General features: G+C 52.7%; 7 protein-coding genes across 8 annotated transcripts; 1 reads left to right on the forward strand and 6 right to left on the reverse strand.

The window, feature by feature from the left end:
• Positions 1–2372: 2372 nt before the first annotated feature.
• LOC139604437 (hydrocephalus-inducing protein homolog) lies at positions 2373–20534 on the reverse strand. 2 transcript variants are annotated; one of them, XM_071455588.1, is made up of 19 exons: positions 20409–20534; positions 19700–19843; positions 18219–18359; positions 17414–17730; positions 16448–16610; positions 15863–15964; positions 14955–15164; positions 13967–14095; positions 11202–11379; positions 10530–10735; positions 9670–9803; positions 8580–8716; positions 7806–7927; positions 7527–7718; positions 7009–7161; positions 5699–5938; positions 5243–5441; positions 4580–4661; positions 2373–3323 (listed from the first exon to the last, which is right to left on the reverse strand). In XM_071455588.1, the coding sequence occupies exons 1-19, from the start codon at positions 20469–20471 to the stop codon at positions 2549–2551; spliced, it is 3687 nt and encodes a 1228-aa protein (XP_071311689.1). In that variant the 5' UTR covers positions 20472–20534; the 3' UTR covers positions 2373–2548. The 2 variants fall into 2 exon arrangements, with proteins under 2 accessions (XP_071311689.1, XP_071311690.1); XM_071455589.1 differs by lacking the exons at positions 4580–4661; positions 5243–5441 and having other exon boundaries at positions 3148–3323.
• Positions 20535–24061: 3527 nt separating this feature from the next.
• Positions 24062–45208, reverse strand: LOC139604491 (hydrocephalus-inducing protein-like). The gene is made up of 13 exons (XM_071455644.1): positions 45188–45208; positions 43032–43151; positions 41135–41269; positions 39487–39686; positions 36334–36452; positions 31732–31850; positions 30340–30563; positions 28753–28820; positions 27573–27805; positions 26018–26118; positions 25438–25573; positions 24822–24986; positions 24062–24088 (listed from the first exon to the last, which is right to left on the reverse strand). The coding sequence occupies exons 1-13, from the start codon at positions 45206–45208 to the stop codon at positions 24062–24064; spliced, it is 1668 nt and encodes a 555-aa protein (XP_071311745.1).
• Positions 45209–51623: 6415 nt separating this feature from the next.
• Positions 51624–85800, reverse strand: LOC139604492 (hydrocephalus-inducing protein-like). Its single transcript, XM_071455645.1, has 27 exons — positions 85780–85800; positions 83624–83743; positions 81727–81861; positions 80092–80291; positions 76949–77067; positions 75445–75649; positions 74570–74762; positions 73406–73505; positions 72371–72489; positions 70980–71203; positions 69391–69458; positions 68211–68443; positions 66656–66756; positions 66075–66210; positions 65459–65623; positions 64432–64584; positions 62357–62595; positions 61045–61303; positions 60336–60479; positions 58861–59001; positions 58056–58372; positions 57090–57252; positions 56505–56606; positions 55597–55806; positions 54367–54577; positions 53704–53785; positions 51624–52446 (listed from the first exon to the last, which is right to left on the reverse strand). Exons 1-27 carry the CDS (start codon positions 85798–85800, stop codon positions 51624–51626), a joined length of 4983 nt encoding a protein of 1660 aa, XP_071311746.1.
• A 6304-nt stretch (positions 85801–92104) lies between these two features.
• On the reverse strand, positions 92105–188714 carry LOC139604493 (hydrocephalus-inducing protein-like). The gene is made up of 15 exons (XM_071455646.1): positions 188475–188714; positions 186551–186652; positions 185643–185852; positions 184650–184778; positions 181989–182166; positions 181317–181522; positions 180457–180590; positions 179367–179503; positions 178593–178714; positions 178314–178505; positions 177796–177948; positions 176486–176725; positions 135737–135947; positions 135074–135155; positions 92105–93139 (listed from the first exon to the last, which is right to left on the reverse strand). The coding sequence occupies exons 1-15, from the start codon at positions 188712–188714 to the stop codon at positions 92365–92367; spliced, it is 3111 nt and encodes a 1036-aa protein (XP_071311747.1). The 3' UTR covers positions 92105–92364.
• LOC139604457 (hydrocephalus-inducing protein-like) lies at positions 94781–105326 on the reverse strand. Its single transcript, XM_071455611.1, has 10 exons — positions 105126–105326; positions 103050–103288; positions 101738–101996; positions 101029–101172; positions 99548–99688; positions 98743–99059; positions 97777–97939; positions 97192–97293; positions 96284–96493; positions 94781–95269 (listed from the first exon to the last, which is right to left on the reverse strand). The coding sequence occupies exons 1-10, from the start codon at positions 105132–105134 to the stop codon at positions 94781–94783; spliced, it is 2073 nt and encodes a 690-aa protein (XP_071311712.1). The 5' UTR covers positions 105135–105326.
• LOC139604458 (hydrocephalus-inducing protein homolog) lies at positions 136187–142480 on the reverse strand. Its single transcript, XM_071455612.1, has 8 exons — positions 142418–142480; positions 141709–141852; positions 140231–140371; positions 139426–139742; positions 138460–138622; positions 137845–137976; positions 136967–137176; positions 136187–136261 (listed from the first exon to the last, which is right to left on the reverse strand). Exons 1-8 carry the CDS (start codon positions 142478–142480, stop codon positions 136187–136189), a joined length of 1245 nt encoding a protein of 414 aa, XP_071311713.1.
• Positions 188715–189347: 633 nt separating the features above from the next.
• Positions 189348–190691, forward strand: LOC139604494 (cyclin-A1-like). Its single transcript, XM_071455647.1, has one exon. It carries the CDS (start codon positions 189369–189371, stop codon positions 190689–190691), a length of 1323 nt encoding a protein of 440 aa, XP_071311748.1. The 5' UTR covers positions 189348–189368.
• Positions 190692–283148: the final 92457 nt, after the last annotated feature.

A 283148-nucleotide genomic window follows, 5' to 3' on the forward strand; every position in this document is an offset into this window, starting at 1 on the left:
AGGGAGCTTTCCCAACCTTGATGATTTCATGAGTCTGTGATTCTATGAAGGGATGATTCAAAACAGATTTTAACTCCAAATATATCATACACAAATATTACAAAGGTCAAAATTCACGTGAAAGAAATTTAAGATTATTCTTTAAGATTGAAATAATCATATGTCAATGTTGCATACAACATTGTTACATACAATATTGTAAAGCCGTATAAAAGAAGAGCTTTGTTACCCTTGTAAAATTATGGCTCAGGCCTGCTGCTTCAGCTAAGTACAGCTAACAGCTAGCCTGACAAGTTCCTGTGAGAAAGGAGAAGAAAGAAGAAGAAAGACTTCTACCCACAGCTTCTATCCAGGAGACAAGAATGTAAACCTCGTTAGGGAGGAAAGGTTTTGACTAACGTGTACTTTAGCAACTACCAACCAATGAACCGAATTGCAGTAAATTACTAACCAATTAAAATGAAAGACAATGCCTTTAGAAAACCATCTAAATGTGAGCTGTGAAGAATAAAGATGGGCTGTTGTGCATGAAGATAGCGACATGTAAGGACAGCATTACATTAACTACCCTTGGGTTTAACATCTTCAGTGAAAAGTTAAACTGGACCTGTCTATTAGGAAAGGATTATTGGTTCAAATTTTCTTGTCCTTGAAGAGAATTCAAAAGTCTTTATAGATATATTACTGCTTATGTAAATACAAACACCTTCATGTTAACATGTAGAGATACATTCTGATTAACATTATTGACAGACCAATGGAAGAGGAAAAATAATCAGATTTTATAGGCTGACTTCTTCCCTCTAATACCTGGCCTTTCTGGCTGAGATGCCAGACTCATGACCATACTGCTTAATTCTTTTTCAGTTAAAGATGATGCAGAGTTGTGAGAAAAGCTGTGCCTCCAATGAGGCCTGGCCTTGTACACATCTCGTAAAAAAGATATTTCTGTGTTTGAAGTTTCTCAAAAGGCAGATCTTTGCCGTGGAAATGCAACTCTCAGTCAGTGACTGTGTTGGCAGAAGATGAAATAAAATGCAGCTTGTGCCTTTTCTGTGTTTATCTTTTTGTGTGCGGGTTTTAGAGTTTGTTTTGTGTTGCTGCCTTTGCCCTGCTCTTTTCCCCGCGGGTGTTTTGGGGGAGCAGAGGTGCAGCGGCCCCGGGGGCGCTGTGGCGGCCGAGCCAGGCGAGCCCAGAGCGGGCCGCATTCACGGCCGCAGGGCCCTGCTGGGATCCATGGATAATGAGAGGATTGGCCCGCGCAATGAAGGGATGACTATTGTGTGAATATTAAGAGAAGCTTTATTGATGTGTAGTTATGTCATTGCACTTTAAATGTCCTCTCTTCTCCCCATAGTTTCCCTTTATTGTAGGGCTTTCCCTCTGCCCTGTGGGCGGCACAGGCCCCTGCTCTGGCGCAGAGCTGCTTGATTACTTCTGTCTGATAGGAGGCAGGAGCCTTACCTACTGTGTTTGTGCGCCTTGAAAACGTGTTGCTATAGGGTTTTTTTAAGTTTATTTCGTTTTCTGACTAAATTCTGATTGTTTTATATAGTTTTACAGTTACTGGAGAGATTGAAAAGCGGTAAATGCAACGCCTTATTACCTATCAAATTTTAACATGGTCTGATATTTTTAACAAGAATGCTAACAAATTTGCCATATAAAATGATGCCAGATACAGTCACAAAAAGCTGTTGGGTTGTTCAGCAATATGCTAAATTGCACGTTATTATATTTATTTTTCAGTAACCCTGCACTTTAAAAAGTCGTACTGAATTTCTGTTTCCATGGAATTTGCAGTTCCCATGAGTTTTTCTCATAACTGATTTACTTAGAATTCTAATATGCTTTTTACAACTTTAATCCCTCCAGTACACCATCATGCTGTTATTTCATTTATGGCTTATTCACCTTTCAGTTGTCTAACAGATAATAACCAGTGAAAACCTTCATGAGATAATACCCTCACAAGAGTGAGCTGTTTCAACATCAGAACATAGGAGCCTTTTTTAAATGAATGAAAAGGGGGAGATGTCATAGACAGGTAGAATAATGATAAAAGAAAGGCCTTATGAAATCAGGCCTTGTTCTGCAATATTAACAGCTGGCCTGTCATCTCTTCTAAGTGCAGAGAAGCAGTTACAAGTTCCCATGTGAAGCTATTTTGAGAATGAGAGTTTGTTAACAATCTATTCTGAGGGTGAAAAACAAATGTACCTGCAACAACAAGGGATTTGTCCCATGAGAATCAGTGCAGAGAACAAGTAAACAATACAATAGAGAGATTTGATGCACAAGTAAAATATATTTTATTAACCAATAGCGTAATTAGAAAGAAATCTATTAACTAATTAAAGTTGGACACGAGGTCTGAAACTGTAGAAACTGAGTTGAGTGAATAAAGAATAATCTTTCCCTGCCTGAAAAAACTGAGTCCCAAGAAGGGGTAACCTCCCCATCAGCACAGATGATACCCAGTCATTGTGGAACATCATCATCTGACTGTCCCCTCTGTCACTTTGCTTTGCATCTCCAGCTGAGATGACTAAAGATTGCTTTGGTCTCTACATTTTTGTTCAGGTTTCTTCTTCACCTTCTCCTGAGGCTTATTGGTCTTCTGACCTTGGTTTCCAGCTGCATGCTGGAACTTGTTTCCCTTTTGGATCACAGGTATCTGCACAGTACCCTGAACTCTGTTCCAGTAGGAGAAATTCTGCTGCAATGACTCATAGATCTGAAACTTCTGGATCAAGTTCTCCATCTCAGCTGCGTCCTCTGGGATTTCAGTTTCTCCCTTCTTTGGGGCTTTGGTTCTCCCCTTCTTTTGGGCTTTGGTTCCCCCCTTCTCTGGGGCTTTGGTTTCATCCTTCTTTGAGGTTTTGGGTTCCCCCTTCTCTGGGGCTTTTGCTTCCCCCTTCTTTGGAGCTTTGGTTTCCTTCTCTGGGAATTTCGTTGCCTTTCTCTCTGGGGATTTCGTTTCCTTTTCTGGAGGTTTGTTTTTCTTCTCTGGGGGTTCGGTTGCCTTCTTTAGGATTTTCGTCTCCTTCTTCTCTGGGGGTTTGGTTTCCTTCTTTTCTGGAGGTTTGTTTTTCTTCTCTGGGATCATGGTTTCCTTCCTCTCTGGAGCCTTGGTTTCCTTCTTCTCTGGGGGTTTGGTTTTCCCCTTCTCTGGTTTTGGAGGTTGCTTCCCCACAGAGACACCCTTCTTGTCCTTCTTCCGCTTCTCTTCCTCCTTCCGCCTTTCTTCCTCCTTCCGCCTCTCTTCCTCCTCTAAGGCTTTTGCCTCCTCCTCACGCTTTTGAGCCAGCTGCTTCAGCTCCCTTCAGCAAACAAAACAGAAAAAATCGCTGAGAGTCCCCACCAGAAACTTGGGCTCAGCAGTCCTGGCCGGCCCTGCACTTCATTCCTTGACCCTGAGGCCAGGCAGAACCACGAGACCATTTCCGTGAATTTTTCTCAACCCACAGAGGTTGGGAACATCCCAAGTGATGCCATTGGTGCAAGGGGACCTCCAGGACCAGCCAAACCTGAACCTTGCCATCATAAGGTCTTGGCTGTGCAAGCTCCCTCTTAAGGCACAGCCAGACACCTCCAGCCCACTGCCAAAGGCTGATCCAGCAGCTCTCTGTGCTGATGCCTGAAAATGCTCTTTGTCTCTTGATTTCCCAGTTTAAAGCAGATCACAGATTGCTGACATCTGCTTATCTCTCCTACAATTCTCACTCAGCTCATTCAGCACCCCTCAGGGCACAGCCTGCTCCTTAATGAGAATAATCCTATCAGTCAGAAAGCAAAGGCTGCAGGAACTCCTCTCCTGCAAGACAGGCTCTTGTCAGCCAGATTTCCTGCAGGAACCCAGCTGTGAGCAAGCAAACCGGTGCTCTCTGCCATGAAAGCCATCTGAAACAGCCTCATCTGTCTCCTCCCCATGAAACCAACTTCAGCCTGGGCTGAAGGAAGTGCTGATACACAGACTTGCTTTAACCAGCCTCCACTCTCAGCTCCACACTTTGCCTGTGTGTCCTGAGCTGGGCTGCCTTGCTGGAGCTGAGCTTCTCCTGGGCTGGCCTACTGCTGCAGCTGAAGGGGAGCCTAAAGGACGTGAGCTTCTGTGGGTGGTGTCCCACCAGAAGGAGAAGCCTGGCAGATCAGCATTGCAAGGACTTGCAATGCTGTGGCAGGAGCAGGACCCAAACCAAGCTTTGCTCTGTGCCCCACACCTGCCCATACCACAATCCCACTGTTTTGGTGAAGGGAGATGATCAAGAAGGTGCAACTCAACACCATGGACCTAAAGACACCTCTAGAGGCAGTGCCAAGGCAAGCCCAGAGCCCAGCTCCCTGCAGGCAGCATCTAAGCCAGGAGGGCTCAGCACTCCAATAGAGAAGAAGATCTTCTGTCTCAACAGAAGAAGGTCCTTCCTCTCTTGGGAGCCAGGGAGCTCAGAATGGCCATCCCTGTGCTGCTTCTGGCCTTTGCTATCCAGCACCTCTGAGCTCAGAGTCCTTGGAGCAGGGAAGCCCTCCAGGGACAATAACCCATGGAACAGCAGTAACCCATGGAAGCCTTACTCACCTTTTCCTCCGTATGAGCTTCCTTTCCAGTATTATTTTATCCACTTCTGCTTTCCTCTGCAGAGCTTTCTCTCGCTGCAGTTCTTTAGCACAAAGAGGAGAAACCATGAGTGACTGCAAGCTGACCTGGGTGCTCTGGGTCAGCTGCAAGGATTCACAGCTTTTCCTGACCCAGCCTATCATCCCAGGAGATATTGGGGAGCTTGTATCCCTCCCCAGAATTCAGACAATCCCCCAAGCTATGGCCGGGCAGTAAAGTCCCCATGCCCTCGGATCCCAGGAAAGGAGACTCGGTGAAAGCAAGATGAGATTGTTCTTTTGTTGCTAGGAAGGTGCAAATATAAAAGAGCCAGTGATATTAGACCTGGTCCTACTGGCTGAGGAACTCATCCAGCCCTAGTCTTTGTGGCTAAGGGACACAAAGAAATATCCTGATTATTTCCCCAGTCTATGGCAGGCAGATAGGAGCTTGCTTTGGCTACACTCAGGGTTGGTAGAGGATGCCACAGCCCTTCAGCCAAGAGCTCCTCCACCAAGCTGGGGAACAGGCAGCTGCTAAAAGAATGGGCTTTCCCTGGAGAGCAAGGTGACAGAGAGAGTTCAGGGTGTATGGGCTGGACCACAGGCAAAACAGACACCACCAAACCCTCACTGTTTTTCTGACCTGCTGCTGCCTTGCCCATGGCCTTGGCCTCAGCCCTGGCCTTGGCTTCTGCCATGGGCTTGAGCTCTGCCTGTTGAGCCTTTGGCCTCCTGTGTGCTTCGTGGTCCTGCAGCACCTCTGGAGGCAGTGTCTCACCCATGGCACGTGGAGGCATAACAAAGCTCTTTTGGTACTCAGACCTTAGTGACATCTGCAGGATCTGTATGTGGAGGGAAGAGAAACCATACGCAAGATTCCTTTTCTTGCCTTTCATCACACAGACTCAATCAACCCATTTTCTGTCTCCTCCCTTCCTCCCAATAACACCAACTATTTAGTTTAGGTCCTCCCACAGCATGTCAGCAGAGCTGGCTTTGCCCTGGGGATTGCCTTCATCTCCCTGGCACAAGCCTGGGAATGCTGGATTGCTGTCAATCTTGGGCAGCGTGTACATGGGGACCAGACCTGCCTTCTCACCTTCTCCTCCTCAAGGTACTGCTCATCAAAATCCAGTGAGTGAGACTCAGTGGGGAAGTTGCATGGGTTCTTCACCACCACTGTGGCCTCCACCCCATTGCTGTCCACCAGCATCCCTCCCATCTTTAGTGCTGGGGGTCTGAACTCCAACCGTGGCTCCAGACCTTGTCCTGAGAGGTGCAGCTTTAAGCGATTGCTGCTCCCACAAATGATAAACTCCAGCTCATTCTCGTAAGACCTCTGAAAAGAGGAAAGTGCAGAAAACTCATCCATGAAGTCCCAGGTGACAGGACCCCAAATACAACAAGGCTTGCCCCAAGGTCAGGGTGTTATCAGTCCCTCCAAGGTGAATGGAAACCAGATATTTACTTATGCTAGGGACTAGAGCATCTGTAGTAGTCTGCGTCTGAGTAACTGGGATGAACGCTGGTGTGCACTGTAACTGGGTATTTGGGAATCAGATGGATGTATGTACAATGGACTGTCAGACATTTTCACCTAGTCATGCAGGAGTGCAGTGCTCATGGGAAGGGCCCTCAGGGTTACAGTGTCCAGACACAGTCCTGGCACTGCTGCATCAGGCAAACACCAGCTCCACGAGAGAGGCAAATGAGCTCTCACTGGCAAGAAATAAGGGTCATCTTCTCTGCTTAGTGTCTGGCTCTGGTCCAAACCAGACACAAGATGGTTACATTTCTTGAGCAATTAAAAGATCCCTGGGACTGTGTGTGGGCACAGAAGCACTTGTGGCCATGCTGGTACATGCTGCCAGTTTCCGAGACCCAGCAGCCACAGGCAAACCACTTTTGGGAATGCTTTGTCCTTTAAGCTGAATCCCCAGCTGGACAGGAATGTGCAGGCAGGCCAGAGCCCCAGGGACTGCTGGCAGCACCCCACTACAGGTGACCGTCCTGCCGTGCCCAGGAAGGTGGGTGGTGGCTGTTTGGTCTGTCAGTCCTGCAGCAGGATGAGCCATTCCAGGATTATCCTCTGTGAGTGGGCAGCTGCTCTGCACTGAGTGTCACAGCTGCAAATACAGCCAGGCAAGGGGGAGGCTGAGGGGAGTTGGGCACATCCCCCCCATGTGCCAAGAGGCAGCCTCAGAGCCCTGGTGCTCTCTGTGCAAGCTCCCTGTGGGCATTTCAAAGCACATCTCACACGAGTGCTCTGTGGGGTGAACTGAGCCACGCAGAGTATGAGGCTTGCAGAAAGCTCCCTGTGAAGGCAGAGCTCCTACCACACTCTCTGCACCAGGCCCTCATTTCCAGACAGCCCTGACAGCCTCCTGGGCTGACACCCACCAGTCTCACCTCCTCCTCGGGTGTAAACTGGATTTGCAGATCCTGCCACTTCCCTGGATCAAGGGTTCCTTTGGAGGGCGTCACGTCAAAGGGACAGGGCTCATCCACCAGCACCTGCAGCTTCTGACGTACGGCTGGTGTCATGAATTTGAGGTGACTATTCTGGGCACAGAAACCAATCATGTGAGGTCTCCTCGTGTTCTGAGACACTGACATGGAGCTGAGAGCACCCACAGCCAAACCAAGTGTGGCCCCAAAGCCCAGAGCTGGAGGGAAGCCCTGGAGACAGGGCAGGCAGATAGGGAACTACTGTCCTCAGAGGAGGAAGAGGAATGGGTGAAGATGGCAGCAAAGCAAAGCATCAGCTAATGGAACAGGTTGAGGCAAACCAGCCTTGATCTAGACCCTCAGAACTTTCCTCAAACACACTGTAGACTCAAGTGCTCAGGCAGCCACAGGAGCAGAAAGAGCAAGAGTCACAAAGAAAACCCGACCAAGTTCCGTGTTTAATGTGGCCTGTGCTTTACCTTCAGAGCAGGCTTGTTGGAAGCAATGAACCATTTGCAGGATTCTGGGAACCGGTTGTAGAGTTGGATGGTCTCAACCTGGCACTGCCCAACAGGGATGTCAGAGAACTGCAGTCTGTTCTTGGTGAGGGTGAGTGACACTTCAGACACAGTGGCATGGATGCGGATGCTGTACATAGGGCCTTCTGTCACCTGGAGAAGGACAGAGGATTCAGCAGAGGGTGCGGGTGACATCTGCTGCTGTGCCCAGCCTGCTGCCTGCCCCAAGAGCTGTGGTACCTCTATGGGCAGCAGCACTTCCACGTCACCATATGGCTTGTGGGCACTTTCAAAGCGCACGTCAAAGTCCACGCTGTTGTTGGGGGGCAGGCAAATCATCTGGTCCAGGCCCACGCTGAAACCTTGAACAGATGAACACAAAGCAGCTGAGATACACACAAAACACAAAATGTGCACAAGCACGTTAAGGCCTTACAGGTGTCCTGGCTGAGAGGTCTGGCAAAAGCCCCACGCTGTGCTGTGACCTGGACAAAACTTAAGAGTGCACCTGAACACCCTTCAGACACAGTGAGCCACTGTGTGATGGAAGGGCAGCCTTGCCTCAAGGCCTCTTTGCCTCAAGGCCTCTTTTGGAAACCTCTTTTGATCCACCAGAGGATCTCACAGGCTGCTTCCTCAATAAAGACTGAATACAAGTGCTGTGACAGTGTGAACTCCAAACAAAGCACTTCCAAAACACAGCAGACCCCACTGGTTGGCAAAACAAGCCCACAGAGTGCCCAAAGAAACTTGCTGCTCGTGGGAGCCAAGGGGGGAAGATGCTGAGAGGTGACCAGGGTGATGAGTCCATTGGCCCCTGCACTGAAGCGTTGGGGCAGTCGCAGGCAGGCCAGGTCCCTGGGCATGGCTGGCCAGGAGAGCTCTGCCTCTAAAACTCCCAGCAGGGGCACTGAGAAGAAAAAGCTCAGAAACCTCCCCAGGTTCAGGGGCTTAAGCTAATCTGTCTGAGACACCTCCTTCAAGGCCACAGGAAGTGTCTCCAGCACTGCTTACCTGTGTCCTGCAGGACAGATACATCGACCTTGAAGGACACATGGATCTGCCCAGGGTTGGTGATCTTCAGAGAGCGTGTCTCAGTGTAACCCCTAAGGACAGGGCCCATGTCCAGGACATACTGGGGCAGCTCAACTCTGCAAGGAATAAGGACAGTCCTTAAACCACAGCCTGGCTACACATCCAAGTGGATGGAGGATACAAATACAGCGGCTATTTCTTTATTCACTGCTGTAAAAACTCAGCTCAAGCCCATGAAACCCTTAGCCTGACCACCTGGCAATGACTTTGGGAAGTCAGGAGGAGTGCAGGCCCTAGGTTTGATCAGCTACTAATGGTACCTGAAAATAAAATTAGTTTAAAATGGACACTGGCCACAGCTCGTCTGCCATGAAAAGCCAGTCTAGGTGAGTCCACTGGGCCTCCACTGCTCTCAGTGGAACTGCCTAGCCTGGTGTACAGCCTGAGCCTGAAATTGCTTTGAGGTCTAGGAATAAGGTTTGCCTGCACAGGAAATCTTCATTGCTCTGCAACCAGACCACATGAGCTGCTCTGCAGAGCATCTTCTTCCTGAATTGAAGCCTCCCATGCTTGTGCTGCATCATGATGGTGCAAAGGGACAGGCCATGTCACCTGCCCTGCCACCCCACCAGGATTCAAACCATTTGATGTTGGGTTTTAAAGGGTTTGCTGACATGTGCAGCTCCCTTCTCCTTTTGTTCAGTGTCACAGCTGCACAGCTGTTAGTTGGAAGCAAGACTTCAGCTGGGAGTTGTCTCCTTCAGAGCTAGGCAGCAGGGACAGAATCTATGCTGTCTGGAAGGGCCTGAAGGTCTGCACTGGGTCCCCCAGCTCTAGGGACAGAACCCCACAGCTGTGGGGAGCTGAGCAGTCCAAAGCTCAGCGTGGTGCTGGGGAAGGGAGGACACTCCACTGCTCACATGCAGCGTGTCACAGCCACCAGGACCAGACCCTTTCTGAAGTCCAGGCTGTTCCCAGCTCTGCAGAAACAGGGAGCTCTCAGGAGAAGGGGACATGGCTGGGTGTTCCCAAGGGGCACCTGGAGATGGGGATGGGAGTCCCTACTCACTTGGCAAGACTCTGGCACAGCTCCTTGTCAGGGAACCTGCTCTTCAGGGGATGGGATGTGAGCTTTTGCTGCAGCTCCAGAGCAGCCTTCTCCATCAGCATCCTCATCATCTTTATCTGCAGCTGAGTGTCTGACTGAAGAAAGGGAAGACAGTGGCTGGTTAGCAAAGGTCCTTCCCAAAGCCCAGCTTGCACCTGAGAAAGGATCCCACCCCACTCTTGTTGGGAGGGGCTGTGGGCTCCTCCTGTCTGGCTGCTCAGTGCCTGTGACACCTCCTGCTCTCTTAGCCAGGACCTCATCTCCAGGGAAGTAACTCCAGCATCTTTGCCTGCCCAGACACTGTCAGCAAAGCTGATCTGGCCAGGCAGACAGACAAGCCAGGAATCTTCCAGAGCTCCAGATACTTGCCTGCCCCCAGCCTGTACCAAGGCAGCTTGGACAGCAGCTGTCTTGAAAGGGAACTGGGACCAAGCTGGTGCCTCTTGGAGATGAGCACCTCCAGCACAGCCCCAGGGCACAATCAGGCAGCTGCTGTTAAGGGCTGTAAATCTGGCAGGGCTTGGCTTGGGAACAATGAACTCCCCAGCAATGACCTGCATCTCCCTCAAAGCACCATCAACTCCATCCCTGGAGCATGGCCTTCAGGATCTCTCCCTGGGCTAGCCAGGAAGCTGGTGCAGCCCCAGAAGAGACATGACCAGCGGGGCAGCCCTAGGGGCAATGCTGAGGTGACACAAGGTTGTCAGTGGGCAGGGAGGTCCCAAGTGTCATCAGGGCACCAGGAGCTGCTGTGGGCTGCAAGGGGCTCAGGTGACATGGAGAGGGTGGCCTGTGCCAAACGGGGCTGCAGCTGTTCTTACTACAGTGCCAGAGGCAAGCACGCTGGGCTGCAGGTCCTGACTCTTTGGGTTCTGAGTCTTCAAGGTCTGAGTTGTCGGGGTCTGAGACTTCAAGATCTTGGTCTTCAGGCTCTGAGGCTTCTTCAGAATAACTGACTTATTCCTCTGATTGTCTCGTTGCAGGGGTTTTATGAGCTGTTTCAGTATCTTCTCATATTTTTCATTTCCTGAAGGAAGAAAACATCCACAAAGAGAAGTGTGAGCAAAGTGCCAGTCCCATTGAAGCTGGGAAGTCCCTGCCTCCCAACACTGGTTTCTACCAGAAAGAAATCCCTCAAGCCATCTATGGAAAGTGGATGCTGCTGTTCCTCTCTGAATCTCATCCCCTGCAATGTCACACAGATCCAACCCTGCCAGAAGCCCTGCCAGCCTCTCTTACAGCTTTCCCAAGCCTTTCACTCTAGCCATCGTCCTTCAGGGATGAGGATGGCAGGCTCTGCAGCTTGGCTCCTGGGACAAAGTCCACATGGCATCCTCTGCTCAAGACTCATGAAGCAACCAGGGGGCTTGACTTGGTCTGGGAGTCCTGCAACCCTCCAGGCTCGGTGGAGGTTGGCATGAGCTGCCCTCAGGGCCTGTGGTAGGGAACAAAACCAGAGGGGCCTTTCCTGAGGGCAGACAGGCAGTGCCCACCTCTGATGCTCCAGGGCAGGTCCAGACTGATCATGGGAAAGGATGCTTCTCCTTTCAGGCAGATATTTTCTGGTTGCTGGTCACCCACTTTAAGCTGATAAGTCCTGCTGAAGGCTCCTGGTAATCCTGGCATGTAAGAGAATTTCAGCACTCGCTTCTTGCCAGGTGCAAGGGAACCCTGCAGGGATGGGAGAAGAGGGAGGGAATGCATCAGAGTGTTTGATGAGGGATGGCTCAGGGGACAGACAGGCTGAGGAGACAGGTTCTCATCTAGAAGAAACCATCAGACCACATCACCTTCATGATAAATATATTACAGTATTGGCTTTCACAATTGTTAGAGTAGATACTATGTGTTTTATAACGATGACTTTTGTAAAAGAAGTTTTGCTAAAGTTTAGAGTTCGTTTAATGAGAATGTTATGTTGTGATACCAATGTTGGTGAAGAGTTGTTGCAATATTAACATTTAACCAATGAAGGAATGGAAACCTGTTGAATGTGTAAAAAAGTAACAAATGACCTGGACTAGGACAACTGCACATACTCCAAAAAGGCAGGACAGAGGAGGAACTATGTTAAAATGTTTGAGAATGTATAACCATTTGTAAATATGCATTAGGCTGATGCAATACCCAGAGTATACAAGGGCTGTTGCTGTGTTGACTGGTGTGTGCCTCTGGTTGTGGCTAAGTACCCAAGTCAAACACCCAGCGCTTTTACTTCTACTTTATTGACTATTTCTACTATTGACTACTACTACTTCTACTTTATTGGTCCCCTGTTGTCTCTTATTAAATTTTCTTTAAATTTTAACTGAGGAGCAGGCTTTGTTACTCACACCTTCTACCTTCCTTGTGACCAAAAGGTCGAGCCTCTGACCCTGGGGTGCAGTTTGTTCTCCCCAGGGCTCACAAGGCTGCAGCCCCAGCACAGCCTGATGTGAGCACAGTCCGATGTGAGCACAGCTCTGCTGCTGATGGGGTTTGCCCTCTGCCAGCAAGAGCCTGCCTCATCAACAAAAGGCTCTTCTGCTGCCGCTGTGGAAGGGAAATCCCTGCACTGAGCAGGGCCAGCAGCTCCTCTTGTCCCTTGCAGGAGACAGGCATGAAGAAATGGGGAAGCCCATTGGCTTCCTCTTCCCACCGCAGGGAGGGACAAAGGCAGGAGCGCTGCTTCGGCTCAAAGACATCCGGCAGGACTGAGAAGCTTGGACAGCGGTGGGATGCTGCTAGTTTCTCTCCAGCTCTTCCAGCCCCGCTGCTCCCTGGCCCCCTCACTGCCCCACAAAGCCGCTGCACAGCAACAAAGCTGGAGGAGGCAGGGAGCAGCAAGCCTACTAAGGGATATGTGACCACACAGCCTGGGTAAGGTGACCCTCAGAAACACTCCAGTGCCAGCACAGCCTGAGATCTCAGCCATCGGGGTCCCCTGAGTGACTGTGAGCAATCAATTAAATTTTTACTTATGCCTCAACATAGGTTATAAATCCACTTTCTAACGTGGGGTGAAAAGTTACTATAGAAGCTGTAGACGTGCTGGGAGCCTTAACACATCCCATGTGTAAAGGAGGTTGTTAGGAGAAAATGCAGACAGGCTCTGTGTCTAGGGGGCTGCAAGAGATTTCCCCCTTGGAGGCGGACAGACCCCAAAGCCCAGGAAAATTTTGCCTGTCTGAGCAAAAAAGTCCTAAACGGGCTGAGTTATGGGAGAAATCTCAGCATATAATAGCAGTTAACACAGACAGTTTTCCCCTGCCACTTTTGTTATTTTGTTGGGCTGGGAGCAGCCGGAGGGTCCGGCTCCCTACAGAACCACTTCTTCCCTGTCTGTCTACGCTGCTGTCGCCGCTTCCCCGCTCGCCACGGCAACCCAGTGCTCCGCTGTTCCGCCGAGGGAGCAGCCGCCGTGCCCCGACCGGGACAAACCGCGGCTGCTGAGCCCGGCCCGGCCGCAGCCCGCGGGACCCCGCTGCCGGCCCATGGAGCCCGGCCCCGCTGCCGGCCCATGGAGCCCGGCCCGGTGCCGGCCGATCCAGCCCGGCCCCGCTGCCGGCCCATGGAGCCCGGCCCCGCTGCCGGCCCATGGAGCCCGGCCCCGCTGCCGGCCGATCCAGCCCCGGCCCCGCTGCCGGCCGATCCAGCCCGGCCCCGCTGCCGGCCGATCCAGCCCGGCCCCGCTGCCGGCCCATGGAGCCCCTCCCGCCGCGGCGGGCACGCACGCTGGTGCGGTTGGCAGCACTTGCTCCATCTGCTGAGCAGGAGCCGACACAGCGCCTCAGGGCTCTCGCGGTGACGCTCTGTCCCTGTCCTGTGTTACTCTCTCTGTTTCTCATTTTCTCTCTTTTCTGTCCCCCCTCTGGTCGGGACCATGCCATTTCTTTATCAACAAACAGTTTTCAGATACACTACTTGCTGGGTTTGTGCCTTATTTTCCTCTGAGAAATCTATCAAAAAGAATTCTCCTCTGCTCCCCTTCCAGCAGGACAGGACAGTGACCCACGCACCTGTGCCTCCCGCCGGTGTCTGCCTCTGACAGCAGAGCCACCCATCAGCCAAGGCCGTGGGGGAGTCTGTCAGGAGAGCACTTGTTTGACCTTCTCTGGCCCCAGCAGAAATTGCTTACAGCCCTGTCTCTCTCATGGCTGGGTTTGGGGTTTTCCCTTCTGACTTTTTTCCCCCTTCCCCACCTCCCCCCTTTTTTCCCCTTTAACACTCTCCTGGGCCACCTGACACAGGGCTGGGCTCAGTCACTTGTGCTACTTACAGTGGTGGGGTTGACCAGAAACACACCAGGCAGACACTTGTCTGCAGGGCTAGGCTTTATCACCCAGTTGAATTCAATCTTGCCACTGTTCACCAGGGTGACATCGCTGTGATGAATTTCATTAAATATCTGGAGAGAAGGCACAGGAGAGGGAAGTTACAGACCAGGCCTGCTGCTGGGAATCTCCTTCCTCCCTCCTGGGCTTGAAAGCAGACACATCATGGGAGCAGGGACCAGGGAGGAGATAGGGGCACTTGGGAACCTGGGGAACCCCCAGGCACAGGGCACCTGCACAGCACCAGGCAGCTCTGGCAGCACACAGAGCTGTGGTAACAACCATGTGAGGGCCAGCAATAAATGAACCAGGGCACACAGGCCCTCTGCCCTCTGAGGGGTCACCCACAGCCAGGAGAAACAGAGACAGCACTGAGGCATTCCAGGAGAAAAGGCACCTGCATGCAAGTATTGGCAAGCAACATAGATGCAACAAGGGAGTCACCCAGGGCAACACAGACAGGGCCAGCAGCTGGAAATATCTGTGGGCTTTTGACTGGAAAAGAGTGAAGTGGGGATTATTCTGGGACAGTCTCTCCAACGGTAGTGACTGGAAGCCCAACTTCTTCCCTTGATTACTGTGTGGATTAAGCAAGAGCTTTAGACAAGAGCATCTCCTTGGAGGTCAGGCTTTAGGTGTGGATCAGCAGAGAGATGTCTCAGGGACACACCCCTCAGAGCACCCCCACTGGGAGCCTGCCTGCCCCAGAGGCAGTGTTAGGTACCCTGAAAAAGAGGCATTCCCAGCATTGTGGAGAGGGTTGGAGATGGCCATTTTAGAGCAGCTTGGATGCCAGATGTGTCCCTCAAAGGTTGGGCTTCCAAGCCCCAGAGCCAACAAAGGGGCTGGGAAGGGAGCCCTGGAGCGAGGTGGGCAGGAACCTGCTGGCCGTGGTGCCAAGGCAAGGAGCTGTGCCAGGGATGTGTGTGGTACCTGTAAGCCACAGTTGATCTCCTGGGGCCTCACGGAGTAGCGGACACGTGAGATCTCCCCGGTCACCAGCACCTCGTAGGTGGGGCCTCCCTCCACGTGGCACAGCGCCGTGACATCGGAGATGGTGTTGAGGTGGCCAGAGTAGGTGAAGGAGACCTGCTGGCTCTCACCTGGCTGCAGCACACCTGACATTGGCAGGATACTGAAAGCCTGGATGGAAGACAGGAGAGATTGAGCTGTTGAGCATGGCAATGGATGCAGAAGAGCATCTTGGAGCAAAGTGCAGCTGTACCTGGAGGGGCCTATTCCCCAAACACTGCCAGAATCACCCTCATCTCATCCTGCATCCATGCCACTGACCAGTGCAGGGACCATGGGGAAAATCTTCTCCCACACTCACAGATCAATGCATTAATTAGTACATTACGTGAAAGTGACCTGGGATGTCTCCTGGCAGTAGAAATTCTCTCTGATGCACAACTTGCCTTTAAAAAGCATTTCTTCCTGCTTTTAGAAAAGGAGGAGACTCAGAGTGAGAGCTCTCGGAGCTGAGCGAAGGACTCCAGCCCAGCTCATCTGACTCCTGAGGCTCTTCCCCTCTCTCTGATTTAAATGCTGCTTTCTCAAGGTGCTACAGCAAAAGCTCCTGCAAAAGTTTCCTATGGACCACCTGAGGAGTTCCAGGGGGAGCAGTGCCCTCCATAGGTGCTGCAAAGTGTCCTTGGGCAGCCCTACAACGTGTCCTGCATGGCCTCTCCAACTACCAGTTCCTTCAGCAGCCCTTTGTGATGGGCCTGCAGGGATGGGAGGCCCCTCTGTGGCCAATGCTGAGGCCCACCAGTGGCACTGGCAGCTCCAGCCCTGCTGGCCACACTGACAATGTGCAAGTGAGACAGATTCCCTCCTACCTTCTCTGCTTCGAGGGAAGGCTGCGGTTCGTCCACGGAGCTGCTGATTCCCTCAAACCCTACTTGGAGGCGGGGGAATTCAGGAAGTTGATCTGATTGCACCTGAAAAAGAAGCCATTTTCTATGCTGGGAGGAAGAGACAGCCACTTTGCAAAGTCTCCGTTTGTAAGACAGCTCCAGGGCCAGCAGTGCAATAGCAGCTCTGGGTGAAAGCAGAGCCCTGCAAACAGGGAGTCTGGCTGCCTTGGGAAGAGGCTCCATGGAGATCAGGACTCATCCCAGCTTGCTCTGGGAAGGAAGCTGGAGGCCTTACCATGATGATGCAGATAAAAGCCTCATCTTTCATTGTGAAGGCAAAAAATCCCACACTCAGCACAGGTCTGTAGGACCTGAGTGAGCTTCTCCAAGGAAAACTCTCCTATTTCTCCCTCCCACACAGCCCATGTCCAGCCACTGGCCCTGCTGCCCAGCCCACTGTCAGGGCACAGGACAGCAGGGCAGCAAAAAGGGAGGTCAGCACGAGCATGACTTGGTGGTGGCAGGCTGGGGAGGCAACACAAGCAGCAGATGTACAAGAAAATCTACCTTGTCTCTTAAAGACTGGGTAAAATCATCCACTTCTTTCAGCATTCTGGCTGCCTGCTCCTGTCTCATCTTGAAGTGTCTCCATCGAGATGCTGGGGACTCCAAACTGGTATTCTTCCCTTTTGGTGGTTGGGGTTTGAATTTAGGTGGGCAAAGCTCATCTCTGGAAAATAAGAGAACTATTGTGAAAAATGCCAATCACTTGTTTTCAAAATTTTAAAAGTTTAATAGTAATAAAATGGTTATAAAAATAGTAATACAATTAGAGTAAAAATAATTTGGACAATTTGAATTAGGACAACAAATGAGACAACAAATACAAAGAGTTACGGACGTCCGGGTACCTTTTTCTGGGCAGCATGAGCCCGAAAAAGGACCCCCACTAACAAAGGATTAACCCTTAAGAACAATAGCCCGTTGCATATTCATACACTTCATACAGGAGGCATCAATTCCATTCAAACACAGGATTCTGTCTGGTCTTCATCTACTTCTTCCTTCTAATCCTAACAGTGCCTTCGAGGCGGGAAGAAGTTCATTTCTTCTGAGAAGAGAGCAATAAATTCTTTTCTCTGAAAGATTTAGCTGTCCTGTGGCTGCTATCTGGTTCGAGTGCCTCATTCCTTTCTAAAAAAAAACCCCACTGACATAGTTCTTCTTGTAACTACAAAAGTTACCTTTTAATTACAAGACTACAAGGACTAGGAGCCCTTCATCAAGGTGGACATGGTCTCAGGCCACAGAGGTCTGAGAAAGCAGCTTTCACCCCAGCTTTCCTTCCCAGGGGAAACCACTGTGGGGGCTGTGCAGCACCAAAGTGGTGGAAAACCTATTCCCTGAGCATCCAGCCTGAGCACAGCTGCTCAGTGCCATTTGTCAGATGCCAGGCAAACAGCTTTGCTCTTGGCCAAGTACAAACAGGACACAGCAAGAAGAGCTTCAAGGGGAGGGCAAAGGTGCACATACCTAAACCTGGTCACCTCGCTGTCGGAACGGAATGACCAGCGGTACTGGACGGGCAGTGGGCTGCAGTTGGTCATCTCCAGGGAACGCACTTTTTTAGTGCCAGCCATGATGCAGCCAAACTCCACGGAGCTGGGCTGCATTTGGAGATTTGGGAAGTGAACTTCTCCCTGAAGGGTGATATGCTCCACAAAAGGATGGCCCCTGACCATGTCTATCTTCAGAACCTTCTCTTTTTTCCAGCTCTTCAAATCCAGTTCATAAGCTGGGTCAAACACGATGTAGAGATGACAGGTCTCCCCTACATCCACTCTCACAGGCTGCAAGGAGATGAGCAGTAATTAATCACCTGTGGGATGATGTCCCAAGGTCTGACAGCATGAAACAGTCAATGCTCCAAGTGACCCCAGCACGGGCTTCTCAGTTCATGGTTCATCTCTCTCCAGCAGGGCTCTGGCTGCAGGCACCACAGTCCAGTCCAGGATCCCTCAGGCTCCCGTTTCTGTGCTCAGCCCCAGTACAAGGGGGTGGCTGCTGGAGAGCTGGCATGGCTTTCCAGGAGACACCTTCCCTGCATGGCTTGCCCAGACCCAGCTGCCTGCTCCCCTCTCCCTGTGCCTTAAAGCCAGGATGGATCTTCTCAATTCAGAGAAGATTTTGATTCCTTCAGCAGCTTTGCTGATGCAGCTCAGGCCAGCCCACTGCTGATGCTACAGAATAAACTTCTTGACTCAAGGAGCTCCCAACAGAAAGGCACCACCACATCCCTCCTCTTCAGACCCCACTGGAGGAGGCCAGGGCTGCTCACCTGGCCACCTGGGAGGGGCTGCTGCTCCTTATCACAGACCAGGAATGGCTGCTCCAAGTGCAGCATGAGGTCCAGTGGCAGCAGGCAGGTGTTTTTTAAAGACAAAGGCTGGTACTGCAGTGTCAGGACATCGCTGGGTTTCTATGGAAACAGGAGACAAGGAAAAACAGCCTCAACTAGAAACAGACCTCCTTCTGCTTCTGCTGCAGCTCACATTTTTCAGCCTCACGAGTGCATACATTTCTATTTACTCTTTCTATTGGTTTCTACCCTTCCAGGAGGTATTTCTTGACAGCAGATGCTTTTCATGTTTAGAAACCACAGCATCCTCTGGAGGACAGGGAAAACTCCCAAGTACAGATGAGGGAATAGGCCCCTGAGAGGAGGTGGCTGCTTGACCCAAGATCTAAAGCAGAAAGTGAATCCAGGCCATTTGTCTCCACTTTTGTCTCTCTATTGGGCAGAACAGCACTAGAGGATCTTCACTCACATACAGTCATTTCTCACAACCTTCCTGGCTCTAGCAGCCTCAAAAAGCACTTTGTCTGCACCACGGGTCCTGCAGCCCCTGCTACAGGGACAAGGTGTCTGTGGTCTCAAAGCTCTGATCAGCCTGGGCTCTTCCTTCCTGTCTGAGCATTGTGCTGGGCTTCCTGCATGGTTTAGAGAAACCAGAGACTTTGGGAAACGACTTCTGCATGTACTGATACCAAACAGGTGCTGTGCCATAGTATGCAATAAATCAGTTTGGGTGTGTGGCATCGAGCAGAACCCAGGCAGAATCAGGGAGAGCTGAAAAGCTTCTCAATTACATCTGAACTGCCTGTTCCAGAAATTCTGTACTTCACTGGAAGCCTGGGAACCAGAGGAGAGGCCTGAAACTACAGAAACCAAATCATTAACCATCTTCTCTTTTTCAGACAACTTGCAGGAGGCAGAAAGATGATGCTGGAGTTGGGATCCAGAGACTAAAGGGCACCTGCTCTGCCTCAGTGTTATCATCACTGCAGTTGCAGGATGCCTGGGGGTCCTTTGAAGCAGAGGAGGCTTAGGGAAATGCACAGAGCTGATCCATATAGCTGTACCATCAAGCATCCATGCCAACAGCACAGAAGGCAAAGAGACACAGGAGATGTTGGGTTTTTCCTTGTCAGCCTGAGGAATTCACAGGAATCTCCAGTTTTCCCAGCTTCCCTGCAGCATCAGTGTACAGACATCACCGTGTCTTGGAGGGTCCTCAAAAGCCTCCCTTTACAGTGAGCACAGAAACTGGCATTTCTCTGGGGTGGCCACCATCTCCTTGGCACTGCAGCTGGAACTGCACTTTTACTTTGGGGAAGTCAAATACCAGTCTCATCTCTAAAAGCATCTTCACTCACTTTACAAAGTGCCTCAGGAAGGGTAAAGAGGGGCTTTAACACAAGCACTCAGCCCCCCCCTCAGCCATGCTGTTAAAATGCCAGCATGCAATCCAGACTTACCTTCTCCACATAGAAAGAGAATTGTCTGGCTGATACTTCTATAGAGGGGTGAATGAACTGACAGGTAATGATTGTTTCTATTATCCTCTCCATCTTGGGGGATGTCCCAATGATGGCTTCACAGAACACATAATCCTGCACCTCCTGCAAGCAAGAGTCACTTGTCACCAGTGCGTAGTGGCAGGGCACCCTGCAAATGCCCTGCATTGGCTCTGCACCCACCACGGGCCCTATTCCTGCCACAGTTACAGTCCCTGACCCCTTTTCTTCCTGTGCTCAATTGTCTGTAACACTGCACCCCAAAAGCACAAAAGGCACTTGTGAGAAACCCCCTCCCTTGACATGGCTTTTGTTTTACTCCGTGCTCACCCCAGATAAACCACTCGGCACTTGTTTAGTTCACTTTCTTTTTGGACTCCTAGTCTAAGTGTAACTTATTTCTCTGCCCTTCTTTGCTGACTCAGCATGCAACACTGCTTGCCCCAAAAGAGCAATATTTCCATCCACCCCTGCTTTGGGATCAGCACTGGGTTTTGCTAGCTGTGGAATCACAATAAAGTCTCAGCTGCTCTGATGGTGGCCAGCAAGGAAAGCAACTGGTGCTGCCACAGAAACGAGTAGCCTTAAATCAGTTTTGTGAAGGCCCCTGCTCATTTCCCCAGGCAAATGTCAAGGGCCTGTGGAACAAGCCCAGAGGAGGGGATCTCACCTGTGGGATGCGGGAGAAGCCTCGCAGCACCATGTCCTCAGACTGGCCTGGCTGCAGGTCCATTGACAGTGGCTCCAGCCCAAAGACGGGGCTGGCACGTTTGGGGCGCTGGGAATCATCCTTGGCCCTGGGGCTACTGAGGGTTGAGCCACTCTGGCCCCCCTCCTCAGGTGGGCTGTAGCATTCCGCACTCCAGAAGAGCTGATGGTAACGGCGGCCCTTGTTTGTTACTTTGAACTGATGGATACAGGGCACGAGGCTGGAATAGAAGGCAGGATGGAAAAGAGTATGAGAGTAGCTATTTCCCTGGTCATCAGATTGCTCCCAGTGAGCAACCTGAGGTGTTAATTGCTTAGAGACTGTCTTCATTTCCAGCTCTTAATGTGGACCAGAAGTGGTGTCTGATAAGGTGCCCTTTTGATGTCATTATTGCAAAGAGAAATATGTTTATAATGGTAATGTAACATTTTCCAGGTGAGGCTAACAGGACGTGGTGTTTTCCCCCAAAAGGTTTGTTCTGGGGTGATTCATACTGTTGCTGTATTTTGTATTAATCTGTGCCCAAAGCTGAAACTGAATCTTTGAGATGCTGCCCTTGGGGACCTTGTGTGTGGGGGTAGGATTGCAGGCATTCCTAAAAGCCGGCTCAGAGGCAGTTTCTGGATGATCCCAGCAAGCTGGTAAAAATCATCTGCCTGCTCCACGAGAGGAAACCAGGGGAGCAGAGCCTCTCTCGTTCGTATCAGCCTTGGCTCTGCACTGGTAGCCATTTGTAGAAATTTCATTTTGCAATTAGAAACTGTTTGGAAGTGAACTTTGCAAACTCTGCTGGCAACTCTGCCTCTGGAACTGCTCTGTGGGCTCCTGCCTTCCTGGTGGGGGTTGTCACCCTCCTGTCTCTTTGTTCCCAGGGCCCCTGCTTGCCTGGCAGGTGCCATTGGGAAAGGGCAAGGGCAAGAGAAAGGATCTTCCCTTGGTGCCTCAGCCACATGGAGGGACTGCCTCATCTGGGCACCATTTCAGGAACCTTTAGTTCTGGGGCAGCCTGTGAGATCATTACTCCATCAAGTGAGGACATCAATGTATTAGAATTAGAGACAGTTTGTGGCAATTTAGCAACTGGTTTCCCTTTCAGTGGCTTTTGAAGGTGTCTAACAACTCTCAAGTGCCCATCACATGTTTGTAAAGGAATCTCTGCCTTTAGGGAAGGAGTCAGGGCTTTGAACTCTGAAGAAGATCTTGCCTGAAGGACTACAGAAAAACTGCTCCTTGTTGAGACAGGAGGAGAGGTGGGAGTGGAGAGATCTCCTACCTGAATTGGTATCCCAAGTTGAGCTCTGGGGCAAATGGTTTGTCTGTGACAATTGTGGTGCCAATGCCAAAAGCCTGGAGAAAGACACTGCTCCAAAGGCTGTTCCCAATGAACAGCTGGACAGTGTCATCAAAACCCACAGTGTCATCCAGGGTTGCTGTGACAGTCACAGGAACCTCACCCCTAGCAGGGATCGCTCCTTCACTGGGTTCAATAACATAGCAGTTGGATTTGGAAGCCTGTAAGACAAGCATAATATGCATTTAGGATGGAAACCACACACCCTGGTGTCTTGTGGGATATAAGAAAAGGAAAGACTAAAGAGGGGAGGATAAAAATCCTGAAGGCCTAATCTCCCTAAAGTTAAGCTACAGTACTGGGCAACAGCAGAGCTCATACAACCTGTATTTTCCCCTCCTTTAAGGGACTCACCCAATTAACCCCGTTTTGCCCAACCCAAGGGATGCTTATCCTCAGGAGAGTGTTCCTTCCCCAGTCTTTCTCTGCACTGTGGGCCAAGGAAAGCTGCTTTCTCTCTCCTGGCCTCTCACGAAGGCTCAAGGCCAGAGGAAGGCAGGACTGCTCAAATCCCACTGCAGAAATCACATGGCTGGAGGACACTGCTGAGAGCCTGAAGAATATCTCTGCAAAACCAGGTAAGCAAAACCCCAATACCAAACTAATCTTTCCCAAGGGGCCATCAGTGCTTCTCAACACCCCCTAAAGGACTGAAGCCCTCACTCCCCACCAATCATCAGCTGTAGAGAGGTGCCCCAGTGCCCTCTGCCTAAAGAAAAGTCACCTCCAAATGCTTATAGCAGAGCAGGAAAGCAGGAAGCAGAAAGAAAACTGGACAACATGTGCTCTGTGGGCATGGCCCACTCTTCCCAAGAACTCTTGTCATCTGCTTTCTCATGGACTTCACAGACTGGCCAAGAGAGCTGGAGGCTGCCCAAAGGAGGGAGGAAAGGCCTTGCACCAGCACAGCTGTGCAGACACTGCTCTGCAGGTCTGGCCCTGGCAGGAGCACATGAAACCCAACCTTTACACACCATGAGCACCCAGCCAAGGGGCATTGCTCCCTGCAGAGGCTGAAAGCAGAACTCCATTGTGGAGTCAGGGAAAGCTGCCCTGGAAAAAACTCTCGCTTTAGAATAACATTTATCTCCCAAAGAGCTGGAAAAGCAGCAAGAGGAAAAGTCACACCCCTCCTCCTTGGCCCAGGAGGCTGTGGCTGGACTCTCCCACATGGCCTGATGCTTTATCCACAGACACAGCCAAGTCCATGGTATCAGGTTTTAACCAGCTCCACAAGTTCAACACAGCCAGCGTGAAGTAGAAGAAACCTCAAGCCCCTCACAGATCTCCCCCTCCAGCAGCCATCCCAGCCAGCCCCAGGCCCAGCCTACAAGCCCTTCCTGGCTGCACCAGCCCTGCTCCCCCTGCCAGGGGAGCAGCCCCAGCTCCTTCTGCCCTATGCAGCCCCCACATATTAAACAGCCTTTCTCTGCAGCTGCTCCCCAAAGATGCTCTTCAATAGCACAGAGATCACAGGCTGGGGGGTGCACAACCCCCACCCTTGTCTTTGTGTGCACTGCCCAGCTGGCTTGACCCCCAGGAGGTGTGAAAATTGCCTCCCCACCAGCAGTCTGAGGACACACCTCACACCCTGCTCTCTACTATTAACAGCAGTTTGGCACAAAGCAAATGTAGATGGGACAGGGAAACCACAGTGAAATCCATGCTCTGGGGAGCAAAGGACCACAGGTTTCTCTTGATCTCGGAGCTCCAAAATGGGACACACACAGCTAAAGACAAAAGATAAAATTAAGGGAGAACTTGTCAACGCAACCCAGATTAATTGCTGCTCCAACATCTCTGCACCTGACCTCACTGAGGGGTGCCCCAGCTAAAACCACTCCAGAGCCAGGTTCCTCTTGCCTCGCTCAGAGGGAATATTGGAGTATCTTGCCTCCTCTCACACAGGGCAAGATGGAAATCTTGCTTTTAAAAGCCAAGTCATGGCTGCTACTGACCAGTCCATTTCCCTGGAAAACAGCCCCACAGATACTTACCATTTCCATGCTGAAGTCTACAGGGACAAGACCTTTGTTGAAGAGGGTAAAGCTTTGTGAAGCAGGCTGTAGAGCTGGGATCCTGCCAAACTCTAACACACTTGGACTTGGGTAGATTGCTGCCAGCCGTCCAGAGCTCCGTAATTCTACTCCCTGTTCCAGGAAGCAGGCAAGAAAGATTAAAAACCACTCAAAACAAACCACAACAGGGAAACCTAAAAAAGCTTCAACAGCTCAACCCTGCTCAATTATTGCTTTAGGGACAGCTACCACACTCCAGCTGAAATGCTGGGCTTTTGGGAAAAAAGGAAAAGAAAATTACATGTTCACCTCCAAATCAAAAAGGATTAAGGTAAGAGAACCTTTCCAACTACAAATTATTGGCCCAAAGGTAAAAGCTTTGCAAGAAATCTCTAGTTAAGACCAGGCTGACAGTTAAACAACTGGTTATTCTGGCAGGGAGAAACCCTCCTTTTTAAGGGAAGCAGCCTGATAGTTGAAAGCAACTGTTTGGTCAAACTTCAAGCTCCCTGGCACAGCCTGCATTGCCTGTCCTTGCTGTTCACTGATTTACATGCAGTGCCACAATGGCCCAGGTTCAGATGTTTGGTGCCATCCAGGGAATTTGGCATCATCATTTCATTATGTTTTAATCTAAGTTTAAATCCTTGCAACCAGTCTTCAAATGCCAGCTTTCCTTTCTTTTACACAAAGCTCAAGGTTCCCAGAAGTCTTCTGACATCTTCTTTTGTGCTCAGAGGGATGACATTTGAAAACAGATGTTTCCAAAGTTAACAGCATTTTAAAGCTTAATTAACTAAAACTCCCCTCAATTCCATCTTAGATGAACTACCTTCTGCGTCAGACACTGAGATCACCACCTATGAGGCATGGGCTGCTTGTGCCACCCATCCCTGCTGTCCTTCTTCCCAGCAGCCTGTGCCTGTTTTCCCTGGAAGAATCCCTGTCCCTGTGCACCCTGCCAGGAGCAGTTGCACACAGGCTCACATCTCCCCTTGCACTCACCCGTGGGTTTCTCTCATCCCCGAACACGCCGACGAGAGCCTTGGTGCGATGCTCGCCCAGCGTCTGCACTTCGATGATAACTGGGATCTCTGCAGTGCCGTAAGGCTGCACAATCCCACAGGGCTTGGGGCTGGAGTAGAGCACGGGAGAGTCGTCCTTGCGTTTCTGGAAGGGACAGAATGAAATGCAACTTCAGAGGCACCTCTGAAGAAACTTTAGACTCCTTAACATCCACCGCAACAGCAACTTACACACACGTTTCAAACTCCCCAGGACAAAGGTAAAGGCACAAACAAGCTGCAAGAATTGTAGGCTTAGCACTCCCAGGGGATCCTGCAAGGAGGCTGCCAGCACAGGCACTGGTGTCTGTGGATGCAGCAGCTTTTCACAACCCTCTAAGACCTCCCACAAGAAAACACCCTGAAGACTAGACTAGAACATCAACTGTTTCCTCAGGAGGTTAAACTGCATCCTAAGGTTTACATTCAGGTAGGATCCTTTTCTCAGCAGATCTTTAAGACTGAATAGAAACCAGCAAGGTCTTATCCAAAGCCTTTTTTCCACTAATAGTCTCCCCAATAATATTGGACAGGAGGAGGTGGACGTGATGCCAAACCTGGGGAATAAGCCCATAGCAGCCAGGAAGGTTGCTGAGGTTCCTGATGACGAGCTTCCTCTCGTACGGCACTTTCAGGTGGCACTCGTGGTACAGAAGGATTTGGGGGTACACATGCAGCTTTGGAACAAGACATCTGGGCAAAGAGATGACCCCAAGGGAATCAGAGATACTGAGAGAATGGAGAACATTTACCCCCAAAGATTGTGAAATGGAGCAGAACACGTTGGTCACTGTCAAATGGGCATTGAACAGCCCTAACCAATGCAGGGTGGTCACAACCAGCACAACTCCATCTCTTGCAGGAAGAAGGAGAGGAGGCCCTTGGGAAATTTGTTCCACCTCAAGCACCAAAACCCAGGCCAATCAATGATACCATTCCTGGTCCCTTTAGAAAAGGGCCCAGGACCATGCTGGGCTGTGAGCAGGGGCTTTTCACCACAGGCTGCTGTCCAAGCACTGCTGTTCTCATGTCCAGCTGGCACAACATGAGGCCATTAAGCAGCTCTTCTCCTTGGCAGCTGCAGCCAGCAAAGCCTGTGCAAGGCAGTGCCTGGGGGAGGCCAGGAAGGGCTGGTACCTGGCTGTGATGACCACTGATGCCACTCCCTCACCAAAACCCTCCAGGTCCACCAGCAATCTCCTGTAGAATTCCATCACGGTGTTGGAACACAGGGTCACCTGGTAGAAAAAAGAACAGTAAATTCTTCCTTACAAAAGCTCATTACCCACATGTGACCTCCTCCAGTTCTTGAGGAAGGATTTGGCTTTAATTCTTCTGCTGGTCCATGTGTAGAGCACAGTCTCAGAGTAACAAAAGCCTTCTGGCAATAGCAGATTTGTTAAACACACCTTGCTATCACAGCATCGGTCAGCTTCATTAAAACATTAGACTAAAGCTCTACACACCACTGTATTCAAATTAAGGGGCCAATTTCTCATCTGACTACAATGACATAAATGCAGAGGAAATCTGACTTGAACACAATGAGTTCAGCTTTACAGCAGAAGGCTGAGGGCAAAGTGTGGCCCAGCAGGTGCTGGGCAGTTCATGGCTGCCATGGTACCCAGAGCCCGGGCTGGCTCTTAGAACTCCGGCACCACGCCAGGAGTGGGGAACTGCCCCAGGGTGGGCATTTACCAGAGGCAGAGCCCTCAGAGCCACTTGCTGTACAGCGCAAGAGACAAGCCACCACAGGGACCAGGCAGAGGAGAAAGGAGGAGGCTCTCTGTCTTGAAGTTCCACAAGGAAGGGTTTATTCCAAATAAAGGAATCAGAGGCACAAGAGCCCTGGACACTCCTGTGCAAGGGCTTTTGTAAAAATACAAATCAGGGGGTGGATACAAACAGCAAATCAATAGGGAATCCTCAGGGGAGGAGTGAGGGGATTACATCAAGTGTCTGGGACCACTGGGGGTAGGAGGGTAAAGAGGATGGGTCACATGGCCAATGGGGTCTCCAAGAATAGGGGAATTCCAAAGGGGTATTGCAATCAGGGATTGGCCCGAGGTTAAAGTGGCAAAGAAGGTTTGGGAACAAAAGGGGCTGGGTTGCCTAGACAGGCAGGGAAAAGAGCTGGAACAAGGGGCAGGGAACAGCATGAGGGACAGCATTGAGGGAGGGTAAAACACAGGCGTGAGCCAACTCAGGGAGAACATGGGTGTACAACAGAACAAGGAATCGATAAAATCAATTTGAACCGCAACACATGGCTGCAGAGGTTTTTGTCTCCACTGGAGATCCCTGCAGTGAACACAAATTTTTCTGCTCCTCAGGAGAGGGAAAATGAGACCAAGAAGAAAAGCTAACTGCTTTATACAATGACATCTCTCTGACAGCCACCTTCTGCCTTCATCCTTGCTCTGCCCACTTGCAATCAAAGAAATCGCTCTCAAAAGCAAAAGAATGGCTTCAGGACTTGACTATATGGTATTGATCTCAGTGTAGGATTTTGGAAACAAACCAGTGCTCCTTGAGGAACATCCCGGGTAAGCCAGCTAGCAGAGGCCTCCCAGCAGTGCAGATCTCTCACTCCCACGATGCTCAAAGCTGGCACCAGAGCTAAAGCCCTCCCACACTCCAGTGAAGCTTCAGCCCTGGTGCTGAAGCATCTACGGCTGGATTCTTCCCATACCTCAATGTCCTGGTGTCCCTGGGGGAGGATGGTTCCTTGGCTGGGATTCATTGTGAACTCCCTTGGCTCCACATAGAAATGAATTCCCTTCCTCCAGGATGGGTCACCTTCTTTGCGGATTTGATCAAGGCTGTCAACAGCCGGCTGCGTGCCATCGTCCGACATGCGGAGCTTGAATGTCACGGGCACCATGGAGCAGTTGGTGAGGCGACATCTCTGGGTATAGGGAAAGCCTAGGAAAGGACACAAATATCCATTCAGGCACCCATTATGGCATGATCCTGGTGGGAATATCCTGCCAGGATAAAAGTGAGATTGGAGTTTAGCTCTTTATTTTCTGAACTACAGCTCACCGAGAAGCTGCATGAGGAATTAATCATCACTGAGTTCCCTTTGACACTGATTCCAGACTGCAGCCTTGAAAATGCCCACTCCTAGCCCTGCTGAACACTGCAAGCTTCTCTCTTTGGGATGGGAAGGAGCTCCCTCCCCTGCCCCAAACCAGCACCAGTTCTCTCTCAGTGATGAGTGTGCACCCAGACCCAGCATTAATTCTGAGAATTCAAGCTGTAAAATTCCCTGGTAAGTCTGCCAACATTCCCACTGTTTTCACGATACATAAACAGTGAGTTGTCATTGAGAAGAAGCTACAGCAAAAGAAAATGAGGATGGAATCAGGAACTAGAATGTGATGCACCTTAATGCAGTTTCTCTCTGCAGGACCCTTAAAGCATCTCTTGGTTTGGGCCAAACAGACTGAGCACGTGACAGCTGAGAGCCCACTCAACTGGAGGCAAACCCCAGCCTTGGTTTGAGATTAGCATTTAGGAACCATGTCCCACCTCACCCAACAAACAGGGACATCACAGCCATGCTGCTCACTGTGATTGTGCCTGCAAGGGGATCCCCACTTTGGCTCTGAGATTTGCTTTCCATCCTGCAAAGCCAGAGATACCGCCACACATGGTGGGGATCTGTCTTTTAAAGCAGGACAGAGACACTAGAAAATACTGCCTTTCTATTCCTTGGTTCTATTGGATCTCACAATGGCAAAATGCCCCCTGAGGCAGCAGCAGTTCACAGCCTGAAGAGGCTGCTGGGGCAGACCAGGAGTGAGGGATGCTTTTCTGTTGGAAGGCACAGATCCCTGACGCTGTGTCCCAGCCCAGGCAACACTCACCAAAGGAGATGTCCCCGAAGTCGAGCTCAGGGAGGTCGAAGTGTAAATTCGGTCCAGTGACGCTGCCCCTGGAGGCCGAGGACAGAGCAGGAAAGGGCTCGGTTAAAGGCATTGCAAAGGTCCGGCTGTCGTGGCTCGGGGCACAAAACCTGGGCTCAGGGCACCCTGGGTTTCCAACCAACACAGCACCGTGTGCTCAGCACAGGGCCCTGTGCACAGGAGGCAGCTCAAGCCAAGGGGCAGCAGCCAACAGCCCCTGATGGGCAGGCAGGAGAAGCCCCTGGGATGCTGGGGGTCCCATGAAGGACCCTGAACACACACCCAGACATGGCTCTGTGCCTCAGTTTCCCCAGCTGCAATGGGACGGACATCAAGGTGTCCCCACAAACTTCTGTAACCAGCCTTTCCAGCCACAGGTTCCCTGCTTTGCTCCTTCTTAGCTGGAACTGCTGTTCCCATGGAGGAGCTTTCTCAGGAGAGTTTGACCCACCCAATCATTACAGACACAGTTCTGAGACATGAATCCAGGGGAGCCCCAAACATCCTCTGAAAAGAGCAGCAACAGTTCTACCCAGGGGACAGGTGAATCCTAGAGGAAAGGACTGGTGAAATGTTCCCTCTTGATTTCCAAACTAAAAAAGCAGCACTTTTCCTCCAAAAACAAAGCCAGCATAATTGTTTCTCCACTATGGGCAGACCTACTCACCAATTTTCTCTTGCCAAAAAATAACTTCCTTGTTCCTTTTTATACATCTCCCTTATCTTATTGGTACAATCAAGTGCAGATTGCTTTCATTTCTTTACTGCCTTGAGCCAGTGCCCCCCAACAGCAGGAGCCCAGCTCCAAAGCTGCAGAGCAGCCAGCATCAGCTCTCCTGCTTCCACTGCATTATCCCAGCAGCACATGGCTCAGGCTGGCAGGGACAAGGCCTCACGCTGCTGTGGTGCTGAGGACTGAGCTCTGCCTCCCCTGTGATCAGCCCTTCTCTCTTTGGCTGGGCCAGGATTGTCTCCTGCCATGGCACCAGCCCATGGGATGGTACCCCAGTCCTTGGCACAGTTCCTGCTGCACAGTTCCTGACTCCCACATCAGCCCTTTGCTGGCTGTGCAAAGGAGGCACCAGAGCACTCTGTGCACAGGAGCTGGGAGCACAGCTTGTCCCCCACAGCATGGCCATGAGAGGGGAGCTGAGGCTGCTGCTGCCCATTTGGGATGGATTATTAATGGAAGTTTTTAAAAACACTGCTGCTGGGGCAGAATCCCCCAGGCTGGCCCATCTGCAAAGCCCTGGGGGCCTTGCTGGGTGTTCAGGTGGGACATCCCAGAGCAGCTGCTGCCCAGAGCTGCTCCATCCCACTGCCTGCCATGGCCCAAGGCAGAGGGAGATCCCTGCAGGGAGGAGTCATTGCAGCTCCTGGGTACCACACAGGGCAGGAGGCATCCTGACACTAAGGCAATGCCAGGATCACAGCAGAGATTAAGACCTCAGGCATCACCTTTTTTCTCTGCTCAACCCCAAAATGAGTAGGTGGGGGATGTCCCAGAGACAGCTACAGATGTGCCCACCAAGCTCCCAGAGTCCTTACCTGATGGTCAGGATCACAGGTGTAGGAGATCCAGCCACACTGAACTGGAATTTTTCCTCAAAGCTCCCCAGCACGGTGGTATGGAAGGAGATCTGAACAGTCTGGGTCCCACCTGGTGCAATCATGCCCTGCTCAGGCTCAACCGTGAAGCAGAAGTCCACATTTGTGGTTGAAGGGATATAGGTGAAGGGAGCATCAAGAGCTCCTTGGTTAATCAGTTCCACCTGCAGAAGCAAGAAAGCAAAATGGAAATACAGGTGGAACCTTCCCTTCTTGTGAGTTATTGTCTAATGATGCAATGAACACCCAGCAAAGGCAGAAGATGCTTTGTGCTGCTGAATGGCAGAAGTCAAAAGATACAACAGGACAAGTTCTGCCTTTGGGTTTTCATGCAGAGCAGTGGCAACTCCACAGACCTGCAGTCACCCTGGGCTTATCCCATGGACACAGAGCAGTGCACCTCTGCTCAGCATCACCAAGCTCATGGGGAGCTGGCCCTGAGAGCCCTGAGTGGGGTGATTGCAGCTGCGGAGTGAATCACCCCAGAGCTGCTGCTGCCCCAGTGAGCACAGCTCCAACAGCACCATCTACTCATTCACCTTTTCCCATACCATGGAAACAATTCATTGAGAATGAGGCATCAGCATCAAAATGTACAGACAGCACCATCCTTTGGTAAGAAAACTCAGCGTGTCTTTCCCTTCCCCAGCTGCGCTTTTGAAAGTGTCTGGCATGCTGTAGTGCCTCATTTTCTACCTCTTTGAGTTGCTCCCTCATGAATTTTTTGCAAACTTGACACTGTTGGGGGGGAGGCAAATAGGTAGAAAAATCCTTTGCTTTATTCCCAGGAACACTTTTCTCCTTCCAGAGCCAGAGATGCACCAAGGCTGAAGTGTGGTGAGGGACTGGTCAGCAAGGGAGAGAACTCCCAAGCCCTTTGCAATGGCCAGCACTGAGCCAGGAGGCTGGATGGATTTCCTGTGACTTCAGCAATAAGCAGGGACACTTGACTGGAAGCTGTTTGCAGTGGGCTGAAGCTCAAAGGCAGCCAGTTTGTTGCAGCTGCTTCTGCAGAGCCCAGTCCAAAGGTGCCTTGTGTCTGGCACTGCCACAAAAGCCTCTGAACATGCAGCTTTTTGACCCAGTGTTGGTTTCATGTGGCAAAGGGTTGTTTTGCAGGAAGCCTCCCAGCTGATCCCTAAGGAAGGCTGCCCAAAAGCAGGGGCTGGGGCTTCAGGAACAACAGACACACGTTTCTGACCCCCCAGGTTTGAGCAGTACATCAAATATTCCCTGCTCACAGCTGCCCAGGTTGGCAGCAATTCCACAGCTCCACCAGGCTTGCTGCTGCCTCAGGAGCCATCAGGATCCATCCCAAGCCCTGCTGCTCACCTCATAGACATAGGGGGTGTAGACAAAAACATTCCCAAGGTTCAGCGTAGGAGAGCTGAGTTCAACCAGGGGTCCTTGGCCTTTCCCTCTGAGGCACAGGGGCAGCCTGATCTCACGGCCTGGGGAGAGATGTCCATTGCAGTACAATCATTCCCTCTGTCACACTGGATTTTCCAGGCTGCCTCAGTGCTAGTCCCTGACTCTGAGCTGGATGTACTCATGCTTGGAGCTACCTGGTCTAGGGGGAGGTGTCCCTGCCCATGGCAGGGGCCTTGGCACTAGATGATCTTTAAGGTCCACCCCACCCTCATCATACTGTGATTCTGTGGTTTCCTTCCCGTGCACCTAGAGGAGCTTTGAAATCCATTCAGTGCAGGCACAAAAGCTCATGATGAGTTTGGCAAATTACCAAACTACCCAGGCCAGGAGCACAGGCCTTTGTTGCCCAAGTGCTCCCCTTCTGACACTCAGCACTGTGTTCTGTTTCCACAGAGTGAGAGCTGCAAGGGGACAACTCCCACACAGGCAGAGAAGCAGCTGCTGGCCAAGGGTGCTCCTTCTACAAACACCCTGTGCTCAGTGGGGCTCAGCCACCTCTGCTCTGCTGCTGTCTGGGCACTGGGAGGTGATCCAGGGCCAGGGAGCACATTTCTAACTCAGCTCCTTCCACCTGATGATGGATCCATGGCAAATGGACCCATCCTGGAGGCCAGGGGCCTGCAGGGGCTTAGTGCTTGTTCACTAAAGCTGTTCTGCTCTGGAGCTCTCTGGCCTTTGAGGAAATGCTGGCAAAGCCGTGGCATGAAAACCTCTCCCTGCACTGCCTGGGCTGTTCTGGGATCAGTAAGGCAGACCCAGCATTCTGAGCCCTGGCCTTGCACAGGAGACTCCCTGGAGGCTGCAGGGCCAGGGGGGATGTGCCAGCACTGCCCTGCTGACCAGGGACTCTTGCCAGCACTTCCATGGGAGCCCAGTGGGCTCAGGCTTGCACCATGGCTTCACTGAGGGGGACAGGAGCAGGGCAAAGGAGCTGCACCTGAGACATGGCAGTAAGCCACACTTTGATACTCCAGTGCTTCCAGGGGTTTGAAGGTCACCGTGATTTCAGCCGAACAATTCGGCCCAATTTCTCCCTCCTACAACAGAAAGAGACAGCAAAGCATTGCTCTTCAAACTCCACATTTCTTGTTTCCAACCACAGGCCTGTAAGCCTTGATTGAGCATCAATGATGAGTGAACAACACAAGCAGCCAAGGAAAGCCTCCAAACCCAGCTCAACACAGCGCTGGAAGCTCTCAATGCTCAGCTGATCAGCTGCCACTCTCCACAATATTCCTGCTGCTCTGACACAAGCTCTTGGTCCCATCATGCTGCTGTCAGCTCCATGGGATGTAAGTGCCACTGTGCACTGGTGGCTCTTGGCCTTAGATGGCCCATAGGAGTAACCAAGAAGAGAACATGATCCCCTTCCTTGAACTACAGATATTAGTTAAGCTATTTTGAAAGAAAGCAGAGGTTGGGATTATTCTGGGCTTTACTGCAAGATGAGAAGGGATTTTGCTCCGTGCAGACACCAGGCATTCATCATCTCTCCCAATGCCAGTACTCAGAATCAGGGCTCTGGCTGATGGGAGCACGTGGCAGTTTGCTTGCATCAGCAGAAAAGGAAAAGGTTTTGTGTCCCTGTGTGCAGGAGAACTCCAAAGGCCCATTTCAGCCTTGCACCCTTGTGTCCAGGCTCACACAAGGATGACACTGGAAGGGACACTCAGCAATAGTGCAAGGCATGGTTACAGGAGGGGATTGGCATTTCTGTCATTAACCTTGGGCTGAATTTGGCCTCCTTTTGCCAGGGAACCATTGCAAGCTTCAGGTCAGTGTGTGAGCTGGCAGTGCTCCAACAGCCTCTGCTGAGCCCCACGTGTGGGGGGAGCCCCTGCCTACAGGAACTGCTCCCTGTGACACTGCAAGGACACGCACACAGGGCCTTGAGCTCCAGCCTGGCAGCAGAGCTGGGCTGTGTCAGGCTCCCAGCCCTGCCTTGAGCCTGCAGGGCACAAATGCTTTGAGCAGGGAGCTCTGCAGCCGCTCCAGAAACTCCACATCCTCCCTGCCAGCACATGGGGCCAGCTGAGGATCTGCCCAGTGACTGCAGCCGGGGGAATGGTGCTTGGGAGGAGGAAGAGGAAGAGGAAGAAAATGAGGTTCTCGGGTGTCACTTACCAATGGCTCAATGAAAAAATTGTCACTGGCGAACAGCAGGGGGTCATCTTGCACCTTTGCCTTCTTCTCCTGGACCCTGCTTCTCAGGAGGGCAGTGTGATCTTCAGAAAAGCCCTGCACCTTCTCTACTTCTTTCTCCTCCGTGAAGTTTTCCAGCCACTCCTCACCCGATGGGTGCAGCAAACGACACTGCCTGCAGCCCCAGGGAGAGACAAGGCCAGCTGATCATTTAATAAGCCACAGATTTGCAGAGAGAAGTGGGAGTGCAGGAGAGCAAAGCACTTGGGGAGGAGCAGCAGCAGCTCCCCAGCAAAGGCTGAGCCAAGCCACGAAGGTCCCACAAGGATCAGAGGATAACTTGTTGTTCACTGGCACAGCAGGGAGTTTCACCCCACACTTGCAAGCTCAGGAGAGGTTTCCAAAGCCAACATCCCTCCAGAGAAACCTCCTGGCTCAAAGCCTCTGCCAAAACTGAGGGAGAATCCACCGACCACCTCAGCTGGCTTTTCCTCCCACTGAGCTGCTTGGGGGATGCACATAAAGGTCACAGAGCACCCACTGCAGCACTTCCCTGGGAAGGGGAGATGTTGCCAGGTCATGTAGGAAGAAGATTAGAGAGACAAGAGCCCAATTAGAACCTGAGGAAATCAGTCATTGCAACCAACCTTTCCTTCCCAAAATGCCATTCCTGGTTGGAGTATAAATGGAACTGGAATGCTGAGTGCTGAGCTCCTGAAGCCCAGGGACACACACCCCAGTGCCAGGCATGGTTTACTTGGCCTAAACCATTCAAAAGCACCAACACCCCCCTGAGGCCATAGGTTAGTTTCAGTCTTGGGCCATAGATCTCACTGAAATGCATCTTCCAAACCAACCTCCTCTTCTCTTCATAGTCATCTTCCTCAGAAGGCAAAGCCTTCCACTGGAAGTGGGCTGTGATGTTACTCCTGTTTTCCAGGAACACGGTTGTCTGGTATGCCATGGTGATGAAGGTCTTGCCAGCCTCGACAGAATTTGTGCTCAACACAACATCAACATCTACAGCTTCTCCATGGAGCTTTGTGTGGATACTTTGCTCATCTGGAACAAAGCAAAGGGGAGTCTTTGCTCAGCTCACTGGCTGATGGAAGCACAAGGAACAGAACAAATCCCAGGGCACAAAAGAAGGTGTCACAGTTTTTATCTGAATGAGCAGTTCTGTGGATCAGTCCATTTGTCACATCCTGACAGCTCTGTGTGTAGAGTGGTGAGGATGTCCTGGGCAGCTCCTTAAACCCCTTAGTTCTGAGTGTGTTTGTAGAGCTTTGGCCCCAAGGTGACAGGATGGACAGTGGGATTGGTCAGTGTGCTCTGGTGACCCACTCAGATCACTGGGATTTCTGCATCCAAGTCCTTCAGGTGACAGGGTGAGGAGCCCTGTTCAGCCCTGCCTGGCCCAGGGTCTCCCTGGGCATCCCACGAGACTCCCATCTCTCCTGATCCCTTGGATCCCTTGTTGCTGACCAGCAAATATGCCTGGGGGCAGGTGGGCAGCAAAAGGAGGCCCAGAGGAACAAGTGAAGTGACAGCGCACAGCAGGAGGGGACACAGGTGAGGAAACACAACCAGCCTGGCTCTGCAATATGACAAACCACTCTCAAATGAACACCATGAAAATCATCATCATCATCTCCCTGTCCAAACCCACAGCCACATCAGTCTTGAAATATTTTCTATTGTTCTGATCTCAAAAACCAAGCTGGCGCATTGCACATTAAATAAAAAAGGGACAATAGAAAGATTAAGAAGTACAGAGCAGCTTCTACATTAAGACTGAATGGGATTCCTCAGTCTAGAAATCAAATGGGAGATAGATGTGAGAGGTTTGTAACAACATGAACAGCCTGGGAAATGGGCACAGGGAAAAATTGGTCTTGATTTGTCACCAAACAGGAACTTGAGGGCCTGAAAATGTTATTAGACAGAAACTACATCTATGTGTAAGGGCCACATAGAAAAAGGATGTGTGACAAGCCAGTGGAGAAGCAGCATATGGGACAGAGGTGTGCAAGAAATCCATTGCATTGGAGAGAGTCTGATGGAGACCTCACATCCAGCACGGCCCAGGAATCAAATAAAACTTCACCCAGGCATAGCCACATGGTAGTGGAGAATCAGGGATCCTCCTTCCTCCACTCAGCAACTCCCAGCAAAACAGGAATCAAAAATCTTCACCCTTTAGACGGGATCCACTTTCTCAAGCCCCTGAACACCAAGGAGTTTTCAGTTTTCTATGGGCTAAAGCTGAACAGGGAGGTACCTCTGGAGGGAATGCAGGGGGAGGGACAACAGGGAGCCATGTGGAGAACTGTCCTGTGCCCTGCAGGGCCCAGCACTCACCTGTGTTGCAGCACAGGGACCCAAAATGTTCCCCGTTGGTCAGCGCATGAAATGTCACTGTCACCTGCATGGTGTCCCCAGCACCCAGAGTTCCTGCGGTCGGCACCACGGAGAAAGGACTGCAACACAAAGAGAGGGATCAGGGCTGGGGGGACACCTGGCCAGGAGATTCCTGCTGCACTGCAGCTCCCTTGGGCAAGCAGGGAGCAAACCAAGCACAGGCAGCAGAGGACAGAACAGACAGGCTCAGAAACAGCCACTGAGCCACTGCTGAGGAGATCCAGCCCTCACAAGATCCTGGGGGTAAAATGACCTCAGCTCCCCCATACTCTGCATCCAGCTCTCTGCAATGAGGCTCAAGGGTCCCACTGCCAGCAATCCCATCAGAGAATGGTTTGTGAAGAGCACAGAGAGGCTTCAGAGCTATCTGCATGCAGAACTTGACACTGACTGCCTCAGGAATTTCTCTTTTCCTGCTGCCTATAAACCTCATCTCAGCAGATGCAGATGTTAGGGCACTACCTGTCCTGGGATATTACAGCCTAGGAATCAGACAGGGAGAAGGAACTTTTCCTTGAAGACCAAGGAATAGTTACAGTTGAATTTGCAGTGTGATTCTTTGGTTTATTTTGCCTTGAAAATATCCTGATTTAGCCTAAAAAGGGCACATTTAATCAACATTTCAATGAAAGCTGCTCTAAGAAAAGGAGCAGTCAAAACTCTGAAAGAGTGCAAATGCAGATTAGAGCAATAGAGTGACATGGAAACCCAAAAGGAGGATGCTATTTACAGTCTGAAGGAGCCCATGCCAGCTAAATGAAGCACCATGAGCAGGAGCACATCAAGGAAGCAGAACAGGAGGTTTCTGTGTGTTTACCAGCAATGCAGTCTGGGACTGTGGCTTGTTATCCAGGCTGGTAACTGTTGCTTGGCCCAGCAGAGAAACTCTGTGTGAGGTGTTGGAAATGTTAATGCAAATGTGTTGGTGCACTTTGGATTTAACAGGAGCCATCAGGATTGGTCACCAGGTAAAGAGCTCTTGCCTGACAAGCACTCTGTGCTTTGATGCTCAGGGACAGCTCAGGGGAAATGTGCTTTGTGCTCTTCTCCAGCCCCACTGAGGAAACAAAAGTTCCTGGCCTGGGTGCTTTGCTGCTGGTCAATCTGTCATTTCAAAGTCTGTTCTGGGGAGTTTGGTGATGATTACATCACACACAGAAATAAAGAGAACATCTGGCAAGCTGAGCTTGATTGATGTCACTTGCTTCAGGTTCAGCTCATTCAGGACCTCTTGCTGCAATGATGGGCTGAGCTGTTCCCATTCCCACTGGTGAGACCATCACTGCCTGATGGAGAAGCCTTGGGCCAGCAATGTTTATGTGCTGGACGTGAGACTTTGGAGGGAGGGGAGGAAAGACAAGGCCTCAGCAGCCCCAGAGCCAGATCAGTGCACGTGCTCCTGCATCTGCCCCGGGGCTGATGCCAGCACTGCTGCAGGTCCCTGCTGGGGCTCGGGGGGATCAGTGCCTGCTGGGGGCAAGGCACGGGATTTTCTTCTTATTCTTTTGCCAGAAATTCCACCAGAACAGAGAAGCTGCCATTTAAGGGAATCCCTGGCCACACTTCAGCACTACCTTCCATTCCATTCCATTCCATTCCATTCCATTCCATTCCATTCCATTCCATTCCATTCCATTCCCTTCCCACTGCTGCCCCATGTTACATGTTCCTGCCCTCAGATGGCAGGATGGGAATAACACTCCTCGGGGTGACTTCAGGGGTGACTTCTTTCTCTCTTGCCTGAGAAAGAAGGTATCTTCCTCTTTTCAAATTATCAGGAGAAGAGGATCCAGCCAAGTCCAGGACTCAGTTTCAGGACTGAAAAACTCAGTGCAAATCAGCCCCTGCATCTCCTACATCCCTGGGCTGTACCCACTAGACTCCTCTGTTCCTGCTGTAGCAGTCATCTGCATTTCAGCCAACATCACTAAGCTGTTCCCTGAGCCCACAGATAGAAGAGCTGTGAAGGAGACATCCCTGACACTGTAAGAACCAAATGAAAACCACTGCCAAGAGATGGGGCTGGCAGGCTAAATTTTGGCCTTTTATCTGTTAATTGTGAGCTGTTCCTTAAGACAGTTCTCACCCTGTTAGAGCTGCCCTTTCAATGAATCACCATTGCACCCAACAGGCAGAAAAGAGAAGCTATGGAGGGGGTTTTAATAGGTTGTTTTCTTCTGCTTTTTAACTAGGTCCATTTGTTTGTTTGTTTTCTTGTATGGCATCTAAAGACAGGTCCAGATCTCCCAATGGCACCTTGCAATCCCCAGACACTGGTCTTGCTTTGAGCAGTGTGTCTGCTCAGATGATTTCCAGCAGAAATTATTCTGTACTTTTACCTTCTAAATCAGCCCAAGTGCTTTTCACATATTCCCTAAATATCTCCTATTTCCTATACACCTGTGCATATACCTATGGGCATGTGGTACATTGAGAGGCATTAGAGGAGCTCGACCTTCATGAAAGCTCCCAGTGAAGAGTTCATGATCTTTTGGAAAACATTTAACACAAACCAAAAAGAAAAAACAGCAGAAACACAGGAACTTCAGAGTATTCCAAAAGAAATCTCAATGAAAGGGGGCACAGCCTTATTCAGAGATTTAAATCATCTGTTTGAAATCTTAAACTGGCTTTCAAAGGTTCATCATGGAACAGAAAAGGCAGCTGATGCTCTGAGGTGACAAGGGAAATCAGAGCAGCTTTAGTAACAGGAACTGCACCAGCTGCCCACAGCACAGCTCATGTTGGGCATCTGATGCAGGGACCACTGGAGAGCCACGTGCCTGGGGCCTCCCAGAGAATGGGTCTGTTTGGCTGGCAGTGGTGAGGAAGCATTTCAGAAGCTGCTTGTGCTCAGCAAGCCAGCTACCAACGTGTTCCAGCACCCTCCAGGAAATCTGGGACAGAGAAAGCTCAAAGGCTGCATCCTGCTAAGAACACTGAAAGCAAGAGCAGATGCCATCCATCCTGCTCACTTCCAGCCAGGGCTGCAGGGCAGCAGCTCTGATGCTCTGGTTCCTTTGCTGCTCTTTCCCAACTCTGCTCTCACCCAAAGGTGATATCCTTTGCACAGGGACAGATGAGCTGCCTCACCTCTGGGTGCTCAGCTGGTAATGAGCTGTCCGGTTACCGACATTGCGAACCAGCAGAGTCTTCTGGGTGCTGTGCTTGACCGGACACTCGGAGAAGTCCACCTGGGCAGGGAAGTCCAGGATGGCTCGGGCACCGATGGCCCGAATTGGCACAACGATCTTCTCCTTTGCCATGATACAGGTGAGCTCATGGGAATAATCCTGCAGGAAAAGAAACTGGCTCAGCACAGGGCATTTAGTGCCATCCCCATGGCAGAAGAAAAACCTGTAACTCATCCATTTCCTGTAACTCATCCATGGCATCAATTTGCCGGGCATCAATTTACCTATTCCACCCTAAAATGAACACTGAGTTTTTCTAATATGTCACATTTTAAAGGCACCAGTGCCCTTTGCAAAAGCTATCCCAGTGGCATTAAGCTCTTGTGTCACTTGGGTCATACGGAGAACTGCCCTAGGCCACCATAATTTTCACTCACAAATTTTAATGATATTAAATAATTCCTAAGCTCCTTCTAAGGAACATGGAGCTAGGGAACACAGCACATTCCTCTTTAGGTTTCTATATTCCCACTGTCTGAGAATAGGACAAAGTGTTCAACTGACTCTAAGCAGCAAGAGGAAGATGAGAAAACAGCTGCACCCAAAGAGATCCTGCACCTCTGGCCTGGTGCAGAAACATCAGGTGGCTCAGAACTCCCCTCTAACTTTGCCTCTCCAACCAAGTCAGGAGAAGAACAGTGCTAAGAGGTTGCAGGATGCTGTTGGAAAGGGCCTCTCTTTGTTTGCCTGCAAGGCTTCCTCCCTTCCATGCCATGTCCTAAACCCTTCTGGATGAACAAGTCTCCAGATGCCAGCTGTGAGATCAGACTTGCCAGGGCCTCAGCACTGCCGTTCAAACCTCCATGCAGAAGCACCTTTGGCACGGAATGGGTGCCAGCTGACAGAGCAAGCACAGTGACAGGCATGAAGACAGAGCCCCAGCAGTGCCACTGCCACAGGCTCTGGGCCCACAGCTCTGCCTGCAGCTTGTACCTGCCCTACACGAGCTCCTTCAGGCAGGTGTCCAAGTCCCCTGCAGCTCAGCAACCTCCTGCTGACCAAGGGCACCCAGAGCCCAGTGTGCCTGTGCCAGGCTGGGCTCACGGGCACAGCACATCCTCTGCCCTGCCCCTGCAGCTGTGCCCTGGTCACCTGTGCTCTGGGACAGCACAGCTGCAAGGCTGCAGAACAGAGGGGGTGAAAAAGCACCGTCTTTGCTCCAGCCCAGGGGCAGGCAGGGAAGCTGTTGGCAGTCAGGAAGGAGGAAAGCTCCCTGACCTCTTTGTCCCTCGAGTGTTTTCCATAATAATGAAACCCCTTCCACTGGACCTAGAGATGGCTGAACATCTGTCAACATCTCTTTGTCATTTTCATTCTGTTCCCTGTGCATCTTCCCTTGGGAATGCTCAGGGATGTGCAGGGAGGGGAAGCAGAGCCTGTCAGGCCTGGCTGCAGTGCCTGCCAGCAGTGCCAAGGTGTGACTGGCTGCTGCAGGCTGCCTGCCCAGGGCCTGGAGCCCAGCTCACAGCATGCAATGGGCTGGAGCAGAGTGCAGGGAAAACAATGGCTGTGGAGATCATTGTGTGCTTTGGCTCCTCCAGCCTCACCTTGTTCTCGTCGGGGCTGAAGCGGATGCGCACAGGGGCAGAGGCGCCTGGTGGCACGATGTGGTACACATCACTGGGGCAGGCCAGCTGGAAGTAAGGTGAGCTCTCCATGCAGACCTTCACCATCTGAGCAGTCTGCAGCAAAGACATCACATGATGATTTTGCCACTTGTGGAAACGAGAGGAGACCTGTCCGTGCCCTGCTGACATCCCTCCCTGGCCCCTTTTCCAAAGCACTTTCAGCTGTGCAGGCACAGGCACATCATTCACAAGGCTGAGCTTGAATCCCTCCTGTCTGGCTCCAGCATTGTGGCCAGGGCCAGTAGGGCAGTGCCTGGTGGGAAGGAAGGGCCAAGCAGGTCAGCACCAGCAGGATGGAGACAGAGCACCTGAACCAAGGCATCTGCATATTCAACAAGGCCAAAAAACCTGCTGGCTTCTGCCTGCACACAGCCATGAAGTTGTCATGTTCCAGGGGCGAATGTGCTACCTGAAAGCAAAGCATCAAATTGTCCTGGGGGAAGGAAAAAATTCCCTTCTAGCAGATGAGGTTTGGGTAGGGACGTTGTGGAGATAGAGTCATGCAGGCAGAGCAGCAAGAGAGGAGACCAAACCACTGTGGCCTTCCTGGGAATAAAAGTAAACCTGAAAAGCAAAAGAAGGAACACAGCAAGACAATCCCTAAAACAAGGAGATGGCAAAGAGAATTTAAACGGGCAGTAAAGCAGCAAGGAGGAATCTTAAAACCATGAGAGCATTCAGCTTGCCAAAAGTGATGGAAACACAGACAGGCTGTGCCTATTGACTCTGGGCTTCAAAGGCATTTTCTGCCTGGAGAAACATGACCAGCACTGAGTGACAGTGTGGTTCCAGTATGCAAAGCCAATCTTGGCTCTGCAGGGCTTCTTGCTGCCTGTGCAGGCAAGCTGGGCTGCTGGGCATTCCTGCCTGCAGCCAGCAGGCCAGGTGCTGCCCTCTGGGATTCACAGACACAGCACACATGCATTTTCTAGCACACAGATATCATCAACCCCTGAGCACCAAAATGCTCTCAGAAAGTCTAAACCAGATGATTTGGACTCCCTCCTGTCTCTTCCCACCAGCCCACTCTTGGCACAAGGCTCATTTGAGAAATGTTTCCCTGACGGAAATTCCAATGGTCTCTGTTTTCCTCTTTACACTAGAACACAACTGGTGACATTTTTCAACTTTTTCCCTCTCAACTCTCTTGGGAAACTGCAAAACAATCACAAGTGAAGGTGAAAACCTCCAGGAGCGTTGGATGTGCTGTGGTTCTTCAAAGGGAAAGCAGAGCACCGTGTTGCTTTTGGAAAAGCTGAGCAGAGCTGAATGAAACTTAGCAGGAGCCTGAAGTGGCACCTAAAGGCCTCCCACTGCTTCTGCTCCATCACTCTGATTGCAGGGCTCTTTCAGAACGCATTTCCTGCAGTGCCAATGCCATGAATGAGAAGTGATTCCAGCATAAAGTGGAGAAGACTCAGCCCCTGAGCTGACTGTGAGCTGCACAAAGGGAGCCAAACTGGCTGAGAGAGGCAGAGATTCCTACCAGGAGCCAAGATTAACCAAGGAAACCCAGGATGTGGTATAGCTCAAGGCAAAGCATGAGAGCAGGTAAGAACTGTACAGGCTCAACATTCCTACCAATCCAGAGCTTTCAAGAGCAGGAAACTCCTTTGGCATAGATACCATCAATGCATGGCCAAAATTAGGAGACAGTTCCCAGCACAGGAAGATTTCCACAACTTGCAGAACAAAGGTGCTGAGACATTTTCTTTTGGATGTGCTGCAGCAGATAACTTGCTTTGCTGTACACTGGGGGAATGACAGCACTCTCCTCTTCCAGCACAGTGTTAAAGCTCCAGGTGCCAGCACTTACCTTGTCCTTATTCATGATAGACAGCACCATTTCAGAGACCTCATGAGCAACGACGTTCTGAAATACCAGCTCTCGTGGGGAAACCCCAAACACGCTCCGTTTCGGGGGAGCTGGTGACAGCTGGAGAGGCGAGAGAGCAGGGAGAGGTTCAGCTGCTGGGAGGAAAGTTCCTGAAGGATCCCTTACACTGATCCCCAGTGAAGCACAGACTCTGGGTGAGCATGTGTGCCCAGGACACACTGGGCAAACTCTGGCTCACCCACCTCTGCTCTGAGCTGATCAAGAACTGCTTGATCAGCTTAGAGCAGGCTCAAGCCAAGTTGCTCTTTTGATTTCTCCAGCTTTCCTTCTCCAGAATGCCAGGCAGCACGTTCCTTAAGCACAGCCCTGTGCCCACTGGAGCACTGACTGAGCACTCATGGAGTAAGTAAGACCCACAAATTGACATCAGATTCAATTTTGGGATGTCCTTTACTCTGAGACAGGGAAACTGAGGCCCACCCAACTGCAAATACCTGTTTTGAACTAGAACTTAAGCATCAGTAAGAAGAGAACAGTACTAGAGGAGGTGTGAGAGATGAGGTGGTATTTGGCTGAAGCCAAAAGGTTTTTAAGTGAAAGAATGGAATTTGTTGGTACTATGTGTTGTTTGTAGTTTGGATTTGTTCAGGTTGGTGTGTTGGGTGTTGCTGTCAGTTGGCAGCACCAACTGGCTGAAGACCTGACCAAAAGGAAGGAGGATGAGAGGAGAGGGGACAGAAAAGTTGGTGGTCAGAGAGAATGGAAGTTCTTGAGTACCCCTCCGGGGAAAAGGGGCCAGGGACTGTCCCAGCTGGGTACAAAGGGGATACAAAGATTGCTTTTTTCTTGGAGGGTGTGTTTGCTCCTTTTCGGGGGCAGGGAGACACACGCCTCTCTGTGTGGTTGCTAATAAACAGTTTTCTTTTGCTTTGATGATTTTGTCCCCTTTCATTGCATTTAAAAGTTACTGCCTTTCTAACAGAGGGAAAGGCAAAAATAAAGTCAGGAAGTCAGGTAAAGGCAAAAATGAAGTCAGGAAAAAGACAAGTGAATGAGGATAGAAGACAAGTGAATGACAATGCTGAATGAGGATAAGGTTCAATGATTTTCTCAGCGACTTGGGTAAGAGTAGAGTTGGTATCTCCTTTTTCCATTAGCTTTAAATGGGTGCTTTCTTGTAATTATTGCCATCTTATTGAATACCATTGCAGAGGCATGTCTGGAAAGACACAACAACAGCAAATGCTTCTGGACCAGAGACATTGCTTTAAGAAGGCTCTGCCCTGCTTTGTCTGCCTTCTCCAGTCACACTGTTGTTACACCAGAGACACAAGCAGGTCTTGTGTGTGACTCCATGAGGAGACACAGTCTGCTGAAGGGAGTGGCTGCAGCACACTGGGCCTTAGTTGTGCCTTTCCCTGAGGTGTTCCCAAGGCCCCTCTCCAGGGCAATCCTTAACCTGGATTGTGTTCCGTGTCGCTTGCTGCCAATTTCCTGCTCAACAGCCCACCTCGGTCACCTACCCCTTTGGACTGTGCTTTCTACTGAGCCAGTCCTGCCAGAAAAGCAGCTTTAAACACAACTCTAAGTAGGCACTGATCCAGATAAAGCACATCCATTCCCTTCTGCCCAGGGCCAGTCCCCTGTACATCTGGCAGCCTGCAAAATCTAACAGCCCGTCAGGGTCCCAACACATTGTTCCAGCCCAAAGCAGTAATGCAATTTGTTTTGCTAAAGCTGAAGTCATTCCTGCAGGTCCTCGGCCTCAAAGGCCAACGCTGCCACTGTGGAGGGAATGCTGTGACCCCAAGCATTTGATGGTGACCACACCAAAGCAAGAGGTGGCTCCTTCAGCAGGAGAATGGCAAATGGCAATTTGGTGCCTTTGCGTCCTCAGCCTTCCCCCCCTGGTTTTAGCAATGGCAGCTACACTCCAGCACAGCCCAGCAGCTTCAGCAGAGGTCATTTGTGTTGGCTTAGTGCAGATCAGGACTCCCAGTCCACCACTCCCAGCAGTTTGCAATGACAACAGGACCTGCACACTGAGGTCTTTTGCTGGAGGCGAGCCTGTCACAAGCACTCACCCTCTTCAAACTTCATGTTAAACAGAAAGGAAAAGAGCGGGAAAAGGCTACCTTTGGACGAGTCTCACTCATGTCGACACATGGGCCAATTCTGGGCAGAAAACTCCCCCCAGTGCTGGCCTCCTGCTTTGAGTTGACAAATTTCTCCCTCTGGAACTTAGAGGGAAGCAGCTGAAATGCAAAAACAAAAAAACAACAAAAAACCAACCAAAAACAAAAAAAACCAAACAGCAAGAATGTCAGAGATGTGCTTGCTCAGAAAGGCTTTCCTTGAACAAGTGGCACTGATGAATAATTTGTGATCACAGCCACTAGGACAGTTCTGGAAACCCTGGAAGTTGCCTGCTGAAATACTTAGCACCAATAAATTAATAATACAGAGTGCAATAGACATTCTCCAGCCACATGGCTCTGTCCCATGAGTCTCTCTGTGATTTGATGGGACATGTTTGGGGATTTCTGCTCTTTGGGCATTTGTTTCCTCTTCCATTTCACTGGATTGAGGCAGTGACCTTTCCAGAGAGTGGGGAGGAGCTCTCAGAACTGCCTGAACTCCACCCCTGCACAACACTCAAAACTCCCAGGCAGGAGATAGCACTGCTGGCTGAGTCCAAGGGAAGCAAGCAAGACAAGCTGTAGCAAGAGTGAGGTGCACAGGAATGTGTCCAAGTTTTAGCTCTCTCTGTTACTTAGCATTGGTTTTCTCTGTCTGGGCTGACAGAGCCCTCGAGAGAAGAAAACAGAGGGATGTCCTTGGCAGAGCCTCAGCAGTGGGGCATCTTCAGTCAAGTGAGCTGCAGACAGCAAGGGACCTTTGTGGCCCTGGCTCCAGTGCTGCCTGCAGGGCTGCATCTGTGCCCACCCAGGAGCTGGGAGAGAACAGCTGCTTTGGAAGCTCTTCCAGCTGGGACCAGCCGTGGCTCTCAAGGCTTGGGGCAGAGTTTGAGCTTTCCCCCTCACATGCCCAGGTGCCCAAGGGCAGCTTGGTCAGAGCAGCACAGGTGAGTGCCCAGCCTGACAGAAGGAATTGCTGTGGCAAAGGGGAAGGAAAGAAGCCCATGCTGAGGGCTTCAGCTGTACATTGGTTTCACTTGGCTCTGCTGGCACAGCCAGGCAAGGCGCTGGGCTGTCCCTGACACATCCCACAGTGTTCCCTACTGCACCAGGACAGCCCCAGCAACAGGAGCATGGCACAGAGGGCTGGGGAGGGGCTCTGCAGCTTCAGAGCACTGCTGGACAACAGGGGCAGGGAGAGCAGGGACACCAGGGCAGTTTCCAGCCTTAACACAGCCCCAGGGGCTACTCACAGTATTAGGCTTAAGTCCTTCCCTAAGCAAAAGTCGAGGTGTTGGTGTCCTTCCTGGGAATCCAGATGCCATTGTGAAGTGATGATGTCACAGATGAGTGACAGTCCCTCAACAGAACTGGAAGGAACAACAATGGAACTCTGAAAATCCAGAACCCAGTTCATGGCAGACTCAAGGGATATACTGGTGCTAAAGATTTTCTATGATTTGAAAGTAGCTATGTGCTTGTTTGGCATAAGCAGCTAGTATTGTTAGGCCTCTAGTTGGACTTTATTTGAACTACATGGTTACCTTGTGCAATTCAAAGATGGATCATACTGAAACCTGGAGCTAAAATGCTCAACATTAAAAATACTTAGAACAATCAAAGCTGTAGCTTAAATATTATTTAAAAACAGCTTGAGTGGACCTCCTCTTCTTAAGGCTAAACAACCCCTGCTCTCTCAGCTGCTCCTCACAGGACTTGAGAGAGACTGGAGTGTTATGGTTAATGGCTTAAATATTGCTATAAAGAACTTTTTGCCCATTGTGACAAAACTGTATAGAGAAGCTGAGACCCCCAAGCCCACCCTTCCCTGAAAATGCCTCCTGACTGGAACTTGGCACTGTGAGTTAAGCTGCCTAAGGGAACTTGAGACAAGATAAAGCTGACACTAGCATCCCATTAGCTCAGGTCTGGGGAGAAGTGAACAAGGCTGAGGGAGAAAAATACATCCCCACTAAAGCCAGACCCAGCAGCTGTGCTGAAAACCAGCTCTGTCTGCCTTCAGGCTGGGGAAGTCATAGCCACAGACTCGTCTGCTGAGGCCAGGTTTGCACTCAAACCTCCCATCAACAGAGGGGGGAGGAGGAAATTCTGGGCGTGTGGCACAACCTCTGCTAAGGGGCAGTGGACACCCATCCTCCCTCAGGCAAACTGGCTCAGCTCTAGAAGCCCCCAGCCCCAGAAGGCCACATCCAGGGGACCTTCCCATGAGGGGCAGCTGAGGGGGTGTCATAACCCATCAAAGACCTCCAAAGTGCCCCCAGAGCCATTCCTGAGGCCTTGCACCAGACGACTGCAGGGCATGCAAAGTAACACAACAGATCTGAAAAGCCACAACCCAATTCAGGGCAGACTCAAAGGATATCCTAGTGCTAAAGATTTTATATTATTTGAGAGTAGCAAGAGACAGAGCCAAACTTGCCCCACCCCAGGGAGCTACCTGGGCAGTGCCACCTTGCCCAAATCTGCATTAATCCTTTGGAGTCTTCCATTTTGTGAGGCCTCACCACAGAGAAGACCAGAAGAGGATTGAATGGGATGGGATCCATGGAATGGTGATATTTTCTACTAAATCTCTCTCTGTCGCTCTCTTTCTTCCCCCCTTCCCAGCTCCCTCCCTCCCCCCCTCCTTTTGCTATTTCTTTATCCCTCTCTCTTCCTCACATTTACTGTTCCATAAAATCCAAACTATTGACTTTGGCACATGGTCATGTTTTATTAAGGCATCTCCTTAATAATTTTAATAACCAGATCATAACAACCCCCTGAAACTTGAACAGAACTCATTCACCTATAAGTAGTTTAAATAAATACTATAGGAAAAAAAGGATAGACTAGTATATTTAGGAAATGTTGCATTTCTTCGGTGAGACAAAAAGCACCATCAGCAGACCATATATGGTTCATCCCCTCAGCTGTACATGCCACCAAACTGAAGACTGGCATTATCCCATCCTGTATTTCCCTCTGGCATTCTCTTTCAGAGGAGAGATGTGACAAAACCAGAAAGTACAACTTGAGTCAATCTTTACCTTCAAACGAAATTCAGGACTCCCTCACAAAGACCAATGCTTTGCCAGTTCAGGACTCCCTCACAGAAACCAATGTTCTGTGAATTTAGGAGTCCCTAGCAAAAACCAATGTTGTGCGAGTTTCCGAGTTGCTCACAGAGACCAATTCTCCGCGAAATCGCAGGACTCGTAGAGACCAATCTCTGCGAACCATTCGCTTGGCTAATGCCGAGTGCGAATGAGCAGCAGCGCCGGCTGCGGGCGCTGAGGCCACGGCGCCGTCACAGACGCTGAGGGCCCGGGCGCGGTTACCGGGCAACCGCGGCACCGAGCCTGGGGCCGGCCCGGCCCGGGCCGCGCTGCTTTGCAGAGGACATTGGCACTTTTGCTGCTGACTTGGCTTTAGTGGTTTCTGACGAGTCTTTCTGTATTTATGAAAGATTAAAATGTGGTGATAAAGGCACCTACGGCACTGCTCTTTGTATAGCACTAGGATGCTATCCTGGCTGGAGCCCCAGCAGGGGCTGAGGGAGCTGGGAAGGGGCTGAGCCTGGAGCAAAGGAGGCTCAGGGGGGCCCTTGTGGCTCTGCACAACTCCCTGCCAGGAGGGGACAGCCGGGGGGTCGGGCTGTGCTCCCAGGGACAGGGACAGGAGCAGAGGGAACGGCCTCAGGCTGCGCTCAGGCTGGGCACCAGCAGGAATTTCCCCATGGAAAGGCTGCTCAGGCCTTGGCAGGGGCTGCCCAGGGAGCTTGGCAGTGCCCATCCCTGCAGGTGTCCCAGGAAGGGCTGGAGGTGGCACTCAGGGCTCTGGGCTGGGGACAAGGTGGGCATCGGGCACAGCTGGGACTCCGTGGTCTCAGGGAGCTTTCCCAACCTTGATGATTTCATGAGTCTGTGATTCTATGAAGGGATGATTCAAACCAGATTTTAACTCCAAATATATCATACACAAATATTACAAAGGTCAAAATTCACGGGAAAGAAATTTAAGATTATTCTTTAAGATTGAAATAATCATATGTCAATGTTGCATACAACATTGTTACATACAATATTGTAAAGCCGTATAAAAGAAGAGCTTTGTTACCCTTGTAAAATGATGGCTCAGGCCTGCTGCTTCAGCTAAGTACAGCTAACAGCTAGCCTGACAAGTTCCTGTGAGAAAGGAGAAGAAAAAAGAAGAAAGACTTCTACCCACAGCTTCTATCCAGGAGACAAGAATGTAAACCTCGTTAGGGAGGAAAGGTTTTGACTAACATGTACTTTAGCAACTACCAACCAATGAAGCGAATTGCAGTAAATTACTAACCAATTAAAATGAAAGACAATGCCTTTAGAAAACCATCTAAATGTGAGCTGTGAAGAATAAAGATGGGCTGTTGTGCATGAAGATAGCGACATGTAAGGACAGCATTACATGAACTACCCTTGGGTTTAACATCTTCAGTGAAAAGTTAAACTGGACCTGTCTATTAGGAAAGGATTATTGGTTCAAATTTTCTTGTCCTTGAAGAGAATTCAAAAGTCTTTATAGATATATTACTGCTTATGTAAATACAAACACCTTCATGTTAACATGTAGAGATACATTCTGATTAACATTATTGACAGACCAATGGAAGAGGAAAAATAATCAGATTTTATAGGCTGACTTCTTCCCTCTAATACCTGGCCTTTCTGGCTGAGATGCCAGACTCATGACCATACTGCTTAATTCTTTTTCAGTTAAAGATGATACAGAGTTGTGAGAAAAGCTGTGCCTCCAATGAGGCCTGGCCTTGTACACATCTAGTAAAAAAGATATTTCTGTGTTTGAAGTTTCTCAAAAGGCAGATCTTTGCCGTGGAAATGCAACTCTCAGTCAGTGACTGTGTTGGCAGAAGATGAAATAAAATGCAGCTTGTGCCTTTTCTGTGTTTATCTTTTTGTGCGCGGGTTTTAGAGTTTGTTTTGTGTTGCTGCCTTTGCCCTGCTCTTTTCCCCGCGGGTGTTTTGGGGGAGCAGAGGTGCAGCAGCCCCGGGGGCGCTGTGGCGGCCGAGCCAGGCGAGCCCAGAGCGGGCCGCATTCACGGCCGCAGGGCCCTGCTGGGATCCATGGATAATGAGAGGATTGGCCCGCGCAATGAAGGGATGACTATTGTGTGAATATTAAGAGAAGCTTTATTGATGTGTAGTTATGTCATTGCACTTTAAATGTCCTCTCTTCTCCCCATAGTTTCCCTTTATTGTAGGGCTTTCCCTCTGCCCTGTGGGCGGCACAGGGCCCTGCTCTGGCTCAGAGCTGCTTGATTACTTCTGTCTGATAGGAGGCAGGAGCCTTACCTACTGTGTTTGTGCGCCTTGAAAACGTGTTGCTATAGGGTTTTTTTAAGTTTATTTCGTTTTCTGACTAAATTCTGATTGTTTTATATAGTTTTACAGTTACTGGAGAGATTGAAAAGCGGTAAATGCAACGCCTTATTACCTATCAAATTTTAACATGGTCTGATATTTTTAACAAGAATGCTAACAAATTTGCCATATAAAATGATGCCAGATACAGTCACAAAAAGCTGTTGGGTTGTTCAGCAATATGCTAAATTGCACGTTATTATATTTATTTTTCAGTAACCCTGCACTTTAAAAAGTCGTACTGAATTTCTGTTTCCATGGAATTTGCAGTTCCCATGAGTTTTTCTCATAACTGATTTACTTAGAATTCCAATATGCTTTTTACAACTTTAATCCCTCCAGTACACCATCATGCTGTTATTTCATTTATGGCTTATTCACCTTTCAGTTGTCTAACAGATAATAACCAGTGAAAACCTTCATGAGATAATACCCTCACAAGAGTGAGCTGTTTCAACATCACAACATAGGAGCCTTTTTTAAATGAATGAAAAGGGGGAGATGTCATAGACAGGTAGAATAATGATAAAAGAAAGGCCTTATGAAATCAGGCCTTGTTCTGCAATATTAACAGCTGGCCTGTCATCTCTTCTAAGTGCAGAGAAGCAGTTACAAGTTCCCATGTGAAGCTATTTTGAGAATGAGAGTTTGTTAACAATCTATTCTGAGGGTGAAAAACAAATGTACCTGCAACAACAAGGATTTGTCCCATGAGAATCAGTGCAGAGAACAAGTAAACAATACAATAGAGAGATTTGATGCACAAGTAAAATATATTTTATTAACCAATAGCATAATTAGAAAGAAATCTATTAAATAAAGTTGGACACGAGGTCTGAAACTGTAGAAACTGAGTTGAGTGATTAAAGAATAATCTTTCCCTGCCTGAAAAAACTGAGTCCCAAGAAGGGGTAACCTCCCCATCTGCACAGATGATACCCAGTCATTGTGGAACATCATCATCTGACTGTCCCCTCTGTAACTTTGCTTTGCATCTCCAGCTGAGATGACTAAAGATTGCTTTGGTCTCTACATTTTTGTCCAGGTTTCTTCTTCACCTTCTCCTGAGGCTTATTGGTCTTCTGACCTTGGTTTCCAGCTGCATGCTGGAACTTGTTTCCCTTCTGGATCACAGGTATCTGCACAGTACCCTGAACTCTGTTCCAGTAGGAGAAATTCTGCTGCAATGACTCATAGATCTGAAACCTCTGGATCAAGTTCTCCATCTCAGCTGCGTCCTCTGGGATTTCAGTTTCTCCCTTCTTTGGGGCTTTGGTTCTCCCCTTCTCTTGGGCTTTGGTTCTCCCCTTCTCTTGGGCTTTGGTTCCCCCCTTCTCTGGGGATTTGGTTTCATCCTTCTTTGAGGTTTTGGGTTCCCCCTTCTCTGGGCCTTTTGCTTCCCCCTTCTTTGGAGCTTTGGTTTCCTTCTCTGGGATTTTGGTTGCCTTTCTCTCTGGGGATTTAGTTTCCTTTTCTGGAGGTTTGTTTTTCTTCTCTGGGGGTTCGGTTGCCTTCTTTAGGATTTTCGTCTCCTTCTTCTCTGGGGGTTTGGTTTCCTTCTTTTCTGGAGGTTTGTTTTTCTTCTCTGGGATCATGGTTTCCTTCCTCTCTGGAGCCTTGGTTTCCTTCCCCTCTGGAGCCTTGGTTTCCTTCTTCTCTGGGGGTTTGGTTTTCCCCTTCTCTGGTTTTGGAGGTTGCTTCCCCACAGAGACACCCTTCTTGTCCTTCTTCCGCTTCTCTTCCTCCTTCCGCCTTTCTTCCTCCTTCCGCCTCTCTTCCTCCTCTAAGGCTTTTGCCTCTTCCTCACGCTTTTGAGCCAGCTGCTTCAGCTCCCTTCAGCAAACAAAACAGAAAAAATCGCTGAGAGTCCCCACCAGAAACTTGGGCTCAGCAGTCCTGGCCGGCCCTGCACTTCATTCCTTGACCCTGAGGCCAGGCAGAACCACCAGACCATTTCCGTGAATTTTTCTCAACCCACAGAGGTTGGGAACATCCCAAGTGATGCCATTGGTGCAAGGGGACCTCCAGGACCAGCCAAACCTGAACCTTGCCATCATAAGGTCTTGGCTGTGCAAGCTCCCTCTGAAGGCACAGCCAGACACCTCCAGCCCACTGCCAAAGGCTGATCCAGCAGCTCTCTGTGCTGATGCCTGAAAATGCTCTTTGTCTCTTGATTTCCCAGTTTAAAGCAGATCACAGATTGCTGACATCTGCTTATCTCTCCGACCAATTCTCACTCAGCTCATTCAGCACCCCTCAGGGCACAGCCTGCTCCTTAATGAGAATAATCCTATCAGTCAGAAAGCAAAGGCTGCAGGAACTCCTCTCCTGCAAGACAGGCTCTTGTCAGCCAGATTTCCTGCAGGAACCCAGCTGTGAGCAAGCAAACCGGTGCTCTCTGCCATGAAAGCCATCTGAAACAGCCTCATCTGTCTCCTCCCCATGAAACCAACTTCAGCCTGGGCTGAAGGAAGTGCTGATACACAGACTTGCTTTAACCAGCCTCCACTCTCAGCTCCACACTTTGCCTGTGTGTCCTGAGCTGGGCTGCCTTGCTGGAGCTGAGCTTCTCCTGGGCTGGCCTACTGCTGCAGCTGAAGGGGAGCCTAAAGGACGTGAGCTTCTGTGGGTGGTGTCCCACCATAAGGAGAAGCCTGGCAGATCAGCATTGCAAGGACTTGCAATGCTGTGGCAGGAGCAGGACCCAAACCAAGCTTTGCTCTCTGCCCCACACCTGCCCATACCACAATCCCACTGTTTTGGTGAAGGGAGATGATCAAGAAGGTGCAACTCAACCCCATGGACCTAAAGACACCTCTAGAGGCAGTGCCAAGGCAAGCCCAGAGCCCAGCTCCCTGCAGGCAGCAGCTAAGCCAGGAGGGCTCAGCACTCCAATAGAGAAGAAGATCTTCTGTCTCAACAGAAGAAGGTCCTTCCTCTCTTGGCAGCCAGGGAGCTCAGAATGGCCATCCCTGTGCTGCTTCTGGCCTTTGCTATCCAGCACCTCTGAGCTCAGAGTCCTTGGAGCAGGGAAGCCCTCCAGGGACAATAACCCATGGAACAGCAGTAACCCATGGAAGCCTTACTCACTTTTTCCTCCCTATGAGCTTCCTTTCCAGTGCTATTTTATCCACTTCTGCTTTCCTCTGCAGAGCTTTCTCTCGCTGCAGTTCTTTAGCACAAAGAGGAGAAACCATGAGTGACTGCAAGCTGACCTGGGTGCTCTGGGTCAGCTGCAAGGATTCACAGCTTTTCCTGACCCAGCCTATCATCCCAGGAGATATTGGGGAGCTTGTATCCCCCCCCAGAATTCAGACAATCCCCCAAGCTATGGCCGGGCAGTAAAGTCCCCATGCCCTCGGATCCCAGGAAAGGAGACTCGGTGAAAGCAAGATGAGATTGTTCTTTTGTTGCTAGGAAGGTGCAAATATAAAAGAGCCAGTGATATTAGACCTGGTCCTATTGGCTGAGGAACTCATCCAGCCCTAGTCTTTGTGGCTAAGGGACACAAGGAAATATCCTGATTATTTCCCCAGTCTATGGCAGGCAGATAGGAGCTTGCTTTGGCTACACTCAGGGTTGGTAGAGGATGCCACAGCCCTTCAGCCAAGAGCTCCTCCACCAAGCTGGGGAACAGGCAGCTGCTAAAAGAATGGGCTTTCCCTGGAGAGCAAGGTGACAGAGAGAGTTCAGGGTGTATGGGCTGGACCACAGGCAAAACAGACACCACCAAACCCTCACTGTTTTTCTGACCTGCTGCTGCCTTGCCCATGGCCTTGGCCTTGGACTCAGACTCAGCCCTGGCCTTGGCTTCTGCCATGGGCTTGAGCTCTGCCTGTTGAGCCTTTGGCCTCCTGTGTGCTTCGTGGTCCTGCAGCACCTCTGGAGGCAGTGTCTCACCCATGGCACGTGGAGGCATAACAAAGCTCTTTTGGTACTCAGACCCCACTGCCATCCGCAGGATCTGTATGTGGAGGGAAGAGAAACCATACGCAAGATTCCTTTTCTTGCCTTTCATCACACAGACTCAATCAACCCATTTTCTGTCTCCTCCCTTCCTCCCAATAACACCAACTATTTAGTTTAGGTCCTCCCACAGCATGTCAGCAGAGCTGGCTTTGCCCTGGGGATTGCCTCCATCTCCCTGGCACAAGCCTGGGAATGCTGGAGTGCTGTGAAGCTTGGGCAGCGTGTACATGGGGACTAGACCTGCCTTCTCACCTTCTCCTCCTCAAGGTACTGCTCATCAAAATCCAGTGAGTGAGACTCACAGGGCACCTGCACAGCACCAGGCAGCTCTGGCAGCACACAGAGCTGTGGTAACAACCATGTGAGGGCCAGCAATAAATGAACCAGGGCACACAGGCCCTCTGCCCTCTGAGGGGTCACCCACAGCCAGGAGAAACAGAGACAGCACTGAGGCATTCCAGGAGAAAAGGCACCTGCATGCAAGTATTGGCAAGCAACATAGATGCAACAAGGGAGTCACCCAGGGCAACACAGACAGGGCCAGCAGCTGGAAATATCTGTGGGCTTTTGACTGGAAAAGAGTGAAGTGGGGATTATTCTGGGACAGTCTCTCCAACGGTAGTGACTGGAAGCCCAACTTCTTCCCTTGATTATTGTGTGGATTAAGCAAGAGCTTTAGACAAGAGCATCTCCTTGGAGGTCAGGCTTTAGGTGTGGATCAGCAGAGAGATGTCTCAGGGACACACCCCTCAGAGCACCCCCACTGGGAGCCTGCCTGCCCCAGAGGCAGTGTTAGGTACCCTGAAAAAGAGGCATTCCCAGCATTGTGGAGAGGGTTGGAGATGGCCATTTTAGAGCAGCTTGGATGCCAGATGTGTCCCTCAAAGGTTGGGCTTCCAAGCCCCAGAGCCAACAAAGGGGCTGGGAAGGGAAGGGAGCCCTGGAGCGAGGTGGGCAGGAACCTGCTGGCCGTGGTGCCAAGGCAAGGAGCTGTGCCAGGGATGTGTGTGGTACCTGTAAGCCACAGTTGATCTCCTGGGGCCTCACGGAGTAGCGGACACGTGAGATCTCCCCGGTCACCAGCACCTCGTAGGTGGGGCCTCCCTCCACGTGGCACAGCGCCGTGACATCGGAGATGGTGTTGAGGTGGCCAGAGTAGGTGAAGGAGACCTGCTGGCTCTCACCTGGCTGCAGCACACCTGACATTGGCAGGATACTGAAAGCCTGGATGGAAGACAGGAGAGATTGAGCTGTTGAGCATGGCAATGGATGCAGAAGAGCATCTTGGAGCAAAGTGCAGCTGTACCTGGAGGGGCCTATTCCCCAAACACTGCCAGAATCACCCTCATCTCATCCTGCATCCATGCCACTGACCAGTGCAGGGACCATGGGGAAAATCTTCTCCCACACTCACAGATCAATGCATTAATTAGTACATTACGTGAAAGTGAACTGGGATGTCTCCTGGCAGTAGAAATTCTCTCTGATGCACAACTTGCCTTTAAAAAGCATTTCTTACTGCTTTTAGAAAAGGAGGAGGCTCAGAGTGAGAGCTCTCGGAGCTGAGCGAAGGACTCCAGCCCAGCTCATCTGACTCCTGAGGCTCTTCCCCTCTCTCTGATTTAAATGCTGCTTTCTCAAGGTGCTACAGCAAAAGCTCCTGCAAAAGTTTCCTATGGACCACCTGAGGAGTTCCAGGGGGAGCAGTGCCCTCCATAGGTGCTGCAAAGTGTCCTTGGGCAGCCCTACAACGTGTCCTGCATGGCCTCTCCAACTACCAGTTGCTTCAGCAGCACTTTGTGATGGGCCTGCAGGGATGGGAGGCCCCTCCGTGGCCAATGCTGAGGCCCACCAGTGGCACTGGGAGCTCCAGCCCTGCTTGCCACACTGACAATGTGCAAGTGAGACAGATTCCCTCCTACCTTCTCTGCTTCGAGGGAAGGCTGCGGTTCGTCCACGGAGCTGCTGATTCCCTCAAACCCTACTTGGAGGCGGGGGAATTCAGGAAGTTGATCTGATTGCACCTGAAAAAGAAGCCATTTTCTATGCTGGGAGGAAGAGACAGCCACGTTGCAAAGTCTCCCTTTGTAAGACAGCTCCAGGGCCAGCAGTGCAATAGCAGCTCTGGGTGAAAGCAGAGCCCTGCAAACAGGGAGTCTGGCTGCCTTGGGAAGAGGCTCCATGGAGATCAGGACTCATCCCAGCTTGCTCTGGGAAGGAAGCTGGAGGCCTTACCATGATGATGCAGATAAAAGCCTCATCTTTCATTGTGAAGGCAAAAAATCCCACACTCAGCACAGGTCTGTAGGACCTGAGTGAGCTTCTCCAAGGAAAACTCTCCTATTTCTCCCTCCCACACAGCCCATGTCCAGCCACTGGCCCTGCTGCCCAGCCCACTGTCAGGGCACAGGACAGCAGGGCAGCAAAAAGGGAGGTCAGCACGAGCATGACTTGGTGGTGGCAGGCTGGGGAGGCAACACAAGCAGCAGATGTACAAGAAAATCTACCTTGTCTCTTAAAGACTGGGTAAAATCATCCACTTCTTTCAGCATTCTGGCTGCCTGCTCCTGTCTCATCTTGAAGTGTCTCCATCGAGATGCTGGGGACTCCAAACTGGTATTCTTCCCTTTTGGTGGTTGGGGTTTGAATTTAGGTGGGCAAAGCTCATCTCTGGAAAATAAGAGAACTATTGTGAAAAATGCCAATCACTTGTTTTCAAAATTTTAAAAGTTTAATAGTAATAAAATGGTTATAAATATAGTAATACAATTAGAGTAAAAATAATTTGGACAATTTGAATTAGGACAACAAATGGGACAACAAATACAAAGAGTTACGGACGTCCGGGTACCTTTTTCTAGGCAGCACGAGCCCGAAAAAGGACCCCCACTAACAAAGGATTAACCCTTAAGAACAATAGCCCGTTGCATATTCATACACTTCATACAGGAGGCATCAATTCCATTCAAACACAGGATTCTGTCTGGTCTTCATCTACTTCTTCCTTCTAATCCTAACAGTGCCTTCGAGGCGGGAAGAAGTTCATTTCTTCTGATAAGAGAGCAATAAATTCTTTTCTCTGAAAGATTTAGCTGTCCTGTGGCTGCTATCTGGTTCGAGTGCCTCATTCCTTTCTAAAAAAAAACCCCACTGACATAGTTCTTCTTGTAACTACAAAAGTTACCTTTTAATTACAAGACTACAAGGACTAGGAGCCCTTCATCAAGGTGGACATGGTCTCAGGCCACAGAGGTCTGAGAAAGCAGCTTTCACCCCAGCTTTCCTTCCCAGGGGAAACCACTGTGGGGGCTGTGCAGCACCAAAGTGGTGGAAAACCTATTCCCTGAGCATCCAGCCTGAGCACAGCTGCTCAGTGCCATTTGTCAGATGCCAGGCAAACAGCTTTGCTCTTGGCCAAGTACAAACAGGACACAGCAAGAAGAGCTTCAAGGGGAGGCCAAAGGTGCACATACCTAAACCTGGTCACCTCGCTGTCGGAACGGAATGACCAGCGGTACTGGACGGGCAGTGGGCTGCAGTTGGTCATCTCCAGGGAACGCACTTTTTTAGTGCCAGCCATGATGCAGCCAAACTCCACGGAGCTGGGCTGCATTTGGAGATTTGGGAAGTGAACTTCTCCCTGAAGGGTGATATGCTCCACAAAAGGATGGCCCCTGACCATGTCTATCTTCAGAACCTTCTCTTTTTTCCAGCTCTTCAAATCCAGTTCATAAGCTGGGTCAAACACGATGTAGAGATGACAGGTCTCCCCTACATCCACTCTCACAGGCTGCAAGGAGATGAGCAGTAATTAATCACCTGTGGGATGATGTCCCAAGGTCTGACAGCATGAAACAGTCAATGCTCCAAGTGACCCCAGCATGGGCTTCTCAGTTCATGGTTCATCTCTCTCCAGCAGGGCTCTGGCTGCAGGCACCACAGTCCAGTCCAGGATCCCTCAGGCTCCCGTTTCTGTGCTCAGCCCCAGTACAAGGGGGTGGCTGCTGGAGAGCTGGCATGGCTTTCCAGGAGACACCTTCCCTGCATGGCTTGCCCAGACCCAGCTGCCTGCTCCCCTCTCCCTGTGCCTTAAAGCCAGGATGGATCTTCTCAATTCAGAGAAGATTTTGATTCCTTCAGCAGCTTTGCTGATGCAGCTCAGGCCAGCCCACTGCAGATGCTACAGAATAAACTTCTTGACTCAAGGAGCTCCCAACAGAAAGGCACCACCACATCCCTCCTCTTCAGACCCCACTGGAGGAGGCCAGGGCTGCTCACCTGGCCACCTGGGAGGGGCTGCTGCTCCTTATCACAGACCAGGAATGGCTGCTCCAAGTGCAGCATGAGGTCCAGTGGCAGCAGGCAGGTGTTTTTTAAAGACAAAGGCTGGTACTGCAGTGTCAGGACATCGCTGGGTTTCTATGGAAACAGGAGACAAGGAAAAACAGCCTCAACTAGAAACAGACCTACTTCTGCTTCTGCTGCAGCTCACATTTTTCAGCCTCACGAGTGCATACATTTCTATTTACTCTTTCTATTTGTTTCTACCCTTCCAGGAGGTATTTCTTGACAGCAGATGCTTTTCATGTTTAGAAACCACAGCATCCTCTGGAGGACAGGGAAAACTCCCAAGTACAGATGAGGGAATAGGCCCCTGAGAGGAGGTGGCTGCTTGACCCAAGATCTAAAGCAGAAAGTGAATCCAGGCCATTTGTCTCCACTTTTGTCTCTCTATTGGGCAGAACAGCACTAGAGGATCTTCACTCACATACAGTCATTTCTCACAACCTTCCTGGCTCTAGCAGCCTCAAAAAGCACTTTGTCTGCACCACGGGTCCTGCAGCCCCTGCTACAGGGACAAGGTGTCTGTGGTCTCAAAGCTCTGATCAGCCTGGGCTCTTCCTTCCTGTCTGAGCATTGTGCTGGGCTTCCTGCATGGTTTAGAGAAACCAGAGACTTTGGGAAACGACTTCTGCATGTACTGATACCAAACAGGTGCTGTGCCATAGTATGCAATAAATCAGTTTGGGTGTGTGGCATCGAGCAGAACCCAGGCAGAATCAGGGAGAGCTGAAAAGCTTCTCAATTACATCTGAACTGCCTGTTCCAGAAATTCTGTACTTCACTGGAAGCCTGGGAACCAGAGGAGAGGCCTGAAACTACAGAAACCAAATCATTAACCATCTTCTCTTTTTCAGACAACTTGCAGGAGGCAGAAAGATGATGCTGGAGTTGGGATCCAGAGACTAAAGGGCACCTGCTCTGCCTCAGTGTTATCATCACTGCAGTTGCAGGATGCCTGGGGGTCCTTTGAAGCAGAGGAGGCTTAGGGAAATGCACAGAGCTGATCCATATAGTACCATCAAGCATCCATGCCAACAGCACAGAAGGCAAAGAGACACAGGAGATGTTGGGTTTTTCCTTGTCAGCCTGAGGAATTCACAGGAATCTCCAGTTTTCCCAGCTTCCCTGCAGCATCAGTGTAGAGACATCACCGTGTCTTGGAGGGTCCTCAAAAGCCTCCCTTTACCGTGAGCACAGAAACTGGCATTTCTCTGGGGTGGCCACCATCTCCTTGGCACTGCAGCTGGAACTGCACTTTTACTTTGGGGAAGTCAAATACCAGTCTCATCTCTAAAAGCATCTTCACTCACTTTACAAAGTGCCTCAGGAAGGGTAAAGAGGGGCTTTAACACAAGCACACACCCCCCTCAGCCATGCTGTTAAAATGCCAGCATGCAATCCAGACTTACCTTCTCCACATAGAAAGAGAATTGTCTGGCTGATACTTCTATAGAGGGGTGAATGAACTGACAGGTAATGATTGTTTCTATTATCCTCTCCATCTTGGGGGATGTCCCAATGATGGCTTCACAGAACACATAATCCTGCACCTCCTGCAAGCAAGAGTCACTTGTCACCAGTGCGTAGTGGCAGGGCACCCTGCAAATGCCCTGCATTGGCTCTGCACCCACCACGGGCCCTATTCCTGCCACAGTTACAGTCCCTGACCCCTTTTCTTCCTGTGCTCAATTGTCTGTAACACTGCACCCCAAAAGCACAAAAGGCACTTGTGAGAAACCCCCTCCCTTGACATGGCTTTTGTTTTACTCCGTGCTCACCCCAGATAAACCACTCGGCACTTGTTTAGTTCACTTTCTTTCTGGACTCCTAGTCTAAGTGTAACTTATTTCTCTGCCCTTCTTTGCTGACTCAGCATGCAACACTGCTTGCCCCAAAAGAGCAATATTTCCATCCACCCCTGCTTTGGGATCAGCACTGGGTTTTGCTAGCTGTGGAATCACAATAAAGTCTCAGCTGCTCTGATGGTGGCCAGCAAGGAAAGCAACTGGTGCTGCCACAGCAACGAGTAGCCTTAAATCAGTTTTGTGAAGGCCCCTGCTCATTTCCCCAGGCAAATGTCAAGGGCCTGTGGAACAAGCCCAGAGGAGGGGATCTCACCTGTGGCATGCGGGAGAAGCCTCGCAGCACCATGTCCTCAGACTGGCCTGGCTGCAGGTCCATTGACAGTGGCTCCAGCCCAAAGACGGGGCTGGCACGTTTGGGGCGCTGGGAATCATCCTTGGCCCTGGGGCTACTGAGGGTTGAGACACTCTGGCCCCCCTCCTCAGGTGGGCTGTAGCATTCCGCACTCCAGAAGAGCTGATGGTAACGGCGGCCCTTGTTTGTTACTTTGAACTGATGGATACAGGGCACGAGGCTGGAATAGAAGGCAGGATGGAAAAGAGTATGAGAGTAGCTATTTCCCTGGTCATCAGATTGCTCCCAGTGAGCAACCTGAGGTGTTAATTGCTTAGAGACTGTCTTCATTTCCAGCTCTTAATGTGGACCAGAAGTGGTGTCTGATAAGGTGCCCTTTTGATGTCATTATTGCAAAGAGAAATATGTTTCTAATGGTAATGTAACATTTTCCAGGTGAGGCTAACAGGACGTGGTGTTTTCCCCCAAAAGGTTTGTTCTGGGGTGATTCATACTGTTGCTGTATTTTGTATTCATCTGTGCCCAAAGCTGAAACTGAATCTTTGAGATGCTGCCCTTGGGGACCTTGTGTGTGGGGGTAGGATTGCAGGCATTCCTAAAAGCCGGCTCAGAGGCAGTTTCTGGATGATCCCAGCAAGCTGGTAAAAATCATCTGCCTGCTCCAGGAGAGGAAACCAGGGGAGCAGAGCCTCTCTCGTTCGTATCAGCCTTGGCTCTGCACTGGTAGCCATTTGTAGAAATTTCATTTTGCAATTAGAAACTGTTTGGAAGTGAACTTTGCAAACTCGGCTGGCAACTCTGCCTCTGGAACTGCTCTGTGGGCTCCTGCCTTCCTGGTGGGGGTTGTCACCCTCCTGTCTCTTTGTTCCCAGGGCCCCTGCTTGCCTGGCAGGTGCCATTGGGAAAGGGCAAGGGCAAGAGAAAGGATCTTCCCTTGGTGCCTCAGCCACATGGAGGGACTGCCTCATCTGGGCACCATTTCAGGAACCTTTAGTTCTGGGGCAGCCTGTGAGATCATTACTCCATCAAGTGAGGACATCAATGTATTAGAATTAGAGACAGTTTGTGGCAATTTAGCAACTGGTTTCCCTTTCAGTGGCTTTTGAAGGTGTCTAACAACTCTCAAGTGCCCATCACATGTTTGTAAAGGAATCTCTGCCTTTAGGGAAGGAGTCAGGGCTTTGAACTCTGAAGAAGATCTTGCCTGAAGGACTACAGAAAAACTGCTCCTTGTTGAGACAGGAGGAGAGGTGGGAGTGGAGAGATCTCCTACCTGAATTGGTATCCCAAGTTGAGCTCTGGGGCAAATGGTTTGTCTGTGACAATTGTGGTGCCAATGCCAAAAGCCTGGAGAAAGACACTGCTCCAAAGGCTGTTCCCAATGAACAGCTGGACAGTGTCATCAAAACCCACAGTGTCATCCAGGGTTGCTGTGACAGTCACAGGAACCTCACCCCTAGCAGGGATCGCTCCTTCACTGGGTTCAATAACATAGCAGTTGGATTTGGAAGCCTGTAAGACAAGCATAATATGCATTTAGGATGGAAACCACACACCCTGGTGTCTTGTGGGATATAAGAAAAGGAAAGACTAAAGAGGGGAGGATAAAAATCCTGAAGGCCTAATCTCCCTAAAGTTAAGCTACAGTACTGGGCAACAGCAGAGCTCATACAACCTGTATTTTCCCCTCCTTTAAGGGACTCACCCAATTAACCCCGTTTTGCCCAACCCAAGGGATGCTTATCCTCAGGAGAGTGTTCCTTCCCCAGTCTTTCTCTGCACTGTGGGCCAAGGAAAGCTGCTTTCTCTCTCCTGGCCTCTCACGAAGGCTCAAGGCCAGAGGAAGGCAGGACTGCTCAAATCCCACTGCAGAAACCACATGGCTGGAGGACACTGCTGAGAGCCTGAAGAATATCTCTGCAAAACCAGGTAAGCAAAACCCCAATACCAAACTAATCTTTCCCAAGGGGCCATCAGTGCTTCTCAACACCCCCTAAAGGACTGAAGCCCTCACTCCCCACCAATCATCAGCTGTAGAGAGGTGCCCCAGTGCCCTCTGCCTAAAGAAAAGTCACCTCCAAATGCTTATAGCAGAGCAGGAAAGCAGGAAGCAGAAAGAAAACTGGACAACATGTGCTCTGTGGGCATGACCCACTCTTCCCAAGAACTCTTGTCATCTGCTTTCTCATGGACTTCACAGACTGGCCAAGAGAGCTGGAGGCTGCCCAAAGGAGGGAGGAAAGGCCTTGCACCAGCACAGCTGTGCAGACACTGCTCTGCAGGTCTGGCCCTGGCAGGAGCACATGAAACCCAACCTTTACACACCATGAGCACCCAGCCAAGGGGCATTGCTCCCTGCAGAGGCTGAAAGCAGAACTCCATTGTGGAGTCAGGGAAAGCTGCCCTGGAAAAAACTCTCGCTTTAGAATAACATTTATCTCCCAAAGAGCTGGAAAAGCAGCAAGAGGAAAAGTCACACCCCTCCTCCTTGGCCCAGGAGGCTGTGGCTGGACTCTCCCACATGGCCTGATGCTTTATCCACAGACACAGCCAAGTCCATGGTATCAGGTTTTAACCAGCTCCACAAGTTCAACACAGCCAGCGTGAAGTAGAAGAAACCTCAAGCCCCTCACAGATCTCCCCCTCCAGCAGACATCCCAGCCAGCCCCAGGCCCAGCCTACAAGCCCTTCCTGGCTGCACCAGCCCTGCTCCCCCTGCCAGGGGAGCAGCCCCAGCTCCTTCTGCCCTATGCAGCCCCCACATATTAAACAGCCTTTCTCTGCAGCTGCTCCCCAAAGATGCTCTTCAATAGCACAGAGATCACAGGCTGGGGGGTGCACAACCCCCACCCTTGTCTTTGTGTGCACTGCCCAGCTGGCTTGACCCCCAGGAGGTGTGAAAATTGCCTCCCCACCAGCAGTCTGAGGACACACCTCACACCCTGCTCTCTACTATTAACAGCAGTTTGGCACAAAGCAAATGTAGATGGGACAGGGAAACCACAGTGAAATCCATGCTCTGGGGAGCAAAGGACCACAGGTTTCTCTTGATCTCGGAGCTCCAAAATGGGACACACACAGCTAAAGACAAAAGATAAAATTAAGGGAGAACTTGTCAACGCAACCCAGATTAATTACTGCTCCAACATCTCTGCACCTGACCTCACTGAGGGGTGCCCCAGCTAAAACCACTCCAGAGCCAGGTTCCTCTTGCCTCGCTCAGAGGGAATATTGGAGTATCTTGCCTCCTCTCACACAGGGCAAGATGGAAATCTTGCTTTTAAAAGCCAAGTCATGGCTGCTACTGACCAGTCCATTTCCCTGGAAAACAGCCCCACAGATACTTACCATTTCCATGCTGAAGTCTACAGGGACAAGACCTTTGTTGAAGAGGGTAAAGCTTTGTGAAGCAGGCTGTAGAGCTGGGATGCTGCCAAACTCTAACACACTTGGACTTGGGTAGATTGCTGCCAGCCGTCCAGAGCTCCGTAATTCTACTCCCTGTTCCAGGAAGCAGGCAAGAAAGATTAAAAACCACTCAAAACAAACCACAACAGGGAAACCTAAAAAAGCTTCAACAGCTCAACCCTGCTCAAGTTATTGCTTTAGGGACAGCTACCACACTCCAGCTGAAATGCTGGGCTTTTGGGAAAAAAGGAAAAGAAAATTACATGTTCACCTCCAAATTTAAAAGGATTAAGGTAAGAGAACCTTTCCAACTACAAATTATTGGCCCAAAGGTAAAAGCTTTGCAAGAAATCTCTAGTTAAGACCAGGCTGACAGTTAAACAACTGGTTATTCTGGCAGGGAGAAACCCTCCTTTTTAAGGGAAGCAGCCTGATAGTTGAAAGCAACTGTTTGGTCAAACTTCAAGCTCCCTGGCACAGCCTGCATTGCCTGTCCTTGCTGTTCACTGATTTACATGCAGTGCCACAATGGCCCAGGTTCAGATGTTTGGTGCCATCCAGGGAATTTGGCATCATCATTTCATTATGTTTTAATCTAAGTTTAAATCCTTGCAACCAGTCTTCAAATGCCAGCTTTCCTTTCTTTTCCACAAAGCTCAAGGTTCCCAGAAGTCTTCGGACATCTTCTTTTGTGCTCAGAGGGATGACATTTGAAAACAGATGTTTCCAAAGTTAACAGCATTTTAAAGCTTAATTAACTAAAACTCCCCTCAATTCCAGCTTAGATGAACTCCCTTCTGCGTCAGACACTGAGATCACCACCTATGAGGCATGGGCTGCTTGTGCCACCCATCCCTGCTGTCCTTCTCCCCAGCAGCCTGTGCCTGTTTTCCCTGGAAGAATCCCTGTCCCTGTGCACCCTGCCAGGAGCAGTTGCACACAGGCTCACATCTCCCCTTGCACTCACCCGTGGGTTTCTCTCATCCCCGAACACGCCGACGAGAGCCTTGGTGCGATGCTCGCCCAGTGTCTGCACTTCGATGATAACTGGGATCTCTGCAGTGCCGTAAGGCTGCACAATCCCACAGGGCTTGGGGCTGGAGTAGAGCACGGGAGAGTCGTCCTTGCGTTGCTGGAAGGGACAGAATGAAATGCAACTTCAGAGGCACCTCTGAAGAAACTTTAGACTCCTTAACATCCACCGCAACAGCAACTTACACACACGTTTCAAACTCCCCAGGACAAAGGTAAAGGCACAAACAAGCTGCAAGAATTGTAGGCTTAGCACTCCCAGGGGATCCTGCAAGGAGGCTGCCAGCACAGGCACTGGTGTCTGTGGATGCAGCAGCTTTTCACAACCCTCTAAGACCTCCCACAAGAAAACACCCTGAAGACTAGACTAGAACATCAACTGTTTCCTCAGGAGGTTAAACTGCATCCTAAGGTTTACATTCAGGTAGGATCCTTTTCTCAGCAGATCTTTAAGACTGAATAGAAACCAGCAAGGTCTTATCCAAACCCTTTTTTCCACTAATAGTCTCCCCAATAATATTGGACAGGAGGAGGTGGACGTGATGCCAAACCTGGGGAATAAGCCCATAGCAGCCAGGAAGGTTGCTGAGGTTCCTGATGACGAGCTTCCTCTCGTACGGCACTTTCAGGTGGCACTCGTGGTACAGAAGGATTTGGGGGTACACATGCAGCTTTGGAACAAGACATCTGGGCAAAGAGATGACCCCAAGGGAATCAGAGATACTGAGAGAATGGAGAACATTTACCCCCAAAGATTGTGAAATGGAGCAGAACACGTTGGTCACTGTCAAATGGGCATTGAACAGCCCTAACCAATGCAGGGTGGTCACAACCAGCACAACTCCATGTCTTGCAGGAAGAAGGAGAGGAGGCCCTTGGGAAATTTGTTCCACCTCAAGCACCAAAACCCAGGCCAATCAATGATACCATTCCTGGTCCCTTTAGAAAAGGGCCAGGACTGTGCTGGGCTGTGAGCAGGGGTGCTTTTCACCACAGGCTGCTGTCCAAGCACTGCTGTTCTCATGTCCAGCTGGCACAACATGAGGCCATTAAGCAGCTCTTCTCCTTGGCAGCTGCAGCCAGCAAAGCCTGTGCAAGGCGGTGCCTGGGGGAGGCCAGGAAGGGCTGGTACCTGGCTGTGATGACCACTGATGCCACTCCCTCACCAAAACCCTCCAGGTCCACCAGCAATCTCCTGTAGAATTCCATCACGGTGTTGGAACACAGGGTCACCTGGTAGAAAAAAGAACAGTCAATTCTTCCTTACAAAAGCTCATTACCCACATGTGACATCCTCCAGTTCTTGAGGAAGGATTTGGCTTTAATTCTTCTGCTGGTCCATGTGTAGAGCACAGTCTCAGAGTAACAAAAGCCTTCTGGCAATAGCAGATTTGTTAAACACACCTTGCTATCACAGCATCGGTCAGCTTCATTAAAACATTAGACTAAAGCTCTACACACCACTGTATTCAAATTAAGGGGCCAATTTCTCATCTGACTACAATGACATAAATGCAGTGGAAATCTGACTTGAACACAATGAGTTCAGCTTTACAGCAGAAGGCTGAGGGCAAAGTGTGGCCCAGCAGGTGCTGGGCAGTTCATGGCTGCCATGGTACCCAGAGCCCGGGCTGGCTCTTAGAACTCCGGCACCACGCCAGGAGTGGGGAGCTGCCCCAGGGTGGGCATTTACCAGAGGCAGAGCCCTCAGAGCCACTTGCTGTACAGCGCAAGAGACAAGCCACCACAGGGACCAGGCAGAGGAGAAAGGAGGAGGCTCTCTGTCTTGAAGTTCCACAAGGAAGGGTTTATTCCAAATAAAGGAATCAGAGGCACAAGAGCCCTGGACACTCCTGTGCAAGGGCTTTTGTAAAAATACAAATCAGGGGGTGGATACAAACAGCAAATCAATAGGGAATCCTCAGGGGAGGAGTGAGGGGATTACATCAAGTGTCTGGGACCACTGGGGGTAGGAAGGTAAAGAGGATGGGTCACATGGCCAATGGGGTCTCCAAGAATAGGGGAATTCCAAAGGGGTATTGCAATCAGGGATTGGCCCGAGGTTAAAGTGGCAAAGAAGGTTTGGGAACAAAAGGGGCTGGGTTGCCTAGACAGGCAGGGAAAAGAGCTGGAACAAGAGGCAGGGAACGGCATGAGGGACAGCATTGAGGGAGGGTAAAACACAGGCGTGAGCCAACTCAGGGAGAACATGGGTGTACAACAGAACAAGGAATCGATAAAATCAATTTGAACCGCAACACATGGCTGCAGAGGTTTTTGTCTCCACTGGAGATCCCTGCAGTGAACACAAATTTTTCTGCTCCTCAGGAGAGGGAAAATGAGACCAAGAAGAAAAGCTAACTGCTTTATACAATGACATCTCTCTAACAACCACCTTCTGCCTTCATCCTTGCTCTGCCCACTTGCAATCAAAGAAATCGCTCTCAAAAGCAAAAGAATGGCTTCAGGACTTGACCATATGGTATTGATCTCAGTGTAGGATTTTGGAAACAAACCAGTGCTCCTTGAGGAACATCCCGGCTAAGCCAGCTAGCAGAGGCCTCCCAGCAGTGCAGATCTCTCACTCCCACGATGCTCAAAGCTGGCACCAGAGCTAAAGCCCTCCCACACTCCAGTGAAGCTTCAGCCCTGGTGCTGAAGCATCTACGGCTGGATTCTTCCCATACCTCAATGTCCTGGTGTCCCTGGGGGAGGATGGTGCCTTGGCTGGGATTCATTGTGAACTCCCTTGGCTCCACATAGAAATGAATTCCCTTCCTCCAGGATGGGTCACCTTCTTTGCGGATTTGATCAAGGCTGTCCACAGCCGGCTGCGTGCCATCGTCCGACATGCGGAGCTTGAATGTCACGGGCACCATGGAGCAGTTGGTGAGGCGACATCTCTGGGTATAGGGAAAGCCTAGGAAAGGACACAAATATCCATTTAAGCACCCATTATGGCATGATCCTGGTGGGAATATCCTGCCAGGATAAAAGTGAGATTGGAGTTGAGCTCTTTATTTTCTGAACTACAGCTCACCGAGAAGCTGCATGAGGAATTAATCATCACTGAGTTCCCTTTGACACTGATTCCAGACTGCAGCCTTGAAAATGCCCACTCCTAGCCCTGCTGAACACTGCAAGCTTCTCTCTTTGGGAGGGGAAGGAGCTCCCTCCCCTGCCCCAAACCAGCACCAGTTCTCTCTCAGTGATGAGTGTGCACCCAGACCCAGCATTTACTCTGAGAATTCAAGCTGTAAAATTCCCTGGTAAGTCTGCCAACATTCCCACTGTTTTCACGATACATAAACAGTGAGTTGTCATTGAGAAGAAGCTACAGCAAAAGAAAATGAGGATGGAATCAGGAACTAGAATGTGATGCACCTTAATGCAGTTTCTCTCTGCAGGACCCTTAAAGCATCTCTTGGTTTGGGCCAAACAGACTGAGCACATGACAGCTCAGAGTCCACTCAACTGGGGGCAAACCCCAGCCTTGGTTTGAGATTAGCAATTAGGAACCATGTCCCACCTCACCCAACAAACAGGGACATCACAGCCATGCTGCTCACTGTGATTGTGCCTGCAAGGGGATCCCCACTTTGGCTCTGAGATTTGCTTTCCATCCTGCAAAGCCAGAGATACCGCCACACATGGTGGGGATCTGTCTTTTAAAGCAGGACAGAGACACTAGAAAATACTGCCTTTCTATTCCTTGGTTCTATTGGATCTCACAATGGCAAAATGCCCCCTGAGGCAGCAGCAGTTCACAGCCTGAAGAGGCTGCTGGGGCAGACCAGGAGTGAGGGATGCTTTTCTGTTGGAAGGCACAGATCCCTGACGCTGTGTCCCAGCCCAGGCAACACTCACCAAAGGAGATGTCCCCGAAGTCGAGCTCAGGGAGGTCGAAGTGTAAATTCGGTGCAGTGACGCTGCCCCTGGAGGCCGAGGACAGAGCAGGAAAGGGCTCGGTTAAAGGCATTGCAAAGGTCCGGCTGTCGTGGCTCGGGGCACAAAACCTGGGCTCAGGGCACCCTGGGTTTCCAACCAACACAGCACCGTGTGCTCAGCACAGGGCCCTGTGCACAGGAGGCAGCTCAAGCCAAGTGGCCAGCAGCCAACAGCCACTGATGGGCAGGCAGGAGAAGCCCCTGGGATGCTGGGGGTCCCATGAAGGACCCTGAACACACACCCAGACATGGCTCCGTGCCTCAGTTTCCCCAGCTGCAATGGGATGGACATCAAGGTGTCCCCACAAACTTCTGTAACCAGCCTTTCCAGCCACAGGTTCCCTGCTTTGCTCCTTCTTAGCTGCAACTGCTGTTCCCGTGGAGGAGCTTTCTCAGGAGAGTTTGACCCACACAGTCATTACAGACACAGTTCTGAGACATGAATCCAGGGGAGCCCCAAACATCCTCTGGAAAGAGCAGCAACAGTTCTACCCAGGGGACAGGTGAATCCTAGAGGAAAGGACTGGTGAAATGTTCCCTCTTGATTTCCAAACTAAAAAAGCAGCACTTTTCCTCCAAAAACAAAGCCAGCATAATTGTTTCTCAACTATGGGCAGACCTACTCATCACTTTTCTCTTGCCAAATAATAACTTCCTTGTTCCTTTTTATCCATCTCCCTTATCTTATTGGTACAATCAAGTGCAGATTGCTTTCATTTCTTTACTGCCTTGAGCCAGTGCCCCCCAACAGCAGGAGCCCAGCTCCAAAGCTGCAGAGCAGCCAGCATCAGCTCTCCTGCTTCCACTCCATTATCCCAGGAGCACATGGCTCAGGCTGGCAGGGACAAGGCCTCACGCTGCTGTGGTGCTGAGGACTGAGCTCTGCCTCCCCTGTGATCAGCCCTTCTCCCTTTGGCTGGGCCAGGATTGTCTCCTGCCATGGCACCAGCCCATGGGATGGTACCCCTGTCCTTGGCACAGTTCCTGCTGCACAGTTCCTGACTCCCACATCAGCCCTTTGCTGGCTGTGCAAAGGAGGCACCAGAGCACTCTGTGCACAGGAGCTGGGAGCACAGCTTGTCCCCAACAGCATGGCCATGAGAGGGGAGCTGAGGCTGCTGCTGCCCATTTGGGATGGATTATTAATGGAAGTTTTTAAAAACACTGCTGCTGGGGCAGAATCCCCCAGGCTGGCCCATCTGCAAAGCCCTGGGGGCCTTGCTGGGTGTTCAGGTGGGACATCCCAGAGCAGCTGCTGCCCAGAGCTGCTCCATCCCACTGCCTGCCATGGCCCAAGGCAGAGGGAGATCCCTGCAGGGAGGAGTCATTGCAGCTCCTGGGTACCACACAGGGCAGGAGGCATCCTGACACTAAGGCAATGCCAGGATCACAGCAGAGATTAAGACCTCAGGCATCACCTTTTTTCTCTGCTCAACCCCAAAATGAGGTAGGTGGGGGATGTCCCAGAGACAGCTACAGATGTGCCCACCAAGCTCCCAGAGTCCTTACCTGATGGTCAGGATCACAGGTGTAGGAGATCCAGCCACACTGAACTGGAATTTTTCCTCAAAGCTCCCCAGCACGGTGGTATGGAAGGAGATCTGAACAGTCTGGGTCCCACCTGGTGCAATCATGCCCCGCTCAGGCTCAACCGTGAAGCAGAAGTCCACATTTGTGGTTGAAGGGATATAGGTGAAGGGAGCATCAAGAGCTCCTTGGTTAATCAGTTCCACCTGCAGAAGCAAGAAAGCAAAATGGAAATACAGGTGGAACCTTCCCTTCTTGTGAGTTATTGTCTAATGATGCAATGAACACCCAGCAAAGGCAGAAGATGCTTTGTGCTGCTGAATGGCAGAAGTCAAAAGATACAACAGGACAAGTTCTGCCTTTGGGTTTTCATGCAGAGCAGTGGCAACTCCACAGACCTGCAGTCACCCTGGGCTTATCCCATGGACACAGAGCAGTGCACCTCTGCTCAGCATCACCAAGCTCATGGCGAGCTGGCCCTGAGAGCCCTGAGTGGGGTGATTGCAGCTGCGGAGTGAATCACCCCAGAGCTGCTGCTGCCCCAGTGAGCACAGCTCCAACAGCACCATCTACTCATTCACCTTTCCCATACCATGGAAACAATTCATTGAGAATGAGGCATCAGCATCAAAATGTACAGACAGCACCATCCTTTGGTAAGAAAACTCAGCGTGTCTTTCCCTTCCCCAGCCGCGCTTTTGAAAGTGTCTGGCATGATGTAGTGCCTCATTTTCTACCTCTTTCAGTTGCTCCCTCATGAATTTTTTGCAAACTAGACACTGTTGGGGGGGAGGCAAATAGGTAGAAAAATCCTTTGCTTTATTCCCAGGAACACTTTTCTCCTTCCAGAGCCAGAGATGCACCAAGGCTGAAGTGTGGTGAGGGACTGGTCAGCAAGGGAGAGAACTCCCAAGCCCTTTGCAATGGCCAGCACTGAGCCAGGAGGCTGGATGGATTTCCTGTGACTTCAGCAATAAGCAGGGACACTTGACTGGAAGCTGTTTGCAGTGGGCTGAAGCTCAAAGGCAGCCAGTTTGTTGCAGCTGCTTCTGCAGAGCCCAGTCCAAAGGTGCCTTGTGTCTGGCACTGCCACAAAAGCCTCTGAACATGCAGCTTTTTGACCCAGTGTTGGTTTCATGTGGCAAGGGGTTGTTTTGCAGGAAGCCTCCCAGCTGATCCCTAAGGAGGGCTGCCCAAAAGCAGGGGCTGGGGCTTCAGGAACAACAGACACACGTTTCTGACCCCCCAGGTTTGAGCAGTACATCAAATATTCCCTGCTCACAGCTGCCCAGGTTGGCAGCAATTCCACAGCTCCACCAGGCTTGCTGCTGCCTCAGGAGCCATCAGGATCCATCCCAAGCCCTGCTGCTCACCTCATAGACATAGGGGGTGTAGACAAAAACATTCCCAAGGTTCAGCGTAGGAGAGCTGAGTTCAACCAGGGGTCCTTGGCCTTCCCCTCTGAGGCACAGGGGCAGCCTGATCTCACGGCCTGGGGAGAGATGTCCATTGCAGTACAATCATTCCCTCTGTCACACTGGATTTTCCAGGCTGCCTCAGTGCTAGTCCCTGACTCTGAGCTGGATGTACTCATGCTTGGAGCTACCTGGTCTAGGGAGAGGTGTCCCTGCCCATGGCAGGGGCCTTGGCACTAGATGATCTTTAAGGTCCACCCCACCCTCATCATACTGTGATTCTGTGGTTTCCTTCCCATGCACCTAGAGGAGCTTTGAAATCCATTCAGTGCAGGCACAAAAGCTCATGATGAGTTTGGCAATTACCAAACTACCTGGGCCAGGAGCACAGGCCTTTGTTGCCCAAGTGCTCCCCTTCTGACACTCAGCACTGTGTTCTGTTTCCACAGAGTGAGAGCTGCAAGGGGACAACTCCCACACAGGCAGAGAAGCAGCTGCTGGCCAAGGGTGCTCCTTCTACAAACACCCTGTGCTCAGTGGGGCTCAGCCACCTCTGCTCTGCTGCTGTCTGGGCACTGGGAGGTGATCCAGGGCCAGGGAGCACATTTCTAACTCAGCTCCTTCCACCTGATGATGGATCCATGGCAAATGGACCCATCCTGGAGGCCAGGGGCCTGCAGGGGCTTAGTGCTTGTTCACTAAAGCTGTTCTGCTCTGGAGCTCTCTGGCCTTTGAGGAAATGCTGGCAAAGCCGTGGCATGAAAACCTCTCCCTGCACTGCCTGGGCTGTTCTGGGATCAGTAAGGCAGACCCAGCATTCTGAGCCCTGGCCTTGCACAGGAGACTCCCTGGAGGCTGCAGGGCCAGGGGGGATGTGCCAGCACTGCCCTGCTGACCAGGGACTCTTCCCAGCACTTCCATGGGAGCCCAGTGGGCTCAGGCTTGCACCATGGCTTCACTGAGGGGGACAGGAGCAGGGCAAAGGAGCTGCACCTGAGACATGGCAGTAAGCCACACTTTGATACTCCAGTGCTTCCAGGGCTTTGAAGGTCACCGTGATTTCAGCCGAACAATTCGGCCCAATTTCTCCCTCCTACAACAGAAAGAGACAGCAAAGCATTGCTCTTCAAACTCCACATTTCTTGTTTCCAACCACAGGCCTGTAAGCCTTGATTGAGCATCAATGATGAGTGAACAACACAAGCAGCCAAGGAAAGCCTCCAAACCCAGCTCAACACAGCGCTGGAAGCTCTCAATGCTCAGCTGATCAGCTGCCACTCTCCACAATATTCCTGCTGCTCTGACACAAGCTCTTGGTCCCATCATGCTGCTGTCAGCTCCATGGGATGTAAGTGCCACTGTGCACTGGTGGCTCTTGGCCTTAGATGGGCCATAGGAGTAACCAAGAAGAGACAACTACAGATATTAGTTAAGCTGTTTTGAAAGAAAGCAGAGGTTGGGATTATTCTGGGCTTTACTGCAAGATGAGAAGGGATTTTGCTCCGTGCAGACACCAGGCATTCATCATCTCTCCCAATGCCAGTACTCAGAATCAGGGCTCTGGCTGATGGGAGCACGTGGCAGTTTGCTTGCATCACCAGAAAAGGAAAAGGTTTTGTGTCCCTGTGTGCAGGAGAACTCCAAAGGCCCATTTCAGCCTTGCACCCTTGTGTCCAGGCTCACACAAGGATGACACTGGAAGGGACACTCAGCAATAGTGCAAGGCATGGTTACAGGAGGGGATTGGCATTTCTGTCATTAACCTTGGGCTGAATTTGGCCTCCTTTTGCCAGGGAACCATTGCAAGCTTCAGGTCAGTGTGTGAGCTGGCAGTGCTCCAACAGCCTCTGCTGAGCCCCACGTGTGGGGGGAGCCCCTGCCTACAGGAACTGCTCCCTGTGACACTGCAAGGACACGCACACAGGGCCTTGAGCTCCAGCCTGGCAGCAGAGCTGGGCTGTGTCAGGCTCCCAGCCCTGCCTTGAGCCTGCAGGGCACAAATGCTTTGAGCAGGGAGCTCTGCAGCCGCTCCAGAAACTCCACGTCCTCCCTGCCAGCACATGGGGCCAGCTGAGGATCTGCCCAGTGACTGCAGCCGGGGGAAGGGTGCTTGGGAGGAGGAAGAGGAAGAAAATGAGGTTCTCGGGTGTCACTTACCAATGGCTCAATGAAAAAAATGTCACTGGCGAACAGCAGGGGGTCATCTTGCACCTTTGCCTTCTTCTCCTGGACCCTGCTTCTCAGGAGGGCAGTGTGATCTTCAGAAAAGCCCTGCACCTTCTCTACTTCTTTCTCCTCCGTGAAGTTTTCCAGCCACTCCTCACCCGATGGGTGCAGCAAACAACACTGCCTGCAGCCCCAGGGAGAGACAAGGCCAGCTGATCATTTAATAAGCCACAGATTTGCAGAGAGAAGTGGGAGTGCAGGAGAGCAAAGCACTTGGGGAGGAGCAGCAGCAGCTCCCCAGCAAAGGCTGAGCCAAGCCACGAAGGTCCCACAAGGATCAGAGGATAACTTGTTGTTCACTGGCACAGCAGGGAGTTTCACCCCACATTTGCAAGCTCAGGAGAGGTTTCCAAAGCCAACATCCCTCCTGAGAAACCTCCTGGCTCAAAGCCTCTGCCAAAACTGAGGGAGAATCCACCGACCACCTCAGCTGGCTTTTCCTCCCACTGAGCTGCTTGGGGGATGCACATAAAGGTCACAGAGCACCCACTGCAGCACTTCCCTGGGAAGGGGAGATGTTGCCAGGTCATGTAGGAAGAAGATTAGAGAGACAGGAGCCCAATTAGAACCTGAGGAAATCAGTCATTGCAACCAACCTTTCCTTCCCAAGATGCCATTCCTGGTTGGAGTAGAAATGGAACTGGAATGCTGAGTGCTGAGCTCCTGAAGCCCAGGGACACACACCCCAGTGCCAGGCATGGTTTACTTGGCCTAAACCATTCAAAAGCACCAACACCCCCCTGAGGCCATAGGTTAGTTTCAGTCTTGGGCCATATATCTCACTGAAATGCATCTTCCAAACCAACCTCCTCTTCTCTTTATTCTCTTCTTCCTCAGAAGGCAAAGCCTTCCACTGGAAGTGGGCTGTGATGTTACTCCTGTTTTCCAGGAACACGGTTGTCTGGTATGCCATGGTGATGAAGGTCTTGCCAGCCTCCACGGAATTTGTGCTCAACACAACATCAACATCTACAGCTTCTCCATGGAGCTTTGTGTGGATACTCTCTTCACCTGGAACAAAGCAAAGGGGAGTCTTTGCTCAGCTCACTGGCTGATGGAAGCACAAGGAACAGAACAAATCCCAGGGCACAAAAGAAGGTGTCACAGTTTTTATCTGAATGAGCAGTTCTGTGGATCAGTCCATTTGTCACATCCTGACAGCTCTGTGTGTAGAGTGGTGAGGATGGCCTGGGCAGCTCCTTAAACCCCTTGTTTCTGAGTGTGTTTGTAGAGCTTTGGCCCCAAGGTGACAGGATGGACAGTGGGATTGGTCAGTGTGCTCTGGTGACCCACTCAGATCACTGGGATTTCTGCATCCAAGTCCTTCAGGTGACAGGGTGAGGAGCCCTGTTCAGCCCTGCCTGGCCCAGGGTCTCCCTGGGCATCCCACGAGACTCCCATCTCTCCTGATCCCTTGGATCCCTTGTTGCTGACCAGCAAATATGCCTGGGGGCAGGTGGGCAGCAAAAGGAGGCCCAGAGGAACAAGTGAAGTGACAGCGCACAGCAGGAGGGGACACAGGTGAGGAAACACAACCAGCCTGGCTCTGCAATATGACAAACCACTCTCAAATGAACACCATGAAAATCATCATCATCATCTCCCTGTCCAAACCCACAGCCACATCAGTCTTGAAATATTTTCTATTGTTCTGATCTCAAAAACCAAGCTGGCGCATTGCACATTAAATAAAAAAGGGACAATAGAAAGATTAAGAAGTACAGAGCAGCTTCTACATTAAGACTGAATGGGATTCCTCAGTCTAGAAATCAAATGGGAGATAGATGTGAGAGGTTTGTAACAACATGAACAGCCTGGGAAATGGGCACAGGGAAAAATTGGTCTTGATTTGTCACCAAACAGGAACTTGAGGGCCTGAAAATGTTATTAGACAGAAACTACATCTATGTGTAAGGGCCACATAGAAAAAGGATGTGTGACAAGCCAGTGGAGAAGCAGCATATGGGACAGAGGTGTGCAAGAAATCCATTGCATTGGAGAGAGTCTGATGGAGACCTCACATCCAGCACGGCCCAGGAATCAAATAAAACTTCACCCAGGCATAGCCACATGGTAGTGGAGAATCAGGGATCCTCCTTCCTCCACTCAGCAACTCCCAGCAAAACAGGAATCAAAAATCTTCACCCTTTAGACAGGATCCACTTTCTCAAGCCCCTGAACACCAAGGAGTTTTCAGTTTTCTTTGGGCTAAAGCTGAACAGGGAGGTACCTCTGGAGGGAATGCAGGGGGAGGGACAACAGGGAGCCATGTGGAGAACTGTCCTGTGCCCTGCAAGGGCCAGCACTCACCTGTGTTGCAGCACAGGGACCCAAAATGTTCCCCGTTGGTCAGCGCATGAAATGTCACTGTCACCTGCATGGTGTCCCCAGCAGCCAGAGTTCCTGCGGTCGGCACCACGGAGAAAGGACTGCAACACAAAGAGAGGGATCAGGGCTGGGGGGACACCTGGCCAGGAGATTCCTGCTGCACTGCAGCTCCCTTGGGCAAGCAGGGAGCAAACCAAGCACAGGCAGCAGAGGACAGAACAGACAGGCTCAGAAACAGCCACTGAGCCACTGCTGAGGAGATCCAGCCCTCACAAGATCCTGGGGGTAAAATGACCTCAGCTCCCCCATACTCTGCATCCAGCTCTCTGCAATGAGGCTCAAGGGTCCCACTGCCAGCAATCCCATCAGAGAATGGTTTGTGAAGAGCACAGAGAGGCTTCAGAGCTATCTGCATGCAGAACTTGACACTGACTGCCTCAGGAATTTCTCTTTTCCTGCTGCCTATAAACCTCATCTCAGGAGATGCAGATGTTAGGGCACTACCTGTCCTGGGATATTACAGCCTAGGAATCAGACAGGGAGAAGGAACTTTTCCTTGAAGACCAAGGAATAGTTACAGTTGAATTTGCAGTGTGATTCTTTGGTTTATTTTGCCTTGAAAATATCCTGATTTAGCCTAAAAAGGGCACATTTTATCAACATTTCAATGAAAGCTGCTCTAAGAAAAGGAGCAGTCAAAACTCTGAAAGAGTGCAAATGCAGATTAGAGCAATAGAGTGACATGGAAACCCAAAAGGAGGATGCTATTTACAGTCTGAAGGAGCCCATGCCAGCTAAATGAAGCACCATGAGCAGGAGCACATCAAGGAAGCAGAACAGGAGGTTTCTGTGTGTTTACCAGCAATGCAGTCTGGGACTGTGGCTTGTCATCCAGGCTGGTAACTGTTGCTTGGCCCAGCAGAGAAACTCTGTGTGAGGTGTTGGAAATGTTAATGCAAATGTGTTGGTGCACTTTGGATTTAACAGGAGCCATCAGGATTGGTCACCAGGTAAAGAGCTCTTGCCTGACAAGCACAAGACTCTGTGCTTTGATGCTCAGGGACAGCTCAGGGGAAATGTGCTTTGTGCTCTTCTCCAGCCCCACTGAGGAAACAAAAGTTCCTGGCCTGGGTGCTTTGCTGCTGGTCAATCTGTCATTTCAAAGTCTGTTCTGGGGAGTTTGGTGATGATTACATCACACACAGAAATAAAGAGAACATCTGGCAAGCTGAGCTTGATTGATGTCACTTGCTTCAGGTTCAGCTCATTCAGGACCTCTTGCTGCAATGATGGGCTGAGCTGTTCCCATTCCCACTGGTGAGACCATCACTGCCTGATGGAGAAGCCTTGGGCCAGCAATGTTTATGTGCTGGACGTGAGACTTTGGAGGGAGGGGAGGAAAGACAAGGCCTCAGCAGCCCCAGAGCCAGATCAGTGCACGTGCTCCTGCATCTGCCCTGGGGCTGATGCCAGCACTGCTGCAGGTCCCTGCTGGGGCTCGGGGGGATCAGTGCCTGCTGGGGGCAAGGCACGGGATTTTCTTCTTATTCTTTTGCCAGAAATTCCACCAGAACAGAGAAGCTGCCATTTAAGGGAATCCCTGGCCACACTTCAGCACTACCTTCCATTCCATTCCATTCCATTCCATTCCATTCCATTCCATTCCATTCCCTTCCCACTGCTGCCCCATGTTACATGTTCCTGCCCTCAGATGGCAGGATGGGAATAACACTCCTCAGGGTGACTTCAGGGGTGACTTCTTTCTCTCTTGCCTGAGAAAGAAGGTATCTTCCTCTTTTCAAATTATCAGGAGAAGAGGATCCAGCCAAGTCCAGGACTCAGTTTCAGGACTGAAAAACTCAGTGCAAATCAGCCCCTGCATCTCCTACATCCCTGGGCTGTACCCACTAGACTCCTCTGTTCCTGCTGTAGCAGTCATCTGCATTTCAGCCAACATCACTAAGCTGTTCCCTGAGCCCACAGATAGAAGAGCTGTGAAGGAGACATCCCTGACACTGTAAGAACCAAATGAAAACCACTGCCAAGAGATGGGGCTGGCAGGCTAAATTTTGGCCTTTTATCTGTTAATTGTGAGCTGTTCCTTAAGACAGTTCTCACCCTGTTAGAGCTGCCCTTTCAATGAATCACCATTGCACCCAACAGGCAGAAAAGAGAAGCTATGGAGGGGGTTTTAATAGGTTGTTTTCTTCTGCTTTTTAACTAGGTCCATTTGTTTGTTTGTTTTCTTGTATGGCATCTAAAGACAGGTCCAGATCTCCCAATGGCACCTTGCAATCCCCAGACACTGGTCTTGCTTTGAGCAGTGTGTCTGCTCAGATGATTTCCAGCAGAAATTATTCTGTACTTTTACCTTCTAAATCAGCCCAAGTGCTTTTCACATCTTCCCTAAATATCTCCTATTTCCTATACACCTGTGCATATACCTATGGGCATGTGGTACATTGAGAGGCATTAGAGGAGCTCGACCTTCATGAAAGCTCCCAGTGAAGAGTTCATGATCTTTTGGAAAACATTTAACACAAACCAAAAAGAAAAAACAGCAGAAACACAGGACCTTCAGAGTATTCAAAAAGAAATCTCAATGAAAGGGGGCACAGCCTTATTCAGAGATTTAAATCATCTGTTTGAAATCTTAAACTGGCTTTCAAAGGTTCATCATGGAACAGAAAAGGCAGCTGATGCTCTGAGGCGACAAGGGAAATCAGAGCAGCTTTAGTAACAGGAACTGCACCAGCTGCCCACAGCACAGCTCATGTTGGGCATCTGATGCAGGGACCACTGGAGAGCCACGTGCCTGGGGCCTCCCAGAGAATGGGTCTGTTTGGCTGGCAGTGGTGAGGAAGCATTTCAGAAGCTGCTTGTGCTCAGCAAGCCAGCTACCAACGTGTTCCAGCACCCTCCAGGAAATCTGGGACAGAGAAAGCTCAAAGGCTGCATCCTGCTAAGAACACTGAAAGCAAGAGCAGATGCCATCCATCCTGCTCACTTCCAGCCAGGGCTGCAGGGCAGCAGCTCTGATGCTCTGGTTCCTTTGCTGCTCTTTCCCAACTCTGCTCTCACCCAAAGGTGATATCCTTTGCACAGGGACAGATGAGCTGCCTCACCTCTGGGTGCTCAGCTGGTAATGAGCTGTCCGGTTACCGACATTGCGAACCAGCAGAGTCTTCTGGGTGCTGTGCTTGACCGGACACTCGGAGAAGTCCACCTGGGCAGGGAAGTCCAGGATGGCTCGGGCACCGATGGCCCGAATTGGCACAACGATCTTCTCCTTTGCCATGATACAGGTGAGCTCATGGGAATAATCCTGCAGGAAAAGAAACTGGCTCAGCACAGGGCATTTAGTGCAATCCCCGTGGCAGAAGAAAAACCATTTCCTGTAACTCATCCATGGCATCAATTTACTGGGCATCAATTTACCTATTCCACCCTAAAATGAACACTGAGTTTTTCTAATATGTCACATTTTAAAGGCACCAGTGCCCTTTGCAAAAGCTATCCCAGTGGCATTAAGCTCTTGTGTCACTTGGGTCATACGGAGAACTGCCCTAGGCCACCATAATTTTCACTCACAAATTTTAATGATATGAAATAATTCCTAAGCTCCTTCTAAGGAACATGGAGCTAGGGAACACAGCACATTCCTCTTTAGGTTTCTATATTCCCACTGTCTGAGAATAGGACAAAGTGTTAAACTGACTCTAAGCAGCAAGAGGAAGATGAGAAAACAGCTGCACCCAAAGAGATCCTGCACCTCTGGCCTGGTGCAGAAACATCAGTTGGCTCAGAACTCCCCTCTAACTTTGCCTCTCCAACCAAGTCAGGAGAAGAACAGTGCTAAGAGGTTGCAGGATGCTGTTGGAAAGGGCCTCTCTTTGTTTGCCTGCAAGGCTTCCTCCCTTCCATGCCATGTCCTAAACCCTTCTGGATGAACAAGTCTCCAGATGCCAGCTGTGAGATCAGACTTGCCAGGGCCTCAGCACTGCCGTTCAAACCTCCATGCAGAAGCACCTTTGGCACGGAATGGGTGCCAGCTGACAGAGCAAGCACAGTGACAGGCATGAAGACAGAGCCCCAGCAGTGCCACTGCCACAGGCTCTGGGCCCACAGCTCTGCCTGCAGCTTGTACCTGCCCTACACGAGCTCCTTCAGGCAGGTGTCCAAGTCCCCTGCAGCTCAGCAACCTCCTGCTGACCAAGGGCACCCAGAGCCCAGTGTGCCTGTGCCAGGCTGGGCTCACGGGCACAGCACATCCTCTGCCCTGCCCCTGCAGCTGTGCCCTGGTCACCTGTGCTCTGGGACAGCACAGCTGCAAGGCTGCAGAACAGAGGGGGTGAAAAAGCACCATCTTTGCTCCAGCCCAGGGGCAGGCAGGGAAGCTGTTGGCAGTCAGGAAGGAGGAAAGCTCCCTGACCTCTTTGTCCCTCGAGTGTTTTCCATAATAATGAAACCCCTTCCACTGGACCTAGAGATGGCTGAACAACTGTCAACATCTCTTTGTCATTTTCATCCTGTTCCTGTGCATCTTCCCTTGGGAATGCTCAGGGATGTGCAGGGAGGGGAAGCAGAGCCTGTCAGGCCTGGCTGCAGTGCCTGCCAGCAGTGCCAAGGTGTGACTGGCTGCTGCAGGCTGCCTGCCCAGGGCCTGGAGCCCAGCTCACAGCATGCAATGGGCTGGAGCAGAGTGCAGGGAAAACAATGGCTGTGGAGATCATTGTGTGCTTTGGCTCCTCCAGCCTCACCTTGTTCTCGTCGGGGCTGAAGCGGATGCGCACAGGGGCGGAGGCGCCTGGTGGCACGATGTGGTACACATCACTGGGGCAGGCCAGCTGGAAGTAAGGTGAGCTCTCCATGCAGACCTTCACCATCTGAGCAATCTGCAGCAAAGACATCACATGATGATTTTGCCACTTGTGGAAACGAGAGGAGACCTGTCCATGCCCTGCTGACATCCCTCCCTGGCCCCTTTTCCAAAGCACTTTCAGCTGTGCAGGCACAGGCACATCATTCACAAGGCTGAGCTTGAATCCCTCCTGTCTGGCTCCAGCATTGTGGCCAGGGCCAGTAGGGCAGTGCCTGGTGGGAAGGAAGGGCCAAGCAGGTCAGCACCAGCAGGATGGAGACAGAGCACCTGAACCAAGTCATCTGCATATTCAACAAGGCCAAAAAACCTGCTGGCTTCTGCCTGCACACAGCCATGAAGTTGTCATGTTCCAGGGGCGAATGTGCTACCTGAAAGCAAAGCATCAAATTGTCCTGGGAGAAGGAAAAAATTCCCTTCTAACAGATGAGGTTTGGGTAGGGACGTTGTGGAGATAGAGTCATGCAGGCAGAGCAGCAAGAGAGGAGACCAAACCACTGTGGCCTTCCTGGGAATAAAAGTAAACCTGAAAAGCAAAAGAAGGAACACAGCAAGACAATCCCTAAAACAAGGAGATGGCAAAGAGAATTTAAACGGGCAGTAAAGCAGCAAGGAGGAATCTTAAAACCATGAGAGCATTTAGCTTGCCAAAAGTGATGGAAACACAGACAGGCTGTGCCTATTGACTCTGGGCTTCAAAGGCATTTTCTGCCTGGAGAAACATGACCAGCACTGAGTGACAGTGTGGTTCCAGTATGCAAAGCCAATCTTGGCTCTCCAGGGCTTCTTGCTGCCTGTGCAGGCAAGCTGGGCTGCTGGGCATTCCTGCCTGCAGCCAGCAGGCCAGGTGCTGCCCTCTGGGATTCACAGACACAGCACACATGCATTTTCCAGCACATAGATATCATCAACCCCTGAGCACCAAAATGCTCTCAGAAAGTCTAAACCAGATGATTTGGACTCCCTCCTGTCTCTTCCCACCAGCCCACTCTTGGCACAAGGCTCATTTGAGAAATGTTTCCCTGACGGAAATTCCAATGGTCTCTGTTTTCCTCTTTACACTGGAACACAACTGGTGACATTTTTCAACTTTTTCCCTCTCAACTCTCTTGGGAAACTGCAAAACAATCACAAGTGAAGGTGAAAACCTCCAGGAGCGTTGGATGTGCTGTGGTTCTTCAAAGGGAAAGCAGAGCACCGTGTTGCTTTTGGAAAAGCTGAGCAGAGCTGAATGAAACTTAGCAGGAGCCTGAAGTGGCACCTAAAGGCCTCCCACTGCTTCTGCTCCATCACTCTGATTGCAGGGCTCTTTCAGAACACATTTCCTGCAGTGCCAATGCCATGAATGAGAAGTGATTCCAGCATAAAGTGGAGAAGACTCAGCCCCTGAGCTGACTGTGAGCTGCACAAAGGGAGCCAAACTGGCTGAGAGAGGCAGAGATTCCTACCAGGAGCCAAGATTAACCAAGGAAACCCAGGATGTGGTCTAGCTCAAGGCAAAGCATGAGAGCAGGTAAGAACTGTACAGGCTCAACATTCCTACCAATCCAGAGCTTTCAAGAGCAGGAAACTCCTTTGGCATAGATACCATCAATGCATGGCCAAAATCAGGGGACAGTTCCCAGCACAGGAAGATTTCCACAACTTGCAGAACAAAGGTGCTGAGACATTTTCTTCTGGATGTGCTGCAGCAGATAACTTGCTTTGCTGTACACTGGGGGAATGACAGCACTCTCCTCTTCCAGCACAGTGTTAAAGCTCCAGGTGCCAGCACTTACCTTGTCCTTATTCATGATAGACAGCACCATTTCAGAGACCTCATGAGCAACGACGTTCTGAAATACCAGCTCTCGTGGGGAAACCGCCAACACGCTCCGTTTCGGGGGAGCTGGTGACAGCTGGAGAGGCGAGAGAGCAGGGAGAGGTTCAGCTGCTGGGAGGAAAGTTCATGAAGGATCCCTTACACTGATCCCCAGTGAAGCACAGACTCTGGGTGAGCATGTGTGCCCAGGACACACTGGGCAAACTCTGGCTCACCCACCTCTGCTCTGAGCTGATCAAGAACTGCTTGATCAGCTTAGAGCAGGCTCAAGCCAAGTTGCTCTTTTGATTTCTCCAGCTTTCCTTCTCCAGAATGCCAGGCAGCACGTTCCTTAAGCACAGCCCTGTGCCCACTGGAGCACTGACTGAGCACTCATGGAGTAAGTAAGACCCACAAATTTACATCCGATTCAATTTTGGGATGTCCTTTACTCTGAGACAGGGAAACTGAGGCCCACACAACTGCAAATACCTGTTTTGAACTAGAACTTAAGCATCAGTAAGAAGAGAACAGTACTAGAGGAGGTGTGAGAGATGAGGTGGTATTTGGCTGAAGCCAAAAGGTTTTTAAGTGAAAGAATGGAATTTGTTGGTACTATGTGTTGTTTGTAGTTTGGATTTGTTCAGGTTGGTGTGTTGGGTGTTGCTGTCAGTTGGCAGCACCAACTGGCTGAAGACCTGACCAAAAGGAAGGAGGATGAGAGGAGAGGGGACAGAAAAGTTGGTGGTCAGAGAGAATGGAAGTTCTTGAGTACCCCTCCGGGGAAAAGGGGCCAGGGACTGTCCCAGCTGGGTACAAAGGGGATACAAAGATTGCTTTTTTCTTGGAGGGTGTGTTTGCTCCTTTTCGGGGGCAGGGAGACACACGCCTCTCTGTGTGGTTGCTAAGAAACAGTTTTCTTTTGCTTGGATGATTTTGTCCCCTTTCATTGCATTTAAAAGTTACTGCCTTTCTAACAGAGGGAAAGGCAAAAATAAAGTCAGGAAGTCAGGTAAAGGCAAAAATGAAGTCAGGAAAAAGACACGTGCATGAGGATATAAGACAAGTGAATGACAATGCTGAATGAGGATAAGGTTCAATTATTTTCTCAGCGACTTGGGTAAGAGTAGAGTTGGTATCTCCTTTTTCCATTAGCTTTAAATGGGTGCTTTCTTGTAATTATTGCCATCTTATTTAATACCATTGCAGAGGCATGTCTGGAAAGACACAACAACAGCAAATGCTTCTGGAGCAGAGACATTGCTTTAAGAAGGCTCTGCCCTGCTTTGTCTGCCTTCTCCAGTCACACTGTTGTTACACCAGAGACACAAGCAGGTCTTGTGTGTGACTCCATGAGGAGACACAGTCTGCTGAAGGGAGTGGCTGCAGCACACTGTGCCTTAGTTGTGCCTTTCCCTGAGGTGTTCCCAAGGCCCCTCTCCAGGGCAATCCTTAACCTGGATTGTGTTCCGTGTCGCTTGCTGCCAATTTCCTGCTCAACAGCCCACCTCGGTCACCTACCCCTTTGGACTGTGCTTTCTACTGAGCCAGTCCTGCCAGAAAAGCAGCTTTAAACACAACTCTAAGTAGGCACTGATCCAGATAAAGCACATCCATTCCCTTCTGCCCAGGGCCAGTCCCCTGTACATCTGGCAGCCTGCAAAATCTAACACCCCGTCAGGGTCCCAACACATTGTTCCAGCCCAAAGCAGTAATGCAATTTGTTTTGCTAAATCTGAAGTCATTCCTGCAGGTCCTCGGCCTCAAAGGCCAACGCTGCCACTGTGGAGGGAATGCTGTGACCCCAAGCATTTGATGGTGACCACACCAAAGCAAGAGGTGGCTCCTTCAGCAGGAGAATGGCAAATGGCAATTTGGTGCCTTTGCGTCCTCAGCCTTCCCCCCCTGGTTTTAGCAATGGCAGCTACACTCCAGCACAGCCCAGCAGCTTCAGCAGAGGTCATTTGTGTTGGCTTAGTGCAGACCAGGACTCCCAGTCCACCACTCCCAGCAGTTTGCAATGACAACAGGACCTGGACACTGAGGTCTTTTGCTGGAGGCGAGCCTGTCACAAGCACTCACCCTCTTCAAACTTCATGTTAAACAGAAAGGAAAAGAGCGGGAAAAGGCTACCTTTTGACGAGTCTCACTCATGTCGACACATGGGCCAATTCTGGGCAGAAAACTCCCCCCAGTGCTGGCCTCCTGCTTTGAGTTGACAAACTTCTCCCTCTGGAACTTAGAGGGAAGCAGCTGAAATGCAAAAACAAAAAAACAACAAAAAACCAACCAAAAACAAAAAAAAACCAAACAGCAAGAATGTCAGAGATGTGCTTGCTCAGAAAGGCTTTCCTTGAACAAGTGGCACTGATGAATAATTTGTGATCACAGCCACTAGGACAGTTCTGGAAACCCTGGAAGTTGCATGCTGAAATACTTAGCACCAATAAATTAATAATACAGAGTGCAATAGACATACTCCAGCCACATGGCTCTGTCCCATGAGTCTCTCTGTGATTTGATGGGACATGTTTGGGGATTTCTGCTCTTTGGGCATTTGTTTCCTCTTACATTTCACTGGATTGAGGCAGTGACCTTTCCAGAGAGTGGGGAGGAGCTCTCAGAACTGCCTGAACTCCACCCCTGCACAACACTCAAAACTCCCAGGCAGGAGATAGCACTGCTGGCTGAGTCCAAGGGAAGCAAGCAAGACAAGCTGTAGCAAGAGTGAGGTGCACAGGAATGTGTCCAAGTTTTAGCTCTCTCTGTTACTTAGCATTGGTTTTCTCTGTCTGGGCTGACAGAGCCCTCGAGAGAAGAAAACAGAGGGATGTCCTTGGCAGAGCCTCAGCAGTGGGGCATCTTCAGTCAAGTGAGCTGCAGACAGCAAGGGACCTTTGTGGCCCTGGCTCCAGTGCTGCCTGCAGGGCTGCATCTGTGCCCACCCAGGAGCTGGGAGAGAACAGCTGCTTTGGAAGCTCTTCCAGCTGGGACCAGCCGTGGCTCTCAAGGCTTGGGGCAGAGTTTGAGCTTTCCCCCTCACATGCCCAGGTGCCCAAGGGCAGCTTGGTCAGAGCAGCACAGGTGAGTGCCCAGCCTGACAGAAGGAATTGCTGTGGCAAAGGGGAAGGAAAGAAGCCCATGCTGAGGGCTTCAGCTGTACATTGGTTTCACTTGGCTCTGCTGGCACAGCCAGGCAAGGCGCTGGGCTGTCCCTGACACATCCCACAGTGTTCCCTACTGCACCAGGACAGCCCCAGCAACAGGAGCATGGCACAGAGGGCTGGGGAGGGGCTCTGCAGCTTCAGAGCACTGCTGGACAACAGGGGCAGGGAGAGCAGGGACACCAGGGCAGTTTCCAGCCTTAACACAGCCCCAGGGGCTACTCACAGTATTAGGCTTAAGTCCTTCCCTAAGCAAAAGTCGAGGTGTTGGTGTCCTTCCTGGGAATCCAGATGCCATTGTGAAGTGATGATGTCACAGATGAGTGACAGTGCCTCAACAGAACTGGAAGGAACAACAATGGAACTCTGAAAATCCAGAACCCAGTTCATGGCAGACTCAAGGGATATACTGGTGCTAAAGATTTTCTATGATTTGAAAGTAGCTATGTGCTTGTTTGGCATAAGCAGCTAGTATTGTTAGGCCTCTAGTTGGACTTTATTTGAACTACATGGTTACCTTGTGCAATTCAAAGATGGATCATACTGAAACCTGGAGCTAAAATGCTCAACATTAAAAATACTTAGAACAATCAAAGCTGTAGCTTAAATATTATTTAAAAACAGCTTGAGTGGACCTCCTCTTCTTAAGGCTAAACAACCCCTGCTCTCTCAGCTGCTCCTCACAGGACTTGAGAGAGACTGGAGTGTTATGGTTAATGGCTTAAATATTGCTATAAAGGACTTTTTGCCCATTGTGACAAAACTGTATAGAGAAGCTGAGACCCCCAAGCCCACCCTTCCCTGAAAATGCCTCCTGACTGGAACTTGGCACTGTGAGTTAAGCTGCCTAAGGGAACTTGAGACAAGATAAAGCTGACACTAGCATCCCATTAGCTCAGGTCTGGGGAGAAGTGAACAAGGCTGAGGGAGAAAAATACATCCCCACTAAAGCCAGACCCAGCAGCTGTGCTGAAAACCAGCTCTGTCTGCCTTCAGGCTGGGGAAGTCATAGCCACAGACTCGTCTGCTGAGGCCAGGTTTGCACTCAAACCTCCCATCAACAGAGGGGGGAGGAGGAAATTCTGGGCGTGTGGCACAACCTCTGCTAAGGGGCAGTGGACACCCATCCTCCCTCAGGCAAACTGGCTCAGCTCTAGAAGCCCCCAGCCCCAGAAGGCCACATCCAGGGGACCTTCCCATGAGGGGCAGCTGAGGGGGTGTCATAACCCATCAAAGACCTCCAAAGTGCCCCCAGAGCCATTCCTGAGGCCTTGCACCAGACGACTGCAGGGCATGCAAAGTAACACAACAGATCTGAAAAGCCACAACCCAATTCAGGGCAGACTCAAAGGATATCCTAGTGCTAAAGATTTTCTATTATTTGAGAGTAGCAAGAGACAGAGCCAAACTTGCCCCACCCCAGGGAGCTACCTGGGCAGTGCCACCTTGCCCAAATCTGCATTAATCCTTTGGAGTCTTCCATTTTGTGAGGCCTCACCACAGAGAAGACCAGAAGAGGATTGAATGGGATGGGATCCATGGAATGGTGATATTTTCTACTAAATCTCTCTCTGTCGCTCTCTTTCTTCCCCCCTTCCCAGCTCCCTCCCTCCCCCCCTCCTTTTGCTATTTCTTTATCCCTCTCTCTTCCTCACATTTACTGTTCCATAAAATCCAAACTATTGACTTTGGCACATGGTCATGTTTTATTAAGGCATCTCCTTAATAATTTTAATAACTAGATCATAACAACCCCCTGAAACTTGAACAGAACTCATTCACCTATAAGTAGTTTAAATAAATACTATAGGAAAAAAAGGATAGACTAGTATATTTAGGAAATGTTGCATTTCTTCGGTGAGACAAAAAGCACCATCAGCAGACCATATATTGTTCATCCCCTCAGCTGTACATGCCACCAAACTGAAGACTGGCATTATCCCATCCTGTATTTCCCTCTGGCATTCTCTTTCAGAGCAGAGATGTGTCAAAACCAGAAAGTACAACTTGAGTCAATCTTTACCTTCAAACGAAATTCAGGACTCCCTCACAATGACCAATGCTTTGTAAGTTCAGGACTCCCTCACAGAAACCAATGTTCTGTGAATTTAGGAGTCCCTCACAAAGACCAATGCTTTGTAAGTTCAGGACTCCCTCACAGAAACCAATGTTCTGTGAATTTAGGAGTCCCTCACAAAGACCAATGCTTTGTAAGTTCAGGACTCCCTCACAGAAACCAATGTTCTGTGAATTTAGGAGTCCCTCACAAAGACCAATGTTTTGCGAGTTTCCGAGTTGCTCACAGAGACCAATTCTCCACGAAATCACAGGACTCGTAGAGACCAATCTCTGCGAACCGTTCGCTTGGCTAATGCCGAGTGCGAATGAGCAGCAGCGCCGGCTGCGGGCGCTGAGGCCACGGCGCCGTCACAGACGCTGAGGGCCCGGGCGCGGTTACCGGGCAACCGTGGCACCGAGCCTGGGGCCGGCCCGGGCCGGGCCGCGCTGCTTTGCAGAGGACATTGGCACTTTTGCTGCTGACTTGGCTTTAGTGCTTTCTGAAGGGTCTTTCTGTATTTATGAAAGATTAAAATGTGGTGATAAAGGCACCTACGGCACTGCTCTTTGTATAGCACTAGGATGCTATCCTGGCTGGAGCCTCAGCAGGGGCTGAGGGAGCTGGGCAGGGGCTGAGCCTGGAGCAAAGGAGCTCAGGGGGGCCCTTGTGGCTCTGCACAACTCCCTGCCAGGAGGGGACAGCCGGGGGGTCGGGCTGTGCTCCCAGGGACAGGGACAGGAGCAGAGGGAACGGCCTCAGGCTGCGCTCAGGCTGGGCACCAGCAGGAATTTCCCCATGGAAAGGCTGCTCAGGCCTTGGCAGGGGCTGCCCAGGGAGCTTGGCAGTGCCCATCCCTGCAGGTGTCCCAGGAAGGGCTGGAGGTGGCACTCAGGGCTCTGGGCTGGGGACAAGGTGGGCATCGGGCACAGCTGGGACTCCGTGGTCTCAGGGAGCTTTCCCAACCTTGATGATTTCATGAGTCTGTGATTCTATGAAGGGATGATTCAAAACAGATTTTATCTCCAAATATATCATACACAAATATTACAAAGGTCAAAATTCACGTGAAAGAAATTTAAGATTATTCTTTAAGATTGAAATAATCATATGTCAATGTTGCATACAACATTGTTACATACAATATTGTAAAGCCGTATAAAAGAAGAGCTTTGTTACCCTTGTAAAATTATGGCTCAGGCCTGCTGCTTCAGCTAAGTACAGCTAACAGCTAGCCTGACAAGTTCCTGTGAGAAAGGAGAAGAAAGAAGAAGAAAGACTTCTACCCACAGCTTCTATCCAGGAGACAAGAATGTAAACCTCGTTAGGGAGGAAAGGTTTTGACTAACATGTACTTTAGCAACTACCAACCAATGAACCGAATTGCAGTAAATTACTAACCAATTAAAATGAAAGACAATGCCTTTAGAAAACCATCTAAATGTGAGCTGTGAAGAATAAAGATGGGCTGTTGTGCATGAAGATAGCGACATGTAAGGACAGCATTACATTAACTACCCTTGGGTTTAACATCTTCAGTGAAAAGTTAAACTGGACCTGTCTGTTAGGAAAGGATTATTGGTTCAAATTTTCTTGTCCTTGAAGAGAATTCAAAAGTCTTTATAGATATATTACTGCTTATGTAAATACAAACACCTTCATGTTAACATGTAGAGATACATTCTGATTAACATTATTGACAGACCAATGGAAGAGGAAAACTAATCAGATTTTATAGGCTGACTTCTTCCCTCTAATACCTGGCCTTTCTGGCTGAGATGCCAGACTCATGACCATACTGCTTAATTCTTTTTCAGTTAAAGATGATGCAGAGTTGTGAGAAAAGCTGTGCCTCCAATGAGGCCTGGCCTTGTACACATCTAGTAAAAAAGATATTTCTGTGTTTGAAGTTTCTCAAAAGGCAGATCTTTGCCGTGGAAATGCAACTCTCAGTCAGTGACTGTGTTGGCGGAAGATGAAATAAAATGCAGCTTGTGCCTTTTCTGTGTTTATCTTTTTGTGTGCGGGTTTTAGAGTTTGTTTTGTGTTGCTGCCTTTGCCCTGCTCTTTTCCCCGCGGGTGTTTTGGGGGAGCAGAGGTGCAGCAGCCCCGGGGGCGCTGTGGCGGCCGAGCCAGGCGAGCCCAGAGCGGGCCGCATTCACGGCCGCAGGGCCCTGCTGGGATCCATGGATAATGAGAGGATTGGCCCGCGCAATGAAGGGATGACTATTGTGTGAATATTAAGAGAAGCTTTATTGATGTGTAGTTATGTCATTGCACTTTAAATGTCCTCTCTTCTCCCCATAGTTTCCCTTTATTGTAGGGCTTTCCCTCTGCCCTGTGGGCGGCACAGGCCCCTGCTCTGGCGCAGAGCTGCTTGATTCCTTCTGTCTGATAGGAGGTAGGAGCCTTACCTACTGTGTTTGTGCGCCTTGAAAACGTGTTGCTATAGGGTTTTTTTAAGTTTATTTCGTTTTCTGACTAAATTCTGATTGTTTTATATAGTTTTACAGTTACTGGAGAGATTGAAAAGCGGTAAATGCAACGCCTTATTACCTATCAAATTTTAACATGGTCTGATATTTTTAACAAGAATGCTAACAAATTTGCCATATAAAATGATGCCAGATACAGTCACAAAAAGCTGTTGGGTTGTTCAGCAATATGCTAAATTGCACGTTATTATATTTATTTTTCAGTAACCCTGCACTTTAAAAAGTCGTACTGAATTTCTGTTTCCATGGAATTTGCAGTTCCCATGAGTTTTTCTCATAACTGATTTACTTAGAATTCCAATATGCTTTTTACAACTTTAATCCCTCCAGTACACCATCATGCTGTTATTTCATTTATGGCTTATTCACCTTTCAGTTGTCTAACAGATAATAACCAGTGAAAACCTTCATGAGATAATACCCTCACAAGAGTGAGCTGTTTCAACATCACAACATAGGAGCCTTTTTTAAATGAATGAAAAGGGGGAGATGTCATAGACAGGTAGAATAATGATAAAAGAAAGGCCTTATGAAATCAGGCCTTGTTCTGCAATATTAACAGCTGGCCTGTCATCTCTTCTAAGTGCAGAGAAGCAGTTACAAGTTCCCATGTGAAGCTATTTTGAGAATGAGAGTTCGTTAACAATCTATTCTGAGGGTGAAAAACAAATGTACCTGCAACAACAAGGGATTTGTCCCATGAGAATCAGTGCAGAGAACAAGTAAACAATACAATAGAGAGATTTGATGCACAAGTAAAATATATTTTATTAACCAATAGCGTAATTAGAAAGAAATCTATTAACTAATTAAAGTTGCACACGAGGTCTGAAACTGTAGAAACTGAGTTGAGTGAATAAAGAATAATCTTTCCCTGCCTGAAAAAACTGAGTCCCAAGAAGGGGTAACCTCCCCATCAGCACAGATGATACCCAGTCATTGTGGAACATCATCATCTGACTGTCCCCTCTGTAACTTTGCTTTGCATCTCCAGCTGAGATGACTAAAGATTGCTTTGGTCTCTACATTTTTGTTCAGGTTTCTTCTTCACCTTCTCCTGAGGCTTATTGGTCTTCTGACCTTGGTTTCCAGCTGCATGCTGGAACTTGTTTCCCTTCTGGATCACAGGTATCTGCACAGTACCCTGAACTCTGTTCCAGTAGGAGAAATTCTGCTGCAATGACTCATAGATCTGAAACCTCTGGATCAAGTTCTCCATCTCAGCTGCGTCCTCTGGGATTTCAGTTTCTCCCTTCTTTGGGGCTTTGGTTCTCCCCTTCTTTTGGGCTTTGGTTCCCCCCTTCTCTGGGGCTTTGGTTTCATCCTTCTTTGAGGTTTTGGGTTCCCCCTTCTCTGGGGCTTTTGCTTCCCCCTTCTTTGGAGCTTTGGTTTCCTTCTCTGGGAATTTCGTTGCCTTTCTCTCTGGGGATTTAGTTTCCTTTTCTGGAGGTTTGTTTTTCTTCTCTGGGGGTTCGGTTGCCTTCTTTAGGATTTTCGTCTCCTTCTTCTCTGGGGGTTTGGTTTCCTTCTTTTCTGGAGGTTTGTTTTTCTTCTCTGGGATCATGGTTTCCTTCCTCTCTGGAGCCTTGGTTTCCTTCCCCTCTGGGGGTTTGGTTTTCCCCTTCTCTGGTTTTGGAGGTTGCTTCCCCACAGAGACACCCTTCTTGTCCTTCTTCCGCTTCTCTTCCTCCTTCCGCCTTTCTTCCTCCTTCCGCCTCTCTTCCTCCTCTAAGGCTTTTGCCTCTTCCTCACGCTTTTGAGCCAGCTGCTTCAGCTCCCTTCAGCAAACAAAACAGAAAAAATCGCTGAGAGTCCCCACCAGAAACTTGGGCTCAGCAGTCCTGGCCGGCCCTGCACTTCATTCCTTGACCCTGAGGCCAGGCAGAACCACCAGACCATTTCCGTGAATTTTTCTCAACCCACAGAGGTTGGGAACATCCCAAGTGATGCCATTGGTGCAAGGGGACCTCCAGGACCAGCCAAACCTGAACCTTGCCATCATAAGGTCTTGGCTGTGCAAGCTCCCTCTTAAGGCACAGCCAGACACCTCCAGCCCACTGCCAAAGGCTGATCCAGCAGCTCTCTGTGCTGATGCCTGAAAATGCTCTTTGTCTCTTGATTTCCCAGTTTAAAGCAGATCACAGATTGCTGACATCTGCTTATCTCTCCTACAATTCTCACTCAGCTCATTCAGCACCCCTCAGGGCACAGCCTGCTCCTTAATGAGAATAATCCTATCAGTCAGAAAGCAAAGGCTGCAGGAACTCCTCTCCTGCAAGACAGGCTCTTGTCAGCCAGATTTCCTGCAGGAACCCAGCTGTGAGCAAGCAAACCGGTGCTCTCTGCCATGAAAGCCATCTGAAACAGCCTCATCTGTCTCCTCCCCATGAAACCAACTTCAGCCTGGGCTGAAGGAAGTGCTGATACACAGACTTGCTTTAACCAGCCTCCACTCTCAGCTCCACACTTTGCCTGTGTGTCCTGAGCTGGGCTGCCTTGCTGGAGCTGAGCTTCTCCTGGGCTGGCCTACTGCTGCAGCTGAAGGGGAGCCTAAAGGACGTGAGCTTCTGTGGGTGGTGTCCCACCATAAGGAGAAGCCTGGCAGATCAGCATTGCAAGGACTTGCAATGCTGTGGCAGGAGCAGGACCCAAACCAAGCTTTGCTCTCTGCCCCACACCTGCCCATACCACAATCCCACTGTTTTGGTGAAGGGAGATGATCAAGAAGGTGCAACTCAACACCATGGACCTAAAGACACCTCTAGAGGCAGTGCCAAGGCAAGCCCAGAGCCCAGCTCCCTGCAGGCAGCATCTAAGCCAGGAGGGCTCAGCACTCCAATAGAGAAGAAGATCTTCTGTCTCAACAGAAGAAGGTCCTTCCTCTCTTGGCAGCCAGGGAGCTCAGAATGGCCATCCCTGTGCTGCTTCTGGCCTTTGCTATCCAGCACCTCTGAGCTCAGAGTCCTTGGAGCAGGGAAGCCCTCCAGGGACAATAACCCATGGAACAGCAGTAACCCATGGAAGCCTTACTCACTTTTTCCTCCCTATGAGCTTCCTTTCCAGTATTATTTTATCCACTTCTGCTTTCCTCTGCAGAGCTTTCTCTCGCTGCAGTTCTTTAGCACAAAGAGGAGAAACCATGAGTGACTGCAAGCTGACCTGGGTGCTCTGGGTCAGCTGCAAGGATTCACAGCTTTTCCTGACCCAGCCTATCATCCCAGGAGATATTGGGGAGCTTGTATCCCCCCCCAGAATTCAGACAATCCCCCAAGCTATGGCCGGGCAGTAAAGTCCCCATGCCCTCGGATCCCAGGAAAGGAGACTCGGTGAAAGCAAGATGAGATTGTTCTTTTGTTGCTAGGAAGGTGCAAATATAAAAGAGCCAGTGATATTAGACCTGGTCCTATTGGCTGAGGAACTCATCCAGCCCTAGTCTTTGTGGCTAAGGGACACAAGGAAATATCCTGATGATTTCCCCAGTCTATGGCAGGCAGATAGGAGCTTGCTTTGGCTACACTCAGGGTTGGTAGAGGATGCCACAGCGCTTCAGCCAAGAGCTCCTCCACCAAGCTGGGGAACAGGCAGCTGCTAAAAGAATGGGCTTTCCCTGGAGAGCAAGGTGACAGAGAGAGTTCAGGGTGTATGGGCTGGACCACAGGCAAAACAGACACCACCAAACCCTCACTGTTTTTCTGACCTGCTGCTGCCTTGCCCATGGCCTTGGCCTTGACCTCAGACTCAGCCCTGGCCTTGGCTTCTGCCATGGGCTTGAGCTCTGCCTGTTGAGCCTTTGGCCTCCTGTGTGCTTCGTGGTCCTGCAGCACCTCTGGAGGCAGTGTCTCACCCATGGCACGTGGAGGCATAACAAAGCTCTTTTGGTACTCAGACCCCACTGCCATCCGCAGGATCTGTATGTGGAGGGAAGAGAAACCATACGCAAGATTCCTTTTCTTGCCTTTCATCACACAGACTCAATCAACCCATTTTCTGTCTCCTCCCTTCCTCCCAATAACACCAACTATTTAGTTTAGGTCCTCCCACAGCATGTCAGCAGAGCTGGCTTTGCCCTGGGGATTGCCTCCATCTCCCTGGCACAAGCCTGGGAATGCTGGAGTGCTGTGAAGCTTGGGCAGCGTGTACATGGGGACTAGACCTGCCTTCTCACCTTCTCCTCCTCAAGGTACTGCTCATCAAAATCCAGTGAGTGAGACTCACAGGGTACCTGCACAGCACCAGGCAGCTCTGGCAGCACACAGAGCTGTGGTAACAACCATGTGAGGGCCAGCAATAAATGAACCAGGGCACACAGGCCCTCTGCCCTCTGAGGGGTCACCCACAGCCAGGAGAAACAGAGACAGCACTGAGGCATTCCAGGAGAAAAGGCACCTGCATGCAAGTATTGGCAAGCAACATAGATGCAACAAGGGAGTCACCCAGGGCAACACAGACAGGGCCAGCAGCTGGAAATATCTGTGGGCTTTTGACTGGAAAAGAGTGAAGTGGGGATTATTCTGAGACAGTCTCTCCAACGGTAGTGACTGGAAGCCTGACTTCTTCCCTTGATTATTGTGTGGATTAAGCAAGAGCTTTAGATAAGAGCATCTCCTTGGAGGTCAGGCTTTAGGTGTGGATCAGCAGAGAGATGTCTCAGGGACACACCCCTCAGAGCACCCCCACTGGGAGCCTGCCTGCCCCAGAGGCAGTGTTAGGTACCCTGAAAAAGAGGCATTCCCAGCATTGTGGAGAGGGTTGGAGATGGCCATTTTAGAGCAGCTTGGATGCCAGATGTGTCCCTCAAAGGTTGGGCTTCCAAGCCCCAGAGCCAACAAAGGGGCTGGGAAGGGAGCCCTGGAGTGAGGTGGGCAGGAACCTGCTGGCCGTGGTGCCAAGGCAAGGAGCTGTGCCAGGGATGTGTGTGGTACCTGTAAGCCACAGTTGATCTCCTGGGGCCTCACGGAGTAGCGGACACGTGAGATCTCCCCGGTCACCAGCACCTCGTAGGTGGGGCCTCCCTCCACGTGGCACAGCGCCGTGACATCGGAGATGGTGTTGAGGTGGCCAGAGAAGGTGAAGGAGACCTGCTGGCTCTCACCTGGCTGCAGCACACCTGACATTGGCAGGATACTGAAAGCCTGGGTGGAAGACAGGAGAGATTGAGCTGTTGAGCATGGCAATGGATGCAGAGGAGCATCTTGGAGCAAAGTGCAGCTGTACCTGGAGGGGCCTATTCCCCAAACACTGCCAGAATCACCCTCATCTCATCCTGCATCCATGCCACTGACCAGTGCAGGGACCATGGGGAAAATCTTCTCCCATCCTCACGGGTCAATGCATTAATTAGTACATTACGTGAAAGTGAACTGGGATGTCTCCTGGCAGTAGAAATTCTCTCTGATGCACAACTTGCCTTTAAAAAGCATTTCTTACTGCTTTTAGAAAAGGAGGAGGCTCAGAGTGAGAGCTCTCGGAACTGAGCGAAGGACTCCAGCCCAGCTCATCTGACTCCTGAGGCTCTTCCCCTCTCTCTGATTTAAATGCTGCTTTCTCAAGGTGCTACAGCAAAAGCTCCTGCAAAAGTTTCCTATGGACCACCTGAGGAGTTCCAGGGGGAGCAGTGCCCTCCATAGGTGCTGCAAAGTGTCCTTGGGCAGCCCTACAACGTGTCCTGCATGGCTTCTCCAACTACCAGTTCCTTCAGCAGCACTTTGTGATGGGCCTGCAGGGATGGGAGGCCCCTCTGTGGCCAATGCTGAGGCCCACCAGTGGCACTGGGAGCTCCAGCCCTGCTTGCCACACTGACAATGTGCAAGTGAGACAGATTCCCTCCTACCTTCTCTGCTTCGAGGGAAGGCTGCGGTTCGTCCACGGAGCTGCTGATTCCCTCAAACCCTACTTGGAGGCGGGGGAATTCAGGAAGTTGATCTGATTGCACCTGAAAAAGAAGCCATTTTCTATGCTGGGAGGAAGAGACAGCCACTTTGCAAAGTCTCCCTTTGTAAGACAGCTCCAGGGCCAGCAGTGCAATAGCAGCTCTGGGTGAAAGCAGAGCCCTGCAAACAGGGAGTCTGGCTGCCTTGGGAAGAGGCTCCATGGAGATCAGGACTCATCCCAGCTTGCTCTGGGAAGGAAGCTGGAGGCCTTACCATGATGATGCAGATAAAAGCCTCATCTTTCATTGTGAAGGCAAAAAATCCCACACTCAACACAGGTCTGTAGGACCTGAGTGAGCTTCTCCAAGGAAAACTCTCCTATTTCTCCCTCCCACACAGCCCATGTCCAGCCACTGGCCCTGCTGCCCAGCCCACTGTCAGGGCACAGGACAGCAGGGCAGCAAAAAGGGAGGTCAGCACGAGCATGACTTGGTGGTGGCAGGCTGGGGAGGCAACACAAGCAGCAGATGTACAAGAAAATCTACCTTGTCTCTTAAAGACTGGGTAAAATCATCCACTTCTTTCAGCATTCTGGCTGCCTGCTCCTGTCTCATCTTGAAGTGTCTCCATCGAGATGCTGGGGACTCCAAACTGGTATTCTTCCCTTTTGGTGGTTGGGGTTTGAATTTAGGTGGGCAAAGCTCATCTCTGGAAAATAAGAGAACTATTGTGAAAAATGCCAATCACTTGTTTTCAAAATTTTAAAAGTTTAATAGTAATAAAACGGTTATAAAAATAGTAATACAATTAGAGTAAAAATAATTTGGACAATTTGAATTAGGACAACAAATGGGACAACAAATACAAAGAGTTACGGACGTCCGGGTACCTTTTTCTGGGCAGCACGAGCCCGAAAAAGGACCCCCACTAACAAAGGATTAACCCTTAAGAACAATAGCCCGTTGCATATTCATACACTTCATACAGGATGCATCAATTCCATTCAAACACAGGATTCTGTCTGGTCTTCATCTACTTCTTCCTTCTAATCCTAACAGTGCCTTCGAGGCGGGAAGAAGTTCATTTCTTCTGAGAAGAGAGCAATAAATTCTTTTCTCTGAAAGATTTAGCTGTCCTGTGGCTGCTATCTGGTTCGAGTGCCTCATTCCTTTCTAAAAAAAAACCCCACTGACATAGTTCTTCTTGTAACTACAAAAGTTACCTTTTAATTACAAGACTACAAGGACTAGGAGCCCTTCATCAAGGTGGACATGGTCTCAGGCCACAGAGGTCTGAGAAAGCAGCTTTCACCCCAGCTTTCCTTCCCAGGGGAAACCACTGTGGGGGCTGTGCAGCACCAAAGTGGTGGAAAACCTATTCCCTGAGCATCCAGCCTGAGCACAGCTGCTCAGTGCCATTTGTCAGATGCCAGGCAAACAGCTTTGCTCTTGGCCAAGTACAAACAGGACACAGCAAGAAGAGCTTCAAGGGGAGGGCAAAGGTGCACATACCTAAACCTGGTCACCTCGCTGTCGGAACGGAATGACCAGCGGTACTGGACGGGCAGTGGGCTGCAGTTGGTCATCTCCAGGGAACGCACTTTTTTAGTGCCAGCCACGATGCAGCCAAACTCCACGGAGCTGGGCTGCATTTGGAGATTTGGGAAGTGAACTTCTCCCTGAAGGGTGATATGCTCCACAAAAGGATGGCCCCTGACCATGTCTATCTTCAGAACCTTCTCTTTTTTCCAGCTCTTCAAATCCAGTTCATAAGCTGGGTCAAACACGATGTAGAGATGACAGGTCTCCCCTACATCCACTCTCACAGGCTGCAAGGAGATGAGCAGTAATTAATCACCTGTGGGATGATGTCCCAAGGTCTGACAGCATGAAACAGTCAATGCTCCAAGTGACCCCAGCACGGGCTTCTCAGTTCATGGTTCATCTCTCTCCAGCAGGGCTCTGGCTGCAGGCACCACAGTCCAGTCCAGGATCCCTCAGGCTCCCGTTTCTGTGCTCAGCCCCAGTACAAGGGGGTGGCTGCTGGAGAGCTGGCATGGCTTTCCAGGAGACACCTTCCCTGCATGGCTTGCCCAGACCCAGCTGCCTGCTCCCCTCTCCCTGTGCCTTAAAGCCAGGATGGATCTTCTCAATTCAGAGAAGATTTTGATTCCTTCAGCAGCTTTGCTGATGCAGCTCAGGCCAGCCCACTGCTGATGCTACAGAATAAACTTCTTGACTCAAGGAGCTCCCAACAGAAAGGCACCACCACATCCCTCCTCTTCAGACCCCACTGGAGGAGGCCAGGGCTGCTCACCTGGCCACCTGGGAGGGGCTGCTGCTCCTTATCACAGACCAGGAATGGCTGCTCCAAGTGCAGCATGAGGTCCAGTGGCAGCAGGCAGGTGTTTTTTAAAGACAAAGGCTGGTACTGCAGTGTCAGGACATCGCTGGGTTTCTATGGAAACAGGAGACAAGGAAAAACAGCCTCAACTAGAAACAGACCTCCTTCTGCTTCTGCTGCAGCTCACATTTTTCAGCCTCACCAGTGCATACATTTCTATTTACTCTTTCTATTGGTTTCTACCCTTCCAGGAGGTATTTCTTGACAGCAGATGCTTTTCATGTTTAGAAACCACAGCATCCTCTGGAGGACAGGGAAAACTCCCAAGTACAGATGAGGGAATAGGCCCCTGAGAGGAGGTGGCTGCTTGACCCAAGATCTAAAGCAGAAAGTGAATCCAGGCCATTTGTCTCCACTTTTGTCTCTCTATTGGGCAGAACAGCACTAGAGGATCTTCACTCACATACAGTCATTTCTCACAACCTTCCTGGCTCTAGCAGCCTCAAAAAGCACTTTGTCTGCACCACGGGTCCTGCAGCCCCTGCTACAGGGACAAGGTGTCTGTGGTCTCAAAGCTCTGATCAGCCTGGGCTCTTCCTTCCTGTCTGAGCATTGTGCTGGGCTTCCTGCATGGTTTAGAGAAACCAGAGACTTTGGGAAACGACTTCTGCATGTACTGATACCAAACAGGTGCTGTGCCATAGTATGCAATAAATCAGTTTGGGTGTGTGGCATCGAGCAGAACCCAGGCAGAATCAGGGAGAGCTGAAAAGCTTCTCAATTACATCTGAACTGCCTGTTCCAGAAATTCTGTACTTCACTGGAAGCCTGGGAACCAGAGGAGAGGCCTGAAACTACAGAAACCAAATCATTAACCATCTTCTCTTTTTCAGACAACTTGCAGGAGGCAGAAAGATGATGCTGGAGTTGGGATCCAGAGACTAAAGGGCACCTGCTCTGCCTCAGTGTTATCATCACTGCAGTTGCAGGATGCCTGGGGGTCCTTTGAAGCAGAGGAGGCTTAGGGAAATGCACAGAGCTGATCCATATAGCTGTACCATCAAGCATCCATGCCAACAGCACAGAAGGCAAAGAGACACAGGAGATGTTGGGTTTTTCCTTGTCAGCCTGAGGAATTCACAGGAATCTCCAGTTTTCCCAGCTTCCCTGCAGCATCAGTGTAGAGACATCACCGTGCCTTGGAGGGTCCTCAAAAGCCTCCCTTTACAGTGAGCACAGAAACTGGCATTTCTCTGGGGTGGCCACCATCTCCTTGGCACTGCAGCTGGAACTGCACTTTTACTTTGGGGAAGTCAAATACCAGTCTCATCTCTAAAAGCATCTTCACTCACTTTACAAAGTGCCTCAGGAAGGGTAAAGAGGGGCTTTAACACAAGCACTCAGCCCCCCCCTCAGCCATGCTGTTAAAATGCCAGCATGCAATCCAGACTTACCTTCTCCACATAGAAAGAGAATTGTCTGGCTGATACTTCTATAGAGGGGTGAATGAACTGACAGGTAATGATTGTTTCTATTATCCTCTCCATCTTGGGGGATGTCCCAATGATGGCTTCACAGAACACATAATCCTGCACCTCCTGCAAGCAAGAGTCACTTGTCACCAGTGCGTAGTGGCAGGGCACCCTGCAAATGCCCTGCATTGGCTCTGCACCCACCACGGGCCCTATTCCTGCCACAGTTACAGTCCCTGCCCCCTTTTCTTCCTGTGCTCAATTGTCTGTAACACTGCACCCCAAAAGCACAAAAGGCACTTGTGAGAAACCCCCTCCCTTGACATGGCTTTTGTTTTACTCCGTGCTCACCCCAGATAAACCACTCGGCACTTGTTTAGTTCACTTTCTTTCTGGACTCCTAGTCTAAGTGTAACTTATTTCTCTGCCCTTCTTTGCTGACTCAGCATGCAACACTGCTTGCCCCAAAAGAGCAATATTTCCATCCACCCCTGCTTTGGGATCAGCACTGGGTTTTGCTAGCTGTGGAATCACAATAAAGTCTCAGCTGCTCTGATGGTGGCCAGCAAGGAAAGCAACTGGTGCTGCCACAGAAACGAGTAGCCTTAAATCAGTTTTGTGAAGGCCCCTGCTCATTTCCCCAGGCAAATGTCAAGGGCCTGTGGAACAAGCCCAGAGGAGGGGATCTCACCTGTGGGATGCGGGAGAAGCCTCGCAGCACCATGTCCTCAGACTGGCCTGGCTGCAGGTCCATTGACAGTGGCTCCAGCCCAAAGACGGGGCTGGCACGTTTGGGGCGCTGGGAATCATCCTTGGCCCTGGGGCTACTGAGGGTTGAGACACTCTGGCCCCCCTCCTCAGGTGGGCTGTAGCATTCCGCACTCCAGAAGAGCTGATGGTAACGGCGGCCCTTGTTTGTTACTTTGAACTGATGGATACAGGGCACGAGGCTGGAATAGAAGGCAGGATGGAAAAGAGTATGAGAGTAGCTATTTCCCTGGTCATCAGATTGCTCCCAGTGAGCAACCTGAGGTGTTAATTGCTTAGAGACTGTCTTCATTTCCAGCTCTTAATGTGGACCAGAAGTGGTGTCTGATAAGGTGCCCTTTTGATGTCATTATTGCAAAGAGAAATATGTTTCTAATGGTAATGTAACATTTTCCAGGTGAGGCTAACAGGACGTGGTGTTTTCCCCCAAAAGGTTTGTTCTGGGGTGATTCATACTGTTGCTGTATTTTGTATTCATCTGTGCCCAAAGCTGAAACTGAATCTTTGAGATGCTGCCCTTGGGGACCTTGTGTGTGGGGGTAGGATTGCAGGCATTCCTAAAAGCCGGCTCAGAGGCAGTTTCTGGATGATCCCAGCAAGCTGGTAAAAATCATCTGCCTGCTCCACGAGAGGAAACCAGGGGAGCAGAGCCTCTCTCGTTCGTATCAGCCTTGGCTCTGCACTGGTAGCCATTTGTAGAAATTTCATTTTGCAATTAGAAACTGTTTGGAAGTGAACTTTGCAAACTCTGCTGGCAACTCTGCCTCTGGAACTGCTCTGTGGGCTCCTGCCTTCCTGGTGGGGGTTGTCACCCTCCTGTCTCTTTGTTCCCAGGGCCCCTGCTTGCCTGGCAGGTGCCATTGGGAAAGGGCAAGGGCAAGAGAAAGGATCTTCCCTTGGTGCCTCAGCCACATGGAGGGACTGCCTCATCTGGGCACCATTTCAGGAACCTTTAGTTCTGGGGCAGCCTGTGAGATCATTACTCCATCAAGTGAGGACATCAATGTATTAGAATTAGAGACAGTTTGTGGCAATTTAGCAACTGGTTTCCCTTTCAGTGGCTTTTGAAGGTGTCTAACAACTCTCAAGTGCCCATCACATGTTTGTAAAGGAATCTCTGCCTTTAGGGAAGGAGTCAGGGCTTTGAACACTGAAGAAGATCTTGTCTGAAGGACTACAGAAAAACTGCTCCTTGTTGAGACAGGAGGAGAGGTGGGAGTGGAGAGATCTCCTACCTGAATTGGTATCCCAAGTTGAGCTCTGGGGCAAATGGTTTGTCTGTGACAATTGTGGTGCCAATGCCAAAAGCCTGGAGAAAGACACTGCTCCAAAGGCTGTTCCCAATGAACAGCTGGACAGTGTCATCAAAACCCACAGTGTCATCCAGGGTTGCTGTGACAGTCACAGGAACCTCACCCCTAGCAGGGATCGCTCCTTCACTGGGTTCAATAACAAAGCAGTTGGATTTGGAAGCCTGTAAGACAAGCATAATATGCATTTAGGATGGAAACCACACACCCTGGTGTCTTGTGGGATATAAGGAAAGGAAAGACTAAAGAGGGGAGGATAAAAATCCTGAAGGCCTAATCTCCCTAAAGTTAAGCTACAGTACTGGGCAACAGCAGAGCTCATACAACCTGTATTTTCCCCTCCTTTAAGGGACTCACCCAATTAACCCCGTTTTGCCCAACCCAAGGGATGCTTATCCTCAGGAGAGTGTTCCTTCCCCAGTCTTTCTCTGCACTGTGGGCCAAGGAAAGCTGCTTTCTCTCTCCTGGCCTCTCACGAAGGCTCAAGGCCAGAGGAAGGCAGGACTGCTCAAATCCCACTGCAGAAACCACATGGCTGGAGGACACTGCTGAGAGCCTGAAGAATGTCTCTGCAAAACCAGGTAAGCAAAACCCCAATACCAAACTAATCTTTCCCAAGGGGCCATCAGTGCTTCTCAACATCCCCTAAAGGACTGAAGCCCTCACTCCCCACCAATCATCAGCTGTAGAGAGGTGCCCCAGTGCCCTCTGCCTAAAGAAAAGTCACCTCCAAATGCTTATAGCAGAGCAGGAAAGCAGGAAGCAGAAAGAAAACTGGACAACATGTGCTCTGTGGGCATGGCCCACTCTTCCCAAGAACTCTTGTCATCTGCTTTCTCATGGACTTCACAGACTGGCCAAGAGAGCTGGAGGCTGCCCAAAGGAGGGAGGAAAGGCCTTGCACCAGCACAGCTGTGCAGACACTGCTCTGCAGGTCTGGCCCTGGCAGGAGCACATGAAACCCAACCTTTACACACCATGAGCACCCAGCCAAGGGGCATTGCTCCCTGCAGAGGCTGAAAGCAGAACTCCATTGTGGAGTCAGGGAAAGCTGCCCTGGAAAAAACCCCTCGCTTTAGAATAACATTTATCTCCCAAAGAGCTGGAAAAGCAGCAAGAGGAAAAGTCACACCCCTCCTCCTTGGCCCAGGAGGCTGTGGCTGGACTCTCCCACATGGCCTGATGCTTTATCCACAGACACAGCCAAGTCCATGGTATCAGGTTTTAACCAGCTCCACAAGTTCAACACAGCCAGCGTGAAGTAGAAGAAACCTCAAGCCCCTCACAGATCTCCCCCTCCAGCAGACATCCCAGCCAGCCCCAGGCCCAGCCTACAAGCCCTTCCTGGCTGCACCAGCCCTGCTCCCCCTGCCAGGGGAGCAGCCCCAGCTCCTTCTGCCCTATGCAGCCCCCACATATTAAACAGCCTTTCTCTGCAGCTGCTCCCCAAAGATGCTCTTCAATAGCACAGAGATCACAGGCTGGGGGGTGCACAACCCCCACCCTTGTCTTTGTGTGCACTGCCCAGCTGGCTTGACCCCCAGGAGGTGTGAAAATTGCCTCCCCACCAGCAGTCTGAGGACACACCTCACACCCTGCTCTCTACTATTAACAGCAGTTTGGCACAAAGCAAATGTAGATGGGACAGGGAAACCACAGTGAAATCCATGCTCTGGGGAGCAAAGGACCACAGGTTTCTCTTGATCTCGGAGCTCCAAAATGGGACACACACAGCTAAAGACAAAAGATAAAATTAAGGGAGAACTTGTCAACGCAACCCAGATTAATTGCTGCTCCAACATCTCTGCACCTGACCTCACTGAGGGGTGCCCCAGCTAAAACCACTCCAGAGCCAGGTTCCTCTTGCCTCGCTCAGAGGGAATATTGGAGTATCTTGCCTCCTCTCACACAGGGCAAGATGGAAATCTTGCTTTTAAAAGCCAAGTCATGGCTGCTACTGACCAGTCCATTTCCCTGGAAAACAGCCCCACAGATACTTACCATTTCCATGCTGAAGTCTACAGGGACAAGACCTTTGTTGAAGAGGGTAAAGCTTTGTGAAGCAGGCTGTAGAGCTGGGATGCTGCCAAACTCTAACACACTTGGACTTGGGTAGATTGCTGCCAGCCGTCCAGAGCTCCGTAATTCTACTCCCTGTTCCAGGAAGCAGGCAAGAAAGATTAAAAACCACTCAAAACAAACCACAACAGGGAAACCTAAAAAAGCTTCAACAGCTCAACCCTGCTCAAGTTATTGCTTTAGGGACAGCTACCACACTCCAGCTGAAATGCTGGGCTTTTGGGAAAAAAGGAAAAGAAAATTACATGTTCACCTCCAAATTTAAAAGGATTAAGGTAAGAGAACCTTTCCAACTACAAATTATTGGCCCAAAGGTAAAAGCTTTGCAAGAAATCTCTAGTTAAGACCAGGCTGACAGTTAAACAACTGGTTATTCTGGCAGGGAGAAACCCTCCTTTTTAAGGGAAGCAGCCTGATAGTTGAAAGCAACTGTTTTGTCAAACTTCAAGCTCCCTGGCACAGCCTGCATTGCCTGTCCTTGCTGTTCACTGATTTACAGGCAGTGCCACAATGGCCCAGGTTCAGATGTTTGGTGCCATCCAGGGAATTTGGCATCATCATTTCATTATGTTTTAATCTAAGTTTAAATCCTTGCAACCACCCTTCAAATGCCAGCTTTCCTTTCTTTTCCACAAAGCTCAAGGTTCCCAGAAGTCTTCTGACATCTTCTTTTGTGCTCAGAGGGATGACATTTGAAAACAGATGTTTCCAAAGTTAACAGCATTTTAAAGCTTAATTAACTAAAACTCCCCTCAATTCCAGCTTAGATGAACTACCTTCTCTGTCAGACACTGAGATCACCACCTATGAGGCATGGGCTGCTTGTGCCACCCATCCCTGCTGTCCTTCTCCCCAGCAGCCTGGGCCTGTTTTCCCTGGAAGAATCCCTGTCCCTGTGCACCCTGCCAGGAGCAGTTGCACACAGGCTCACATCTCCCCTTGCACTCACCCGTGGGTTTCTCTCATCCCCGAACACGCCGACGAGAGCCTTGGTGCGATGCTCGCCCAGTGTCTGCACTTCGATGATAACTGGGATCTCTGCAGTGCCGTAAGGCTGCACAATCCCACAGGGCTTGGGGCTGGAGTAGAGCACGGGAGAGTCGTCCTTGCGTTGCTGGAAGGGACAGAATGAAATGCAACTTCAGAGGCACCTCTGAAGAAACTTTAGACTCCTTAACATCCACCGCAACAGCAACTTACACACACGTTTCAAACTCCCCAGGACAAAGGTAAAGGCACAAACAAGCTGCAAGAATTGTAGGCTTAGCACTCCCAGGGGATCCTGCAAGGAGGCTGCCAGCACAGGCACTGGTGTCTGTGGATGCAGCAGCTTTTCACAACCCTCTAAGACCTCCCACAAGAAAACACCCTGAAGACTAGACTAGAACATCAACTGTTTCCTCAGGAGGTTAAACTGCATCCTAAGGTTTACATTCAGGTAGGATCCTTTTCTCAGCAGATCTTTAAGACTGAATAGAAACCAGCAAGGTCTTATCCAAAGCCTTTTTTCCACTAATAGTCTCCCCAATAATATTGGACAGGAGGAGGTGGACGTGATGCCAAACCTGGGGAATAAGCCCATAGCAGCCAGGAAGGTTGCTGAGGTTCCTGATGACGAGCTTCCTCTCGTACGGCACTTTCAGGTGGCACTCGTGGTACAGAAGGATTTGGGGGTACACATGCAGCTTTGGAACAAGACATCTGGGCAAAGAGATGACCCCAAGGGAATCAGAGATACTGAGAGAATGGAGAACATTTACCCCCAAAGATTGTGAAATGGAGCAGAACACGTTGGTCACTGTCAAATGGGCATTGAACAGCCCTAACCAATGCAGGGTGGTCACAACCAGCACAACTCCATCTCTTGCAGGAAGAAGGAGAGGAGGCCCTTGGGAAATTTGTTCCACCTCAAGCACCAAAACCCAGGCCAATCAATGATACCATTCCTGGTCCCTTTAGAAAAGGGCCAGGACTGTGCTGGGCTGTGAGCAGGGGTGCTTTTCACCACAGGCTGCTGTCCAAGCACTGCTGTTCTCATGTCCAGCTGGCACAACATGAGGCCATTAAGCAGCTCTTCTCCTTGGCAGCTGCAGCCAGCAAAGCCTGTGCAAGGCGGTGCCTGGGGGAGGCCAGGAAGGGCTGGTACCTGGCTGTGATGACCACTGATGCCACTCCCTCACCAAAACCCTCCAGGTCCACCAGCAATCTCCTGTAGAATTCCATCACGGTGTTGGAACACAGGGTCACCTGGTAGAAAAAAGAACAGTCAATTCTTCCTTACAAAAGCTCATTACCCACATGTGACATCCTCCAGTTCTTGAGGAAGGATTTGGCTTTAATTCTTCTGCTGGTCCATGTGTAGAGCACAGTCTCAGAGTAACAAAAGCCTTCTGGCAATAGCAGATTTGTTAAACACACCTTGCTATCACAGCATCGGTCAGCTTCATTAAAACATTAGACTAAAGCTCTACACACCACTGTATTCAAATTAAGGGGCCAATTTCTCATCTGACTACAATGACATAAATGCAGTGGAAATCTGACTTGAACACAATGAGTTCAGCTTTACAGCAGAAGGCTGAGGGCAAAGTGTGGCCCAGCAGGTGCTGGGCAGTTCATGGCTGCCATGGTACCCAGAGCCCGGGCTGGCTCTTAGAACTCCAGCACCACGCCAGGAGTGGGGAACTGCCCCAGGGTGGGCATTTACCAGAGGCAGAGCCCTCAGAGCCACTTGCTGTACAGCGCAAGAGACAAGCCACCACAGGGACCAGGCAGAGGAGAAAGGAGGAGGCTCTCTGTCTTGAAGTTCCACAAGGAAGGGTTTATTCCAAATAAAGGAATCAGAGGCACAAGAGCCCTGGACACTCCTGTGCAAGGGCTTTTGTAAAAATACAAATCAGAGGGTGGATACAAACAGCAAATCAATAGGGAATCCTCAGGGGAGGAGTGAGGGGATTACATCAAGTGTCTGGGACCACTGGGGGTAGGAGGGTAAAGAGGATGGGTCACATGGCCAATGGGGTCTCCAAGAATAGGGGAATTCCAAAGGGGTATTGCAATCAGGGATTGGCCCGAGGTTAAAGTGGCAAAGAAGGTTTGGGAACAAAAGGGGCTGGGTTGCCTAGACAGGCAGGGAAAAGAGCTGGAACAAGGGGCAGGGAACGGCATGAGGGACAGCATTGAGGGAGGGTAAAACACAGGCGTGAGCCAACTCAGGGAGAACATGGGTGTACAACAGAACAAGGAATCGATAAAATCAATTTGAACCGCAACACATGGCTGCAGAGGTTTTTGTCTCCACTGGAGATCCCTGCAGTGAACACAAATTTTTCTGCTCCTCAGGAGAGGGAAAATGAGACCAAGAAGAAAAGCTAACTGCTTTATACAATGACATCTCTCTAACAACCACCTTCTGCCTTCATCCTTGCTCTGCCCACTTGCAATCAAAGAAATCGCTCTCAAAAGCAAAAGAATGGCTTCAGGACTTGACCATATGGTATTGATCTCAGTGTAGGATTTTGGAAACAAACCAGTGCTCCTTGAGGAACATCCCGGCTAAGCCAGCTAGCAGAGGCCTCCCAGCAGTGCAGATCTCTCACTCCCACGATGCTCAAAGCTGGCACCAGAGCTAAAGCCCTCCCACACTCCAGTGAAGCTTCAGCCCTGGTGCTGAAGCATCTACGGCTGGATTCTTCCCATACCTCAATGTCCTGGTGTCCCTGGGGGAGGATGGTGCCTTGGCTGGGATTCATTGTGAACTCCCTTGGCTCCACATAGAAATGAATTCCCTTCCTCCAGGATGGGTCACCTTCTTTGCGTATTTGATCAAGGCTGTCAACAGCCGGCTGCGTGCCATCGTCCGACATGCGGAGCTTGAATGTCACGGGCACCATGGAGCAGTTGGTGAGGCGACATCTCTGGGTATAGGGAAAGCCTAGGAAAGGACACAAATATCCATTTAAGCACCCATTATGGCATGATCCTGGTGGGAATGTCCTGCCAGGATGAAAGTGAGATTGGAGTTTAGCTCTTTATTTTGTGAACTACAGCTCACCGAGAAGCTGCATGAGGAATTAATCATCACTGAGTTCCCTTTGACACTGATTCCAGACTGCAGCCTTGAAAATGCCCACTCCTAGCCCTGCTGAACACTGCAAGCTTCTCTCTTTGGGATGGGGAGGAGCTCCCTCCCCTGCCCCAAACCAGCACCAGTTATCTCTCAGTGATGAGTGTGCACCCAGACCCAGCATTGACTCTGAGAATTCAAGCTGTCAAATTCCCTGGTAAGTCTGCCAACATTCCCACTGTTTTCACGATACATAAACAGTGAGTTGTCATTGAGAAGAAGCTACAGCAAAAGGAAATGAGGATGGAATCAGGAAGTAGAATGTGATGCACCTTAATGCAGTTTCTCTCTGCAGGACCCTTAAAGCATCTCTTGGTTTGGGCCAAACAGACTGAGCACATGACAGCTCAGAGTCCACTCAACTGGGGGCAAACCCCAGCCTTGGTTTGAGATTAGCAATTAGGAACCATGTCCCACCTCACCCAACAAACAGGGACACCACAGCCATGCTGCTCACTGTGATTGTGCCTGCAAGGGGATCCCCACTTTGGCTCTGAGATTTGCTTTCCATCCTGCAAAGCCAGAGATACCGCCACACATGGTGGGGATCTGTCTTTTAAAGCAGGACAGAGACACTAGAAAATACTGCCTTTCTATTCCTTGGTTCTATTTGATCTCACAATGGCAAAATGCCCCCTGAGGCAGCAGCAGTTCACAGCCTGAAGAGGCTGCTGGGGCAGACCAGGAGTGAGGGATGCTTTTCTGTTGGAAGGCACAGATCCCTGACGCTGTGTCCCAGCCCAGGCAACACTCACCAAAGGAGATGTCCCCGAAGTCGAGCTCAGGGAGGTCGAAGTGTAAATTCGGTCCAGTGACGCTGCCCCTGGAGGCCGAGGACAGAGCAGGAAAGGGCTCGGTTAAAGGCATTGCAAAGGTCCGGCTGTCGTGGCTCGGGGCACAAAACCTGGGCTCAGGGCACCCTGGGTTTCCAACCAACACAGCACCGTGTGCTCAGCACAGGGCCCTGTGCACAGGAGGCAGCTCAAGCCAAGTGGCCAGCAGCCAACAGCCACTGATGGGCAGGCAGGAGAAGCCCCTGGGATGCTGGGGGTCCCATGAAGGACCCTGAACACACACCCAGACAGGGCTCCGTGCCTCAGTTTCCCCAGCTGCAATGGGATGGACATCAAGGTGTCCCCACAAACTTCTGTAACCAGCCTTTCCAGCCACAGGTTCCCTGCTTTGCTCCTTCTTAGCTGGAACTGCTGTTCCCGTGGAGGAGCTTTCTCAGGAGAGTTTGACCCACACAGTCATTACAGACACAGTTCTGAGACATGAATCCAGGGGAGCCCCAAACATCCTCTGAAAAGAGCAGCAACAGTTCTACCCAGGGGACAGGTGAATCCTAGAGGAAAGGACTGGTGAAATGTTCCCTCTTGATTTCCAAACTAAAAAAGCAGCACTTTTCGTCCAAAAACAAAGCCAGCATCATTGTTTCTCCACTATGGGCAGACCTACTCACCACTTTTCTCTTGCCAAATAATAACTTCCTTGTTCCTTTTTATCCATCTCCCTTATCTTATTGGTACAATCAAGTGCAGATTGCTTTCATTTCTTTACTGCCTTGAGCCAGTGCCCCCCAACAGCAGGAGCCCAGCTCCAAAGCTGCAGAGCAGCCAGCATCAGCTCTCCTGCTTCCACTCCATTATCCCAGGAGCACATGGCTCAGGCTGGCAGGGACAAGGCCTCACGCTGCTGTGGTGCTGAGGACTGAGCTCTGCCTCCCCTGTGATCAGCCCTTCTCTCTTTGGCTGGGCCAGGATTGTCTCCTGCCATGGCACCAGCCCATGGGATGGTACCCCAGTCCTTGGCACAGTTCCTGCTGCACAGTTCCTGACTCCCACATCAGCCCTTTGCTGGCTGTGCAAAGGAGGCACCAGAGCACTCTGTGCACAGGAGCTGGGAGCACAGCTTGTCCCCCACAGCATGGCCATGAGAGGGGAGCTGAGGCTGCTGCTGCCCATTTGAGATGGATTATTAATGGAAGTTTTTAAAAACACTGCTGCTGCTACAGAATCCCCCAGGCTGGCCCATCTGCAAAGCCCTGGGGGCCTTGCTGGGTGTTCAGGTGGGACATCCCAGAGCAGCTGCTGCCCAGAGCTGCTCCATCCCACTGCCTGCCATGGCCCAAGGCAGAGGGAGATCCCTGCAGGGAGGAGTCATTGCAGCTCCTGGGTACCACACAGGGCAGGAGGCATCCTGACACTAAGGCAATGCCAGGATCACAGCAGAGATTAAGACCTCAGGCATCACCTTTTTTCTCTGCTCAACCCCAAAATGAGGTAGGTGGGGGATGTCCCAGAGACAGCTACAGATGTGCCCACCAAGCTCCCAGAGTCCTTACCTGATGGTCAGGATCACAGGTGTAGGAGATCCAGCCACACTGAACTGGAATTTTTCCTCAAAGCTCCCCAGCACGGTGGTATGGAAGGAGATCTGAACAGTCTGGGTCCCACCTGGTGCAATCATGCCCTGCTCAGGCTCAACCGTGAAGCAGAAGTCCACATTTGTGGTTGAAGGGATATAGGTGAAGGGAGCATCAAGAGCTCCTTGGTTAATCAGTTCCACCTGCAGAAGCAAGAAAGCAAAATGGAAATACAGGTGGAACCTTCCCTTCTTGTGAGTTATTGTCTAATGATGCAATGAACACCCAGCAAAGGCAGAAGATGCTTTGTGCTGCTGAATGGCAGAAGTCAAAAGATACAACAGGACAAGTTCTGCCTTTGGGTTTTCATGCAGAGCAGTGGCAACTCCACAGACCTGCAGTCACCCTGGGCTTATCCCATGGACACAGAGCAGTGCACCTCTGCTCAGCATCACCAAGCTCATGGCGAGCTGGCCCTGAGAGCCCTGAGTGGGGTGATTGCAGCTGCGGAGTGAATCACCCCAGAGCTGCTGCTGCCCCAGTGAGCACAGCTCCAACAGCACCATCTACTCATTCACCTTTCCCATACCATGGAAACAATTCATTGAGAATGAGGCATCAGCATCAAAATGTACAGACAGCACCATCCTTTGGTAAGAAAACTCAGCGTGTCTTTCCCTTCCCCAGCCGCGCTTTTGAAAGTGTCTGGCATGATGTAGTGCCTCATTTTCTACCTCTTTCAGTTGCTCCCTCATGAATTTTTTGCAAACTTGACACTATTGGGGGGGAGGCAAATAGGTAGAAAAATCCTTTGCTTTATTCCCAGGAACACTTTTCTCCTTCCAGAGCCAGAGATGCACCAAGGCTGAAGTGTGGTGAGGGACTGGTCAGCAAGGGAAAGAACTCCCAAGCCCTTTGCAATAGCCAGCACTGAGCCAGGAGGCTGGATGCATTTCCTGTGACTTCAGCAATAAGCAGGGACACTTGACTGGAAGCTGTTTGCAGTGGGCTGAAGCTCAAAGGCAGCCAGTTTGTTGCAGCTGCTTCTGCAGAGCCCAGTCCAAAGGTGCCTTGTGTCTGGCACTGCCACAAAAGCCTCTGAACATGCAGCTTTTTGACCCAGTGTTGGTTTCATGTGGCAAGGGGTTGTTTTGCAGGAAGCCTCCCAGCTGATCCCTAAGGAAGGCTGCCCAAAAGCAGGGACTGGGGCTTCAGGAACAACAGACACACGTTTCTGACCCCCCAGGTTTGAGCAGTACATCAAATATTCCCTGCTCACAGCTGCCCAGGTTGGCAGCAATTCCACAGCTCCACCAGGCTTGCTGCTGCCTCAGGAGCCATCAGGATCCATCCCAAGCCCTGCTGCTCACCTCATAGACATAGGGGGTGTAGACAAAAACATTCCCAAGGTTCAGTGTAGGAGAGCTGAGTTCAACCAGGGGTCCTTGGCCTTTCCCTCTGAGGCACAGGGGCAGCCTGATCTCACGGCCTGGGGAGAGATGTCCATTGCAGTACAATCATTCCCTCTGTCACACTGGATTTTCCAGGCTGCCTCAGTGCTAGTCCCTGACTCTGAGCTGGATGTACTCATGCTTGGAGCTACCTGGTCTAGGGGGAGGTGTCCCAGCCCATGGCAGGGGCCTTGGCACTAGATGATCTTTAAGGTCCACCCCACCCTCATCCTACTGTGATTCTGTGGTTTCCTTCCCATGCACCTAGAGGAGCTTTGAAATCCATTCAGTGCAGGCACAAAAGCTCATGATGAGTTTGGCAATTACCAAACTACCCGGGCCAGGAGCACAGGCCTTTGTTGCCCAAGTGCTCCCCTTCTGACACTCAGCACTGTGTTCTGTTTCCACAGAGTGAGAGCTGCAAGGGGACAACTCCCACACAGGCAGAGAAGCAGCTGCTGGCCAAGGGTGCTCCTTCTACAAACACCCTGTGCTCAGTGGGGCTCAGCCACCTCTGCTCTGCTGCTGTCTGGGCACTGGGAGGTGATCCAGGGCCAGGGAGCACATTTCTAACTCAGCTCCTTCCACCTGATGATGGATCCATGGCAAATGGACCCATCCTGGAGGCCAGGGGCCTGCACGGGCTTAGTGCTTGTTCACTAAAGCTGTTCTGCTCTGGAGCTCTCTGGCCTTTGAGGAAATGCTGGCAAAGCCGTGGCATGAAAACCTCTCCCTGCACTGCCTGGGCTGTTCTGGGATCAGTAAGGCAGACCCAGCATTCTGAGCCCTGGCCTTGCACAGGAGACTCCCTGGAGGCTGCAGGGCCAGGGGGGATGTGCCAGCACTGCCCTGCTGACCAGGGACTCTTCCCAGCACTTCCATGGGAGCCCAGTGGGCTCAGGCTTGCACCATGGCTTCACTGAGGGGGACAGGAGCAGGGCAAAGGAGCTGCACCTGAGACATGGCAGTAAGCCACACTTTGATACTCCAGTGCTTCCAGGGGTTTGAAGGTCACCGTGATTTCAGCCGAACAATTCGGCCCAATTTCTCCCTCCTACAACAGAAAGAGACAGCAAAGCATTGCTCTTCAAACTCCACATTTCTTGTTTCCAACCACAGGCCTGTAAGCCTTGATTGAGCATCAATGATGAGTGAACAACACAAGCAGCCAAGGAAAGCCTCCAAACCCAGCTCAACACAGCGCTGGAAGCTCTCAATGCTCAGCTGATCAGCTGCCACTCTCCACAATATTCCTGCTGCTCTGACACAAGCTCTTGGTCCCATCATGCTGCTGTCAGCTCCATGGGATGTAAGTGCCACTGTGCACTGGTGGCTCTTGGCCTTAGATGGGCCATAGGAGTAACCAAGAAGAGAACATGATCCCCTTCCTTGAACTACAGATATTAGTTAAGCTATTTTGAAAGAAAGCAGAGGTTGGGATTATTCTGGGCTTTACTGCAAGATGAGAAGGGATTTTGCTCCGTGCAGACACCAGGCATTCATCATCTCTCCCAATGCCAGTACTCAGAATCAGGGCTCTGGCTGATGGGAGCACGTGGCAGTTTGCTTGCATCACCAGAAAAGGAAAAGGTTTTGTGTCCCTGTGTGCAGGAGAACTCCAAAGGCCCATTTCAGCCTTGCACCCTTGTGTCCAGGCTCACACAAGGATGACACTGGAAGGGACACTCAGCAATAGTGCAAGGCATGGTTACAGGAGGGGATTGGCATTTCTGTCATTAACCTTGGGCTGAATTTGGCCTCCTTTTGCCAGGGAACCATTGCAAGCTTCAGGTCAGTGTGTGAGCTGGCAGTGCTCCAACAGCCTCTGCTGAGCCCCACGTGTGGGGGGAGCCCCTGCCTACAGGAACTGCTCCCTGTGACACTGCAAGGACACGCACACAGGGCCTTGAGCTCCAGCCTGGCAGCAGAGCTGGGCTGTGTCAGGCTCCCAGCCCTGCCTTGAGCCTGCAGGGCACAAATGCTTTGAGCAGGGAGCTCTGCAGCCGCTCCAGAAACTCCACATCCTCCCTGCCAGCACATGGGGCCAGCTGAGGATCTGCCCAGTGACTGCAGCTGGGGGAAGGGTGCTTGGGAGGAGGAAGAGGAAGAGGAAGAAAATGAGGTTCTCGGGTGTCACTTACCAATGGCTCAATGAAAAAATTGTCACTGGCGAACAGCAGGGGGTCATCTTGCACCTTTGCCTTCTTCTCCTGGACCCTGCTTCTCAGGAGGGCAGTGTGATCTTCAGAAAAGCCCTGCACCTTCTCTACTTCTTTCTCCTCCGTGAAGTTTTCCAGCCACTCCTCACCCGATGGGTGCAGCAAACGACACTGCCTGCAGCCCCAGGGAGAGACAAGGCCAGCTGATCATTTAATAAGCCACAGATTTGCAGAGAGAAGTGGGAGTGCAGGAGAGCAAAGCACTTGGGGAGGAGCAGCAGCAGCTCCCCAGCAAAGGCTGAGCCAAGCCACGAAGGTCCCACAAGGATCAGAGGATAACTTGTTGTTCACTGGCACAGCAGGGAGTTTCACCCCACACTTGCAAGCTCAGGAGAGGTTTCCAAAGCCAACATCCCTCCTGAGAAACCTCCTGGCTCAAAGCCTCTGCCAAAACTGAGGGAGAATCCACCGACCACCTCAGCTGGCTTTTCCTCCCACTGAGCTGCTTGGGGGATGCACATAAAGGTCACAGAGCATCCCACCTTCCCTGGGAAGGGGAGATGTTGCCAGGTCATGTAGGAAGAAGATTAGAGAGACAGGAGCCCAATTAGAACCTGAGGAAATCAGTCATTGCAACCAACCTTTCCTTCCCAAAATGCCATTCCTGGTTGGAGTATAAATGGAACTGGAATGCTGAGTGCTGAGCTCCTGAAGCCCAGGGACACACACCCCAGTGCCAGGCATGGTTTACTTGGCCTAAACCATTCAAAAGCACCAACACCCCCCTGAGGCCATAGGTTAGTTTCAGTCTTGGGCTATATATCTCACTGAAATGCATCTTCCAAACCAACCTCCTCTTCTCTTTATTCTCTTCTTCCTCAGAAGGCAAAGCCTTCCACTGGAAGTGGGCTGTGATGTTACTCCTGTTTTCCAGGAACACGGTTGTCTGGTATGCCATGGTGATGAAGGTCTTGCCAGCCTCCACGGAATTTGTGCTCAACACAACATCAACATCTACAGCTTCTCCATGGAGCTTTGTGTGGATACTCTCTTCACCTGGAACAAAGCAAAGGGGAGTCTTTGCTCAGCTCACTGGCTGATGGAAGCACAAGGAACAGAACAAATCCCAGGGCACAAAAGAAGGTGTCACAGTTTTTATCTGAATGAGCAGTTCTGTGGATCAGTCCATTTGTCACATCCTGACAGCTCTGTGTGTAGAGTGGTGAGGATGTCCTGGGCAGCTCCTTAAACCCCTTAGTTCTGAGTGTGTTTGTAGAGCTTTGGCCCCAAGGTGACAGGATGGACAGTGGGATTGGTCAGTGTGCTCTGGTGACCCACTCAGATCACTGGGATTTCTGCATCCAAGTCCTTCAGGTGACAGGGTGAGGAGCCCTGTTCAGCCCTGCCTGGCCCAGGGTCTCCCTGGGCATCCCACGAGACTCCCATCTCTCCTGATCCCTTGGATCCCTTGTTGCTGACCAGCAAATATGCCTGGGGGCAGGTGGGCAGCAAAAGGAGGCCCAGAGGAACAAGTGAAGTGACAGCGCACAGCAGGAGGGGACACAGGTGAGGAAACACAACCAGCCTGGCTCTGCAATATGACAAACCACTCTCAAATGAACACCATGAAAATCATCATCATCATCTCCCTGTCCAAACCCACAGCCACATCAGTCTTGAAATATTTTCTATTGTTCTGATCTCAAAAACCAAGCTGGCGCATTGCACATTAAATAAAAAAGGGACAATAGAAAGATTAATAAGTACAGAGCAGCTTCTACATTAAGACTGAATGGGATTCCTCAGTCTAGAAATCAAATGGGAGATAGATGTGAGAGGTTTGTAACAACATGAACAGCCTGGGAAATGGGCACAAGGAAAAATTGGTCTTGATTTGTCACCAAACAGGAACTTGAGGGCCTGAAAATGTTATTAGACAGAAACTACATCTATGTGTAAGGGCCACATAGAAAAAGGATGTGTGACAAGCCAGTGGAGAAGCAGCATATGGGACAGAGGTGTGCAAGAAATCCATTGCATTGGAGAGAGTCTGATGGAGACCTCACATCCAGCACGGCCCAGGAATCAAATAAAACTTCACCCAGGCATAGCCACATGGGAGTGGAGAATCAGGGATTCTCCTTCCTCCACTCAGCAACTCCCAGCAAAACAGGAATCAAAAATCTTCACCCTTTAGACGGGATCCACTTTCTCAAGCCCCTGAACACCAAGGAGTTTTCAGTTTTCTATGGGCTAAAGCTGAACAGGGAGGTACCTCTGGAGGGAATGCAGGGGGAGGGACAACAGGGAGCCATGTGGAGAACTGTCCTGTGCCCTGCAAGGGCCAGCACTCACCTGTGTTGCAGCACAGGGACCCAAAATGTTCCCCGTTGGTCAGCGCATGAAATGTCACTGTCACCTGCATGGTGTCCCCAGCAGCCAGAGTTCCTGCGGTCGGCACCACGGAGAAAGGACTGCAACACAAAGAGAGGGATCAGGGCTGGGGGGACACCTGGCCAGGAGATTCCTGCTGCACTGCAGCTCCCTTGGGCAAGCAGGGAGCAAACCAAGCACAGGCAGCAGAGGACAGAACAGACAGGCTCAGAAACAGCCACTGAGCCACTGCTGAGGAGATCCAGCCCTCACAAGATCCTGGGGGTAAAATGACCTCAGCTCCCCCATACTCTGCATCCAGCTCTCTGCAATGAGGCTCAAGGGTCCCACTGCCAGCAATCCCATCAGAGAATGGTTTGTGAAGAGCACAGAGAGGCTTCAGAGCTATCTGCATGCAGAACTTGACACTGACTGCCTCAGGAATTTCTCTTTTCCTGCTGCCTATAAACCTCATCTCAGGAGATGCAAATGTTAGGGCACTACCTGTCCTGGGATATTACAGCCTAGGAATCAGACAGGGAGAAGGAACTTTTCCTTGAAGACCAAGGAATAGTTACAGTTGAATTTGCAGTGTGATTCTTTGGTTTATTTTGCCTTGAAAATATCCTGATTTAGCCTAAAAAGGGCACATTTAATCAACATTTCAATGAAAGCTGCTCTAAGAAAAGGAGCAGTCAAAACTCTGAAAGAGTGCAAATGCAGATTAGAGCAATAGAGTGACATGGAAACCCAAAAGGAGGATGCTATTTACAGTCTGAAGGAGCCCATGCCAGCTCAATGAAGCACCATGAGCAGGAGCACATCAAGGAAGCAGAACAGGAGGTTTCTGTGTGTTTACCAGCAATGCAGTCTGGGACTGTGGCTTGTTCTCCAGGCTGGTAACTGTTGCTTGGCCCAGCAGAGAAACTCTGTGTGAGGTGTTGGAAATGTTAATGCAAATGTGTTGGTGCACTTTGGATTTAACAGGAGCCATCAGGATTGGTCACCAGGTAAAGAGCTCTTGCCTGACAAGCACAAGACTCTGTGCTTTGATGCTCAGGGACAGCTCAGGGGAAATGTGCTTTGTGCTCTTCTCCAGCCCCACTGAGGAAACAAAAGTTCCTGGCCTGGGTGCTTTGCTGCTGGTCAATCTGTCATTTCAAAGTCTGTTCTGGGGAGTTTGGTGATGATTACATCACACACAGAAATAAAGAGAACATCTGGCAAGCTGAGCTTGATTGATGTCACTTGCTTCAGGTTCAGCTCATTCAGGACCTCTTGCTGCAGTGATGGGCTGAGCTGTTCCCATTCCCACTGGTGAGACCATCACTGGCTGATGGAGAAGCCTTGGGCCAGCAATGTTTATGTGCTGGACGTGAGACTTTGGAGGGAGGGGAGGAAAGACAAGGCCTCAGCAGCCCCAGAGCCAGATCAGTGCACGTGCTCCTGCATCTGCCCCGGGGCTGATGCCAGCACTGCTGCAGGTCCCTGCTGGGGCTCGGGGGAATCAGTGCCTGCTGGGGGCAAGGCACGGGATTTTCTTCTTATTCTTTTGCCAGAAATTCCACCAGAACAGAGAAGCTGCCATTTAAGGGAATCCCTGGCCACACTTCAGTACTACCTTCCATTCCATTCCATTCCATTCCATTCCATTCCATTCCATTCCATTCCCTTCCCACTGCTGCCCCATGTTACATGTCCCTGCCCTCAGATGGCAGGATGGGAATAACACTCCTCGGGGTGACTTCAGGGGTGACTTCTTTCTCTCTTGCCTGAGAAAGAAGGTATCTTCCTCTTTTCAAATTATCAGGAGAAGAGGATCCAGCCAAGTCCAGGACTCAGTTTCAGGACTGAAAAACTCAGTGCAAATCAGCCCCTGCATCTCCTACATCCCTGGGCTGTACCCACTAGACTCCTCTGTTCCTGCTGTAGCAGTCATCTGCATTTCAGCCAACATCACTAAGCTGTTCCCTGAGCCCACAGATAGAAGAGCTGTGAAGGAGACATCCCTGACACTGTAAGAACCAAATGAAAACCACTGCCAAGAGATGGGGCTGGCAGGCTAAATTTTGGCCTTTTATCTGTTAATTGTGAGCTGTTCCTTAAGACAGTTCTCACCCTGTTAGAGCTGCCCTTTCAATGAATCACCATTGCACCCAACAGGCAGAAAAGAGAAGCTATGGAGGGGGTTTTAATAGGTTGTTTTCTTCTGCTTTTTAACTAGGTCCATTTGTTTGTTTGTTTTCTTGTATGGCATCTAAAGACAGGTCCAGATCTCCCAATGGCACCTTGCAATCTCCAGACACTGGTCTTGCTTTGAGCAGTGTGTCTGCTCAGATGATTTCCAGCAGAAATTATTCTGTACTTTTATCTTCTAAATCAGCCCAAGTGCTTTTCACATATTCCCTAAATATCTCCTATTTCCTATACACCTGTGCATATACCTATGGGCATGTGGTACATTGAGAGGCATTAGAGGAGCTCGACCTTCATGAAAGCTCCCAGTGAAGAGTTCATGATCTTTTGGAAAACATTTAACACAAACCAAAAAGAAAAAACAGCAGAAACACAGGAACTTCAGAGTATTCAAAAAGAAATCTCAATGAAAGGGGGCACAGCCTTATTCAGAGATTTAAATCATCTGTTTGAAATCTTAAACTGGCTTTCAAAGGTTCATCATGGAACAGAAAAGGCAGCTGATGCTCTGAGGTGACAAGGGAAATCAGAGCAGCTTTAGTAACAGGAACTGCACCAGCTGCCCACAGCACAGCTCATGTTGGGCATCTGATGCAGGGACCACTGGAGAGCCACGTGCCTGGGGCCTCCCAGAGAATGGGTCTGTTTGGCTGGCAGTGGTGAGGAAGCATTTCAGAAGCTGCTTGTGCTCAGCAAGCCAGCTACCAACGTGTTCCAGCACCCTCCAGGAAATCTGGGACAGAGAAAGCTCAAAGGCTGCATCCTGCTAAGAACACTGAAAGCAAGAGCAGATGCCATCCATCCTGCTCACTTCCAGCCAGGGCTGCAGGGCAGCAGCTCTGATGCTCTGGTTCCTTTGCTGCTCTTTCCCAACTCTGCTCTCACCCAAAGGTGATATCCTTTGCACAGGGACAGATGAGCTGCCTCACCTCTGGGTGCTCAGCTGGTAATGAGCTGTCCGGTTACCGACATTGCGAACCAGCAGAGTCTTCTGGGTGCTGTGCTTGACCGGACACTCGGAGAAGTCCACCTGGGCAGGGAAGTCCAGGATGGCTCGGGCACCGATGGCCCGAATTGGCACAACGATCTTCTCCTTTGCCATGATACAGGTGAGCTCATGGGAATAATCCTGCAGGAAAAGAAACTGGCTCAGCACAGGGCATTTAGTGCCATCCCTGTGGCAGAAGAAAAACCTGTAACTCATCCATTTCCTGTAACTCATCCATGGCATCAATTTGCCGGGCATCAATTTACCTATTCCACCCTAAAATGAACACTGAGTTTTTCTAATATGTCACATTTTAAAGGCACCAGTGCCCTTTGCAAAAGCTATCCCAGTGGCATTAAGCTCTTGTGTCACTTGGGTCATACGGAGAACTGCCCTAGGCCACCATAATTTTCACTCACAAATTTTAATGATATTAAATAATTCCTAAGCTCCTTCTAAGGAACATGGAGCTAGGGAACACAGCACATTCCTCTTTAGGTTTCTATATTCCCACTGTCTGAGAATAGGACAAAGTGTTCAACTGACTCTAAGCAGCAAGAGGAAGATGAGAAAACAGCTGCACCCAAAGAGATCCTGCACCTCTGGCCTGGTGCAGAAACATCAGTTGGCTCAGAACTCCCCTCTAACTTTGCCTCTCCAACCAAGTCAGGAGAAGAACAGTGCTAAGAGGTTGCAGGATGCTGTTGGAAAGGGCCTCTCTTTGTTTGCCTGCAAGGCTTCCTCCCTTCCATGCCATGTCCTAAACCCTTCTGGATGAACAAGTCTCCAGATGCCAGCTGTGAGATCAGACTTGCCAGGGCCTCAGCACTGCTGTTCAAACCTCCATGCAGAAGCACCTTTGGCACGGAATGGGTGCCAGCTGACAGAGCAAGCACAGTGACAGGCATGAAGACAGAGCCCCAGCAGTGCCACTGCCACAGGCTCTGGGCCCACAGCTCTGCCTGCAGCTTGTACCTGCCCTACACGAGCTCCTTCAGGCAGGTGTCCAAGTCCCCTGCAGCTCAGCAACCTCCTGCTGACCAAGGGCACCCAGAGCCCAGTGTGCCTGTGCCAGGCTGGGCTCACGGGCACAGCACATCCTCTGCCCTGCCCCTGCAGCTGTGCCCTGGTCACCTGTGCTCTGGGACAGCACAGCTGCAAGGCTGCAGAACAGAGGGGGTGAAAAAGCACCGTCTTTGCTCCAGCCCAGGGGCAGGCAGGGAAGCTGTTGGCAGTCAGGAAGGAGGAAAGCTCTCTGACCTCTTTGTCCCTCGAGTGTTTTCCATAATAATGAAACCCCTTCCACTGGACCTAGAGATGGCTGAACATCTGTCAACATCTCTTTGTCATTTTCATCCTGTTCCTGTGCATCTTCCCTTGGGAATGCTCAGGGATGTGCAGGGAGGGGAAGCAGAGCCTGTCAGGCCTGGCTGCAGTGCCTGCCAGCAGTGCCAAGGTGTGACTGGCTGCTGCAGGCTGCCTGCCCAGGGCCTGGAGCCCAGCTCACAGCATGCAATGGGCTGGAGCAGAGTGCAGGGAAAACAATGGCTGTGGAGATCATTGTGTGCTTTGGCTCCTCCAGCCTCACCTTGTTCTCGTCGGGGCTGAAGCGGATGCGCACAGGGGCGGAGGCGCCTGGTGGCACGATGTGGTACACATCACTGGGGCAGGCCAGCTGGAAGTAAGGTGAGCTCTCCATGCAGACCTTCACCATCTGAGCAGTCTGCAGCAAAGACATCAAATGATGATTTTGCCACTTGTGGAAACGAGAGGAGACCTGTCCGTGCCCTGCTGACATCCCTCCCTGGCCCCTTTTCCAAAGCACTTTCAGCTGTGCAGGCACAGGCACATCATTCACAAGGCTGAGCTTGAATCCCTCCTGTCTGGCTCCAGCATTGTGGCCAGGGCCAGTAGGGCAGTGCCTGGTGGGAAGGAAGGGCCAAGCAGGTCAGCACCAGCAGGATGGAGACAGAGCACCTGAACCAAGTCATCTGCATATTCAACAAGGCCAAAAAACCTGCTGGCTTCTGCCTGCACACAGCCATGAAGTTGTCATGTTCCAGGGGCGAATGTGCTACCTGAAAGCAAAGCATCAAATTGTCCTGGGGGAAGGAAAAAATTCCCTTCTAGCAGATGAGGTTTGGGTAGGGACGTTGTGGAGATAGAGTCATGCAGGCAGAGCAGCAAGAGAGGAGACCAAACCACTGTGGCCTTCCTGGGAATAAAAGTAAACCTGAAAAGCAAAAGAAGGAACACAGCAAGACAATCCCTAAAACAAGGAGATGGCAAAGAGAATTTAAACGGGCAGTAAAGCAGCAAGGAGGAATCATAAAACCATGAGAGCATTCAGCTTGCCAAAAGTGATGGAAACACAGACAGGCTGTGCCTATTGACTCTGGGCTTCAAAGGCATTTTCTGCCTGGAGAAACATGACCAGCACTGAGTGACAGTGTGGTTCCAGTATGCAAAGCCAATCTTGGCTCTCCAGGGCTTCTTGCTGCCTGTGCAGGCAAGCTGGGCTGCTGGGCATTCCTGCCTGCAGCCAGCAGGCCAGGTGCTGCCCTCTGGGATTCACAGACACAGCACACATGCATTTTCTAGCACACAGATATCATCAACCCCTGAGCACCAAAATGCTCTCAGAAAGTCTAAACCAGATGATTTGGACTCCCTCCTGTCTCTTCCCACCAGCCCACTCTTGGCACAAGGCTCATTTGAGAAATGTTTCCCTGACGGAAATTCCAATGGTCTCTGTTTTCCTCTTTACACTAGAACACAACTGGTGACATTTTTCAACTTTTTCCCTCTCAACTCTCTTGGGAAACTGCAAAACAATCACAAGTGAAGGTGAAAACCTCCAGGAGCGTTGGATGTGCTGTGGTTCTTCAAAGGGAAAGCAGAGCACCGTGTTGCTTTTGGAAAAGCTGAGCAGAGCTGAATGAAACTTAGCAGGAGCCTGAAGTGGCACCTAAAGGCCTCCCACTGCTTCTGCTCCATCACTCTGATTGCAGGGCTCTTTCAGAACACATTTCCTGCAGTGTCAATGCCATGAATGAGAAGTGATTCCAGCATAAAGTGGAGAAGACTCAGCCCCTGAGCTGACTGTGAGCTGCACAAAGGGAGCCAAACAGTCTGAGAGAGGCAGAGATTCCTACCAGGAGCCAAGATTAACCAAGGAAACCCAGGATGTGGTATAGCTCAAGGCAAAGCACGAGAGCAGGTAAGAACTGTACAGGCTCAACATTCCTACCAATCCAGAGCTTTCAAGAGCAGGAAACTCCTTTGGCATGGATACCATCAATGCATGGCCAAAATTAGGAGACAGTTCCCAGCACAGGAAGATTTCCACAACTTGCAGAACAAAGGTGCTGAGACATTTTCTTCTGGATGTGCTGCAGCAGATAACTTGCTTTGCTGTACACTGGGGGAATGACAGCACTCTCCTCTTCCAGCACAGTGTTAAAGCTCCAGGTGCCAGCACTTACCTTGTCCTTATTCATGAGAGACAGCACCATTTCAGAGACCTCATGAGCAACGACGTTCTGAAATACCAGCTCTCGTGGGGAAACCCCAAACACGCTCCGTTTCGGGGGAGCTGGTGACAGCTGGAGAGGCGAGAGAGCAGGGAGAGGTTCAGCTGCTGGGAGGAAAGTTCATGAAGGATCCCTTACACTGATCCCCAGTGAAGCACAGACTCTGGGTGAGCATGTGTGCCCAGGACACACTGGGCAAACTCTGGCTCACCCACCTCTGCTCTGAGCTGATCAAGAACTGCTTGATCAGCTTAGAGCAGGCTCAAGCCAAGTTGCTCTTTTGATTTCTCCAGCTTTCCTTCTCCAGAATGCCAGGCAGCACGTTCCTTAAGCACAGCCCTGTGCCCACTGGAGCACTGACTGAGCACTCATGGAGTAAGTAAGACCCACCAATTTACATCAGATTCAATTTTGGGATGTCCTTTACTCTGAGACAGGGAAACTGAGGCCCACACGGCCCACACAACTGCAAATACCTGTTTTGAACTAGAACTTAAGCATCAGTAAGAAGAGAACAGTACTAGAGGAGGTGTGAGAGATGAGGTGGTATTTGGCTGAAGCCAAAAGGTTTTTAAGTGAAAGAATGGAATTTGTTGGTACTATGTGTTGTTTGTAGTTTGGATTTGTTCAGGTTGGTGTGTTGGGTGTTGCTGTGAGTTGGCAGCACCAACTGGCTGAAGACCTGACCAAAAGGAAGGAGGATGAGAGGAGAGGGGACAGAAAAGTTGGTGGCCAGAGAGAATGGAAGTTCTTGAGTACCCCTCCGGGGAAAAGGGGCCAGGGACTGTCCCAGCTGGGTACAAAGGGGATACAAAGATTGCTTTTTTCTTGGAGGGTGTGTTTGCTCCTTTTCGGGGGCAGGCAGACACACGCCTCTGTGTGTGGTTGCTAATAAACAGTTTTCTTTTGCTTGGATGATTTTGTCCCCTTTCATTGCATTTAAAAGTTACTGCCTTTCTAACAGAGGTAAAGGCAAAAACAAAGTCAGGAAGTCAGGTAAAGGCAAAAATGAAGTCAGGAAAAAGACAAGTGAATGAGGATAGAAGACAAGTGAATGACAATGCTGAATGAGGATAAGCTTCAATTATTTTCTCAGCGACTTGGGTAAGAGTAGAGTTGGTATCTCCTTTTTCCATTAGCTTTAAATGGGTGCTTTCTTGTCATTATTGCCATCTTCTTTAATACCATTGCAGAGGCATGTCTGGAAAGACACAACAACAGCAAATGCTTCTGGACCAGAGACATTGCTTTAAGAAGGCTCTGCCCTGCTTTGTCTGCCTTCTCCAGTCACACTGTTGTTACACCAGAGACACAAGCAGGTCTTGTGTGTGACTCCATGAGGAGACACAGTCTGCTGAAGGGAGTGGCTGCAGCACACTGTGCCTTAGTTGTGCCTTTCCCTGAGGTGTTCCCAAGGCCCCTCTCCAGGGCAATCCTTAACCTGGATTGTGTTCCGTGTCGCTTGCTGCCAATTTCCTGCTCAACAGCCCACCTCGGTCACCTACCCCTTTGGACTGTGCTTTCTACTGAGCCAGTCCTGCCAGAAAAGCAGCTTTAAACACAACTCTAAGTAGGCACTGATCCAGATAAAGCACATCCATTCCCTTCTGCCCAGGGCCAGTCCCCTGTACATCTGGCAGCCTGCAAAATCTAACACCCCCTCAGGGTCCCAACACATTGTTCCAGCCCAAAGCAGTAATGCAATTTGTTTTGCTAAAGCTGAAGTCATTCCTGCAGGTCCTCGGCCTCAAAGGCCAACGCTGCCACTGTGGAGGGAATGCTGTGACCCCAAGCATTTGATGGTGACCACACCAAAGCAAGAGGTGGCTCCTTCAGCAGGAGAATGGCAAATGGCAATTTGGTGCCTTTGTGTCCTCAGCCTTCCCCCCCTGGTTTTAGCAATGGCAGCTACACTCCAGCACAGCCCAGCAGCTTCAGCAGAGGTCATTTGTGTTGGCTTAGTGCAGATCAGGACTCCCAGTCCACCACTCCCAGCAGTTTGCAATGACAACAGGACCTGGACACTGAGGTCTTTTGCTGGAGGCGAGCCTGTCACAAGCACTCACCCTCTTCAAACTTCATGTTAAACAGAAAGGAAAAGAGCGGGAAAAGGCTACCTTTGGACGAGTCTCACTCATGTCGAAACATGGGCCAATTCTGGGCAGAAAACTCCCCCCAGTGCTGGCCTCCTGCTTTGAGTTGACAAACTTCTCCCTCTGGAACTTAGAGGGAAGCAGCTGAAATGCAAAAACAAAAAAACAACAAAAAAACAAACAAAAACAAAAAAAAACCAAACAGCAAGAATGTCAGAGATGTGCTTGCTCAGAAAGGCTTTCCTTGAACAAGTGGCACTGATGAATAATTTGTGATCACAGCCACTAGGACAGTTCTGGAAACCCTGGAAGTTGCCTGCTGAAATACTTAGCACCAATAAATTAATAATACAGAGTGCAATAGACATACTCCAGCCACATGGCTCTGTCCCATGAGTCTCTCTGTGATTGGATGGGACATGTTTGGGGATTTCTGCTCTTTGGGCATTTGTTTCCTCTTACATTTCACTGGATTGAGGCAGTGACCTTTCCAGAGAGTGGGGAGGAGCTCTCAGAACTGCCTGAACTCCACCCCTGCACAACACTCAAAACTCCCAGGCAGGAGATAGCACTGCTGGCTGAGTCCAAGGGAAGCAAGCAAGACAAGCTGCACCAAGAGTGAGGTGCACAGGAATGTGTCCAAGTTTTAGCTCTCTCTGTTACTTAGCATTGGTTTTCTCTGTCTGGGCTGACAGAGCCCTCGAGAGAAGAAAACAGAGGGATGTCCTTGGCAGAGCCTCAGCAGTGGGGCATCTTCAGTCAAGTGAGCTGCAGACAGCAAGGGACCTTTGTGGCCCTGGCTCCAGTGCTGCCTGCAGGGCTGCATCTGTGCCCACCCAGGAGCTGGGAGAGAACAGCTGCTTTGGAAGCTCTTCCAGCTGGGACCAGCCGTGGCTCTCAAGGCTTGGGGCAGAGTTTGAGCTTTCCCCCTCACATGCCCAGGTGCCCAAGGGCAGCTTGGCCAGAGCAGCACAGGTGAGTGCCCAGCCTGACAGAAGGAATTGCTGTGGCAAAGGGGAAGGAAAGAAGCCCATGCTGAGGGCTTCAGCTGTACATTGGTTTCACTTGGCTCTGCTGGCACAGCCAGGCAAGGCGCTGGGCTGTCCCTGACACATCCCACAGTGTTCCCTACTGCACCAGGACAGCCCCAGCAACAGGAGCATGGCACAGAGGGCTGGGGAGGGGCTCTGCAGCTTCAGAGCACTGCTGGACAACAGGGGCAGGGAGAGCAGGGACACCAGGGCAGTTTCCAGCCTTAACACAGCCCCAGGGGCTACTCACAGTATTAGGCTTAAGTCCTTCCCTAAGCAAAAGTCGAGGTGTTGGTGTCCTTCCTGGGAATCCAGATGCCATTGTGAAGTGATGATGTCACAGATGAGTGACAGTCCCTCAACAGAACTGGAAGGAACAACAATGGAACTCTGAAAATCCAGAACCCAGTTCATGGCAGACTCAAGGGATATACTGGTGCTAAAGATTTTCTATGATTTGAAACTAGCTATGTGCTTGTTTGGCATAAGCAGCTAGTATTGTTAGGCCTCTAGTTGGACTTTATTTGAACTACATGGTTACCTTGTGCAATTCAAAGATGGATCATACTGAAACCTGGAGCTAAAATGCTCAACATTAAAAATACTTAGAACAATCAAAGCTGTAGCTTAAATATTATTTAAAAACAGCTTGAGTGGACCTCCTCTTCTTAAGGCTAAACAACCCCTGCTCTCTCAGCTGCTCCTCACAGGACTTGAGAGAGACTGGAGTGTTATGGTTAATGGCTTAAATATTGCTATAAAGAAATTTTTGCCCATTGTGACAAAACTGTATAGAGAAGCTGAGACCCCCAAGCCCACCCTTCCCTGAAAATGCCTCCTGACTGGAACTTGGCACTGTGAGTTAAGCTGCCTAAGGGAACTTGAGACAAGATAAAGCTGACACTAGCATCCCATTAGCTCAGGTCTGGGGAGAAGTGAACAAGGCTGAGGGAGAAAAATACATCCCCACTAAAGCCAGACCCAGCAGCTGTGCTGAAAACCAGCTCTGTCTGCCTTCAGGCTGGGGAAGTCATAGCCACAGACTCGTCTGCTGAGGCCAGGTTTGCACTCAAACCTCCCATCAACAGAGGGGGGAGGAGGAAATTCTGGGCGTGTGGCACAACCTCTGCTAAGGGGCAGTGGACACCCATCCTCCCTCAGGCAAACTGGCTCAGCTCTAAAAGCCCCCAGCCCCAGAAGGCCACATCCAGGGGACCTTCCCATGAGGGGCAGCTGAGGGGGTGTCATAACCCATCAAAGACCTCCAAAGTGCCCCCAGAGCCATTCCTGAGGCCTTGCACCAGACGACTGCAGGGCATGCAAAGTAACACAACAGATCTGAAAAGCCACAACCCAATTCAGGGCAGACTCAAAGGATATCCTAGTGCTAAAGATTTTATATTATTTGAGAGTAGCAAGAGACAGAGCCAAACTTGCTCCAGCCCAGGGAGCTACCTGGGCAGTGCCACCTTGCCCAAATCTGCATTAATCCTTTGGAGTCTTCCATTTTGTGAGGCCTCACCACAGAGAAGACCAGAAGAGGATTGAATGGGATGGGATCCATGGAATGGTGATATTTTCTACTAAATCTCTCTCTGTCGCTCTCTTTCTTCCCCCCTTCCCAGCTCCCACCCTCCCCCCTCCTTTTGCTATTTCTTTCTCCCTCTCTCTTCCTTACATTTACTGTTCCATAAAATCCAAACTATTGACTTTGGCACATGGTCATGTTTTATTAAGGCATCTCCTTAATAATTTTAATAACCAGATCATAACAACCCCCTGAAACTTGAACAGAACTCATTCACCTATAAGTAGTTTAAATAAATACTATAGGAAAAAATGGATAGACTAGTATATTTAGGAAATGTTGCATTTCTTCGGTGAGACAAAAAGCACCATCAGCAGACCATATATGGTTCATCCCCTCAGCTGTACATGCCACCAAACTGAAGACTGGCATTATCCCATCCTGTATTTCCCTCTGGCATTCTCTTTCAGAGCAGAGATGTGACAAAACCAGAAAGTACAACCTGAGTCAATCTTTACCTTCAAACGAAATTCAGGACTCCCTCGCAAAGACCAATGCTTTGTAAGTTCAGGACTCCCTCACAGAAACCAATGTTCTGTGAATTTAGGAGTCCCTCACAAAGACCAATGCTTTGTAAGTTCAGGACTCCCTCACAGAAACCAATGTTCTGTGAATTTAGGAGTCCCTAGCAAAAACCAATGTTTTGCGAGTTTCCGAGTTGCTCACAGAGACCAATTCTCCGCGAAATCACAGGACTCGTAGAGACCAATCTCTGCGAACCATTCGCTTGGCTAATGCCGAGTGCGAATGAGCAGCAGCGCCGGCTGCGGGCGCTGAGGCCACGGCGCCGTCACAGACGCTGAGGGCCCGGGCGCGGTTACCGGGCAACCGCGGCACCGAGCCTGGGGCCGGCCCGGCCCGGGCCGCGCTGCTTTGCAGAGGACATTGGCACTTTTGCTGCTGACTTGGCTTTAGTGCTTTCTGACGAGTCTTTCTGTATTTATGAAAGATTAAAATGTGGTGATAAAGGCACCTACGGCACTGCTCTTTGTATAGCACTAGGATGCTATCCTGGCTGGAGCCCCAGCAGGGGCTGAGGGAGCTGGGCAGGGGCTGAGCCTGGAGCAAAGGAGGCTCAGGAGGGCCCTTGTGGCTCTGCACAACTCCCTGCCAGGAGGGGACAGCCGGGGGGTCGGGCTGTGCTCCCAGGGACAGGGACAGGAGCAGAGGGAACGGCCTCAGGCTGCGCTCAGGCTGGGCACCAGCAGGAATTTCCCCATGGAAAGGCTGCTCAGGCCTTGGCAGGGGCTGCCCAGGGAGCTTGGCAGTGCCCATCCCTGCAGGTGTCCCAGGAAGGGCTGGAGGTGGCACTCAGGGCTCTGGGCTGGGGACAAGGTGGGCATCAGGCACAGCTGGGAATCCGTGGTCTCAGGGAGCTTTCCCAACCTTGATGATTTCATGAGTCTGTGATTCTATGAAGGGATGATTCAAAACAGATTTTAACTCCAAATATATCATACACAAATATTACAAAGGTCAAAATTCCCGTGAAAGAAATTTAAGATTATTCTTTAAGATTGAAATAATCATATGTCAATGTTGCATACAACATTGTTACGTACAATATTGTAAAGCCGTATAAAAGAAGAGCTTTGTTACCCTTGTAAAATTATGGCTCAGGCCTGCTGCTTCAGCTAAGTACAGCTAACAGCTAGCCTGACAAGTTCCTGTGAGAAAGGAGAAGAAAGAAGAAGAAAGACTTCTACCCACAGCTTCTATCCAGGAGACAAGAATGTAAACCTCGTTAGGGAGGAAAGGTTTTGACTAACGTGTACTTTAGCAACTACCAACCAATGAACCGAATTGCAGTAAATTACTAACCAATTAAAATGAAAGACAATGCCTTTAGAAAACCATCTAAATGTGAGCTGTGAAGAATAAAGATGGGCTGTTGTGCATGAAGATAGCGACATGTAAGGACAGCATTACATGAACTACCCTTGGGTTTAACATCTTCAGTGAAAAGTTAAACTGGACCTGTCTATTAGGAAAGGATTATTGGTTCAAATTTTCTTGTCCTTGAAGAGAATTCAAAAGTCTTTATAGATATATTACTGCTTATGTAAATACAAACACCTTCATGTTAACATGTAGAGATACATTCTGATTAACATTATTGACAGACCAATGGAAGAGGAAAACTAATCAGATTTTATAGGCTGACTTCTTCCCTCTAATACCTGGCCTTTCTGGCTGAGATGCCAGACTCATGACCATACTGCTTAATTCTTTTTCAGTTAAAGATGATGCAGAGTTGTGAGAAAAGCTGTGCCTCCAATGAGGCCTGGCCTTGTACACATCTCGTAAAAAAGATATTTCTGTGTTTGAAGTTTCTCAAAAGGCAGATCTTTGCCGTGGAAATGCAACTCTCAGTCAGTGACTGTGTTGGCAGAAGATGAAATAAAATGCAGCTTGTGCCTTTTCTGTGTTTATCTTTTTGTGTGCGGGTTTTAGAGTTTGTTTTGTGTTGCTGCCTTTGCCCTGCTCTTTTCCCCGCGGGTGTTTTGGGGGAGCAGAGGTGCAGCGGCCCCGGGGGCGCTGTGGCGGCCGAGCCAGGCGAGCCCAGAGCGGGCCGCATTCACGGCCGCAGGGCCCTGCTGGGATCCATGGATAATGAGAGGATTGGCCCGCGCAATGAAGGGATGACTATTGTGTGAATATTAAGAGAAGCTTTATTGATGTGTAGTTATGTCATTGCACTTTAAATGTCCTCTCTTCTCCCCATAGTTTCCCTTTTTGTAGGGCTTTCCCTCTGCCCTGTGGGCGGCACAGGCCCCTGCTCTGGCGCAGAGCTGCTTGATTACTTCTGTCTGATAGGAGGCAGGAGCCTTACCTACTGTGTTTGTGCGCCTTGAAAACGTGTTGCTATAGGGTTTTTTTAAGTTTATTTCGTTTTCTGACTAAATTCTGATTGTTTTATATAGTTTTACAGTTACTGGAGAGATTGAAAAGCGGTAAATGCAACGCCTTATTACCTATCAAATTTTAACATGGTCTGATATTTTTAACAAGAATGCTAACAAATTTGCCATATAAAATGATGCCAGATACAGTCACAAAAAGCTGTTGGGTTGTTCAGCAATATGCTAAATTGCACGTTATTATATTTATTTTTCAGTAACCCTGCACTTTAAAAAGTCGTACTGAATTTCTGTTTCCATGGAATTTGCAGTTCCCATGAGTTTTTCTCATAACTGATTTACTTAGAATTCCAATATGCTTTTTACAACTTTAATCCCTCCAGTAGACCATCATGCTGTTATTTCATTTATGGCTTATTCACCTTTCAGTTGTCTAACAGATAATAACCAGTGAAAACCTTCATGAGATAATACCCTCACAAGAGTGAGCTGTTTCAACATCAGAACATAGGAGCCTTTTTTAAATGAATGAAAAGGGGGAGATGTCATAGACAGGTAGAATAATAATAAAAGAAAGGCCTTATGAAATCAGGCCTTGTTCTGCAATATTAACAGCTGGCCTGTCATCTCTTCTAAGTGCAGAGAAGCAGTTACAAGTTCCCATGTGAAGCTATTTTGAGAATGAGAGTTTGTTAACAATCTGTTCTGAGGGTGAAAAACAAATGTACCTGCAACAACAAGGATTTGTCCCATGAGAATCAGTGCAGAGAACAAGTAAACAATACAATAGAGAGATTTGATGCACAAGTAAAATATATTTTATTAACCAATAGCGTAATTAGAAAGAAATCTATTAAATAAAGTTGGACACGAGGTCTGAAACTGTAGAAACTGAGTTGAGTGAATAAAGAATAATCTTTCCCTGCCTGAAAAAACTGAGTCCCAAGAAGGGGTAACCTCCCCATCAGCACAGATGATACCCAGTCATTGTGGAACATCATCATCTGACTGTCCCCTCTGTAACTTTGCTTTGCATCTCCAGCTGAGATGACTAAAGATTGCTTTGGTCTCTACATTTTTGTTCAGGTTTCTTCTTCACCTTCTCCTGAGGCTTATTGGTCTTCTGACCTTGGTTTCCAGCTGCATGCTGGAACTTGTTTCCCTTCTGGATCACAGGTATCTGCACAGTACCCTGAACTCTGTTCCAGTAGGAGAAATTCTGCTGCAATGACTCATAGATCTGAAACCTCTGGATCAAGTTCTCCATCTCAGCTGCGTCCTCTGGGATTTCAGTTTCTCCCTTCTTTGGGGCTTTGGTTCTCCCCTTCTTTTGGGCTTTGGTTCCCCCCTTCTCTGGGGCTTTGGTTTCATCCTTCTTTGAGGTTTTGGGTTCCCCCTTCTCTGGGGCTTTTGCTTCCCCCTTCTTTGGAGCTTTGGTTTCCTTCTCTGGGAATTTCGTTGCCTTTCTCTCTGGGGATTTAGTTTCCTTTTCTGGAGGTTTGTTTTTCTTCTCTGGGGGTTCGGTTGCCTTCTTTAGGATTTTCGTCTCCTTCTTCTCTGGGGGTTTGGTTTCCTTCTTTTCTGGAGGTTTGTTTTTCTTCTCTGGGATCATGGTTTCCTTCCTCTCTGGAGCCTTGGTTTCCTTCCCCTCTGGAGCCTTGGTTTCCTTCTTCTCTGGGGGTTTGGTTTTCCCCTTCTCTGCTTTTGGAGGTTGCTTCCCCACAGAGACACCCTTCTTGTCCTTCTTCCGCTTCTCTTCCTCCTTCCGCCTTTCTTCCTCCTTCCGCCTCTCTTCCTCCTCTAAGGCTTTTGCCTCCTCCTCACGCTTTTGAGCCAGCTGCTTCAGCTCCCTTCAGCAAACAAAACAGAAAAAATCGCTGAGAGTCCCCACCAGAAACTTGGGCTCAGCAGTCCTGGCCGGCCCTGCACTTCATTCCTTGACCCTGAGGCCAGGCAGAACCACGAGACCATTTCCGTGAATTTTTCTCAACCCACAGAGGTTGGGAACATCCCGAGTGATGCCATTGGTGCAAGGGGACCTCCAGGACCAGCCAAACCTGAACCTTGCCATCATAAGGTCTTGGCTGTGCAAGCTCCCTCTTAAGGCACAGCCAGACACCTCCAGCCCACTGCCAAAGGCTGATCCAGCAGCTCTCTGTGCTGATGCCTGAAAATGCTCTTTGTCTCTTGATTTCCCAGTTTAAAGCAGATCACAGATTGCTGACATCTGCTTATCTCTCCTACAATTCTCACTCAGCTCATTCAGCACCCCTCAGGGCACAGCCTGCTCCTTCATGAGAATAATCCTATCAGTCAGAAAGCAAAGGCTGCAGGAACTCCTCTCCTGCAAGACAGGCTCTTGTCAGCCAGATTTCCTGCAGGAACCCAGCTGTGAGCAAGCAAACCGGTGCTCTCTGCCATGAAAGCCATCTGAAACAGCCTCATCTGTCTCCTGCCCATGAAACCAACTTCAGCCTGGGCTGAAGGAAGTGCTGATACACAGACTTGCTTTAACCAGCCTCCACTCTCAGCTCCACACTTTGCCTGTGTGTCCTGAGCTGGGCTGCCTTGCTGGAGCTGAGCTTCTCCTGGGCTGGCCTACTGCTGCAGCTGAAGGGGAGCCTAAAGGACGTGAGCTTCTGTGGGTGGTGTCCCACCAGAAGGAGAAGCCTGGCAGATCAGCATTGCAAGGACTTGCAATGCTGTGGCAGGAGCAGGACCCAAACCAAGCTTTGCTCTGTGCCCCACACCTGCCCATACCACAATCCCACTGTTTTGGTGAAGGGAGATGATCAAGAAGGTGCAACTCAACACCATGGACCTAAAGACACCTCTAGAGGCAGTGCCAAGGCAAGCCCAGAGCCCAGCTCCCTGCAGGCAGCATCTAAGCCAGGAGGGCTCAGCACTCCAATAGAGAAGAAGATCTTCTGTCTCAACAGAAGAAGGTCCTTCCTCTCTTGGGAGCCAGGGAGCTCAGAATGGCCATCCCTGTGCTGCTTCTGGCCTTTGCTATCCAGCACCTCTGAGCTCAGAGTCCTTGGAGCAGGGAAGCCCTCCAGGGACAATAACCCATGGAACAGCAGGAACCCATGGAAGCCTTACTCACTTTTTCCTCCGTATGAGCTTCCTTTCCAGTGCTATTTTATCCACTTCTGCTTTCCTCTGCAGAGCTTTCTCTCGCTGCAGTTCTTTAGCACAAAGAGGAGAAACCATGAGTGACTGCAAGCTGACCTGGGTGCTCTGGGTCAGCTGCAAGGATTCACAGCTTTTCCTGACCCAGCCTATCATCCCAGGAGATATTGGGGAGCTTGTATCCCCCCCCAGAATTCAGACAATCCCCCAAGCTATGGCCGGGCAGTAAAGTCCCCATGCCCTCGGATCCCAGGAAAGGAGACTCGGTGAAAGCAAGATGAGATTGTTCTTTTGTTGCTAGGAAGGTGCAAATATAAAAGAGCCAGTGATATTAGATCTGGTCCTATTGGCTGAAAAACTCATCCAGCCCTAGTCTTTGTGGCTAAGGGACACAAGGAAATATCCTGATTATTTCCCCAGTCTATGGCAGGCAGATAGGAGCTTGCTTTGGCTACACTCAGGGTTGGTAGAGGATGCCACAGCGCTTCAGCCAAGAGCTCCTCCACCAAGCTGGGGAACAGACAGCTGCTAAAAGAATGGGCTTTCCCTGGAGAGCAAGGTGACAGAGAGAGTTCAGGGTGTATGGGCTGGACCACAGGCAAAACAGACACCACCAAACCCTCACTGTTTTTCTGACCTGCTGCTGCCTTGCCCATGGCCTTGGCCTTGACCTCAGACTCAGCCCTGGCCTTGGCTTCTGCCATGGGCTTGAGCTCTGCCTGTTGAGCCTTTGGCCTCCTGTGTGCTTCGTGGTCCTGCAGCACCTCTGGAGGCAGTGTCTCACCCATGGCACGTGGAGGCATAACAAAGCTCTTTTGGTACTCAGACCCCACTGCCATCCGCAGGATCTGTATGTGGAGGGAAGAGAAACCATACGCAAGATTCCTTTTCTTGCCTTTCATCACACAGACTCAATCAACCCATTTTCTGTCTCCTCCCTTCCTCCCAATAACACCAACTATTTAGTTTAGGTCCTCCCACAGCATGTCAGCAGAGCTGGCTTTGCCCTGGGGATTGCCTCCATCTCCCTGGCACAAGCCTGGGAATGCTGGAGTGCTGTGAAGCTTGGGCAGCGTGTACATGGGGACTAGACCTGCCTTCTCACCTTCTCCTCCTCAAGGTACTGCTCATCAAAATCCAGTGAGTGAGACTCACAGGGTACCTGCACAGCACCAGGCAGCTCTGGCAGCACACAGAGCTGTGGTAACAACCATGTGAGGGCCAGCAATAAATGAACCAGGGCACACAGGCCCTCTGCCCTCTGAGGGGTCACCCACAGCCAGGAGAAACAGAGACAGCACTGAGGCATTCCAGGAGAAAAGGCACCTGCATGCAAGTATTGGCAAGCAACATAGATGCAACAAGGGATTCACCCAGGGCAACACAGACAGGGCCAGCAGCTGGAAATATCTGTGGGCTTTTGACTGGAAAAGAGTGAAGTGGGGATTATTCTGGGACAGTCTCTCCAACGGTAGTGACTGGAAGCCCAACTTCTTCCCTTGATTATTGTGTGGATTAAGCAAGAGCTTTAGACAAGAGCATCTCCTTGGAGGTCAGGCTTTAGGTGTGGATCAGCAGAGAGATGTCTCAGGGACACACCCCTCAGAGCACCCCCACTGGGACCCTGCCTGCCCCAGAGGCAGTGTTAGGTACCCTGAAAAAGAGGCATTCCCAGCATTGTGGAGAGGGTTGGAGATGGCCATTTTAGAGCAGCTTGGATGCCAGATGTGTCCCTCAAAGGTTGGGCTTCCAAGCCCCAGAGCCAACAAAGGGGCTGGGAAGGGAAGGGAGCCCTGGAGCGAGGTGGGCAGGAACCTGCTGGCCGTGGTGCCAAGGCAAGGAGCTGTGCCAGGGATGTGTGTGGTACCTGTAAGCCACAGTTGATCTCCTGGGGCCTCACGGAGTAGCGGACACGTGAGATCTCCCCGGTCACCAGCACCTCGTAGGTGGGGCCTCCCTCCACGTGGCACAGCGCCGTGACATCGGAGATGGTGTTGAGGTGGCCAGAGTAGGTGAAGGAGACCTGCTGGCTCTCACCTGGCTGCAGCACACCTGACATTGGCAGGATACTGAAAGCCTGGATGGAAGACAGGAGAGATTGAGCTGTTGAGCATGGCAATGGATGCAGAAGAGCATCTTGGAGCAAAGTGCAGCTGTACCTGGAGGGGCCTATTCCCCAAACACTGCCAGAATCACCCTCATCTCATCCTGCATCCATGCCACTGACCAGTGCAGGGACCATGGGGAAAATCTTCTCCCACACTCACAGATCAATGCATTAATTAGTACATTACGTGAAAGTGAACTGGGATGTCTCCTGGCAGTAGAAATTCTCTCTGATGCACAACTTGCCTTTAAAAAGCATTTCTTACTGCTTTTAGAAAAGGAGGAGGCTCAGAGTGAGAGCTCTCGGAGCTGAGCGAAGGACTCCAGCCCAGCTCATCTGACTCCTGAGGCTCTTCCCCTCTCTCTGATTTTAATGCTGCTTTCTCAAGGTGCTACAGCAAAAGCTCCTGCAAAAGTTTCCTATGGACCACCTGAGGAGTTCCAGGGGGAGCAGTGCCCTCCATAGGTGCTGCAAAGTGTCCTTGGGCAGCCCTACAACGTGTCCTGCATGGCCTCTCCAACTACCAGTTCCTTCAGCAGCACTTTGTGATGGGCCTGCAGAGATGGGAGGCCCCTCTGTGGCCAATGCTGAGGCCCACCAGTGGCACTGGGAGCTCCAGCCCTGCTTGCCACACTGACAATGTGCAAGTGAGACAGATTCCCTCCTGCCTTCTCTGCTTCGAGGGAAGGCTGCGGTTCGTCCACGGAGCTGCTGATTCCCTCAAACCCTACTTGGAGGCGGGGGAATTCAGGAAGTTGATCTGATTGCACCTGAAAAAGAAGCCATTTTCTATGCTGGGAGGAAGAGACAGCCACTTTGCAAAGTCTCCGTTTGTAAGACAGCTCCAGGGCCAGCAGTGCAATAGCAGCTCTGGGTGAAAGCAGAGCCCTGCAAACAGGGAGTCTGGCTGCCTTGGGAAGAGGCTCCATGGAGATCAGGACTCATCCCAGCTTGCTCTGGGAAGGAAGCTGGAGGCCTTACCATGATGATGCAGATAAAAGCCTCATCTTTCATTGTGAAGGCAAAAAATCCCACACTCAGCACAGGTCTGTAGGACCTGAGTGAGCTTCTCCAAGGAAAACTCTCCTATTTCTCCCTCCCACACAGCCCATGTCCAGCCACTGGCCCTGCTGCCCAGCCCACTGTCAGGGCACAGGACAGCAGGGCAGCAAAAAGGGAGGTCAGCACAAGCATGACTTGGTGGTGGCAGGCTGGGGAGGCAACACAAGCAGCAGATGTACAAGAAAATCTACCTTGTCTCTTAAAGACTGGGTAAAATCATCCACTTCTTTCAGCATTCTGGCTGCCTGCTCCTGTCTCATCTTGAAGTGTCTCCATCGAGATGCTGGGGACTCCAAACTGGTATTCTTCCCTTTTGGTGGTTGGGGTTTGAATTTAGGTGGGCAAAGCTCATCTCTGGAAAATAAGAGAACTATTGTGAAAAATGCCAATCACTTGTTTTCAAAATTTTAAAAGTTTAATAGTAATCAAATGGTTATAAAAATAGTAATACAATTAGAGTAAAAATAATTTGGACAATTTGAATTAGGACAACAAATGGGACAACAAATACAAAGAGTTACGGACGTCCGGGTACCTTTTTCTGGGCAGCACGAGCCCGAAAAAGGACCCCCACTAACAAAGGATTAACCCTTAAGAACAATAGCCCGTTGCATATTCATACACTTCATACAGGAGGCATCAATTCCATTCAAACACAGGATTCTGTCTGGTCTTCATCTACTTCTTCCTTCTAATCCTAACAGTGCCTTCGAGGCGGGAAGAAGTTCATTTCTTCTGATAAGAGAGCAATAAATTCTTTTCTCTGAAAGATTTAGCTGTCCTGTGGCTGCTATCTGGTTCGAGTGCCTCATTCCTTTCTAAAAAAAAACCCCACTGACATAGTTCTTCTTGTAACTACAAAAGTTACCTTTTAATTACAAGACTACAGGGACTAGGAGCCCTTCATCAAGGTGGACATGGTCTCAGGCCACAGAGGTCTGAGACAGCAGCTTTCACCCCAGCTTTCCTTCCCAGGGGAAACCACTGTGGGGGCTGTGCAGCACCAAAGTGGTGGAAAACCTATTCCCTGAGCATCCAGCCTGAGCACAGCTGCTCAGTGCCATTTGTCAGATGCCAGGCAAACAGCTTTGCTCTTGGCCAAGTACAAACAGGACACAGCAAGAAGAGCTTCAAGGGGAGGCCAAAGGTGCACATACCTAAACCTGGTCACCTCGCTGTCGGAACGGAATGACCAGCGGTACTGGACGGGCAGTGGGCTGCAGTTGGTCATCTCCAGGGAACGCACTTTTTTAGTGCCAGCCATGATGCAGCCAAACTCCACGGAGCTGGGCTGCATTTGGAGATTTGGGAAGTGAACTTCTCCCTGAAGGGTGATATGCTCCACAAAAGGATGGCCCCTGACCATGTCTATCTTCAGAACCTTCTCTTTTTTCCAGCTCTTCAAATCCAGTTCATAAGCTGGGTCAAACACGATGTAGAGATGACAGGTCTCCCCTACATCCACTCTCACAGGCTGCAAGGAGATGAGCAGTAATTAATCACCTGTGGGATGATGTCCCAAGGTCTGACAGCATGAAACAGTCAATGCTCCAAGTGACCCCAGCACGGGCTTCTCAGTTCATGGTTCATCTCTCTCCAGCAGGGCTCTGGCTGCAGGCACCACAGTCCAGTCCAGGATCCCTCAGGCTCCCGTTTCTGTGCTCAGCCCCAGTACAAGGGGGTGGCTGCTGGAGAGCTGGCATGGCTTTCCAGGAGACACCTTCCCTGCATGGCTTGCCCAGACCCAGCTGCCTGCTCCCCTCTCCCTGTGCCTTAAAGCCAGGATGGATCTTCTCAATTCAGATAAGATTTTGATTCCTTCAGCAGCTTTGCTGATGCAGCTCAGGCCAGCCCACTGCTGATGCTACAGAATAAACTTCTTGACTCAAGGAGCTCCCAACAGAAAGGCACCACCACATCCCTCCTCTTCAGACCCCACTGGAGGAGGCCAGGGCTGCTCACCTGGCCACCTGGGAGGGGCTGCTGCTCCTTATCACAGACCAGGAATGGCTGCTCCAAGTGCAGCATGAGGTCCAGTGGCAGCAGGCAGGTGTTTTTTAAAGACAAAGGCTGGTACTGCAGTGTCAGGACATCGCTGGGTTTCTATGGAAACAGGAGACAAGGAAAAACAGCCTCAACTAGAAACAGACCTCCTTCTGCTTCTGCTGCAGCTCACATTTTTCAGCCTCACGAGTGCATACATTTCTATTTACTCTTTCTATTTGTTTCTACCCTTCCAGGAGGTATTTCTTGACAGCAGATGCTTTTCATGTTTAGAAACCACAGCATCCTCTGGAGGACAGGGAAAACTCCCAAGTACAGATGAGGGAATAGGCCCCTGAGAGGAGGTGGCTGCTTGACCCAAGATCTAAAGCAGAAAGTGAATCCAGGCCATTTGTCTCCACTTTTGTCTCTCTATTGGGCAGAACAGCACTAGAGGATCTTCACTCACATACAGTCATTTCTCACAACCTTCCTGGCTCTAGCAGCCTCAAAAAGCACTTTGTCTGCACCACGGGTCCTGCAGCCCCTGCTACAGGGACAAGGTGTCTGTGGTCTCAAAGCTCTGATCAGCCTGGGCTCTTCCTTCCTGTCTGAGCATTGTGCTGGGCTTCCTGCATGGTTTAGAGAAACCAGAGACTTTGGGAAACGACTTCTGCATGTACTGATACCAAACAGGTGCTGTGCCATAGTATGCAATAAATCAGTTTGGGTGTGTGGCATCGAGCAGAACCCAGGCAGAATCAGGGAGAGCTGAAAAGCTTCTCAATTACATCTGAACTGCCTGTTCCAGAAATTCTGTACTTCACTGGAAGCCTGGGAACCAGAGGAGAGGCCTGAAACTACAGAAACCAAATCATTAACCATCTTCTCTTTTTCAGACAACTTGCAGGAGGCAGAAAGATGATGCTGGAGTTGGGATCCAGAGACTAAAGGGCACCTGCTCTGCCTCAGTGTTATCATCACTGCAGTTGCAGGATGCCTGGGGGTCCTTTGAAGCAGAGGAGGCTTAGGGAAATGCACAGAGCTGATCCATATAGCTGTACCATCAAGCATCCATGCCAACAGCAGAGAAGCCAAAGAGACACAGGAGATGTTGGGTTTTTCCTTGTCAGCCTGAGGAATTCACAGGAATCTCCAGTTTTCCCAGCTTCCCTGCAGCATCAGTGTAGAGACATCACCGTGTCTTGGAGGGTCCTCAAAAGCCTCCCTTTACAGTGAGCACAGAAACTGGCATTTCTCTGGGGTGGCCACCATCTCCTTGGCACTGCAGCTGGAACTGCACTTTTACTTTGGGGAAGTCAAATACCAGTCTCATCTCTAAAAGCATCTTCACTCACTTTACAAAGTGCCTCAGGAAGGGTAAAGAGGGGCTTTAACACAAGCACACACCCCCCTCAGCCATGCTGTTAAAATGCCAGCATGCAATCCAGACTTACCTTCTCCACATAGAAAGAGAATTGTCTGGCTGATACTTCTATAGAGGGGTGAATGAACTGACAGGTAATGATTGTTTCCATTATCCTCTCCATCTTGGGGGATGTCCCAATGATGGCTTCACAGAACACATAATCCTGCACCTCCTGCAAGCAAGAGTCACTTGTCACCAGTGCGTAGTGGCAGGGCACCCTGCAAATGCCCTGCATTGGCTCTGCACCCACCACAGGCCCTATTCCTGCCACAGTTACAGTCCCTGCCCCCTTTTCTTCCTGTGCTCAATTGTCTGTAACACTGCACCCCAAAAGCACAAAAGGCACTTGTGAGAAACCCCCTCCCTTGACATGGCTTTTGTTTTACTCCGTGCTCACCCCAGATAAACCACTCGGCACTTGTTTAGTTCACTTTCTTTCTGGACTCCTAGTCTAAGTGTAACTTATTTCTCTGCCCTTCTTTGCTGACTCAGCATGCAACACTGCTTGCCCCAAAAGAGCAATATTTCCATCCACCCCTGCTTTGGGATCAGCACTGGGTTTTGCTAGCTGTGGAATCACAATAAAGTCTCAGCTGCTCTGATGGTGGCCAGCAAGGAAAGCAACTGGTGCTGCCACAGCAACGAGTAGCCTTAAATCAGTTTTGTGAAGGCCCCTGCTCATTTCCCCAGGCAAATGTCAAGGGCCTGTGGAACAAGCCCAGAGGAGGGGATCTCACCTGTGGCATGCGGGAGAAGCCTCGCAGCACCATGTCCTCAGACTGGCCTGGCTGCAGCTCCATTGACAGTGGCTCCAGCCCAAAGACGGGGCTGGCACGTTTGGGGCGCTGGGAATCATCCTTGGCCCTGGGGCTACTGAGGGTTGAGACACTCTGGCCCCCCTCCTCAGGTGGGCTGTAGCATTCCGCACTCCAGAAGAGCTGATGGTAACGGCGGCCCTTGTTTGTTACTTTGAACTGATGGATACAGGGCACGAGGCTGGAATAGAAGGCAGGATGGAAAAGAGTATGAGAGTAGCTATTTCCCTGGTCATCAGACTGCTCCCAGTGAGCAACCTGAGGTGTTAATTGCTTAGAGACTGTCTTCATTTCCAGCTCTTAATGTGGACCAGAAGTGGTGTCTGATAAGGTGCCCTTTTGATGTCATTATTGCAAAGAGAAATATGTTTATAATGGTAATGTAACATTTTCCAGGTGAGGCTAACAGGACATGGTGTTTTCCCCCAAAATGTTTGTTCTGGGGTGATTCATACTGTTGCTGCATTTTGTATTAATCTGTGCCCAAAGCTGAAACTGAATCTTTGAGATGCTGCCCTTGGGGACCTTGTGTGTGGGGGTAGGATTGCAGGCATTCCTAAAAGCCGGCTCAGAGGCAGTTTCTGGATGATCCCAGCAAGCTGGTAAAAATCATCTGCCTGCTCCAGGAGAGGAAACCAGGGGAGCAGAGCCTCTCTCGTTCGTATCAGCCTTGGCTCTGCACTGGTAGCCATTTGTAGAAATTTCATTTTGCAATTAGAAACTGTTTGGAAGTGAACTTTGCAAACTCTGCTGGCAACTCTGCCTCTGGAACTGCTCTGTGGGCTCCTGCCTTCCTGGTGGGGGTTGTCACCCTCCTGTCTCTTTGTTCCCAGGGCCCCTGCTTGCCTGGCAGGTGCCATTGGGAAAGGGCAAGGGCAAGAGAAAGGATCTTCCCTTGGTGCCTCAGCCACATGGAGGGACTGCCTCATCTGGGCACCATTTCAGGAACCTTTAGTTCTGGGGCAGCCTGTGAGATCATTACTCCATCAAGTGAGGACATCAATGTATTAGAATTAGAGACAGTTTGTGGCAATTTAGCAACTGGTTTCCCTTTCAGTGGCTTTTGAAGGTGTCTAACAACTCTCAAGTGCCCATCACATGTTTGTAAAGGAATCTCTGCCTTTAGGGAAGGAGTCAGGGCTTTGAACTCTGAAGAAGATCTTGCCTGAAGGACTACAGAAAAACTGCTCCTTGTTGAGACAGGAGGAGAGGTGGGAGTGGAGAGATCTCCTACCTGAATTGGTATCCCAAGTTGAGCTCTGGGGCAAATGGTTTGTCTGTGACAATTGTGGTGCCAATGCCAAAAGCCTGGAGAAAGACACTGCTCCAAAGGCTGTTCCCAATGAACAGCTGGACAGTGTCATCAAAACCCACAGTGTCATCCAGGGTTGCTGTGACAGTCACAGGAACCTCACCCCTAGCAGGGATCGCTCCTTCACTGGGTTCAATAACATAGCAGTTGGATTTGGAAGCCTGTAAGACAAGCATAATATGCATTTAGGATGGAAACCACACACCCTGGTGTCTTGTGGGATATAAGAAAAGGAAAGACTAAAGAGGGGAGGATAAAAATCCTGAAGGCCTAATCTCCCTAAAGTTAAGCTACAGTACTGGGCAACAGCAGAGCTCATACAACCTGTATTTTCCCCTCCTTTAAGGGACTCACCCAATTAACCCCGTTTTGCCCAACCCAAGGGATGCTTATCCTCAGGAGAGTGTTCCTTCCCCAGTCTTTCTCTGCACTGTGGGCCAAGGAAAGCTGCTTTCTCTCTCCTGGCCTCTCACGAAGGCTCAAGGCCAGAGGAAGGCAGGACTGCTCAAATCCCACTGCAGAAACCACATGGCTGGAGGACACTGCTGAGAGCCTGAAGAATGTCTCTGCAAAACCAGGTAAGCAAAACCCCAATACCAAACTAATCTTTCCCAAGGGGCCATCAGTGCTTCTCAACACCCCCTAAAGGACTGAAGCCCTCACTCCCCACCAATCATCAGCTGTAGAGAGGTGCCCCAGTGCCCTCTGCCTAAAGAAAAGTCACCTCCAAATGCTTATAGCAGAGCAGGAAAGCAGGAAGCAGAAAGAAAACTGGACAACATGTGCTCTGTGGGCATGGCCCACTCTTCCCAAGAACTCTTGTCATCTGCTTTCTCATGGACTTCACAGACTGGCCAAGAGAGCTGGAGGCTGCCCAAAGGAGGGAGGAAAGGCCTTGCACCAGCACAGCTGTGCAGACACAGCTCTGCAGGTCTGGCCCTGGCAGGAGCACATGAAACCCAACCTTTACACACCATGAGCACCCAGCCAAGGGGCATTGCTCCCTGCAGAGGCTGAAAGCAGAACTCCATTGTGGAGTCAGGGAAAGCTGCCCTGGAAAAAACCCCTCGCTTTAGAATAACATTTATCTCCCAAACAGCTGGAAAAGCAGCAAGAGGAAAAGTCACACCCCTCCTCCTTGGCCCAGGAGGCTGTGGCTGGACTCTCCCACATGGCCTGATGCTTTATCCACAGACACAGCCAAGTCCATGGTATCAGGTTTTAACCAGCTCCACAAGTTCAACACAGCCAGCGTGAAGTAGAAGAAACCTCAAGCCCCTCACAGATCTCCCCCTCCAGCAGACATCCCAGCCAGCCCCAGGCCCAGCCTACAAGCCCTTCCTGGCTGCACCAGCCCTGCTCCCCCTGCCAGGGGAGCAGCCCCAGCTCCTTCTGCCCTATGCAGCCCCCACATATTAAACAGCCTTTCTCTGCAGCTGCTCCCCAAAGATGCTCTTCAATAGCACAGAGATCACAGGCTGGGGGGTGCACAACCCCCACCCTTGTCTTTGTGTGCACTGCCCAGCTGGCTTGACCCCCAGGAGGTGTGAAAATTGCCTCCCCACCAGCAGTCTGAGGACACACCTCACACCCTGCTCTCTACTATTAACAGCAGTTTGGCACAAAGCAAATGTAGATGGGACAGGGAAACCACAGTGAAATCCATGCTCTGGGGAGCAAAGGACCACAGGTTTCTCTTGATCTCGGAGCTCCAAAATGGGACACACACAGCTAAAGACAAAAGATAAAATTAAGGGAGAACTTGTCAACGCAACCCAGATTAATTGCTGCTCCAACATCTCTGCACCTGACCTCACTGAGGGGTGCCCCAGCTAAAACCACTCCAGAGCCAGGTTCCTCTTGCCTCGCTCAGAGGGAATATTGGAGTATCTTGCCTCCTCTCACACAGGGCAAGATGGAAATCTTGCTTTTAAAAGCCAAGTCATGGCTGCTACTGACCAGTCCATTTCCCTGGAAAACAGCCCCACAGATACTTACCATTTCCATGCTGAAGTCTACAGGGACAAGACCTTTGTTGAAGAGGGTAAAGCTTTATGAAGCAGGCTGTAGAGCTGGGATGCTGCCAAACTCTAACACACTTGGACTTGGGTAGATTGCTGCCAGCCGTCCAGAGCTCCGTAATTCTACTCCCTGTTCCAGGAAGCAGGCAAGAAAGATTAAAAACCACTCAAAACAAACCACAACAGGGAAACCTAAAAAAGCTTAAACAGCTCAACCCTGCTCAAGTTATTGCTTTAGGGACAGCTACCACACTCCAGCTGAAATGCTGGGCTTTTGGGAAAAAAGGAAAAGAAAATTACATGTTCACCTCCAAATTTAAAAGGATTAAGGTAAGAGAACCTTTCCAACTACAAATTATTGGCCCAAAGGTAAAAGCTTTGCAAGAAATCTCTAGTTAAGACCAGGCTGACAGTTAAACAACTGGTTATTCTGGCAGGGAGAAACCCTCCTTTTTAAGGGAAGCAGCCTGATAGTTGAAAGCAACTGTTTTGTCAAACTTCAGGCTCCCTGGCACAGCCTGCATTGCCTGTCCTTGCTGTTCACTGATTTACATGCAGTGCCACAATGGCCCAGGTTCAGATGTTTGGTGCCATCCAGGGAATTTGGCATCATCATTTCATTATGTTTTAATCTAAGTTTAAATCCTTGCAACCAGTCTTCAAATGCCAGCTTTCCTTTCTTTTACACAAAGCTCAAGGTTCCCAGAAGTCTTCTGACATCTTCTTTTGTGCTCAGAGGGATGACATTTGAAAACAGATGTTTCCAAAGTTAACAGCATTTTAAAGCTTAATTAACTAAAACTCCCCTCAATTCCAGCTTAGATGAACTCCCTTCTGCGTCAGACACTGAGATCACCACCTATGAGGCATGGGCTGCTTGTGCCACCCATCCCTGCTGTCCTTCTCCCCAGCAGCCTGGGCCTGTTTTCCCTGGAAGAATCCCTGTCCCTGTGCACCCTGCCAGGAGCAGTTGCACACAGGCTCATATCTCCCCTTGCACTCACCCGTGGGTTTCTCTCATCCCCGAACACGCCGACGAGAGCCTTGGTGCGATGCTCGCCCAGCGTCTGCACTTCGATGATAACTGGGATCTCTGCAGTGCCGTAAGGCTGCACAATCCCACAGGGCTTGGGGCTGGAGTAGAGCACGGGAGAGTCGTCCTTGCGTTTCTGGAAGGGACAGAATGAAATGCAACTTCAGAGGCACCTCTGAAGAAACTTTAGACTCCTTAACATCCACCGCAACAGCAACTTACACACACGTTTCAAACTCCCCAGGACAAAGGTAAAGGCACAAACAAGCTGCAAGAATTGTAGGCTTAGCACTCCCAGGGGATCCTGCAAGGAGGCTGCCAGCACAGGCACTGGTGTCTGTGGATGCAGCAGCTTTTCACAACCCTCTAAGACCTCCCACAAGAAAACACCCTGAAGACTAGACTAGAACATCAACTGTTTCCTCAGGAGGTTAAACTGCATCCTAAGGTTTACATTCAGGTAGGATCCTTTTCTCAGCAGATCTTTAAGACTGAATAGAAACCAGCAAGGTCTTATCCAAACTCTTTTTTCCACTAATAGTCTCCCCAATAATATTGGACAGGAGGAGGTGGACGTGATGCCAAACCTGGGGAATAAGCCCATAGCAGCCAGGAAGGTTGCTGAGGTTCCTGATGACGAGCTTCCTCTCGTACGGCACTTTCAGGTGGCACTCGTGGTACAGAAGGATTTGGGGGTACACATGCAGCTTTGGAACAAGACATCTGGGCAAAGAGATGACCCCAAGGGAATCAGAGATACTGAGAGAATGGAGAACATTTACCCCCAAAGACTGTGAAATGGAGCAGAACACATTGGTCACTGTCAAATGGGCATTGAACAGCCCTAACCAATGCAGGGTGGTCACAACCAGCACAACTCCATCTCTTGCAGGAAGAAGGAGAGGAGGCCCTCGGGAAATTTGTTCCACCTCAAGCACCAAAACCCAGGCCAATCAATGATACCATTCCTGGTCCCTTTAGAAAAGGGCCAGGACTGTGCTGGGCTGTGAGCAGGGGCGCTTTTCACCACAGGCTGCTGCCCAAGCACTGCTGTTCTCATGTCCAGCTGGCACAACATGAGGCCATTAAGCAGCTCTTCTCCTTGGCAGCTGCAGCCAGCAAAGCCTGTGCAAGGCAGTGCCTGGGGGAGGCCAGGAAGGGCTGGTACCTGGCTGTGATGACCACTGATGCCACTCCCTCACCAAAACCCTCCAGGTCCACCAGCAATCTCCTGTAGAATTCCATCACGGTGTTGGAACACAGGGTCACCTGGTAGAAAAAAGAACAGTCAATTCTTCCTTACAAAAGCTCATTACCCACATGTGACATCCTCCAGTTCTTGAGGAAGGATTTGGCTTTAATTCTTCTGCTGGTCCATGTGTAGAGCACAGTCTCAGAGTAACAAAAGCCTTCTGGCAATAGCAGATTTGTTAAACACACCTTGCTATCACAGCATCGGTCAGCTTCATTAAAACATTAGACTAAAGCTCTACACACCACTGTATTCAAATTAAGGGGCCAATTTCTCATCTGACTACAATGACATAAATGCAGTGGAAATCTGACTTGAACACAATGAGTTCAGCTTTACAGCAGAAGGCTGAGGGCAAAGTGTGGCCCAGCAGGTGCTGGGCAGTTCATGGCTGCCATGGTACCCAGAGCCCGGGCTGGCTCTTAGAACTCCAGCACCACGCCAGGAGTGGGGAACTGCCCCAGGGTGGGCATTTACCAGAGGCAGAGCCCTCAGAGCCACTTGCTGTACAGCGCAAGAGACAAGCCACCACAGGGACCAGGCAGAGGAGAAAGGAGGAGGCTCTCTGTCTTGAAGTTCCACAAGGAAGGGTTTATTCCAAATAAAGGAATCAGAGGCACAAGAGCCCTGGACACTCCTGTGCAAGGGCTTTTGTAAAAATACAAATCAGAGGGTGGATACAAACAGCAAATCAATAGGGAATCCTCAGGGGAGGAGTGAGGGGATTACATCAAGTGTCTGGGACCACTGGGGGTAGGAGGGTAAAGAGGATGGGTCACATGGCCAATGGGGTCTCCAAGAATAGGGGAATTCCAAAGGGGTATTGCAATCAGGGATTGGCCCGAGGTTAAAGTGGCAAAGAAGGTTTGGGAACAAAAGGGGCTGGGTTGCCTAGACAGGCAGGGAAAAGAGCTGGAACAAGGGGCAGGGAACGGCATGAGGGACAGCATTGAGGGAGGGTAAAACACAGGCGTGAGCCAACTCAGGGAGAACATGGGTGTACAACAGAACAAGGAATCGATAAAATCAATTTGAACCGCAACACATGGCTGCAGAGGTTTTTGTCTCCACTGGAGATCCCTGCAGTGAACACAAATTTTTCTGCTCCTCAGGAGAGGGAAAATGAGACCAAGAAGAAAAGCTAACTGCTTTATACAATGACATCTCTCTAACAACCACCTTCTGCCTTCATCCTTGCTCTGCCCACTTGCAATCAAAGAAATCGCTCTCAAAAGCAAAAGAATGGCTTCAGGACTTGACCATATGGTATTGATCTCAGTGTAGGATTTTGGAAACAAACCAGTGCTCCTTGAGGAACATCCCGGCTAAGCCAGCTAGCAGAGGCCTCCCAGCAGTGCAGATCTCTCACTGCCACGATGCTCAAAGCTGGCACCAGAGCTAAAGCCCTCCCACACTCCAGTGAAGCTTCAGCCCTGGTGCTGAAGCATCTACAGCTGGATTCTTCCCATACCTCAATGTCCTGGTGTCCCTGGGGGAGGATGGTTCCTTGGCTGGGATTCATTGTGAACTCCCTTGGCTCCACATAGAAATGAATTCCCTTCCTCCAGGATGGGTCACCTTCTTTGCGTATTTGATCAAGGCTGTCAACAGCCGGCTGCGTGCCATCGTCCGACATGCGGAGCTTGAATGTCACGGGCACCATGGAGCAGTTGGTGAGGCGACATCTCTGGGTATAGGGAAAGCCTAGGAAAGGACACAAATATCCATTCAGGCACCCATTATGGCATGATCCTGGTGGGAATATCCTGCCAGGATAAAAGTGAGATTGGAGTTGAGCTCTTTATTTTGTGAACTACAGCTCACCGAGAAGCTGCATGAGGAATTAATCATCACTGAGTTCCCTTTGACACTGATTCCAGACTGCAGCCTTGAAAATGCCCACTCCTAGCCCTGCTGAACACTGCAAGCTTCTCTCTTTGGGAGGGGAAGGAGCTCCCTCCCCTGCCCCAAACCAGCACCAGTTATCTCTCAGTGATGAGTGTGCACCCAGACCCAGCATTTACTCTGAGAATTCAAGCTGTAAAATTCCCTGGTAAGTCTGCCAACATTCCCACTGTTTTCACGATACATAAACAGTGAGTTGTCATTGAGAAGAAGCTACAGCAAAAGGAAATGAGGATGGAATCAGGAACTAGAATGTGATGCACCTTAATGCAGTTTCTCTCTGCAGGACCCTTAAAGCATCTCTTGGTTTGGGCCAAACAGACTGAGCACGTGACAGCTCAGAGTCCACTCAACTGGGGGCAAACCCCAGCCTTGCTTTGAGATCAGCATTTAGGAACCATGTCCCACCTCACCCAACAAACAGGGACACCACAGCCATGCTGCTCACTGTGATTGTGCCTGCAAGGGGATCCCCACTTTGGCTCTGAGATTTGCTTTCCATCCTGCAAAGCCAGAGATACCGCCACACATGGTGGGGATCTGTCTTTTAAAGCAGGACAGAGACTAGAAAATACTGCCTTTCTATTCCTTGGTTCTATTTGATCTCACAATGGCAAAATGCCCCCTGAGGCAGCAGCAGCAGCAGCAGCCCTGCAGTTGACAGCCTGAAGAGGCTGCTGGGGCAGACCAGGAGTGAGGGATGCTTTTCTGTTGGAAGGCACAGATCCCTGACGCTGTGTCCCAGCCCAGGCAACACTCACCAAAGGAGATGTCCCCGAAGTCGAGCTCAGGGAGGTCGAAGTGTAAATTCGGTCCAGTGACGCTGCCCCTGGAGGCCAAGGACAGAGCAGGAAAGGGCTCGGTTAAAGGCATTGCAAAGGTCCGGCTGTCGTGGCTCGGGGCACAAAACCTGGGCTCAGGGCACCCTGGGTTTCCAACCAACACAGCACCGTGTGCTCAGCACAGGGCCCTGTGCACAGGAGGCAGCTCAAGCCAAGTGGCCAGCAGCCAACAGCCACTGATGGGCAGGCAGGAGAAGCCCCTGGGATGCTGGGGGTCCCATGAAGGACCCTGAACACACACCCAGACATGGCTCCGTGCCTCAGTTTCCCCAGCTGCAATGGGATGGACATCAAGGTGTCCCCACAAACTTCTGTAACCAGCCTTTCCAGCCACAGGTTCCCTGCTTTGCTCCTTCTTAGCTGGAACTGCTGTTCCCGTGGAGGAGCTTTCTCAGGAGAGTTTGACCCACACAGTCATTACAGACACAGTTCTGAGACATGAATCCAGGGGAGCCCCAAACATCCTCTGAAAAGAGCAGCAACAGTTCTACCCAGGGGACAGGTGAATCCTAGAGGAAAGGACTGGTGAAATGTTCCCTCTTGGTTTCCAAACTAAAAAAGCAGCACTTTTCCTCCAAAAACAAAGCCAGCATAATTGTTTCTCAACTATGGGCAGACCTACTCACCACTTTTCTCTTGCCAAATAATAACTTCCTTGTTCCTTTTTATCCATCTCCCTTATCTTATTGGTACAATCAAGTGCAGATTGCTTTCATTTCTTTACTGCCTTGAGCCAGTGCCCCCCAACAGCAGGAGCCCAGCTCCAAAGCTGCAGAGCAGCCAGCATCAGCTCTCCTGCTTCCACTGCATTATCCCAGCAGCACATGGCTCAGGCTGGCAGGGACAAGGCCTCACACTGCTGTGGTGCTGAGGACTGAGCTCTGCCTCCCCTATGATCAGCCCTTCTCTCTTTGGCTGGGCCAGGATTGTCTCCTGCCATGGCACCAGCCCATGGGATGGTACCCCAGTCCTTGGCACAGTTCCTGCTGCACAGTTCCTGACTCCCACATCAGCCCTTTGCTGGCTGTGCAAAGGAGGCACCAGAGCACTCTGTGACCAGGAGCTGGGAGCACAGCTTGTCCCCCACAGCATGGCCATGAGAGGGGAGCTGAGGCTGCTGCTGCCCATCTGGCATGGATTATTAATGGAAGTTTTTAAAAACACTGCTGCTGGGGAAGAATCCCCCAGGCTGGCCCATCTGCAAAGCCCTGGGGGCCTTGCTGGGTGTTCAGGTGGGACATCCCAGAGCAGCTGCTGCCCAGAGCTGCTCCATCCCACTGCCTGCCATGGCCCAAGGCAGAGGGAGATCCCTGCAGGGAGGAGTCATTGCAGCTCCTGGGTACCACACAGGGCAGGAGGCATCCTGACACTAAGGCAATGCCAGGATCACAGCAGAGATTAAGACCTCAGGCATCACCTTTTTTCTCTGCTCAACCCCAAAATGAGGTAGGTGGGGGATTGTCCCAGAGACAGCTACAGATGTGCCCACCAAGCTCCCAGAGTCCTTACCTGATGGTCAGGATCACAGGTGTAGGAGATCCAGCCACACTGAACTGGAATTTTTCCTCAAAGCTCCCCAGCACGGTGGTATGGAAGGAGATCTGAACAGTCTGGGTCCCACCTGGTGCAATCATGCCCTGCTCAGGCTCAACCGTGAAGCAGAAGTCCACATTTGTGGTTGAAGGGATATAGGTGAAGGGAGCATCAAGAGCTCCTTTGTTAATCAGTTCCACCTGCAGAAGCAAGAAAGCAAAATGGAAATACAGGTGGAACCTTCCCTTCTTGTGAGTTATTGTCTAATGATGCAATGAACACCCAGCAAAGGCAGAAGATGCTTTGTGCTGCTGAATGGCAGAAGTTAAAAGATACAACAGGACAAGTTCTGCCTTTGGGTTTTCATGCAGAGCAGTGGCAACTCCACAGACCTGCAGTCACCCTGGGCTTATCCCATGGACACAGAGCAGTGCACCTCTGCTCAGCATCACCAAGCTCATGGCGAGCTGGCCCTGAGAGCCCTGAGTGGGGTGATTGCAGCTGCGGAGTGAATCACCCCAGAGCTGCTGCTGCCCCAGTGAGCACAGCTCCAACAGCACCATCTACTCATTCACCTTTCCCATACCAAGGAAACAATTCATTGAGAATGAGGCATCAGCATCAAAATGTACAGACAGCACCATCCTTTGGTAAGAAAACTCAGCGTGTCTTTCCCTTCCCCAGCTGCGCTTTTGAAAGTGTCTGGCATGCTGTAGTGCCTCATTTTCTACCTCTTTGAGTTGCTCTCTCATGAATTTTTTGCAAACTTGACACTATTGGGGGGGAGGCAAATAGGTAGAAAAATCCTTTGCTTTATTCCCAGGAACACTTTTCTCCTTCCAGAGCCAGAGATGCACCAAGGCTGAAGTGTGGTGAGGGACTGGTCAGCAAGGGAGAGAACTCCCAAGCCCTTTGCAATGGCCAGCACTGAGCCAGGAGGCTGGATGGATTTCCTGTGACTTCAGCAATATGCAGGGACACTTGACTGGAAGCTGTTTGCAGTGGGCTGAAGCTCAAAGGCAGCCAGTTTGTTGCAGCTGCTTCTGCAGAGCCCAGTCCAAAGGTGCCTTGTGTCTGGCACTGCCACAAAAGCCTCTGAACATGCAGCTTTTTGACCCAGTGTTGGTTTCATGTGGCAAGGGGTTGTTTTGCAGGAAGCCTCCCAGCTGATCCCTAAGGAAGGCTGCCCAAAAGCAGGGACTGGGGCTTCAGGAACAACAGACACACGTTTCTGACCCCCCAGGTTTGAGCAGTACATCAAATATTCCCTGCTCACAGCTGCCCAGGTTGGCAGCAATTCCACAGCTCCACCAGGCTTGCTGCTGCCTCAGGAGCCATCAGGATCCATCCCAAGCCCTGCTGCTCACCTCATAGACATAGGGGGTGTAGACAAAAACATTCCCAAGGTTCAGCGTAGGAGAGCTGAGTTCAACCAGGGGTCCTTGGCCTTTCCCTCTGAGGCACAGGGGCAGCCTGATCTCACGGCCTGGGGAGAGATGTCCATTGCAGTACAATCATTCCCTCTGTCACACTGGATTTTCCAGGCTGCCTCAGTGCTAGTCCCTGACTCTGAGCTGGATGTACTCATGCTTGGAGCTACCTGGTCTAGGGGGAGGTGTCCCAGCCCATGGCAGGGGCCTTGGCACTAGATGATCTTTAAGGTCCACCCCACCCTCATCATCCTGTGATTCTGTGGTTTCCTTCCCGTGCACCTAGAGGAGCTTTGAAATCCATTCAGTGCAGGCACAAAAGCTCATGATGAGTTTGGCAATTACCAAACTACCCGGGCCAGGAGCACAGGCCTTTGTTGCCCAAGTGCTCCCCTTCTGACACTCAGCACTGTGTTCTGTTTCCACAGAGTGAGAGCTGCAAGGGGACAACTCCCACACAGGCAGAGAAGCAGCTGCTGGCCAAGGGTGCTCCTTCTACAAACACCCTGTGCTCAGTGGGGCTCAGCCACCTCTGCTCTGCTGCTGTCTGGGCACTGGGAGGTGATCCAGGGCCAGGGAGCACATTTCTAACTCAGCTCCTTCCACCTGATGATGGATCCATGGCAAATGGACCCATCCTGGAGGCCAGGGGCCTGCAGGGGCTTAGTGCTTGTTCACTAAAGCTGTTCTGCTCTGGAGCTCTCTGGCCTTTGAGGAAATGCTGGCAAAGCCGTGGCATGAAAACCTCTCCCTGCACTGCCTGGGCTGTTCTGGGATCAGTAAGGCAGACCCAGCATTCTGAGCCCTGGCCTTGCACAGGAGACTCCCTGGAGGCTGCAGGGCCAGGGGGGATGTGCCAGCACTGCCCTGCTGACCAGGGACTCTTCCCAGCACTTCCATGGGAGCCCAGTGGGCTCAGGCTTGCACCATGGCTTCACTGAGGGGGACAGGAGCAGGGCAAAGGAGCTGCACCTGAGACATGGCAGTAAGCCACACTTTGATACTCCAGTGCTTCCAGGGGTTTGAAGGTCACCGTGATTTCAGCCGAACAATTCGGCCCAATTTCTCCCTCCTACAACAGAAAGAGACAGCAAAGCATTGCTCTTCAAACTCCACATTTCTTGTTTCCAACCACAGGCCTGTAAGCCTTGATTGAGCATCAATGATGAGTGAACAACACAAGCAGCCAAGGAAAGCCTCCAAACCCAGCTCAACACAGCGCTGGAAGCTCTCAATGCTCAGCTGATCAGCTGCCACTCTCCACAATATTCCTGCTGCTCTGACACAAGCTCTTGGTCCCATCATGCTGCTGTCAGCTCCATGGGATGTAAGTGCCACTGTGCACTGGTGGCTCTTGGCCTTAGATGGGCCATAGGAGTAACCAAGAAGAGGCAACTACAGATATTAGTTAAGCTGTTTTGAAAGAAAGCAGAGGTTGGGATTATTCTGGGCTTTACTGCAAGATGAGAAGGGATTTTGCTCCGTGCAGACACCAGGCATTCATCATCTCTCCCAATGCCAGTACTCAGAATCAGGGCTCTGGCTGATGGGAGCACGTGGCAGTTTGCTTGCATCACCAGAAAAGGAAAAGGTTTTGTGTCCCTGTGTGCAGGAGAACTCCAAAGGCCCATTTCAGCCTTGCACCCTTGTGTCCAGGCTCACACAAGGATGACACTGGAAGGGACACTCAGCAATAGTGCAAGGCATGGTTACAGGAGGGGATTGGCATTTCTGTCATTAACCTTGGGCTGAATTTGGCCTCCTTTTGCCAGGGAACCATTGCAAGCTTCAGGTCAGTGTGTGAGCTGGCAGTGCTCCAACAGCCTCTGCTGAGCCCCACGTGTGGGGGGAGCCCCTGCCTACAGGAACTGCTCCCTGTGACACTGCAAGGACACGCACACAGGGCCTTGAGCTCCAGCCTGGCAGCAGAGCTGGGCTGTGTCAGGCTCCCAGCCCTGCCTTGAGCCTGCAGGGCACAAATGCTTTGAGCAGGGAGCTCTGCAGCCGCTCCAGAAACTCCACATCCTCCCTGCCAGCACATGGGGCCAGCTGAGGATCTGCCCAGTGACTGCAGCCGGGGGAATGGTGCTTGGGAGGAGGAAGAGGAAGAGGAAGAAAATGAGGTTCTCGGGTGTCACTTACCAATGGCTCAATGAAAAAATTGTCACTGGCGAACAGCAGGGGGTCATCTTGCACCTTTGCCTTCTTCTCCTGGACCCTGCTTCTCAGGAGGGCAGTGTGATCTTCAGAAAAGCCCTGCACCTTCTCTACTTCTTTCTCCTCCGTGAAGTTTTCCAGCCACTCCTCACCCGATGGGTGCAGCAAACGACACTGCCTGCAGCCCCAGGGAGAGACAAGGCCAGCTGATCATTTAATAAGCCACAGATTTGCAGAGAGAAGTGGGAGTGCAGGAGAGCAAAGCACTTGGGGAGGAGCAGCAGCAGCTCCCCAGCAAAGGCTGAGCCAAGCCAGGAGGGTCCCACAAGGATCAGAGGATAACTTGTTGTTCACTGGCACAGCAGGGAGTTTCACCCCACATTTGCAAGCTCAGGAGAGGTTTCCAAAGCCAACATCCCTCCTGAGAAACCTCCTGGCTCAAAGCCTCTGCCAAAACTGAGGGAGAATCCACCGACCACCTCAGCTGGCTTTTCCTCCCACTGAGCTGCTTGGGGGATGCACATAAAGGTCACAGAGCATCCCACCTTCCCTGGGAAGGGGAGATGTTGCCAGGTCATGTAGGAAGAAGATTAGAGAGACAGGAGCCCAATTAGAACCTGAGGAAATCAGTCATTGCAACCAACCTTTCCTTCCCAAAATGCCATTCCTGGTTGGAGTATAAATGGAACTGGAATGCTGAGTGCTGAGCTCCTGAAGCCCAGGGACACACACCCCAGTGCCAGGCATGGTTTACTTGGCCTAAACCATTCAAAAGCACCAACACCCCCCTGAGGCCATAGGTTAGTTTCAGTCTTGGGCCATATATCTCACTGAAATGCATCTTCCAAACCAACCTCCTCTTCTCTTCATAGTCTTCTTCCTCAGAAGGCAAAGCCTTCCACTGGAAGTGGGTTGTGATGTTACTCCTGTTTTCCAGGAACACGGTTGTCTGGTATGCCATGGTGATGAAGGTCTTGCCAGCCTCCACGGAATTTGTGCTCAACGCAACATCAACATCTACAGCTTCTCCATGGAGCTTTGTGTGGATACTCTCTTCACCTGGAACAAAGCAAAGGGGAGTCTGCTCAGCTCACTGGCTGATGGAAGCACAAGGAACAGAACAAATCCCAGGGCACAAAAGAAGGTGTCACAGTTTTTATCTGAATGAGCAGTTCTGTGGATCAGTCCATTTGTCACATCCTGACAGCTCTGTGTGTAGAGTGGTGAGGATGTCCTGGGCAGCTCCTTAAACCCCTTAGTTCTGAGTGTGTTTGTAGAGCTTTGGCCCCAAGGTGACAGGATGGACAGTGGGATTGGTCAGTGTGCTCTGGTGACCCACTCAGATCACTGGGATTTCTGCATCCAAGTCCTTCAGGTGACAGGGTGAGGAGCCCTGTTCAGCCCTGCCTGGCCCAGGGTCTCCCTGGGCATCCCACGAGACTCCCATCTCTCCTGATCCCTTGGATCCCTTGTTGCTGACCAGCAAATATGCCTGGGGGCAGGTGGGCAGCAAAAGGAGGCCCAGAGGAACAAGTGAAGTGACAGCGCACAGCAGGAGGGGACACAGGTGAGGAAACACAACCAGCCTGGCTCTGCAATATGACAAACCACTCTCAAATGAACACCATGAAAATCATCATCATCATCTCCCTGTCCAAACCCACAGCCACATCAGTCTTGAAATATTTTCTATTGTTCTGATCTCAAAAACCAAGCTGGCGCATTGCACATTAAATAAAAAAGGGACAATAGAAAGATTAATAAGTACAGAGCAGCTTCTACATTAAGACTGAATGGGATTCCTCAGTCTAGAAATCAAATGGGAGATAGATGTGAGAGGTTTGTAACAACATGAACAGCCTGGGAAATGGGCACAGGGAAAAATTGGTCTTGATTTGTCACCAAACAGGAACTTGAGGGCCTGAAAATGTTATTAGACAGAAACTACATCTATGTGTAAGGGCCACATAGAAAAAGGATGTGTGACAAGCCAGTGGAGAAGCAGCATATGGGACAGAGGTGTGCAAGAAATCCATTGCATTGGAGAGAGTCTGATGGAGACCTCACATCCAGCACGGCCCAGGAATCAAATAAAACTTCACCCAGGCATAGCCACATGGTAGTGGAGAATCAGGGATCCTCCTTCCTCCACTCAGCAACTCCCAGCAAAACAGGAATCAAAAATCTTCACCCTTTAGACAGGATCCACTTTCTCAAGCCCCTGAACACCAAGGAGTTTTCAGTTTTCTATGGGCTAAAGCTGAACAGGGAGGTACCTCTGGAGGGAATGCAGGGGGAGGGACAACAGGGAGCCATGTGGAGAACTGTCCTGTGCCCTGCAAGGGCCAGCACTCACCTGTGTTGCAGCACAGGGACCCAAAATGTTCCCCGTTGGTCAGCGCATGAAATGTCACTGTCACCTGCATGGTGTCCCCAGCAGCCAGAGTTCCTGCGGTCGGCACCACGGAGAAAGGACTGCAACACAAAGAGAGGGATCAGGGCTGGGGGGACACCTGGCCAGGAGATTCCTGCTGCACTGCAGCTCCCTTGGGCAAGCAGGGAGCAAACCAAGCACAGGCAGCAGAGGACAGAACAGACAGGCTCAGAAACAGCCACTGAGCCACTGCTGAGGAGATCCAGCCCTCACAAGATCCTGGGGGTAAAATGACCTCAGCTCCCCCATACTCTGCATCCAGCTCTCTGCAATGAGGCTCAAGGGTCCCACTGCCAGCAATCCCATCAGAGAATGGTTTGTGAAGAGCACAGAGAGGCTTCAGAGCTATCTGCATGCAGAACTTGACACTGACTGCCTCAGGAATTTCTCTTTTCCTGCTGCCTATAAACCTCATCTCAGGAGATGCAAATGTTAGGGCACTACCTGTCCTGGGATATTACAGCCTAGGAATCAGACAGGGAGAAGGAACTTTTCCTTGAAGACCAAGGAATAGTTACAGTTGAATTTGCAGTGTGATTCTTTGGTTTATTTTGCCTTGAAAATATCCTGATTTAGCCTAAAAAGGGCACATTTAATCAACATTTCAATGAAAGCTGCTCTAAGAAAAGGAGCAGTCAAAACTCTGAAAGAGTGCAAATGCAGATTAGAGCAATAGAGTGACATGGAAACCCAAAAGGAGGATGCTATTTACAGTCTGAAGGAGCCCATGCCAGCTCAATGAAGCACCATGAGCAGGAGCACATCAAGGAAGCAGAACAGGAGGTTTCTGTGTGTTTACCAGCAATGCAGTCTGGGACTGTGGCTTGTTCTCCAGGCTGGTAACTGTTGCTTGGCCCAGCAGAGAAACTCTGTGTGAGGTGTTGGAAATGTTAATGCAAATGTGTTGGTGCACTTTGGATTTAACAGGAGCCATCAGGATTGGTCACCAGGTAAAGAGCTCTTGCCTGACAAGCACAAGACTCTGTGCTTTGATGCTCAGGGACAGCTCAGGGGAAATGTGCTTTGTGCTCTTCTCCAGCCCCACTGAGGAAACAAAAGTTCCTGGCCTGGGTGCTTTGCTGCTGGTCAATCTGTCATTTCAAAGTCTGTTCTGGGGAGTTTGGTGATGATTACATCACACACAGAAATAAAGAGAACATCTGGCAAGCTGAGCTTGATTGATGTCACTTGCTTCAGGTTCAGCTCATTCAGGACCTCTTGCTGCAGTGATGGGCTGAGCTGTTCCCATTCCCACTGCTGCCCCATGTTACATGTTCCTGCCCTCAGATGGCAGGATGGGAATAACACTCCTCGGGGTGACTTCAGGGGTGACTTCTTTCTCTCTTGCCTGAGAAAGAAGGTATCTTCCTCTTTTCAAATTATCAGGAGAAGAGGATCCAGCCAAGTCCAAGACTCAGTTTCAGGACTGAAAAACTCAGTGCAAATCAGCCCCTTCATCTCCTACATCCCTGGGCTGTACCCACTAGACTCCTCTGTTCCTGCTGTAGCAGTCATCTGCATTTCAGCCAACATCACTAAGCTGTTCCCTGAGCCCACAGATAGAAGAGCTGTGAAGGAGACATCCCTGACACTGTAAGAACCAAATGAAAACCACTGCCAAGAGATGGGGCTGGCAGGCTAAATTTTGGCCTTTTATCTGTTAATTGTGAGCTGTTCCTTAAGACAGTTCTCACCCTGTTAGAGCTGCCCTTTCAATGAATCACCATTGCACCCAACAGGCAGAAAAGAGAAGCTATGGAGGGGGTTTTAATAGGTTGTTTTCTTCTGCTTTTTAACTAGGTCCATTTGTTTGTTTGTTTTCTTGTATGGCATCTAAAGACAGGTCCAGATCTCCCAATGGCACCTTGCAATCCCCAGACACTGGTCTTGCTTTGAGCAGTGTGTCTGCTCAGATGATTTCCAGCAGAAATTATTCTGTACTTTTACCTTCTAAATCAGCCCAAGTGCTTTTCACATCTTCCCTAAATATCTCCTATTTCCTCTACACCTGTGCATATACCTATGGGCATGTGGTACATGGAGAGGCATTAGAGGAGCTCGACCTTCATGAAAGCTCCCAGTGAAGAGTTCATGATCTTTTGGAAAACATTTAACACAAACCAAAAAGAAAAAACAGCAGAAACACAGGAACTTCAGAGTATTCAAAAAGAAATCTCAATGAAAGGGGGCACAGCCTTATTCAGAGATTTAAATCATCTGTTTGAAATCTTAAACTGGCTTTCAAAGGTTCATCATGGAACAGAAAAGGCAGCTGATGCTCTGAGGCGACAAGGGAAATCAGAGCAGCTTTAGTAACAGGAACTGCACCAGCTGCCCACAGCACAGCTCATGTTGGGCATCTGATGCAGGGACCACTGGAGAGCCACGTGCCTGGGGCCTCCCAGAGAATGGGTCTGTTTGGCTGGCAGTGGTGAGTAAGCATTTCAGAAGCTGCTTGTGCTCAGCAAGCCAGCTACCAACGTGTTCCAGCACCCTCCAGGAAATCTGGGACAGAGAAAGCTCAAAGGCTGCATCCTGCTAAGAACACTGAAAGCAAGAGCAGATGCCATCCATCCTGCTCACTTCCAGCCAGGGCTGCAGGGCAGCAGCTCTGATGCTCTGGTTCCTTTGCTGCTCTTTCCCAACTCTGCTCTCACCCAAAGGTGATATCCTTTGCACAGGGACAGATGAGCTGCCTCACCTCTGGGTGCTCAGCTGGTAATGAGCTGTCCGGTTACCGACATTGCGAACCAGCAGAGTCTTCTGGGTGCTGTGCTTGACCGGACACTCGGAGAAGTCCACCTGGGCAGGGAAGTCCAGGATGGCTCGGGCTCCAATGGCCCGAATTGGCACAACGATCTTCTCCTTTGCCATGATACAGGTGAGCTCATGGGAATAATCCTGCAGGAAAAGAAACTGGCTCAGCACAGGGCATTTAGTGCCATCCCTGTGGCAGAAGAAAAACCATTTCCTGTAACTCATCCATGGCATCAATTTGCCAGGCATCAATTTACCTATTCCACCCTAAAATGAACACTGAGTTTTTCTAATATGTCACATTTTAAAGGCACCAGTGCCCTTTGCAAAAGCTATCCCAGTGGCATTAAGCTCTTGTGTCACTTGGGTCATACGGAGAACTGCCCTAGGCCACCATCATTTTCACTCACAAATTTTAATGATATTAAATAATTCCTAAGCTCCTTCTAAGGAACATGGAGCTAGGGAACACAGCACATTCCTCTTTAGGTTTCTATATTCCCACTGTCTGAGAATAGGACAAAGTGTTCAACTGACTCTAAGCAGCAAGAGGAAGATGAGAAAACAGCTGCACCCAAAGAGATCCTGCACCTCTGGCCTGGTGCAGAAACATCAGTTGGCTCAGAACTCCCCTCTAACTTTGCCTCTCCAACCAAGTCAGGAGAAGAACAGTGCTAAGAGGTTGCAGGATGCTGTTGGAAAGGGCCTCTCTTTGTTTGCCTGCAAGGCTTCCTCCCTTCCATGCCATGTCCTAAACCCTTCTGGATGAACAAGTCTCCAGATGCCAGCTGTGAGATCAGACTTGCCAGGGCCTCAGCACTGCCGTTCAAACCTCCATGCAGAAGCACCTTTGGCACGGAATGGGTGCCAGCTGACAGAGCAAGCACAGTGACAGGCATGAAGACAGAGCCCCAGCAGTGCCACTGCCACAGGCTCTGGGCCCACAGCTCTGCCTGCAGCTTGTACCTGCCCTACACGAGCTCCTTCAGGCAGGTGTCCAAGTCCCCTGCAGCTCAGCAACCTCCTGCTGACCAAGGGCACCCAGAGCCCAGTGTGCCTGTGCCAGGCTGGGCTCACGGGCACAGCACATCCTCTGCCCTGCCCCTGCAGCTGTGCCCTGGTCACCTGTGCTCTGGGACAGCACAGCTGCAAGGCTGCAGAACAGAGGGGGTGAAAAAGCACCGTCTTTGCTCCAGCCCAGGGGCAGGCAGGGAAGCTGTTGGCAGTCAGGAAGGAGGAAAGCTCCCTGACCTCTTTGTCCCTCGAGTGTTTTCCATAATAATGAAACCCCTTCCACTGGACCTAGAGATGGCTGAACATCTGTCAACATCTCTTTGTCATTTTCATCCTGTTCCTGTGCATCTTCCCTTGGGAATGCTCAGGGATGTGCAGGGAGGGGAAGCAGAGCCTGTCAGGCCTGGCTGCAGTGCCTGCCAGCAGTGCCAAGGTGTGACTGGCTGCTGCAGGCTGCCTGCCCAGGGCCTGGAGCCCAGCTCACAGCATGCAATGGGCTGGAGCAGAGTGCAGGGAAAACAATGGCTGTGGAGATCATTGTGTGCTTTGGCTCCTCCAGCCTCACCTTGTTCTCGTCGGGGCTGAAGCGGATGCGCACAGGGGCGGAGGCGCCTGGTGGCACGATGTGGTACACATCACTGGGGCAGGCCAGCTGGAAGTAAGGTGAGCTCTCCATGCAGACCTTCACCATCTGAGCAATCTGCAGCAAAGACATCACATGATGATTTTGCCACTTGTGGAAACGAGAGGAGACCTGTCCGTGCCCTGCTGACATCCCTCCCTGGCCCCTTTTCCAAAGCACTTTCAGCTGTGCAGGCACAGGCACATCATTCACAAGGCTGAGCTTGAATCCCTCCTGTCTGGCTCCAGCATTGTGGCCAGGGCCAGTAGGGCAGTGCCTGGTGGGAAGGAAGGGCCAAGCAGGTCAGCACCAGCAGGATGGAGACAGAGCACCTGAACCAAGTCATCTGCATATTCAACAAGGCCAAAAAACCTGCTGGCTTCTGCCTGCACACAGCCATGAAGTTGTCATGTTCCAGGGGCGAATGTGCTACCTGAAAGCAAAGCATCAAATTGTCCTGGGGGAAGGAAAAAATTCCCTTCTAGCAGATGAGGTTTGGGTAGGGACGTTGTGGAGATAGAGTCAGGCAGGCAGAGCAGCAAGAGAGGAGACCAAACCACTGTGGCCTTACTGGGAATAAAAGTAAACCTGAAAAGCAAAAGAAGGAACACAGCAAGACAATCCCTAAAACAAGGAGATGGCAAAGAGAATTTAAACGGGCAGTAAAGCAGCAAGGAGGAATCATAAAACCATGAGAGCATTCAGCTTGCCAAAAGTGATGGAAACACAGACAGGCTGTGCCTATTGACTCTGGGCTTCAAAGGCATTTTCTGCCTGGAGAAACATGACCAGCACTGAGTGACAGTGTGGTTCCAGTATGCAAAGCCAATCTTGGCTCTCCAGGGCTTCTTGCTGCCTGTGCAGGCAAGCTGGGCTGCTGGGCATTCCTGCCTGCAGCCAGCAGGCCAGGTGCTGCCCTCTGGGATTCACAGACACAGCACACATGCATTTTCTAGCACACAGATATCATCAACCCCTGAGCACCAAAATGCTCTCAGAAAGTCTAAACCAGATGATTTGGACTCCCTCCTGTCTCTTCCCACCAGCCCACTCTTGGCACAAGGCTCATTTGAGAAATGTTTCCCTGACGGAAATTCCAATGGTCTCTGTTTTCCTCTTTACACTGGAACACAACTGGTGACATTTTTCAACTTTTTCCCTCTCAACTCTCTTGGGAAACTGCAAAACAATCACAAGTGAAGGTGAAAACCTCCAGGAGCGTTGGATGTGCTGTGGTTCTTCAAAGGGAAAGCAGAGCACCGTGTTGCTTTTGGAAAAGCTGAGCAGAGCTGAATGAAACTTAGCAGGAGCCTGAAGTGGCACCTAAAGGCCTCCCACTGCTTCTGCTCCATCACTCTGATTGCAGGGCTCTTTCAGAACACATTTCCTGCAGTGCCAATGCCATGAATGAGAAGTGATTCCAGCATAAAGTGGAGAAGACTCAGCCCCTGAGCTGACTGTGAGCTGCACAAAGGGAGCCAAACTGGCTGAGAGAGGCAGAGATTCCTACCAGGAGCCAAGATTAACCAAGGAAACCCAGGATGTGGTCTAGCTCAAGGCAAAGCATGAGAGCAGGTAAGAACTGTACAGGCTCAACATTCCTACCAATCCAGAGCTTTCAAGAGCAGGAAACTCCTTTGGCATAGATACCATCAATGCATGGCCAAAATCAGGGGACAGTTCCCAGCACAGGAAGATTTCCACAACTTGCAGAACAAAGGTGCTGAGACATTTTCTTCTGGATGTGCTGCAGCAGATAACTTGCTTTGCTGTACACTGGGGGAATGACAGCACTCTCCTCTTCCAGCACAGTGTTAAAGCTCCAGGTGCCAGCACTTACCTTGTCCTTATTCATGAGAGACAGCACCATTTCAGAGACCTCATGAGCAACGACGTTCTGAAATACCAGCTCTCGTGGGGAAACCCCAAACACGCTCCGTTTCGGGGGAGCTGGTGACAGCTGGAGAGGCGAGAGAGCAGGGAGAGGTTCAGCTGCTGGGAGGAAAGTTCATGAAGGATCCCTTACACTGATCCCCAGTGAAGCACAGACTCTGGGTGAGCATGTGTGCCCAGGACACACTGGGCAAACTCTGGCTCACCCACCTCTGCTCTGAGCTGATCAAGAACTGCTTGATCAGCTTAGAGCAGGCTCAAGCCAAGTTGCTCTTTTGATTTCTCCAGCTTTCCTTCTCCAGAATGCCAGGCAGCACGTTCCTTAAGCACAGCCCTGTGCCCACTGGAGCACTGACTGAGCACTCATGGAGTAAGTAAGACCCACAAATTTACATCCGATTCAATTTTGGGATGTCCTTTACTCTGAGACAGGGAAACTGAGGCCCACACAACTGCAAATACCTGTTTTGAACTAGAACTTAAGCATCAGTAAGAAGAGAACAGTACTAGAGGAGGTGTGAGAGATGAGGTGGTATTTGGCTGAAGCCAAAAGGTTTTTAAGTGAAAGAATGGAATTTGTTGGTACTATGTGTTGTTTGTAGTTTGGATTTGTTCAGGTTGGTGTGTTGGGTGTTGCTGTGAGTTGGCAGCACCAACTGGCTGAAGACCTGACCAAAAGGAAGGAGGATGAGAGGAGAGGGGACAGAAAAGTTGGTGGTCAGAGAGAATGGAAGTTCTTGAGTACCCCTCCGGGGAAAAGGGGCCAGGGACTGTCCCAGCTGGGTACAAAGGGGATACAAAGATTGCTTTTTTCTTGGAGGGTGTGTTTGCTCCTTTTCGGGGGCAGGCAGACACACGCCTCTGTGTGTGGTTGCTAATAAACAGTTTTCTTTTGCTTTTGCTTTGATGATTTTGTCCCCTTTCATTGCATTTAAAAGTTACTGCCTTTCTAACAGAGGTAAAGGCAAAAATAAAGTCAGGAAGTCAGCTAAAGGCAAAAATGAAGTCAGGAAAAAGACAAGTGAATGAGGATAGAAGACAAGTGAATGACAATGCTGAATGAGGATAAGCTTCAATTATTTTCTCAGCGACTTGGGTAAGAGTAGAGTTGGTATCTCCTTTTTCCATTAGCTTTAAATGGGTGCTTTCTTGTCATTATTGCCATCTTCTTTAATACCATTGCAGAGGCATGTCTGGAAAGACACAACAACAGCAAATGCTTCTGGACCAGAGACATTGCTTTAAGAAGGCTCTGCCCTGCTTTGTCTGCCTTCTCCAGTCACACTGTTGTTACACCAGAGACACAAGCAGGTCTTGTGTGTGACTCCATGAGGAGACACAGTCTGCTGAAGGGAGTGGCTGCAGCACACTGTGCCTTAGTTGTGCCTTTCCCTGAGGTGTTCCCAAGGCCCCTCTCCAGGGCAATCCTTAACCTGGATTGTGTTCCGTGTCGCTTGCTGCCAATTTCCTGCTCAACAGCCCACCTCGGTCACCTACCCCTTTGGACTGTGCTTTCTACTGAGCCAGTCCTGCCAGAAAAGCAGCTTTAAACACAACTCTAAGTAGGCACTGATCCAGATAAAGCACATCCATTCCCTTCTGCCCAGGGCCAGTCCCCTGTACATCTGGCAGCCTGCAAAATCTAACACCCCCTCAGGGTCCCAACACATTGTTCCAGCCCAAAGCAGTAATGCAATTTGTTTTGCTAAAGCTGAAGTCATTCCTGCAGGTCCTCGGCCTCAAAGGCCAACGCTGCCACTGTGGAGGGAATGCTGTGACCCCAAGCATTTGATGGTGACCACACCAAAGCAAGAGGTGGCTCCTTCAGCAGGAGAATGGCAAATGGCAATTTGGTGCCTTTGTGTCCTCAGCCTTCCCCCCCTGGTTTTAGCAATGGCAGCTACACTCCAGCACAGCCCAGCAGCTTCAGCAGAGGTCATTTGTGTTGGCTTAGTGCAGATCAGGACTCCCAGTCCACCACTCCCAGCAGTTTGCAATGACAACAGGACCTGGACACTGAGGTCTTTTGCTGGAGGCGAGCCTGTCACAAGCACTCACCCTCTTCAAACTTCATGTTAAACAGAAAGGAAAAGAGCGGGAAAAGGCTACCTTTGGACGAGTCTCACTCATGTCGAAACATGGGCCAATTCTGGGCAGAAAACTCCCCCCAGTGCTGGCCTCCTGCTTTGAGTTGACAAACTTCTCCCTCTGGAACTTAGAGGGAAGCAGCTGAAATGCAAAAACAAAAAAACAACAAAAAACCAAACAAAAACAAAAAAAACCAAACAGCAAGAATGTCAGAGATGTGCTTGCTCAGAAAGGCTTTCCTTGAACAAGTGGCACTGATGAATAATTTGTGATCACAGCCACTAGGACAGTTCTGGAAACCCTGGAAGTTGCCTGCTGAAATACTTAGCACCAATAAATTAATAATACAGAGTGCAATAGACATACTCCAGCCACATGGCTCTGTCCCATGAGTCTCTCTGTGATTGGATGGGACATGTTTGGGGATTTCTGCTCTTTGGGCATTTGTTTCCTCTTACATTTCACTGGATTGAGGCAGTGACCTTTCCAGAGAGTGGGGAGGAGCTCTCAGAACTGCCTGAACTCCACCCCTGCACAACACTCAAAACTCCCAGGCAGGAGATAGCACTGCTGGCTGAGTCCAAGGGAAGCAAGCAAGACAAGCTGTAGCAAGAGTGAGGTGCACAGGAATGTGTCCAAGTTTTAGCTCTCTCTGTTACTTAGCATTGGTTTTCTCTGTCTGGGCTGACAGAGCCCTCGAGAGAAGAAAACAGAGGGATGTCCTTGGCAGAGCCTCAGCAGTGGGGCATCTTCAGTCAAGTGAGCTGCAGACAGCAAGGGACCTTTGTGGCCCTGGCTCCAGTGCTGCCTGCAGGGCTGCATCTGTGCCCACCCAGGAGCTGGGAGAGAACAGCTGCTTTGGAAGCTCTTCCAGCTGGGACCAGCCGTGGCTCTCAAGGCTTGGGGCAGAATTTGAGCTTTCCCCCTCACATGCCCAGGTGCCCAAGGGCAGCTTGGTCAGAGCAGCACAGGTGAGTGCCCAGCCTGACAGAAGGAATTGCTGTGGCAAAGGGGAAGGAAAGACGCCCATGCTGAGGGCTTCAGCTGTGCATTGGTTTCACTTGGCTCCACTGGCACAGCCAGGCAAGGCGCTGGGCTGTCCCTGACACATCCCACAGTGTTCCCTACTGCACCAGGACAGCCCCAGCAACAGGAGCATGGCACAGAGGGCTGGGGAGGGGCTCTGCAGCTTCAGAGCACTGCTGGACAACAGGGGCAGGGAGAGCAGGGACACCAGGGCAGTTTCCAGCCTTAACACAGCCCCAGGGGCTACTCACATTATTAGGCTTAAGTCCTTCCCTAAGCAAAAGTCGAGGTGTTGGTGTCCTTCCTGGGAATCCAGATGCCATTGTGAAGTGATGATGTCACAGATGAGTGACAGTCCCTCAACAGAACTGGAAGGAACAACAATGGAACTCTGAAAATCCAGAACCCAGTTCATGGCAGACTCAAGGGATATACTGGTGCTAAAGATTTTCTATGATTTGAAACTAGCTATGTGCTTGTTTGGCATAAGCAGCTAGTATTGTTAGGCCTCTAGTTGGACTTTATTTGAACTACATGGTGACCTTGTGCAATTCATTAAAGATGGATCATACTGAAACCTGGAGCTAAAATGCTCAACATTAAAAATACTTAGAACAATCAAAGCTGTAGCTTAAATATTATTTAAAAACAGCTTGAGTGGACCTCCTCTTCTTAAGGCTAAACAACCCCTGCTCTCTCAGCTGCTCCTCACAGGACTTGAGAGAGACTGGAGTGTTATGGTTAATGGCTTAAATATTGCTATAAAGAAATTTTTGCCCATTGTGACAAAACTGTATAGAGAAGCTGAGACCCCCAAGCCCACCCTTCCCTGAAAATGCCTCCTGACTGGAACTTGGCACTGTGAGTTAAGCTGCCTAAGGGAACTTGAGACAAGATAAAGCTGACACTAGCATCCCATTAGCTCAGGTCTGGGGAGAAGTGAACAAGGCTGAGGGAGAAAAATACATCCCCACTAAAGCCAGACCCAGCAGCTGTGCTGAAAACCAGCTCTGTCTGCCTTCAGGCTGGGGAAGTCATAGCCACAGACTCGTCTGCTGAGGCCAGGTTTGCACTCAAACCTCCCATCAACAGAGGGGGGAGGAGGAAATTCTGGGCGTGTGGCACAACCTCTGCTAAGGGGCAGTGGACACCCATCCTCCCTCAGGCAAACTGGCTCAGCTCTAAAAGCCCCCAGCCCCAGAAGGCCACATCCAGGGGACCTTCCCATGAGGGGCAGCTGAGGGGGTGTCATAACCCATCAAAGACCTCCAAAGTGCCCCCAGAGCCATTCCTGAGGCCTTGCACCAGACGACTGCAGGGCATGCAAAGTAACACAACAGATCTGAAAAGCCACAACCCAATTCAGGGCAGACTCAAAGGATATCCTAGTGCTAAAGATTTTATATTATTTGAGAGTAGCAAGAGACAGAGCCAAACTTGCCCCACCCCAGGGAGCTACCTGGGCAGTGCCACCTTGCCCAAATCTGCATTAATCCTTTGGAGTCTTCCATTTTGTGAGGCCTCACCACAGAGAAGACCAGAAGAGGATTGAATGGGATGGGATCCATGGAATGGTGATATTTTCTACTAAATCTCTCTCTGTCGCTCTCTTTCTTCCCCCCTTCCCAGCTCCCTCCCTCCCCCCCTCCTTTTGCTATTTCTTTATCCCTCTCTCTTCCTTACATTTACTGTTCCATAAAATCCAAACTATTGACTTTGGCACATGGTCATGTTTTGCACCTTAATCCAGGGGCATCTCCTTAATAATTTTAATAACTAGATCATAACAACCCCCTGAAACTTGAACAGAACTCATTCACCTATAAGTAGTTTAAATAAATACTATAGGAAAAAATGGATAGACTAGTATATTTAGGAAATGTTGCATTTCTTCGGTGAGACAAAAAGCACCATCAGCAGACCATATATGGTTCATCCCCTCAGCTGTACATGCCACCAAACTGAAGACTGGCATTATCCCATCCTGTATTTCCCTCTGGCATTCTCTTTCAGAGCAGAGATGTGACAAAACCAGAAAGTACAACTTGAGTCAATCTTTACCTTCAAACGAAATTCAGGACTCCCTCACAATGACCAATGCTTTGCCAGTTCAGGACTCCCTCACAGAAACCAATGTTCTGTGAATTTAGGAGTCCCTCACAAAGACCAATGCTTTGTAAGTTCAGGACTCCCTCACAGAAACCAATGTTCTGTGAATTTAGGAGTCCCTCACAAAGACCAATGTTGTGCGAGTTTCCGAGTTGCTCACAGAGACCAATTCTCCGCGAAATCGCAGGACTCGTAGAGACCAATCTCAGCGAACCATTCGCTTGGCTAATGCCGAGTGCGAATGAGCAGCAGCGCCGGCTGCGGGCGCTGAGGCCACGGCGCCGTCACAGACGCTGAGGGCCCGGGCACGGTTACCGGGCAACCGCGGCACCGAGCCTGGGGCCGGCCCGGCCCGGGCCGCGCTGCTTTGCAGAGGACATTGGCACTTTTGCTGCTGACTTGGCTTTAGTGCTTTCTGAAGGGTCTTTCTGTATTTATGAAAGATTAAAATGTGGTGATAAAGGCACCTACGGCACTGCTCTTTGTATAGCACTAGGATGCTATCCTGGCTGGAGCCCCAGCAGGGGCTGAGGGAGCTGGGCAGGGGCTGAGCCTGGAGCAAAGGAGGCTCAGGGGGGCCCTTGTGGCTCTGCACCACTCCCTGCCAGGAGGGGACAGCCGGGGGGTCGGGCTGTGCTCCCAGGGACAGGGACAGGAGCAGAGGGAACGGCCTCAGGCTGCGCTCAGGCTGGGCACCAGCAGGAATTTCCCCATGGAAAGGCTGCTCAGGCCTTGGCAGGGGCTGCCCAGGGAGCTTGGCAGTGCCCATCCCTGCAGGTGTCCCAGGAAGGGCTGGAGGTGGCACTCAGGGCTCTGGGCTGGGGACAAGGTGGGCATCGGGCACAGCTGGGACTCTGTGGTCTCAGGGAGCTTTCCCAACCTTGATGATTTCATGAGTCTGTGATTCTATGAAGGGATGATTCAAACCAGATTTTATCTCCAAATATATCATACACAAATATTACAAAGGTCAAAATTCACGTGAAAGAAATTTAAGATTATTCTTTAAGATTGAAATAATCATATGTCAATGTTGCATACAACATTGTTACATACAATATTGTAAAGCCGTATAAAAGAAGAGCTTTGTTACCCTTGTAAAATTATGGCTCAGGCCTGCTGCTTCAGCTAAGTACAGCTAACAGCTAGCCTGACAAGTTCCTGTGAGAAAGGAGAAGAAAGAAGAAGAAAGACTTCTACCCACAGCTTCTATCCAGGAGACAAGAATGTAAACCTCCTTAGGGAGGAAAGGTTTTGACTAACATGTACTTTAGCAACTACCAACCAATGAACCGAATTGCAGTAAATTACTAACCAATTAAAATGAAAGACAATGCCTTTAGAAAACCATCTAAATGTGAGCTGTGAAGAATAAAGATGGGCTGTTGTGCATGAAGATAGCGACATGTAAGGACAGCATTACATGAACTACCCTTGGGTTTAACATCTTCAGTGAAAAGTTAAACTGGACCTGTCTATTAGGAAAGGATTATTGGTTCAAATTTTCTTGTCCTTGAAGAGAATTCAAAAGTCTTTATAGATATATTACTGCTTATGTAAATACAAACACCTTCATGTTAACATGTAGAGATACATTCTGATTAACATTATTGACAGACCAATGGAAGAGGAAAAATAATCAGATTTTATAGGCTGACTTCTTCCCTCTAATACCTGGCCTTTCTGGCTGAGATGCCAGACTCATGACCATACTGCTTAATTCTTTTTCAGTTAAAGATGATGCAGAGTTGTGAGAAAAGCTGTGCCTCCAATGAGGCCTGGCCTTGTACACATCTCGTAAAAAAGATATTTCTGTGTTTGAAGTTTCTCAAAAGGCAGATCTTTGCCGTGGAAATGCAACTCTCAGTCAGTGACTGTGTTGGCAGAAGATGAAATAAAATGCAGCTTGTGCCTTTTCTGTGTTTATCGTTTTGTGTGCGGGTTTTAGAGTTTGTTTTGTGTTGCTGCCTTTGCCCTGCTCTTTTCCCCGCGGGTGTTTTGGGGGAGCAGAGGTGCAGCGGCCCCGGGGGCGCTGTGGCGGCCGAGCCAGGCGAGCCCAGAGCGGGCCGCATTCACGGCCGCAGGGCCCTGCTGGGATCCATGGATAATGAGAGGATTGGCCCGCGCAATGAAGGGATGACTATTGTGTGAATATTAAGAGAAGCTTTATTGATGTGTAGTTATGTCATTGCACTTTAAATGTCCTCTCTTCTCCCCATAGTTTCCCTTTATTGTAGGGCTTTCCCTCTGCCCTGTGGGTGGCACAGGCCCCTGCTCTGGCGCAGAGCTGCTTGATTACTTCTGTCTGATAGGAGGCAGGAGCCTTACCTACTGTGTTTGTGTGCCTTGAAAACGTGTTGCTATAGGGTTTTTTTAAGTTTATTTCGTTTTCTGACTAAATTCTGATTCTTTTATATAGTTTTACAGTTACTGGAGAGATTGAAAAGCGGCAAATGCAACGCCTTATTACCTATCAAATTTTAACATGGTCTGATATTTTTAACAAGAATGCTAACAAATTTGCCATATAAAATGATGCCAGATACAGTCACAAAAAGCTGTTGGGTTGTTCAGCAATATGCTAAATTGCACGTTATTATATTTATTTTTCAGTAACCCTGCACTTTAAAAAGTCGTACTGAATTTCTGTTTCCATGGAATTTGCAGTTCCCATGAGTTTTTCTCATAACTGATTTACTTAGAATTCCAATATGCTTTTTACAACTTTAATCCCTCCAGTAGACCATCATGCTGTTATTTCATTTATGGCTTATTCACCTTTCAGTTGTCTAACAGATAATAACCAGTGAAAACCTTCATGAGATAATACCCTCACAAGAGTGAGCTGTTTCAACATCAGAACATAGGAGCCTTTTTTAAATGAATGAAAAGGGGGAGATGTCATAGACAGGTAGAATAATGATAAAAGAAAGGCCTTATGAAATCAGGCCTTGTTCTGCAATATTAACAGCTGGCCTGTCATCTCTTCTAAGTGCAGAGAAGCAGTTACAAGTTCCCATGTGAAGCTATTTTGAGAATGAGAGTTCGTTAACAATCTGTTCTGAGGGTGAAAAACAAATGTACCTGCAACAACAAGGGATTTGTCCCATGAGAATCAGTGCAGAGAACAAGTAAACAATACAATAGAGAGATTTGATGCACAAGTAAAATATATTTTATTAACCAATAGCTTACTTAGAAAGAAATCTATTAACTAATTAAAGTTGCACACGAGGTCTGAAACTGTAGAAACTGAGTTGAGTGAATAAAGAATAATTTTTCCCTGCCTGAAAAAACTGAGTCCCAAGAAGGGGTAACCTCCCCATCAGCACAGATGATACCCAGTCATTGTGGAACATCATCATCTGACTGTCCCCTCTGTAACTTTGCTTTGCATCTCCAGCTGAGATGACTAAAGATTGCTTTGGTCTCTACATTTTTGTTCAGGTTTCTTCTTCACCTTCTCCTGAGGCTTATTGGTCTTCTGACCTTGGTTTCCAGCTGCATGCTGGAACTTGTTTCCCTTCTGGATCACAGGTATCTGCACAGTACCCTGAACTCTGTTCCAGTAGGAGAAATTCTGCTGCAATGACTCATAGATCTGAAACCTCTGGATCAAGTTCTCCATCTCAGCTGCGTCCTCTGGGATTTCAGTTTCTCCCTTCTTTGGGGCTTTGGTTCTCCCCTTCTTTTGGGCTTTGGTTCCCCCCTTCTCTGGGGCTTTGGTTTCATCCTTCTTTGAGGTTTTGGGTTCCCCCTTCTCTGGGGCTTTTGCTTCCCCCTTCTTTGGAGCTTTGGTTTCCTTCTCTGGGAATTTCGTTGCCTTTCTCTCTGGGGATTTCGTTTCCTTTTCTGGAGGTTTGTTTTTCTTCTCTGGGGGTTCGGTTGCCTTCTTTAGGATTTTCGTCTCCTTCTTCTCTGGGGGTTTGGTTTCCTTCTTTTCTGGAGGTTTGTTTTTCTTCTCTGGGATCATGGTTTCCTTCCTCTCTGGAGCCTTGGTTTCCTTCCCCTCTGGGGGTTTGGTTTTCCCCTTCTCTGGTTTTGGAGGTTGCTTCCCCACAGAGACACCCTTCTTGTCCTTCTTCCGCTTCTCTTCCTCCTTCCGCCTTTCTTCCTCCTTCCGCCTCTCTTCCTCCTCTAAGGCTTTTGCCTCCTCCTCACGCTTTTGAGCCAGCTGCTTCAGCTCCCTTCAGCAAACAAAACAGAAAAAATCGCTGAGAGTCCCCACCAGAAACTTGGGCTCAGCAGTCCTGGCCAGCCCTGCACTTCATTCCTTGACCCTGAGGCCAGGCAGAACCACGAGACCATTTCCGTGAATTTTTCTCAACCCACAGAGGTTGGGAACATCCCAAGTGATGCCATTGGTGCAAGGGGACCTCCAGGCCCAGCCAAACCTGAACCTTGCCATCATAAGGTCTTGGCTGTGCAAGCTCCCTCTTAAGGCACAGCCAGACACCTCCAGCCCACTGCCAAAGGCTGATCCAGCAGCTCTCTGTGCTGATGCCTGAAAATGCTCTTTGTCTCTTGATTTCCCAGTTTAAAGCAGATCACAGATTGCTGACATCTGCTTATCTCTCCTACAATTCTCACTCAGCTCATTCAGCACCCCTCAGGGCACAGCCTGCTCCTTAATGAGAATAATCCTATCAGTCAGAAAGCAAAGGCTGCAGGAACTCCTCTCCTGCAAGACAGGCTCTTGTCAGCCAGATTTCCTGCAGGAACCCAGCTGTGAGCAAGCAAACCGGTGCTCTCTGCCATGAAAGCCATCTGAAACAGCCTCATCTGTCTCCTGCCCATGAAACCAACTTCAGCCTGGGCTGAAGGAAGTGCTGATACACAGACTTGCTTTAACCAGCCTCCACTCTCAGCTCCACACTTTGCCTGTGTGTCCTGAGCTGGGCTGCCTTGCTGGAGCTGAGCTTCTCCTGGGCTGGCCTACTGCTGCAGCTGAAGGGGAGCCTAAAGGACGTGAGCTTCTGTGGGTGGTGTCCCACCATAAGGAGAAGCCTGGCAGATCAGCATTGCAAGGACTTGCAATGCTGTGGCAGGAGCAGGACCCAAACCAAGCTTTGCTCTGTGCCCCACACCTGCCCATACCACAATCCCACTGTTTTGGTGAAGGGAGATGATCAAGAAGGTGCAACTCAACACCATGGACCTAAAGACACCTCTAGAGGCAGTGCCAAGGCAAGCCCAGAGCCCAGCTCCCTGCAGGCAGCATCTAAGCCAGGAGGGCTCAGCACTCCAATAGAGAAGAAGATCTTCTGTCTCAACAGAAGAAGGTCCTTCCTCTCTTGGGAGCCAGGGAGCTCAGAATGGCCATCCCTGTGCTGCTTCTGGCCTTTGCTATCCAGCACCTCTGAGCTCAGAGTCCTTGGAGCAGGGAAGCCCTCCAGGGACAATAACCCATGGAACAGCAGTAACCCATGGAAGCCTTACTCACTTTTTCCTCCCTATGAGCTTCCTTTCCAGTATTATTTTATCCACTTCTGCTTTCCTCTGCAGAGCTTTCTCTCGCTGCAGTTCTTTAGCACAAAGAGGAGAAACCATGAGTGACTGCAAGCTGACCTGGGTGCTCTGGGTCAGCTGCAAGGATTCACAGCTTTTCCTGACCCAGCCTATCATCCCAGGAGATATTGGGGAGCTTGTATCCCTCCCCAGAATTCAGACAATCCCCCAAGCTATGGCCGGGCAGTAAAGTCCCCATGCCCTCGGATCCCAGGAAAGGAGACTCGGTGAAAGCAAGATGAGATTGTTCTTTTGTTGCTAGGAAGGTGCAAATATAAAAGAGCCAGTGATATTAGACCTGGTCCTACTGGCTGAGGAACTCATCCAGCCCTAGTCTTTGTGGCTAAGGGACACAAGGAAATATCCTGATTATTTCCCCAGTCTATGGCAGGCAGATAGGAGCTTGCTTTGGCTACACTCAGGGTTGGTAGAGGATGCCACAGCCCTTCAGCCAAGAGCTCCTCCACCAAGCTGGGGAACAGACAGCTGCTAAAAGAATGGGCTTTCCCTGGAGAGCAAGGTGACAGAGAGAGTTCAGGGTGTATGGGCTGGACCACAGGCAAAACAGACACCACCAAACCCTCACTGTTTTTCTGACCTGCTGCTGCCTTGCCCATGGCCTTGGCCTCAGCCCTGGCCTTGGCTTCTGCCATGGGCTTGAGCTCTGCCTGTTGAGCCTTTGGCCTCCTGTGTGCTTCGTGGTCCTGCAGCACCTCTGGAGGCAGTGTCTCACCCATGGCACGTGGAGGCATAACAAAGCTCTTTTGGTACTCAGACCTTAGTGACATCTGCAGGATCTGTATGTGGAGGGAAGAGAAACCATATGCAAGATTCCTTTTCTTGCCTTTCATCACACAGACTCAATCAACCCATTTTCTGTCTCCTCCCTTCCTCCCAATAACACCAACTATTTAGTTTAGGTCCTCCCACAGCATGTCAGCAGAGCTGGCTTTGCCCTGGGGATTGCCTTCATCTCCCTGGCACAAGCCTGGGAATGCTGGATTGCTGTCAATCTTGGGCAGCGTGTACATGGGGACCAGACCTGCCTTCTCACCTTCTCCTCCTCAAGGTACTGCTCATCAAAATCCAGTGAGTGAGACTCAGTGGGGAAGTTGCATGGGTTCTTCACCACCACTGTGGCCTCCACCCCATTGCTGTCCACCAGCATCCCTCCCATCTTTAGTGCTGGGGGTCTGAACTCCAACCGTGGCTCCAGACCTTGTCCTGAGAGGTGCAGCTTTAAGCGATTGCTGCTCCCACAAATGATAAACTCCAGCTCATTCTCGTAAGACCTCTGAAAAGAGGAAAGTGCAGAAAACTCATCCATGAAGTCCCAGGTGACAGGACCCCAAATACAACAAGGCTTGCCCCAAGGTCAGGGTGTTATCAGTCCCTCCAAGGTGAATGGAAACCAGATATTTACTTATGCTAGGGACTAGAGCATCTGTAGTAGCCTGGGTCTGAGTAACTGGGATGAACGCTGGTGTGCACTGTAACTGGGTATTTGGGAATCAGATGGATGTATGTACAATGGACTGTCAGACATTTTCAGCTAGTCATGCAGGAGTGCAGTGCTCATGGGAAGGGCCCTCAGGGTTACAGTGTCCAGACACAGTCCTGGCACTGCTGCATCAGGCAAACACCAGCTCCACGAGAGAGGCAAATGAGCTCTCACTGGCAAGAAATAAGGGTCATCTTCTCTGCTTAGTGTCTGGCTCTGGTCCAAGCCAGACACAAGATGGTTACATTTCTTGAGCAATTAAAAGATCCCTGGGACTGTGTGTGGGCACAGAAGCACTTGTGGCCATGCTGGTACATGCTGCCAGTTTCCGAGACCCAGCAGCCACAGGCAAACCACTTTTGGGAATGCTTTGTCCTTTAAGCTGAATCCCCAGCTGGACAGGAATGTGCAGGCAGGCCAGAGCCCCAGGGACTGCTGGCAGCACCCCACTACAGGTGACCGTCCTGCCATGCCCAGGAAGGTGGGTGGTGGCTGTTTGGTCTGTCAGTCCTGCAGCAGGATGAGCCATTCCAGGATTATCCTCTGTGAGTGGGCAGCTGCTCTGCACTGAGTGTCACAGCTGCAAATACAGCCAGGCAAGGGGGAGGCTGAGGGGAGTTGGGCACATCCCCCCCATGTGCCAAGAGGCAGCCTCAGAGCCCTGGTGCTCTCTGTGCAAGCTCCCTGTGGGCATTTCAAAGCACATCTCACACGAGTGCTCTGTGGGGTGAACTGAGCCATGCAGAGTATGAGGCTTGCAGAAAGCTCCCTGTGAAGGCAGAGCTCCTACCACACTCTCTGCACCAGGCCCTCATTTCCAGACAGCCCTGACAGCCTCCTGGGCTGACACCCGCCAGTCTCACCTCCTCCTCGGGTGTAAACTGGATTTGCAGATCCTGCCACTTCCCTGGATCAAGGGTTCCTTTGGAGGGCGTCACGTCAAAGGGACAGGGCTCATCCACCAGCACCTGCAGCTTCTGACGTACGGCTGGTGTCATGAATTTGAGGTGACTATTCTGGGCACAGAAACCAATCATGTGAGGTCTCCTCGTGTTCTGAGACACTGACACGGAGCTGAGAGCACCCATAGCCAAACCAAGTGTGGCCCCAAAGCCCAGAGCTGGAGGGAAGCCCTGGAGACAGGGCAGGCAGATAGGGAACTACTGTCCTCAGAGGAGGAAGAGGAATGGGTGAAGATGGCAGCAAAGCAAAGCATCAGCTAATGGAACAGGTTGAGGCAAACCAGCCTTGATCTAGACCCTCAGAACTTTCCTCAAACACACTGTAGACTCAAGTGCTCAGGCAGCCACAGGAGCAGAAAGAGCAAGAGTCACAAAGAAAACCCGACCAAGTTCCGTGTTCAATGTGGCCTGTGCTTTACCTTCAGAGCAGGCTTGTTGGAAGCAATGAACCATTTGCAGGATTCTGGGAACCGGTTGTAGAGTTGGATGGTCTCAACCTGGCACTGCCCAACAGGGATGTCAGAGAACTGCAGTCTGTTCTTGGTGAGGGTGAGTGACACTTCAGACACAGTGGCACGGATGCGGATGCTGTACATAGGGCCTTCTGTCACCTGGAGAAGGACAGAGGATTCAGCAGAGGGTGCGGGTGACATCTGCTGCTGTGCCCAGCCTGCTGCCTGCCCCAAGAGCTGTGGTACCTCTATGGGCAGCAGCACTTCCACGTCACCATATGGCTTGTGGGCACTTTCAAAGCGCACGTCAAAGTTCACGCTGTTGTTGGGGGGCAGGCAAATCATCTGGTCCAGGCCCACGCTGAAACCTTGAACAGATGAACACAAAGCAGCTGAGATACACACAAAACACAAAATGTGCACAAGCACGTTAAGGCCTTACAGGTGTCCTGGCTGAGAGGTCTGGCAAAAGCCCCACGCTGTGCTGTGACCTGGACAAAACTTAAGAGTGCACCTGAACACCCTTCAGACACAGTGAGCCACTGTGTGATGGAAGGGCAGCCTTGCCTCAAGGCCTCTTTGCCTCAAGGCCTCTTTTGGAAACCTCTTTTGATCCACCAGAGGATCTCACAGGCTGCTTCCTCAATAAAGACTGAATACAAGTGCTGTGACAGTGTGAACTCCAAACAAAGCACTTCCAAAACACAGCAGACCCCACTGGTTGGCAAAACAAGCCCACAGAGTGCCCAAAGAAACTTGCTGCTCGTGGGAGCCAAGGGGGGAAGATGCTGAGAGGTGACCAGGGTGATGAGTCCATTGGCCCCTGCACTGAAGCGTTGGGGCAGTCGCAGGCAGGCCAGGTCCCTGGGCATGGCTGGCCAGGAGAGCTCTGCCTCTAAAACTCCCAGCAGGGGCACTGAGAAGAAAAAGCTCAGAAACCTCCCCAGGTTCAGGGGCTTAAGCTAATCTGTCTGAGACACCTCCTTCAAGGCCACAGGAAGTGTCTCCAGCACTGCTTACCTGTGTCCTGCAGGACAGATACATCGACCTTGAAGGACACATGGATCTGCCCAGGGTTGGTGATCTTCAGAGAGCGTGTCTCAGTGTAACCCCTAAGGACAGGGCCCATGTCCAGGACATACTGGGGCAGCTCAACTCTGCAAGGAATAAGGACAGTCCTTAAACCACAGCCTGGCTACACATCCAAGTGGATGGAGGATACAAATACAGTGGCTATTTCTTTATTCACTGCTGTAAAAACTCAGCTCAAGCCCATGAAACCCTTAGCCTGACCACCTGGCAATGACTTTGGGAAGTCAGGAGGAGTGCAGGCCCTAGGTTTGATCAGCTACTAATGGTACCTGAAAATAAAATTAGTTTAAAATGGACACTGGCCACAGCTCGTCTGCCATGAAAAGCCAGTCTAGGTGAGTCCACTGGGCCTCCACTGCTCTCAGTGGAACTGCCTAGCCTGGTGTACAGCCTGAGCCTGAAATTGCTTTGGGGTCTAGGAATAAGGTTTGCCTGCACAGGAAATCTTCATTGCTCTGCAACCAGACCACATGAGCTGCTCTGCAGAGCATCTTCTTCCTGAATTGAAGCCTCCCATGCTTGTGCTGCATCATGATGGTGCAAAGGGACAGGCCATGTCACCTGCCCTGCCACCCCACCAGGATTCAAACCATTTGATGTTGGGTTTTAAAGGGTTTGCTGACATGTGCAGCTCCCTTCTCCTTTTGTTCAGTGTCACAGCTGCACAGCTGTTAGTTGGAAGCAAGACTTCAGCTGGGAGTTGTCTCCTTCAGAGCTAGGCAGCAGGGACAGAATCTATGCTGTCTGGAAGGGCCTGAAGGTCTGCACTGGGTCCCCCAGCTCTAGGGACAGAACCCCACAGCTGTGGGGAGCTGAGCAGTCCAAAGCTCAGCGTGGTGCTGGGGAAGGGAGGACACTCCACTGCTCACATGCAGCGTGTCACAGCCACCAGGACCAGACCCTTTCTGAAGTCCAGGCTGTTCCCAGCTCTGCAGAAACAGGGAGCTCTCAGGAGAAGGGGACATGGCTGGGTGTTCCCAAGGGGCACCTGGAGATGGGGATGGGAGTCCCTACTCACTTGGCAAGACTCTGGCACAGCTCCTTGTCAGGGAACCTGCTCTTCAGGGGATGGGATGTGAGCTTTTGCTGCAGCTCCAGAGCAGCCTTCTCCATCAGCATCCTCATCATCTTTATCTGCAGCTGAGTGTCTGACTGAAGAAAGGGAAGACAGTGGCTGGTTAGCAAAGGTCCTTCCCAAAGCCCAGCTTGCACCTGAGAAAGGATCCCACCCCACTCTTGTTGGGAGGGGCTGTGGGCTCCTCCTGTCTGGCTGCTCAGTGCCTGTGACACCTCCTGCTCTCTTAGCCAGGACCTCATCTCCAGGGAAGTAACTCCAGCATCTTTGCCTGCCCAGACACTGTCAGCAAAGCTGATCTGGCCAGGCAGACAGACAAGCCAGGAATCTTCCAGAGCTCCAGATACTTGCCTGCCCCCAGCCTGTACCAAGGCAGCTTGGACAGCAGCTGTCTTGAAAGGGAACTGGGACCAAGCTGGTGCCTCTTGGAGATGAGCACCTCCAGCACAGCCCCAGGGCACAATCAGGCAGCTGCTGTTAAGGGCTGTAAATCTGGCAGGGCTTGGCTTGGGAACAATGAACTCCCCAGCAATGACCTGCATCTCCCTCAAAGCACCATCAACTCCATCCCTGGAGCATGGCCTTCAGGATCTCTCCCTGGGCTAGCCAGGAAGCTGGTGCAGCCCCAGAAGAGACATGACCAGCGGGGCAGCCCTAGGGGCAATGCTGAGGTGACACAAGGTTGTCAGTGGGCAGGGAGGTCCCAAGTGTCATCAGGGCACCAGGAGCTGCTGTGGGCTGCAAGGGGCTCAGGTGACATGGAGAGGGTGGCCTGTGCCAAACGGGGCTGCAGCTGTTCTTACTACAGTGCCAGAGGCAAGCACACTGGGCTGCAGGTCCTGACTCTTTGGGTTCTGAGTCTTCAAGGTCTGAGTTGTCGGGGTCTGAGACTTCAAGATCTTGGTCTTCAGGCTCTGAGGCTTCTTCAGAATAACTGACTTATTCCTCTGATTGTCTTGTTGCAGGGGTTTTATGAGCTGTTTCAGTATCTTCTCATATTTTTCATTTCCTGAAGGAAGAAAACATCCACAAAGAGAAGTGTGAGCAAAGTGCCAGTCCCATTGAAGCTGGGAAGTCCCTGCCTCCCAACACTGGTTTCTACCAGAAAGAAATCCCTCAAGCCATCTATGGAAAGTGGATGCTGCTGTTCCTCTCTGAATCTCATCCCCTGCAATGTCACACAGATCCAACCCTGCCAGAAGCCCTGCCAGCCTCTCTTACAGCTTTCCCAAGCCTTTCACTCTAGCCATCGTCCTTCAGGGATGAGGATGGCAGGCTCTGCAGCTTGGCTCCTGGGACAAAGTCCACATGGCATCCTCTGCTCAAGACTCATGAAGCAACCAGGGGGCTTGACTTGGTCTGGGAGTCCTGCAACCCTCCAGGCTCGGTGGAGGTTGGCATGAGCTGCCCTCAGGGCCTGTGGTAGGGAACAAAACCAGAGGGGCCTTTCCTGAGGGCAGACAGGCAGTGCCCACCTCTGATGCTCCAGGGCAGGTCCAGACTGATCATGGGAAAGGATGCTTCTCCTTTCAGGCAGATATTTTCTGGTTGCTGGTCACCCACTTTAAGCTGATAAGTCCTGCTGAAGGCTCCTGGTAATCCTGGCATGTAAGAGAATTTCAGCACTCGCTTCTTGCCAGGTGCAAGGGAACCCTGCAGGGATGGGAGAAGAGGGAGGGAATGCATCAGAGTGTTTGATGAGGGATGGCTCAGGGGACAGACAGGCTGAGGAGACAGGTTCTCATCTAGAAGAAACCATCAGACCACATCACCTTCATGATAAATATATTACAGTATTGGCTTTCACAATTGTTAGAGTAGATACTATGTGTTTTATAACGATGACTTTTGTAAAAGAAGTTTTGCTAAAGTTTAGAGTTCGTTTAATGAGAATGTTATGTTGTGATACCAATGTTGGTGAAGAGTTGTTGCAATATTAACATTTAACCAATGAAGGAATGGAAACCTGTTGAATGTGTAAAAAAGTAACAAATGACCTGGACTAGGACAACTGCACATACTCCAAAAAGGCAGGACAGAGGAGGAACTATGTTAAAATGTTTGAGAATGTATAACCATTTGTAAATATGCATTAGGCTGATGCAATACCCAGAGTATACAAGGGCTGTTGCTGTGTTGACTGGTGTGTGCCTCTGGTTGTGGCTAAGTACCCAAGTCAAACACCCAGCGCTTTTACTTCTACTTTATTGACTATTTCTACTATTGACTACTACTACTTCTACTTTATTGGTCCCCTGTTGTCTCTTATTAAATTTTCTTTAAATTTTAACTGAGGAGCAGGCTTTGTTACTCACACCTTCTACCTTCCTTGTGACCAAAAGGTCGAGCCTCTGACCCTGGGGTGCAGTTTGTTCTCCCCAGGGCTCACAAGGCTGCAGCCCCAGCACAGCCTGATGTGAGCACAGTCCGATGTGAGCACAGCTCTGCTGCTGATGGGGTTTGCCCTCTGCCAGCAAGAGCCTGCCTCATCAACAAAAGGCTCTTCTGCTGCCGCTGTGGAAGGGAAATCCCTGCACTGAGCAGGGCCAGCAGCTCCTCTTGTCCCTTGCAGGAGACAGGCATGAAGAAATGGGGAAGCCAATTGGCTTCCTCTTCCCACCGCAGGGAGGGACAAAGGCAGGAGCGCTGCTTCGGCTCAAAGACATCCAGCAGGACTGAGAAGCTTGGACAGCGGTGGGATGCTGCTAGTTTCTCTCCAGCTCTTCCAGCCCCGCTGCTCCCTGGCCCCCTCACTGCCCCACAAAGCCGCTGCACAGCAACAAAGCTGGAGGAGGCAGGGAGCAGCAAGCCTACTAAGGGATATGTGACCACACAGCCTGGGTAAGGTGACCCTCAGAAACACTCCAGTGCCAGCACAGCCTGAGATCTCAGCCATCGGGGTCCCCTGAGTGACTGTGAGCAATCAATTAAATTTTTACTTATGCCTCAACATAGGTTATAAATCCACTTTCTAACGTGGGGTGAAAAGTTACTATAGAAGCTGTAGACGTGCTGGGAGCCTTAACACATCCCATGTGTAAAGGAGGTTGTTAGGAGAAAATGCAGACAGGCTCTGTGTCTAGGGGGCTGCAAGAGATTTCCCCCTTGGAGGCGGACAGACCCCAAAGCCCAGGAAAATTTTGCCTGTCTGAGCAAAAAAGTCCTAAACGGGCTGAGTTATGGGAGAAATCTCAGCATATAATAGCAGTTAACACAGACAGTTTTTCCCTGCCACTTTTGTTATTTTGTTGGGCTGGGAGCAGCCGGAGGGTCCGGCTCCCTACAGAACCACTTCTTCCCTGTCTGTCTACGCTGCTGTCGCCGCTTCCCCGCTCGCCACGGCAACCCAGTGCTCCGCTGTTCCGCCGAGGGAGCAGCCGCCGTGCCCCGACCGGGACAAACCGCGGCTGCTGAGCCCGGCCCGGCCGCAGCCCGCGGGACCCCGCTGCCGGCCCATGGAGCCCGGCCCCGCTGCCGGCCCATGGAGCCCGGCCCGGTGCCGGCCGATCCAGCCCGGCCCCGCTGCCGGCCGATCCAGCCCCGGCCCCGCTACCGGCCGATGGAGCCCCTCCCGCCGCGGCGGGCACGCACGCTGGTGCGGTTGGCAGCACTTGCTCCATCTGCTGAGCAGGAGCCGACACAGCGCCTCAGGGCTCTCGCGGTGACGCTCTGTCCCTGTCCTGTGTTACTCTCTCTGTTTCTCATTTTCTCTCTTTTCTGTCCCCCCTCTGGTCGGGACCATGCCATTTCTTTATCAACAAACAGTTTTCAGATACACTACTTGCTGGGTTTGTGCCTTATTTTCCTCTGAGAAATCTATCAAAAAGAATTCTCCTCTGCTCCCCTTCCAGCAGGACAGGACAGTGACCCACGCACCTGTGCCTCCCGCCGGTGTCTGCCTCTGACAGCAGAGCCACCCACCGGCCAAGGCCGTGGGGGAGTCTGTCAGGAGAGCACTTGTTTGACCTTCTCTGGCCCCAGCAGAAATTGCTTACAGCCCTGTCTCTCTCATGGCTGGGTTTGGGGTTTTCCCTTCTGACTTTTTTCCCCCTTCCCCACCTCCCCCCTTTTTTCCCCTTTAACACTCTCCTGGGCCACCTGACACAGGGCTGGGCTCAGTCACTTGTGCTACTTACAGTGGTGGGGTTGACCAGAAACACACCAGGCAGACACTTGTCTGCAGGGCTAGGCTTTAGCACCCAGTTGAATTCAATCTTGCCACTGTTCACCAGGGTGACATCGCTGTGATGAATTTCATTAAATATCTGGAGAGAAGGCACAGGAGAGGGAAGTTACAGACCAGGCCTGCTGCTGGGAATCTCCTTCCTCCCTCCTGGGCTTGAAAGCAGACACATCATGGGAGCAGGGACCAGGGAGGAGATAGGGGCACTTGGGAACCTGGGGAACCCCCAGGCACAGGGCACCTGCACAGCACCAGGCAGCTCTGGCAGCACACAGAGCTGTGGTAACAACCATGTGAGGGCCAGCAATAAATGAACCAGGGCACACAGGCCCTCTGCCCTCTGAGGGGTCACCAACAGCCAGGAGAAACAGACACAGCACTGAGGCATTCCAGGAGAAAAGGCACCTGCATGCAAGTATTGGCAAGCAACATAGATGCAACAAGGGAGTCACCCAGGGCAACACAGACAGGGCCAGCAGCTGGAAATATCTGTGGGCTTTTGACTGGAAAAGAGTGAAGTGGGGATTATTCTGAGACAGTCTCTCCAACGGTAGTGACTGGAAGCCCGACTTCTTCCCTTGATTATTGTGTGGATTAAGCAAGAGCTTTAGACAAGAGCATCTCCTTGGAGGTCAGGCTTTAGGTGTGGATCAGCAGAGAGATGTCTCAGGGACACACCCCTCAGAGCACCCCCACTGGGACCCTGCCTGCCCCAGAGGCAGTGTTAGGTACCCTGAAAAAGAGGCATTCCCAGCATTGTGGAGAGGGTTGGAGATGGCCATTTTAGAGCAGCTTGGATGCCAGATGTGTCCCTCAAAGGTTGGGCTTCCAAGCCCCAGAGCCAACAAAGGGGCTGGGAAGGGAAGGGAGCCCTGGAGCGAGGTGGGCAGGAACCTGCTGGCCGTGGTGCCAAGGCAAGGAGCTGTGCCAGGGATGTGTGTGGTACCTGTAAGCCACAGTTGATCTCCTGGGGCCTCACGGAGTAGCGGACACGTGAGATCTCCCCGGTCACCAGCACCTCGTAGGTGGGGCCTCCCTCCACGTGGCACAGCGCCGTGACATCGGAGATGGTGTTGAGGTGGCCAGAGTAGGTGAAGGAGACCTGCTGGCTCTCACCTGGCTGCAGCACACCTGACATTGGCAGGATACTGAAAGCCTGGATGGAAGACAGGAGAGATTGAGCTGTTGAGCATGGCAATGGATGCAGAAGAGCATCTTGGAGCAAAGTGCAGCTGTACCTGGAGGGGCCTATTCCCCAAACACTGCCAGAATCACCCTCATCTCATCCTGCATCCATGCCACTGACCAGTGCAGGGACCATGGGGAAAATCTTCTCCCACACTCACAGATCAATGCATTAATTAGTACATTACGTGAAAGTGAACTGGGATGTCTCCTGGCAGTAGAAATTCTCTCTGATGCACAACTTGCCTTTAAAAAGCATTTCTTACTGCTTTTAGAAAAGGAGGAGGCTCAGAGTGAGAGCTCTCGGAGCTGAGCGAAGGACTCCAGCCCAGCTCATCTGACTCCTGAGGCTCTTCCCCTCTCTCTGATTTACATGCTGCTTTCTCAAGGTGCTACAGCAAAAGCTCCTGCAAAAGTTTCCTATGGACCACCTGAGGAGTTCCAGGGGGAGCAGTGCCCTCCATAGGTGCTGCAAAGTGTCCTTGGGCAGCCCTACAACGTGTCCTGCATGGCCTCTCCAACTACCAGTTCCTTCAGCAGCACTTTGTGATGGGCCTGCAGGGATGGGAGGCCCCTCTGTGGCCAATGCTGAGGCCCACCAGTGGCACTGGGAGCTCCAGCCCTGCTTGCCACACTGACAATGTGCAAGTGAGACAGATTCCCTCCTACCTTCTCTGCTTCGAGGGAAGGCTGCGGTTCGTCCACGGAGCTGCTGATTCCCTCAAACCCTACTTGGAGGCGGGGGAATTCAGGAAGTTGATCTGATTGCACCTGAAAAAGAAGCCATTTTCTATGCTGGGAGGAAGAGACAGCCACTTTGCAAAGTCTCCGTTTGTAAGACAGCTCCAGGGCCAGCAGTGCAATAGCAGCTCTGGGTGAAAGCAGAGCCCTGCAAACAGGGAGTCTGGCTGCCTTGGGAAGAGGCTCCATGGAGATCAGGATCATCCCAGCTGGCTCTGGGAAGGAAGCTGGAGGTCTTACCATGATGATGCAGAGAAAAGCCTCATCTTACTTTGGGAAGGAAACAAGGCAAAAAAAAATCCCACACTTAACACAGGCCTGTAGGATCTGAGTCAGCTTCTCCAAGGAAAACTCTCCTATTTCTCCCTCCCACACAGCCCATACCCAGCCACTGGCCCTGCTGCCCAGCCCACTGTCAGCACAGCACAGCAGGGCAGCAAAAAGGGAGCTCAGCATGAGCAGGACTTGGTGCTGGCAGGCTGGGGAGGCAACACAAGCACTGGATGTAGAAGAAAATCTACCTCTGCTCCTGAAGAGTGGGTAAAATCCTGCACTTCTTTCAGGGCTCTGGCTGTATCCTCCTGTCCAGTCCTGAAGTGCCTCCATTGAGATGCCAGGGAACCCAAACTGGTTTTCTTCTCTTTTGGTGGCTGGGGTTTGAATTTATGTGGGTAGAGCTCATCTCTGGAAAATAAGATAACTATGAACAGGGACCTGCAGTGGGAGGGAGGGACACCTGCACGAGCAGCTCCTGCCCAGGATGCAGCCCCTGGGTGGGTGCTGGCACGTTGACCTGAGAAATGGTTTGATCCAGCCCTTCCCAATCCAGGCTGGAGCAGGTCTGTTCTAAAGGCAGCCCAGGGATGACACTGAGCTGCTGCAGCAGCTGCAATTGCTTGCATTGAGCAACTACAGAGGACAGGCATGAACACCTGGTGGGGATGCAGAAAGCACAGTGGGAGAGGGAAAGACAGAGAAGGCAGCAAAAAGGTGAGATCTGAGGCACCGAGGGGCAGACCCAGCCAGTGCCCAGCCAGCAGAGCCCCCCCAGTGCCCAAGGCCAGAAACTCTGCAGCTCCACCAGGGATTTATCAGGAATGTTCCCCTGACACTGCTGGGGGTTGGTTGACATTTCCCAACACTCCCAGGTGACTCAGGTCGCATTCCCCATCCATCCATCCATCCATACATACACAGGCTGTGGTGCTGGGATCCTGCCAAGCTCTGCCAGCCTTGGGCTTGGGGAGATTTCTGCCAGCTGTCCTGAGCTCCGTAGTTGTGCTCTCTGTTCCAGGAAGCAAGCAAGAAAGATTTAAAAAAAAAAACACAAAACAAACCATAACAGGGAAACCTAAAAAACCTTCAACAGCTCAACCTTGCTCAAGTTATTTCTTTAGGGACAGCGACCACTCTCCAGCTGAAATGCTGGGCTTTTGGAGAAAAAGAAAATTACATGTTCACCTCCAAATCAAAAAGGATTAAGGTAAGAGAACCTTTCAAACTAAAAATTATTGGCCCAAAGCTTTTACCTTTGCAAGAAATCTCTAGTTAAGACCAGGCTGACAGTTAAACAACTGGTCCTTCTGGTGGGGAGAAACCCTCCTCTTTAAGGGAAGCAGCCTGATAGTTGAAAGCAACTGTTTTCTCAAACTTCAGGCTCCCTGGCACACCTGCATTGCCTGTCCTTCCTGTTCACTGATTTACAGGCAGTGCCACAATGGCCCAGTGTGGGGAAATATCGCGAGGTCTTGAGATATCGCGAGATCACGCAGAACCCCTCCCCTTTTACTGTTACTGACTGTTACCCCCTGTTATAAAAGACCCTGTCTAACCGTTAATAGAGGCCAGTTACTGTCCACCACATTGGTGTATGCATGTGCTTGGCCCGTGTGGCAGAGGCACCGCCACAGAACCGTCCTCGACCTGGGATGCCACGCCCAAAGTGGTGGCAACAAGTGGTGCGGAAACCCAGGACAATCCGGGAAGCGGGAATCGCCTGGGCGAGTGGACGGCGGCCGGAGCAGCAGGACTGTCTCCGGCGGGGAGGACGCTCCCGGAGGACCAGCAAGAGGGAAGGGTCTCCCACTGGCATTCGGCGAAGGAGGAGGGCTCGCGCCAGGAGTGGCGAAGGAGAAAGGCTCGCGCCTAGGACCAACGCAGGAGGAAGGCTCACGCCGGGGCGGCGAAGGAGGAAGTCTCACGCCAGAAAATTGGCGAAGGAGGAGGGCTCGCGTCGCAGCTGGCGGAAGAGGAGGTCTCGCGTTGCGATTCGGCGAAGGAGGAAATCTTGCGCCAGGGCCTGGTGAAGGAGGAAGTCTCGCGCCGGTAGCCAGCAGTGGAGAGGATGGAGCCCCTTGTTAAGGTCATTTTTAAAATTCACAGAGACTGGGGCATAGATTGTGAGCCAGGTGATTTTGTCCTCGCAGTGTCGAGGCTCCTGCGCGCTGGGGTGATCAGGCATCCGGAGGATATCTTCCGCCCGGAGGTATGGGATAATTGTACTGGGGCCCTAGCGGAGGAGGCTATGTCCTCAGGCTCAGGGCGGAGTCTAAAATCATGGGACAGGCTCATGCGGGCACTGAAAAAAGCTCGGCCAGTCCAGTGGGAACAGGGAAAGTGGAAGGCCACCCAGGACTGCTTGCAGGAGGGGCCCCGGCAGGGTGCGGACGATCGTGGGTCCGCTGAGTGTGGGGATTCGCAGCCATGGGAGCGCTCTTTGCAGCTCCTGAGCCCAGGCACCCCATCTATGGGGAAAAAGCTGTCGTTTTGGGACGGGCTGCTAAAGGAAGCGCGGAACGCGGCCGTTGGTTCAGAGGCGCGGGGTGCGGCCGTTAGTTTGGAGGCGCAGAGCGCGGCCGTTGGTTCAGAGGCGCGGAGCCCCGCCGTTATCTCGGGGCCGCAGGGCCCCGCCGTTAGCTGGGAGTCGGGGGGTGCTGCCATTGATTCGGACTCCGAGGGAGCCTGGACGGGGCCTTCGCCTCATGTGCCGCAGGGTGACGAGCCCCAGAGGGAGGGGGTCACCATGGCGACCCGCGGCCGGCGGGGCTGTCGAGGCGGCGCGCCGGGGGTTGAGCTGCCGGGCTCCCAACCGGCCACGGCCAAGAGCCACCGCCTCCAGTGGCCGCGCCTATGCAGGGCCGGCGGGCAGCCTGGGCGGCGCGGGGCGGCCGGACCCTTCCGTGGGCTGGTGGCGAGCGGAGCCGGGCAGCGCGGTACCGACGTCGGGGCGATGCATCGCACCGGGGAGAAGAGCCGTGCGGGGCGGCGGGAGTCCTGCCCCGCCGCCCTCCGCAGCAGCGGCGGCTGGGCCGTGCTGGGGGTGCTGACAGAGAACGGGCAGCAGCAGCAGTGGCCCGGCAGCCAGGGTGCTGCTGTTATCAAGCGCTTTTCTGGCTTTGAAAGCACCATCACTTCATGTAGAAAAAATGAAGTGCCCAACTGCATCATCAGTGCTGCATCAAAGCAAGGTTTTGCTATCTACATAGATGATTCAGAAGATAAAGAAAACTACAGCTGCCAAGTGTCTGAAGAGCTGGAATTAAGCCACTGTGAACTGCATAAACTTCGGAAAGAGACTTTGTACTTGGCAGTGAACTTCCTGGAGAGGTTTCTTTCCTGCATGTCTGCTCTCAGAGGGAAGTTACAGCTTGTAGCAACAGCAGCAGTTCTTCTGGCTGCAAAGTATGAAGAAATCTACCCACCAGATGTGGATGAATTTGTCTATATAACAGATGATACCCACACAAAGAAGCAGCTGCTAAGAACGGAACACTTGCTTCTCAGAGTGCTGGGTTTTGACCTAACAGCCCCAACCGTCAACCAGTTCCTCCTTCAGTATATTCAGAGACGTGGAATCTGTATGAGGACAGAGAACTTTGCAAGGTATCTTGCAGAGCTGGGTCTCCTTCAAGTTGATCCTCTTCTGGAATACCTTCCTTCACAAATTGCTGCAGCAGCCTACTGTTTAGCAAACTATACAGTGAACAGATCTTTCTGGCCAGAAGAACACCTTAACATCGTGACACTGGGCCACCTGGGCACTAGAGGAAGGCCCACAGGTTATGATTAAAAATGACTTAGGAGAATGGGAAACAAGTTGGAGGCTGGTACTTACAGGGCGAGGCTACGCAGCCATTAAGAAAAATAATAAGATCAAATGGTGCCCACTTAAGTCGATAAAACCAGACCTACAGGGCAAAAACTAAACTAATGAAATTTATCAAAAACTAAACTAATGAAATTTATCAAACAGGTCGCAGGCTCTGGGTTTTTTCAAAAAAAAAAAAAAAAAAAACAAAAAAAACCAAAACCAAAACAAAACAAAACAAAAAAAACCCCCAAACAAACAACAACAGCAAAAAAAAACAAAACAAAAAAACAGTTAGAGATAGTTAGCTTTCCATTTGTAAAACATTTGCAGTTACAAGTTTATTGCAGTTGTGTTATATCGTTCAAGTTAGTTGCATCTTGCTAGTTACATGTTTCCTACTTGTCAGTTTTGCTTTATGTTTTTAACTGGTCATAAAAGGGGGGGGAAATGTGGGGAAATATCGCGAGGTCTTGAGATATCGCGAGATCACGCAGAACCCCTCCCCTTTTACTGTTACTGACCGTTACCCCCTGTTATAAAAGACCCTGTCTAACCGTTAATAGAGGCCAGTTACTGTCCCCCACATTGGTGTATGCATGTGCTTGGCCCGTGTGGCAGAGGCGCCGCCACAGAACCGTCCTCGACCCGGGACGCCACGCCCCAAGCGGCGGCAACAATGGCCCAGGTTCCGATGGCTGGTGCCATCCAGGGAATTTGGCATTGCCATTTCCATATGTTTTAATAGAAGTTTCAATCCTTGCAACCACCCTTCAAATGCCAGCTTTCCTTTCTTTTACAGAAAGCTCAAGGTTCCCAGAAGTCTTCTGATGTCCTCTTTTGTGCTCAGAGAGATGACATTTTCAAACAGATGTTTCCAAAGTTAACAGCATTTGAAAGAAGAATGAACTCAAATGCCTCTGGATTCCAGCTTAGCCGAGCTCCATTCTGTGTCAGACACTGAGATTGCCACCTCTAAGGCAGGAGCTGTTTGTGCCCCCCATCCCTGCTGTCCTTCTCCCCAGCAGCCTGGGCCTGTTTTCCCTGGCAGAATCCCTGTCCCTGTGCACCCTGCCAGGAGCAGCTGCACACAGGCTCACATCTCCCCTTGCCCTCACCAGTGGGTTTCTCTCATCCCCGAACACGCCGATGACAACGTTGGTGCGATGAGTGCCCAGGGCCTGCACTTCCACCACAACTGGGATCTCTGCTGTGCTCTGGGGCTGCACAATCCCACAGGGCTTGGGGCTGGAGTAGAGCACAGCAGAGTCCTCCTTGCGTTTCTGGAAGGGACAGAATGAAATGCAACTTCAGAGGCACCTCTGAAGAAACTTTAGACTCCTTAACATCCACCGCAACAGCAACTTAACACACACATTTCAAACTCCCCAGCACAAAGGTAAAAGGCACACACAAGATGCAAGAATTGTAGGCTTAGCACTCCCAGGGGAACCTGCAAGGAGGCTGCCAGCACAGGCATTGGTGTCTGTGGATGCAGCAGCTTTTCACAACCCTCCAAGATCTCCCACATGAAAACACCCTGAAGACCAGAACATCAACTGTTTCCTCAGGAGCTTCAACTGCCTCCTAAAGTTTACAGTCGGGTAGGATCCTGCTCTCAGCAGATCTATAAGGGTGAATAGAAACCAGCAAGGTCTTATCCAAACCCTTTTTTCCCCTAATAATCTCCTCAGTAATATTTGACAGAAGGAGGTGGATGTGATGCCAAACCTGGGGAATGAGCCCGTAGCAGCCAGGAAGGTGGCTGGGATTCCTAATGATGAGCTTCCTCTCATATGGCACCTTCAGGTGGCACTCATCGTACAGCACGACTGGGGAGGACACTTGGAGCTCAGGAACGAGACATCTGGGCAGAGAGATGACCCCAGGGCAATCAGAGATACTGAGAGAATGGAGAACGTTTCCCCCCAAAGATTGTGCAATGGAGCAGAACACATTGGTCACTGTCAAATGCACAGTGAACAGCCCTACAGGGATAAATTGCCTTCTACCTCTTCCCACTCCAACATGGCTTGTCAAGGAGGGGCAAACCCTGAGAGGCAGCACCCAGAGGCTGCCCAGTGCCCCAGGCAGAGCACTTTGAGCCACAGCTGCCTCAGCCCCTCCTTTACCCAAAAAGGCTTGCAAGGACTCCTGGAACAGTCCCAGTGAGCCACGAGCTCTGGGGGAGCCTTCCCAAGAAGGATCAGTGCTCCCTAAGGCTCAAGGAACACACAACTCCAGTGTCTCAGTAAAAATGACCCTTCTCTGCCATGGTGCTGTTGCCCTGCCTGAGAACTCAGCTCTTTGCCCCAGCCCTGGAGGGCACGAGACAGCAGCTGCCCCACAGAGGGGCTGATCAGCCCCTGCCAGGCCCTGCAGCTCCCTGGCTCCTGCACTGCACAGCTCCAGGCACTGACTGGCCCCAGCTCCACCTGCTTTACAGAATGGCAGCCCAGGCACTGCCTGCATGGCTCTGCCTGGGACAGGGAACAGCACCAGGGAGCTGCATCCCTCTGGGCATCACACTGACACCCACAGCAGCACAGCAGCATGGAATTCTGCTGCAGCAACAACGACTTTTGGTCTCAACTCTGACAACATTAAAGCTCAAAATGGGAAGCAGAGGGAAGGAGAATAACTGGAGCTGACCTGCCACATCAAGGGCTGCTTTCCCCTCGTCAGACCTTGCCCTCACCACTCTTGCTGGGAGCCACTTCCCCCCTGCCATGGGCCCTCATGGACAGAGCCAGACCCTGACTCTCAGCAGCTGCTTGGTGTGGCCCAAACCAGTGCATGGTGCTCACAACCAGCACAACTCCACCTCTTGCAGAAGAAGGAGAGGAGGCCCTTGGGAAATTTGTTCCACCTCAAGCACCAAAAACCAGGCCAATCAATGATATCATTCCTGGTGCCTTTAGCAGAGGGCCCAGGACCATGCTGGGCTGTGAGCAGGGGTGCTTTTCACCACAGGCTGCTGCCCAAGCACTGCTGTTCTCATGTCCAGCTGGCACAACATGAGGCCATTCAGCAGCACTTCTCCTTGGCAGCTGCAGCCAGCAAAGCCTGGGCAAGGCAGTGCCTGGGGGGGCCAGGCAAGGGCTGGTACCTGGCTGTGATGATCAGGGTGGCCACTCCCCTGCCAATACCCTCCAGGTCCACCAGCATTCTCCGGTAGAACTCCATCACCGTGTTGGAGCACAGGGTCACCTGGTGGGAGAGAACAACAGTCAATTCTTCCTTACATAAGCTCATTACCCACGTGTGATATCCTCCAGTTCCTGAGGGAGGATTTGGCCTTAATTCTTCTGCTGCTCCGTGTGTAGAGCACAGTCTCAGAGTAACAAAAGCCTTCTGGCAATGCCAGATTTGGTAAACACCCCTTGCTATCAGGGCACAGGTCAGCTACATTAAAACATTAGACTAAAGCTCTATGCACCACTGCATTCAAATTAAGGGGCAAATTTTTCATCTGACTACAAAGACATCCATGCAGAGGAAACCTGACTTGAACACAATGAGTTCAGCTTCACAGCAGGAATCTGAGGGCAAAGTGTGGCCCAGCAGGTGCTGGGCAGTTCATGGCTGCAGAGTTTTTTGTCCCCACTGGAGATTCCTGCAGTGAACACAAATCGTTCTGCTCCCCAGGAGGGGGGAAATGAGACCAAGAAGAAAAGCTAACTGCTTTATCCAATGACATCTCTCTAACAGCCACCTTCTGCCCTCATCCTTCTGCTGCCCACTTGCAATCAAATAACTCGCTCTCAAAAACACAAGAATGGCTTCAGGCCTTGACCATAAGGTATGTGACCTGAGCATGTGATTTTGGAAACCAAACAGTGCTCCTTGAGGAACATCCCGAGTAAGCCAGCTAGCAGAGGCCTCCCAGCAGTGCAGATCTCTCACTGCCAGGATGCTCAGAGCTGGCACCAGAGCTAAAGCCCTCCCACACTGCAGTGCAGCTCCAGCCCTGGTGCTGCAGCGTCTGTGGCTGGGCTCTGGCCGTACCTCGATGTCCTGGTGTCCCTGGGGGAGGATGGTGCCTTGGCTGGGATTGATGGTGAACTCCCTGGGCTCCACATAGAAATGGATTCCCTCCCTCCAGGCCGGGTCAGTGTCCCTGCGGATCTGATCCACGCTGTCCACAGCCGGCTGCGTGCCATCGTCCGACATGCGGAGCTGGAACGTCAGGGGCACCGGGGAGCTGTTGGTGAGGCGGCAGCGCCGCGTGTAGGGAAAGCCTGGGGAAGGACACAAATATCCATTCAGGCACCCACTAGGGCATGATCCTGGGGGAATATCCTGGCAGGATGAAAGTGGGATTGGAGTTGAGCTCTTTATTAGCTGAACTACAGCTCAGCGAGAAGCTGCGTGAGGAATGAATCGTCACTGAGTTCCCTTGGACACAGATTCCAGACTGCAGCCTTGAAAATGCCCACTCCTAGCCCTGCTGAACACTGCAAGCTTCTCTCTTTGGGATGGGAAGGAGCTCCCTCACCTGCCCCAAACCAGCACCAGTTCTCTCTCAGTGATGAGTGTGCACCCAGACCCAGCATTGACTCTGAGAATTCAAGCTGTCAAATTCCCTGGTCAGCCTGCCAACACTCCCACCGTTTTCAAGATATATAAACAGTGAGTTGTCATTGAGAAGAAGCTACAACAAAAGGAAGTGAGGATGGAATCAGGGACTAGAACGTGATGCACCTTAATGCAGTTTCTCACTGCAGGATCCTTAAGGCATCTCTTGGTTTGGGCCAAACAGACTGAGCACGTGACAGCTCAGAGCCCACTCAACTGGGGCACACCCCAGCCTTGCTGTGAGATCAGCAATTAGGAACCAGGTCCCACCTCACCCAAGAAACGGGGACATCACAGCCATGCTGCTCACTGTGATTGTGCCTGCAAGGGTTTCCCCCACTCTAGCTCTGAGATTTGCTCTCCATCCTGCAAAGGCAGAGATACAGCCACTCATGGTGGGGATGTCCTGCAGAGCCCGCAGAGCAGCCACAGCCTGCTCTGCAGTGCACATCTGGCTGGGCTGGCAGCTCTGTGGGGAGGAGACACCTCCCCAGGCCTGCTCACCAAGAGTCACTGGAACACAGATGGGGAGAACAAACAACTGCAGCTGCAGCCCAGAGCTTCTCTGTGCCCATCCAAGTGACCACTGCCAGCTCCAGCAGGGACTGCAGCAGGGAGGCAAGAGAGGCACAAAAAGGACAAACCCAGGTGGCAAAACCTCAAATGAGACTGAGGCCAGCACATGCAGACAACAGCCAACAGTTACAAAGAAGCAAAGACACAACAGCTGCCTTCAGCTGAAGAGACCTTAGGAATGAAATGGCATTCAGCAGGATCAATCTCCTACTTCAGAACCATATTTCCATCTGTTGCCTTTCTTGTATCATTTCTTCAAAAGGCAGCTTGACAAGTGCCTCCGTGGTGATGCAGGCTGGGGCAGAAGCAGCTCAGGAAAGGCAATGAGTTTCCATCAGAAGTTCATCAATTTCATTGTCCTGGGTTTAGGCTTGGCAGTGAATGTTGCCCTTGGTCTGGGAAGGGGGATAGGGGTTTTGGGGGGTTTTGGCCCTGGGCTGGGCTTTTCCGCTGGGGTTTTTGGGAGCTGTGGCGTGATGCCGTGGGCGGCTGTGCAGTGGGAGCTGAGGCTGGGCAGGGAGCGGAGCTTCCCTTCCTCCCGCTGGGGATCGCAGCTCGGCCGCTGCTGCTGCGGGAGGTTGTGTGCTTGGCCCGGGACTGCCCTGGCTGCAGCTCAGCGCTGCCATCGGCCCTGCCTGCCTGCCCCGCTCCTGCCTGCTGCTGCTGGGCACTGCCCACATCCCCCTGCCCTTTGGGGGTCTGCACAAGGAGCATTTCCTCTTTCCCTTCCCTTCCCTTCCCGCACCGGCTGGGAGGGGATCCCTGCCCTGCCAGAGTCCACAGCTCCTCCTGCTGTGACCACAACTCCACCAAAGGGGAAAAACGGGACTTGGCCCCTGGGAAACGTCTGTTCTTGCCTTCTTGTCTGTGCTCTCCTGAGATAGTCTAGGAAAGAACTGTTATTCCTTTTCCCATAGTTTTGCCTGGGAGCCCTGTCATTTCAAAGGGATAATAATTTGGAGGGAACGGCTCATCTTTCCATTGCAGGAAGATTCCCACCTTCCATGGCAGACATCTGTCTTTTCAAGCAGCACAGAGACACCAGAAAATACCGACTTTCTATTCCTTGCTCGTATTGGATCTCACAATGGCAAAATGCCCCCTGAGGCAGCAGCAGCAGCAGCCCTGCAGTTGACAGCCTGAAGAGGCTGCTGGGGCAGACCAGGAGTGAGGGATGCTTTTCTGTTGGAAGGCACAGATCCCTGACGCTGTGTCCCAGCCCAGGCAACACTCACCAAAGGAGATGTCCCCGAAGTCGAGCTCAGGGAGGTCGAAGTGTAAACTCGGTGCAGTGACGCTGCCCCTGGAGGCCGAGGACAGAGCAGGAAAGGGCTGGGTTAAAGGGATTGCAAAGGTCCGGCTGTCGTGGCTCAGGGCACAAAACCTGGGCTCAGGGCACCCTGGGTTTCCAACCAACACAGCACCGTGTGCTCAGCACAGGGCCCTGTGCACAGGGGGCAGCTCCAGCCAAGTGGCAGCAGCCAACAGCCCCTGATGGGCTCTGGGCACAGGGCAGGCAGGAGAAGCCCCTGGCTTGCTGGGGGTCCCATGAAGGACCCTGAACACACACCCAGACAGGGCTCCGTGCCTCAGTTTCCCCATCTGCAATGGGATGGACATCAAGGTGTCCCCACAAGCTTCTGTAAGCAGCCCTGCCAGCCACAGGTGCCCTGCTTTGCTCCTTCTTAGCTGCAACTGCTGTTCCCATGGAGGAGCTTTCTCAGGAGAGTTTGACCCACCCAATCATTACAGACACAGTTCTGAGACACAAATCCAGGGCATTCCCAAACATCCTCTGGAAAGAGCAGCAACAGTTCTACCCAGGGGACAGATGAATCCTAGAGGAAAGGACCAGCTTGTCAGCAGTGCCCCAGCTGGCACAGCCAAGAGCAAGAGCTTCAACAAGCAAACAAGGCTGTCCTGAATCTAGCACAGCACCTCACCTGGCCTTGAACTCAGCAGACACACTCCAAAAGCCACCAACATCCACTGAAATCAGCACTTGAAGCTGCACAACACTCACCAGTTGATTTCATGGTTGATGCCAATCAGTGCCCACTCTGCCTTTTGGTTCCAAATCAAGGAGCAGTGACCTGGGCCTTGTGTTGTATTCACAGGACTGGCCCTGGCTCTGCTCTGCACATCTCAGCAAGAGACACCTGCCCTTGCTCCAGGAGAAAGCTGCTTATGCACAAACACCCCATGACCACTTTGGGGGAGGGACAGAGGAGAATCAATTCTTTGATGGTGAAAGGTTCCCTCTTGATTTCCAAAAGAAAAAAGCAGCACTTTTCCTCCAAAAACAAAGCCAGCATCATTGTTTCTCCACTATGGGCACACCTACTCACCACTTTTCTCTTGCTAAGGAATAACTTCCCTGTTCTTTTTTATCCATCTCCCTTATCTTATTGCTATCATCCAGTGCAGATTGCTTTCATTTCTTGACTGCCTTGAGCCAGTGCCTGCCAAGAGCAGCAGCCCAGCTCCAAAGCTGCAGAGCAGCCAGCATCAGCTCTCCTGCTCACACCGCATTATCCTCCCAGCACATGGCTCAGGCTGGCAGGGACAAGGCCTCACGCTGCTGTGGTGCTGAGGACTGAGCTCTGCCTCCCCTATGACCACCCCTTCTCCCTTTTGCTGGGCCAGGATTGTCTCTTGCCATGTGTTCCAGATTGCAATGCAAGATCTTTTCCATTACCATCTGTATGGCAGACTACCTTTGTCAAGTGGGCAGTTTGCTTTATCTCTCTCTTTGAGTGACCACAATCACTCCTCCCTGGGGAGGGGACATCTGCTGATAACAGCTATTGAATGTCACTGCACGACTGATAAGAACTATAACATCCCATTGGGAGATGCTCCGCCCAGAGGGAGGAGCCAAGCATTGCTACCCAGATAGAATCCAGAGGTTTTTGAGACACCAGCACAGCTTTCTCCACTGGATTCCCCAGAGAAACAGCAGCTGCCTCTTCTTCCTCCACTGGATCTTCAGAGGAAGAATACATCCCTCTCTACAGGTGCCCCTTGCTCCAACAGAACCACCCCTGACACTGCAGGAGGGCTGCAGCCACATTTCCAATTGGACTGCTCCCAACACCCCACAGGGTGTCAGGTTGGGTTCTGACTCTGTCAGTGTTGTTCTAGTGTACTGCATTGTTGATTTTATCCTTTTTTTTCTTTTCCCTATTAAGGGACTGCTATTTCCTGCTCCCGTACTTTTGCCTGAGAGCCCCCTTAATTTAAAATTTATAGCAATTTGGAGGGGTGGGGAGGGTTTACATTCTCCATTTCAGGAGAGGCTCCTGCCTTCCTTAGCAGACTCCTGTCTTTCCAACCCAAGATATGCACAAGGACAGATCCTCAGCTCTGGGTGCTCAGCTGGTACCGAGCTCCCTGGTTACCAACATTGCGCACCAGCGGAGTCTCCTGGGTTCTGTACCTGACCGGACACTTGGAGAAGTCCAGCTGGGCAGGGAAGTCCAGGGTAGCTCAGGCACCAATGGCCCGAATTGGCACAACTATCCTTTCATTTTCAGTGACACAGACCAGCTTGTGGGAATAATCCTGCAGGAAAAGAAACTGGCTCAGCACAGGACATTTAGTGCCATCCCCATGGCAGAAGAAAAACCATTGCCTAGAACCCTTCAAGGGCATCAATTTACCTTTGCCACCCTAAAATGAACACTAAGTTCTACTAATGTGTCACATTTTAAAGGCACCAGTGCACTTTGCAAAACCTATCTCAGTGGCATTAAGCCCTTTTGTCACTTGGGTCATCCAGAGAAATGCCCTAGGCCACCACAATTTTTACTCTAAATTTCAATGATGTTAAATAATTCCTAAGTCCCTTCTAAGGAACATGGAGCTGTCACAGACATCTTTTATGAAAAATCCTTTCCTTAGGATTTTTCCTCCTGAGAAGCTGAGAGGCCTCAGGAACAAAATGTAAACAATGATTATCTGCTGCTGTGCAATACAACAGGTGGATCTTTAATAGGTCCATGTCGGTTGTTTCTAATTAATGGCCAATCACAGCCCAGCTGGCTTGGACAGAGAGCCGAGCCACAAACCTTTGTTATCATTCCTTCCTATTCTATTCTGAGCTAGCCTTCTGATGAAACCTTTTCTTCTATTCTTTTAGTATAGTTTTAATGTAATATCTATCATAAAATAATAAATCAAGCCTTCTGAAACATGGAGTCAGATCCTCATCTCTTCCCTCATCCAAGAACCCCTGTGGACACTGTCACACCTAGAGATGGCCAAAGATCTATCAACAGCCCTCTGTCATTTTCACTGTTCCCTGTGCATCTTCCCCTGGCAATGCTCAGGGATGTGCAGGGAGGGGAAGCAGAGCCTGTCAGGCCTGGCTGCAGTGCCCTCATTTTCACTGCTCCCTGTGCATCTTCCCCTGGCAATGCTCAGGGATGTGCAGGGAGGGGAAGCAGAGCCTGTCAGGCCTGGCTGCAGTGCCCTCATTTTCACTGCTCCCTGTGCATCTTCCCCTGGCAATGCTCAGGGATGTGCAGGGAGGGGAAGCAGAGCCTGTCAGGCCTGGCTGCAGTGCCTGCCAGCAGTGCCAAGGTGTGACTGGCTGCTGCAGGCTGCCTGCCCAGGGCCTGGAGCCCAGCTCACAGCATGCAATGGGCTCTATCCCCAGAGTGCAGGGAAAACAGTGGCTGTGGAGATCATTCTGTGTTTTGGCTCCTCCAGCCTCACCTTGTTCCTGCTGGGGGTGAAGCGGATGCGCACAGGGGCAGACGCACCCGGCGGCACCAGACGGAAAACATCGCTGGAGCACAAGAGCTGGAAGTAAGGGGAGCTCTCCATGGAGACCTTCACCATCTGAGCAATCTGCAGCAAAGACATCACATGATGATTTTGCCACTTGTGGAAACAGGATGAGAGGACATCTGTCCGTGCCCTGCTCACATCCTTCCCTGGCCCCTTTCCCAAAGCACTTTCAGCTGTGCAGGCACAGGCACATCATTCACAAGGCTGAGCTTGAATCCCTCCTGTCTGGCTCCAGCATTTTGGCCAGGGCCAGCAGGGCAGTGCCTGCTGGGAAGGAAGGGCTGAGCAGCTCAACACCAGCAGGATGGAGACAGAGCACCTGAACCAAGTCATCTGCATATTCAACAAGGCCAAAAAACCTGCTGGCTTCTGCCTGCACACAGCCATGAAGTTGTCATGTTCCAGGGGCGAATGTGCTACCTGAAAGCAAACCAGCACATTATTGTGGGGGAAAGAAGAAATTCCCTTCTAGCAGATCAGGTTTGGGTAGGGACATTCTGGGGATAGAGTCAGGCAGGCAGAGCAGCAAGAGAGGAGACCAAACCCTGTGGCCTTCCTGGGAATAAAAGCAAACCTGAAAAACCAAAGAAGGAACACAGCAAGACAATCCCTAAAACAAGGAGATGGCAAAGAGAATTTAAATGGGCAGTAAAGCAGCAAGGAAGAATCATAAAACCATGAGAGCAATCAGCTGGCCAAAAGTGACAGAAACACTGACAGGCTGTGCCTATCACTATGGGCTTCAAAGGCATTTTCTGCCTGGAGAAACATGACCAGCACTGAGTGACAGTGTCATTCCAGTATTAAAGCCAATCCTGGCTCTCCAGCGCTTCCTGCTGCCTGTGCAGGCAAGCTGGGCTGCTGGGCATTCCTGCCTGCAGCCAGCAGGCCAGGTGCTGCCCTCTGGGATTCACAGACACAGCACACATGCATTTTCTAGCACACTGATATCAACCCCCAAGCACCAAAATGCTCTCCAACAGTCTAAACCAGATGATTTGGACTCCCTCCCGTCTCTTCCCACCAGCCCACTCCTGCCACAAGCTTCATTTGAGAAAATGTTTCCCTGACTGAAATTCCAATGGTCTCCGTTTTCCTCTTTACAGTGGAACACAACTGCTGACTTTTTTCAACTTTTCCCCTCTCAGTTCTCTTGGGAAACTGCAAAACAATCCCAATTTTTTCAAGTGAAGGTAAAAGCCTCCAGGAGCACATGGCTTTGGATGTGCTGTGGTTCTCCAAAGGCAAAGCAGAGCACCGTGTTGCTTTTGGAAAAGCTGAGCAGAGCTGGATGAAGCTGAGCAGGAGCCTCAAGTGGCACCTAAAGGCCTCTCACTGCTTCTGCTCCATCAGTCTCATTGCAGGGCTCTTTCAGAACACGGTTCCTGCAGTGCCAATGTCATGAATGAGAAGTGATTCCAGCACAAAGTGGAGGAGACTCAGCCCCTGAGCTTTGGCTGTGAGCTGCACAAAGGGAGCCAAACTGGCTGAGAGAGGCAGAGGAGCCAAGATTAACCAAGGAGACACAGAGTGAGGTACAGACTCAAGGCAAAGCACGAGAGCAGGTAAGAACTGCACAGCCCTCAACATTCCTACCAATCCAGAGCTTTCAAGAGAAGCCAACTCCTCTGGGATTGATACCATCAACACATGGCCAGAATCAGGGGGCAATTCCCAGCACAGGAAGATTTCCACCATCTTGCAGAACAAAGGTGCTGAGATATTTTCTTCTGGACGTGCTGCAGCAGATAATTTGCTTTGCTGTACACTCTGGGAATTACACCTCTCTCCTCTTCCAGCACAGCGTTAAAGCTCTGTGGAAACCCAGGACAATGGGAGCATTTCTCTGTCTGCTCTGGGCTGTCCTGACCCCCAGGGGAGCACTGACTTCGATCCTCATGCATAGAGAAAGTTTCCTAGACTTCAAGATAGACTAGAATCCACAAAAGTGTGCAATAGATTATAGGGAGTAGTGTAGGTGTATCACTTGGTGAGAAATTTAGGTTTTGGGATTTTTAGTATGTCATGGATGGAAGCAGGATGGAGGGCACAGGGTGTCATCCTGAGTTTCTTCTTCGTGCTTCTTCTTCCTTCTTCCTCATGGGCTTGGGTGGCATTTTGTAATTGGACAGAAAAGTCTGCATTGCAGGCTCTTTGGGATCAGTTCTTGGGTTAAAAGGGAAAATAATCTAAGTGTTAGTTCTTAACTGGATAGTTTAGTCTTAAAAGACCTTGTAATAAGAGATTGTTATTCATTTTGTGCCTTGCTAATGAAAAGCTGCTGAACTCATGGTTGTGAGACTGCTTTACTGATAAGAAATAATAAACACCTGATTCCAAACATGAACTACCATCTCAAGTGCCTTCAGTCCAGACCCAGAGAAACCAAGAAAGCTCCACGTCCCAGCACTTACCTTGCCCACATTGGTGAGAGACAGAGCCATTTCAGAGACACCATGCGTGTCGAAGTTCTGAAATACCACCTCTGGTGGGGAAATCTGGAACAAGTTCTGCTTGGGGGGATCTGACGGCAGCTGGAGAGGCGAGAGAGAGCAGGGAGAGGTTCAGCTGCTGGGAGGAAGGTTCATGAAGGATCCCATGCACTGATCCCCAGTGAAGTACAGGCTCTGGGGGAGCACACCTGGGCAAACAGTGGCTCACCCACCTCTGCTCTGAGCCGATCCACAGCTGCTGGGCCACACAGAGCTGCCTCAAGCCAAGCTGCTCTTCTGGCATGGATTTCTCCAGGTTTCCTTCTCCAGAGTGCCAGGCAGCACTTTCCTTAAGCACAGCCCTCTGCCCATGTGGTCACAGAGCTCTGGGGCACTGCCTGAGCACTCGTGGAGTAAGAAAAACCCACAAATTTACATCAAACTCCACGGGAAACGATTTTGGGATGTCCTTTACTCTGAGACAGGGAAACTGAGGCCCACACAACTGCAAATATCTGTTTTGATCTAGAACTTAGGCATCAGTAAGAAGAGAACAGTACCAGAGGAGGAGTGAGAGATGAGGTGATATTTTGCTGAAGCCAAAAGGTTATTAAGTTAAAGAATGAAAGTTGTTGGTTCTGTGTGTTGTGTTTGGATCGTTTGGGTTTGTTGGGTGTTGCTGTGAGCTGGCAGAGGGACGGGGTTGAAGACCTGACCAAAAGGAAGCAGGGGGAGAGAGGAGGGGACAGAAAAGCTGGAGATCTGAGAGAATGGAAGTTCCCAAGTACCCATCCAAGGGGAAAGGGACGGGGCAGCCCTGGCTGGGTATAAAGGGTATAGAAAGATTGCCATTTTCTCAGAGGCTGTGTTTGTTCATCTCCAGAGGGAGGAAGAAACACCCGGCTCAGCTGAATCGTTACAAAAGTTTCCTTTTGCTTCGATGATTTTGTCCCCTTTAATTGTATTTAAAAGTTAGTGTGTTTCTAACAGAGGTAAAGGCAAAAATCAAGTAACACAGAAGTTAGGAAAAAGACAAATGAGGTGAATGCTGAATGAGGAAAAGGTTCAGTTATTTTCTCAGCAACTTGGCTAAAAGTAGAGTTGCTATCTCTGTTTTCCATGTGCTTTAAATGGGTGATTTCTTGTAATTCTTGCTATCTTATAATTATTGCTATATTATTGATACCATTGTAGAGACACTTCTGGAATGACAGAACAACAGCAAATGATTCTGGAGCAGAGGCATTGCTTGGAGAAAACTCTCCCCTGCTTTGTCTGGGCAATCCTTAACCAGTGTGTTACATGGCTCTTGCTGCCAATTTCTTGCTCAACAGTGTGATAGATGAATGTGATTCGTGCTAACAATTGTAACTATATTTTAAATATTTTAGAAAATATTTGTTAAAAAGTAATAGAGGAAAGGGATATGGAATTAGTGTCACAAAACAGATGTTTTCAGATGTTCATGAGAAAACAGGTTGCAGGATGTAGTTTGAGATAAGTAACATCCCAAAATGCAATAGGCCTCACGATAATGAAAGAATCGGCCTTGAAACAGACAAAATTGGGATGATTCCAGGTATCTATGAAATAATAAGGCTTCTTTTTGGAATATAATGCTGGCTTCTATAACACAAGACTTGGGGTGCATGTGCAGCTTGTGGGGTTGTTCAAAGGACAGTGATGATGAGGAGAAGCCTTCGTGGGAAGCGACCACCAAAACCAAAAGACCCCTTAGAAACAAGCAGAGCATGCACTGTGCAGTACAGTGACATAGATTTCAAGAATCAAAAATAGGAGGAGATTGACAGAAAATTATTGCTGAATATGTATTAGCATACAGTCTATAAGTTGTGTTTGGATTCTTTATCTTTTGAACGGGAGGCAGGGTGAGAAAACCCCCCTGTATCCTGACTGGTTTTGCTTATGCTTTATCCAAACCACTGCCAAATTCTTTTGTATCTGCTTGATTATATTTGATTGCATTATTTCATATAAAATTGCTGCTCAATTAAAATTGCTGCTAAATTCTAATGTTGGTTGATTAAATTAGACATACAGGGACCTCATTCATAGCAACAGCCCACCTCAGTCACCTACCCGTTGGGACTGTGCTTTCTACTGAGCCAGTCCTGCCAGAAAAGCAGCTTCAAACACACCTCTAAGAAGGCACTGATCCACATAAAGCCCATCCATTCCCCTCTGCCCAGGGCCAGTCCCCTGTACATCTGGCAGCCTGCAAAATCTAACACCCCCTCAGGCTCCAACACATTGTTCCAGCCCAAAGCATAAAGGCAATTTGTTTGGTTAAAGCTGAAGTAATTCCTGCAGGTCCTCGGCCTTCCAAGGCCAACGCTGCCACTCCGGAGGGAATCCTGTGACCCCGAGCATTTGATGGTGACCACACCAAAGCAAGAGGTGGCTCCTTCAGCAGGAGAATGGCACATGGCAATGCTGTGCCTTTGTGTCCCCAGCCTTCCCCCCATTGTTTCAGCAATGGCAGCTACACTTAGGCAGCTTCAGCAGAGCTTATTTGTGTTGGCTTAGTGCAGATCAGGACTCCCAGCCCACCTCTAACAGCAGCTGGCAATGACAACAGGACCTGCACACTGAGGTCTTTTGCTGGAGGCAAGCCTGTCACAAGCACACACCCTCTTCAAACTTCCCATCAAACAGAAAGGAGAAGAGCAGCAAAAGGCTACCTTTGGACCAGTCTTCCCCAGGTCTACACATGGGCCAATTCTGGGTAGAAAACTCCCGCCAGTGCTGGCCTTCTTCTTCATGTTGAGAAACTTCTGCCACAGGAACTTAGAGGGAAGCAGCTGAAAGGCAAAAATAAACCAGCTAGAGCCTCAGAGTTGGGCTTGTTCAGAAAGGCTTTTCTTGAACAAGTGGCACTGCTGAACAATTTGTGGTCACATTGTCCAGGACAGTCCTGGAAGCCCTGGAAGTTGCTTGCTGAAATACTCAGCACCAATAAAATAACAATACAGAGTGCAATACACATACTCCAACCACATGGCTCTGTCCCATCAGCTTCTCCGTGATTGCATGTGACATGGTTGGGGATTTCTGCTCTTGGGGCATTTGTTTCCTCTTTAGGTTCATTGCATTGAGGCAGTGACCTTTTCAAAGAATGGGGAGGAGCTCTCAGAACTGCCCTGACTCCATCCCTGTACAGCACTGAGAACTCACAGCAAGGAGATAGCACTGCTGGGTGAGTCCAAGAGAGGCAAGAAAGGAACGCTGTACCAGGAGTGAGGAGCACAGGAATGTGTCCAAGTTGTAGTTCTCTCTGTTAATTAGCATTTGTTTTCTCTCTCTGGGCTCACAGACTCCTCCACAGAAGAAAACAGAGGGATCCCCTTGACAGAGCCTCAGCAGTGGGGCATCTTCAGTCAAGTGAGCTCCAGACACCAAGGGACCTTTGTGGCCCTGGCTCCAGGGAGCAGGTGAGAACTGTACAGCCCTCAAGATTCCTACCAATCCAGAGCTTTCAAGAGAAGCCAACTCCTTTGGGAGAGATACCATCAACACATGGTAAACCAAAATCAGGGGACAATTCCCAGCACAGGAAGATTTCCACCATCCTGCAGAACAAAGGTGTGATGGTGTTTGCAGGGGTCTTAGGATGAGGGAAGAGATGAGGATCTGACTCCATGGTTCAGCAGGCTTGATTTATTATTTTGTGATATATAATATATTAAAACTACACTAAAAGAATAGAAGAAAGGATTTCATCAGAAGGCTAGCTCAGAATAGAAGAGGAAGGAATGATAACAAAGGCTTCTGGCCTGGACTCTCTGTCTGAGCCAGCTGGGCTGTGATTGGCCATTAATTACAAACATCCAACATGGGCCAATCAAAGATCCACCTGTTGCATTCCACACCAGCAGATAATCATTGTTTACATTTTGTTCCTGAGCCTTCTCAGCTTCTCAGGAGGAAAAATCCCAAGGAAAGGATTTTTCATAAAAGATATCTGCAACACAAAGGTGCTGAGACATTTTCTTCTGGACGTGCTGCAGCAGATAACTTGCTTTGCTGTACACTGTGTCTGCAGGGCTGGATCCGTGCCCACACAGGAGCTGAGAGAGAACAGCTGCTTTGGAAGCTCTTCCAGCTGGGACCAGCCCTGTCTCACAGGGCTTTGGGCAGAGTTTGAGCTTCCCCCCAACATGCTCAGGTGCCCAAGGGCAGCTTGGTCTTGACACCAGCAGGGGCTATTTACAAATCACAAACGGGACAGGGCTGCTGTGGAACTGCCTTGAGCTGTTTTATTTTCCAGCATCACTCTCATTACATGGTTATGACAATGGGAAGATGCCAGCAGCTCACATCCCAGGCAGCAGACCAAGAACTTAATGTTACAACTTCCTTTATAAGTTTCTTGACCAATCACACAAAGCAAAAGCACATTGACAGTAGTTCCATCCAACCACTATAAGCACACATACCTTTGGTTAAAACAATGCTTGCTTATTTTGAATACAATACCTGCTTGTAAGCCTTAAAACACAATGCACAGAGCTCCATTATTAAGCCTTAACCCTCCTAATATCTTGCTAGATAAACTTTTCTGTAGCTTAAGGAGTTATTCTAGACAAGCGTTAATACACAGACCATTGTTCTATTTGTCCTTGCTTTTCTACTTTTTAAATAATTTTTCTGCTGACCTATCTCATGGCTGCTGCTTAGCTCTAATCACAGTTCTACTGTATCTGAAGCTTGCCTTTTGCAGCTTTCCAAAAACCCTCTGATTTTGTGGATTCCCACAATTCCCCCTCTCTTTTCAGCTAAAAAGAAACCTTCATAATTGTGTCATTTATTACTTGCGTTTCATAGCCTTACTATAATATTTCTGCTTATTACCTACTTAAAGCATTTTCTTGCTTGCACTAAAGCAGGGGCAGGGAGAGCAGGGACACCAGGGCAGTTTGCAGCCTTAACACAGCCCAGTGGGTACTCACAGTGAAAGATGTCAGTCTTTCCCTGGACAAAAGACGAGGTGTCGAGCTCTTCTTTGGGAATCCAGAAGCCATTTTGAAGGCAGGATCTCCCAGATGAGTGACAATGCCCCAACAAAACTGGAAGAAGCAACAATGGAACTCTGAAAATCCAGAACCCAATTCATGGCAGATTCAAGGCATATACTGGTGCTAAACATTTTCTATGATTTGAAAGTAGCTAAGTGCTTGTTTGGTGTAAGTAGCTAGTATGTTGGGCTCTAGTTGGACTTTATTTGAACTATAGGGCTGCCTTGTGCAATTCAAAGATGGATCATACTGAAACCTGGAGCTCAAAATCTGAACATTAATAATAGTTAGAACAGACAAAGCTGCAGCCTAAATATCACTTTAAAATAGCTAGAGTGGATATCCTCTTCTTTAGGCTAAAGCACCCCTGATCTCTCAGCTGCTCCTCACAGGACTTGGGAGAGACTGGAATGTTATGGCTAATGGCTTAAATATTGTTATAAAGGACTTTCTGCCCATTGGGACAAAACTGTATAAAGAAGCTGTGATCACCCAAGCCCACCCCTCCCTGAAAATGCCTCTGGACTGGAACTTGGCACTGTGAGTTAAGCTGCCTAAGGGACAAGACAAAGGTGACACTATTGTCCCATGAGCTCAGGGCTGGGGAGAAGTAAACAAGGCTGAGGAGAAAAACCTATCCACAACAAAGCCAAACCCAGCAGCTGTGCTGAAAATCAGCTCTGTCTGGCTTCAAGGTGGGCAAGTCATAGCCACAGACTCGTCTGCTGAGGCCAGGTTTGCACACACACCTCCCATCAAAGACCTCCACAGTGCCCCCAGACCCATTCCTGAGGCCTTGCACCAGACGACTGCAGGGCACACAAAGTAACACAACAGAGCTGAAAATCCAGAAGCCAATTGATGGCAGACTCAAAGGACAGACAGATGCTAAAGATTTTATATGATTTGAAAGTAGCAGTAGACAGAGTCCAACTTGCCCCACCCCAGGGAGGCAGCTGGGAGGTCCCACCTTGCCCAAATCTGCATGAATCCATTGGAGTCTTACGTTTTGCCAGACCTCACCACAGAGAAGACCAGAAGAGGATTTTATGGTATGCCAATGGGATCCATGGAATGGTGATGTTTTTCACTTTATCTCTGTCACTCTCCTTCTTCCCCTTCTTCCCAACCCCCCATCCCCCCTCCGCCACCCCCGCTTCTTTTTCTTTTCCTTTCTCTCTCTCTTCCTCACATTTACTGTTACATAAAATCCAGACTATTGATTTTGGCATATGGTCTCGTTTGCACCTAAATTCACAGGCCTCTCCATAATAATTTTAATAACCAGATGATAACAACCCACTGAAACTTGAACAGACCTTGGTCACCTTTAAGCAGTTTAAGCAACCACTATACGGGAAAAAGAAGTATAGACCAGTACATTTAGAAAATGTTGCATTTCTTCAGTGCAAAAAAAAAGCACAATCAGTAGAGCATATATTGTTCATCCACTCAGCTGTGCGTTGTGGTGGTGTTCACATGGGTCTTAGGATGAGGGAAGAGATGAAGATCTGACTCTTGATTTATTATTTTATGATATATATTATATTACAATTATACTAAAAGAATAGAAGAAAGGATTTCATCAGAAGGCTAGCTAAGAATAGAAAAAGAAAGAACTAATAACAAAAGATTGTGTCTCAGACAGAGTCTGAGCCAGCTGACTGTGAGTGGCCATTAATTGGAAACAACTCTAGGAGACCAATCACAGATGCACCTGTTGCATTCCAGAGCAGCAGATAACCATTGTTTACATTTTATTCCTGAGGTCTCTCAGCTTCTCAGGAGAAAAAACCCAAGGAAAGGATTTTCATAAAACATGTCAGTGACAGTGCAGACCACTGAACTGCTGCACCAGAAGACGGGCATTATCCCATCCTGTATTTCCCTTTGGCATTCTCTCTCAGAGTGCAGATGAGACAAAACCAAAAAGTTCAACTTGAGTCAATCTTTACCTTCAAAGGAAATTCAGGAACTTTCTGCAGAGGCCAACGCTCTGCACGCTGATGAACTCTTTGCAGAGGCCAATGCTCTGCACGCTGATGAACTCCTTGCAGAGGCCAATGCTCTGCACGCTCAGGAACTTTGCAGAGGCCAATGCTCCGCGAACAATTCCCCTGGCGAATCGCCCAGTGAAGCCGCCTGCAGGAGCCCAGGCTGCGCACAAGCAGCCAGGGCCGCGTTCTCAGGCAGCTGAGGCCGCGCCGCTGTCACAGACGCTGCCGCCGCCTTCGTGGTTTCCAGGCAGCCGCGGAACCCGGCAGCCGCCGCCCTTTCCCGGATCCTGCCCCTCCCGGCCCCGCACGCCCCCCAAGATGCTGCCGGGGCTCGGGAGCTTCGTCTGCCTGGGCTGGGGCTCGGCCTCCCCTGCGGGACAAGGTGAGGGGGGGTCCCCGGGGGTCGTGTCCCCCCGGGAGCGTGTGTGAGTCCCCCATGTCCCCCCCAAGCCGGGGTCACCCCCTTTTCTCTGCCCAGAGCTCCTGAGCCAGCTCCTGCTGCCCCCTGGGAGGGGCTCTGGGGAGCCCCCCGGGGACCCCCTTGAATGCCCATTCCTGGGCACTGGGACCCTTCGCATCTCCTTCCCCAGCTGCAGGACCCCCTGCACCCCCTTATCCTGCCCCGACACCCCCTGCACCCCCTTTCCCGGGTATCCTCCTCTCCCAGCCCCTGGATCCCCCGTTTCCATGAGCCCGGGGACCCCCGGACCCCATTCCCGGCCAGCCCGGGGCACCTCAGCCCCAGGCCTTCCTTTGCCCGGCGAGCGGTGACGTCACTGCAGACTCGGGCCGCCATTGGCGAGCAGCAAAGAGCGGCGCCAATGGCGGGGCCGGAGGCGGCCCAGGGGCCGTGAAGAGCCTTGAGCTGTGAGGGGCCATGAGGGGCCGTGAAGGGCCGTGAGGTGTTACTCTTGCGCCGAGAATGACACAGGAACAGGCAGGAGGCAGTATTGCAGAAAGACTAAAAGAAGGTTTTATTCAAGAGAACCGTGCGGTTTTTATGGAGTGATACCATATATTCTATTTGATTGGCTAGTTAACAAAAAACATTCTTTATACACCGTCCTTGAGAAGAAGAGAAAGACGAAGTAGAAGAACACCACCTGCAGATTGTTTATACTGAAGTTCTCACATTCTTACAACTTGCTAATAATTCTCACAAGCTGCTGTGAGAAACACTTGCTGTTTCTCTCTCTCTGTCCCATGGCATCCACAGTGAGGGGCTGTGAGGGGTCTTGGGCAACTGTGAGGGAGCCATGAGGGGCCTGTGAGGGATCATGGGGAACTGTGTGGTGTTATCTTTTTATACTAAAAACTACGTGTACACTATTTACAATAACTTCTCAATACTTATCACCTATGTTAGACAGTGAGTTTTTACTCTAAACTAATCTAAAAATGGAACATCACTTGAAAGATGGAGGAAGAAGGAAAGGAAGGGACGGGAAGGGAAGGAGGAAGGAAGGAAGGAAGGAAGGAAGGAAGGAAGGAAGGAAGGAAGGAAGGAAGGAAGGAAGGAAGGAAGGAAGGAAGGAAGGAAGGAAGGAAGGAAGGAAGGAAGGAAGGAAGGAAGGAAGGAAGGAAGGAAGGAAGGAAGGAAGGAAGGAAGGAAGGAAGGAAGGAAGGAAGGAAGGAAGGAAGGAAGGAAGGAAGGAAGGAAGGAAGGAAGGAAGGAAGGAAGGAAGGAAGGAAGGAAGGAAGGAAGGACAAAGCACACTTAAATTCTTCTATCTTGGGACCCCGAGCCCCCATTCTAAAAATCTCAAAAATCTATTTTTCACCCTGTGACAAGTTAACTATTCTTCTACTTAAACTTTCTTGACTTGTAATTCTTCCTAAAAAGGTTGGTAATTGTTTTTTCCAAGGGCTAAATCAAAGGCACAGGGGTCTTGGGCTCTGTGCCAAGGTCTCTGAGCCCCCTGGGCAGGGGCTGGAACCCTCCAGGGCAGCCAGAGGAATGTTCTGGGTTCCCTCAATATTATATTAAAAGAAATGATATACTAAAAGTACACTAAAGAAAGAGAAAGGATACATCAGAAGGCTGGAAAAGAATGAATAATAAAAACCCGTGACTGAGCAGAGTCCTGACACAGCTGGACTGGGATTGGTGATTCAATTAAAACAATTCCCATGCTGGGTAAACAATCCTCCAAATCACATTCCAAAGCAGCAAAACAGGGAGAAGCTGAAGCTTCCCAGCTTCCCAGGAGAAGAAATCCTGGTGAAGGAATTTTCCATAAAATATGACGGTGACACTGTTTGGCTTGGTTTGGTTGAGATGGGGGTTGAGGTTGGGGTTTGCTGCTTTTTTGTTGATTGGAAAGGAAAGAGAGAGTTTTTGAGGGTTTTGGTTTTTAACATGTGTGTTTCACAGAGTGGTGCCCAGCTTCTCAGTGGTTCAGCAGCCCGTCAGTTCTACAAAAAGCTTTGCATCACTTCCCTGAATTTTCCTCCCATTCCAAACCAGGACAGGGTGGTGTCACAGACATATTTTATGAAAAATCTTTTTGTTAAGATTTTTTCTCTTGAGAAGTTGAGAGACTTCAAAAACAAAATGTAAACAATGATTATTTGCAGCTGTAGAATGCAACAAGTGCATCTTTGATTGGTCTCATGTAGTTGTTTTTAATTAATAGCTAATCACAGTCCAGCTGTCTCAGACTCTAGTCAGTCACAAGATTTTATCATTCTATTCTTTTCTATTCTTTCTGAGCTTTCTGATGAAATCTTTCCTTCTATTCTTTTAGTAAGTTTTAATATATCATTTTCTTTTTACATAATATATATCATAAAATAATAAATCAACCTTCTGAAACATAAAGTCAACATTCTCATCTCTTCCCTCATCCTGAGACCCCTGTGAACACCACCACAGGGTGGAGTCATCAACCCACGATAGGAGCATCTCCTAGGGCTTGGTCAATCTCCTACTTGTCTCCCAGTGCTCCCAGCACCTCCCAGTGGTGCTGAGACTGTCTCCTGCTGGTTCCACCACCTACCACTTGCTCCATGACCATCTCCCGGTGGTCTCACCATCCTCCCCTGATGGCACAGCCCCGTTTCTCCTCCCCAGGACCTACTTCTACAGCGGGCACAGCTCCGTCCCCCCAGCCCCTCCGTGCCCCCAGGCTCCTCTGACACCTGCCAGTTCTCCAGCCCCCTGTTCCACGGCTCTTGTGGAGTCCTGGTCTATGAGGCCCCCACCTTCACCGTGGCCATCTTCTTCTCCAGCCCCTTGGACTACAACCGCTTTGCCATGGAGCTGGGCCTGGAGCTGTCCCTGCTCAGAGCTCACCTGGGCAGGTTGGAGGACACCTACCACTGCATGTCCCAGATGAGGACGTCCTTCACCACCAATGGGACCACTGTGTGCTGCCACGTCACCCTGGACACCTGCCAGGAGCCCGTCCAGGTGAGTGTTGGCCACGTCAAGGTGACAGCCACCATGTCCAACACACGGAGGTCCATTATCAGGGTGGTTTTGCAGGAGCAGGAGTGCTCAGGGAAGGAAGCTGGAGAGAGGCTTCCGTGCTATGTGACAGCAAAGGGATTAATTTAGTTTTTACTGGGCCTGTGAACAGAGAAACAAGGCACACAAAAACTGCTTTTCCAGCAAGAACAGTTGGAAGAGAAGAAGAAGACATCCGGCTCAAGAATGTAGGAATAGACAAAACAAGGACTGAATCTGGGCTTGATGGTAATGGGTAAATTGTAATATGTAAATTGCTTACTTGTCAAATCATGTGTGCACGAATGGTTAGGAGTATCCTTTGTGTGACCTCAGGCCTGAATAAATTATGCCTTTTTAAACCAAATTAGTGTTAAGGGGTCTTGTTCCAGTATTTTGGAGATTTTGTGGCAGTGAATTGGAGAGCCAGCCAGAAGATCAGCCTAGAGCTTCAATGAATCCACAGATCTCCAGCCAGCACTGAGGAATTTTCAGGGAGAACCTCAACTTTAGACCTTCAGGGACTCGAGGCAAGATCCCTGGCCTAAGTGAAGGCATCATTTAAATTATTTTCCTTTGGGTTATTGAAAAGGGATGCAAATCCCCACACAGAGTTACTGGTAAGTGTCAGAACCCAGGAAATTCCTCTGGCTGCCCTGGATGCTCCAGCCCCTACCCGGGGGGCTCAGAGACCCTGGCACAGAGCCCAAGACACCTGTGACTTGGATTTTGACCCATGGAAAAAAAAAACCAAAAACAACCTTATATGAGGATCTGCAAGCCACGAAATTCTAAGTAGAATAATAGTTTGTCACAGGGTGAAAAATAGATTTTAGGGTTTTTTAGAATGGGGGTTCAGGAGGCAAGATGGAGGAATCTGGGTGTGTCCAGTCTTTCTCCTTCTTCTTCTTGGCCTCATTCTTCTGCTGTGATGGTGGCACTTTTAGATTGGTTTAGAGTAGAAACACACTAACATAGGTATTGGGAAAGTAATTGTAAATAATTTACACATGGTTTTTAATATAAAACATAACACTGCCTCTGAAGGCGGTCAGTGTGCCTCAACCCAACCTGCCAGACAGACCTCAGCAGGTTGGAGAAAGAATGATATAGATAAGAAATAATCAACAACCTTGAGAATGAGAGCCAAAGAATCCTGACTCCTTCTTCGGCTGCCGGGCTGGGAAAAGAGACTCTAACACATCTTGGGGTCATCCTGACCACAGAGACCCCTGAGACTGAAGGCCAGTCACCCCTTGGAGAAAGTCTTTCTCATCTTCTCAGCTTTGCATCCCTCAGGTGAGAAAAGAAAAGCCTGAGAGACTCAGCTTCCTGGGAAATGGGCTAAGCACCTTGCCATCCGAAAGCAGCAGAAGTCAGACAGCAACAGCCCTGCATCAGAGTGCAACTTCACACTCAATCTCCAGAAATCACTCGCCTTTCCCTCAGCAACAAAGAGCTCCTTGCAGCCAGGAGGAAGAGAGACATGACCACCGACCCTATCAGGATATCTTGCTGAGACTTGTGGAAGCATGGAGGATTGGTAAGTGAAGAAACAGAAGCTGTTGTGGGAAAAGGGACATTCTGGAGAGTGGAAGTTTGGAGCAGAACTGGCCCTTAGAGCCCAGCCAGATTCTGTCTGTTGAACCTCTCAGTGTCATGGTGTTGGCAGCTGGGCAGCCTTGGCCCAAAGCTGATGGGCACTGGCTGTGCAGGGAGGGAATCACTCCCCATCAGTGCATGTTCCTGCCTAGGAGCTGGAGGCACTGCCTGGCAGGAGAAAAGGACAGGGAGACAGTCTGCAGCCGCCCCAGATCCTGCCCAGACCCATCCACTGTGGGCACCCCCTGCTCCACGCCCTAGCAATTGTCAAGATCAATACATGAATGCCCTGCTTAGCTGTGGCTCTGCATTAGATCTGGCAGCAGCACTCTCCCCTTTCTGTCATGCTGGGGCAGGAGAGGAGCAGCATGCTCTCCTGGCACTGGCAGGTGTGTCCCTGCTGCCCAAGGCTGTGCTGAAGTGCACCCTGGTCCCCAGCATCTCAACTGCCCGGGCACATGCCATGGGGCAGGCCAGGCTCCCCTGTCTCACTTGGGCTCTGGGGGGCCCGGCAGTGTTTCCTGTGTGTGCCCCAGTGCCACAGCTCACCTGGGACACTTGGATTCAGGGCAGCACTGAGGGCAAAGTTCCCCACTCAGTCACTCTTGCTTTGATGCTGAGATCCACATGGCAGTGTCCCTGGGCTCCCCCTCAGCATGCTCAAGGCCATCAAGTAGCTCTCCTGCCCCTCTTGGCCTTTCAGCCTCTGCACCTGTACCCCATGCTTGCAGAAGATGATTCAGGTGACAGGGGATTTTGGGACAATTGAGCGCCAAAACAAAACCTGTTCCTCCTCCTGTTCAGCAATGGGATTGATGTCAAGGAGTTTGGAGATCAACTGGAGGAGTGGCACATCAATTACCATGAGGAGCGTTTCTGTTGTCAGGGACAGAGGAAATGACCTCATGTCTGGAAGGGGAAGAACTTCCTTTCCAGGGCTTCACACATGGAGAACAAAGACCTTCTCCCTTCCCATCTCCAGAGCCACATCTCCACTCTATTTCTGGCTCCTATCCCTCTCCTCACCATCCCCTGCAGACTGGCAGATGTCCTGGGCCATCCCATCCCCACCTGCACCGTGGCCTTTGGCTCACACAGGCAGCAAGCCAGCTCAGCCCTGGGGCCCTGGCTGCATTGCCACTGCTGAGGCTTTGCTCAGTCACCCATTGGCACAATCTGCTAGGGCAAGCCAGGTCCTGATGCTTCCTTTCCACATCCCAAAAGTGCAGAACACAAACACCAGGGGACTGGCACTTTCATCACAACAAATGCACCTTTCTGGAGGGCCAACAGCAAATGCCATCGAGGGATCAGAAAAGAAAATCAAGGATCAAAGAAAAAGAGGGTAAGGGCAGTAGAGCTACCAACAAGACGCAGTCCTCATGCTCCAGCCCCATTGATTCGCTGTCACCCGTGGGGGTTGACCAAAGTTGTCTCCAAAGTTACAGTTTCTACAGTCTGAATCCAAAGCCAGTGGCATCTAGCCAAAAGGTAGGCAAGATTCATGGCCCATTCTCTTGAGAGCCCTTGCTGTGTCAGGCAGGTGCGAGCGTGCAAGGACAAGCCACCCCTTGTCAGAACTTGGCAGGCAGCTGCAGCTGTGGAAGTACAAGCCACCATGGATTACAACCTGTTCAAGCAGTGTTCTGGGAAAGCACAGCCAGCACACCTGCAAACACTCACTGGGCACAAGAGCCAGAAAATGCCCACCTCACTCAGGCCAGAGCTCCTGGCTGGGCTCTTCAGGCTCCTTGCCACCATCAGGAAGCAAATGAAGGAAACTCCGCACCATCTCTTAGACCCAGCAGGCCTCAAGATTCCACTCCAAATTTCCTACTGGACAGTGAGGCCCCTGATGGTAGAAGTAACTTGGCTCATCAACCTGAAAACCATCTCCAACTGCACTCAGCACAAACCCATGGCTGAGGCAGCTCTCCTGTGGAGAAGAGCTGTGCCCTCCTGGGGCTCCATGGATGGACATCCCAGCCTAGCTCTGCTGTCAGAAGAGATTTTTGGGAGAGCAGCTGAATCCAGCCCCCGCTGTCCTTCCCATGAGCTCAGGACAAGTGTCAAGAGAGCAAGAGCATTAGGCTGAACACATCTTGACTTTTGCAGGTTTAGATTCAAACACACTTGACACAGATTGACTTGGTTTTGGTCATTGTTTCTACTGCAATGATGTTCTGCATGCCAGTTGAGTCCTGACAGAGAGGGAAGAGTGCTTGTGAAGAGTTGTGAAAGACTGTCTTTTGACTAGGAAGAGAGAAATGGAGGGCTGAGCTGTGATCAGAGATGGTTTGCAGTGTCCCGACACTCCCCCTGCCTCCCCCCCAGCCGACAGGACACCAGGTCTACCTCCCTCCAGGGTGACATCAGGTCGTCCTCGGCCTGGTGGGACAACAAGTCTACCCCGGCCCTGGCCGGGGACAGCAGGTCTACCCTGGCTTCCCTGGGACACCAGGTCTACCCCGGCTCCAGCCAGGGACAACAGTTCTATCCCAGGTCCTGGCAGGGACACCAGGTGTGCCTCAGATCCAGCCGGGGACACCAGGTCTATCCCAGCTCGGTGGGGACAACTGGTCTAACTCAGCTCCATAGGGACAACACGTCTACCCTTGTACCGCAAGGATAGCAGATCTCCACAAAGTCCAGGGGAGACAAAAGGTCTACCCCGATTCCAGCGGGACACCAGGTCTACCCCAGCTTCTCTGGGACACCAGGTCTACCTCGCTCCAGCGGGACAACAGGTCGTCCTCGCCCTAACGGGACAACAGGTCTACCTCGGCCCTGTCCGGGGACAACAGGTCTACCCTGGCTTCCCTGGGACATCAGGTCTACCCGAGCTCCGGCCAGGGACATCAGGTCATCCTCGCCCTGGTGGGACAACAGGGCTACCCCAGCCCTGGCCAGGGACAGCAGGTCTCCCCTGGCTTCCCTTGGACACCAGGTCTTACCCGGCTCCGGCCAGGGAGAACAGTTCTACCCCGGGTCCTGGCTGAGACAAGAGGTCTACCTCGGTTCTGGCCGGGGACACCAGGTCTACCCTGGCTCTGGCCGGGGACAGAAGGTCTACCCCTAATCCGGCCGGGGATATCAGGTCTACCCCGGCTTCCCTGGGACACCAGGTCTTACCCGGCTCCGGCCAGGGACAACAGTTGTACCCCGGGTCCTGGCGGGGACACCAGGTCTACCCTGCTCCGTCGGGGGACACCAGGTCTACCCCGGCTCCAGCCAGGGACAACAGTTCCACCCTGGGTCCTGCCTGGGATGCCATGTCTACCTCGGCTCGCTCCAGGGACAACAGGTCTACCCAGCTTTGTGGGGATAACTGGTCTACCTCTGCTCCATAGGGACAACAGGTCTACCCTTGTGCCGTAGCGATAGCAGATCTCTGTCACAAAGTCCGGAGGAGACAACAGGTCTACCCCGTTTTCAGAGGGACACCAGGTCTACCCCAGCTTCTCTGGGATACCAGGTCTACCTCGCTCCAGCGGGACATCAGGTCGTCCTCGCCCTGGCGGGACAACAGGTCTACACTGGCTTCCCTGGGACACCAGATCAATCCCAGCTCCAGCCGGGGACAACAGGTCTATCCCGGGTCCAGCCGAGGACATCAGGTCTATCTCATCTCCAGGCTGGGACAGAAGGTCTACCCCGCTCCAGCCACGGAAACCAAATCTACCCTGGCACCAGATGGGGATATCAGGTCTACCTCGCTCCGTGGTCCGCCTGTGCCCAGCCTTGCCCCGGGTGGCGGGCGCCGGTGCGGGACAGCAGGTCTACCCCACCTCTGTGGGGACAACTGCTCTACCTCAGGTCCATCGGGACAACAGGTCTACCCAGGCTTCGCTGGGACATCAGGTCTGCCCCAGCTGCGTCCGGGGACCACAGGTCTACCCCGCTCTGTAGGGACATCAGGTCTACCCCAGCTCCGGCCAGGGACAACAGGTCTACCCAGCTCTGTAGGGACATCAGGTCTACCCCAGCTCCGTCCGGGGACAACAGGTCTACCCAGCTCTGTAGGGACAACTGGTCTACCTCAGCTCAATAGGGGCAACAGGTCTACCCTTGTTCCGTAGGGCGAGCAGATCTCTGTCACAAAGTCCTGGAAAGACAACAGGTCTACCCCGATTCCAGCGGGGCACCAGGTCTACCGCGGCTTCTCTGGGAGACCAGGTCAAACCCCCCCACCGGGACATCAGGTCGTCCTCGCCCTGGCGGGACAACACATCTACCCCGGCCCTTACCGGGGACAACAGGTCTACCCTGGCTTCGGTGGGACATCAGGTCTACCCCAGCTGGGTCCGGGGACAACAGGTCTACCCAGCTCTGTAGGGACATCAGGTTTACCCCAGCTCCGGCTAGGGACAACAGGTCTACCCAGCTCTGTAGGGACAACTGGTCTACCTAAGCTTAATAGGGACAACAGGTCTACCCTAACATCGTAGGGCTAGCAGATCTGTCACAAAGTCCTGGGGAGACAACAGGTCTACCCCGATTCCAGCGGGACACCAGATCTACCCCGGCTTCCCTGGGACACCAGGTCTACCTCGCTCCCGTGGGACATCAGGTCGTCCTCGCCCTGGCGGGAAAACAGGTCTACCCCGGCCCTTACCGGGGACAACAGGTCTACCCTGGCTTCGCTGGGACATCAGGTCTACCCCAGCTCCGTCCGGGGACAACAGGTCTACCCAGCTCTGTAGGGACATCAGGTCTACCCCAGCTGCGTCCGGGGACAACAGGTCTACCCAGCTCTGTAGGGACAACTGGTCTACCTCAACTCAATAGGGGCAACAGGTCTACCCTTGTTCCGTAGGGCTAGCAGATCTCTGTCACAAAGTCCTGGGGAGACAACAGGTCTACCCCGATTCCAGCGGGACACCAGGTCTACCCCGGCTTCTCTGGGAGACCAGGTCTACCTCGCTCCAGCGGGACATCAGGTCGTCCTCGCCCTGGCGGGACAACAGGTCTACCCCGGCCCTGGCCAGGGACAACAGGTCTACCCAGGCTTCGCTGGGACATCAGGTCTACCCCAGCTGCGTCCAGGGACAACAGGTCTACCCAGCTCTGTAGGGACATCAGGTCTACCCCAGCTCCAGCCAGGGACAAGAGGTCTACCCAGCTCTGTAGGGACAACTGGTCTACCTCAGCTCAATAGGGGCAACAGGTCTACCCTTGTTCCGTAGGGCTAGCAGATCTCTGTCACAAAGTCCTGGGGAGATAACAGGTCTACCCCGATTCCAGCGGGACACCAGGTCTACCCCGGATTCTCTGTGACACCAGGTCTAACTCGCTCCCGTGGGACATCAGGTCGTCCTCGCCCTGGCCGGACAACAGGTCTACCCCGGCCCTGGCCAGGACAACAGGTCTACCCTGGCTTCGCTGGGACATCAGGTCTACCCCAGCTCCGTCCAGAGACAACAGGTCTACCCAGCTCTGTAGGGACATCAGGTCTACCCCACCTCCATCCGGGGACAACAGGTCTACCCAGCTCTGTAGGGACATCAGGTCTACCCGAGCTCCGGCCAGGGACAAAAGGTCTACCCTGCTCTGTAGGGACATCAGGTCTACCCCAGCTCCGTCCAGGGACAACAGGTCTACCCAGCTCTGTAGGGACAACTGGTCTACCTCAGCTCAATAGGGGCAACAGGTCTACCCTTGTTCCATAGGGCTGGCAGATCTCTGTCAAAAAGTCCTGGGGAGACAACAGGTCTACCCCGATTCCAGCGGGACACCAGGTCTACCCCGGCTTCTCTGGGAGACCAGGTCTACCTCGCTCCCGCGGGACATCAGGTCGTCCTCGCCCTGGCCGGACAACAGGTCTACCCCGGCCCTGGCCAGGGACAACAGTCTACCCTGGCTTCGCTGGGACATCAGGTCTACCCCAGCTCCATCCGCGGACAACAGGTCTACCCAGCTCTGTAGGGACAACTGGTATACCTCAGCTCAATAGGGGCAACAGGTCTACCCTTGTTCCGTAGGGCTAGCAGATCTCTGCCACAAAGTCCTGGGGAGACAACAGGTCTACCGCGTTTTCATCTGGACACCAGGTCTACCCCGGCTTCTCAGGGAGACCAGGTCTACCTCGCTCCAGCGGAACATCAGGTCGTCCTCGCCCTGGCGGGACAACAGGTCTTCCCCGACCCTGGCCAGGGACAACAGGTCTACCCTGGCTTCGCTGGGACATCAGGTCTACCCCAGCTCCGTCCAGAGACAACAGGTCTACCCCGGCCCTGGGCAGGACAACAGGTGTACCCTGGCTTCACTGGGACATCAGGTCTACCCGAGCTCCGGCCAGGGACAACAGGTCTACCCAGCTCTGTAGGGACATCAGGTCTACCCGAGCTCCGTCCGGGGACAACAAGTCTACCCAGCTCTGTAGGGACATCTGGTCTACCCCAGCTCCGGCCAGGGACAACAGGTCTACCCAGCTCTGTAGGGACATCAGGTCTACCCCAGCTCCAGCCAGGGACAACAGGTCTACCCTGCTCTGTAGGGACAACTGGTCTACCTCAGCTCAATAGGGGCAACAGGTCTACCCTTGTTCCGTAGGGCTAGCAGATCTCTGTCACAAAGTCCTGGAAAGACAACAGGTCTACCCCGATTCCAGCGGGACACCAGGTCTACCCCGGATTCTCTGTGACACCAGGTCTAGCTCTCTCCCGTGGGACATCAGGTCGTCCTCGCCCTGGCCGGACAACAGGTCTACCCAGGCCCTGGCCAGGACAACAGGTCGACCCTGGCTTTGCTGGGACATCAGGTCTACCCCAGCTGCATCCAGGGACAAGAGGTCTACCCAGCTCTGTAGGGACATCAGGTCTACCCCAGCTCCAGCCAGGGACAACATGTCTACCCTGCTCTGTAGGGACATCGGGTCTACCCGAGCTCCGGCCACGGACAAAAGGTCTACCCTGCTCTGTAGTGACATCAGGTCTACCCCAGCTCCGTCCGGGGACAACAGGTCTACCCAGCTCTGTGGGGACATCAGGTCTACCCCAGCTGCGTCCGGGGACAACAGGTCTACCCAGCTCTGTAGGGACAACTGGTCTACCTCAACTCAATAGGGGCAACAGGTCTACCCTTGTTCCGTAGGGCTAGCAGATCTCTGCCACAAAGTCCTGGAAAGACAACAGGTCTACCCCGATTCCAGCGGGGCACCAGGTCTACCGCGGCTTCTCTGGGAGACCAGGTCAAACCCCCCCACCGGGACATCAGGTCGTCCTCGCCCTGGCGGGACAACACATCTACCCCGGCCCTTACCGGGGACAACAGGTCTACCCTGGCTTTGCTGGGACATCAGGTCTACCCCAGCTGGGTCCGGGGACAACAGGTCTACCCAGCTCTGTAGGGACATCAGGTTTACCCCAGCTCCGGCTAGGGACAACAGGTCTACCCAGCTCTGTAGGGACAACTGGTCTACCTAAGCTTAATAGGGACAACAGGTCTACCCTAACATCGTAGGGCTAGCAGATCTGTCACAAAGTCCTGGGGAGACAACAGGTCTACCCCGATTCCAGCGGGACACCAGATCTACCCCGGCTTCCCTGGGACACCAGGTCTACCTCGCTCCCGTGGGACATCAGGTCGTCCTCGCCCTGGCGGGAAAACAGGTCTACCCCGGCCCTTACCGGGGACAACAGGTCTACCCTGGCTTCGCTGGGACATCAGGTCTACCCCAGCTCCGTCCGGGGACAACAGGTCTACCCAGCTCTGTAGGGACATCAGGTCTACCCCAGCTGCGTCCGGGGACAACAGGTCTACCCAGCTCTGTAGGGACAACTGGTCTACCTCAACTCAATAGGGGCAACAGGTCTACCCTTGTTCCGTAGGGCTAGCAGATCTCTGTCACAAAGTCCTGGGGAGACAACAGGTCTACCCCGATTCCAGCGGGACACCAGGTCTACCCCGGCTTCTCTGGGAGACCAGGTCTACCTCGCTCCAGCGGGACATCAGGTCGTCCTCGCCCTGGCGGGACAACAGGTCTACCCCGGCCCTGGCCAGGGACAACAGGTCTACCCAGGCTTCGCTGGGACATCAGGTCTACCCCAGCTGCGTCCAGGGACAACAGGTCTACCCAGCTCTGTAGGGACATCAGGTCTACCCCAGCTCCAGCCAGGGACAAGAGGTCTACCCAGCTCTGTAGGGACAACTGGTCTACCTCAGCTCAATAGGGGCAACAGGTCTACCCTTGTTCCGTAGGGCTAGCAGATCTCTGTCACAAAGTCCTGGGGAGATAACAGGTCTACCCCGATTCCAGCGGGACACCAGGTCTACCCCGGATTCTCTGTGACACCAGGTCTAACTCGCTCCCGTGGGACATCAGGTCGTCCTCGCCCTGGCCGGACAACAGGTCTACCCCGGCCCTGGCCAGGACAACAGGTCTACCCTGGCTTCGCTGGGACATCAGGTCTACCCCAGCTCCGTCCAGAGACAACAGGTCTACCCAGCTCTGTAGGGACATCAGGTCTACCCCACCTCCATCCGGGGACAACAGGTCTACCCAGCTCTGTAGGGACATCAGGTCTACCCGAGCTCCGGCCAGGGACAAAAGGTCTACCCTGCTCTGTAGGGACATCAGGTCTACCCCAGCTCCGTCCAGGGACAACAGGTCTACCCAGCTCTGTAGGGACAACTGGTCTACCTCAGCTCAATAGGGGCAACAGGTCTACCCTTGTTCCATAGGGCTGGCAGATCTCTGTCAAAAAGTCCTGGGGAGACAACAGGTCTACCCCGATTCCAGCGGGACACCAGGTCTACCCCGGCTTCTCTGGGAGACCAGGTCTACCTCGCTCCCGCGGGACATCAGGTTGTCCTCGCCCTGGCCGGACAACAGGTCTACCCCGGCCCTGGCCAGGGACAACAGTCTACCCTGGCTTCGCTGGGACATCAGGTCTACCCCAGCTCCATCCGCGGACAACAGGTCTACCCAGCTCTGTAGGGACAACTGGTATACCTCAGCTCAATAGGGGCAACAGGTCTACCCTTGTTCCGTAGGGCTAGCAGATCTCTGCCACAAAGTCCTGGGGAGACAACAGGTCTACCGCGTTTTCATCTGGACACCAGGTCTACCCCGGCTTCTCAGGGAGACCAGGTCTACCTCGCTCCAGCGGAACATCAGGTCGTCCTCGCCCTGGCGGGACAACAGGTCTTCCCCGACCCTGGCCAGGGACAACAGGTCTACCCTGGCTTCGCTGGGACATCAGGTCTACCCCAGCTCCGTCCAGAGACAACAGGTCTACCCCGGCCCTGGGCAGGACAACAGGTGTACCCTGGCTTCACTGGGACATCAGGTCTACCCGAGCTCCGGCCAGGGACAACAGGTCTACCCAGCTCTGTAGGGACATCAGGTCTACCCGAGCTCCGTCCGGGGACAACAAGTCTACCCAGCTCTGTAGGGACATCTGGTCTACCCCAGCTCCGGCCAGGGACAACAGGTCTACCCAGCTCTGTAGGGACATCAGGTCTACCCCAGCTGCATCCAGGGACAAGAGGTCTACCCAGCTCTGTAGGGACATCAGGTCTACCCCAGCTCCAGCCAGGGACAACATGTCTACCCTGCTCTGTAGGGACATCGGGTCTACCCGAGCTCCGGCCACGGACAAAAGGTCTACCCTGCTCTGTAGTGACATCAGGTCTACCCCAGCTCCGTCCGGGGACAACAGGTCTACCCAGCTCTGTGGGGACATCAGGTCTACCCCAGCTGCGTCCGGGGACAACAGGTCTACCCATCTCTGTAGGGACAACTGGTCTACCTCAACTCAATAGGGGCAACAGGTCTACCCTTGTTCCGTAGGGCTAGCAGATCTCTGCCACAAAGTCCTGGAAAGACAACAGGTCTACCCCGATTCCAGCGGGGCACCAGGTCTACCGCGGCTTCTCTGGGAGACCAGGTCAAACCCCCCCACCGGGACATCAGGTCGTCCTCGCCCTGGCGGGACAACACATCTACCCCGGCCCTTACCGGGGACAACAGGTCTACCCTGGCTTTGCTGGGACATCAGGTCTACCCCAGCTGGGTCCGGGGACAACAGGTCTACCCAGCTCTGTAGGGACATCAGGTTTACCCCAGCTCCGGCTAGGGACAACAGGTCTACCCAGCTCTGTAGGGACAACTGGTCTACCTAAGCTTAATAGGGACAACAGGTCTACCCTAACATCGTAGGGCTAGCAGATCTGTCACAAAGTCCTGGGGAGACAACAGGTCTACCCCGATTCCAGCGGGACACCAGATCTACCCCGGCTTCCCTGGGACACCAGGTCTACCTCGCTCCCGTGGGACATCAGGTCGTCCTCGCCCTGGCGGGAAAACAGGTCTACCCCGGCCCTTACCGGGGACAACAGGTCTACCCTGGCTTCGCTGGGACATCAGGTCTACCCCAGCTCCGTCCGGGGACAACAGGTCTACCCAGCTCTGTAGGGACATCAGGTCTACCCCAGCTGCGTCCGGGGACAACAGGTCTACCCAGCTCTGTAGGGACAACTGGTCTACCTCAACTCAATAGGGGCAACAGGTCTACCCTTGTTCCGTAGGGCTAGCAGATCTCTGTCACAAAGTCCTGGGGAGACAACAGGTCTACCCCGATTCCAGCGGGACACCAGGTCTACCCCGGCTTCTCTGGGAGACCAGGTCTACCTCGCTCCAGCGGGACATCAGGTCGTCCTCGCCCTGGCGGGACAACAGGTCTACCCCGGCCCTGGCCAGGGACAACAGGTCTACCCAGGCTTCGCTGGGACATCAGGTCTACCCCAGCTGCGTCCAGGGACAACAGGTCTACCCAGCTCTGTAGGGACATCAGGTCTACCCCAGCTCCAGCCAGGGACAAGAGGTCTACCCAGCTCTGTAGGGACAACTGGTCTACCTCAGCTCAATAGGGGCAACAGGTCTACCCTTGTTCCGTAGGGCTAGCAGATCTCTGTCACAAAGTCCTGGGGAGATAACAGGTCTACCCCGATTCCAGCGGGACACCAGGTCTACCCCGGATTCTCTGTGACACCAGGTCTAACTCGCTCCCGTGGGACATCAGGTCGTCCTCGCCCTGGCCGGACAACAGGTCTACCCCGGCCCTGGCCAGGACAACAGGTCTACCCAGGCTTCGCTGGGACATCAGGTCTACCCCAGCTCCGTCCAGAGACAACAGGTCTACCCAGCTCTGTAGGGACATCAGGTCTACCCCACCTCCATCCGGGGACAACAGGTCTACCCAGCTCTGTAGGGACATCAGGTCTACCCGAGCTCCGGCCAGGGACAAAAGGTCTCCCCTGCTCTGTAGGGACATCAGGTCTACCCCAGCTCCGTCCAGGGACAACAGGTCTACCCAGCTCTGTAGGGACAACTGGTCTACCTCAGCTCAATAGGGGCAACAGGTCTACCCTTGTTCCATAGGGCTGGCAGATCTCTGTCACAAAGTCCTGGGGAGACAACAGGTCTACCCCGATTCCAGCGGGACACCAGGTCTACCCCGGATTCTCTGTGACACCAGGTCTAGCTCTCTCCCGTGGGACATCCTGGCCGGACAACAGGTCTACCCCGGCCCTGGCCAGGACAACAGGTCGACCCTGGCTTCGCTGGGACATCAGGTCTACCCCAGCTGCGTCCAGGGACAAGAGGTCTACCCAGCTCTGTAGGGACATCAGGTCTACCCCAGCTCCAGCCAGGGACAACATGTCTACCCTGCTCTGTAGGGACATCGAGTCTACCCGAGCTCCGGCCAGGGACAAAAGGTCTACCCTGCTCTGTAGGGACATCAGGTGTACCCCAGCTCCGTCCGGGGACAACAGGTCTACCCAGCTCTGTGGGGACATCAGGTCTACCCCAGCTCCGTCCGTGGACAACAGGTCTACCCTGCTCTGTAGGGACAACTGGTCTACCTCAACTCAATAGGGGCAACAGGTCTACCCTTGTTCCGTAGGGCTAGCAGATCTCTGTCACAAAGTCCTGGGGAGACAACAGGTCTACCCCGATTCCAGCGGGACACCAGGTCTACCGCGGATTCTCTGTGACACCAGGTCTAGCTCTCTCCCGTGGGACATCAGGTCGTCCTCGCCCTGGCCGGACAACAGGTCTAACCCGGCCCTGGCCAGGACAACAGGTCTACCCTGGCTTCGCTGGGACATCAGGTCTACCCCAGCTCCGTCCAGAGACAACAGGTCTACCCAGCTCTGTAGGGATATCAGGTCTACCCCAGCTCCGTCCGGGGACAACAGGTCTACCCAGCTCTGTAGGGACAACTGGTCTACCTCAGCTCAATAGGGGCAACAGGTCTACCCTTGTTCCGTAGGGCTAGCAGATCTCTGCCACAAAGTCCTGGGGAGACAACAGGTCTACCCCGATTCCAGCGGGACACCAGGTCTACCCCGGCTTCTCTGGGAGACCAGGTCTACCTCGCCCCAGCGGGACATCAGGTCGTCCCTGCCCTGGAGGGACAACAGGTCTTCCCCGGCCCTGGCCAGGACAACAGGTCTACCCAGGCTTCGCTGGGACATCAGGTCTACCCCAGCACTGTCCGGGGACAACAGGTCTACCCAGCTCTGTAGGGACATCAGGTCTACCCCAGCTCCGTCCGGGGACAACAGGTCTACCCTGCTCTGTAGGGACAACTGGTCTACCTCAGCTCAATAGGGGCAACAGGTCTACCCTTGTTCCGTAGGGCAAGCAGATCTCTGTCACCAAGTCCTGGGGAGACAACAGGTCTACCCCGATTCCAGCGGGACACCAGGTCTACCCCGGATTCTCTGTGACACCAGGTCTAGCTCTCTCCCGTGGGACATCAGGTCGTCCTCGCCCTGGCCGGACAACAGGTCTACCCCGGCCCTGGCCAGGACAACAGGTCTACCCAGGGTTCGCTGGGACATCAGGTCTGCCCCAGCTGCGTCCAGGGACAAGAGGTCTACCCAGCTCTGTAGGGACATCAGGTCTACCCCAGCTCCGGCCAGGGACGACAGGTCTACCCTGCTCTGTAGGGACATCAGGTCTACCCGAGCTCCGGCCAGGGACAAAAGGCCTACCCAGCTCTGTAGGGACATCAGGTCTACCCCAGCTCCGTCCAGAGACAACAGGTCTACCCAGCTCTGTAGGGACATCAGGTCTACCCCAGCTCCGTCCGGGGACAACAGGTCTACCCAGCTCTGTAGGGACAACTGGTCTACCTCAGCTCAATAGGGGCAACAGGTCTACCCTTGTTCCGTAGGGCTAGCAGATCTCTGCCACAAAGTCCTGGGGAGACAACAGGACTACCGCGTTTTCATCTGGACAACAGGTCTACCCCGGCTTCTCAGGGAGACCAGGTCTACCTCGCTCCAGCGGAACATCAGGTCGTCCTCGCCCTGGCGGGACAACAGGTCTTCCCCGACCCTGGCCAGGGACAACAGGTCTACCCTGGCTTCGCTGGGACATCAGGTCTACCCCAGCTCCGTCCGGAGACAACAGGTCTACCCCGGCCCTGGGCAGGACAACAGGTGTACCCTGGCTTCACTGGGACATCAGGTCTACCCGAGCTCCGTCCGGGGACAACAAGTCTACCCAGCTCTGTAGGGACATCTGGTCTACCCCAGCTCCGGCCAGGGACAACAGGTCTACCCAGCTCTGTAGCGACATCAGGTCTACCCCAGCTCCAGCCAGGGACAACAGGTCTACCCTGCTCTGTAGGGACAACTGGTCTACCTCAGCTCAATAGGGGCAACAGGTCTACCCTTGTTCCGTAGGGCTAGCAGATCTCTGTCACAAAGTCCTGGAAAGACAACAGGTCTACCCCGATTCCAGCGGGACACCAGATCTACCCCGGATTCTCTGTGACACCAGGTCTAGCTCTCTCCCGTGGGACATCAGGTCGTCCTCGCCCTGGCCGGACAACAGGTCTACCCCGGCCCTGGCCAGGACAACAGGTCGACCCTGGCTTTGCTGGGACATCAGGTCTACCCCAGCTGCGTCCAGGGACAAGAGGTCTACCCAGCTCTGTAGGGACATCAGGTCTACCCCAGCTCCAGCCAGGGACAACATGTCTACCCTGCTCTGTAGGGACATCGGGTCTACCCGAGCTCCGGCCAGGGACAAAAGGTCTACCCTGCTCTGTAGTGACATCAGGTCTACCCCAGCTCCGTCCGGGGACAACAGGTCTACCCAGCTCTGTGGGGACATCAGGTCTACCCCAGCTCCGTCCGGGGACAACAGGTCTACCCTGCTCTGTAGGGACAACTGGTCTACCTCAACTCAATAGGGGCAACAGGTCTACCCTTGTTCCGTAGGGCTAGCAGATCTCTGTCACAAAGTCCTGGGGAGACAACAGGTCTACCCCGATTCCAGCGGGACACCAGGTCTACCCCGGATTCTCTGTGACAGCAGGTCTAACTCGCTCCCGTGGGACATCAGGGCGTCCTCGCCCTGGCCGGACAACAGGTCTACCCCGGCCCTGGCCAGGACAACAGGTCTACCCAGGCTTCGCTGGGACATCAGGTCTACCCCAGCTCTGTAGGGACATCAGGTCTACCTCAGCTCAATAGGGGCAACAGGTCTACCCTTGTTCCGTAGGGCAAGCAGACCTCTGTCACCAAGTCCTGGGGAGACAACAGGTCTACCGCGTTTTCAGCTAGACACCAGGTCTACCCCGGCTTCTCAGGGAGACCAGGTCTACCTCGCTCCAGCGGAACATCAGGTCGTCCTCGCCCTGGCGGGACAACAGGTCTTCCCCGACCCTGGCCAGGGACAACATGTCTACCCTGGCTTCGCTGGGACATCAGGTCTACCCCACCTCCGTCCGGAGACAACAGGTCTACCCCGGCCCTGGGCAGGACAACAGGTCTACCCACGCTTCACTGGGACATCAGGTCTACCCGAGCTCCGGCCAGGGACAACAGGTCTACCCTGCTCTGTAGGGACATCAGGTCTTCCCCAGCTCCGTCCGGGGACAACAGGTCTACCCAGCTCTGTAGGGACATCAGGTCTACCCCAGCTCTGTCCGGGGACAACAGGTCTACCCAGCTCTGTAGGGACAACTGGTCTACCTCAACTCAATAGGGACAACAGGTCTACCCTTATATCGTAGGGCTAGCAGATCTCTGTCACAAAGTCCTGGGGAGACAACAGGTCTACCCCGATTCCAGCGGGACACCAGGTCTACCGCGGATTCTCTGGGAGACCAGGTCTACCTCGCCCCAGCAGGACATCAGGTCGTCCCTGCCCTGGCGGGACAACAGGTCTACCCCGGCCCTGGCCAGGACAACAGGTCTACCCAGGCTTCGCTGGGACATCAGGTCTACCCCAGCACTGTCCGGGGACAACAGGTCTACCCAGCTCTGTAGGGACATCAGGTCTACCCCAGCTCCAGCCAGGGACAACAGGTCTACCCAGCTCTGTAGGGACAACTGGTCTACCTCAGCTCAATAGGGGCAACAGGTCTACCCTTGTTCCGTAGGGCTAGCAGATCTCTGTCACCAAGTCCTGGGGAGACAACAGGTCTACCGCGTTTTCATCTGGACACCAGGTCTACCCCGGCTTCTCAGGGAGACCAGGTCTACCTCGCTCCAGCGGAACATCAGGTCGTCCTCGCCCTGGCGGGACAACTGGTCTTCCCCGACCCTGGCCAGGGACAACAGGTCTACCCTGGCTTCGCTGGGACATCAGGTCTACCCCAGCTCCGTCCGGAGACAACAGGTCTACCCCGGCCCTGGGCAGGACAACAGGTCTACCCTGGCTTCACTGGGACATCAGGTCTACCCGAGCTCCGGCCAGGGACAACAGGTCTACCCAGCTCTGTAGGGACATCAGGTCTACCCGAGCTCCGTCCGGGGACAACAAGTCTACCCAGCTCTGTAGGGACATCTGGTCTACCCCAGCTCCGGCCAGGGACAACAGGTCTACCCAGCTCTGTAGCGAGATCAGGTCTACCCCAGCTCCAGCCAGGGACAACAGGTCTACCCTGCTCTGTAGGGACAACTGGTCTACCTCAGCTCAATAGGGGCAACAGGTCTACCCTTGTTCCGTAGGGCTAGCAGATCTCTGTCACAAAGTCCTGGGGAGACAACAGGTCTACCCCGATTCCAGCGGGACACCAGGTCTACCCCGGATTCTCTGTGACACCAGGTCTAGCTCTCTCCCGTGGGACATCAGGTCGTCCTCGCCCTGGCCGGACAACAGGTCTACCCCGGCCCTGGCCAGGACAACAGGTCGACCCTGGCTTTGCTGGGACATCAGGTCTACCCCAGCTGCGTCCAGGGACAAGAGGTCTACCCAGCTCTGTAGGGACATCAGGTCTACCCCAGCTCCAGCCAGGGACAACATGTCTACCCTGCTCTGTAGGGACATCGGGTCTACCCGAGCTCCGGCCAGGGACAAAAGGTCTACCCAGCTCTGTTGGGACATCAGGTCTACCCCAGCTCCGTCCGGGGACAACAGGTCTACCCAGCTCTGTGGGGACATCAGGTCTACCCCAGCTCCGTCCGGGGACAACAGGTCTACCCTGCTCTGTAGGGACAACTGGTCTACCTCAACTCAATAGGGGCAACAGGTCTACCCTTGTTCCGTAGGGCTAGCAGATCTCTGTCACAAAGTCCTGGGGAGACAACAGGTCTACCCCGATTCCAGCGGGACACCAGGTCTACCCCGGATTCTCTGTGACAGCAGGTCTAACTCGCTCCCGTGGGACATCAGGGCGTCCTCGCCCTGGCCGGACAACAGGTCTACCCCGGCCCTGGCCAGGACAACAGGTCTACCCAGGCTTCGCTGGGACATCAGGTCTACCCCAGCTCCGTCCAGAGACAACAGGTCTACCCAGCTCTGTAGGGACATCAGGTCTACCCCACCTCCATCCGGGGACAACAGGTCTACCCAGCTCTGTAGGGACATCAGGTCTACCTCAGCTCAATAGGGGCAACAGGTCTACCCTTGTTCCGTAGGGCAAGCAGACCTCTGTCACCAAGTCCTGGGGAGACAACAGGTCTACCGCGTTTTCAGCTAGACACCAGGTCTACCCCGGCTCCTCTGGGAGACCAGGTCTACCTCGCTCCAGCGGAACATCAGGTCGTCCTCGCCCTGGCGGGACAACAGGTCTTCCCCGACCCTGGCCAGGGACAACATGTCTACCCTGGCTTCGCTGGGACATCAGGTCTACCCCACCTCCGTCCGGAGACAACAGGTCTACCCCGGCCCTGGGCAGGACAACAGGTCTACCCACGCTTCACTGGGACATCAGGTCTACCCGAGCTCCGGCCAGGGACAACAGGTCTACCCTGCTCTGTAGGGACATCAGGTCTTCCCCAGCTCCGTCCGGGGACAACAGGTCTACCCAGCTCTGTAGGGACATCAGGTCTACCCCAGCTCTGTCCGGGGACAACAGGTCTACCCAGCTCTGTAGGGACAACTGGTCTACCTCAACTCAATAGGGACAACAGGTCTACCCTTATATCGTAGGGCTAGCAGATCTCTGTCACAAAGTCCTGGGGAGACAACAGGTCTACCCCGATTCCAGCGGGAAACCAGGTCTACCCCGGCTTCTCTGGGAGACCAGGTCTACCTCGCCCCAGCAGGACATCAGGTCGTCCCTGCCCTGGCGGGACAACAGGTCTACCCTGGCCCTGGCCAGGACAACAGGTCTACCCAGGCTTCGCTGGGACATCAGGTCTACCCCAGCACTGTCCGGGGACAACAGGTCTACCCAGCTCTGTAGGGACATCAGGTCTACCCCAGCTCCAGCCAGGGACAACAGGTCTACCCAGCTCTGTAGGGACATCAGGTCTACCTCAGCTCAATAGGGGCAACAGGTCTACCCTTGTTCCGTAGGGCTAGCAGATCTCTGTCACAAAGTCCTGGGGAGACAACAGGTCTACCGCGTTTTCATCTGGACACCAGGTCTACCCCGGCTTCTCAGGGAGACCAGGTCTACCTCGCTCCAGCGGAACATCAGGTCGTCCTCGCCCTGGCGGGACAACAGGTCTTCCCCGACCCTGGCCAGGGACAACAGGTCTACCCTGGCTTCGCTGGGACATCAGGTCTACCCCAGCTCCGTCCGGAGACAACAGGTCTACCCCGGCCCTGGGCAGGACAACAGGTGTACCCTGGCTTCACTGGGACATCAGGTCTACCCGAGCTCCGGCCAGGGACAACAGGTCTACCCAGCTCTGTAGGGACATCAGGTCTACCCGAGCTCCAGCCAGGGACAACAGGTCTACCCAGCTCTGTAGGGACATCAGGTCTACCCCAGCTCCAGCCAGGGACAACAGGTCTACCCAGCTCTGTAGGGACATCAGGTCTACCCCAGCTCCAGCCAGGGACAACAGGTCTACCCTGCTCTGTAGGGACAACTGGTCTACCTCAGCTCAATAGGGGCAACAGGTCTACCCTTGTTCCGTAGGGCTAGCAGATCTCTGTCACAAAGTCCTGGAAAGACAACAGGTCTACCCCGATTCCAGCGGGACACCAGGTCTACCCCGGATTCTCTGTGACACCAGGTCTAGCTCTCTCCCGTGGGACATCAGGTCGTCCTCGCCCTGGCCGGACAACAGGTCTACCCCGGCCCTGGCCAGGACAACAGGTCGACCCTGGCTTCGCTGGGACATCAGGTCTACCCCAGCTGCGTCCAGGGACAAGAGGTCTACCCAGCTCTGTAGGGTCATCAGGTCTACCCCAGCTCCAGCCAGGGACAACATGTCTACCCTGCTCTGTAGGGACATCGGGTCTACCCGAGCTCCGGCCAGGGACAAAAGGTCTACCCTGCTCTGTAGGGACATCAGGTCTACCCCAGCTCCGTCCGGGGACAACAGGTCTACCCAGCTCTGTGGGGACATCAGGTCTACCCCAGCTCCGTCCGGGGACAACAGGTCTACCCTGCTCTGTAGGGACAACTGGTCTACCTCAACTCAATAGGGGCAACAGGTCTACCCTTGTTCCGTAGGGCTAGCAGATCTCTGTCACAAAGTCCTGGGGAGACAACAGGTCTACCCCGATTCCAGCGGGACACCAGGTCTACCCCGGCTTCTCTGGGAGACCAGGTCTACCTCGCCCCAGCGGGACATCAGGTCGTCCCTGCCCTGGCGGGACAACAGGTCTACCCCGGCCCTGGCCAGGACAACAGGTCTACCCAGGCTTCGCTGGGACATCAGGTCTACCCCAGCACTGTCCGGGGACAACAGGTCTACCCAGCTCTGTAGGGACATCAGGTCTACCCCAGCTCCGTCCGGGGACAACAGGTCTACCCTGCTCTGTAGGGACAACTGGTCTACCTCAGCTCAATAGGGGCAACAGGTCTACCCTTGTTCCGTAGGGCTAGCAGATCTCTGTCACAAAGTCCTGGGGAGACAACAGGTCTACCCCGATTCCAGCGGGACACCAGGTCTACCCCGGATTCTCTGTGACACCAGGTCTAGCTCTCTCCCGTGGGACATCAGGTCGTCCTCGCCCTGGCCGGACAACAGGTCTACCCCGGCCCTGGCCAGGACAACAGGTCTACCCTGGCTTCGCTGGGACATCAGGTCTACCCCAGCTCCGTCCAGAGATAACAGGTCTACCCAGCTCTGTAGGGACATCAGGTCTACCCCAGCTCCATCCGGGGACAACAGGTCTACCCAGCTCTGTAGGGACAACTGGTCTACCTCAGCTCAATAGGGGCAACAGGTCTACCCTTGTTCCGTAGGGCTAGCAGATCTCTGCCACAAAGTCCTGGGGAGACAACAGGTCTACCGCGTTTTCATCTGGACAACAGGTCTACCCCGGCTTCTCAGGGAGACCAGGTCTACCTCGCTCCAGCGGAACATCAGGTCGTCCTCGCCCTGGCGGGACAACAGGTCTTCCCCGACCCTGGCCAGGGACAACAGGTCTACCCTGGCTTCGCTGGGACATCAGGTCTACCCCAGCTCCGTCCGGAGACAACAGGTCTACCCCGGCCCTGGGCAGGACAACAGGTCTACCCTGGCTTCACTGGGACATCAGGTCTACCCGAGCTCTGGCCAGGGACAACAGGTCTACCCAGCTCTGTAGGGACATCAGGTCTACCCGAGCTCCGTCCGGGGACAACAAGTCTACCCAGCTCTGTAGGGACATCTGGTCTACCCCAGCTCCGGCCAGGGACAACAGGTCTACCCAGCTCTGTAGGGACATCAGGTCTACCCCAGCTCCAGCCAGGGACAACAGGTCTACCCTGCTCTGTAGGGACAACTGGTCTACCTCAGCTCAATAGGGGCAACAGGTCTACCCTTGTTCCGTAGGGCTAGCAGATCTCTGTCACAAAGTCCTGGAAAGACAACAGGTCTACCCCGATTCCAGCGGGACACCAGGTCTACCCCGGATTCTCTGTGACACCAGGTCTAGCTCTCTCCCGTGGGACATCAGGTCGTCCCTGCCCTGGCGGGACAACAGGTCTACCCCGGCCCTGGCCAGGACAACAGGTCTACCCTGGCTTCGCTGGGACATCAGGTCTACCCCAGCTCCGTCCAGAGGCAACAGGTCTACCCAGCTCTGTAGGGACATCAGGTCTACCCCAGCTCCGTCCGGGGACAACAGGTCTACCCAGCTCTGTAGGGACAACTGGTCTACCTCAGCTCAATAGGGGCAACAGGTCTACCCTTGTTCCGTAGGGCTAGCAGATCTCTGCCACAAAGTCCTGGGGAGACAACAGGTCTACCGCGTTTTCATCTGGACAACAGGTCTACCCCGGCTTCTCAGGGAGACCAGGTCTACCTCGCTCCAGCGGAACATCAGGTCGTCCTCGCCCTGGCGGGACAACAGGTCTTCCCCGACCCTGGCCAGGGACAACAGGTCTACCCTGGCTTCGCTGGGACATCAGGTCTACCCCAGCTCCGTCCGGAGACAACAGGTCTACCCCGGCCCTGGGCAGGACAACAGGTCTACCCTGGCTTCACTGGGACATCAGGTCTACCCGAGCTCCGGCCAGGGACAACAGGTCTACCCAGCTCTGTAGGGACATCAGGTCTACCCGAGCTCCGTCCGGGGTCAACAAGTCTACCCAGCTCTGTAGGGACATCTGGTCTACCCCAGCTCCGGCCAGGGACAACAGGTCTACCCAGCTCTGTAGGGACATCAGGTCTACCCCAGCTCCAGCCAGGGACAACAGGTCTACCCTGCTCTGTAGGGACAACTGGTCTACCTCAGCTCAATAGGGGCAACAGGTCTACCCTTGTTCCATAGGGCTAGCAGATCTCTGTCACAAAGTCCTGGGGAGACAACAGGTCTACCCCGATTCCAGCGGGACACCAGGTCTACCCCGGATTCTCTGTGACACCAGGTCTAGCTCTCTCCCGTGGGACATCAGGTCGTCCTCGCCCTGGCCGGACAACAGGTCTACCCCGGCCCTGGCCAGGACAACAGGTCGACCCAGGCTTCGCTGGGACATCAGGTCTACCCCAGCTGCGTCCAGGGACAAGAGGTCTACCCAGCTCTGTAGGGACATCAGGTCTACCCCAGGTCCAGCCAGGGACAACATGTCTACCCTGCTCTGTAGGGACATCGGGTCTACCCGAGCTCCGGCCAGGGACAAAAGGCCTACCCTGCTCTGTAGGGACATCAGGTCTACCCCAGCTCCGTCCGGGGACAACAGGTCTACCCAGCTCTGTAGGGACATCAGGTCTACCCCAGCTCCGTCCGGGGAAAACAGGTCTACCCTGCTCTGTAGGGACAACTGGTCTACCTCAACTCAATAGGGGCAACAGGTCTACCCTTGTTCCGTAGAGCTAGCAGATCTCTGTCACAAAGTCCTGGGGAGACAACAGGTCTACCCCGATTCCAGCGGGACACCAGGTCTACCCCGGATTCTCTGTGACAGCAGGTCTAACTCGCTCCCGTGGGACATCAGGTCGTCCTCGCCCTGGCCGGACAACAGGTCTACCCCGGCCCTGGCCAGGACAACAGGTCTACCCAGGCTTCGCTGGGACATCAGGTCTACCCCAGCTCCGTCCAGAGACAACAGGTCTACCCAGCTCTGTAGGGACATCAGGTCTACCCCACCTCCATCCGGGGACAACAGGTCTACCCAGCTCTGTAGGGACATCAGGTCTACCTCAGCTCAATAGGGGCAACAGGTCTACCCTTGTTCCGTAGGCCAAGCAGATCTCTGTCACCAAGTCCTGGGGAGACAAAAGGTCTACCGCGTTTTCAGCTAGACACCAGGTCTACCCCGGCTTCTCAGGGAGACCAGGTCTACCTCGCTCCAGCGGAACATCAGGTCGTCCTCGCCCTGGCGGGACAAAAGGTCTTCCCCGACCCTGGCCAGGGACAACAGGTCTACACTGGCTTCGCTGGGACATCAGGTCTACCCCACCTCCATCCGGAGACAACAGGTCTACCCCGGCCCTGGGCAGGACAACAGGTCTACCCACGCTTCACTGGGACATCAGGTCTACCCGAGCTCTGGCCAGGGACAACAGGTCTACCCTGCTCTGTAGGGACATCAGGTCTTCCCCAGCTCCGTCCGGGGACAACAGGTCTACCCAGCTCTGTAGGGACATCAGGTCTACCCCAGCTCCGTCCGGGGACAACAGGTCTACCCAGCTCTGTAGGGACAACTGGTCTACCTCAACTCAATAGGGGCAACAGGTCTACCCTTGTTCCGTAGGGCTAGCAGATCTCTGTCACAAAGTCCTGGGGAAACAACAGGTCTACCCCGATTCCAGCGGGACACCAGGTCTACCCCGGCTTCTCTGGGAGACCAGGTCTACCTCGCCCCAGCGGGACATCAGGTCGTCCCTGCCCTGGCGGGACAACAGGTCTACCCCGGCCCTGGCCAGGACAACAGGTCTACCCAGGCTTCGCTGGGACATCAGGTCTACCCCAGCACTGTCCGGGGACAACAGGTCTACCCAGCTCTGTAGGGACATCAGGTCTACCCGAGCTCCGTCTGGGGACAACAAGTCTACCCTGCTCTGTAGGGACATCAGGTCTACCTCAGCTCCATCCAGGGACAACAGGTCTACCCAGCTCTGTAGGGACATCAGGTCTACCCCAGCTCCAGCTAGGGACAACAGGTCTACCCAGCTCTGTAGGGACATCAGGTCTACCTCAGCTCAATAGGGGCAACAGGTCTACCCTTGTTCCGTAGGGCTAGCAGATCTCTGCCACAAAGTCCTGGGGAGACAACAGGTCTACCCCGATTCCAGCGGGACACCAGGTCTACCCCGGCTTCTCTAGGAGACCAGGTCTACCTCGCCCCAGCGGGACATCAGGTCGTCCCTGCCCTGGCGGGACAACAGGTCTACCCCGGCCCTGGCCAGGACAACAGGTCTACCCAGGCTTCGCTGGGACATCAGGTCTACCCCAGCACTGTCCGGGGACAACAGGTCTACCCAGCTCTGTAGGGACATCAGGTCTACCCCAGCTCCAGCCAGGGACAACAGGTCTACCCAGCTCTGTAGGGACATCAGGTCTACCCCACCTCCATCCGGGGACAACAGGTCTACCCAGCTCTGTAGGGACATCAGGTCTACCCGAGCTCCGGCCAGGGACAAAAGGTCTCCCCTGCTCTGTAGGGACATCAGGTCTACCCCAGCTCCGTCCAGGGACAACAGGTCTACCCAGCTCTGTAGGGACAACTGGTCTACCTCAGCTCAATAGGGGCAACAGGTCTACCCTTGTTCCATAGGGCCGGCAGATCTCTGTCACAAAGTCCTGGGGAGACAACAGGTCTACCCCGATTCCAGCGGGACACCAGGTCTACCCCGGATTCTCTGTGACACCAGGTCTACCTCGCTCCCGCGGGACATCAGGTCGTCCTCGCCCTGGCCGGACAACAGGTCTACCCCGGCCCTGGCCAGGACAACAGGTCTACCCAGGCTTCGCTGGGACATCAGGTCTACCCCAGCTCCGTCCAGAGACAACAGGTCTACCCAGCTCTGTAGGGACATCAGGTCTACCCCAGCTCCAGCCAGGGACAACAGGTCTACCCAGCTCTGTAGGGACATCAGGTCTACCTCAGCTCAATAGGGGCAACAGGTCTACCCTTGTTCCGTAGGGCTAGCAGATCTCTGTCACCAAGTCCTGGGGAGACAACAGGTCTACCGCGTTTTCATCTGGACACCAGGTCTACCCCGGCTTCTCAGGGAGACCAGGTCTACCTCGCTCCAGCGGAACATCAGGTCGTCCTCGCCCTGGCGGGACAACAGGTCTTCCCCGACCCTGGCCAGGGACAACAGGTCTACCCTGGCTTCGCTGGGACATCAGGTCTACCCCAGCTCCGTCCGGAGACAACAGGTCTACCCCGGCCCTGGGCAGGACAACAGGTCTACCCACGCTTCACTGGGACATCAGGTCTACCCGAGCTCCGGCCAGGGACAACAGGTCTACCCAGCTCTGTAGGGACATCAGGTCTACCCGAGCTCCGTCCGGGGACAACAAGTCTACCCAGCTCTGTAGGGACATCTGGTCTACCCCAGCTCCGGCCAGGGACAACAGGTCTACCCAGCTCTGTAGGGACATCAGGTCTACCCCAGCTCCAGCCAGGGACAACAGGTCTACCCTGCTCTGTAGGGACAACTGGTCTACCTCAGCTCAATAGGGGCAACAGGTCTACCCTTGTTCCGTAGGGCTAGCAGATCTCTGTCACAAAGTCCTGGAAAGACAACAGGTCTACCCCGATTCCAGCGGGACACCAGGTCTACCCCGGATTCTCTGTGACACCAGGTCTAGCTCTCTCCCGTGGGACATCAGGTCGTCCTCGCCCTGGCCGGACAACAGGTCTACCCCGGCCCTGGCCAGGACAACAGGTCGACCCTGGCTTTGCTGGGACATCAGGTCTACCCCAGCTGCATCCAGAGACAAGAGGTCTACCCAGCTCTGTAGGGACATCAGGTCTACCCCAGCTCCAGCCAGGGACAACATGTCTACCCTGCTCTGTAGTGACATCAGGTCTACCCCAGCTCCGTCCGGGGACAACAGGTCTACCCAGCTCTGTGGGGACATCAGGTCTACCCCAGCTCCGTCCGGGGACAACAGGTCTACCCTGCTCTGTAGGGACAACTGGTCTACCTCAACTCAATAGGGGCAACAGGTCTACCCTTGTTCCGTACGGCTAGCAGATCTCTGTCACAAAGTCCTGGAGAGACAACAGGTCTACCCCGATTCCAGCGGGACACCAGGTCTACCCCGGATTCTCTGTGACAGCAGGTCTAACTCGCTCCCGTGGGACATCAGGTCGTCCTCGCCCTGTCCAGACAACAGGTCTACCCCGGCCCTGGCCAGGACAACAGGTCTACCCAGGCTTCGCTGGGACATCAGGTCTACCCCAGCTCCGTCCAGAGACAACAGGTCTACCCAGCTCTGTAGGGACATCAGGTCTACCCCACCTCCATCCGGGGACAACAGGTCTACCCAGCTCTGTAGGGACATCAGGTCTACCTCAGCTCAATAGGGGCAACAGGTCTACCCTTGTTCCGTAGGGCAAGCAGATCTCTGTCACCAAGTCCTGGGGAGACAACAGGTCTACCGCGTTTTCAGCTAGACACCAGGTCTACCCCGGCTTCTCAGGGAGACCAGGTCTACCTCGCTCCAGCGGAACATCAGGTCGTCCTCGCCCTGGCGGGACAACAGGTCTTCCCCGACCCTGGCCAGGGACAACATGTCTACACTGGCTTCGCTGGGACATCAGGTCTACCCCACCTCCGTCCGGAGACAACAGGTCTACCCCGGCCCTGGGCAGGACAACAGGTCTACCCACGCTTCACTGGGACATCAGGTCTACCCGAGCTCCGGCCAGGGACAACAGGTCTACCCTGCTCTGTAGGGACATCAGGTCTTCCCCAGCTCCGTCCGGGGACAACAGGTCTACCCAGCTCTGTAGGGACATCAGGTCTACCCCAGCTCTGTCCGGGGACAACAGGTCTACCCAGCTCTGTAGGGACAACTGGTCTACCTCAACTCAATAGGGACAACAGGTCTACCCTTATATCGTAGGGCTAGCAGATCTCTGTCACAAAGTCCTGGGGAGACAACAGGTCTACCCCGATTCCAGCGGGACACCAGGTCTACCCCGGATTCTCTGGGAGACCAGGTCTACCTCGCCCCAGCAGAACATCAGGTCGTCCCTGCCCTGGCGGGACAACAGGTCTACCCCGGCCCTGGCCAGGACAACAGGTCTACCCAGGCTTCGCTGGGACATCAGGTCTACCCCAGCACTGTCCGGGGACAACAGGTCTACCCAGCTCTGTAGGGACATCAGGTCTACCCCAGCTCCAGCCAGGGACAACAGGTCTACCCAGCTCTGTAGGGACATCAGGTCTACCTCAGCTCAATAGGGGCAACAGGTCTACCCTTGTTCCGTAGGGCTAGCAGATCTCTGTCACCAAGTCCTGGGGAGACAACAGGTCTACCGCGTTTTCATCTGGACACCAGGTCTACCCCGGCTTCTCAGGGAGACCAGGTCTACCTCGCTCCAGCGGAACATCAGGTCGTCCTCGCCCTGGCGGGACAACAGGTCTTCCCCGACCCTGGCCAGGGACAACAGGTCTACCCTGGCTTCGCTGGGACATCAGGTCTACCCCAGCTCCGTCCGGAGACAACAGGTCTACCCCGGCCCTGGGCAGGACAACAGGTGTACCCTGGCTTCACTGGGACATCAGGTCTACCCGAGCTCCGGCCAGGGACAACAGGTCTACCCAGCTCTGTAGGGACATCAGGTCTACCCGAGCTCCGTCCGGGGACAACAAGTCTACCCAGCTCTGTAGGGACATCTGGTCTACCCCGGCTCCAGCCAGGGACAACAGGTCTACCCAGCTCTGTAGGGACATCAGGTCTACCCCAGCTCCAGCCAGGGACAACAGGTCTACCCTGCTCTGTAGGGACAACTTGTCTACCTCAGCTCAATAGGGGCAACAGGTCTACCCTTGTTCCGTAGGGCTAGCAGATCTCTGTCACAAAGTCCTGGGGAGACAACAGGTCTACCCCGATTCCAGCGGGACACCAGGTCTACCCCGGATTCTCTGTGACACCAGGTCTAGCTCTCTCCCGTGGGACATCCTGGCCGGACAACAGGTCTACCCCGGCCCTGGCCAGGACAACAGGTCGACCCTGGCTTCGCTGGGACATCAGGTCTACCCCAGCTGCGTCCAGGGACAAGAGGTCTACCCAGCTCTGTAGGGACATCAGGTCTACCCCAGCTCCAGCCAGGGACAACATGTCTACCCTGCTCTGTAGGGACATCGAGTCTACCCGAGCTCCGGCCAGGGACAAAAGGTCTACCCTGCTCTGTAGGGACATCAGGTCTACCCCAGCTCCGTCCGGGGACAACAGGTCTACCCAGCTCTGTGGGGACATCAGGTCTACCCCAGCTCCGTCCGTGGACAACAGGTCTACCCTGCTCTGTAGGGACAACTGGTCTACCTCAACTCAATAGGGGCAACAGGTCTACCCTTGTTCCGTAGGGCTAGCAGATCTCTGTCACAAAGTCCTGGGGAGACAACAGGTCTACCCCGATTCCAGCGGGACACCAGGTCTACCCCGGATTCTCTGTGACACCAGGTCTAGCTCTCTCCCGTGGGACATCAGGTCGTCCTCGCCCTGGCCGGACAACAGGTCTAACCCGGCCCTGGCCAGGACAACAGGTCTACCCTGGCTTCGCTGGGACATCAGGTCTACCCCAGCTCCGTCCAGAGGCAACAGGTCTACCCAGCTCTGTAGGGATATCAGGTCTACCCCAGCTCCGTCCGGGGACAACAGGTCTACCCAGCTCTGTAGGGACAACTGGTCTACCTCAGCTCAATAGGGGCAACAGGTCTACCCTTGTTCCGTAGGGCTAGCAGATCTCTGCCACAAAGTCCTGGGGAGACAACAGGTCTACCCCGATTCCAGCGGGACACCAGGTCTACCCCGGCTTCTCTGGGAGACCAGGTCTACCTCGCTCCAGCGGAACATCAGGTCGTCCTCGCCCTGGCGGGACAACAGGTCTTCCCCGACCCTGGCCAGGGACAACAGGTCTACCCTGGCTTCGCTGGGACATCAGGTCTACCCCAGCTCCGTCCGGAGACAACAGGTCTACCCCGGCCCTGGGCAGGACAACAGGTCTACCCTGGCTTCACTGGGACATCAGGTCTACCCGAGCTCCGGCCAGGGACAACAGGTCTACCCAGCTCTGTAGGGACATCAGGTCTACCCGAGCTCCGTCCGGGGTCAACAAGTCTACCCAGCTCTGTAGGGACATCTGGTCTACCCCAGCTCCGGCCAGGGACAACAGGTCTACCCAGCTCTGTAGGGACATCAGGTCTACCCCAGCTCCAGCCAGGGACAACAGGTCTACCCTGCTCTGTAGGGACAACTGGTCTACCTCAGCTCAATAGGGGCAACAGGTCTACCCTTGTTCCATAGGGCTAGCAGATCTCTGTCACAAAGTCCTGGGGAGACAACAGGTCTACCCCGATTCCAGCGGGACACCAGGTCTACCCCGGATTCTCTGTGACACCAGGTCTAGCTCTCTCCCGTGGGACATCAGGTCGTCCTCGCCCTGGCCGGACAACAGGTCTACCCCGGCCCTGGCCAGGACAACAGGTCGACCCAGGCTTCGCTGGGACATCAGGTCTACCCCAGCTGCGTCCAGGGACAAGAGGTCTACCCAGCTCTGTAGGGACATCAGGTCTACCCCAGGTCCAGCCAGGGACAACATGTCTACCCTGCTCTGTAGGGACATCGGGTCTACCCGAGCTCCGGCCAGGGACAAAAGGCCTACCCTGCTCTGTAGGGACATCAGGTCTACCCCAGCTCCGTCCGGGGACAACAGGTCTACCCAGCTCTGTAGGGACATCAGGTCTACCCCAGCTCCGTCCGGGGAAAACAGGTCTACCCTGCTCTGTAGGGACAACTGGTCTACCTCAACTCAATAGGGGCAACAGGTCTACCCTTGTTCCGTAGAGCTAGCAGATCTCTGTCACAAAGTCCTGGGGAGACAACAGGTCTACCCCGATTCCAGCGGGACACCAGGTCTACCCCGGATTCTCTGTGACAGCAGGTCTAACTCGCTCCCGTGGGACATCAGGTCGTCCTCGCCCTGGCCGGACAACAGGTCTACCCCGGCCCTGGCCAGGACAACAGGTCTACCCAGGCTTCGCTGGGACATCAGGTCTACCCCAGCTCCGTCCAGAGACAACAGGTCTACCCAGCTCTGTAGGGACATCAGGTCTACCCCACCTCCATCCGGGGACAACAGGTCTACCCAGCTCTGTAGGGACATCAGGTCTACCTCAGCTCAATAGGGGCAACAGGTCTACCCTTGTTCCGTAGGCCAAGCAGATCTCTGTCACCAAGTCCTGGGGAGACAAAAGGTCTACCGCGTTTTCAGCTAGACACCAGGTCTACCCCGGCTTCTCAGGGAGACCAGGTCTACCTCGCTCCAGCGGAACATCAGGTCGTCCTCGCCCTGGCGGGACAAAAGGTCTTCCCCGACCCTGGCCAGGGACAACAGGTCTACACTGGCTTCGCTGGGACATCAGGTCTACCCCACCTCCATCCGGAGACAACAGGTCTACCCCGGCCCTGGGCAGGACAACAGGTCTACCCACGCTTCACTGGGACATCAGGTCTACCCGAGCTCTGGCCAGGGACAACAGGTCTACCCTGCTCTGTAGGGACATCAGGTCTTCCCCAGCTCCGTCCGGGGACAACAGGTCTACCCAGCTCTGTAGGGACATCAGGTCTACCCCAGCTCCGTCCGGGGACAACAGGTCTACCCAGCTCTGTAGGGACAACTGGTCTACCTCAACTCAATAGGGGCAACAGGTCTACCCTTGTTCCGTAGGGCTAGCAGATCTCTGTCACAAAGTCCTGGGGAAACAACAGGTCTACCCCGATTCCAGCGGGACACCAGGTCTACCCCGGCTTCTCTGGGAGACCAGGTCTACCTCGCCCCAGCGGGACATCAGGTCGTCCCTGCCCTGGCGGGACAACAGGTCTACCCCGGCCCTGGCCAGGACAACAGGTCTACCCAGGCTTCGCTGGGACATCAGGTCTACCCCAGCACTGTCCGGGGACAACAGGTCTACCCAGCTCTGTAGGGACATCAGGTCTACCCGAGCTCCGTCTGGGGACAACAAGTCTACCCTGCTCTGTAGGGACATCAGGTCTACCTCAGCTCCATCCAGGGACAACAGGTCTACCCAGCTCTGTAGGGACATCAGGTCTACCCCAGCTCCAGCTAGGGACAACAGGTCTACCCAGCTCTGTAGGGACATCAGGTCTACCTCAGCTCAATAGGGGCAACAGGTCTACCCTTGTTCCGTAGGGCTAGCAGATCTCTGCCACAAAGTCCTGGGGAGACAACAGGTCTACCCCGATTCCAGCGGGACACCAGGTCTACCCCGGCTTCTCTAGGAGACCAGGTCTACCTCGCCCCAGCGGGACATCAGGTCGTCCCTGCCCTGGCGGGACAACAGGTCTACCCCGGCCCTGGCCAGGACAACAGGTCTACCCAGGCTTCGCTGGGACATCAGGTCTACCCCAGCACTGTCCGGGGACAACAGGTCTACCCAGCTCTGTAGGGACATCAGGTCTACCCCAGCTCCAGCCAGGGACAACAGGTCTACCCAGCTCTGTAGGGACATCAGGTCTACCCCACCTCCATCCGGGGACAACAGGTCTACCCAGCTCTGTAGGGACATCAGGTCTACCCGAGCTCCGGCCAGGGACAAAAGGTCTCCCCTGCTCTGTAGGGACATCAGGTCTACCCCAGCTCCGTCCAGGGACAACAGGTCTACCCAGCTCTGTAGGGACAACTGGTCTACCTCAGCTCAATAGGGGCAACAGGTCTACCCTTGTTCCATAGGGCCGGCAGATCTCTGTCACAAAGTCCTGGGGAGACAACAGGTCTACCCCGATTCCAGCGGGACACCAGGTCTACCCCGGATTCTCTGTGACACCAGGTCTACCTCGCTCCCGCGGGACATCAGGTCGTCCTCGCCCTGGCCGGACAACAGGTCTACCCCGGCCCTGGCCAGGACAACAGGTCTACCCAGGCTTCGCTGGGACATCAGGTCTACCCCAGCTCCGTCCAGAGACAACAGGTCTACCCAGCTCTGTAGGGACATCAGGTCTACCCCAGCTCCAGCCAGGGACAACAGGTCTACCCAGCTCTGTAGGGACATCAGGTCTACCTCAGCTCAATAGGGGCAACAGGTCTACCCTTGTTCCGTAGGGCTAGCAGATCTCTGTCACCAAGTCCTGGGGAGACAACAGGTCTACCGCGTTTTCATCTGGACACCAGGTCTACCCCGGCTTCTCAGGGAGACCAGGTCTACCTCGCTCCAGCGGAACATCAGGTCGTCCTCGCCCTGGCGGGACAACAGGTCTTCCCCGACCCTGGCCAGGGACAACAGGTCTACCCTGGCTTCGCTGGGACATCAGGTCTACCCCAGCTCCGTCCGGAGACAACAGGTCTACCCCGGCCCTGGGCAGGACAACAGGTCTACCCACGCTTCACTGGGACATCAGGTCTACCCGAGCTCCGGCCAGGGACAACAGGTCTACCCAGCTCTGTAGGGACATCAGGTCTACCCGAGCTCCGTCCGGGGACAACAAGTCTACCCAGCTCTGTAGGGACATCTGGTCTACCCCAGCTCCGGCCAGGGACAACAGGTCTACCCAGCTCTGTAGGGACATCAGGTCTACCCCAGCTCCAGCCAGGGACAACAGGTCTACCCTGCTCTGTAGGGACAACTGGTCTACCTCAGCTCAATAGGGGCAACAGGTCTACCCTTGTTCCGTAGGGCTAGCAGATCTCTGTCACAAAGTCCTGGAAAGACAACAGGTCTACCCCGATTCCAGCGGGACACCAGGTCTACCCCGGATTCTCTGTGACACCAGGTCTAGCTCTCTCCCGTGGGACATCAGGTCGTCCTCGCCCTGGCCGGACAACAGGTCTACCCCGGCCCTGGCCAGGACAACAGGTCGACCCTGGCTTTGCTGGGACATCAGGTCTACCCCAGCTGCATCCAGAGACAAGAGGTCTACCCAGCTCTGTAGGGACATCAGGTCTACCCCAGCTCCAGCCAGGGACAACATGTCTACCCTGCTCTGTAGTGACATCAGGTCTACCCCAGCTCCGTCCGGGGACAACAGGTCTACCCAGCTCTGTGGGGACATCAGGTCTACCCCAGCTCCGTCCGGGGACAACAGGTCTACCCTGCTCTGTAGGGACAACTGGTCTACCTCAACTCAATAGGGGCAACAGGTCTACCCTTGTTCCGTACGGCTAGCAGATCTCTGTCACAAAGTCCTGGAGAGACAACAGGTCTACCCCGATTCCAGCGGGACACCAGGTCTACCCCGGATTCTCTGTGACAGCAGGTCTAACTCGCTCCCGTGGGACATCAGGTCGTCCTCGCCCTGTCCAGACAACAGGTCTACCCCGGCCCTGGCCAGGACAACAGGTCTACCCAGGCTTCGCTGGGACATCAGGTCTACCCCAGCTCCGTCCAGAGACAACAGGTCTACCCAGCTCTGTAGGGACATCAGGTCTACCCCACCTCCATCCGGGGACAACAGGTCTACCCAGCTCTGTAGGGACATCAGGTCTACCTCAGCTCAATAGGGGCAACAGGTCTACCCTTGTTCCGTAGGGCAAGCAGATCTCTGTCACCAAGTCCTGGGGAGACAACAGGTCTACCGCGTTTTCAGCTAGACACCAGGTCTACCCCGGCTTCTCAGGGAGACCAGGTCTACCTCGCTCCAGCGGAACATCAGGTCGTCCTCGCCCTGGCGGGACAACAGGTCTTCCCCGACCCTGGCCAGGGACAACATGTCTACACTGGCTTCGCTGGGACATCAGGTCTACCCCACCTCCGTCCGGAGACAACAGGTCTACCCCGGCCCTGGGCAGGACAACAGGTCTACCCACGCTTCACTGGGACATCAGGTCTACCCGAGCTCCGGCCAGGGACAACAGGTCTACCCTGCTCTGTAGGGACATCAGGTCTTCCCCAGCTCCGTCCGGGGACAACAGGTCTACCCAGCTCTGTAGGGACATCAGGTCTACCCCAGCTCTGTCCGGGGACAACAGGTCTACCCAGCTCTGTAGGGACAACTGGTCTACCTCAACTCAATAGGGACAACAGGTCTACCCTTATATCGTAGGGCTAGCAGATCTCTGTCACAAAGTCCTGGGGAGACAACAGGTCTACCCCGATTCCAGCGGGACACCAGGTCTACCCCGGATTCTCTGGGAGACCAGGTCTACCTCGCCCCAGCAGAACATCAGGTCGTCCCTGCCCTGGCGGGACAACAGGTCTACCCCGGCCCTGGCCAGGACAACAGGTCTACCCAGGCTTCGCTGGGACATCAGGTCTACCCCAGCACTGTCCGGGGACAACAGGTCTACCCAGCTCTGTAGGGACATCAGGTCTACCCCAGCTCCAGCCAGGGACAACAGGTCTACCCTGCTCTGTAGGGACATCAGGTCTACCTCAGCTCAATAGGGGCAACAGGTCTACCCTTGTTCCGTAGGGCTAGCAGATCTCTGTCACCAAGTCCTGGGGAGACAACAGGTCTACCGCGTTTTCATCTGGACACCAGGTCTACCCCGGCTTCTCAGGGAGACCAGGTCTACCTCGCTCCAGCGGAACATCAGGTCGTCCTCGCCCTGGCGGGACAACAGGTCTTCCCCGACCCTGGCCAGGGACAACAGGTCTACCCTGGCTTCGCTGGGACATCAGGTCTACCCCAGCTCCGTCCGGAGACAACAGGTCTACCCCGGCCCTGGGCAGGACAACAGGTGTACCCTGGCTTCACTGGGACATCAGGTCTACCCGAGCTCCGGCCAGGGACAACAGGTCTACCCAGCTCTGTAGGGACATCAGGTCTACCCGAGCTCCGTCCGGGGACAACAAGTCTACCCAGCTCTGTAGGGACATCTGGTCTACCCCGGCTCCAGCCAGGGACAACAGGTCTACCCAGCTCTGTAGGGACATCAGGTCTACCCCAGCTCCAGCCAGGGACAACAGGTCTACCCTGCTCTGTAGGGACAACTTGTCTACCTCAGCTCAATAGGGGCAACAGGTCTACCCTTGTTCCGTAGGGCTAGCAGATCTCTGTCACAAAGTCCTGGGGAGACAACAGGTCTACCCCGATTCCAGCGGGACACCAGGTCTACCCCGGATTCTCTGTGACACCAGGTCTAGCTCTCTCCCGTGGGACATCCTGGCCGGACAACAGGTCTACCCCGGCCCTGGCCAGGACAACAGGTCGACCCTGGCTTCGCTGGGACATCAGGTCTACCCCAGCTGCGTCCAGGGACAAGAGGTCTACCCAGCTCTGTAGGGACATCAGGTCTACCCCAGCTCCAGCCAGGGACAACATGTCTACCCTGCTCTGTAGGGACATCGAGTCTACCCGAGCTCCGGCCAGGGACAAAAGGTCTACCCTGCTCTGTAGGGACATCAGGTCTACCCCAGCTCCGTCCGGGGACAACAGGTCTACCCAGCTCTGTGGGGACATCAGGTCTACCCCAGCTCCGTCCGTGGACAACAGGTCTACCCTGCTCTGTAGGGACAACTGGTCTACCTCAACTCAATAGGGGCAACAGGTCTACCCTTGTTCCGTAGGGCTAGCAGATCTCTGTCACAAAGTCCTGGGGAGACAACAGGTCTACCCCGATTCCAGCGGGACACCAGGTCTACCCCGGATTCTCTGTGACACCAGGTCTAGCTCTCTCCCGTGGGACATCAGGTCGTCCTCGCCCTGGCCGGACAACAGGTCTAACCCGGCCCTGGCCAGGACAACAGGTCTACCCTGGCTTCGCTGGGACATCAGGTCTACCCCAGCTCCGTCCAGAGGCAACAGGTCTACCCAGCTCTGTAGGGATATCAGGTCTACCCCAGCTCCGTCCGGGGACAACAGGTCTACCCAGCTCTGTAGGGACAACTGGTCTACCTCAGCTCAATAGGGGCAACAGGTCTACCCTTGTTCCGTAGGGCTAGCAGATCTCTGCCACAAAGTCCTGGGGAGACAACAGGTCTACCCCGATTCCAGCGGGACACCAGGTCTACCCCGGCTTCTCTGGGAGACCAGGTCTACCTCGCCCCAGCGGGACATCAGGTCGTCCCTGCCCTGGAGGGACAACAGGTCTACCCCGGCCCTGGCCAGGACAACAGGTCTACCCAGGCTTCGCTGGGACATCAGGTCTACCCCAGCACTGTCCGGGGACAACAGGTCTACCCAGCTCTGTAGGGACATCAGGTCTACCCCAGCTCCGTCCGGGGACAACAGGTCTACCCTGCTCTGTAGGGACAACTGGTCTACCTCAGCTCAATAGGGGCAACAGGTCTACCCTTGTTCCGTAGGGCAAGCAGATCTCTGTCACCAAGTCCTGGGGAGACAACAGGTCTACCCCGATTCCAGCGGGACACCAGGTCTACCCCGGATTCTCTGTGACACCAGGTCTAGCTCTCTCCCGTGGGACATCAGGTCGTCCTCGCCCTGGCCGGACAACAGGTCTACCCCGGCCCTGGCCAGGACAACAGGTCTACCCAGGGTTCGCTGGGACATCAGGTCTGCCCCAGCTGCGTCCAGGGACAAGAGGTCTACCCAGCTCTGTAGGGACATCAGGTCTACCCCAGCTCCGGCCAGGGACGACAGGTCTACCCTGCTCTGTAGGGACATCAGGTCTACCCGAGCTCCGGCCAGGGACAAAAGGCCTACCCAGCTCTGTAGGGACATCAGGTCTACCCCAGCTCCGTCCGGGGACAACAGGTCTACCCTGCTCTGTGGGGACATCAGGTCTACCCCAGCTCCGTCCGGGGACAACAGGTCTACCCTGCTCTGTAGGGACAACTGGTCTACCTCAGCTCAATAGGGGCAACAGGTCTACCCTTGTTCCGTAGGGCTAGCAGATCTCTGTCACAAAGTCCTGGAAAGACAACAGGTCTACCCCGATTCCAGCGGGACACCAGGTCTACCCCGGATTCTCTGTGACACCAGGTCTAGCTCTCTCCCGTGGGACATCAGGTCGTCCTCGCCCTGGCCGGACAACAGGTCTACCCCGGCCCTGGCCAGGACAACAGGTCTACCCTGGCTTCGCTGGGACATCAGGTCTACCCGAGCTCCGTCCAGAGACAACAGGTCTACCCAGCTCTGTAGGGACATCAGGTCTACCCCAGCTCCGTCCGGGGACAACAGGTCTACCCAGCTCTGTAGGGACATCAGGTCTACCTCAGCTCAATAGGGGCAACAGGTCTACCCTTGTTCCGTAGGGCTAGCAGATCTCTGCCACAAAGTCCTGGGGAGACAACAGGTCTACCGCGTTTTCATCTGGACAACAGGTCTACCCCGGCTTCTCAGGGAGACCAGGTCTACCTCGCTCCAGCGGAACATCAGGTCGTCCTCGCCCTGGCGGGACAACAGGTCTTCCCCGACCCTGGCCAGGGACAACAGGTCTACCCTGGCTTCGCTGGGACATCAGGTCTACCCCAGCTCCGTCCGGAGACAACAGGTCTACCCCGGCCCTGGGCAGGACAACAGGTGTACCCTGGCTTCACTGGGACATCAGGTCTACCCGAGCTCCGTCCGGGGACAACAAGTCTACCCAGCTCTGTAGGGACATCTGGTCTACCCCAGCTCCGGCCAGGGACAACAGGTCTACCCAGCTCTGTAGCGACATCAGGTCTACCCCAGCTCCAGCCAGGGACAACAGGTCTACCCTGCTCTGTAGGGACAACTGGTCTACCTCAGCTCAATAGGGGCAACAGGTCTACCCTTGTTCCGTAGGGCTAGCAGATCTCTGTCACAAAGTCCTGGAAAGACAACAGGTCTACCCCGATTCCAGCGGGACACCAGGTCTACCCCGGATTCTCTGTGACACCAGGTCTAGCTCTCTCCCGTGGGACATCAGGTCGTCCTCGCCCTGGCCGGACAACAGGTCTACCCCGGCCCTGGCCAGGACAACAGGTCGACCCTGGCTTTGCTGGGACATCAGGTCTACCCCAGCTGCGTCCAGGGACAAGAGGTCTACCCAGCTCTGTAGGGACATCAGGTCTACCCCAGCTCCAGCCAGGGACAACATGTCTACCCTGCTCTGTAGGGACATCGGGTCTACCCGAGCTCCGGCCAGGGACAAAAGGTCTACCCTGCTCTGTAGTGACATCAGGTCTACCCCAGCTCCGTCCGGGGACAACAGGTCTACCCAGCTCTGTGGGGACATCAGGTCTACCCCAGCTCCGTCCGGGGACAACAGGTCTACCCTGCTCTGTAGGGACAACTGGTCTACCTCAACTCAATAGGGGCAACAGGTCTACCCTTGTTCCGTAGGGCTAGCAGATCTCTGTCACAAAGTCCTGGGGAGACAACAGGTCTACCCCGATTCCAGCGGGACACCAGGTCTACCCCGGATTCTCTGTGACAGCAGGTCTAACTCGCTCCCGTGGGACATCAGGGCGTCCTCGCCCTGGCCGGACAACAGGTCTACCCCGGCCCTGGCCAGGACAACAGGTCTACCCAGGCTTCGCTGGGACATCAGGTCTACCCCAGCTCTGTAGGGACATCAGGTCTACCTCAGCTCAATAGGGGCAACAGGTCTACCCTTGTTCCGTAGGGCAAGCAGACCTCTGTCACCAAGTCCTGGGGAGACAACAGGTCTACCGCGTTTTCAGCTAGACACCAGGTCTACCCCGGCTTCTCAGGGAGACCAGGTCTACCTCGCTCCAGCGGAACATCAGGTCGTCCTCGCCCTGGCGGGACAACAGGTCTTCCCCGACCCTGGCCAGGGACAACATGTCTACCCTGGCTTCGCTGGGACATCAGGTCTACCCCACCTCCGTCCGGAGACAACAGGTCTACCCCGGCCCTGGGCAGGACAACAGGTCTACCCACGCTTCACTGGGACATCAGGTCTACCCGAGCTCCGGCCAGGGACAACAGGTCTACCCTGCTCTGTAGGGACATCAGGTCTTCCCCAGCTCCGTCCGGGGACAACAGGTCTACCCAGCTCTGTAGGGACATCAGGTCTACCCCAGCTCTGTCCGGGGACAACAGGTCTACCCAGCTCTGTAGGGACAACTGGTCTACCTCAACTCAATAGGGACAACAGGTCTACCCTTATATCGTAGGGCTAGCAGATCTCTGTCACAAAGTCCTGGGGAGACAACAGGTCTACCCCGATTCCAGCGGGACACCAGGTCTACCGCGGATTCTCTGGGAGACCAGGTCTACCTCGCCCCAGCAGGACATCAGGTCGTCCCTGCCCTGGCGGGACAACAGGTCTACCCCGGCCCTGGCCAGGACAACAGGTCTACCCAGGCTTCGCTGGGACATCAGGTCTACCCCAGCACTGTCCGGGGACAACAGGTCTACCCAGCTCTGTAGGGACATCAGGTCTACCCCAGCTCCAGCCAGGGACAACAGGTCTACCCAGCTCTGTAGGGACATCAGGTCTACCTCAGCTCAATAGGGGCAACAGGTCTACCCTTGTTCAGTAGGGCTAGCAGATCTCTGTCACCAAGTCCTGGGGAGACAACAGGTCTACCGCGTTTTCATCTGGACACCAGGTCTACCCCGGCTTCTCAGGGAGACCAGGTCTACCTCGCTCCAGCGGAACATCAGGTCGTCCTCGCCCTGGCGGGACAACTGGTCTTCCCCGACCCTGGCCAGGGACAACAGGTCTACCCTGGCTTCGCTGGGACATCAGGTCTACCCCAGCTCCGTCCGGAGACAACAGGTCTACCCCGGCCCTGGGCAGGACAACAGGTCTACCCTGGCTTCACTGGGACATCAGGTCTACCCGAGCTCCGGCCAGGGACAACAGGTCTACCCAGCTCTGTAGGGACATCAGGTCTACCCGAGCTCCGTCCGGGGACAACAAGTCTACCCAGCTCTGTAGGGACATCTGGTCTACCCCAGCTCCGGCCAGGGACAACAGGTCTACCCAGCTCTGTAGGGACATCAGGTCTACCCCAGCTCCAGCCAGGGACAACAGGTCTACCCTGCTCTGTAGGGACAACTGGTCTACCTCAGCTCAATAGGGGCAACAGGTCTACCCTTGTTCCGTAGGGCTAGCAGATCTCTGTCACAAAGTCCTGGAAAGACAACAGGTCTACCCCGATTCCAGCGGGACACCAGGTCTACCCCGGATTCTCTGTGACACCAGGTCTAGCTCTCTCCCGTGGGACATCAGGTCGTCCTCGCCCTGGCCGGACAACAGGTCTACCCCGGCCCTGGCCAGGACAACAGGTCGACCCTGGCTTTGCTGGGACATCAGGTCTACCCCAGCTGCATCCAGGGACAAGAGGTCTACCCAGCTCTGTAGGGACATCAGGTCTACCCCAGCTCCAGCCAGGGACAACATGTCTACCCTGCTCTGTAGGGACATCGGGTCTACCCGAGCTCCGGCCAGGGACAAAAGGTCTACCCTGCTCTGTAGTGACATCAGGTCTACCCCAGCTCCGTCCGGGGACAACAGGTCTACCCAGCTCTGTAGGGACATCAGGTCTACCCCACCTCCATCCGGGGACAGCAGGTCTACCCAGCTCTGTAGGGACATCAGGTCTACCTCAGCTCAATAGGGGCAACAGGTCTACCCTTGTTCCGTAGGGCTAGCAGATCTCTGTCACCAAGTCCTGGGGAGACAACAGGTCTACCGCGTTTTCATCTGGACAACAGGTCTACCCCGGCTTCTCAGGGAGACCAGGTCTACCTCGCTCCAGCGGAACATCAGGTCGTCCTCGCCCTGGCGGGACAACAGGTCTTCCCCGACCCTGGCCAGGGACAACAGGTCTACCCTGGCTTCGCTGGGACATCAGGTCTACCCCAGCTCCGTCCGGAGACAACAGGTCTACCCCGGCCCTGGGCAGGACAACAGGTCTACCCTGGCTTCACTGGGACATCAGGTCTACCCGAGCTCCGGCCAGGGACAACAGGTCTACCCAGCTCTGTAGGGACATCAGGTCTACCCGAGCTCCGTCCGGGGACAACAAGTCTACCCAGCTCTGTAGGGACATCTGGTCTACCCCGGCTCCAGCCAGGGACAACAGGTCTACCCAGCTCTGTAGGGACATCAGGTCTACCCCAGCTCCAGCCAGGGACAACAGGTCTACCCTGCTCTGTAGGGACAACTTGTCTACCTCAGCTCAATAGGGGCAACAGGTCTACCCTTGTTCCGTAGGGCTAGCAGATCTCTGTCACAAAGTCCTGGGGAGACAACAGGTCTACCCCGATTCCAGCGGGACACCAGGTCTACCCCGGCTTCTCTGGGAGACCAGGTCTACCTCGCCCCAGCGGGACATCAGGTCGTCCCTGCCCTGGAGGGACAACAGGTCTACCCCGGCCCTGGCCAGGACAACAGGTCTACCCAGGCTTCGCTGGGACATCAGGTCTACCCCAGCACTCTCCGGGGACAACAGGTCTACCCAGCTCTGTAGGGACATCAGGTCTACCCCAGCTCCGTCCGGGGACAACAGGTCTACCCTGCTCTGTAGGGGCAACTGGTCTACCTCAGCTCAATAGGGGCAACAGGTCTACCCTTGTTCCGTAGGGCTAGCAGATCTCTGTCACAAAGTCCTGGAAAGACAACAGGTCTACCCCGATTCCAGCGGGACACCAGGTCTACCCCGGATTCTCTGTGACACCAGGTCTAGCTCTCTCCCGTGGGACATCAGGTCGTCCTCGCCGTGGCCGGACAACAGGTCTACCCCGGCCCTGGCCAGGACAACAGGTCTACCCAGGGTTCGCTGGGACATCAGGTCTGCCCCAGCTGCGTCCAGGGACAAGAGGTCTACCCAGCTCTGTAGGGACATCAGGTCTACCCCAGCTCCGGCCAGGGACGACAGGTCTACCCTGCTCTGTAGGGACATCAGGTCTACCCGAGCTCCGGCCAGGGACAAAAGGCCTACCCAGCTCTGTAGGGACATCAGGTCTACCCCAGCTCCGTCCGGGGACAACAGGTCTACCCTGCTCTGTGGGGACATCAGGTCTACCCCAGCTCCGTCCGGGGACAACAGGTCTACCCTGCTCTGTAGGGACAACTGGTCTACCTCAGCTCAATAGGGGCAAAAGGTCTACCCTTGTTCCGTAGGGCTAGCAGATCTCTGCCACAAAGTCCTGGGGAGACAACAGGTCTACCGCGTTTTCATCTGGACACCAGGTCTACCCCGGCTTCTCAAGGAGACCAGGTCTACCTCGCTCCAGCGGAACATCAGGTCGTCCTCGCCCTGGCGGGACAACAGGTCTTCCCCGACCCTGGCCAGGGAAAACAGGTCTACCCTGGCTTCGCTGGGACATCAGGTCTACCCCAGCTCCGTCCGGAGACAACAGGTCTACCCCGGCCCTGGGCAGGACAACAGGTGTACCCTGCCTTCACTGGGACATCAGGTCTACCCGAGCTCCGTCCGGGGACAACAAGTCTACCCAGCTCTGTAGGGACATCTGGTCTACCCCAGCTCCGGCCAGGGACAACAGGTCTACCCAGCTCTGTAGCGAGATCAGGTCTACCCCAGCTCCAGCCAGGGACAACAGGTCTACCCTGCTCTGTAGGGACAACTGGTCTACCTCAGCTCAATAGGGGCAACAGGTCTACCCTTGTTCCGTAGGGCTAGCAGATCTCTGTCACAAAGTCCTGGGGAGACAACAGGTCTACCCCGATTCCAGCGGGACACCAGGTCTACCCCGGATTCTCTGTGACACCAGGTCTAGCTCTCTCCCGTGGGACATCAGGTCGTCCTCGCCCTGGCCGGACAACAGGTCTACCCCGGCCCTGGCCAGGACAACAGGTCGACCCTGGCTTCGCTGGGACATCAGGTCTACCCCAGCTGCGTCCAGGGACAAGAGGTCTACCCAGCTCTGTAGGGACATCAGGTCTACCCCAGCTCCAGCCAGGGACAACATGTCTACCCTGCTCTGTAGGGACATCGGGTCTACCCGAGCTCCGGCCAGGGACAAAAGGTCTACCCAGCTCTGTTGGGACATCAGGTCTACCCCAGCTCCGTCCGGGGACAACAGGTCTACCCAGCTCTGTGGGGACATCAGGTCTACCCCAGCTCCGTCCGGGGACAACAGGTCTACCCTGCTCTGTAGGGACAACTGGTCTACCTCAACTCAATAGGGGCAACAGGTCTACCCTTGTTCCGTAGGGCTAGCAGATCTCTGTCACAAAGTCCTGGGGAGACAACAGGTCTACCCCGATTCCAGCGGGACACCAGGTCTACCCCGGATTCTCTGTGACAGCAGGTCTAACTCGCTCCCGTGGGACATCAGGGCGTCCTCGCCCTGGCCGGACAACAGGTCTACCCCGGCCCTGGCCAGGACAACAGGTCTACCCAGGCTTCGCTGGGACATCAGGTCTACCCCAGCTCCGTCCAGAGACAACAGGTCTACCCAGCTCTGTAGGGACATCAGGTCTACCCCACCTCCATCCGGGGACAACAGGTCTACCCAGCTCTGTAGGGACATCAGGTCTACCTCAGCTCAATAGGGGCAACAGGTCTACCCTTGTTCCGTAGGGCAAGCAGACCTCTGTCACCAAGTCCTGGGGAGACAACAGGTCTACCGCGTTTTCAGCTAGACACCAGGTCTACCCCGGCTCCTCTGGGAGACCAGGTCTACCTCGCTCCAGCGGAACATCAGGTGGTCCTCGCCCTGGCGGGACAACAGGTCTACCCCGACCCTGGCCAGGGACAACATGTCTACCCTGGCTTCGCTGGGACATCAGGTCTACCCCACCTCCGTCCGGAGACAACAGGTCTACCCCGGCCCTGGGCAGGACAACAGGTCTACCCACGCTTCACTGGGACATCAGGTCTACCCGAGCTCCGGCCAGGGACAACAGGTCTACCCTGCTCTGTAGGGACATCAGGTCTTCCCCAGCTCCGTCCGGGGACAACAGGTCTACCCAGCTCTGTAGGGACATCAGGTCTACCCCAGCTCTGTCCGGGGACAACAGGTCTACCCAGCTCTGTAGGGACAACTGGTCTACCTCAACTCAATAGGGACAACAGGTCTACCCTTATATCGTAGGGCTAGCAGATCTCTGTCACAAAGTCCTGGGGAGACAACAGGTCTACCCCGATTCCAGCGGGAAACCAGGTCTACCCCGGCTTCTCTGGGAGACCAGGTCTACCTCGCCCCAGCGGGACATCAGGTCGTCCCTGCCCTGGCGGGACAACAGGTCTACCCTGGCCCTGGCCAGGACAACAGGTCTACCCAGGCTTCGCTGGGACATCAGGTCTACCCCAGCACTGTCCGGGGACAACAGGTCTACCCAGCTCTGTAGGGACATCAGGTCTACCCCAGCTCCAGCCAGGGACAACAGGTCTACCCAGCTCTGTAGGGACATCAGGTCTACCTCAGCTCAATAGGGGCAACAGGTCTACCCTTGTTCCGTAGGGCTAGCAGATCTCTGTCACCAAGTCCTGGGGAGACAACAGGTCTACCGCGTTTTCATCTGGACACCAGGTCTACCCCGGCTTCTCAGGGAGACCAGGTCTACCTCGCTCCAGCGGAACATCAGGTCGTCCTCGCCCTGGCGGGACAACAGGTCTTCCCCGACCCTGGCCAGGGACAACAGGTCTACCCTGGCTTCGCTGGGACATCAGGTCTACCCCAGCTCCGTCCGGAGACAACAGGTCTACCCCGGCCCTGGGCAGGACAACAGGTGTACCCTGGCTTCACTGGGACATCAGGTCTACCCGAGCTCCGGCCAGGGACAACAGGTCTACCCAGCTCTGTAGGGACATCAGGTCTACCCGAGCTCCAGCCAGGGACAACAGGTCTACCCAGCTCTGTAGGGACATCCGGTCTACCCCAGCTCCAGCCAGGGACAACAGGTCTACCCAGCTCTGTAGGGACATCAGGTCTACCCCAGCTCCAGCCAGGGACAACAGGTCTACCCTGCTCTGTAGGGACAACTGGTCTACCTCAGCTCAATAGGGGCAACAGGTCTACCCTTGTTCCGTAGGGCTAGCAGATCTCTGTCACAAAGTCCTGGAAAGACAACAGGTCTACCCCGATTCCAGCGGGACACCAGGTCTACCCCGGATTCTCTGTGACACCAGGTCTAGCTCTCTCCCGTGGGACATCAGGTCGTCCTCGCCCTGGCCGGACAACAGGTCTACCCCGGCCCTGGCCAGGACAACAGGTCGACCCTGGCTTCGCTGGGACATCAGGTCTACCCCAGCTGCGTCCAGGGACAAGAGGTCTACCCAGCTCTGTAGGGTCATCAGGTCTACCCCAGCTCCAGCCAGGGACAACATGTCTACCCTGCTCTGTAGGGACATCGGGTCTACCCGAGCTCCGGCCAGGGACAAAAGGTCTACCCTGCTCTGTAGGGACATCAGGTCTACCCCAGCTCCGTCCGGGGACAACAGGTCTACCCAGCTCTGTGGGGACATCAGGTCTACCCCAGCTCCGTCCGGGGACAACAGGTCTACCCTGCTCTGTAGGGACAACTGCTCTACCTCAACTCAATAGGGGCAACAGGTCTACCCTTGTTCCGTAGGGCTAGCAGATCTCTGTCACAAAGTCCTGGGGAGACAACAGGTCTACCCCGATTCCAGCGGGACACCAGGTCTACCCCGGCTTCTCTGGGAGACCAGGTCTACCTCGCCCCAGCGGGACATCAGGTCGTCCCTGCCCTGGCGGGACAACAGGTCTACCCCGGCCCTGGCCAGGACAACAGGTCTACCCAGGCTTCGCTGGGACATCAGGTCTACCCCAGCACTGTCCGGGGACAACAGGTCTACCCAGCTCTGTAGGGACATCAGGTCTACCCCAGCTCCGTCCGGGGACAACAGGTCTACCCTGCTCTGTAGGGACAACTGGTCTACCTCAGCTCAATAGGGGCAACAGGTCTACCCTTGTTCCGTAGGGCTAGCAGATCTCTGTCACAAAGTCCTGGGGAGACAACAGGTCTACCCCGATTCCAGCGGGACACCAGGTCTACCCCGGATTCTCTGTGACACCAGGTCTAGCTCTCTCCCGTGGGACATCAGGTCGTCCTCGCCCTGGCCGGACAACAGGTCTACCCCGGCCCTGGCCAGGACAACAGGTCTACCCTGGCTTCGCTGGGACATCAGGTCTACCCCAGCTCCGTCCAGAGATAACAGGTCTACCCAGCTCTGTAGGGACATCAGGTCTACCCCAGCTCCATCCGGGGACAACAGGTCTACCCAGCTCTGTAGGGACAACTGGTCTACCTCAGCTCAATAGGGGCAACAGGTCTACCCTTGTTCCGTAGGGCTAGCAGATCTCTGCCACAAAGTCCTGGGGAGACAACAGGTCTACCGCGTTTTCATCTGGACAACAGGTCTACCCCGGCTTCTCAGGGAGACCAGGTCTACCTCGCTCCAGCGGAACATCAGGTCGTCCTCGCCCTGGCGGGACAACAGGTCTTCCCCGACCCTGGCCAGGGACAACAGGTCTACCCTGGCTTCGCTGGGACATCAGGTCTACCCCAGCTCCGTCCGGAGACAACAGGTCTACCCCGGCCCTGGGCAGGACAACAGGTCTACCCTGGCTTCACTGGGACATCAGGTCTACCCGAGCTCTGGCCAGGGACAACAGGTCTACCCAGCTCTGTAGGGACATCAGGTCTACCCGAGCTCCGTCCGGGGACAACAAGTCTACCCAGCTCTGTAGGGACATCTGGTCTACCCCAGCTCCGGCCAGGGACAACAGGTCTACCCAGCTCTGTAGGGACATCAGGTCTACCCCAGCTCCAGCCAGGGACAACAGGTCTACCCTGCTCTGTAGGGACAACTGGTCTACCTCAGCTCAATAGGGGCAACAGGTCTACCCTTGTTCCGTAGGGCTAGCAGATCTCTGTCACAAAGTCCTGGAAAGACAACAGGTCTACCCCGATTCCAGCGGGACACCAGGTCTACCCCGGATTCTCTGTGACACCAGGTCTAGCTCTCTCCCGTGGGACATCAGGTCGTCCCTGCCCTGGCGGGACAACAGGTCTACCCCGGCCCTGGCCAGGACAACAGGTCTACCCAGGCTTCGCTGGGACATCAGGTCTACCCCAGCTCCGTCCAGAGACAACAGGTCTACCCAGCTCTGTAGGGACATCAGGTCTACCCCAGCTCCGTCCGGGGACAACAGGTCTACCCAGCTCTGTAGGGACAACTGGTCTACCTCAGCTCAATAGGGGCAACAGGTCTACCCTTGTTCCGTAGGGCTAGCAGATCTCTGCCACAAAGTCCTGGGGAGACAACAGGTCTACCGCGTTTTCATCTGGACAACAGGTCTACCCCGGCTTCTCAGGGAGACCAGGTCTACCTCGCTCCAGCGGAACATCAGGTCGTCCTCGCCCTGGCGGGACAACAGGTCTTCCCCGACCCTGGCCAGGGACAACAGGTCTACCCTGGCTTCGCTGGGACATCAGGTCTACCCCAGCTCCGTCCGGAGACAACAGGTCTACCCCGGCCCTGGGCAGGACAACAGGTCTACCCTGGCTTCACTGGGACATCAGGTCTACCCGAGCTCCGGCCAGGGACAACAGGTCTACCCAGCTCTGTAGGGACATCAGGTCTACCCGAGCTCCGTCCGGGGTCAACAAGTCTACCCAGCTCTGTAGGGACATCTGGTCTACCCCAGCTCCGGCCAGGGACAACAGGTCTACCCAGCTCTGTAGGGACATCAGGTCTACCCCAGCTCCAGCCAGGGACAACAGGTCTACCCTGCTCTGTAGGGACAACTGGTCTACCTCAGCTCAATAGGGGCAACAGGTCTACCCTTGTTCCATAGGGCTAGCAGATCTCTGTCACAAAGTCCTGGGGAGACAACAGGTCTACCCCGATTCCAGCGGGACACCAGGTCTACCCCGGATTCTCTGTGACACCAGGTCTAGCTCTCTCCCGTGGGACATCAGGTCGTCCTCGCCCTGGCCGGACAACAGGTCTACCCCGGCCCTGGCCAGGACAACAGGTCTACCCAGGCTTCGCTGGGACATCAGGTCTACCCCAGCTGCGTCCAGGGACAAGAGGTCTACCCAGCTCTGTAGGGACATCAGGTCTACCCCAGGTCCAGCCAGGGACAACATGTCTACCCTGCTCTGTAGGGACATCGGGTCTACCCGAGCTCCGGCCAGGGACAAAAGGCCTACCCTGCTCTGTAGGGACATCAGGTCTACCCCAGCTCCGTCCGGGGACAACAGGTCTACCCAGCTCTGTAGGGACATCAGGTCTACCCCAGCTCCGTCCGGGGAAAACAGGTCTACCCTGCTCTGTAGGGACAACTGGTCTACCTCAACTCAATAGGGGCAACAGGTCTACCCTTGTTCCGTAGATCTAGCAGATCTCTGTCACAAAGTCCTGGGGAGACAACAGGTCTACCCCGATTCCAGCGGGACACCAGGTCTACCCCGGATTCTCTGTGACAGCAGGTCTAACTCGCTCCCGTGGGACATCAGGTCGTCCTCGCCCTGGCCGGACAACAGGTCTACCCCGGCCCTGGCCAGGACAACAGGTCTACCCAGGCTTCGCTGGGACATCAGGTCTACCCCAGCTCCGTCCAGAGACAACAGGTCTACCCAGCTCTGTAGGGACATCAGGTCTACCCCACCTCCATCCGGGGACAACAGGTCTACCCAGCTCTGTAGGGACATCAGGTCTACCTCAGCTCAATAGGGGCAACAGGTCTACCCTTGTTCCGTAGGCCAAGCAGATCTCTGTCACCAAGTCCTGGGGAGACAAAAGGTCTACCGCGTTTTCAGCTAGACACCAGGTCTACCCCGGCTTCTCAGGGAGACCAGGTCTACCTCGCTCCAGCGGAACATCAGGTCGTCCTCGCCCTGGCGGGACAAAAGGTCTTCCCCGACCCTGGCCAGGGACAACAGGTCTACACTGGCTTCGCTGGGACATCAGGTCTACCCCACCTCCATCCGGAGACAACAGGTCTACCCCGGCCCTGGGCAGGACAACAGGTCTACCCACGCTTCACTGGGACATCAGGTCTACCCGAGCTCTGGCCAGGGACAACAGGTCTACCCTGCTCTGTAGGGACATCAGGTCTTCCCCAGCTCCGTCCGGGGACAACAGGTCTACCCAGCTCTGTAGGGACATCAGGTCTACCCCAGCTCCGTCCGGGGACAACAGGTCTACCCAGCTCTGTAGGGACAACTGGTCTACCTCAACTCAATAGGGGCAACAGGTCTACCCTTGTTCCGTAGGGCTAGCAGATCTCTGTCACAAAGTCCTGGGGAAACAACAGGTCTACCCCGATTCCAGCGGGACACCAGGTCTACCCCGGCTTCTCTGGGAGACCAGGTCTACCTCGCCCCAGCGGGACATCAGGTCGTCCCTGCCCTGGCGGGACAACAGGTCTACCCCGGCCCTGGCCAGGACAACAGGTCTACCCAGGCTTCGCTGGGACATCAGGTCTACCCCAGCACTGTCCGGGGACAACAGGTCTACCCAGCTCTGTAGGGACATCAGGTCTACCCGAGCTCCGTCTGGGGACAACAAGTCTACCCTGCTCTGTAGGGACATCAGGTCTACCTCAGCTCCATCCAGGGACAACAGGTCTACCCAGCTCTGTAGGGACATCAGGTCTACCCCAGCTCCAGCTAGGGACAACAGGTCTACCCAGCTCTGTAGGGACATCAGGTCTACCTCAGCTCAATAGGGGCAACAGGTCTACCCTTGTTCCGTAGGGCTAGCAGATCTCTGCCACAAAGTCCTGGGGAGACAACAGGTCTACCCCGATTCCAGCGGGACACCAGGTCTACCCCGGCTTCTCTAGGAGACCAGGTCTACCTCGCCCCAGCGGGACATCAGGTCGTCCCTGCCCTGGCGGGACAACAGGTCTACCCCGGCCCTGGCCAGGACAACAGGTCTACCCAGGCTTCGCTGGGACATCAGGTCTACCCCAGCACTGTCCGGGGACAACAGGTCTACCCAGCTCTGTAGGGACATCAGGTCTACCCCAGCTCCGTCCGGGGACAACAGGTCTACCCTGCTCTGTAGGGACAACTGGTCTACCTCAGCTCAATAGGGGCAACAGGTCTACCCTTGTTCCGTAGGGCTAGCAGATCTCTGTCACAAAGTCCTGGAAAGACAACAGGTCTACCCCGATTCCAGCGGGACACCAGGTCTACCCCGGATTCTCTGTGACACCAGGTCTAGCTCTCTCCCGTGGGACATCAGGTCGTCCTCGCCGTGGCCGGACAACAGGTCTACCCCGGCCCTGGCCAGGACAACAGGTCTACCCTGGCTTCGCTGGGACATCAGGTCTACCCCAGCTCCGTCCAGAGACAACAGGTCTACCCAGCTCTGTAGGGACATCAGGTCTACCCCAGCTCCATCCGGGGACAACAGGTCTACCCAGCTCTTTAGGGACAACTGGTCTACCTCAGCTCAATAGGGGCAACAGGTCTACCCTTGTTCCGTAGGGCTAGCAGATCTCTGCCACAAAGTCCTGGGGAGACAACAGGTCTACCGCGTTTTCATCTGGACAACAGGTCTACCCCGGCTTCTCAGGGAGACCAGGTCTACCTCGCTCCAGCGGAACATCAGGTCGTCCTCGCCCTGGCGGGACAACAGGTCTTCCCCGACCCTGGCCAGGGACAACAGGTCTACCCTGGCTTCGCTGGGACATCAGGTCTACCCCAGCTCCGTCCGGAGACAACAGGTCTACCCCGGCCCTGGGCAGGACAACAGGTCTACCCTGGCTTCACTGGGACATCAGGTCTACCCGAGCTCCGGCCAGGGACAACAGGTCTACCCAGCTCTGTAGGGACATCAGGTCTACCCGAGCTCCGTCCGGGGACAACAAGTCTACCCAGCTCTGTAGGGACATCTGGTCTACCCCAGCTCCGGCCAGGGACAACAGGTCTACCCAGCTCTGTAGGGACATCAGGTCTACCCCAGCTCCAGCCAGGGACAACAGGTCTACCCTGCTCTGTAGGGACAACTGGTCTACCTCAGCTCAATAGGGGCAACAGGTCTACCCTTGTTCCGTAGGGCTAGCAGATCTCTGTCACAAAGTCCTGGGGAGACAACAGGTCTACCCCGATTCCAGCGGGACACCAGGTCTACCCCGGATTCTCTGTGACACCAGGTCTAGCTCTCTCCCGTGGGACATCAGGTCGTCCTCGCCCTGGCCGGACAACAGGTCTACCGCGGCCCTGGCCAGGACAACAGGTCGACCCTGGCTTCGCTGGGACATCAGGTCTACCCCCGCTGCGTCCAGGGACAAGAGGTCTACCCAGCTCTGTAAGGACATCAGGTCTACCCCAGCTCCAGCCAGGGACAACATGTCTACCCTGCTCTGTAGGGACATCGGGTCTACCCGAGCTCCGGCCAGGGACAAAAGGTCTACCCTGCTCTGTAGGGACATCAGGTCTACCCCAGCTCCGTCCGGGGACAACAGGTCTACCCAGCTCTGTGGGGACATCAGGTCTACCCCAGCTCCGTCCGGGGACAACAGGTCTACCCTGCTCTGTAGGGACAACTGGTCTACCTCAACTCAATAGGGGCAACAGGTCTACCCTTGTTCCGTAGGGCTAGCAGATCTCTGTCACAAAGTCCTGGAAAGACAACAGGTCTACCCCGAATCCAGCGGGACACCAGGTCTACCCCGGATTCTCTGTGACAGCAGGTCTAACTCGCTCCCGTGGGACATCAGGTCGTCCTCGCCCTGGCCGGACAACAGGTCTACCCCGGCCCTGGCCAGGACAACAGGTCTACCCAGGCTTCGCTGGGACATCAGGTCTACCCAAGCTCCGTCCAGAGACAACAGGTCTACCCAGCTCTGTAGGGACATCAGGTCTACCCCACCTCCATCCGGGGACAACAGGTCTACCCAGCTCTGTAGGGACATCAGGTCTACCTCAGCTCAATAGGGGCATCAGGTCTACCCTTGTTCCGTAGGGCTAGCAGATCTCTGTCACCAAGTCCTGGGGAGACAACAGGTCTACCGCGTTTTCAGCTAGACACCAGGTCTACCCCGGCTTCTCAGGGAGACCAGGTCTACCTCGCTCCAGCGGAACATCAGGTCGTCCTCGCCCTGGCGGGACAACAGGTCTTCCCCGACCCTGGCCAGGGACAACATGTCTACCCTGGCTTCGCTGGGACATCAGGTCTACCCCAGCACTGTCCGGGGACAACAGGTCTACCCAGCTCTGTAGGGACATCAGGTCTACCCCAGCTCCAGCCAGGGACAACAGGTCTACCCTGCTCTGTAGGGACAACTGGTCTACCTCAGCTCAATAGGGGCAACAGGTCTACCCTTGTTCCGTAGGGCTAGCAGATCTCTGTCACAAAGTCCTGGGGAGACAACAGGTCTACCCCGATTCCAGCGGGACACCAGGTCTACCCCGGATTCTCTGTGACACCAGGTCTAGCTCTCTCCCGTGGGACATCAGGTCGTCCTCGCCCTGGCCGGACAACAGGTCTACCGCGGCCCTGGCCAGGACAACAGGTCGACCCTGGCTTCGCTGGGACATCAGGTCTACCCCCGCTGCGTCCAGGGACAAGAGGTCTACCCAGCTCTGTAAGGACATCAGGTCTACCCCAGCTCCAGCCAGGGACAACATGTCTACCCTGCTCTGTAGGGACATCGGGTCTACCCGAGCTCCGGCCAGGGACTAAAGGTCTACCCTGCTCTGTAGGGACATCAGGTCTACCCCAGCTCCGTCCGGGGACAACAGGTCTACCCAGCTCTGTGGGGACATCAGGTCTACCCCAGCTCCGTCCGGGGACAACAGGTCTACCCTGCTCTGTAGGGACAACTGGTCTACCTCAACTCAATAGGGGCAACAGGTCTACCCTTGTTCCGTAGGGCTAGCAGATCTCTGTCACAAAGTCCTGGAAAGACAACAGGTCTACCCCGAATCCAGCGGGACACCAGGTCTACCCCGGATTCTCTGTGACAGCAGGTCTAACTCGCTCCCGTGGGACATCAGGTCGTCCTCGCCCTGGCCGGACAACAGGTCTACCCCGGCCCTGGCCAGGACAACAGGTCTACCCAGGCTTCGCTGGGACATCAGGTCTACCCAAGCTCCGTCCAGAGACAACAGGTCTACCCAGCTCTGTAGGGACATCAGGTCTACCCCAGCTCCGTCCGGAGACAACAGGTCTACCCCGGCCCTGGGCAGGACAACAGGTCTACCCCAGCTCCGTCCGGGGACAACAGGTCTACCCAGCTCTGTAGGGACAACTGGTCTACCTCAGCTCAATAGGGGCAACAGGTCTACCCTTGTTCCGTAGGGCAAGCAGATCTCTGTCACCAAGTCCTGGGGAGACAACAGGTCTACCGCGTTTTCAGCTAGACACCAGGTCTACCCCGGCTTCTCTGGGAGACCAGGTCTACCTCGCTCCAGCGGAACATCAGGTCGTCCTCGCCCTGGCGGGACAACAGGTCTTCCCCGACCCTGGCCAGGGACAACAGGTCTACCCTGGCTTCGCTGGGACATCAGGTCTACCCCAGCTCCGTCCGGAGACAACAGGTCTACCCCGGCCCTGGGCAGGACAACAGGTCTACCCTGGCTTCACTGGGACATCAGGTCTACCCGAGCTCCGGCCAGGGACAACAGGTCTACCCAGCTCTGTAGGGACATCAGGTCTACCCGAGCTCCGTCCGGGGACAACAAGTCTACCCTGCTCTGTAGGGACATCTGGTCTACCCCAGCTCCAGCCAGGGACAACAGGTCTACCCAGCTCTGTAGGGACATCAGGTCTACCCCAGCTCCGGCCAGGGACAACAGGTCTACCCTGCTCTGTAGGGACAACTGGTCTACCTCAGCTCAATAGGGGCAACAGGTCTACCCTTGTTCCGTAGGGCTAGCAGATCTCTGTCACAAAGTCCTGGAAAGACAACAGGTCTACCCCGATTCCAGCGGGACACCAGGTCTACCCCGGATTCTCTGTGACACCAGGTCTAGCTCTCTCCCGTGGGACATCAGGTCGTCCTCGCCCTGGCCGGACAACAGGTCTACCCCGGCCCTGGCCAGGACAACAGGTCGACCCAGGCTTCGCTGGGACATCAGGTCTACCCCAGCTGCGTCCAGGGACAAGAGGTCTACCCAGCTCTGTAGGGACATCAGGTCTACCCCAGCTCCAGCCAGGGACAACATGTCTACCCTGCTCTGTAGGGACATCGGGTCTACCCGAGTTCCGGCCAGGGACAAAAGGTCTACCCTGCTCTGTAGGGACATCAGGTGTACCCCAGCTCCGTCCGGGGACAACAGGTCTACCCAGCTCTGTAGGGAAATCAGGTCTACCCCAGCTCCGTCCGGGGACAACAGGTCTACCCTGCTCTGTAGGGACAACTGGTCTACCTCAACTCAATAGGGGCAACAGGTCTACCCTTGTTCCGTAGGGCTAGCAGATCTCTGTCACAAAGTCCTGGGGAGACAACAGGTCTACCCCGATTCCAGCGGGACACCAGGTCTACCCCGCCTTCTCAGGGAGACCAGGTCTACCTCGCCCCAGCGGGACATCAGGTCGTCCCTGCCCTGGCGGGACAACAGGTCTACCCCGGCCCTGGCCAGGACAACAGGTCTACCCAGGCTTCGCTGGGACATCAGGTCTACCCCAGCACTGTCCGGGGACAACAGGTCTACCCAGCTCTGTAGGGACATCAGGTCTACCCCAGCTCCAGCCAGGGACAACAGGTCTACCCTGCTCTGTAGGGACAACTGGTCTACCTCAGCTCAATAGGGGCAACAGGTCTACCCTTGTTCCGTAGGGCTAGCAGATCTCTGTCACAAAGTCCTGGAAAGACAACAGGTCTACCCCGATTCCAGCGGGACACCAGGTCTACCCCGGATTCTCTGTGACACCAGGTCTAGCTCTCTCCCGTGGGACATCAGGTCGTCCTCGCCGTGGCCGGACAACAGGTCTACCCCGGCCCTGGCCAGGACAACAGGTCTACCCTGGCTTCGCTGGGACATCAGGTCTACCCCAGCTCCGTCCAGAGACAACAGGTCTACCCAGCTCTGTAGGGACATCAGGTCTACCCCAGCTCCATCCGGGGACAACAGGTCTACCCAGCTCTTTAGGGACAACTGGTCTACCTCAGCTCAATAGGGGCAACAGGTCTACCCTTGTTCCGTAGGGCTAGCAGATCTCTGCCACAAAGTCCTGGGGAGACAACAGGTCTACCGCGTTTTCATCTGGACAACAGGTCTACCCCGGCTTCTCAGGGAGACCAGGTCTACCTCGCTCCAGCGGAACATCAGGTCGTCCTCGCCCTGGCGGGACAACAGGTCTTCCCCGACCCTGGCCAGGGACAACAGGTCTACCCTGGCTTCGCTGGGACATCAGGTCTACCCCAGCTCCGTCCGGAGACAACAGGTCTACCCCGGCCCTGGGCAGGACAACAGGTCTACCCTGGCTTCACTGGGACATCAGGTCTACCCGAGCTCCGGCCAGGGACAACAGGTCTACCCAGCTCTGTAGGGACATCAGGTCTACCCGAGCTCCGTCCGGGGACAACAAGTCTACCCAGCTCTGTAGGGACATCTGGTCTACCCCAGCTCCGGCCAGGGACAACAGGTCTACCCAGCTCTGTAGGGACATCAGGTCTACCCCAGCTCCAGCCAGGGACAACAGGTCTACCCTGCTCTGTAGGGACAACTGGTCTACCTCAGCTCAATAGGGGCAACAGGTCTACCCTTGTTCCGTAGGGCTAGCAGATCTCTGTCACAAAGTCCTGGGGAGACAACAGGTCTACCCCGATTCCAGCGGGACACCAGGTCTACCCCGGATTCTCTGTGACACCAGGTCTAGCTCTCTCCCGTGGGACATCAGGTCGTCCTCGCCCTGGCCGGACAACAGGTCTACCGCGGCCCTGGCCAGGACAACAGGTCGACCCTGGCTTCGCTGGGACATCAGGTCTACCCCCGCTGCGTCCAGGGACAAGAGGTCTACCCAGCTCTGTAAGGACATCAGGTCTACCCCAGCTCCAGCCAGGGACAACATGTCTACCCTGCTCTGTAGGGACATCGGGTCTACCCGAGCTCCGGCCAGGGACAAAAGGTCTACCCTGCTCTGTAGGGACATCAGGTCTACCCCAGCTCCGTCCGGGGACAACAGGTCTACCCAGCTCTGTGGGGACATCAGGTCTACCCCAGCTCCGTCCGGGGACAACAGGTCTACCCTGCTCTGTAGGGACAACTGGTCTACCTCAACTCAATAGGGGCAACAGGTCTACCCTTGTTCCGTAGGGCTAGCAGATCTCTGTCACAAAGTCCTGGAAAGACAACAGGTCTACCCCGAATCCAGCGGGACACCAGGTCTACCCCGGATTCTCTGTGACAGCAGGTCTAACTCGCTCCCGTGGGACATCAGGTCGTCCTCGCCCTGGCCGGACAACAGGTCTACCCCGGCCCTGGCCAGGACAACAGGTCTACCCAGGCTTCGCTGGGACATCAGGTCTACCCAAGCTCCGTCCAGAGACAACAGGTCTACCCAGCTCTGTAGGGACATCAGGTCTACCCCACCTCCATCCGGGGACAACAGGTCTACCCAGCTCTGTAGGGACATCAGGTCTACCTCAGCTCAATAGGGGCATCAGGTCTACCCTTGTTCCGTAGGGCTAGCAGATCTCTGTCACCAAGTCCTGGGGAGACAACAGGTCTACCGCGTTTTCAGCTAGACACCAGGTCTACCCCGGCTTCTCAGGGAGACCAGGTCTACCTCGCTCCAGCGGAACATCAGGTCGTCCTCGCCCTGGCGGGACAACAGGTCTTCCCCGACCCTGGCCAGGGACAACATGTCTACCCTGGCTTCGCTGGGACATCAGGTCTACCCCAGCACTGTCCGGGGACAACAGGTCTACCCAGCTCTGTAGGGACATCAGGTCTACCCCAGCTCCAGCCAGGGACAACAGGTCTACCCTGCTCTGTAGGGACAACTGGTCTACCTCAGCTCAATAGGGGCAACAGGTCTACCCTTGTTCCGTAGGGCTAGCAGATCTCTGTCACAAAGTCCTGGGGAGACAACAGGTCTACCCCGATTCCAGCGGGACACCAGGTCTACCCCGGATTCTCTGTGACACCAGGTCTAGCTCTCTCCCGTGGGACATCAGGTCGTCCTCGCCCTGGCCGGACAACAGGTCTACCGCGGCCCTGGCCAGGACAACAGGTCGACCCTGGCTTCGCTGGGACATCAGGTCTACCCCCGCTGCGTCCAGGGACAAGAGGTCTACCCAGCTCTGTAAGGACATCAGGTCTACCCCAGCTCCAGCCAGGGACAACATGTCTACCCTGCTCTGTAGGGACATCGGGTCTACCCGAGCTCCGGCCAGGGACTAAAGGTCTACCCTGCTCTGTAGGGACATCAGGTCTACCCCAGCTCCGTCCGGGGACAACAGGTCTACCCAGCTCTGTGGGGACATCAGGTCTACCCCAGCTCCGTCCGGGGACAACAGGTCTACCCTGCTCTGTAGGGACAACTGGTCTACCTCAACTCAATAGGGGCAACAGGTCTACCCTTGTTCCGTAGGGCTAGCAGATCTCTGTCACAAAGTCCTGGAAAGACAACAGGTCTACCCCGAATCCAGCGGGACACCAGGTCTACCCCGGATTCTCTGTGACAGCAGGTCTAACTCGCTCCCGTGGGACATCAGGTCGTCCTCGCCCTGGCCGGACAACAGGTCTACCCCGGCCCTGGCCAGGACAACAGGTCTACCCAGGCTTCGCTGGGACATCAGGTCTACCCAAGCTCCGTCCAGAGACAACAGGTCTACCCAGCTCTGTAGGGACATCAGGTCTACCCCAGCTCCGTCCGGAGACAACAGGTCTACCCCGGCCCTGGGCAGGACAACAGGTCTACCCCAGCTCCGTCCGGGGACAACAGGTCTACCCAGCTCTGTAGGGACAACTGGTCTACCTCAGCTCAATAGGGGCAACAGGTCTACCCTTGTTCCGTAGGGCAAGCAGATCTCTGTCACCAAGTCCTGGGGAGACAACAGGTCTACCGCGTTTTCAGCTAGACACCAGGTCTACCCCGGCTTCTCTGGGAGACCAGGTCTACCTCGCTCCAGCGGAACATCAGGTCGTCCTCGCCCTGGCGGGACAACAGGTCTTCCCCGACCCTGGCCAGGGACAACAGGTCTACCCTGGCTTCGCTGGGACATCAGGTCTACCCCAGCTCCGTCCGGAGACAACAGGTCTACCCCGGCCCTGGGCAGGACAACAGGTCTACCCTGGCTTCACTGGGACATCAGGTCTACCCGAGCTCCGGCCAGGGACAACAGGTCTACCCAGCTCTGTAGGGACATCAGGTCTACCCGAGCTCCGTCCGGGGACAACAAGTCTACCCTGCTCTGTAGGGACATCTGGTCTACCCCAGCTCCAGCCAGGGACAACAGGTCTACCCAGCTCTGTAGGGACATCAGGTCTACCCCAGCTCCGGCCAGGGACAACAGGTCTACCCTGCTCTGTAGGGACAACTGGTCTACCTCAGCTCAATAGGGGCAACAGGTCTACCCTTGTTCCGTAGGGCTAGCAGATCTCTGTCACAAAGTCCTGGAAAGACAACAGGTCTACCCCGATTCCAGCGGGACACCAGGTCTACCCCGGATTCTCTGTGACACCAGGTCTAGCTCTCTCCCGTGGGACATCAGGTCGTCCTCGCCCTGGCCGGACAACAGGTCTACCCCGGCCCTGGCCAGGACAACAGGTCGACCCAGGCTTCGCTGGGACATCAGGTCTACCCCAGCTGCGTCCAGGGACAAGAGGTCTACCCAGCTCTGTAGGGACATCAGGTCTACCCCAGCTCCAGCCAGGGACAACATGTCTACCCTGCTCTGTAGGGACATCGGGTCTACCCGAGTTCCGGCCAGGGACAAAAGGTCTACCCTGCTCTGTAGGGACATCAGGTGTACCCCAGCTCCGTCCGGGGACAACAGGTCTACCCAGCTCTGTAGGGAAATCAGGTCTACCCCAGCTCCGTCCGGGGACAACAGGTCTACCCTGCTCTGTAGGGACAACTGGTCTACCTCAACTCAATAGGGGCAACAGGTCTACCCTTGTTCCGTAGGGCTAGCAGATCTCTGTCACAAAGTCCTGGGGAGACAACAGGTCTACCCCGATTCCAGCGGGACACCAGGTCTACCCCGCCTTCTCAGGGAGACCAGGTCTACCTCGCCCCAGCGGGACATCAGGTCGTCCCTGCCCTGGCGGGACAACAGGTCTACCCCGGCCCTGGCCAGGACAACAGGTCTACCCAGGCTTCGCTGGGACATCAGGTCTACCCCAGCACTGTCCGGGGACAACAGGTCTACCCAGCTCTGTAGGGACATCAGGTCTACCCCAGCTCCAGCCAGGGACAACAGGTCTACCCTGCTCTGTAGGGACAACTGGTCTACCTCAGCTCAATAGGGGCAACAGGTCTACCCTTGTTCCGTAGGGCTAGCAGATCTCTGTCACAAAGTCCTGGAAAGACAACAGGTCTACCCCGATTCCAGCGGGACACCAGGTCTACCCCGGATTCTCTGTGACACCAGGTCTAGCTCTCTCCCGTGGGACATCAGGTCGTCCTCGCCCTGGCCGGACAACAGGTCTACCCCGGCCCTGGCCAGGACAACAGGTCTACCCTGGCTTCGCTGGGACATCAGGTCTACCCCAGCTCCGTCCAGAGACAACAGGTCTACCCAGCTCTGTAGGGACATCAGGTCTACCCCAGCTCCGTCCGGGGACAACAGGTCTACCCAGCTCTGTAGGGACAACTGGTCTACCTCAGCTCAATAGGGGCAACAGGTCTACCCTTGTTCCGTAGGGCTAGCAGATCTCTGCCACAAAGTCCTGGGGAGACAACAGGTCTACCGCGTTTTCATCTGGACAACAGGTCTACCCCGGCTTCTCAGGGAGGCCAGGTCTACCTCGCTCCAGCGGAACATCAGGTCGTCCTCGCCCTGGCGGGACAACAGGGCTTCCCCGACCCTGGCCAGGGACAACAGGTCTACCCTGGCTTCGCTGGGACATCAGGTCTACCCCAGCTCCGTCCGGAGACAACAGGTCTACCCCGGCCCTGGGCAGGACAACAGGTGTACCCTGGCTTCACTGGGACATCAGGTCTACCCGAGCTCCGGCCAGGGACAACAGGTCTACCCAGCTCTGTAGGGACATCAGGTCTACCCGAGCTCCGTCCGGGGACAACAAGTCTACCCAGCTCTGTAGGGACATCTGGTCTACCCCAGCTCCGGCCAGGGACAACAGGTCTACCCAGCTCTGTAGGGACATCAGGTCTACCCCAGCTTCAGCCAGGGACAACAGGTCTACCCTGCTCTGTAGGGACAACTGGTCTACCTCAGCTCAATAGGGGCAACAGGTCTACCCTTGTTCCGTAGGGCTAGCAGATCTCTGTCACAAAGTCCTGGGAACACAACAGGTCTACCCCGATTCCAGCGGGACACCAGGTCTACCCCGGATTCTCTGTGACACCAGGTCTAGCTCTCTCCCGTGGGACATCAGGTCGTCCTCGCCCTGGCCGGACAACAGGTCTACCCCGGCCCTGGCCAGGACAACAGGTCGACCCTGGCTTCGCTGGGACATCAGGTCTACCCCAGCTGCGTCCAGGGACAAGAGGTCTACCCAGCTCTGTAGGGACATCAGGTCTACCCCAGCTCCAGCCAGGGACAACATGTCTACCCTGCTCTGTAGGGACATCGGGTCTACCCGAGCTCCGGCCAGGGACAAATGGTCTACCCTGCTCTGTAGGGATATCAGGTCTACCCCAGCTCCGTCCGGGGACAACAGGTCTACCCAGCTCTGTGGGGACATCAGGTCTACCCCAGCTCCGTCCGGGGACAACAGGTCTACCCTGCTCTGTAGGGACAACTGGTCTACCTCAACTCAATAGGGGCAACAGGTCTACCCTTGTTCCGTAGGGCTAGCAGATCTCTGTCACAAAGTCCTGGGGAGACAACAGGTCTACCCCGAATCCAGCGGGACACCAGGTCTACCCCGGATTCTCTGTGACAGCAGGTCTAACTCGCTCCCGTGGGACATCAGGTCGTCCTCGCCCTGGCCGGACAACAGGTCTACCCCGGCCCTGGCCAGGGACAACATGTCTACCCTGGCTTCGCTGGGACATCAGGTCTACCCCAGCACTGTCCGGGGACAACAGGTCTACCCAGCTCTGTAGGGACATCAGGTCTACCCCAGCTCCAGCCAGGGACAACAGGTCTACCCTGCTCTGTAGGGACAACTGGTCTACCTCAGCTCAATAGGGGCAACAGGTCTACCCTTGTTCCGTAGGGCTAGCAGATCTCTGTCACAAAGTCCTGGAAAGACAACAGGTCTACCCCGATTCCAGCGGGACACCAGGTCTACCCCGGCTTCTCTGGGAGACCAGGTCTACGTCGCCCCAGCGACACATCAGGTCGTCCCTGCCCTGGCGGGACAACAGGTCTACCCCGGCCCTGGCCAGGACAACAGGTCTACCCAGGCTTCGCTGGGACATCAGGTCTACCCCAGCACTGTCCGGGGACAACAGGTCTACCCAGCTATGTAGGGACATCAGGTCTACCCCAGCTCCAGCCAGGGACAACAGGTCTACCCAGCTCTGTTGGGACATCAGGTCTACCCCAGCTCCGTCCGGGGACAACAGGTCTACCCAGCTCTGTAGGGACATCAGGTCTACCCCAGCTCCGTCCGGGGACAACAGGTCTACCCTGCTCTGTAGGGACAACTGGTCTACCTCAACTCAATAGGGGCAACAGGTCTACCCTTGTTCCGTAGGGCTAGCAGATCTCTGTCACAAAGTCCTGGGGAGACAACAGGTCTACCCCGATTCCAGCGGGACACCAGGTCTACCCCGGCTTCTCTGGGAGACCAGGTCTACCTCGCCCCAGCGGGACATCAGGTCGTCCCTGCCCTGGCGGGACAACAGGTCTACCCCGGCCCTGGCCAGGACAACAGGTCTACCCAGGCTTCGCTGGGACATCAGGTCTACCCCAGCACTGTCCGGGGACAACAGGTCTACCCAGCTCTGTAGGGACATCAGGTCTACCCCAGCTCCAGCCAGGGACAACAGGTCTACCCAGCTCTGTAGGGACATCAGGTCTACCTCAGCTCAATAGGGGCAACAGGTCTACCCTTGTTCCGTAGGGCTAGCAGATCTCTGTCACAAAGTCCTGGAAAGACAACAGGTCTACCCCGATTCCAGCGGGACTCCAGGTCTACCCCGGCTTCTCAGGGAGACCAGGTCTACCTCGCCCCAGCGGGACATCAGGTCGTCCCTGCCCTGGCGGGACAACAGGTCTACCCCGGCCCTGGCCAGGACAACAGGTCTACCCAGGCTTCGCTGGGACATCAGGTCTACCCCAGCTGCGTCCAGGGACAAGAGGTCTACCCAGCTCTGTAGGGACATCAGGTCTACCCCAGCTCCGTCCGGGGACAACAGGTCTACCCAGCTCTGTAGGGACATCAGGTCTACCCCAGCTCCGTCCGGGGACAACAGGTCTACCCAGCTCTGTAGGGACATCAGGTCTACCCCAGCTCCGTCCGGGGACAACAGGTCTACCCTGCTCTGTAGGGACAACTGGTCTACCTCATCTCAATAGGGACAACAGGTCTACCCTTATATCGTAGGGCTAGCAGATCTCTGTCACAAAGTCCTGGGGAGACAACAGGTCTACCCCGATTCCAGCGGGACACCAGGTCTACCCCAGCTTCTCTGGGAGACCAGGTCTACGTCGCCCCAGCGACACATCAGGTCGTCCCTGCCCTGGCGGGACAACAGGTCTACCCCGGCCCTGGCCAGGACAACAGGTCTACCCAGGCTTCGCTGGGACATCAGGTCTACCCCAGCACTGTCCGGGGACAACAGGTCTACCCAGCTCTGTAGGGACATCAGGTCTACCTCAGCTCAATAGGGGCAACAGGTCTACCCTTGTTCCCTAGGGCTAGCAGATCTCTGTCACAAAGTCCTGGAAAGACAACAGGTCTACCCCGATTCCAGCGGGACACCAAGTCTACCCCGGATTCTCTGTGACACCAGGTCTAGCTCTCTCCCGTGGGACATAAGGTCGTCCTCGCCCTGGCCGGACAACAGGTCTACCGCGGCCCTGGCCAGGACAACAGGTCGACCCTGGCTTCGCTGGGACATCAGGTCTACCCCAGCTGCGTCCAGGAACAAGAGGTCTACCCAGCTCTGTAGGGACATCAGGTCTACCCCAGCTCCGGCCAGGGACAACAGGTCTACCCTGCTCTGTAGGGACATCGGGTCTACCCGAGTTCCGGCCAGGGACAAAATGTCTACCCTGCTCTGTAGGGACATCAGGTCTACCCCAGCTCCGTCCGGGGACAACAGGTCTACCCAGCTCTGTAGGGACATCAGGTCTACCCCAGCTCCGGCCCGGGACAACAGGTCTACCCTGCTCTGTAGGGACAACTGGTCTACCTCAGCTCAATAGGGGCAACAGGTCTACCCTTGTTCCGTAGGGCTAGCAGATCTCTGCCACAAAGTCCTGGAAAGACAACAGGTCTACCCCGATTCCAGCGGGACACCAGGTCTACCCCGGATTCTCTGTGACACCAGGTCTACCTCGCTCCAGCGGAACATCAGGTGGTCCTCGCCCTGGCGGGACAACAGGTCTTCCCCGACCCTGGCCAGGGACAACATGTCTACCCTGGCTTCGCTGGGACATCAGGTCTACCCCAGCTCCGTCCGGAGACAACAGGTCTACCCCGGCCCTGGGCAGGACAACAGGTCTACCCACGCTTCACTGGGACATCAGGTCTACCCGAGCTCCGGCCAGGGACAACATGTCTACCCTGCTCTGTAGGGAGATCAGGTCTTCCCCAGCTCCGTCCGGGGACAACAGGTCTACCCAGCTCTGTAGGGACAACTGGTCTACCTCAACTCAATAGGGGCAACAGGTCTACCCTTATATCGTAGGGCTAGCAGATCTCTGTCACAAAGTCCTGGGGAGACAACAGGTCTACCCCGATTCCAGCGGGACACCAGGTCTACCCCGGCTTCTCTGGGAGACCAGGTCTACCTCGCCCCAGCGGGACATCAGGTCGTCCCTGCCCTGGCGGGACAACAGGTCTACCCCGGCCCTGGCCAGGACAAGAGGTCTACCCAGGCTTCGCTGGGACATCAGGTCTACCCCAGCACTGTCCGGGGACAACAGGTCTACCCAGCTCTGTAGGGACATCAGGTCTACCCCAGCTCCAGCCAGGGACAACAGGTCTACCCTGCTCTGTAGGGACAACTGGTCTACCTCAGCTCAATAGGGGCAACAGGTCTACCCTTGTTCCGTAGGGCTAGCAGATCTCTGTCACAAAGTCCTGGAAAGACAACAGGTCTACCCCGATTCCAGCGGGACACCAGGTCTACCCCGGATTCTCTGTGACACCAGGTCTAGCTCTCTCCCGTGAGACATCAGGTCGTCCTCGCCCTGGCCGGACAACAGGTCTACCCCGGCCCTGGCCAGGACAACAGGTCGACCCTGGCTTCGCTGGGACATCAGGTGTACCCCAGCTGCGTCCAGGGACAAGAGGTCTACCCAGCTCTGTAGGGACATCAGGTCTACCCCAGCTCCGTCCGGGGACAACAGGTCTACCCTGCTCTGTAGGGACAACTGGTCTACCTCAACTCAATAGGGGCAACAGGTCTACCCTTGTTCCGTAGGGCTAGCAGATCTCTGTCACAAAGTCCTGGGGAGACAACAGGTCTACCCCGAATCCAGCGGGACACCAGGTCTACCCCGGATTCTCTGTGACAGCAGGTCTAACTCGCTCCCGTGGGACATCAGGTCGTCGTCGCCCTGGCCGGACAACAGGTCTACCCCGGCCCTGGCCAGGACAACAGGTCTACCCAGGCTTCGCTGGGACATCAGGTCTACCCCAGCTCCGTCCAGAGACAACAGGTCTACCCAGCTCTGTAGGGACATCAGGTCTACCCCACCTCCATCCGGGGACAACAGGTCTACCCAGCTCTGTAGGGACATCAGGTCTACCTCAGCTCAATAGGGGCAACAGGTCTACCCTTGTTCCGTAGGGCAAGCAGATCTCTGTCACCAAGTCCTGGGGAGACAACAGGTCTACCGCGTTTTCAGCTAGACACCAGGTCTACCCCGGCTTCTCAGGGAGACCAGGTCTACCTCGCTCCAGCGGAACATCAGGTTGTCCTCGCCCTGGCGAGACAACAGGTCTTCCCCGACCCTGGCCAGGGACAACAGGTCTACCCTGGCTTCGCTGGGACATCAGGTCTACCCCAGCTCCGTCCGGAGACAACAGGTCTACCCCGGCCCTGGGCAGGACAACAGGTCTACCCACGCTTCACTGGGACATCAGGTCTACCCGAGCTCCGGCCAGGGACAACAGGTCTACCCTGCTCTGTAGGGAGATCAGGTCTTCCCCAGCTCCGTCCGGGGACAACAGGTCTACCCAGCTCTGTAGGGACAACTGGTCTACCTCAACTCAATAGGGGCAACAGGTCTACCCTTATATCGTAGGGCTAGCAGATCTCTGTCACAAAGTCCTGGGGAGACAACAGGTCTACCCCGATTCCAGCGGGACACCAGGTCTACCCCGGCTTCTCTGGGAGACCAGGTCTACCTCGCCCCAGCGGGACATCAGGTCGTCCCTGCCCTGGCCGGACAACAGGTCCACCCCGGCCCTGGCCAGGACAACAGGTCTACCCAGGCTTCGCTGGGACATCAGGTCTACCCCAGCACTGTCCGGGGACAACAGGTCTACCCAGCTCTGTAGGGACATCAGGTCTACCCCAGCTCCAGCCAGGGACAACAGGTCTACCCAGCTCTGTAGGGACATCAGGTCTACCTCAGCTCAATAGGGGCAACAGGTCTACCCTTGTTCCGTAGGGCTAGCAGATCTCTGTCACAAAGTCCTGGAAAGACAACAGGTCTCCCCCGATTCCAGCGGGACTCCAGGTCTACCCCGGCTTCTCTGGGAGACCAGGTCTACCTCGCCCCAGCGGGACATCAGGTCGTCCCTGCCCTGGCGGGACAACAGGTCTACCCCGGCCCTGGCCAGGACAACAGGTCTACCCAGGCTTCGCTGGGACATCAGGTCTACCCCAGCTGCGTCCAGGGACAAGAGGTCTACCCAGCTCTGTAGGGACATCAGGTCTACCCCAGCTCCGGCCAGGGACAACAGGTCTACCCAGCTCTGTTGGGACATCAGGTCTACCCCAGCTCCGTCCGGGGACAACAGGTCTACCCAGCTCTGTAGGGACATCAGGTCTACCCCAGCTCCGTCCGGGGACAACAGGTCTACCCTGCTCTGTAGGGACAACTGGTCTACCTCATCTCAATAGGGACAACAGGTCTACCCTTATATCGTAGGGCTAGCAGATCTCTGTCACAAAGTCCTGGGGAGACAACAGGTCTACCCCGATTCCAGCGGGACACCAGGTCTACCCCGGATTCTCTGGGAGACCAGGTCTACCTCGCCCCAGCAGGACATCAGGTCGTCCCTGCCCTGGCGGGACAACAGGTCTACCCCGGCCCTGGCCAGGACAACAGGTCTACCCAGGCTTCGCTGGGACATCAGGTCTACCCCAGCACTGTCCGGGGACAACAGGTCTACCCAGCTCTGTAGGGACATCAGGTCTACCCCAGCTCCGGCCAGGGACAACAGGTCTACCCAGCTCTGTAGGGACATCAGGTCTACCCCAGCTCCAGCCAGGGACAACAGGTCTACCCAGCTCTGTAGGGACATCAGGTCTACCTCAGCTCAATAGGGGCAACAGGTCTACCCTTGTTCCGTAGGGCTAGCAGATCTCTGTCACAAAGTCCTGGAAAGACAACAGGTCTACCCCGATTCCAGCGGGACTTCAGGTCTACCCCGGCTTCTCTGGGAGACCAGGTCTACCTCGCCCCAGCGGGACATCAGGTCGTCCCTGCCCTGGCGGGACAACAGGTCTACCCCGGCCCTGGCCAGGACAACAGGTCTACCCAGGCTTCGCTGGGACATCAGGTCTACCCCAGCACTGTCCGGGGACAACAGGTCTACCCAGCTCTGTAGGGACATCAGATCTACCTCAGCTCAATAGGGGCAACAGGTCTACCCTTGTTCCGTAGGGCTAGCAGATCTCTGTCACAAAGTCCTGGAAAGACAACAGGTCTACCCCGATTCCAGCGGGACACCAGGTCTACCCCGGATTCTCTGTGACACCAGGTCTAGCTCTCTCCCGTGGGACATCAGGTCGTCCGCGCCCTGGCCGGACAACAGGTCTACCGCGGCCCTGGCCAGGACAACAGGTCGACCCTGGCTTCGCTGGGACATCAGGTCTACCCCAGCTGCGTCCAGGGACAAGAGGTCTACCCAGCTCTGTAGGGACATCAGGTCTACCCCAGCTCCGGCCAGGGACAACAGGTCTACCCTGCTCTGTAGGGACATCGGGTCTACCCGAGTTCCGGCCAGGGACAAAAGGTCTACCCTGCTCTGTAGGGACATCAGGTCTACCCCAGCTCCGTCCGGGGACAACAGGTCTACCCAGCTCTGTGGGGACATCAGGTCTACCCCAGCTCCGGCCAGGGACAACAGGTCTACCCTGCTCTGTAGGGACAACTGGTCTACCTCAGCTCAATAGGGGCAACAGGTCTACCCTTGTTCCGTAGGGCTAGCAGATCTCTGTCACAAAGTCCTGGGGAGACAACAGGTCTACCGCGTTTTCAGCTAGACACCAGGTCTACCCCGGCTTCTCAGGGAGACCAGGTCTACCTCGCTCCAGCGGAACATCAGGTGGTCCTCGCCCTGGCGGGACAACAGGTCTTCCCCGACCCTGGCCAGGGACAACATGTCTACCCTGGCTTCGCTGGGACATCAGGTCTACCCCAGCTCCGTCCGGAGACAACAGGTCTACCCCGGCCCTGGGCAGGACAACAGGTCTACCCACGCTTCACTGGGACATCAGGTCTACCCGAGCTCCGGCCAGGGACAACAGGTCTACCCTGCTCTGTAGGGAGATCAGGTCTTCCCCAGCTCCGTCCGGGGACAACAGGTCTACCCAGCTCTGTAGGGACAACTGGTCTACCTCAACTCAATAGGGGCAACAGGTCTACCCTTATATCGTAGGGCTAGCAGATCTCTGTCACAAAGTCCTGGGGAGACAACAGGTCTACCCCGATTCCAGCGGGACACCAGGTCTACCCCGGCTTCTCTGGGAGACCAGGTCTACCTCGCCCCAGCGGGACATCAGGTCGTCCCTGCCCTGGCGGGACAACAGGTCTACCCCGGCCCTGGCCAGGACAACAGGTCTACCCAGGCTTCGCTGGGACATCAGGTCTACCCCAGCACTGTCCGGGGACAACAGGTCTACCCAGCTCTGTAGGGACATCAGGTCTACCCCAGCTCCGGCCAGGGACAACAGGTCTACCCAGCTCTGTAGGGACATCAGGTCTACCCCAGCTCCAGCCAGGGACAACAGGTCTACCCAGCTCTGTAGGGACATCAGGTCTACCTCAGCTCAATAGGGGCAACAGGTCTACCCTTGTTCCGTAGGGCTAGCAGATCTCTGTCACAAAGTCCTGGAAAGACAACAGGTCTACCCCGATTCCAGCGGGACTTCAGGTCTACCCCGGCTTCTCTGGGAGACCAGGTCTACCTCGCCCCAGCGGGACATCAGGTCGTCCCTGCCCTGGCGGGACAACAGGTCTACCCCGGCCCTGGCCAGGACAACAGGTCTACCCAGGCTTCGCTGGGACATCAGGTCTACCCCAGCACTGTCCGGGGACAACAGGTCTACCCAGCTCTGTAGGGACATCAGATCTACCTCAGCTCAATAGGGGCAACAGGTCTACCCTTGTTCCGTAGGGCTAGCAGATCTCTGTCACAAAGTCCTGGAAAGACAACAGGTCTACCCCGATTCCAGCGGGACACCAGGTCTACCCCGGATTCTCTGTGACACCAGGTCTAGCTCTCTCCCGTGGGACATCAGGTCGTCCGCGCCCTGGCCGGACAACAGGTCTACCGCGGCCCTGGCCAGGACAACAGGTCGACCCTGGCTTCGCTGGGACATCAGGTCTACCCCAGCTGCGTCCAGGGACAAGAGGTCTACCCAGCTCTGTAGGGACATCAGGTCTACCCCAGCTCCGGCCAGGGACAACAGGTCTACCCTGCTCTGTAGGGACATCGGGTCTACCCGAGTTCCGGCCAGGGACAAAAGGT

The sequence above is a fragment of the Agelaius tricolor genome, unplaced genomic scaffold (genome assembly GCF_023055355.1).
Source record: "Agelaius tricolor isolate 1412-34295 unplaced genomic scaffold, bAgeTri1.0.p SCAF_51, whole genome shotgun sequence".
Classification (NCBI taxonomy): domain Eukaryota; kingdom Metazoa; phylum Chordata; class Aves; order Passeriformes; family Icteridae; genus Agelaius; species Agelaius tricolor.

Coding starts and splice junctions, on each gene's coding strand:
- LOC139604437 (XM_071455588.1), bottom strand. CDS start 20,471: ATGGACCTGCAGCCAGGCCAGTCTGAGGACATGGTGCTGCGAGGCTTC. Junction 17,731..18,218: donor AGCCCCTCCCAGGTGGCCAG/GTGAGCAGCCCT, acceptor ATCTCCTTGCAG/CCTGTGAGAGTGGATGTAGG. Junction 3,324..4,579: donor AAGCTCATACGGAGGAAAAG/GTGAGTAAGGCT, acceptor TGTTTGCTGAAG/GGAGCTGAAGCAGCTGGCTC.
- LOC139604491 (XM_071455644.1), bottom strand. CDS start 45,208: ATGAGTGAGACTCGTCCAAAG. Junction 41,270..43,031: donor CTATCATGAATAAGGACAAG/GTAAGTGCTGGC, acceptor TCTTTGCTGCAG/ACTGCTCAGATGGTGAAGGT. Junction 31,851..36,333: donor GTCCCTGTGCTGCAACACAG/GTGAGTGCTGGG, acceptor ATCTCTCCCCAG/GCCGTGAGATCAGGCTGCCC.
- LOC139604492 (XM_071455645.1), bottom strand. CDS start 85,800: ATGAGTGAGACTCGTCAAAAG. Junction 72,490..73,405: donor GGCTTACTGCCATGTCTCAG/GTGCAGCTCCTT, acceptor ATCTCTCCCCAG/GCCGTGAGATCAGGCTGCCC. Junction 54,578..55,596: donor AGATCAACTGTGGCTTACAG/GTACCACACACA, acceptor CTCCACATACAG/ATCCTGCGGATGGCAGTGGG.
- LOC139604457 (XM_071455611.1), bottom strand. Junction 97,940..98,742: donor AGCGAGGTGACCAGGTTTAG/GTATGTGCACCT, acceptor CTTATTTTCCAG/AGATGAGCTTTGCCCACCTA. Junction 96,494..97,191: donor CTTCCCTCGAAGCAGAGAAG/GTAGGAGGGAAT, acceptor TCTTCCACCCAG/GCTTTCAGTATCCTGCCAAT.
- LOC139604458 (XM_071455612.1), bottom strand. CDS start 142,480: ATGGAGCTGCAGCCAGGCCAGTCTGAGGACATGGTGCTGCGAGGCTTC. Junction 140,372..141,708: donor TCTCTTTCTATGTGGAGAAG/GTAAGTCTGGAT, acceptor CTGTTTCCATAG/AAACCCAGCGATGTCCTGAC. Junction 136,262..136,966: donor AGATCAACTGTGGCTTACAG/GTACCACACACA, acceptor GGTGCTGTGCAG/GTACCCTGTGAGTCTCACTC.
- LOC139604493 (XM_071455646.1), bottom strand. CDS start 188,714: ATGCCAGTGGGAGACCCTTCCCTCTTGCTGGTCCTCCGGGAGCGTCCT. Junction 177,949..178,313: donor CCAACAAGCCTGCTCTGAAG/GTAAAGCACAGG, acceptor TTCTGTGCCCAG/AATAGTCACCTCAAATTCAT. Junction 135,156..135,736: donor CATGGGCAAGGCAGCAGCAG/GTCAGAAAAACA, acceptor TTTGTGCTAAAG/AACTGCAGCGAGAGAAAGCT.
- LOC139604494 (XM_071455647.1), top strand. CDS start 189,369: ATGGGGAAAAAGCTGTCGTTTTGGGACGGGCTGCTAAAGGAAGCGCGG.